This window comes from Lagopus muta, chromosome 11, assembly GCF_023343835.1.
Source record: "Lagopus muta isolate bLagMut1 chromosome 11, bLagMut1 primary, whole genome shotgun sequence".
Classification (NCBI taxonomy): domain Eukaryota; kingdom Metazoa; phylum Chordata; class Aves; order Galliformes; family Phasianidae; genus Lagopus; species Lagopus muta.
The window spans coordinates 6,966,840-7,200,365 of record NC_064443.1 but is presented as its reverse complement, the minus strand read 5'-3'; the positions used below and the strand labels follow the sequence as shown (position 1 = coordinate 7,200,365).

Sequence of the window (233,526 nt, the reverse complement as noted above, 5' to 3'; positions counted from 1 at the left end):
CTCTAAGCATAAGGTAATTTGGTAGTTGTTTCAAAGCCTGTTGAAAAAAGAAACAAAATCACTGAAAAGGAAGATGATGTAATTTTCACGTTTTAGCATGTAAACAAATGAGTGTGCATACCTTCCCTTAGTACGGTTATTTCAGGATCATTTGACAATATCTTTTTTAAGTAACGTATTCCCTTTCCACACACATGTAGTATTTACACAGTATCCCCTAACACATGGTACCAAATCTGCAGTGCCTTCCATAAATTAAAAGTACACCAGTACATCTTTCACACTTTGTATGTTTCCATTTATCTGGATTCACTCAGACTAGAAAAACAATGCTGAAGTGACTGAACTTCTGCTGCTCTTCCACACCTTCTTACTTTGCTCTGCAGTTTCTAAGCTGAAAATTTGCTATTATTTGGAAAAAAAAAAAAAAAAAAAAGTATGTTGTAAGCATACCTAATTAAGAAAAGGATTGGATGCTGTCCCTGAAGAATTTCAACATGCTGCTTGCATTTGTACATTTAACTACAAAGCACCCGCTATTTTCTAAACCCTTCCATTTTTCCCAGTTGTTGAACGGTGGATTAGCTAAATCTTGTCTCAGCCACAAATCTTTTATTTTATGCACGTTTCTACAGATACTTTTCTTTCACAGCTGCTTACAACCACTAGCAGAAGAGCTCGCTGTGACGGAACAACACCCCGAGCCCCGGCCCGCCACGAGGCAGTTGAAGAACCGCCCTCAAGGCGTGCTGTGCGCTGCAGCACCAGGGAGACAAGCCCCGCCCAGCGCCGCCGCACCGCCCACCCTTCGGCCCCGTCAGCTTCAAGCGCGGAGCCGGCACTGCGGCTGCGCTCCGCCCACGGCCGCCCGTTCTGGGCACGCGCGGGCGAGACGCGCACGCGCCGTAGGCAGGGGCAGGTGACGGGGCAGCGGTAGGAGCGCGCCGCGATGGTGTACATATCTAACGGTGAGCGGCGGCTGTCGGGAAGGGGCGATGCGAGGGCGGTAGAATTGCAGTGGCTGCCGTGGTCTGGCCTTAAGGCAGCAGCTTCTATTGGTGGGGCGAGGGGTGCGGGCCGGAGCTGCAGCGGACCCCTTCGCGCATCTCCGGCTCTACAACACGTCGTCCCCGCCCTGCTCCCCCAGCTCCACGCGCTGCTCCGTGCTCGGCATGTGTTCTTGTGCGCGCTTGTGCCCGTATGCAGCGTCTAATGCTCCGCTCCAACTGTTCCGAGAACCGCGTGCTCGTACTTAGGTAAACCTTTAGGCGCGGGGTGTAGTCCTCCATCCTGTCTGGATACGATTTCAAGTCACATAGTGATGTAATTCAATAAACAGTGCTGAATGTTTCCTCTCTTGCCACGTAATAGGACAAGTTTTGGATAACCGGAGCCGGGCTCCTTGGAGCTTCTCATCCATAACAGATTTCTTCTGGTCGATAGCAGACTTTGTAGTTATGTTGTAAGTATATATATTAAAAAAAAAAAAACACCACTATTCTTTTGATGAACTTTATTTTAAACTTGTCATATGTTGATGCTGATAAGTACTATCGGTAGTGCAGTACCACAAAGACGCTGGATTTATTTGTAGCATTCCATAGGGACTATTCACACAATCAGAGTTGTAGGGGCTGGAAGGGACCCCTAGAGCCCCTCAAGTCCAACCCTTCTGCTAAAGCAGGTTCCCTACAGCAGGTTGCACAGGTTTCGAATATCTCCAGAGGAGAATCCACAGCTTCACCCGTTGCAGTGCTCCATCACTCTTCTTTGCATGAATATGGAACTTCCTATGTTCCAGTTCGTGCCCATTATTCTATTGCTGACTACCACAGACAAGGGACTGGAAAACATCTATCAATGTTTTAATATTGTTACATGGTCTCAATTATGAAGCACTTGATGCACATATTTAATACAAAGTATATGAAAACCGATACTAAAGAACTGGCAGTTCTTCCATTTCAGTAGTGCAAAAAGAAAAACTGCATGCATTTTTGTTAAGATTCTAATGGCTGATCAAACTGAAGTATTATTTGGTGGATTTCTACTACTGACAATGGTTTCTTGCTGCATAACAATACTCACATAGCAGTAATCTTATATGCATGCCCCAGAAGCTAAAGAATCAGTTATTTTGATGTCTTCAACAGTCCTTCATTATCTTAGTTACAGTTATATTGCCTGCACTTTATTTAGTACAAGAATAATGTTCAGTTTTAAATACTTGACAATTTGGTTTCTTTGAGCTGTATTGTTACTTGGGACTGTGTTGCAATTTTATAATTCTGCATAGAAGAAAAATTACAAGGATTAAACAACAATAATCTTGACAAGATACTATTCACTCCTAACACTACTGGTTTTTTAGTCCACCTCTTACCTTGCAGTCCCAAAATCTAGAAGCTATGTTTCGCCATCCATTGAACATAACTACTCTTGTTTTGTGTTTTTTTTTTTTTCAGCTTCCAGAGCATTATTCAACCAGATTTGAGGAGAAGAGGCTACACATCCTCCTCCTACTTAGGACAGAGCGATGGAAGAGGGTATTTTTCATATTCTCAGTTCTGTTTATCTTTTTTTCACTGCCCCTGAAAAATGTCATACTGTGATCGTGATCACAGTCACAATTTGCATCAAATCAGGTCACGTGAGAGGACTAAAACGTTTGGTGTTTTTCTACAGCATTTTGTATGAAACTTGTTGATAATAATACAGAGTTTTGAATAGAATAGCTAGAGTAGCAGTACAGTCTGATACAATTTTTTAGGGCTGCATAATAGATGTTTGTCTTTAAAATTCTTGTTTGGTTAGCCTTGCTGATATTAAGTGTTAGATTTGCACGAAAAAGTCACTTTGTGTTAGATTTATCTATATATTTTAGACAAAACACTTTATTATGTGGATATAGACATTGTAACTACTGTGTTTCTTTGTTCCTAATGGACAGCCTTACCTTTTTACAAAGCTGCATGAAAGCATCAGTTACTGGCAACTACAAATTTTCACATCAAACCAAACAACTTTCTAAAGGCTTTATCAATCAAATTGCTATAGTTTAGATACAATGTTTTTATATTTCTAAATTAACAGAATGCCTATTAAATAGATTTTGCCTTTCTTGCTTTTTCTATAGGCCTCCAGGAAATCCTCGCCGAAGAATGGGAAGAATAAATCACTGGGGTGGAGGCCCTAGTCCACCACCAATGGCTGGAGGTGGATGAGGAAGGTAATTCCCTATCTCCTCAATCCTGGTTTAGGTGTTTTTTTTTATTTTTTTTATTATTATTATTATTTTTCAACTCCTAGAGATAACAGTAACAATAGGGTTTAAGGTAGAATTGAGTTATTATTGAGCATTATCCTACTGTAAAGCTGTAATGCAATGGAAAACACAGCAATAATAGCAGAGTAGCAGACAAAACAAAACAGCAACAAAAGTTACCAAGACAGGAACAATAGAAGTGGATAGATATTTCATTAACAGAAAAAAAAGTGTGCGTGAAGTAGTGTAGTATGAAGTTTTGGCTCAGAAGTAATGAGCTTCTAATTGTAATTACATAGAAATTAGTATACAAAGCATAAAACAGATATTTGAACGTAGCTGATAAAAAATGATTTAGCACTCAGTCTTTTTTTGTTTGCTAATATTAAGTCCCATCCAGATCAGTAATAACTGAAACTTTGTTTTTTTTCTCATTGTTATCATATTACAGATGATATTTTTTCTTTAAGGGGGATTCCTAAAAATGGAAAGAAGGAAAAGTTGTTAAAAAAAATCTGCTACTAAAATACTTTTTCCACTGACAGTGCTATAGCTGTGCACATCTCGAATTGTAATATAGCATAAATCAGAATTGCTTAACAAGGGAGTAAAAACCTTTCAAAAGCCTAACGTTACATTTCTTGCTACTGCCTAATAATTGTAATTCAAAATACAAATTCTGTTTTGTTAAAATGATGGGATTTTCATCTAACTGAATGTATATATGGTTTAACTTACTTTAAGACTTAAGTAAGCTGCTCTTTTCATGAATTATTATTCATTATTGAAACAAAAGTTGAAAGGAAAATGCGCATGCAGATGGTAATACAGTGAGTCTTGTGGCAACAACTTCATACTCAAAACCAACCATTGCACACTTATATTTCAGTGTCCTTAGGAAAAAGGAATAAATGCCTCTTCATATATATGTATTTTTTTCATTTGGATTAGTTTTTTTCTTTTGGAACTAGCCATGAAGCAAGCAGAGACAGTGGGTAGAGCTTTTGGGGGAAAATGACGATGTGCAATCTGCTCAGGATGAAAATTCCAAGCTTTTGGCAGGTCTCATTTAGCTAAATTAAAATCAGTTTTATTTTAAGATGGTTACTTATATCTTGCAAAGGAGGACCTTGTTATTTTTAAACATGATGCAATTATTTTGTCTTTCTAGGTAAATGCCTGCTGTAAGAGGCAGGCAAAGGAGCATGCATGTTTGCAAGAAGAAAGGGAAGAGAGTTCAGTGGTGGACCAAATGAGTTTGGACGTTGTGAATGTGCGTGTCTAACTAAGAACTGTTCTGCAATATAAGCAGATTAATGAAGTTGTACTGGAAAATCCTTCAAGGATCCAGTATAACTGAAGTGCAGCGTTATTAAATACATGTTTACTGTCTGTCTAAAGTCTTTGTATAGTTTCTGAACATTTTACTGTAGTTGCAAAATAAATTATATATGGCTTGTCAGAAGGCTGGCTCTTAATTTTTAGACAACCAAAAAGTTCTACTCAAAGCACAGTGAACACCTTTCTGGTCAGATGAGGAAAATGTGTAATACTTACACATGACACCAAAGATCACTCAAAAATCACTTAAAGCAGTGCTTCCTTAAAGGTTTTAAGGAACCTTTACTGGTTCTTGCTGTGTTTTTATAATATTAATGATGTGCTAAAAACACTTGTAAGATGCATTTTTAGTTTTTTTTGTTTGTTTGTTTGTTTTAAACGGTCCTTCCATTTTAAAAGACTCATTTCCTTAAAGCCCAATTGTAGGTTCTATAACATTCCCACTTCATAAGCACTCATGAAACAACTTTCTTCTGTTCTCAACACACGTGCATATTCTGTGCAAATAGGACACTTCGAATAAAATGAGGTTTCATTTTCGTTACAGGAAGAAAAGCTGCTCGGTAACACTGAGCACTAACACACAAGTTATTTTCTTCCCTGTCACTGCTTTTCTGCATGGGCTGCGACTTTCAATCGTTGTTCCGGGCTCTGTTTGGTCCATGGGAGCGGGCCGGTTCCTCCAAGCAGAACCCAGACGGAGCTAACTTCTACGAAGTGCCGCTTTCAGTTTTTCACCCGGTTTTTCTCACAGCCTCCAGCAGCTAACTATCGCCTCCAGCAGCGTCCCTTTGTTACCAGCAGATTCATGAACACGTCGGCTTCCGCCTGCTGCTCATAGAGAAGCTCGAACTCCGCCCGCCCCGCGGTACCAGCCGAGCTGTCCGGGGGGCGGTGCCTCCCGTGCTCCCGCCCGTTCCGCCCCGTGCCGCCGCCGGGCCCAGCTCGGAGGCGCCAGGCGGGCCGGGAAAATGACCCAGGCGGAGAAAGGCGAGACGGAGAACGGCAAGGACAAGGAGCGTGAGCGAGAGCAGCGCGGCGGCAAGCGGCCCATCGTCCCCGCCGCCGTGCCCGAGTCCCTGCAGGAGGTGAGGCCGCGCCGCCCCTTTTAAAGGCCCGGCGGGGGACGGGAGGGCAGCGCCGCGGGGCGGGCGCCCACCGCTCGCGTTTTGTGCTTGCAGCAAATCCAGAGCAACTTCATCGTGGTGATCCACCCCGGCTCCACGACCCTGCGACTCGGGAGGGCCACGGACACGCTGCCTGTGGGCATCCCTCACGTCATCGCTCGGCGGCACAAACAGCAGGGCCAGGCGGCGTACCGGGACAGCTGGCTGCTGCGGGACGGCCTCAATGTAAGCTGCACCGCGGCGCCCCGGCCGGCCGAGCGCTGTTCGGGTTGCGGCTTTGGATAGCTTGGCACGGAGCCGCTGGGACCTCCGATGCACAAACCTTCCCTCCGTCCCGCGGTCTAGTAACCTCAGCAATGAGTTTGCAGTCTAATTTAATTCAGTATTACCAGTTTTCAGGCTGCGCGGCAAGTGTTTATGATATGTGCTATTTCTGTTGCTTAGAAACCTGAAAGTACAGAGCAGAGACAAAATGGCCTAAAAATGGTGGACCAAGCAATATGGTCCAAAAAGATGTCAAATGGTGCCAGACGTATCCCAGTGTCACCTGACCAGGTAACTCCTCTTAAAATTGTAATAAATTGTGTTCTCATGTGGTATAATGCTATGTTTTAACACATAAGAAAAAATATTCTGTATAAAGTATATATGAATAGTGTTATTGTGTCCCATACCTCCAAAGATCTAAGAAGATGAAGGTTTAAAATGGATTTTCAGCGTGGATTGCTGGGGGTTGTCTGTTTGTTTGTTGCTTCCATGCACAAAAAGTGCCTGGTAAAAACAATGTTTGATTTGATTACATCTCAGGCCAGGTCATACAACAGACAGATGCGGCCAGCTATTTTAGATCACAGCTCTGGGGCCAAGTGGACAAACACCTCTAATCATCCTGAGTTTTTGGTAGGAGAGGAGGTAAGATTTATTTCCTACCTGAAATGAGGCTTATTGTTATCCTTTAATATAACTGTGTATTGAAGAGCAATTTGAACTCAATTTAGACTAAGTTTAATCAAACAGAACTTGAGCAGCTCTACTTGGGACTAAGCGAATATTATCATTCAAGAAGACCAGACAGTTTTCCTCACTTGCCTAGCTAGAAATATATATCTATTTCACAGAATCACAGAATGGCCTGGGTTGGAAGGGATCTCAAGAATTGTGAATCTCCAACCCCCACTGCCACAGGCAGGGCCACCAACGTCCACATTTAGTACTAGACCAGCTATTTTAAACAGCAGGGAAAACGGTATTTCTTTGAAAGATTCATGCAGTGTAATTTTCAAGGGTAAGTAAAAGATAGGTCTGAATATTCTTAAGTCTTTATTCTAATAGTAGAAGCAGTGGGGTAGAGTCACTGTTGCTGTAAGTGAGAGCTTTACCTACGTGGTATAAATCAGATGCATGGAAGGAAACTGAGAAAAAAGGATCAGTGCATGGAATTACTGTTGACTAATTAGGTATTCATGAGTTTTCAAGAGTTTTTACATTAATTTAGCTATTAGTGAGATAACACAGAAAAGACACTTTTATGTACTTAATGATCTAGAAGGTCCTTTCCTATCTGTTTCCATCTTCTATATCCATGGATTTGAAAATTCAAATAATTTAAACCATGTACAGAATGTCTTAAGACAGTACAGCCCTGCTAAAAAGAAAGACACCATATTGCCATCCCATTGGTCTCACTGCTGCTGTACAGGAAGTTCTGTCAGTTTCTGAAATATTTTTCTATTATTTATTATAAATATTGGGAGGGAAATAACTTCATTTCTTATTTTCAGGCACTGTATGTTAATCCATTAGATTCTTATAATATACATTGGCCAATTAGGAGAGGGCAGCTGAATCTACACCCAGGACCTGGAGGCTCCCTCACTGCAGTATTAGCAGATCTTGAAGTTATATGGTCACATGCAATACAAAAGTACCTGGAAATACCACTGAAAGATCTAAAGGTGAGCTATGAACAAGTTTATGAGGGCTGTATCCTATTCTGTAAATGCTGTCATTAACAAAAAGCACCCTGCTTGCACTGGTAGGCTCTTACTGGCACTTGTCTTAACAGATAAATTTTAGCAGTGGTATATGTGGTTCCTAGGACTTCATTAATGACCTGTCTGCTGTTAACTTGCTACTCACTGAATAATTTTTGAAATTATTAAAAATAATGTTGCTTCTTGTAGCATCTTGCATGTGATCCTTTCTTTCTTCGAAACAGGTATTCAATCATGTAAAGAGACAGTTTATTTGAGAGCTGACTTTAATTTTTCATTCTTACCTTCAGTACTACAGGTGCATTTTACTAATTCCAGACATCTACAATAAACAACATGTGAAAGAGCTAGTGAATATGATCCTAATGAAGATGGGCTTCTCAGGTAAAACCATATGTAAGCAAGCATTGAGTGATTAACAGCATAAAGACGTTGGTGGTTTTTTGTTGGTGGTGGTGGTTTTGTTTGGGTTTTTTTTTTTTTTTGCTTTAAGGAACATTCTTACAGGCTGGTTTCAGCTTGACTGAGCCTCTCAGCTTTCATCTTTTGATGTTCACGTAACCGTTTCCTCTTTTAGAGGGGAGAAATGGTTGGCTAGCATTGAAACAATTTTGTTATTTTATTTTTTCGGCTGGAAGGAGACAGAAATATCTACTATTTCTGAACTTTAAGTATGGGCTTGTGATACAAATATGAATGTACTCTGTTAACAAAGATAAGAGTGAATTGAAAGGAAAACAGGGTGAAATTGGACCTTGTTTTGTAACTATTTAAAGATCCTGTTTAAAATACTAATTGTAATGATACATGATTAAAAACTAGGAAGAAAAAAAATAGGAAAATGCTTCACATGCATCTGGAAACAAAGAGCTTGAATACAAGCTACAAAAATAAACTGGCAACAGTATCCTAACTCTTACAAGATAGGAATGCACAAATGTAGGCTTCCGTTTTTCTAGTAGCTTTTCTCAGAACTCCAAGGGCCTATACAACCCATCTTAATTTAATATAGAGCATTCCAGCGTGTCGAAGCTATTAGCAGGTTTTAAAAGACATTAGGATGTCATTTGAGCATCAGAAACACAGCTCTGGAGCTTGGTATAAATTCAATATAAACTTTTTTCTTCATGTTGCTAGGAATTGTGGTGCACCAGGAGTCTGTCTGTGCTACATTTGGAAGTGGTTTAGGCAGTGCGTGTATAGTAGACGTGGGAGATCAGAAGACAAGTGTTTGCTGTGTGGAAGATGGAGTTTCCCATCGCAACACCAGGTATCTCTTCATGTGCAGAATTATTACAAGCATGTACCTAATTACTTACCAAAGACTTGACTTTAAAAAAAGTAAAAATACTTCTACATCTACAGGGTTGGGGATTTTGTTTTTATTATGAGCTCTTCAACAGGATCATTATGTTACAATATGAGCCTTAAAGAAATGACATTTCTTTAAGAAAGCAGTGGAACTGATACTGTGCTGTACAGACTGTTTGGAAGTCACGATCACAGTGCATCTAAAACATTGTTTGTATTCCTATGTATACCACAGTAGTAGGTAGAGTAGTTTAGAAAATAATAATCCTTTTTTTTTTTTATGCTTTAGGCTCTGCCTTGCATATGGAGGATCTGATGTGTCAAGATGTTTTTACTGGCTTATGCAACGAGCAGGGTTTCCGTACAGAGACTGTCAGTTAACTAATAAGTTGGATTGCCTTCTGCTTCAGCACCTAAAAGAGACATTTTGTCACCTAGACCAGGTGAGAAGGCAAAGTGATGTATTCTCCTATTTACCTCTATAGAAAGCTGCTTTGGGGAAGCTCTGTGGGAACCTACAATTACTTGCAAATTAAAAAGCGTATAAAATAATCAGAACACGGGGAACAGTTCAGAAGATGCACGATTTATTCCTTGAAATGTTGTTTGCACAACATGTGTATTTTATTTTTAATATAGAATAATTAACTAATAGTCCTAAATAATGTATTTTTAATTATTAGGTACAGGAGAGCTGTAGGAAACAGGTTTAATGGGCATAGAAAACCAAATACTTCATTCAGTAGAATGCTGGCAGGACTGGAGAAGCTTTAGAGTTGAAGTATTTGAAACTTATTTTGTTGATCTTCTAGCTGAAAGGGATCCCAGCTCTTAGAAAGGACATTTATTTGTTCATATTACTCAAAGAAGCTGATAGCACTTGCATACTTGCTATTTTTCAGCTTGTTTTGCAAGCTCTGCCACAGGGTCTTGTCTTCTGCACAAACTCTCTTTATAGAGGCTTAAACAGGTAGAAAGCTGTTTTGGCAAATCTTGCTAGAATAAAAAGACTTTTCAAGGAGTTGAAGAATAGATAAGTGAAATTCCGAGGCTGAGGAGTTTTGTTACTTTTTGTTATTGTCCAGTTTAAGTTATGCAGAATGTAAGTTACTGATCCTGATAGAGGTATGTAAAAATATTTATTTTTAATACTTTTTTTTTTTTTTTGACTGCAGGATATTTCTGGGTTGCAAGATCACGAGTTCCAAATTCGGCATCCAGATTCTCCAGCTCTATTATACCAGTTCCGATTAGGGGATGAAAAATTACAGGTTATGTTCATTAAATGAACAAGTAGTATATTGTAGTATGCTTGGTGATGGCATTAAAATGAACTGCATTGTGCGAGAATGTATCTAATGAGGCAGTAGGAGATGCACAACACTTCTAATAACCTTTGATTGTCACTTCAATTGAATGTTTCTATGCTTATCCCTCAACTGCAAGGAATTGTGCAAGTTTTTCATTTTGTAACAACATTTAAGTTCCTTGTACATGACACATTGCTAGAATCTGTGAAGTCTGTGTACAAGCATATAAGTTTTAAAACATATGTAAAATTTTTACAAATCTGTTGGAAAAAAGACATTCTGAATTGCAAAAAAAACTAAGATAGAACAAGGTTTTTCTTCTCTATAATAAATTCCAATTAGTAAAAATATACATAATAAAACGCCAAATCTCTCAATTTTTTCAGGCTCCAATGGCTCTGTTTTATCCAGCAACTTTTGGAATTGTTGGACAAAAGATGACAATTTTGCAGCACCGGTCACAAGGGGACCCTGAGGATCCTCATGATGAGCATTATCTGCTAGCCACACAAAGTAAGCAGGAGCAGGTGTGTGAATGCTTGTTTGTTTTTCTTTCCCCCACAAAGTATTATTTCATTCAGGAATAAAATAAGGACTCATTACCTCATCTCAGAGACTGAAATTCATTATCTGGGTCAACAGCATAAAAGAACTCTAAGGAATTATAGGTATCTAGAAAAGATCTTAATCTAAACTGTGTATTTTCAGTCTGAAGGGTCTTCATGTTAATGGCATTGATACATCTGATGTATTGGTACATCTGAAAGTAAAACCCTCTCTTTGAAAGTGAGAATCAAAATAAAACTGATATGAAGTAGTAATGTAACCTTTAGCCTTTCTGTGCAGAAAGGTAAAGAGGTGATGTTTAGCCATTGTATTGTTCTGTAATCTGCTGTTTCTATTTTTCATAAATTGACTGTTAAACTATTTCCTTATTTTTAAGTCTTCAAAAGCTACAGCTGATAGAAAATCCATGTCAAAGCCTGGTACCTTTGAGGGAGAAATGAAAGGCCAAGTTACAGATATTTCAGAGAGGATGTACCCCCAAGAAGTTGAACTGGGATCCTCCCAAAGTGACTGTATGATACCTGGAAATGATTCAGAGGAACCTTTAACTGCACACACGTCCAGAAAAACAGTTGTTTCTCAATTTGAAGGCAAAGCTTTAGGCCTTGACAAAGCCATTCTTCATAGTATTGATTGCTGTGGTAAGGATTACATTATTATGATTCTGAGAAATATGCTTGTCAGTGTGGATTTATGTTAACTACTATATTCTAGGAAAGTAACACGTATATCCCTTAATTTTACCAGCTCTAGAGGTACCTGCACTATTCCTTATTACAACTTATTTTTAGATTTCTTGAGCTTGTTTTTGAAGCTCCAAGAAGCAGGAAAGTTTTCAAAGTAAGCAGTTCTCAGTTTCTATTTGATTTGACTTGCACTTAGTTCTTTATAATAGAATAACTACTAAAAATATATATTTCTATATGCATCCATTCATTCCAGCCTCTGATGATACAAAAAAGAAGATGTACAGCTCCATCTTGGTGGTGGGAGGAGGCCTTATGTTTCATAAAGCTCAAGAGTTCCTTCAACACCGAATTCTCAACAAAATGCCCCCTTCTTTTAGAAGAGTAGTTGAGAACGTTGAAGTCATCACAAGACCTAAGGTATACCATTAACTGATAGCTAAATGGTTAATCAACTGCAGTCAAGTTCTTCAGAAGATTATATAAAATATATTCTCTCAAAACCAGAGATTAGTTGTATTTCTGAGGAGATTTAGGTAATTAGAGGTAAAGCAAGACCATTACTGATATTGATCATGAACGTAAAGGCCATGTTTCCAAAGTGGCTGTGCCTCAAAAACCCTAGATGGTCTTTCCATGTTTTTACCTCTTTATCATGAAAAAGTTTCTCTTACATAATTTTGAAAGTTTTTTTCTCTTCCTCTCACCCCCAAGATGAATAACGTTGGAATAAACAGAATGCAAGGTTTGAGAATCAGACTCGTACTGTGTATAATCCTGTTTTTGGATTTAGGATATGGATCCCCGCTTAATTGCATGGAAAGGAGGTGCTGTGTTGGCCTGTCTTGACACAACTCAGGAGCTGTGGATATATCAGCGAGAATGGCAGCGTTTTGGTGTCAGAATGTTACGAGAGCGAGCTGCATTTGTGTGGTAAATGATGTGTTTATACAGTTAATTAAAAATTCAGTTCCCTCAAATGCCACTGTTTGTGTTTGGGTTTTTTTTTGGTTTTTCCAAGGCACTGGAAAAAAAAAATCTACTGATCTTCTGCTGATATTTAATTTAATAAAATTAAATTGAACTGAGATTTTTTCAGTAGCAGTGCAAAAATCTTACAGAGTCCATATTACTTCAGTATTGCTATACTCGATTCTATTTTGAGTTGTATGCATTGAATTCTGTGTACCTCCATCTCCAGATTCTCTGTATCACATAGGAGATACATATGTATATACCCACATTAAAGTTGCACAGTGTGGGAAAGAGGTATCAAATGCTGAAATGGTAGATATTAAGCCAAGACTGGGAAGACTGCAGCCTGTGGGATTAATGTCTTATTACAATTCCTGTGCTACTGTTACCAGAAGATGGAATTGTTGTACAAGCCATTATTGTGGAAACCACAGAAGGGAGAACCTAAACTTCAGTTGCTGTTGTAGTTGCTATAGTAAATTGTATTATTCAGTGGAAAAACATCACTTTCAACTTAAGTATTTTTTTCTTGCTTGTTCTTATCATTAAAAAATTATTAGCTTTTCATTATCCTTGGTATTTACCTTGTCCCTATTCAAAAGTAATAATACAAAATGTGTGTCCCCAATTCACAGAATCACAGAATCACCCGGGTTGGAAGGGACCCCAAGGATCATGTAGTTCCAACCCCCCTGCCTAGCAGGGCCACCAAACATACACATTCAGATCAGGACATACACATTCAGATCAGGGATTCTGCCCCCTCACCTTCCTTCCCTCAGCCCCATCTTTCAACCTGGCCTTGCACAGAAGGACAAATAAGCCCGATAGCAGACAGCTGGTTCAGCAGCTGAAAAACAATTGAGCATGCACCTAAAAAGCAATTTATGACTATGAGTCAATCTTACTCCGTAAATGGTGAGCAGCCCAAGAGCCCCTTTGAGCTCTCCTGCACAGCAGCTGGCTGCATGACAGGATCTCTCCCTTGAGCAGGGGCACCTCTTGAGGTTACAGCTGCACAGAGATATGTCCCTTACACTCTGATGTCAAGCTCCCTTGCCAATACAGATCCTCAGTAAGTGACTAATTGTTTTAGGTTTTGTTAGCTTCACTAAGATTCAATCTTAAATTGACTGTGCACATGTAATCCCTTAGGTATAAACCACTGACAAAACCTGAGACTAGGAGTGCCACATCTAGGCTCCTTACCTCCATGGTTCAAGGAGATTAGAAAACAAGAGTTCACTCTGAACCTCATAGGCTCAATAGGAAGGCCTCCTGTATGTTTATGTTTAACTCTATCCTCTGCATAGTAAATAATGGAGTGTATCCAGCCACCTTGAATCTTAAGTCACTGTTAAAGCACTACATTATATTACAGTATACCATGTCAATAAATATATTCTAGCTTCTCTTTTATGAGGGCAGTATAGTGTTTTTGTCCCACCCACGACAACCCAGAAGAACTAAATTTCTTCTACATAGCACCAACAGCCATAGAGGCTTTTTCTCTTTGTAAATAATCCTTTGTTACAGAAGTTCTATTTCTTGTTTTATCTTCTGTAACAAAGGCTCCCATCACCCTCAAACCAAGCTTCAAATATGTATTTGCAGCTATAAAGTATATTAATACTATTAAAATGCTTAATATAACATAAAACATCAATTAATATAGTAGTTACAGGAATACTGAAGTTCAAAAGAAGTGAGAATTCTTCCCTCTGTAACAATGTCAGCGACCACAGTAATAATGCATACAACCACAAGTAGAGCAGAAAGGAGAAAACAAAAATATTCCAACTGAATTGACTGAGGATTTCTGGGGAAAAAGAAAAAACAACAACCGCTCTGAACCAAGTCTTGCTTGGTTGAAAAAGCTGTCTCCATTTAATTAAGAAGAGAGCGTTTCTATATGTCTGCATCCGGAAGAGAAATTTCTCTAAAAGGTAATGCAAAAGAATTAATAATCTCTGATTAATCTCATGCTGACCAAATAAATTTTGTTTAAAAACTACACCAAAAACAAAGAACATCATCTATACAAGTGAAATAACGTAACAGTGGAGTACAGCACTGCTGAGAACAACCAGAGTTCCTACACTGTCTCCAGAGTTTGGTGGTCATCTCTGTTGATTTTATATCAGTATTGTTTCCATGTTTTTTTTCAAGTACCTCATACATTTGACACTCATAAAGCAGCATTAAATATTCAAGCCCAAGAGTAATTATTGTAGAATTCACTTCTGTCTCTTTTTTTTATAGACAGGTACATTTGGATTCCACAAATTTCCCGAGCGGTGCCTTAATGTGTTTAATAACTAACTGATTAAATGGATTTCTGGTCTGGCTGTGGCAGGCACCATACACCCTGCAGATGGCAGCTTATGACCTAGCAGTGTTTGTGCTTCGGAAGGGAGCAAGTCCGAAGCATTGGTTAGAAAGAGACACTGGTGTTGTATGAGGTCAGGTACTGATGCCTGCAAAGATAGGGGACAAAAATACCAGAAAGTTCCAATAGGTTTAGAAACAGTAGTACTTAATGTTAATGGCACATCTGCGTGCCCAAACGTATGAGGATTTAGTCTATTAAAAGTACTTTTTGCCAGTAGCTAAACTAAATTCACTACCTCGCAGAAACCAAGGAAACTTCAACAACACAAATTCACGGATTAAAAGATGACTGCAGGATTCCCACCTTAAGGCCACGGAACATAGGGAAAGGCTGATAAGCGGCGATTCTGCTGGCTGTGCGGGCACAGGCGGCTCGGTGACACTTTGAAGTGCGATTCCGCTGCCCTCCAAACGCCTGCCGTACGCCTCGCTCCTACCTGTGTCACTACAACCTGCGAGGGCGCGGGAGGCGGACTTCGCCCCGCAGCCGCTCGAAGTGTTTCGAAACAGCACAGAGTTCCCCCGACGGACTTCTTCCACGAAGAGCCGCAAGTTCCCGCGGACAGCCGCAGACCGCCTCCCACACAGGCCGCTCCCCCTGCCGCTGGGTCGGGGCCGTGTGACGGGATCCAGCTCCAAGTTTCACGGCGCCCGGCCCGCCTCCGCCTCAGGAACAGCGTGAGTGGGGCCGAGAGGCACCGAGCCTCGGGAAGACACGACACAAGGGCCGGGAAAGGGAGACAGAGGGAGCGGGGCGGCGGTGGGGGTGGGAATGAGGCCCCGGTGGCGGACCCCCACACAGGCGGCTCTGTGGTAAACACGGCCCCGAGGTGCCACGTCCCGCCGCCAGCCTTCACTGCGAGGCTGGGAAGGAGCTCTGCGGGTTGCGCGTGCCCTCAGGACGTGGCCGTGCCGACCCCGGGCACGAGGAGAAGTTCGTGCCTGCAGCAAGGCGAGCTGCAGCGGCCCGAGCGCTCCCAGCTGCGGGAACTTCGCGCAGCGCTTTACCTCGGGGGTTCGTTGCTTCTGCACCTTCACACGCAGGGTGATGGCCAGGAAAGGCCTCGCTGCTCCCAGGCTCCGGGCGCGTGCTGCTGGGCATCTCCAGCCGAGGGATATTTGCCTCCACCGGAGGAAATGCGGTCATTTCGGCCCTGGTAAAACAGAAGCAGGAATGGAATATCAGCCAGTGGGAGTTTCCTTGTGCCTTCAGTGTGTCTGCAGGAGCTGGCGTTCAGGCAGGAGACCCACGTGCAGATGAGTGCGTGGATCACATAAGAGCTGTGCATTAATACTAATGTACATATCCAGCTAAGTATGTTGGATTTACATTGAAACAAAATGGCTTGAGATTTGACCTCTGCACCTTCAAGCTTTAAAGCACAGAAAATAGTGTATCACCTACACACTGATTCTCAGAGTCACTTAAATACTGTTGACCAACCTCTTCTTACACACTCTTGTCAAGAGTCTCATCATCTCCCATGGTACTCAGCTACACCCATTCCACTTTAATAAGTTCATTAACAAAAAAAGAAATGACTTAAAGGAAAGCATGAATTAACATGTAAGTATAGATGTGATGAATTTATGTGATGGAGTAGATTCAAACCACCGCTTTAGTACCATCAAAAGAACATTCATTCTTGCTTTCTTGGCTGGTAATTCAGCCTCCTAGCTGATACAGTGGCTATCATAACTGTTTGGTACTTATCTTTGTTCAGCTTTATTTCCAGTTTTATCAGAGAATGGGAAATCTCTGATTCATTAATAGTAACAATGCCCAGAGATATGCAGTTTTTCTAGATAAGCCACCCCATCCACCTACAGCCACTTTGTTACAGTCCATTTTCCAATATACCCTGCTCTGCATGCAAGGTACATACTCTCTTCCCTTTGTAGTGGGCTGAGAGTCCTGTAAATCTAAAATTCTAGGAGTTAGGTCCCAGACACACTTCAACTAGTTTTGCCAACTTTCTTGCCAACAAGTTGATTTAATCATTAAACAACCTATGCAGTTTCTTTTCCTTTTTTCCTCCCTCTCTCCTTTTTCAAAAGCTGCAGGAAAAAATAAATTAAAAGAGAGATAGTCACTTCTTGATCATCCTTTAGAAAAACTTCTTTTTACACATAACCCCAAATACTGAACTGATAAATGTGTTCAATGAGGAGCCCCAATCACTTAAGAGCTCTTCCCACTTTTAGCTACCTAATGTATGATCAAATATACTGTGCTCACATTGTAGCAATAAAGTTTTCCTGCTGAGGTTCTCCTGCTCTTTATTCCCATAGGAATGCTGTCCATAAGCTCTTTCAACAATATTTACCTGTAAAATAGATATAATTTTTTCAAGTGAGTTCAAATTTTCAAGCTCTGGTGCAATAAATGAATATATTTTATGTTGCTTTATGCATTTCTGCAGGGCTCTTTGCCAACTGATAAGGAACCTCTTATTATGAGCACAGAAGGGTCATGATATGAAAGAACACAGACAAAGTCTTCCAGTAATATCCAGTAAGGCCTAAAAGACACTTTTGTTGGTGGTAACTACAGAGCATTGCATTAAAATTGAGCTGTTTAAATCTTCCTATTTATATGTTTGTTGATGTTATTCTGTTCAAAGAAAACTCCTGCAAATTTCCCCAAGACAGTAAAAGAATTTAAACAACAATAAAACTGTATATGCATGTAGAGCTGAGCAGATTACTAGAGAGCAAAGTATCATCATGTTCTAGTTTCAGAAAGCAATGACCCTTTCAATATAAGCTTGAATTGCTCTGTGAGTTTCAATGTACGCACTTGTAAGAGCCTCTCAACTAGTTAGCTTTATAAAGGGTTTACACTTCAGTACTAACGTCCTAGAGTAAGGCAGGACAGAAACAGTACTGTAACATCAGTGTTGCTTTTGGAATGTCATTTTAGTTAACATCTTCACAAGCTCATCAGCTGCTGCTTGTGCTGTAGCAAACCATAGAACTACAGTCTCTAGGCACTACCTTCAGGTCTGTGACACAGAGTAACTCCAGCTGAATGTGATTCCAGGGATTCTGCACAGTTTACTCTTTTTATCACCAACAGCTAAGTAGGTCATGGCTGGTAGCCAGCAGTCTGGTTAGGAGGCACAATAATATATAATGGCGTTATAGATTTTATGCCAAAAATCAATAGGCTAATATTTGTTCCAGATCCTGGAAACTCTTCCTGTCTAATTAGTAAACATCTTTAGGATCAACATCAGAGGAATTCTGCTTCTTCAGGAAAGAAATTCAAAATGTTGTCTCATAGTGAATCACCCACACAAAATACAAAGAAAAGAAAGAAAAAGAAAAATACCTTGTTATATAGGGACAAAGCATCTTTCCCAGATTAGCAGAGCCTAAGCCTGTAGTGTAGTAAAATCCATCTGCTTTTCCTAAAGCAACAAAATCTACAACCTGCCAGTTCTGTAGGTCAATCACATCTTCTTCAAATTGTAACCATCTTCATTATAACCAAATCAAAACACATAAAACCTTTCCATCTTTCTCTATCGCAACACAAGAAATCACCAAACTCTCTTCCCCTCCAGAAATCCTTTTAATATTCTCCACCTGTAAAAGATGCCCTCCTACCTTCAGCTGGGATCCACTTTGAATTAGCCATGTGAGAATCAGGTGTGTGCACTGCTAGGCTAAACTGTTATCACACACAGATGTGTGTTCACATTCACATTCTAGAAATTTCAGGATTTGTACAGCCTGTTACAAGCTTTCTTAGTGAAAAAGATTGTGCTTATTCCCATACTTCCCTGAGGAAAAAAAAATGTGTTTGATATCATACAGTACAGTGTAAATAAATATGGTTACTTATGGAAGACTTATAATTTGTTAGAGACTGTATCTAATTTTGTCTTGGATCCTGGACTCGTGTGTGGTTTCACAAACTTGAGTGGTCTCTCTCACAAAAACTATGTTGCTGTCTGTAGAATCTCCAGCAAATTCTCAGGAGCCATGGGCTGGGAAAAATTAGTTTTTACAAGCCTAGGATATCTAGCTGTTTTTAGTCATTGTTTGTATGGGAGTAGTGGTTTCAAAGGGAGAAAACAAGAGAAACACATTACAAACTGGCCAGCAGTAGCAGTACTTACGATGTAGAAATGAGCTATGGAAATCTTGCTTGAGTACACAGTTAAACCTGTGTTGTCTGTAAGGTTGACAGGCTTTTCTGAAGGTAAATAATTGCTATTCCTACCAAGCATCAGGACCTGGTAGTATCGCATCATAGTTGTATTCAGAGTTCTCCTGGAGGATCTGGTTTCAATAAGAAGGGAAAAAGCCACAGACATACAAGTGTTGCCTTTACCTACGTAAGGAGACATTCCTCAAAAACTGTAGTTCTGTATTTCCAGCTGAATCTTTTCCACGGTTATAAATTGGCTATGCAATACTACTGACTCAAATTTTTAGGGGAATTTATGCAATTGTTGTTTTTCTTAAATTCTTGTCCACTAAAGGCAGATAAAGAGACTACCAGGTAAGCAGAGGTTTCTATCCTTCACAGTTTTGATAAATACTTCAAGCTGTGCTTCAGGTGTTTATCTCATGAACCCAAAGGAAAGCAAAGTTGTACTGCTTATAATACCAAGTAGCATCCACTCAACTGGTGCCAGTAATGCATTAAAAAAGACAGCAAGTTTCAGAGTAAATGTTTGTTGTCTTATTAGCATTTAGTTAAACTTTTGGATAGTGAGAATGAGCAAAGTACAGCATTTGTATCTGAAAATGATAGACATTTTAGAGGTCTTACACTGCACTAATTATTATATTTTAATTTGGACTTTGTTTGTTTGTTTGTTTTTCCTAGGGCAAAACGCTGGATTTTTTTTTTTAAGTCTGCAAGAGTAGTGTTATTAGTTAAGATGTCCTACTTAATCAATGGAGTTAAACATTGCAGTCCTGTGAATCAGATCCACAAAATAACAGGAGCTCTGTTTAAAGCGCACCTATTAAGGAACACATGGGGCATCAAGGAGCAACAATTAAAAATCTCACGTGCATTGTCTCAGCTTAGTTCTGAAAAGGCAAACTCTTATAATTATGTCATTGTTGGAGCTGGATCAGCAGGGTGTGTGTTAGCCAACAGGCTGACTGAAGACCCTCACAGTACTGTACTGCTTTTGGAAGCAGGCCCTAAAGACACCCTTTTAGGTAGTAAAAGACTACTGTGGAAGATTCATATGCCTGCTGCATTAACTTATAACCTCTGTGATGAGAAATATAACTGGTATTATCACACAACTTCACAGAAGCATATGGATAACAGAATTATGTACTGGCCCCGAGGAAGAGTGTGGGGTGGTTCCTCTTCTCTCAACGCAATGGTATATATTCGTGGGCACGCAGAAGATTATAATCGATGGAGCAGAGAAGGGGCTATAGGATGGGACTATGATCATTGCTTGCCCTATTTTAAGAAAGCGCAGACACACGAGCTGGGATCAGATCGGTATCGAGGTGGAGAAGGACCTCTTTATGTGTCAAGGGGAAAAACAAACCATCCTCTTCATCAAGCATTCCTGGATGCAACCCAGCAAGCTGGGTATCCCTTCACAGATGATATGAATGGTTATCAACAAGAAGGATTTGGCTGGATGGACATGACTATACACCAAGGTAAATTATAAAGTTTCATTAAGAAATTTGTGTTTCTGAGCCACCAGAAGTACTGAAATAATTTTAGAATACAAACACAATCTGCACTGAATGCTTTTTGGTTGTTTGGATTGATGAATAGCTACCAAACTCTAAATTTCCAATACAAGTTTCACAGCAGCTTGCTGTCAGTCTAGAGTGTATTTCATTTAAAATGTTTTGGCATGCAGATCTTGAGTTAAAGGTAAATTTGGGATAAGAGGTTTTCATAACGTCTTTGGGAAGTTAAAATAAAATATCTAGTTAGTATATATCCAATAGTATGCTTTGAACACTACAGAAGAATGCTTTTATTATATAAACATCCTGGTATTGGTATTGGTAAAAATCTTGAAGAGAACTTAGTACAACTATTTTGATTTTAAATTTAAGTTTATATTGCAGGTAAAAGATGGAGCACAGCTAGTGCTTACCTTCACCCAGCTATATCTCGCCCCAATTTATCAGTTACTGAGAAGACGCTTGTAACAAAGATCTTGTTTCAAGGAACAAAATCCATTGGTGTTGAGTATGTGAAAAATGGACAAAGGGAAAAGGTGAAAGATTTATATTTTCCAATATGAAAGATATTATTCATAGCAAAATTTAGAAATAAATAAATAAAACAAAGTAGGTATGTAATACAAGTGATGCTTTACTCTGTAAAATGTCAGCTTCCACTGTATGATTCTTTGTGAGTTGTTTACAGTAGGTGATACTTCAGTTGTATTTATTTAGAGATAAGAGTATTTTCAGAGCTGTTTTTCTGAAATAGCAGTGTTTCATCACACTCCAGTTTATAAGTAATATAACAGTTCTCCAGTAATATAAGTGTAGGTTCCAGCTTGAAACATTACATGATGCTCTTGCATAATATCAAGTCACAGCTTGTCTGCTCATATTGAAAGCTTGATCATTCCTCCTTAAAGAAACTTGTAGCAAGATAGTAATGCATTTAGAATAAGAAAAATGTGAGGGATATGTGTCTAATCTCAGTCAGAATTGTATCTGAGTTGAAGCTCACTTGCATTCAGATCAAGCTTAATAACATTAGAACTTATCTGCTCATTTCATTTCAGGCTTTTGCCAGTAAAGAAGTTATTTTAAGTGGAGGTGCCATAAATTCTCCACAGCTACTTATGTTGTCTGGGATTGGCAATGCAGACGATTTAAAAGAACTGGGAATCCCTGTTGTATGCCACCTTCCTGGTAATCTTACTATTTCTTTCAATCTTTTATCTTCCTAAGGATTCAATTCCAAGTCTATTAAATTGAACAAATTCATTAATTTTGGTTGTCTTTATGTCAGGTAATATGGACTGAAATCAACAGCGTTACAGATCAGTGGAAACATACATTGATTTTGGAACTGAGCAGAGGCCCCCTACAGTTTCTCCACCGTTTGATAGTGGAAAATGCCTTTCTGAAAAATGCTACCAAGTGGCTTTAAACTAAAGCTGCATACTAATAATTTAGAATTTTGGACAAGGGGTTTTGATCCACAAGAGATTGTATCAATTGTCACTGTCGTATATATTAAAATATGGAAAGAACAACATGAACTTCTTTAATATGGAAATATAATCCTAACATGAAAATCTAACATGAAAATCTAATACTCAGCAGTCAGATCTGGCAATTTTAGAACAAATGATATGTCTGCCATTCAACTACTATTGTTGTTCTAGTTATGCTATGTTTATTTAAAATCTGATTATGACATGAGCTGATGATATGACACGTAGTCTTGGTACTAGTTGTCATTACCCCTATAAGAGGTTGGGTTAGTTTCCATTTATGCTGTTTTCTGGTAGCAAATTTTGAATATAGTTGTTCTACTTGAAATAACTTTGCTTTCTTTTTCCTTTCTTCTCCTTCCTGCCCCCTTATAAATCTTTTAATCAGGAGTAGGCCGGAACCTTCAAGATCATTTAGAAGTGTACGTCCAGCACAAGTGCACAAAACCTATTACTCTATACAGTGCACAAAAGCCAGTTAACATGGTGAGGATTGGTCTAGAATGGCTTTGGAAGTATACAGGTATGAAACAAAGTATGCAATTCTACCACTGATTGCTTTAGAAATATTAAAGCTTTTTATCTGTGAATTTTGAAATCTGGGATCCTTCATATAAAATTATTTCATATCTTTTAAACTAACTGGAGTTTGCAAAGGGCCTGAAAGATTACTTTTTTTTTATAAATCAAAGTATTTTAAAGTAGTTATTAGTTATTATGTTTTAGATATCAAATGATGTTTTTATACAGTGTTATTTAATACACTTGGATCTCCTTTTAAGAAAATAAACTTTTAAATCTTGGTGGCACTGAGAAAAGCTTTGTTAAAAAATAGATGTTGCTTAGATAAAAATGTGCTGTGAACTGAACTATTTTTCCTAATTCTTGTCACAAAAAATTTATTTTGTTGCTCCAGGCAGAATCCTTCAGAGTAACTTTTGTTAAAAATGGCACTCTCATTTCATAATAATCCAGCTTTATGTTATAATAACCCAGACTTTAAAAAGAATCTATCAACGTAATCCTTGAAATCATTAAAATAGTTTGGCCAAACTCAAAGCCTTCATCTCTTGCTGAATCATTATGTCAGTAACTGGCCCAAGGTGATGACTTATGCTGTGTATGTGTGGCATTTACCATGGAAGTAATGGGCATGCAGGGATGAATCATGGTTTTAAATGGATCTGAAAATAACATAATATGAGGGACATAGTAGTCTCTTCATCTTTCCCCTTCAGGGTAGGCACTGTGGATGTCTTTGCCTATTACATGTGACTGATGGGATAGCTATACTGCTTCTCTTGAAGCATGCAGTGCAATGATATCAGGATGCTGCAGCTGGTTCCCTCCACATCTGGCAGAGTCCCAATACTGAATCTGCCTCTGCAGTTAAACTGTAGGCAGAGCTTCTGCCAGTTATCCTGTGGTAACTGCAACATCTCACTATCAAATAATTGGAATTTCCAAAGTTATAGAGAATTACATTTACCTAGTGATTAAGAAGCAGGTGAAAGTGATGCATACTGTTTCCATTGCAAGCTGTTCCTGAAGTGTTTGTATTCTTTGCAATTTTCACTGTATATATGAATTGTGAGGGCTGCTCTGAAAGTAATGCCTCCTATTTTATGATGTTGGCCCATGATGTCAGAGGCAGATTGGTGGTATGGCAGTTGAACCTTCCCACAAATATTCTGTGACATTTTGTTGCTGTGTGACAGATGGAGGCAAAGGGGCAGTCTAACAAAATGAAAGAAAGCAAACACACGTAATCGAATTCCTCTATGTGGAAAAAATGGCACTCAGTGGCTTTCACGAATGCTTGCAGAATGTTTACGGAGACTGAACAGTGGATGTTAGCACAGTGAGGTGGTATGTGGTGCATTCAGTGGCAACAACAATGTGAAAGATAAGCCATGTTCTGGATGGCCGTGCTCAGTTCCCACCACGAAATAAAGAGCAATTCAACCAGCTCATCTGGACTACAACCAGGGATGTGTGTACAGAGCTCAATATTGATTTCAAAGCATTGAAAACAGTGGTGGCAATACTGGAATGTCATAAAGTTTGTGCTAGGTGGGGTTCCCATGAATGCTCACACAGGAAAAGAAAGACCGCATGCAATTTTGCCAGGTCCCATTGAAACAATACATGGCTGAAGGTAAGTTTCCTGGATCACATCAGTACCAGTGTCAAGATGCTGGGTCACCACTATGAGGTGGAGTTCAAACAACAGTTCATGAAGTGGCAACAGGTTGCAGCTCTCAGTGGGTAAAGTTGTGTGCAGTGTATTTTGGATGATATTTATGGATTTCCTGGAACACAGAAAAACCATGTCTGACTGCTAGATTATGATGTTGGATAAGCTGAAGACTTGAACTTCCAGAATCAGGTCAGAGAGGAAGACAATTTTCTCTTGCAACACAGTAATGCCAAGCCCCACACCAATTTGATGACAGTGCAGCACTTAACCCATTTTTGACTGGACTGTCCTACTACACTATCCATATAACCCAGATTCGGCACCTTCTGGCTTCATTCAAGCTGCTGAAAGATGGGCTGCATGGGCAACATTTTCCTAGCAATCGTACAATCATAGCAGTTGTGAAACAATGGGTCATCTCTGCTGGCGCAGATTTTTACAAGCATGGCATACAGGGTCTTGTTCATCATTGGTGAAAAAAGTATTGCTAATGGTGATGACTACATATTGGGAAGAAAAAAAAAGGTGTTTTGTATCTGAAAATTTGCTCAATCAAGTAGTGTTACTGCTCTCTTTGTATCCATTGTAGTTTCTTGTTGAAATAAATAGGAGACATTACTTTTGGAGCAACCAACATACTATCTATAGTAAAACAAGTTAAAAAGAAATGTGTTTCTTGCTTTTCTGAGGTCTTGTAATGGCATTTTATCGCTCATTTTCACTCCTTAGGTGAGGGAGCCACTGCCCACTTAGAATCTGGTGGGTTTATCCGAAGTCAGCCAGGAGTTCCTCACCCCGACATTCAATTCCACTTTCTCCCTTCTCAGGTGATTGATCACGGTCGGGTTGCTTCCACGATGGAAGCTTACCAGGTGAGTTTTTAAAGAACCTACTGCAGTAATGTTCTATAGTCCCTATAGGAAGTAGATTGATCTTTTATTGTGGTCATTGTGATTTGGCTTTACGCCGTGAAATACCTTTTGCAGCATAAAGAACTGACTAAACCTCCTACATTGGGAAAAAAGTGATAATTATTTGATATTGCTACTAAAATTATGCTGCTTTGTTATCTCTGTAAATGTGCTCAATTGCACTACTGAAGTGCCATAGTACTGTTCATTAGGACACTTGTACTAGATGTACAAAACTAAACCAAGGTGTTCTCTGTTCCCCTGCAGTTTAGGCAGAGGTGTAAGCTAGAATATATGAAGCCACTCATTTATTTATTGGCACAAATCCAACCTTCTTTTTAAAATGTCATTCTGATCTGAAAGTCTGTGCTAATGGTAAGGAACTGTTCCTGAATATACATCATCTTCTTGCTGATCTCTTCAGTGGTTATAGTAATCTGATCTGATTGCATTGGAGTGCTGTGCTACTGCTAAAGTAATTGTACTTTAAATTGGAAATAAACAGCTGTAAGTTGAAAAGACAGGTACATTCTCTCTTTCTTATGGAATATCATATTTAATTTGCAAAGTCTGTCTGAATTGAAAAAGAAATAGAATGTTCTAAATTTGGAAATGTGTCTGGTGGGATTTTGTCATGAGTATAGAATGGGTTTGCAGGTCCATGTAGGACCCATGAGGAGTGCAAGTGTTGGCTGGCTAAAGCTGAAGAGTGCAGATCCAAAGGACCATCCTATCATTGAGCCTAACTACATGTCGGAAGGTAAAAGCAGCTTCTTCACCCTCTGATGATAACTTATTTCCTGCCTGATACAGTAGCAGATTTTCACATCTACTTGAAATCAGTTCAGAAGTGAAGGTTAGTGCACTGTCAGATTTTATCAAAGAGGCCACTGTCCAAAATTCTTTGTACTGGCAGATAAGAAGAATTTCTTGCTGGGAATGCAGTCAGAGACAGTGGGTATAGCAAAATAAAGAGCAACTTTTCATAGCTCACCTATTACCTTGTGAGAGAGCATGCAATATATGTAGCTATTTTGCACACTGAGTATAAATCTATGAGATTTGTTCAAAATGTTCTACTTTGGCTTTCAGCAATAAGTGAGAGACTTCTCCTATGCCTCTTCTCTTCTCTTCTCTTCTCTTCTCTTCTCTTCTCTTCTCTTCTCTTCTCTTCTCTTCTCTTCTCTTCTCTTCTCTTCTCTTCTCTTCTCTTCTCTTCTCTTCTCTTCTCTTCTCTTCTCTTCTCTTCTCTTCTCTTCTCTTCTCTTCTCTTCTCCTTTTTCTTTTTCTTTTTCTTTTTCTTTTTCTTTTTCTTTTTCTTTTTCTTTTTTTCTACTATGGTAGAGCGTACTTAGAGCCATCTTATTTTCTCTCCATGCAGAAAGAGATATTTGGGAATTCCGCCAGTGTGTCAAGTTGACCAGAGAGATCTTTGCTCAGAAAGCTTTTGAAAAATTTCGTGGACCTGAAATTCAACCAGGAAACAACGTTCAGTCTGACAAAGAAATAGATGCCTTTATAAGACAGAAGTCTGATAGTGCTTATCATCCTTCTTGCACTTGTAAAATGGGCCAGCCTTCAGATAGCACCGCTGTAGTTGATCCCCAAACAAAAGTAATTGGTGTTGAAAATTTGAGAGTAGTAGATGCCTCAATAATGCCCAGTATAGTCAGTGGGAACTTGAATGCCCCTACTATTATGATAGCAGAGAAAGCTGCAGATATAATTAAGGGGCTCCCATCACTTCAGGAGAAAAACGTTCCTGTATATAAGCCCAAGACCTTGGAGAAACAACGATAAACACTGTTGTCATCCTTTCACATTTTTGCCACTTAGTTTTTCATCTGTGTGTTTGTATCTCAATTGGAAGGGCCAACAAAATAAATACCGTAGAAAAAATACACATCACAGTAAAGCAGCTATTAATTTGGTCCATTCTGTTATACCAGATTAGATATATATATATATATATATTTAAATCAGTTGGTTTAAGCTGTTTATTTTAGTTAGACAGGAAGAGATCAGTGTGTGTTATTTTGAAAGTCTTTATGATATGTCTTATTATTTAAAGGAAGAATTTTAACTGTTTTGAGATTATTACCCAAGATTACAGCTACTCAGTAATTCCCACATTCTGCAAAGTAAATGCAAGCATTTATGTACTTACAGGCCAAAGTAGTAGTATCAGAATTCACAGAAGAGACACTTAACATGTCCAGAACTTATAAGATGTGTTTTTTATGGGAAGAATGCATAATTTACAAATCTTTACTAGAAGTTGGACTTTACCATACTTAGCACTCTGAACTTAGAAAAAAAGACATAAAATACATTTATCAAGAACTTTTTTTTTCTTCTAATAAATGCAGAAATAGAACTGATATTTATAAAAGCATATTGGAAAGCTGGATTTTACCCTTGCTTTTTTTTTTATTATTTTTTTCAAGAAACAATAGAATTCAGTTTGCAATTTAAGCTCATTTAGTTGTGCTGCTTTATCTTGTACCATTGTAAGGGATCCACATGCCCAATAATTTCCATAAAGTTACTGATCTTTGCTCAAAGATGAGTGCATGCAAATATACTCAATAGTGTGCCCAACTACCAATCAAAAATAATTAAAAATATTTATAGCTGAGGTAGCTTTAAAATGGAAGTTCACTCAAAATAACTACATTAACCAAGATATCAGTGATATGAGTAGAGATCTTTTTGAATTCAAAGGCAAATGACTTACTCAGTAAACCAATGCTATACTTCAGTTAGGGCTTAAATCTTTGTTTACTATCTTCAGATATGTCAAACAAATGCATGATCTTCATGGCTGTTTCAGTGTGTGTCTAACTTACTGGTGCTGAACTGAAAAACAAAGGAACAAAAATAATACACCTAAAGAAAAGGAATTCATTAACTGGAACCAAAACCATTTAATTTTATGGATTTGTTAAGTAGTCCAAGCTAACTTCAGACTAAATAATTGTTGAATTATAAAGCAAATGCTTCTGTACCTTCAGATTGCTCAGTAGTTCCCGTGAACAGAATATGCCTTTCTTTTTCCCCAGGAAAAGTGGAATTTTACACCATTTGAGCAAACTGAAAAAAAAAACAAATTTCAAAAAAGCTGCTGACTCAGATGTTGGCTAGAGGGACAACTGCAGATGTTTAGGGCAGATTTTTCTACCTAGTGCTGCTGCAAAGTAATGGTTGGAAGCCCTGCTGCTAGCTGAGAGAAAGGACTTAATTGATCAGAGTATCTGTATAAAGAGTAAATAAAAAATTTGAAGATGGAAGGGGATAGAAGTGAACATCACTCCCAAAGGAAACAGGTAAACCCTTTCTATGTACGATATATATTTGCCTGGAATGCGGGGAACAATAAAGTCAGAGGTGATTGACTGGCTGTATTAGTAAGACAATTCACCTGCCATGACTGTGCCTTTAGGGAGAGCATGAATTATGTATAATGTACCACTTTTATAGTAACTAATAGCTTCTATTCAGCAGCTATTCTTCTGAGATCTTCATTTAAAGAAACTCACTGTATCTTAGTGTCATTTAGGATAAGAACTATTAAGGATGTTCAGAATACCAGTGATGAGACTCACCGCAGTCCTGTGCACTTGAGAGAGGAAGCAATTTGGAAAGATGTGACAGTGAAGTTCCTGCGTTTGCAGATTCAAAACATGGGTTTCCAATCTAGACATGCAGCATGGGAATTGTTATTATGCAACTGCAGAGGATTAACTAGTTGCTATATTACATAACTTATTGCTTGAACACACAGAGCTGTCATCTGCCATTATTTCAAGTTCTGAGAGATTAGGAAATGGTGAGGTTAGATAAACATATAGAATTGCATGTGTCTTACATTCACGTGTCTTGCTGCTTTTAACAATCAAGGTACGCGTTGCTGCATTGTGTAATCAGACAATCAGGCATTTGTTCTGAAGCATCATCTTTTCTCACAGTTCTAAACATACAGCCTTGCAAGGTATTCTAAACATTTGAAGATTTTTTTCACTGCTGCGCAGCTGTAGCTGCCTTATTAATTTAGACCTCACCACTACAGAACTTCATGTCTCCTTCATGTATTTCCTTTGATGTAGTCCTAAGGAAATTCTTCAGGTATTTGAAAATGTTGTCCTGGGATAATTTTCAGGTAGCATCAAGCAGCCATTAGATTCTCCTGCACTCTGTGTGTCTGCTGGGATTGAATTTCTGTTGCAATTGGAATTTCTGTTGCAATTGTTCTTACTCCTAGCAGAGTTCAGTCTGCTAAGGGTGCTTAGAACAGATAAAAATGTTCTAATGTGCTCTGTGGAGCACTGGGAGCCTGCAAGTTAAATATCAGCCATCTACACACCTTATGAATATTGTGGATCACAGGACATTATTTAACAAAATAATATAGTGGTTAAGCAAATATTATTTCCATTTCTATTCAGATATTTTTTCTATAGATAAGCAGATGATAGTACATTATGGCTTCAAAAAGAGTTCACTGTCAGAGTTTTTTGATGTAAGAACTGGGAAATTCCTAGACCTGCCAGCCTGGCTTCAACCAGCAATGGTACTGAGTGCCAGCAGCAGCATTTCCATGGGAACAGCTTGCTGTGGGTGCTTTGGAGACAGCTGGATGTCTCTGGCAGGGGGCAATAAGATTAAGAAAGAAAAGTGACCAAACTCCTTTCTTTCTGTACATGAATCTCAATTCAAATTACTTTAGTATGAGAAGTGCTATTAAAAGCAGCAGAAAATAGCTGTATTTGTAAAACTGCATTTTGTTTCATTTAAGGACACTCTAGATTTTGTACACCATTCCGGTGATGTTCTGATGTTTCTCCAGCTTAAAATACTTTAAAATAATTTTCAAGTGTATGATTTCAATTACTCTACAAATAAGTAAGGCGACTGGGAAAGTAAATAGTGGGGTTGTTGTAACAGACATTTTCTGTAACAGAAACATATTGAAGTATTTGTACATCTTATTAAAATAATAGTTACATGACATGGATTGTTGGGAAAAAAATAAAAGCATTTGTGCATCTTGTAACAGTTCAAAAGTTACTGCAGATACAACACAAGCATCTTATTGCAGTGTTCTTTTAGTCTATATTTTTCTGTCATCCAACCTCCGAACAAAGGATAATGTTCAAATATGAACATATTTTATATGTACAATCTTTAAGTGAATATAACTTCTCTTAGTTGTATTTAACTCCTTGCTAATGGACAACCATAATGCTTTCTGTCACTGTGTTCACATGTAAGCAAATCTGGGAAATCATGATAAATGCATTAATTGTTGAGATCACTTACATTTCTTTTAATGGAGTGATGACTACAATTCTGTGATTCATTCTAAGGCTGCCAGTTACCATGTAATCATATATATGTGGGCTAACCTTTTTTTCCTTACGCTTCTGTGATAAAATTGAACAGTTATTCTATGTATAGTTAAACCATTAATACAGAACATGGCTTGTAGCTGAATTTCCTCCACTGTTCATAAGGACTATTTTCTCATAAAATAGTATATCTGCCCCAAAGAGTATCCTTCTTATCAGACCATTTGAAACTGAGGACTAACTATACTACTAGCAAGAAAATACAGTGAACTCAGCATATCTTTTTCTGTCTGTTCAGACATATGCTTAATTTAAAAAGTCTTGTTCCGTGCAATCTGCTACATTAGATGTGCTATGAGAAAAATCTGTGCAATTACTTGCGGGGTTTTTGTTTGTTTGTTTGTTTTTGTTTTAAATGTTCCATCTCCAGCTTCCTTAAAGGTGTTTTGCAGAAATGAGGTGGAGCTGTGAAAACTTCTGACTGCTGTTTCTCTGAAATAAGATCTGAAGACTTTATTTTGGTATCGGAAACTTTGCTCCTGTAAGTTGAGATGAGTAACAAAATGACTACAGTGGGAAACCCACCCAAGTGACAGACAGGCACAACAGATTTCACTTCGTAAGCAATGTTAAGTCAGATTTGCTTGATTGTTTCCATACATTCACACCTCTGGGAGCATTAATCCCCTAGAATGGATTACAGCAGGAATACAGCCCTTGTTCATACAAATACTCTAATCACTTTTCTCCTTTCTGGTTAACAGCAATTATTCATAAAGAGCTTGCACACTCTAACACTGTAGATCTGTTATCAAATTCCATGTGTTCCTTCCCATTCTCCAAATGGTACAAACAGAATTTCACTTTTGGAGCTTCCTGGTGAAAAACTGTCAGTAAAAGGAGTCCCAAGTATAATAAAATTATTACACAGTTTTATTTTGAAGAACATTTTGCATTTGTTTTAATACAAAATGATTTAGGTCAAGAAAGAATTTACAAACCTTTAAGTTCTTATCCTGGTATTTGAAATAAGAATGATTCCAGAGGAAGTCTGTATGCTATTCATAGGAAATTGTCATTATGTACAAAATGTTTATTGACATGTTTTAAACATCACATTTGTAAAAATGTGAACTGGATTGCTATCTAGCATATGAATTACAGGTAAAACCTGATAATGCAACTTGTTAGAACAAGTCATTTTTATCCAGTGCTAACAAAATAGACAGTAGCTTTCAGTATTTTTTGATTTTCCTCCAAGGTTGTATTAGCCTCAAAGTCATTTCAGGGTTTTACTGCATTATGAACAATATCTCAGCCCTCTTTTGATTGCATAAAAATAAATCTTTGAAATAATACACATAAAACAGAAAGGTAGAGGCAATGAAGTAGTATACTTTTTATATAATTATTATTATTATTATTTTTTTTTTTGGTTCTGTGAAGAATCATTTAGTCATATTTCTTCTTTTTCTGAGCAAAGTAAGCAATACTTAGTAAAGCATTTTCCTTTACCTATGAAACAGTTTCTGCCCTAGATGCTTTCTATCACAGTAGGGTACATAGGCAATGTACTTTGTCAAGACAAACTGTCCCATGATTACTACCCTGGCATGAACTTGCCAATTTTTAAATAATATTTCAGTAGCATGGGATTAATACAAAAATAAAATTACAACTTACTTTTCAATCAAAATGTTAAAATAATTTCAAATCTTTTACCTTTCCAAGTATAAGACTGCAAATGGTCAACTGTGCATCCCTTACACAGAGAGATTCATTTGACACCATAATGTTAAAAAAAAAGTCTGTGTTGTCAAGTTCAAACTTGACACTTTATCCCAAAAAGATTTACAATGAGAGGTGGCTCTATTTAAATATTTATGCTATAGATCTATATATTCCAAGTAAAAATACTCATATCTAGAATTCTGTGGAGAGTTACAATAATTAGGGTCCATAAATATTGCTGCAGTTCAATTACGGTACAATAATTACAAAATATAGAACATCTCTTTACAAATACAAATCATTGTATATTACAATTCATTTACAATAATTTCTACTATATAATTTTTAGCAAACTATCTTATCTAATTCTACTTTAACCTGGTTGCAAGTGCATTAGTAAGAATGCAATTATTCCAGTATATTTTGCCCTTAATGTGATAGTCATAAAACAGACTATCTGAATGATATTTTGCTATGTAAACTGATGTTACATATGACAGAATATTCTTTATATAACTTCTTTTTCCAATGATCTCTAACAGGTAGAGCATGACAAACCATGTTTTAGAAGAGCATTAAGAAAAGAAATTGGGAGGCAGGTTTGAAAACAGTATTAGAATAGATATGCAATGGATAGCTGATATGCTCTTGAGTACTGAGGTAATGACATTATTGGTTGTCATCACTCACCTCGTGTTGTGCTGGACTTACACATTTTCACTGACAGAATCCCGCTCTACTATGAAGGACAGCAGCACAAAGTTGAAGGACAGGCAAGATATTACACCTCAGAATCCCACTCTAGCCCTCAAAAAACTGATTGTCAGAACCCGCTTCTTTCCAAAATAACCTTATTCCTACAGAGAAGCTGAAGATTCTGTGGGAAGAGATGATGTGCTGCAGCTCTGATCACATTTCAGCAACCCGGAGATAATCTGTTTATTAGTTATGGCTTCCTTGAGGCGTGACGTCACTTGTACAAAACTTGATCGGTTAACCCCAACTAGTGCCTAGCATCTTTGAACTATGAGGCACTTTTTCTGTTATTTAAAATCATTTCCCTTGCTAAATACTATAAGCTTGTAATGCATATCATTTCATCAGCTAAATCTTCTTCATATCGTCCTGGTTCTGGTTCTTCGTCACTGTAGCCAGGACCAAATTCTTGAAGTTCATAATCTTGTCTACTTAAAATGGGGAACATATCCCCATTGGTCCCATTGCTAATATTTCCATTGAGAAGATTACTTGCCGCACTTTCCATCTCATCGATAGTCATGTCACAAGCATCAGCAATCTCATGTTTTGTAGCTGAAACAAATTTAGGGTCCTTTGCATACCTTCCTAGGCCTTCAGATATAAGTACCTGGCAGATGGAGAGCAGAGAATGAGGTATAAAGCAGAATTATGGAAGAACAGACATATCATAAAAACATTTTTCATTTGTGGAAAATACTAGAAACTCCATGCTAACTCACAAATCAACAATCAAATAGCTTCAAACTACGCTGTATCAGTTATATGGTACTGTAACTGATAATGCAATACATTCAGTTGTTGTCAGAAACTTAGGAGGAGTCTTATAAACATAGGACAGCAGCTACTAAATAAGTTGCTGAAACAGAGTTCTAGATACATTCTAGGTATTTTAGAATACATGGAAGAAGGATGCTGAAGTCCCATTTGGAAACAGTGAAATACATTGCTCAACTTGTAGCAGTCAAAGGAAATAATAGATGAAAGCAAGAACAGCAACTGCTATAGTCTGAAATGCAACATGTTAATATTATTAACACAAAAGAACTTCTAACATTCTTTAGTACATCTGCAAATCAATCCAGTTGTCTTTGTTCACCCTCTCGCCAGTACACAGCTATCATAGAGTTCCTCATCTTTGATCAGATTACTGCAAAAATGGCTGTTTATACATATTAAATAATATAAATAAGTGGAAACAAAGCAGAGAAAACACAGGTAAGCATCATCAGCTCTTGTGAGAGGATATTTCACAATTGATCCTCATTAGCTAGAAAGCTTGAAGTCCATTTTAAACCCTGTCCTTGATGTTCCCAACTTTCCTTCTGCTGATCTCTTCCAGGCTGCCTCTCAGCCCTCTGACACTGACACTGTGATTTTGAATTCCTCTGACCCTTTACAACACAGCAACTGAGAAGTTTCCCTATCTTTACTTGAGATCAGTTTCAGTTGAAAGTGAAAATACCACATTTTCAGAGAGATTGTGTAGACTGAATGATAAGCATTTTGATGTTAACACAAATGCTAAGCAGACACTCTTGATGACTTTAGAAGTTTCTGTAATACTTACCGCTTCTACCAAACTGTCTGCACTCCTCTGTTTGTCACTGTGTTTATGCCTAAAGTCATTAGGTACTGTTAAATTGGCTGGTGTAAATGTTCGGTAGGAGATATCAGGGTCGTCTGTGTACCAAGAGCTCCTGTGCAAGGAAGGCAGGCTACCATTCATATGTTCTGTAGATTCAGCCCTGTCAACTTGGATTAGAGGTGTGTAATACGGGGTACGGTCCCTGTTGGGAGGGGTTGCAGGTGGGGTAGCCCATGAACGCGTGGAACGACTTGGTGAATGTTTATGAGCTTTACTGGAATCCAGACCCGCAACAGCCATGACCTGGAATGGGGAAGAATTTTCAAAGTTAGTGATTTCAGACACTCTGAGTCACACTCCATTCCGATTTCAGCAGTTAGCTCCAACCAAATCTTTTGGCAGATGCTATGCAAAGTTAATATTTTCTGCTGCTTAGAGTCAAGCAAAGGAGGAACAGAACTGAGATTAGTAAATAGCATAAAAACGTATTTTTTTATTGTAGCTAGGTTATGTACCTTGCTTTCTTTGGCCTGTGAGGAAGAGGGCCCTATTTATCATTCAGAATTGTTTAAAAATCTCTGGCTGGGGCTGCAGCAGGGGATAGGAGATTTGTGCCACATATATGTTTGCTCATATGAAACTAAACTACTCTACTCAATATGAAGTAATTAAAAACATTAAAAAGCAATTAACAAGACCACATGACACAAGTCCTAGTTTAGATCATCTAAGTAGACATATATAGCGTGTAAACAGGAAACAGTAACCTGATTCAGAAAAATTAAATTCAGCTACAGGACAGAATATGGATTTATTTATATTCACCATATACTGCCCATGCTTATTAAAAAATCTGAATTATTCAGTAGTATCCTCATGCACTAGAAATGACCACCTAGTACTTTATGCATAATCCTATAGTACTGTTTCAAGCAAAAATGAAAGTCTAAGGTATGATATGGAAAATAAAAAGATGTAATTCATTATTAGTTAAGTCCTGGATTTACCTGCTGCTGCATTAAGTGAAGTGGTAAAGCTGTGCGATGGTGGAAATTTGGAGAGAGTGGAATATCATCCTGACTACTCTGTCGGCGGAGGCATTCAAAATTAAAGGAAGATCGTCTATTTGCTATGGAGAAAGCATAACTGATTAGGAAAATGAAACAGTTTGCCTTGAAGTCTGTTGTTTCCAGAATTCCACTGTGCAACAACTATCACACACAAAAAAATATCCTACTGATAAGAAAGAGTTTGCTAACAGAAGAAAGCAGTTATAATAAATAGTTTAATCACATGAGCAAATACAGTCCTAGGCAGAAATATGAGCCTCAGAATGCGATGCAGTCATGTTTATGAAAGAAACGTTTTCCAGTTCTGCAGATTGGTTTCTATACTTAACTTCAGAGTTTTGCTGTACAGTGCTGTGAATAACAAAAAATTAGAGTTTATTCTTTCTTCTCCATACTTCTAAATTCTTCATTCTAATGAGTCAGACTTCCAAAGGAAATACCAAATCCCTAGTTTATAAATAAAAACCCTCAACCCCTCACCATTAAGCTTGCTCTTGGCTCTGTTTTCCCTGCAAATCACTGAATTTCAGTCTCTAGTGTTTACTAAAACAGCAGGAGTTACATGGAAGTAATCTCAGTGTCATTAAGAAGTGTGGCTGTTAAGGGGAAGGGAGGTGCCAGCAGATGAGACAACAGCAATGCTGCACATCTGTGGGTGCGAATAAGGAAGGCCCAGACTGAACCCATCTGATGACTGTTTCAAAGATAACTAAAGCTGCATTCTACCTTCATTTACAAGTTCAATTAAATCAGCAATTACAATGATTGGTTTCATACTATTGCCTCAGTGAGGCAAGGGATATTTGACTGATTTGTATGTTAGGATCTGTAGGTATTGAGCATCTCTCAGAAATCTACTGGCAATATTCATCATGAAATGTCAAGATTGAAATCCAAGTTACAAATAAGCTTTTTAAACTGGAAAATATTTTTATGAATTTAAATCATTCTGGGTTTGCAAACGCATTGTTCTTAATGTACGTACATGCTGGTGTTGGAGGTAGCAGCCGTCTCCTAGGAGATCTTTTCGTATCATAACAGGTCTGTGAATCATCTTCCTCAAAAAACCCATGTGGGTGATGGTAACCTTTTGGTCTTTCAAAATCTGAGTCATGACAGTGATGTCTACAGTGGTAATCATATACATGCCTGAATTCAAGTACAGTAAAGAAAAGATTATTTCAGAGTTTCCGTATGTTGAGCTGTTTAGACTTCTAGAAGATACCAAACAAAACCAGGTATAACTACATTATATAATTTCATGACTTAGTTTTAAAATCTATGGTGTGTGTACAAACAGATGGAGGTAGCACACATTTTTCTACTAGTATAATTACATAACATGTTGTCATGAAATGTTTATCGAAGTATATCTGCAATGAAGTTATTCCTACCAATACAGGTTAAACTGAATGTTCCTTAAAAAACAACTCTAAAAACAAAATTCTGTTCTTCTCCTGTCATTCTTTTTTTTGAACCCAGGCCGTAGAGCACAGAAATTCAGAAAACAGAATTCAGCCTTTCACACTCCTGAAACTCCTGAAGTCAAAAATCAAATAGTACAAGGTTATTATTTGGCTGTAATTATCATAGAAAAAATGAGTGTCCTGAGAATTGTGTGAACCTCAGCTTTCATGCAAATCTTAGATTTCAATCAATCCAACACAATCAGTGCCAATCTTGTTAAAATTCATATGGCAAATAAAGATAGCATACGAGGAGAATAAAGCATGTGTGGTGCTAGTGCATGTTGGTTTATGGAAATAAATTCTTCTATTTTGGGGCGGTATTTCAACATTAAAAAAATACATTAATAGAAGTGGAGAATATTGTTGAGAATTTGTTGAAGCAAATTCAGCAGAAGAGAAGCTGTTTTAAGGAAGATAACCAGGCAACAAACTACTCAAAACTTTTTAAACCCAAATGTGGAGTTTGGATCTGACGTTGCTGAAGCAATGTCACAGTGGTGTTTGTCAAGCCAAACTAACTTGGGAAGCACAGTTCTAAAGTTAGAAAAACCTACAGTGGTCCATTCCTGAAGAAGTCAAGGTAAAGAAAATTGCAGCAAAGAAGTTAAAATTATCAAAAGAAAATCAAGGCTTTATTTGCTTATGTCTAAAATTAAGATTTGAATGCTAAGTTGAAAACAAGAACAACAAAACTCTACTTGACAGAAACACTACAATTAACTAAGCTACCTCTCTGCGTTTGGGCCAGAAAAAGCATAATTGACTCAGAAAATTGAGAGGAATTGGGTTATAAAGCTAACGCTGCAGCTACAGCACAGAGCCTCAGATGAAGACAAGTTTCCATATTGTTCAGTAATACAAACGTGAAGAAATGCCAACATGCTGACTGAAATGCCATCTATGATGTTTCCATAAGGAGTATGAAAAAACCATAAAAACCATCTGTTCCCAGCACATAAAGGCCAGGACAACCGTGAGAGTATTAAGTGTGTGTTTTAACAAGACAGAAAATGGTGCCAAGATGAGGATGATTAATGAAGTAATATAATGAGAATTTTCAAAAGAAGGATACCCAATTCTATATCAGTTGAGTTAATACCAGCACTAGTTTATACTCAGGTCAAATGAACTTTCTGCTTTGCTTTAAATTTGGTAAAAAACTTCTGCTGGATTCAGCATTTGATAACAAACACAAAGATCCTTGGTACACCAACTCTTCTTGTCCATCACTTCATTAATCAGTGGTTGTGAAGAATTAAATTTATTAGAGGATTTTCAGTGCAAGTGCACTCGGTGAAGCCTACGTGGATTAGTACATCAATTACTGAAGTCCCTTCCTCAGGTTAAACAAACACACTCACCTGCTTCCTGACAACATGCTGTCTTCCTCATAGTATTCTTCTCCACTATAATAATCCTGCTCTCCCAAATAATGATCATCATTGCAATAGTCTCGAATGTCACGTTCTTCACGGCAAATAGTTGGTCGACGGCCATCACCAGAGTCAGACCTGTAAGCAGCAAGCAAACACTTGGGACTGATTATGGTGCTTTCAAGAAAAAAAGACAAGCACTGACAACTCTTGCGGGCAGAGTGTGACTTCACAGTATGTTCTGAGGAAGTACAGCCCAGAAGTATTGATCTGATACAAATGTGAAAAGATCGGGGAATGCATATTTGGGATACAAATATGAAAATGTGCGGATGCCCCACAAAGCCAAAGACATTTTTACAAAGACATCTTTACAAAATATAAATTCAGGATATTTGGTAGAATAAACCTCTCTCAAATGTCTCAAGTTTATGAACTAGCTAAAAAAATTAAAGAGAACCCACTGATGTCATCCAGGAAAAACTGAAACTGGGTGTGTACATCTGGACACCTCAAACTACCACAGAGTGTACACTTAGCAATGAATTTCATGTAACACCATATCCAATTTTTAAATCTTGCCTTTGGAAATATTCCAACATAAAACCAAGAGAAGTGTAGTGCCCCTTCAGATGCAATCTCAAACAACAATATTCACAGAAGCTATCATCATTATCTTTCCAGCCTATGTAATTCAATTTTAAATGAGGATTACCATCAAGTGTGATCTTTGCCTGTTGAAAACAGCACAAACCTGCCTGGACATATTTAACCAGAAGAATAGAAGAATACTCTCTCAAAATTAGCAGTACAAAATTTATCTTAGAAGTACTCCCTTTTTTTTTTTTCCTCAGCATATGCATTCTTAGATGGTTAATTTTTAAAACTGGGAACTACTTTGTAAACATAAAAAAAGTGAACTCACCTAATATATGTTTCGTAGTAGCGGGTTCTATCCAGGTAAGCCATGAAATTATGGAGAAAGATATTTTATAATCACCAGTGAATTTCTCAAAACTGTGTGATTACAATGCCTGTAAAGTAACTTCTATTTTAAGAAAATGACTATTTTCAAACCTTATTAAAATTATAAACTTTTCCCATATCTTACAGCCTTACTTTAAGTTCATAAATCAATAAGGAACCGAAATGAAGCTAAATATAACAAATTAGTTTCACATGGCACAAGTTTTCTTACTGAACATTCAAAATTCCTTTAGAAGCAAATATGTGTGTACATTTACCTCCTACTGCTTGGCCTTCTACGCTTCTCATGGTCAGCTTTAGAGTATGAATGGTAACCATTTTCAGATCTATGCTCATGACTTCCAAAATTAGCGTGTTTCCCATGAACAACTTTGGATACATTGGCATTATTGAGATTGGCATTTGTTGAGTTTGGAACTTGTTTTCCTACTGAGTTGTGGTTATGATGATTGTGGTACACAGAATTTCCTGTCTGAGGATATACATTTTTCTCAGGATCGCTTGCAGATGGAAATGAAGGCCGCTGCACATGTAAGGGACGGTGCGTGGTGTTGATCTGCTGAAACGAATCTCGTCTGTCACTGTTAATGTGGTTTATATGGTTGCCAAAGAGGGCACCATTCCTCTGTTTTAGGGGAAGAGAAAGAAAAAAGAAAATCAGATACCTTAGTAGAACATACTTTTGACTGATGATTATTTACTTTTTTCCTACACGCGTACAAAGTAACAATTCAAGTACACTGTGAATTTTCTTTCTAATTTCATGATGCCTCACATGGCATCTCCTGAAGTGACAGAGATGTGATTGTGACAATGACAATATTTGGATTTCAAAGTCAAATCAACATTATGCAGTGAACCGTATTCTTTTTCCATACACCTGTGACTTCTAGCTTTCTCCATGTTTCATTATACAGGAGAAACCCAGATTCCCATACACGAAGAACATGCACCAAATTCCTCAGAAAAGGACATGTCTGTGTAACTCTCAAGAACGTTTTGGTGGAATTCTCCTATTCTCATGGAGCACTGGTTTGCAGCAGGCATCACTCAGACAGGATGGAGTGCCATGCAACAGCTTGCAAGCATATCTCAAGTAGACAGCATTAAGCTTCAGTGGTTCCGTTCTTCCTTCTTGCAGAGGTACAAGAAAGAGTAATAACTCTTTATCAGCCCTGAGAGTGTAATGGATGGTGAGAAAGAAAATGAAGTGAAAAATTATGACTATGTCATGCAACTCTCTTTTACATCTAACCCAGATTATGTAGCCTCCCTGTCTAGCCAGGTGTGGGTCCTGGATGACAGCAGTCTGTCTTGAAGCTCAATCTAGAGAAGACAGGACGTTATGATGATTGGCAGAGAAACACATCCACTGCTGGTCACTGTAGCACTGTCCCCAATGCCACATCCTCTTCTTTGGTGAAGGACAAAAGCAAACTATGGGGTTTATGACCATTTCTGCAGAAGATCACCTTTGCATCTACTTCTTAATTAAGCTTTCTTGCTGGCTAACAATGGTGTGCAGATAGCTCCTGAAATTAATCTTTTTCCCAGATTGATTTTTGTTGATATCCCTCACAGGAAACTGAGACTGGCCTTTATCTTGAGTTAACTACAGTGTAACTCTAGTTTTTTTTTATACATGCACCTCTGCATCTGCTGAGGCTTGCCTAGAATTTCATCTCTTCCACCAAAGCAGAAATTAAGGTATGTCCAGTTTCCTTAACACTATCACAATTTGGCTTTGCAGGCACTGTGCAAAGCTCCTATCTTTCTTAGAATCTGCTTAAGAATAAGTAAGAATTAACAGGAAGGAATTAGGGGTGGGAGAATCACCCAACAGGAACTGCTTCCTAAGATTATGATGAGATGCAGGTGTCCTGGTAATACCACTTTTCCAGATATAAATGCAATATACTGATGTTCATTAAATATTTATGTTTTGCTGACTTGAGGTTTTTATTATTCTTCCACATTCAGGGATAAGCTCATTCTATAAAACTCATATTACATAACAAAAAAATCACAGAGCTGTGTTCTGACATTACTTTATACACTTCTTCCTCCTCGTCTGGATTGTTTTCCTCTGGTTCATCATCTTGCAAGTCACAGGATATAGCTCGGCGTATTTCAGGGCCGATATCATGAAGTGTCCTTAGTCCTGCCTAAATTAAGGACAATATCATAATATATTAGGAATGCAAATTCTTCAGTTACTTTTAAAAACAGTCATCAAGTTTTTGTATCCTGGTAGTTGTAGAAGATGCATTCTCCTATATACCTCTTTACTATTATAAATAAAAGGCCTGTAGTCAACTACAATCCAATCCTGTTGAGGTGATCACGTCCTTATTAGCAGAGTAGGTGCTGACTAAAAGACCACTGATGTTTATGGAACCCTACATCATCTTATAATAAAGCAATAAGCAATCGACAAGAACTATAATAGCGTATTTCAATGGGATGTATGTTTAATGTCAAAAACATGTTTGCAGCCTGTGTTCACACAGGAAACATGAGGAGATCTTTGCTATAGCAGCAGCAGTTTTAGCAGAGCTCAAATGGTAAAGAAAGCAGTGAAATAATTGCAGCCCATCTGCATTGCACTGTGATACACAGAAATCTGTTTTAAAGCTTTAGTTTAAGACAGAAAGCCACCTAGCTCCAGCAGCTGGGAGCTCAGCACGTACTCATTCAAATTCTTTCTCCAGTCTGCTATCACGAGCGACTTGTAGCAGGAGGTCTCTGCTGGGACTGCCAATGAGAGACTTACACTTGGCACAATTGTTGCTCACTATTAAAAGCCTATTTCATCATTTAGCTGTGTATTTTTGATACGGATACGTATCAAACGCATGTTATTTGCATGGGGAATGGGCATGAAGATGTGCATTATTCCCAAGGGGAATAATGTGGCATGAAAATGCATGGGGAGTTTTGCATGCTTCATTGCTGCAGACAGAACTGAAGGACCGTGGAGGACACCACGCGTGGCTCAGTCCCACTCACGCGACCCCGGCAGCACGCTGCAGCCAGGCTTCAGCTCCGAATGGAAAGAGCTTGCTGGCTGGGGAGCAAAATGGTGTTTGGGCAGTGTGGGCAATCAGAACCTGAAAAGGGATCAAGCAAAAAGCTTCATATCTGACGTTACCATACACTCTTCTTCAGTTCTAGTTTCAGTATCTCACTTCCTGAAATAGGTGCTCACATTACCTACCTGAATTTGGCAATTACATTCTCTTTCTCAAGGGTGAACTTTGAGAGATAAGATATAATTGAACTAAACCTAAAATCACTTACTGGAGAATTAATATACAATGTACTTTTCGTGAATACATTCTCCTACTTCTTATGCTAACTGCACAGTCAAGCTTAGCAAGTTTGCTAATGTCATAATTGTGTAAGGCGCTAAAGGGAAGTAACATTAACATTCCCAGGTACAGATTTCAAGGCAGACCAAAGGCTTTACTATTTTGGTTACTCAGTCATTAGTAATATCATCATTTGCATTTCCAAATCACTGCCATTTTAAAATAAACTGTAGGATAAACAGAATACAATGTCAGAAATCCTGAAGAAAACAAGCATGTGGAAGAACAGGTGAATAGACCTACGCTACAGCAGTGAACCTAAGAGACATAGTAGCCCAGTCTTGGTTCCCCAGCATTACACATCTCCACTGAGCCCATCCTCTTGCACTGAGGCTGAGCTCTGCTCTACAGCTGCACAAAAAGTCCAGGCTTTCACTCATACCCAGTCTCCCTTCTAGCTGTGCCTCTCTGTGAACACAACACTCTAAGACAGCAGCATTATAAATTTTAACTCTGGCAAAAACTCCCAGCTTATATCCCTGTCAGACAAACAGTGACAACTTCCCATAAATGTATGCCTGAATGCTGAGAAAAGGCATATGTTTGTCAGCAACATATTCAGTAGTCACGTAATTTCAATTACACGTCCCACTTCCTTCTGGTTTATTTCTTGGAGAATTATTCCCTTTTAAAGAAAGCTAAAGAAAAGCAGGCAGCTTTTATCATCTCGTTTCTCTTCAGCATCACTAATTTGCCTGTGACAGATCTTTTGCAGTGACACAACCAATAGTAAAAGAGTAAAACCTGGATCACTGTACATAAACATGTATCTGCTGGTTAAGCTAAAATAATCAGCTTTCTCCTCTGACATTCAGTACCAAAGCCATAGGTTCTGCAAGCAATACTTGTTTGCAGAATTAAAACGTTCCTCAGCTTATTTGCACTAACAGATTCATCTACAATTTTGCCAACTCTGTCATTAAAATGACCACTCCCATTTATTGCCCTATTTTAAGCAGAGTACAACAAAGTATTCCAAGCAATCTAAGAACAATTTTTGTGCCAGGAGAGTTCTGCATCGTGAGACAAATTCTCATGCTGCACTATTGCTGATAAGAAGACCATAGTTTGAGACGTGAGCCAACCAACTACAGCTGAAGTTGGACTGATGCAAAAATACTTATCTGGCAGTAGGAATATTGCTCCTCTAAACCACTTCAAAAGTCTTCTGCAGAGACCACAAGGGAAGTATGTACTGATAAAACATTTTGTTTTTACCTACAAGTACGTTTTTAGTGGATACTTTTTTTTTTTTTTTTTTGCATATGGAAGTCAATATTTATGTACATTTATCCTGCAGCTTTCAGCAAACTTTGTCTTCAAAGACATAAGAAGATTGAAAGATGTATAACAGAGCAGATAAAACACATGCAAGTGATGTTCAGCCACTAGTTGTAAAGGGATAACAATCAAAACTGCACACTAAATTATTCATGCTGCTCTGTAAGAAAGCAGCTGTTGTTTCTACTCAGGTTTGTTGATTTTTCTTTGAAGTGGAGGAAGAAAAGAGATGCACACTACTGTGTTTGACTGCATCTAGTTCTATTCTAAAGACTTCACAAGGCATTTGCAAAAGTGCTTTTCTTATTCAGACATTTTCTCTGCAAAATTTAATTTCTGATGCCTTTGTTGCCTAATTTGTGTGGGAAAGCAAACCAGTGACACACAGTGCTCTGAGCAACATAATTACATAATAAAGCCAAGCATGGCTTTAAATAGACTTTCTTCTAAATATACCAGATGCCTTGAAATTAACACAACAATTCTGTGCAGCTGTGCTTTATGAGACAATAACACCTGCAATTCTTTCAAGATGCTAAGAAGCACAAAGCACTCAGCACTAATACACTGTGTGCTAGACCACGTCTCAAGAGACCATTAATGATGCCTCTCTCTGTGGCACAGCGCTGAGATGACATGTGTGCTTTTAAATGCTGAAGTAACAGAACTGTAGGAGTCTCTCAGTGGGAAAAAATGTCCTATGACAGATAACTATACCTATGAATCAGTCATTCAGAGGGAGTGCACTTTAAAAATACCTGAAAAGCACCATGCAACAAAACACAAAAGTGTTTAAAAGTTAAACATGGAAACATAAAAAAGTTAAATATTTCAAAAAGATGAACTACTAGCAAATAGTTTTAAGATCAATTTTCTACATTTTAGATCTTCTTTTTACACTAAGAAGATTTTGTATGATGAAAGAGCCCAAAGTCAGAACTTTTAGAAAAGCATGTCAGTGCTCATAAACATTGGAACAACCAAAAAAGGATTTTCCCTATAAAGTGAACCAAGTGCAAATCTGTCTTGAAGTATGAAGCAGCCTACGCATAAAGGTGTTTAAGCTTACATTAAGATGAGGAAATGTAACAGTTTGAATAAGATTCACTATCACCACAGTATTTCTTATAAAATAAACAGTGCTCCATAGTTGAGGCATTTTGCAGTGATATCAGGAAATGGAAGTGATGCTTATAAGCTCTGCTTCATAGATTATAGAAAAATGATGGATAGTTACAAATATTGCTATATAAACTCACTGGATCTGAAATAAAGCACAAACATGAATTCTTAACTCTTATGTCTTAAGAATTTCATAGTGCTGAAAGCGTGTGACTATGAAACTCTTCAGAAAACCATTTTACTTTCAGAAAATGAACATGTTTTTACTACCTGCTTCTTTTACAGAGAAGCAAACAACAAACAAAAAACCCCAACACCACAGCTGCACTGATACAACATAAAAATAAGGTTAAATTAATATGAACAGAATAAAAATCCCCAACTCCTGAAGTAAGAAAGCAAGCATGCAGAACAGCTGAATAGACCTACACTATAGCAGTGAACATAAGAAACATAGTAGCCCAGTCTTGGTTTCCCAGTGTTACTCATCTCCATCGAGTCCATCCTCCAGTGCTGAGGCTGAGCTCTGCTCTACAACCACACGAAGGCTCTGGGCTTTTGCTCAAACCCAGACTCCCTTCTAGCTAAGCCTGCTGTGAATGCAACATCAACGCAGCAGACAATTAAATTGAACTTGAGCAAAACTCGTTAACCCCTCAGCTGATGCTTACTAGAGGGCTTTTTTCTCCCAAGCTAATTGTTGATATTAGTTTAAAAAGAAATCATGATAAAAAGTGTAGTTAGATAACTTGAAGTATGTTCCCCAAACCAAGTTCTGCTCAATAGATGTGTTTTGTTTATTTGTGATACGAAGACAAATTTTTATTTGTACCTCCTAACAAAGAGAGTTATGTGTAAATAAATGTAACATCTAGATGAAAATATTACATAGGTTAGGCTAAAATTAATTCATCGTTTGCTCTGCACAGTAGATGAGAGTAATTAAACTTGTTCATGCTTCACTGAACATTTATCTATACTGGCAACGTGACTTGTTTGGCTCGATACACATTTCCATCACCACAGAAAGCCATCTCTAACTACTGCCACAGAAGGAAGACCAGAGCAAAGTTATATTCCTTCTTAATGCATAAATATCAGTCAACAGGAAAAGAAAGGCACTGTGAGCAATCCAACCCTAAGGAATTTTGTGACTCATGCCCTTGGAGTGTACTTAATGCAACAGAAATGTTAGTAGATAGCTAACAGGAATTACTGCTTATCATTTCAAAACTAGTTGCTTTTCTTCTCTTCATAAGGCCCAGTAACAGAAATAAAGTCCTAATCCAATAAAAATAATGCAGTGTATGATGTCTGGAATTATTTGAGGACAGCCTCCCATTTTTCTGTTTCAAAGTTTATAACACAAAGGGTATACCCAGATAGAATCTTTCAAATCATAACCTCCAGATCACTTATACTCAATGGACAGCTTGCTGCAGGCTTCCTGAGAGAGAAGGTCAAAGAGCACTGTCTACAGTCCTGGTTTCCATCTGATAGCTTGTTTTAAGAGACAGGCAGAAGTACATGGCATTAATAAAGTATGCTGACATTAATTCTATAGAAAGTTAAGTTCCAAACACTGAAACTGCTGATAGGAAGTAATCTCACCAGTAATCATGAGTGGGAAAAAAAAATAAAAATAAAAGAACAATGAGAATTAGAAAGCAAAACAACAGCATACAAAAATTTCTTTACTATAACACCTGTCAGGATGTTTTCTGAGAACTGGCTTAAAATGTGGTAGAAACACAAGAAATAAAAGACAAGTAAAACAAATAATGGAAATGGTAGCTTAGAACTTCATTTATCTGGTTTTTACATCAACTCTATTGGTTGAGGAATCTTATAACTGTTGCTACCATTTGAGTAATCCACAGAGAATAAAGTACTGCACTTACCTTGTTACAGACAGAAAAGCTGGATTATGTTTTACTTTTCTGACGAACAAAGAGTCCCAGCTAAACAAAATCCTTGCAGCACTGCACAACCATCAACATTCATCTACCTGGTATGTCAAGCTCACAAAATGGTTAGTTAAAATGTAAAAACAAAATCACCTGCAGAGCAATCGTGGTATTCTTCGCAGGATATTTCCCCACCAGTCCTTGTTCTTTGCGTTTCTTGAATTTCCTAAAGTAGTCCTGTATCAGGAAGGTGGCATAGAACTTCCCCACGGTTACCTCATCATCTAAATGAACAGACCAGACAGATCTCTCCCAGGTCAGCACATTTGGCAATAGCCTGTACACTCATATCTGATTTGGGGGAAGAAATGTGATGGGTGCAATAGGCACTACACTTTCACCTTACAGTAATGGGACCTCTAGCTAGCTTAAAGCAATGTTTTAGCAAGCAAGTTATGCTCAGTCAGTTAAGTGGACTCATCCTTAATAAAGAAGAAAATACAACACTTTACCAAGTCTCACGTACCTGTAGGTTAGTTCATGTAAGTTTCTAACAAAACCATCAGCACGTTTGTATGTGCATAGCAACTGAAATATTGTCTTTCATTAGTTGAAATAAACGAATTAAAACAAGAGTTTCTGTGACTTACACAAGAGTTAGTCTATACAAAAAGTCCTGCTCACAATATCTCATTTTTTATTCCTGCTGCTACAAATTTTCTTGATCAGTGTATTAATATGGTATTTTTGTAATTACATGAGGACTTTGACAACCTTATAGGTTGCTTTGCTATGTACTTTCTTAACATCTTCCACTTTGAATTGGCTGTGTATCCCAGATAAACAAGTTGGGCTGTATCTTTTGCTCTCTCGCTGTTACCCAAGAAAGCTGACTTGAGACTGAAATCTCACTGTCTTTACAATTTCACACATTTTTTCTTGCTTAAGTGAAGATTTGGTCCCTTGCCACCTCCCAGTCAGGTGGTGATAAAAATGAATATGAAACACGCATGGTGCTTCCCCATATTATTGTATTGTACCACCTCTGAAACGCTGACAGACAGGAAAATAATTCATGTCAATTAATTTCGTGCAGCTCAATAGATAGACAGTAGGTGCAGTAAAAAAAAAAAACAAACATTTTCTAGAGTCACTATTGTGAAAAGAATCCAAATTTCAAAGATTTCAAAGTTCAACGGTACCTTACAATACCAGAATCTCCTAGTTTGTAGCATGTTCCATTCAATCATTCAGCTGTGTGAGTTTGATCTCCTGACATGTAATATGCTTGCCAGAAAACTAGGAATAGTTTTCTATTCAAAAACATTGCTTTTGTTCTCACACACTTCTTTCCCCCAGAGCTACATGGCATGAAGCTAGCTGTTTCTCTTACTGCTGTGTTGCCTACCCTCCATATTTTGGCAATATATCAAGACAGCTATTTGCAACTAGCAGGGTAGAGCTCTACAGAAAGGAAGCCCCTGGCAGGGCCCACATCCTGACAGTAAGTCCCAGTCACCCCACTCACCACACAAGGGTGCTTACATACTTTGGGATCTGGGTTACACTGTCATGACTTGCTTGGTTGCACACAGGAAATCTAATGTGCTCATACATATTTTAACATATCTTTGTTAGAAGAAAAATCTTATTACTTTTTTTTTTTTTCTTCAAGTTTTACCTCAATTGTTTTTTCTCTCTAATGAAGATTTAGTACAGACCTGAGAGGTATCTTCATTTGCTTTGTTTGTCTTTATTTCTTACCTATGAACACATCTTGTTAAGCAAGATTTTCCCCTCTCAAGTGATTTTTTTAAAGTGACTGACATTTACTGTAACATCATACATTAGTGTTTGAATAAAACATTCTCGTGTTTTAGCTTTATCAATAATCTGTCCCAATGTATCTCACTAATAATTATTAACAGTATTTTTACCTGTATTATCACAGTTTTCACTAATTTAAACATTATTAACTTTCTACTTTTTATGACCTGCTCTCAAGTCAATAAAAAGGATGGGCGAAATCCAATTTGTATGTAAAACTGTTAAAACTTATTTGTGTCTCTGTGACAAAGTGAATCCTCAGCATTCAAAACAAGCTCCCTCCAGAGTTCTCTGGATGTATTTCGCTAGAATTTATGATGTAGGCTGTATGCATGTGACAAAGCTTTAATTTGAGGAAAATTGCACCAGGGATGTATTCTCCCAACGTTTTATTTTTTAAAGGTATCAGAGCAAAACAAATTATAGTAATTGCCTTGAAATGTCTTGGGCTGGAAGACCAGCCTGTCACGGGAAATGTCTTTGCACATTAGTGTGTCTGTTCTGCCAAATACAGACATTCTTCAAGAGCTGCCTACAGTTCCCTTCCTTCCAGTGGGAAGTAAGGACTCCACAGCTCACAAGAAAAGCTCCCCAGTGTCTTGATTCAGTTTCAACAGTAGAAAAGCTTTTTTACTGACTCCCCAAATCTAATTTTTAATCTTTTGTGTGAGCATTTGTTTTGATGCTCATCTGCGATGTCTGTTGGCGGCTTCTCTGGAGCCTAGTGGTCTTTTGTATTCAGAAGAGGTCTCTTATAAAGTATCTGATCTAAACTTGCCTTCCTTAGCTTAGCTGAATCCATTCATTTCTGCAATGCATCCTTGGTCAAATTCCCCAGATGAGCCTTTCCCCATCCTTTGTGCTATTTTGTTTCAACTATTTGAACAGAACTCTTTGAGGAAGTGATATAGCAAATGGCTCCTAGAAAGAACACGCACATAGAAGTGACAGACTCGATAAAACATACACTACCACAGGTTGCACTTAGAGCATGTCTCAAGACAGGCTATGATTACTGACTGTACCTGAGACAACCATACCTCCAAAGTCTCAGTATGCACAAATGAAGGGCCCTATTAATTGCTGTGGACACACACCAATTTTTTTAATAAACATATTAGTTGAATGCATTACCAGTTTCCTGAATCGTGCATGCCAAAGTCTGTATGTACAAACAAGATGCATGTGTACTTCACAGGCACAGTCAGTTGTATTGCAGACACGTGCACACAAGAACTGAAGCTTGGCCAAGGGGAGCCATCCTTGACACACAGAGCCAGATATGGACAGGGAGGGAGGCAGCTAAGCGTAACTGACCACAGTATCAACAGATCTATAGCTACAATTGGGGACAGCAAAAGGAATCATTTCAGTAGGAAGTTATTGCGGGCAAAAAGTATTAGGCAGGATTAAATGGGCTTGCAGGTGGAGACTGGGGAATTTAAAGAATAGAAAGCAGGTGAATCTTTAGCGGGTGGTATGTCTTTCTCTTACTCCGTAGTCTCCTAAATACATTTATACATTCAGGCTTTTGACTTTCATTCTATGTTCTTGCAAAGCAGCTTTAGTTTTCCTGACAATCTGTTGCTAACTCTTTGCAGTTTAATTAAATTATATTAATGAGTTATTCAGCCAGTACCAGCACTTAGCTGGCTGCCCATTTCTGGCGCATCTATTTATAATTAAGCAAAAAAAAAAACAAAACTCTTTGTGGGTTGCTTTCATTCTGCTCTGCAAATAATTGATCTGTTCTCTTTGTGTTCAGGAGGCACGATCACAGGCACATAAAGGATCTAGCACTCAGTAATACCAGCAAAAGTAGTATTTGAGAAAAATATCATGAACAGCCCAATACTTGTAAGTAGATGTGATTCTAGCACAGTGAATTTGGATGCTTTGTTGATTTATATTGGAAACCTGTCTCTTGGCAGACTGTTATTTATCAGCTGTCACTGGTGTTGCTGTCATATGCAATTTTTCTACCAAATATTAAGCTTTGATAAAAACTTTTTTTTTCTGTATATGAGCTATTTTACACTCCTATGGCATATGAATGTAAAATAGCCGTATTCCTCTGTGTGTGTGTGTGTGTGTGTGTGTGTGTGCAGATAGGTTATGCTATTTTCAGTTACTGTGTAAGTCTTAATGCAGAGAAATGAAGTCAAAATGAAATTGAAAATTGGTGAATCTTAAGGACTTTGATGGTTGGACTAGATGTTCTTAGTGGTCTTTTCCAACCTTAATGATTCTACAACTTCCCAAAATGTCCTTGTTTATACTGTAGAAGCCATACAGGTTTTTATCATGCAGTCTGTGACCTAGATTTTCTGCCTTCTACCTACACTGAAGAGCTAAATTTGTGGAAGGAATATTAGCAACGGATTTTAGTATAGCTGAAAGTTAATATACAGCTTATATTCAGCAATGAGATGAAACTGAAGTTAACAGTGAGTTGCTGTGTGAGATTAGTTCTGGGAATGTGATCTTTAAAGATTCTTTATCAGATTGGTTTAGGCAGGCACAGCTCGCTATTCTGAAGCATGCATCTCTATTTCAATAAAAAATGTAGGGGAATAAAGTTGGCAAGAGGCAACACCAATTCCATGCCACCACCCTAAAACAGAATTGCTTCAGAATATTCGGAAAGACTCATAGTTGAAAGGAACAGAGGCTGCAGAAAAAGCTCAAGCACATAGTTACAACAATAACAAAGCAATTCATCTATGCCATGCAAGCAACTAGGTGTAAAGCCAAAAACAACAGAGTAGAACACAAAAAAATTGTTTTAAATGTGCAGTATCAGTTCCCCTTTGGATCGTCAAATTTGCTAGATCTTTGTCTTCATCCCCACTACCAGCTGGCAGCCACCACACCAGTAGCACGTGGCTCCCTGCAGCGACCAAGCTAATGCTGCTTCTGGGGGCATGCTGAACAGCGGGGCAGCCAGCATGCTCCTCCTCCCCTAGAGACTGAGAGCGTCACCTTCAGAAAGGGATCAGCCTCCACCAGCATCGGGCCTGGATCTTGAGTCTGCTTCCAAACCTGAGTCTGATCAGTCTTGAAAGCTGCTGTAACACTATAAAAGTACAATAAACTACAAAAAATACCAGGTGATTACAGTGGATTGGTATACTGGACGTCCAGATACATCTATCCTGCGTATGAATGGACAGTGCAACAGATCCTGCACCTTTAAAACTTGAAAAAGCAAGTATAATGTCACCTAAATCTATATTATAGCATATTGGTAAAAATGTATATATTGAAAAACTCTAAATATATATATTGCAATATATATATTTAAAACAAATATAACAAATATTTGATGTCATCTCACTGCACGTAGAAACAATATACGTGCCTCATACCTCTTGTAAACACATTGGTATGATCATTTAGATATTTTTTACGTGGGCCATATTCATACCTCAGTCATACTGGCCTAAATCTGAACCAGTTCCATTATGTGTTGGCTGTGGAACTGCTTTGGTTTAAGCTAATGTAACTGAGATAATTTAGCCTCGTGCTTTATCAGTTCAGCAGAAAAAATATTTTTAGTCTTGCAATTAAAATTTTTTTAGTTTCCTCCCAGAAGTATTCAACACATACAAGGACATCAGCTAAAATACAGTGTACATTGTCAAGTTTAACTAGTAAAAAATACATATTATTTTGCTGAATGCATTGAAATAAAACTTACTTTAGGTTATTCCACTGAATGACTTGAAATTAAGACTAAATTTAGGTCTAATTAGGTTGGGTTTTTTGGTTTTTTGTTTTTTTTTGTCAAGCAAGAAAATAAACATTAAATACATTTTCCTCTTTCTTTTTGATCTAAGGAAGTTGTATTAATTTGTCCTACATTTTTTATCTAACGTAACAGGATACAGCAGTCTGTATTATTTTGCTATTATTGTTTGTTGTCCTTTAATGACATTATCAAGTTTTACTGATTTTATTTCTTTAATTCCTACCAATCTACAAAGGCCAAAAAGAAAAAAGAGCGTATAGCAAAATTATCACACTGACCGCCAGCCGGAGGGACAACTTGGTCGAGTAATTTCATGCTAGTTTTCTTCCATATTTTCTTTATAACTGCTCTAAGTTCTTCATTTGCTTGCTCTAGGTTACCTGTGGCAACAAAATAGAGACATAGAGGATGGCAATTATATTTAAATTAGCTGCAATTAATGATCCTTTGGAAATTAATTAGCTGTATCTGTATAAAGACTGATAAAGACTGCGAGCAGCAGCCTAAGCTCCATGGAGTAGCAGATAGGAACACTACAATAATTAAAGAGAAGAAAAGGTGTAAGAGGATGAACTTCTAAGGGTCAACAGATCTACTCTGGAGATCTACTCTGGCTCTACTCTGTCACTCCTTAATATTTCTGCATAAATTGTGCAGCACATGACAACTCTGCAAGCCTCACCTTTCCTTATCCAAAGCTGAGCTTTTTCTTTTTTTTTTTTTGGGGGGGGGGGGGGGGGGGGGGGATCTATTTACAGTAATTTCTCAACTTTGCAGGCTTGCAGGTTCAGCTGAGCATCTTTTGCAGTGCTATTCTTAGCCACAGTGTTGCTTGAGGAGGCTTAATTTGTGTACTGTTGGCAATGGAACTCAAATTCTACTGAGAACAGCAGAAGACGTGAAACAGGAAGAAATGAAAGTAAACTAATGACAAAATATATAAAATGAAAGGCAAAATTCCCTTGAACATAACACACTTTCAGGGCTTTTCCCTCTGATGCAAATTACAGAAACCCATTCAGCCCCATCATAACGAGTCTCCACCAACCTGGGGATGTCACCTTCAAGGCTGCAAAAGCCACAGTTGCACTAATGTGGGATCCAAGGTATTAAGTTAAAGAGCGGTGAGGAGGAAGCATCTTGGTTGAGTAGAAAGGGGAACTCATTCATTCTTAGCAGTACAACTCCTGTTACATAACCGCTACTTGTTTTTAAATGACCAAGTAAAAGCACACCATAATTTCTAAGACTGCTTAGGCTTTGGCCTCCCTTTATTTTCTAACAAATCATTCTCAGCAAAACAGAATAAAAACCAAAGCAAACCCACTGAGACTTAAGGAGCCTTACTCATGTTCAACAAAAGTAATAATTTCTTGTTTTTCCTCATTGCACTTTCTGACAAGTGCAATAAGGGCTTGGCAGATAGGAACCTTACCTTCTGTTTTTATCTTTAGAGCAGTCCTAACCAAAGCAAACAAAGTAGCATTGAACATGACGGTTCCATCACTATTTAGTGGCATATTCATGGCTACTAACCTCTGTGAAGGAGAAAAAAACACTTTGTTTGAAAAAAAGAAAAAATACCTTCTGTAACTCTCACTTCTGAAAAGGTGACAGAATCAAATAATAACACTGAGAGACACAACATTATGGAACTCTTCAAAAAACACTGAGCCTTCCATCCCAGCTGTCTGTGATAAACACCACTATCACCTATTTCTGATACTAGTGACTTGGATGCTTCTACCAAAGCTAGAACACCCAATAGTTTTCATGGGTTTTGGCACTTCTTTTGACCCTAGTGTTTCATATACCAGCTTGGCTATTCATAATACAATAATACAAATACAGTAAATTCAAAGCACAGTGCTGTTGTGAGGTTCCTTTAAGGTGCAATCTGATTCCTACTGAAACTGCTAAAACTAGAACACCCGTAGTTTTGAATTCCTTAAATAATATAATAAAGCAACTTCTAGTAGCTTTTCAACTTTTATATTAAAATGTAATTGTCATACAAATTACACATTGTGCCTAACAAATTTTACTTTATTTTAAATTTCTGTTAATTTTCAGTTTTCTCACTCACTTCTGCATATTATTTGGATATTATTCATTTCTGCAAGGCTTATCATCATGCCTTCACTTCCCTTCAGTGTCAATTCTATGTTTCATGTGAAGCCAAATGTTCCATGAATGCACCTGGACAAATACTTTATGAAAACTAAATTGTGAACTAAAGTAAAGTACCACTTTCTCCCTCGGATCTAAAAGAAACCAGAAACGGGGTCACCGTCAATGTTGGGTTGAATTAGTTCATATATATCACAATAATCAGACTATATATCACAATATCAGACTAATGACAAACATACAGACCAACTCCTTTTATTTTGGTGCTCTGTCAAGAATTTTATGTTGGCAATAAATTCAAATGATTACAATGAGAGAAATGACACTGGTATCGCTGGTTTAAGTCAAGCCTGCAGAAAACTGAGAAAACTGGAGTGGAGATCTTGTGAATAAACAGAATTACTGTACAGACACAAGTGTTTGGTAGAGTCGAACAAATGAATGTTTAAACAGTGAAAGAAACCTACAAAGAAAAAAGCAGAACCTACCTTGCAGGCCACTCGGTGAGGGCATAATTTGCCAAAACCAAGTGGTGGCTGAATGCGTCTCAGTAACGTAACCACATCAAGATGCTTTATCCTTCCCCTAGAACCAACACACATCAATTACCAAATATACATACGTTCTCAAAGTATATACTGTGCTCTGCTTTCAAGCAGAGCATTCTTATTTTTTAACAGATAAGTTCTACCAGATAAATGGTTTAACTTACTTTGCTTCAGGATCATATTCTGACCATATCCTTTTGAACTCATCCAAATGATGAGGACCCAGAATGGACCAGTCACGTGTCAAATAGTCAAAGTTATCCATAATGACAGCCACAAATAAGTTTATTATCTAAAAAGCAATTAAGAACACATGTCTACATTTAATTTTTTGAAGCGCAAATATTTTCAATAAATAACTGCATAAGGTAGGAGGTGCAGAATTCAAGCACTTAAATAAATTCATCTTATAAATAATGATTTTTGGCAAATACTACAGAATATCACAGAAAATACTTGCTGAAAATTTAACTGCCCAATTGGAACTCTATCATGCAACCAGATGAGAAGAGTATGATTCTGCTGTGCAGCACTCAATCTTTGACATAGGCTGCTCAATGTTTTTGTTTCTCTTCCTTGACTGGCCAGACCAAAGAATACAACATTTGAGTGACACACTGCATATTTGTATTCCTACGATTCAGTGACACGCCAGTGAGATTTCTGCATATGTTTCATTAACATAAGAGATGACACTGGACAGTTATGTTTACAGTGGTTCAGGAGTCTGTTCAATCAATCTCCTTTTGCCAGGAGAACAGAACTGTGAACATAACAAATCAACCAGCCAAGGCACCTGCAATGGGGAAAAACGTATTTCAGAGACTACTGTAGAACAAATAATTAATTATGCCATGGATTAGGAAGAAAGTTTATAGTTTAAATCTTGTGCCACAGTTGGAACACACCTGTAGAGACACATATAAATTCTGTGAAGCTTAAATAATACTGATATAGCATTACTAAGTCAAATGAACTGCAGTTTCATTACTAATGACACTTAATGGCATTACCGAAAACAGACATGACATAATAGCTGGTGAAAAGATGATCACCTTAGCTTTCAAATGTGCAAGCAACCACTTCTGGCTTACAGGGAGGCCTGAGGTCACAAGGATATTTTGTACATGAGAATTTGCTGGTGTGCAGCACAGGATACAGGATCTAGGGGCATGTATGAAAAATAAATCCTTGCAAAAATATTTTAGATACGGGATTCTACATCATTCTCTCACTTCACTGCTGTTTTACTTCAGAAGAAATTCAAGAAGTCAAAACTTATTTCTGATAATAATCACCAGCTGAACTCACCAAAAATGCACAAAGCATATAAAAACTGATAAAGTAAATGATGGCAAAATTGCTTCCACACGTGTATTCTTCCCCTGGATTATAATCAGATTCGGGATCACAGCGTTTTCCAGGCAAACATGCCAGCATGATTTCCTGCCAAGCTTCTCCAGTTGCACACCTTTAATAAAATCACAAAGAGAAATGAAGTATTAATTGATCACATGAACTAAAGATGTATTAATTTGTTAAGTTCCAACAAAATGCCTGGAGATGTACATGTAGAAATGTGAAAACAGATCATAAATAGGAACTAATTAAAAATTATAGGATAGATTTCAAAAATGAGAAGCTTAGACCTAACAGAGCACACTCATGCACCAGAAAGGCTTGCATGTGACAATTTTGCACCCCAAGCCGTGATTTACAAGTTAAATAGCTATTGCAGGGCAGCTGTTGTGCACAAAAAGTATAAATCTGTCTATAAAGCATTGATCTTCATTGTGATATGCATATGGAGAACTCCTTCCTCTTATCCCACACATTAATTCAGTTTTGTCTGAGACCTACAGTGAGTGTGGAAGAAATGTCACATCATTTTGGTCGAGTCAGGTAACATGCAAAGCAGAAGGCCTGAATGAAACCAAGCAGTGACAGAGCTGTGTGGTGGAGTACAGGTGCCCTCTTTCTCCTTTTCCCTGTTCTCCTGGCATCCACCTTATAAATTCAGAATGATCCACACAAACGGATCACAGAACTCTGTCCACTGGTCTATCTCCAGTACAATCAGTCCTGCTTAGCACTATTAGCTGTACTACTTCTGTGCTCCACGTTATGACATGCTGATATATCTACTTATTAGGACATGGCTTTGATATCTCTGTTAGCTCTGATTTATGTCTGTTATCTCTTGATCTTCTTGTCAAACTTGTCTGCTGTAAAAGAGAACCTTCTTTTTAGAACAGGGTAGAAAATGCAGGAGCCAAGTAGAGATACAGACTCACAGGCACCAGAGTTACAAGATCAAGATCAACACCTCTAGAGGCATGCCTGATCCACATCATTTCCTCCACTTGCTCCAGGGCATTTTCAGAACTCCCAACACAGGTTTACTCTGCTCTTAACCTCTCTAGTGATGGAGATTCCATAATTCCCCAGGATCACCTATATCAAGAATTTAGCTACCTGTACCGTCAGAACTTTTCACCTACTGCTTATCTGATGCCTCCTTCTGCAAATTACACCCACCACTCACCATCTCGTCATAAAATGTAAAGAACAGTTTATTTTTTCCATCTTTGCAACAGCTTTTCATTTTTTTCTTTTCAAACTGTCTAGCTTGATTGGCCTTCCTAAGAATAAAACAAGAGCAAAGTCATTTTTCCTTTTCCCAACACCTGCACAGTAGCATCAGGACTGACTCTATTCAGGCTGCACTGGAAGACAATTCCTCCATGAATGAGCTGTTTCACAAGAGCTGTAATGACTTCAGGCCTATAGCACCTGATTAGAATCCAGTGAATGCTCAGTATACAGTTGCAGACAGTATGGGCTGACAGAACTGTTTCTAACTTAGAAACACATTTAGAGCAAATCCACAGAACAAATTCTATAGACATTTTTCCTGGACCACCAAAATGTGAATGCACCAAGTGAGAGTTCAGGTTTACTCACCTGAAGAGAAGCAGCACAGCTTGGGGGAAAGTTTGAAAATTGTTGTTTCTGTTTATTTGATTGTTGTCTCTCATGGCCACTTTTCCAAACACCTACAGAAAAACAAGATTTTACTTTCATCTTAATGGCCCATACTCTCAGAAACTGTGGTCCCTCTAGTCTAGACCAGCTTCAGTACATATGAAAAACACACATGTACTTTCTCTAATGTCCTTATATTTTTCCTGATAATGTAGACGTAGTAAATAATCTATCCATACAAGATAATTCTTAATTTTAATTTGGCATCATTAAATCGTTAAATCATTAAATCATTAAATCATTAAATTGTATTTTAGATGACTATGTATTTGCTTTTATTTGGCACCTATAGTCCTTTGATGGGATTGAAACCCCATTACAATAGGTACTGTGCAAACTTGTAGTAAGAAATGATTGCTGTCCTGAAAATCTCGAATCTAGGTGGACAGATGTAAAGATGGAAGTCAAAGAATGGAGTCTGAGCACCTTGTTCCAGCCAGAGGTGAAAATGTTCTCCAAAATTAAACTGTAATTCCTTGGTCAAAAAAAGCACTCTTTCTCTCCAAAATAATTAATTGAAATCCTCTTGCAGTACAGTGGAAGTCGTTATTTAATTAGGAGAGATTAATGTTGCTGTGCTCTGCATACATGCAGGTCCCTTGGTTTGGGAACCTTACCACTTTGGGATCGAAAGAAAATCTTTTTTATTGTAATGCCTTACTCCAAAAGCAAATCTACACTAAAAAGCCATGTATTTTTTTCATGCATTTATGCATAGCAATAAGCTACACAGTAAATGAAAGAGGAAGGTCACCTCTCAGCAAAACAAGATACTATAAGCACACACCCAGCTCTCCTATCTTTTTTGGACTGTCGAAATCACAGTCAACAAAAGATGTCTACATTAATTTAAAAGCTCTGTCAAATAAACAGCACCACTGTCAAGAGAACATTTCAGAAAGCACCCTGGTAAATAGGCCTCGGGGTAGCCAGCACTGTGCTTTTGTTGAGTGCTAAAAACACCTAAAATTACCTGCATTCCAATGACAGCATAGATGAAGAACAGCATAGCTATCAGAAGAGCGACATAAGGCAGAGCCTAGAAAAGGGACAGGTGAATTGTATTTTAATATCACACCATAATTTCCATTTCAATTCACAAAAATAATTTCTCTGTACACCACAGGCTCTTCCAAGGTTCTTCTTCCTAGGTACATGCTTGAAATGTTATCACCTCTTAATAATCTGTCATATGCAATGAATATGAGCTTTGTTGTATTTTAAATTCCTTCTGTCAGTAATCTAGGGGAAAAACCCAACTTTAGCAGTTTTAACTTTTATTTACATTACTGATTCTGCCAGCATCCCATTGAATTACATTAACTTCATGTTCATCACAGTTTTCAGGGGCAAGGTTTCAAATATCTATGTATGAAATCAGTTCTTTCTAAGAAAAGATTAAATTCCTCTTTTTTAGTCACCTAATAAAATGTGTGAAAGTGTAAGATCAGTGTGCATCAAATCAAATAATCCTTTAATTTCACAAAAAAATTCCTTTTTAAGGCATATCGAATGCTTTCTATGAAATACTATAGAAATCTCACTGTGGCAGCAAACCTTTATGACAGTGAATGATCCTTGGACTCACAGAAGGAAGCAGCAGGTGAAGTTTCTGGTAGCATTAATATGTAAACGTATTTCTTTGTGCAGTCATGGACAGAACGAATTTCAAAAGAAATGTTATTTGCACTCCTCGATGTATCGCATCATAAAAACTGGTATACAAAATGGTTATAAAGCAAATGTAAATAAATGTTGCTAACCTGAAATGACTTAATAAATGTCCACAATAAAGTTCTGATTCCTTCTCCTCTGCTAAGCAGCTTCACCAACCTCATCACTCGGAAAAGACGGAAAAAAGTGATGGAGATTCTCGCGCTGTCTTCGGAGTTCTGAAGAGTATCATGAAGAAGTCAAACCAAATACAAACACAGACATGCAACACTTTCAGAAAAACAACATCAAATGCAGAGGTGGAAGAGGTAAGATTGGAAAATGTATCTTGAGGGCCTTTTCACCTTGATAAGAATGATATGAAAGGAAAAGTTACATGAAGTTACATGCTAAAAACACAGGACCTGTAGAAATGCTTCACACATCACATGCATTTCCAAGTTTTCTGGTTTGTTAATAGGGATCATATTGGGTTTGATTGTAGTAGACTTCAATAATACATTGACAATGAATGTAAACCACTGCATACACCTTTGTAATAGGACAGTCATGAAAAATACAGAAAAAATTGGTGGAAAATAGAGACATGGTAAAAAGAATAAACTCAAGTAGAGGTAAAACCACTGGGGTCACTTTACTAATCTTACCCCAGACTCATCAGTTGTGACTGTTTCAGTTGGCTTTGGCTTTAAAAAATTAAGAACATTAAATATTAAAATCAAGTAAGAGATCAAAAAAGCAGCTTCACCATAAACAGAAGGACATTTTTCATTTCTAAATGTAAATGAACATCTTTCAACTCTATATTCTTCCATAACAGAACAATAATGCCTTCAGTAAAACCTTCAATTTAGCATTTTACATTGACTGGCTCATGCTAAATCTGCTACTTTAAGACATGTTTAAGAGAGTCAATATGAACTGAATACAAAATTAAAAACTGTCCCCACGTAAGCCAAACAAATTAGCCCTCAGTTTCCGCAGGTTGTGTAAAAATGGAGCAGTAAGCCTTAAATACAACTCAAAACCAAAGCTTTGGGGTCAAATCAGCTTTTCAAGTTCTCTGCTGTGCTTTTTTGAAAGTTAAATTATTCCATCGCTGGAATCTAACCATATTCAATGAATTGGGTTTTATATCAAATCAGGAGTTCCTTCAAAGCAAAGTTCACCAATTAATGAGTTACAGACAGGAGAGAGGCATGTCAACATCTTGATCAGAGCCAAAATTTCTCTTTTTATAATGTTTCTGACAGTCTTTGGAGAAACTGCCCCAGTACCCTACATGGCCAGACACTGAAGTACAGCAGCTAGAAAAGCTTCGTGGGCCAAGTGTCTACGCTTGTTTGTGCACTGACACTCATTGCAGCTTCTTTCAGACCAAATGGAAAAGTCTTCAAAACTTCACAGCACTAGAATGAATGGATTCCTGGAGGTTAGATCCAAGTGATGGGACTTTCTCTCTTGCCCCAAAAGTACATCTTTTTAAAGTGACATTTTTCAACAACTGAGGTTACATATAGTGGCAGTAACCACGATGCCTTCTCAGTGCTGCTTCCAACACACTGCACGTGCACCGACAACACTCTCAATGCCACTGAGTTAAATCTCAAGCCTTGCTATTAGCTAGAGTGAGATCCAGGGGGAGAAAGGAAACAGAAAGGAGATGATTCTTCTGAAAATACAGGCAGTATACACACAAGTGGACGCCTCTTTGCCCAGAGAAACTGCAGATGCCCCATCCCTGGAGGCATTCAAGGCCACTCTGGGTGGGGCCCTGAGCAGCCTGATCCAGCCCTGAGCAGCAGGGACGTTGGATCTGGATGGGTTCATGGTCCCTTCCAACCCAAGTCATTCTGTGATAGTTTAAAAAAAAAAGCCCTAAGAATTGGTAGTACTCTACTGAAGCCAAATCATTAGTGGTACTTATTAAAAGACTAATTGCTGTATCTATTTTTTTTTTTTTTTTTTTTTGGCCAAGCATACGATAAAGATTTCAAAAGGCACTAATGAGTGAAAAATACCCATTTGTTCAACTATAGGCAATACATATTAAAACATGAACATTCTGCCAGAATTTCAGTATTTTCTGAAACAGTTTTAAAACTGTTTTAGGGATCAACACTAAAACAATGCATGAATGTTAAAAAAGCCCAAATCTCATTGTTACACTGCAGTAAGGAGAGAATTTGTAAAATCAGTGATCACCTCTAAGCTTTGTAAGCCTTTCTATAAGCAGCGACAAAATGCTAACAATGAAAGAGTTGCTGCATTAGAAATTCCCTGCATATTTCAGCAATTTTAAATAAAATAATCAAAGTTGAAATTCATGAGTAATAATCACAAACATCACAAATGCCAAAATATCACAGAATGCTTAAACAATCTTACAAAGCTGTCTACCTATACCAATCACAAGCCTGTACTAGGGTACACATTGCTACTGACTTCTGGTGCAGAAATAATTTCTTCATCTGAAACTTTTAAAGAAAAAGGGTTTCATTATAACTTCTGCACCTGACATTTCATGCACCTGAGACCTGACATTTCATCTTAACCGCTGGTGGCTGACTCGTGCTGAGGTATACAGCCTTTATTGGCAATCAAATTAATTTGCATGCATTATTTTGTGTTATCAAAAATTAAATGAAGTGTTTCACAGAAAAAGAAAAAAGCAGATTAAATTATTGTACCTTCAGAAGCTTACACTAAAATAATGAAATAAAATGCTGGATTTTGCATTTGGGTGCATTTCCAACCAGCTTTTATATGAGAAGAATTGGGCTCCAAATAAATTAGGAGAAGTATTGCCATGTATAATGAGATATATAACAACATGATAAGAAGACATTAATCCTGCAGACTTTATGTAGTTTCTTTTAAAAAAAAAAACAACAAAAAAACACTGAAGATCATTGTTAAGATCTTTTGATTTTGTTTTGAACTAAATTCACAAAAGAAAGAATCTGTTAAAAAAAAAACAACCTTTTTCTGTGTATTACTCATTTAATATGTACTTAATAACCAGTTTTTAAAATGCAGACAAAGATCACATTACCAAAACTGTATGAAAACTGTGTTACCAAAGGTACTCAGGAACAACAAATTTAACAGTCCTTTATTTATCTTGTTGACAGAAGGGAATTGAATATATCTGTGTACATTTCTATTCCTATTCCTCTGCTTCTTTGGCCTATGCATTCCTGACAGCCTGAAGCAATGGCTGACCCGCTGCTGTTGGCCACTGGTCGGATGTCATACACAAGTGGCAAGAGCAGGCCAGGAAAAACCTTTTTCAACAAAAGGTAAATTGTGCAAAAATGCTGGAACAGGGATAGATGTAGGAAACCAAGAATAAAAACATACTCCTGGTCCCTGAGGAATTTCTTTTACTGGAGATGAGAACATTCAACTTCTGCCCATTACTGGCCAAGCATCCTGGGTATTGACATTTTAAAGTGAGTGCATCTGATTTCTTATCCCCTTTGGGATTTCCCTCTGATATTACAGCAGCTTGGCTCATAATAAAAAGTTCAACTGATTTAATAAAGTGATAGAGCAGAAAGAAAACAGTATTTGTATTTATTTATAAAGGAAATGTTCATCTGAGAGTTAACATTTGGGTGTGTGTATTTGGCATCAATTACACTAAGATCTTGGAAACTAAAATTAACACAATTTGCAGTGACAGACACATTGACAACAAGGACTGTCTGCTTCCTACAGATGAGGAAAAGACAAACCTAAACACACAATCCTATTCACAATTTCAGTAATATTACTTGACACGTACACACACAAGTAGGTGGCACATTATTTTTATGTAGAAGTATTAGAACTGAACAGAGAGAACAGAGACTAGCATAATTATTGTCTATGCTGTCAGCCATGTGCCAGCTGCACCGAGACTACTACAGCAAAGCACCTCATCTTTATGTGCTTTTACGTCGATTCTTAAATACTTCAAATAGGCCATTAATCAGTCACGTGTATGCATATATATATACACACACACATATATCTTAGTTGAAGCTCAATACAGCATTTTTTCTTCTCCAGACAATGCTCACCCTCAAAAAAGACTAACCAGTGATAAACCAAAAGATGAAAATGTTTGCAGCCTGCTAACCTCACATTTACTGCTGCTTATTAAAAATCTGGCACATTTCCTAAAAAGTAACTCATCTTTCTACTCTTCATATTGCAACTATATTTCCATATAACCATCCTAGCCTTGGAAAAGCCTCAGTGTAAAATCTGTGACTGATGTGAAACTGATTGCGTCATGCATTGGAAGCAAACCGTAGTTCTGTGGTTAAGAAAAAAAAATAAACAAGGTGCAAAACAGTGAATATTAGTACACAATTTTGATCAAATGCCTCTTGTTCCTTATTGTGCAAAAGTGTACTAGAGTATGCTAAACAAATTTACACATATTGATGATGCAATCATGATTGCAACTACTGCAGGAAACATCCAAATGACAAATATGTGTGTTGACATCAACATACACAGGAAAGCATTCAGGTTGCCAAAATATCTTTAGAAACATGTAAAATATGTGTGCACATGTGCATAAACAGGATCCATTCAGACAGTCATTACTAGGAATCAAATTTGCTATTAAGTAATTTTCTTCACAGCCTTAGTGCTTGGTAAATTCCCTGTTGAATCAAATGCTCATACACATCAGTAAAAATTTGGAATCAACGTGACTCGAAGTAGATTAAAAAGTATGTGTCATCCTTTGTTAAAGATATTAAATTCATAACTAACATCCATTGCTGACATAGGATATTATTCTCATGGCTGTCTAATAAATACCCCATGGCACAGTATTTAAATTATCAGTATTAATACATCTTTATGGAAGCAACTTCGAAATTTACTTCTACTTCCAAATTAAATACTGTGTAGGTTGCACATCACTTGATGCTAATTAAAGCAAATCCCTTAGGTTTAAAGAGATTTATTTACAAGAACCTAAAAAATATTTCCACTGTATTAAACAAATATAAATTACTTATTATTAATTAACAGCAAAGCACAAGATCTAAAGTATGATACTGATGGATAAAGTGGGATTCAAACTGAGCTGCAGTGCTTTTGTTCAAACTTGGATTCCAAAACGTCTTAGGGAAGTGGATATAAATTATGAAGGAGTAAGCACCAGCCATCTCATCTCTACTAGCAGCCTAACAAAGTGACCCACCATCTGCAAGCCAGTGCTATGCACTGCACAGTGCTAAAATGATGATAACAGGTTGGTTCCTTCCTGCCAAATGACAAAATATCCAATTCAAGTTTTGTGACAGACTTTTTGATCATATTGCTATTAACCACTGTTAGCTGTTAACTGTAGAGTAAGCACTGAATGAGTCTCACATGTTTACAAGGCTGAGCTCAAAACGAATATATTTTCCTGAGGGGATCAGGAAGAAGATAGCAGTGCTCTCACGTTGAGCAAAGAACCTGAATTTTATTCATGCATAATATTATTCCCCAATTGGTTGCACAGATGAATGGTAAAGTGAACTCCCTGCTCCTTTCATGACATTTTGGCAGCACATGAATGGTAAAGGAAAAGAAAATTTTAAAAATGTGAATTAAAACCTCTGTATTTACTACTTTATTTCAATGTGATCATGCCTGTAAGTCATCCAGTACTGGTCATCCAAATGGTTTCTGAACTACCAAATATGAGCTGCAGATAATTTTATCACAATCTGGTCTGGTTGAAACACGACAGAATTCCAGTAAAGAACTTCATAATTAATTCCAAATTTACTTCCATTTCTCTCTCATGTTCTTGAGTATCTTCAACTCCAAGAGAGGACTGGCCGCTTACTGTGTGTCACAACCACCACTTTTTCTTTTTTGTTTCTAATTTGAAGGGAACCATTTTTATGACCACACAAGATCACGTGTGTCACATGAAACTTTTAAAAACAATAGGTTACAAAAAAGCCAAAGTAATTACATAGGTTTTAGTAGTGTTTTTAAATTTTGTATTGCTATGCCATATATACACGTTTACTTAAATATACTTGCCTCTAAAAATTTCTAAAAATAAAATGAACATGAAAACCAATTAGGGTCAAAAAAGAACTGTTTAAACAAAGAGATATTAAATGACAGAGTCAAAAGAAAAATCATAGAAAATAAATGTAGCCAAAATATATGTTGCTCTGAGGTGGTTCCTTTTTGGAACTGGTCACTGATCCAGACCTTGAGGATGCTGAGTAATCCTGTAAATTGCTGAACATGTTAAATACACTGATTTTCATGGGCACTGAGAATATTCAAAGCTCAGTAATTTCCTGGTTAGTGTTTGAATGGGACTGGATCAGAAGAATCAGCCTCAAGGCATCATATACTTAAAAAAAAATAAAAAATAGGAACAACAAAACAAGGCGGAGACATTTAATTTCCAAAATTGAATACCAAAATCAAGGTAATACACAGAAGTTCTACCCACTGACTTGAAAACCTCAGGTTAGATATAAACATATTAAAAATTGCTGGCCTTTGGAATTAGTCTAAATGTACACAGCCAAAATATTGGAACAAGGTCAATTTGATTCCACCACATGACAAAATTATATATTCATCCCTAAAAGAATATTTAATCCATCTTGAGTCTTTCTATACTTCAGGTACTTTCAACTCCTCATTTACACTGATCAACTAAGAGGGTTGCACTCATCCAATTGCAACTGCAGTGCAGTCTGTTTTTACATCAGTGCTAGCAGTCAGCACGAGCAGACCACTCACTCAAACAAGGCTGAGCTCCCTCAAAGTATTGTCTATACTTGGAATAGTCATAGGTGCCATTCCATCAGTACTTGCATTATCATTGAAAACAAAGTCCTGTGCACATCCTAGCAGAGCTGTGGATTTCCCAGGGTCACTGTTAGTGGGTGGAATGGTTCATTTCCGAAGAAAATATTAAGAAAATCATTCTAAAATACTGAATTTGGATTATACAGATTTACCCAAAACTAATGAAGTAGGAAAAAATGAATAGAATAAAAACAATAAAGTCATAAAAACTTTCAAAATGTCCACTGCACTCATGTTGAAAATGGGAAATCAAGCCCAGAAATATATCGAAATTGAAATACATTCATCAGTTGCACAAACAAAGCACGAAAAAGTGAAAGACCAGAAACAGACAAACACTTAGTACACAAATAGCCTGCTGAGCAGTACTGGGAGACATGAAAGATGAGCCTTTTCTTTACTAAGCACAGCATGAAAAACTAAGATACGCAGTGCCAGTTCTTGCTGTGGCGTGTGCTGTAGCTGAAGATCAATACGTGATCTCCACTGAGAGCTCAGCAGTGATTAGTTATAAGCAATGCTGCCAAATTAACACTGTCCATGCAGTGTCAAACACAGGGCTAAACACAGGGGCATCACCTCTGATTGCAAAAGTACACACAAACTATTTTTCAGTGGCTGCACAGTTAAGTACATTTTGCAGCTGTTAGGGAAAGCTACTCTAAATTAATAGCATTTTTATGTCCCACATATTATACTTATGTCAGTGGTACTATGAATTGAGATAGCAGGCCATATGCAATTACTTCAGCTCAAAGTCTAAATTCAAACGTTTCTGGAAAAAATAAATCCAAGTCAGCTTTTAAAAATCTGAGCCATGAGCTGCAATTCTACTTAGAAATGTCTCTGGGACAACACCATTCTGTGCTATTGGACTCTCACTGACAGCACAGGTTCCTTCAGTCCACAGATACAAGAAAAAAATACACATGGCACATATTTCCTCTTTGAATACTTATCAGCTAAATTAAAACTTGTGTTTCATAGTTGTATAATGCTGTTGATTAATGTTAGAGTATTTTAAAAAATTTGTTCAGAATACTCAATACATAGGGCTTAATACCTACTGGACAATGGCCCCCACTGAGGCTGTGAGTATATCAAAATTTTTCTGCCCTTCTTCTCTACAATATTAGATAGAGATATTGCTAATTATGTTATATTGGAAATTATATTATGTGCAAGTTATTAGAGATATTCACTTAAGAGCATTAATAGAAACTTCAAAGTTTTTTGAAAGATTTTACATACTTCTTACTTAATTTAATGTTCCCATTGAAAAATAAAAAAATCTCTAGCATGTAGGTTACTAAACCTACGTTAAGAGGAAAGGAAACTTATGAGCCAGCTCATAAACTGAGGCTGATGTAGAGAAATATGCAATCTTCGATTAATATCAAGAAACTATTTAAATTGATGGCTTTCTCTGATCAATCTGTTCTTTGACACACGGGAATAAGTGAATGCTGCACCCTCATGGGCATTTGAGGATAATTTCATTCTGAGAATGAGGAGCAGAGAGGATCTGCAGCACATGGACTACATTAACTGCACCTGATGAGTGTGTGCTCAGTAAGTATTTTCAGCTGCTGAGTTGGATCCAAGTCTCACCATCTATGGTCTCCCTATGTGAGTTCATAACAAGTGCTAGAAAGAAGAGGCACTTTCCTCTGAAAACTCAACTACAGAAACATGTAAATATGGAGACCATTGCTCCAGAACAGCTTAGTGGTTTTTGTTTTTTTTTATGTTTCAAATATCTTTTTTTTTTCCACAGCTTTCCTTGTTAAAATCAGCAACTCATACAGAAAGTAGGCAAAAATCAACATTTCCCTATATTTCTGTTAAAATACCTATACTTACAATGGCCTTTAATCAAAACTCTGTTAAAAAGAGAGAGTTTTCAAAGTATCTTAGAAGTAATTTGGATTTCAAAGCATTTGCTGTAGTATTGGAAAAAAAAAAAAAAAAAAATCAAAAAACCCTTTATTTTCCATGTCTTGGAAGTCTTTACCTACTCTTTTTACTTTTTTTCCACTACCTCTTAAGATACAAATGATAAAATCACTTTACAAGGCCAAACCTCACATGGAATAAATGGTTACTTGTTAAACTGAGACATTAAAGCAACGTATAGATGCTTGAATTATCTCAGTCAAACTACACAAGAAAACTACTGGCTTCAAATGAAATAGCAGTAAAGGCTTAATTGCTTTTCTATAAATAAAATGCTTTAAAATATTTTCTGAACATATATGGGAAAACATCACTCTACGCCTCATTATACTGCGTGCATGTTCAGTTGTACAGCCTTATAGTTCTACAATAACAGCTTGTATAAACATGCTTGTCAATATTTTGGTCTTCAATTCCAGGATAAAACATATTTTTGTGAAAAAGGATTTGGGGGTATAAAAGTCACATTTCCTGTATTTCTTGAGGACAGCAATTACTTTTTAGTGCATGAACAGTTGCTACTTACATTAACTTCTGTTATAGCAATATCAACGACGCTACCAACAACAATTAAGGCATCAAAAGTGTTCCATGCATCAGTGAAATAGTGCTGTTAGGACAAGCATTCAGCAGAAAGAGAGCAAGAGAAAAACACAAACAGAAAAAGAGAAGAAAAGGACAGTGTTATAACACAGAAACACTCTAGGCTTCTCTGATGTACCACTATACAATCTTTCCCTTTTCTTAGCTAAAAAAAATTGGTAGAAAAAAAAGGCTATTTATTTCCCATATCAACATAATTGACCTATAACTGGTCTGTATTCAAACTTTAGAAACATCAGATCAAAATCTGTGACTTGTCCAGATGATGGAAATAGTGGGGAGACAGAGAAAGAGAAGTAGGGACCGGGGAAAGTAAGCTGGGGTATACTCACATCAGCTTCACTGAGAACGACGTCTACTATGCTGCCAATAACGATGAGGGAGTCAAACGTATTCCAGGCATCACTAAAATAGCCCTGAACAGAGCAGGCAGGGTGCAAACGTTTGTGATTACACATGAAATGTCAAATATTTGCATACTTCTGTTTAGTTTTGCATAAACAGAAATCAGTTAAACAAAACCCGTGGTCTAATGAGAAAACAAAACAAAACAAACAATATTGCCTACTGAAGGAAAAGCAACACATGTGCAAGTGTGTGGGTGTGTATATATATATATATATGTACAAACACATTTTTAATATATATACATGTACAGACACACACACACGCGCTACACATGCATAACACACCATTGTATAAGCACAACTTTGGCAAGCAAGCCATCAACCAAATCTCATTCGGGATTCAACAGCAAGGCTGAAGAAGCCAAATATATATAAACTAAAATACATGACAGTACATCTTTAATAAGATTTCTACAGGACCAGGCCCATTGAGAACTCCCTAGCAATAATGACTTTGTGATAGCCCTATCTAAGCAACCAGTAGAAAATATTTTAAGTGTCATCCCTGGTTATTAATGCATAATCATCCTTCAAGTAAAACTGTGCATACATACTGCATAACTAAATTTTCTATTCATAAATAAGTTTTTATAGAGGAACCCTAACAAGTTGGACAGGTTGTTACTAATTCACTGTCATTAATCACTTAGTCACTCTTCTGACATTTTATGCCTTGAAATATATTCTTCTATGTATATGTTAGTAGCTCACTGCTGCAAAACACTATCAACCAATATGAACTCCAATTTACTGGAATCAAAACTCCATGTTTGAGGAAAAAGATATTTAAGAAGAAACCTTGAGCTGGGTTTCAGGATTAATCTGTCACTGGGAACGAGATGCATTACAGTGTTGAAAGTAATTCTATGGATACAAGACATGTAGGTTTCAGATGAGTTTTCCATAATTATAACAGAAATTCCAAATTGCAAATGTTACCAAAATCATCTTTTCTTCTCATTCTGATAGTGATTTATAAGTCCACAATGGCTAAGGCTTGATATTGCAAAGGCTGCAATGTACACATGGTACATGTGCATTCTGCTTTCCAGACAATTCATTTAAAAATAGTAACTTAATTGCCATTGCAGTGCTACATAATTGATTTAGGAAGAGGTTGAAAATAAGTATGGTGACCTTACCTGATGTCTAGTTTCATTTTTTACTGCATTACTTACTATAAAATAATGTTTTAGTTGAGTAGTTACTTGTTACATGGCTTTAGCACAGAAAAACAAAGTCAGGTGGATTTTTAATCTTTTCAACATTTTAAACTGTCAGAATTTCTAGCAAGTATTAAGATTAAAAGTTACACCTGACTGCATAATGATTCAAAAAATCTAATGTGAAGATCTGCTCTTGGAGACTATAAAAGAGCTGCTGCAGAAAAAGACAGCTCTACAGAGTATTTGATGAGAGCAAGCACTAATCTTATGTTCCCAATGCTACTCTCTACTACTGTACTTGTTAATACTACTCTATTTGAAATTTTAGCTCTTTATAAAGAGAATTGCTATAATTATTCCCTTATTTAAGGAAAGTAAGAGGAATATCACTGCAACCCTTTGCACCACATGCCTTCCCTCTCTGACTTCAATAATAAATTCCAGTCTTGAGGCAAAAAAACCCATCTTCATGGATTATGCCTTCTGAATAAACACATCCACTTTGGAGAGTTCCTCTACAACTCCCTACCACTCCTCCTTCTCCATTTCACTCCACCAAAATCATTCCTAATATCCTCTTAAAGTTCACATTCAAACCACCTCAACAATACCGATTTATAATCCTGAAGAGATTAGGAGAGACCAGCTAATGAAGGAAAAAATGGAAGCTGTTCTCTCATGGTATTTTTCCTGCTCATTTGTATTCCTTACTTATTTAAAAGACATATCATACTTGTTATTCATGTAACTATTTATGTAATAAACTACTGGTAAACAGCCAAACAATCATCAGTGCAATCCCGAGGTGTGCTATCCATCTTCCTCTACAACACCAGCAACCAAAAAAGGTCCTTCAACTATTGAAAAAGTGACTTTACTGGACACGCTACAATATAAAGCACTTAAATAACAAATTCACATTTTTTATTCAATACAGCTAAAATACTTTAAACATTTATTTTATGAAACCTTTTCCATCAGTATAGACAAATATTGTTCAAAGTAATATGTAAAGCAAAAGCATACAAACAAAAAACTAAGAGAAAATAAAGATGGTTTTGGAAAAGGGAGGAATGGACAAGTCACAGCAAATAAACATCATGCAAATAAGTTGTTTTCACCACTGCAATAACCCAAAATCAGTTCACTTACTAGCCATCTTTCCTTTTTTCTTACAAAAATCTGATGTAAAATGAAAATCATTACAAATTTAAGTAACGGTTGGCTATCATGAAGCTATACATACAGTGTGTGTTGATGCATTGTTTTAGATTTCATTGACATATTTTGTTTCGCAATGTACTGACCAGATTCTAGCATACGTGGAGAACAACATGGAGAAAAATATGCCTGCTCGTTTACCTTACACTTTGAAAAAGTATTCATTGAGAAATGCTAAAGGATAAGTGACAAATTCTAGGGAATAGGTAGGCATAGAGAATTAATACAAAAAACAGGTTTCTGTTGAGCAACTACATAAATATTTTAGTCATTACAGCACTCTTTTAAGAAGTTCAGGGACTCTTTCTGTAAAGTTCTCTGTGTTCCAATTTCCCAGTCAGCAAGTGTGCCAGACACTCAGCATCACCTTTACCATCTATTATTTATCCAAATTTCATATATTTCAGAGCCAGAAGGCAGTCTGCAGTACCTCGGTTTTACACAACACAATTACCACAGTAGGAGCATCAATTATTTATAATTGCACTAAGTTTGCATGAACAGCAAAAGCAAAGCTTACACTTTTTACAGGATTTTTGTCAGTGTTATTAAGGGGACACTGTCAAGCAGATTAGATAATAACTAACATGTTCTCATCTTTCTTATATTTACACACTGAGTAATGGAGCAACTTTGAAATTATTTCTACAGTGCATCAAAGTAGTAAATAATGTTGTCCACTCTGTCAGAGTAGACAAAGGAACCCAATGGTGATGTAAACACAGAGGAAGTGAACCAGTTTTTTCCCAAAAATCCTAAAGGAAAATTATAGGCTTGGTTTCAGATCGTTCTGACCATTAAAACATTTTAACATTAGTTAAAACAATTCATTGTTGTTTAAAGTATGTATCTAGATTAAAGTTTAGATTCTTTTTAAGACTGTTAACTCATTTTAAGTTATTAATGAACTGTGAGGTAGATGTTGCCAGTCAGTGTTTATGTATAAATTATTTGATTTTAAAAGTCACAATCTTAAAAGAAAAATATCAGGAACAACCTTAAAAATATGTCATCTCCTTCCTTCTGTGCTAATTAGTCTCTGAAAAGTGATTAATATCATGGATTTTTAACCTCATCCTGCTAATTAACAAATTTAAGGTCTTCTATGAGAGAATGAAATTCAGGAAATAAATGTCTTCCCTTCAAACTCTCAGTTTTCAGATCCAGGGAGCTGTTACAATAAAAGCATCCAATCAGACAGAAATCACATTGCAACAGTTAGAATCCAAACTGTACCGAATTTTAGAGACCACTGTTAAGACACCGCATTCAATAATGAGTGGGAAGTTCATAATACAGATGAAGAACTGTGATTTATACACCCATGATCAGATCAATTGATTTGGCATTAGCTGCTATTTCTGACTAAAGGCACAGGTTCACGAGGAACCACACAAGGATTCACAATCTTCGTTCTAAGAGCAGATGACAAAACGCAGCAAAGTCTTCTGAAATGCCAGTGTGAAACAGTGATATACAACAGGAAATACAAACCAGGAAATGCAATCAGCATACTCTGTGAACCACGTAACTATCCCTCTAGGGCTTCAGATCGTGTTAGTTTTACTGTGATATCCTCGGTGTTTAAATAACACAGATGACAAAAAAATACATATAAATTCACTAGAAATGTGTAACAGTCTAGACAGTGCAGAGAATGACTGTGAGAGAGTGAGTAAACTCACCCAGAACTCCACACTCCATATCTCAACCAGACCTCAAGTGATGTATGATTTGTTTACTTCTATGCAGGCAAAGATAAGCTAACCATAAATCAAGTAACTTGGGTGACACCATACAGCTCATGGCCAAATGATGCTGAATAAACACTCCTGAAGTGCTGGAAAGGAGTTATGCATCTATTGCACACTAGAATCTCGGCTGCCATGGCTATGTTGCTGTAAGTGTCAGAGCTAAATAAGCACAGATAAGATTGTCCTCACAGACTGGAGTCATTCAGTACACTATTTAAATCAAAGGAAGTGCACAGTCTGCATTCAATTTACAGATTCAAATATTCTGATTAAAAGAAGGGCAGTGCAAGATGAAAAAAAATATATATATAGCCTCAGATGCTGAGATCAGGAACCTCAAGTGTTTGTTTTCAAATTTCACATCTAGTGAGTGATCATACTACTTCACTTATATGCGGAGGCAGAAGCCTCCCAAAAATACTGATTTCACTGTACTGAAAACAAAATTTAGTTTAGTTTGTCTTTTGCACTGCCATAAATAGGGTATGAGAACAGAACAAATAAGACTGCATGAACTACCACAATTCTATTTTCACCTTCTCTTAAAAATTAATAACAGTTATCAGTATGTCTTGTGAATCTACTTTCAACAATATGTCTACATTATTCATTTTGACAGTGTCCCTTTAAAGCAAGGAATCTCAGATGCCTCCTATAGGACCCTCTACCAAATGGTGTGTATACATAACTGAAAACATTAAAACCTTAAAAGGCTACTGAATACTCAAATTATTTTTGTTATGCTTGTAGTCCATGGCTATATTTTAAAAACTAAAGGAACAATTTTGCATTTTGAAAAAGAAATATAACATAGAAATCTTTAATGGAGGTCAACTTTGTTGAAGGTTATGAATGTGGTACCAGGAATTAGGAGAAGTGGTAATGCTTGTTACTTGAAATGATTTGTCTAATTTAGAAAATAATAGTTTTGTTACCTCAGAATGTTTCAGATGTCATCAATCACCTTGTAATGTTTGCTCTGATATCTGTATTTCATTTCCTAGATTTATGTATGTACGTATTATTAGATTAACATTTCTATTATGATTTAACTGATTGATAACTTCTTTTTGTTACTTGAATATTACAAAGCTAGTGTGAAACTTACATTACACTTAATTCTTGTGGTGATGCCCTAATTAAACCATGTATAAAACTTACCTTGGGTTTGAATGCAATCAGCTTCAAAACCATTTCAACAGTGAACACTCCCGTGAAAACCATATTCATAATGTCCATTGCATCATTAAAGAGCTTAGACTGTCCATAGTGCTGTGGAGGAAAAATATGGCATATTTAAACGTAAAAGTTTTAAAATACTAATTGAAAGTAAGGCAACATAATAAAAGGTGGCAACACTGCAGCAGAAGAAAATATTTTCCTGCAGTGTTTGTGACGCACAACTATATCATATGAGAATAGCTGAATATCTCTCCAAAAATGGATTTCATCTATTCCATGCAGGCAATGAGTGGAACAAATCTGGCATTCCTCTACATCTGGTGACCTTCAGAGAAAGATTTGAGGAGAATACAGCTCCCACAAAAAAGGGAATATTAGACAAAAGCAATTTTTTTTGAAACTTAGAAGGTTGTTTTTAAATAACATAATCTCATGTCACACCTGCTTAGAAAGCCTGCAGTATGTTAGTCACAGCAAAATATATTGTATCATATTTTTAAAAGCATACAGCACCCAGGCAACTCTGCAACAAAAAGTAAGTAGGATGGGTATATAAATTGGATTTGAAAGATTATTTTTCTTATCGAACTCTAAAGTACCAAGGGAAAGAAAGAAACAAATTAGAACAACTTGGAAAAGTAGATAAGTGTACCAACTAATGAAAAGCAGTGGATATAATAGTGCAGGAAGAGAAGAAAAAGCAAACATATACTGACAAAAAAAAAGCCTGTGCAAAAATACAAAGAAATACACCATATATGTAAAGATACACAGCAAATACACGAAAACATGTTTGCAATATTATACAATTTTAGACTTGCTCCATATAAGTTTAAAACTTCTAAAAATATACAGACATAGGTGGTGGAAATATAGTGTAGTACATATATGAAACAAAGACAGAATAAGTACAGGAATTATAAAGTTGAGAAGCATTGCTTAAAGACATTGTATACAGGAATATATTAGATAAAAGAATCTAAGAGGATTAGAGAATTGTTTGCTAACAAAAATAGGCTATTCTTTTCAGATTTTCCTGCACGTGGACTGTCTTGGGAATACACCTTTATGAATTTCATGAAGTTACAAGTACCAAGTATAGATCAATGAGTTCCATTGGGTTAGGAAGACCACCACAAATATCAAGCTCTTTCAAACCACTTAGCTTCAGAGAACTGATGCACAGATCAGCACACATCACAGAAGAGTACTATGATTCTTTTTTAATCAACAAACAATTGCTATAAACAAAAGGCAGCGCATCTTCTACACCCTTCTTTCCAATTCATATCAGTGGCTTCAAAAGAGCTTCTGCTTTTCCTACCTGCATAGCCAGGCAAAGTGTGTTCAGCATGATGAGGACAAACATGATGTATTCAAATCCAGTAGAATTCACCACATACCAGAACTTGTACTGGTAAGGATTTTTTGGAATGTATCTACGAAGAGGACGTGCCTTCAAGGCATATTCCACACACTGACGCTGCAAAAGCAAATACATCAAAAATTGTCAGATTATAGCCAAGTCAAACAAATGGGAACATAATTAGTGATGAGTGCAAACTGTTAAAAGCAGAAAGAAGCAGTGTATCTATTTTACATACATTTTTAAGTACTTATAAATTAATCAAGTAGCTTACCAACGCTCACTTGGTTATTTACAACTGCACCTAGGTACATACACTACTCAGCTACATGCAAAGAATCAAAGATGAAAATTCTAAAGCATTTCACTTTCACACAGCATACTAGTATACCACAGACCACATCTGTGTATACATATATGTATTGTTTATAGTATTAAGTGTACTGATACACATATCATCATATTGTTACCCAACCACCACAATATTAACATACTATGCAGAATTCATTTTTAAAGATTCTCATCTAACAATAATGCTGACTTTTAATTAGCCTTTAAGTTGTACTTAGTCTTTACTAAGTTTTCAATCATTATTGTAACTGCATAGCATAAAATCCTACTGTCTGCAAAATAAACACCAGTGGGTGTTATTCCTATTAGTTGAGAAAAACTGATAGGCGGAAACATCATGGATTCACCTCCAGGTCTTAGCACCTAAATCTCCATATAAATTGGGCCTTCTCCTTGTCTTTTGAAGAATGCCTATAAAAGCTGGCTGTTGGGGCACAAAATGCATTACGAATGCTCCCCAGAGTTTCATGCTTAACTACGCTGGATGAAGAGTGCTGCAGTGGAACAAGGGTAGCCAAAAAACCATGAATGATCACTGGCAAATTTCTGAGTGAAAAGATTAAATAACAAAAGGGGAATATGAGCATCACATGTGCTTTATTTACTTTTTTTAAACAAAGGAAAAAAGTAGAGTAGAATATTTTGAACACTTTGAATATTTTCAGTCTATTCAGAACACAACTTTTACTATCCGTTGTTACTGCAAAATCTACTTCTGCCTATGGATAAACTGTTAAATGCTTGTATTCCTCTTAACGTGACACCAAGAAGCGAGACACTAAGACACTAGCAACTATCACATAGCAACCTCCACAACAAAGAGACTGAGACGTTTGGCTTACAGGAAGAGGAATACAGAATGACTTGAGTACCAATTGATGCTAATTTACTCAAGCTACTTTTAAAAATTATTTTATTACTAAGAGATGTGTTTGATGCCCCCCTCTGGCCTAAAGCAGAAAGGAAGTTATTGGTGAATAAATGAAAAAAAAGGATACTTTCAAAAATTAAGAGTTCATTACGTATTTTAACCTGATTTTTGTCCAGCTCACAGTTCTTGTATTCTTGTTCCCCCTGTTCTTGGAATGTAACAATGACAAAACCAACAAATATGTTCATCATAAAGAAAGCAATAATGATGATATAGATGATGAAAAAAATGGAGATCTCCACTCTGTAGTTGTATACAGGTCCTACATTCTCGCCATTGGAATCGATGGCTTTGTACAGCAGCCTGGCGGGGGGGAAAAAAATCTTCATTAGCATTAAAATGGCAAAAGACAGTAAAATATGCAAACTCATAGGACAGATTTCAGAAATACCTTACTATTTATTATCAACTTCACTCTGAATAAATAGTACTTACAAGTGTAACCAAAATAGCAGAAATAATGTTATTTTCTTCGTTCAGTACAATCAAGACAATGACCAACTGGTTGTATTATTGTATTTTTCACATACAGCTGTCCTGTAAGACTTTACGTACTTAGGCACATTGCCAAAGGCAGCTTGTTCTTCTCAGGTTTTTCTACACAGTGTATAGTTGCTTAGATCTATAGTAGAAGTTTTACTCAAAGTTCTAAAATTTTAATATTAGTATTATTAGCCTTAATGTGTAAAGATCAAAGAGAATTGTTACTCTAGTGCTAAAAGAGTAGCTTGCAGTAGCAAAAGTAACTGAAATATAGGAATGTGAAAACGAGAACTTTTCTCATTACTAACAGGAGTGAATGAAGAAATACCAGAAAAAAATGCACAGATTCAGAAGGATAGTAGGTTTATTTCCTTCCTTTACTAATACATTTCTACACCATTGCATAAGACTGTTTTGTTGCCCCAAAACACTTAGTAAATGATAGGGAATTTTTCTGGAAAACATGTCTTAATATTAATGTTATGAAGCATTCACTCACGCAGGCCAGCCTTCAAAAGTGGACACGGTGAAAAGGGCCATCATAGCAGACAGAACATTGTCGAAGTTGAAATCGCTATTTTGCCAGACCCTCTCTTTGACCATTGGATTATCAACATCTCCATCTTTATAAACAATGTATATCCCCCTTTGGGAAAGGAAAGGAAACACTGCCATTAATAAAATATTTAATTAGCCCTCAAGTTATACAATTATTTATTCAAAATAGTTTATTTTACTCCATCATAAACTTGTTTTATTTCCTTGCTAACCTGTCTTGACTGCCTTTATGTTTTAGACTTTCCTTCTGCGTCTCAAGATGGTAATTCCAATTTATACAAACTTAAATCACCTATCACAAGTCTGCCCTTATCTGGTAAGTTTATATTACTCAACATATGTGTCACTTTCTTAGTTTAAAAGAGCTCTCACCGGCATTCCTCTGGATTCTGTTTTGCCTCATCAGTGCACTTGTAGAATTTTCCCTACATATAAAACAAAACACAGTAATAAAATGGAGAATATACACAATAAATGCATTTACACTATGACTGCTTCCAAATGAGACCAACCCACCAAGCAGCAAGACACCAAGAATTCAACTCAGTTTTGCTATTCTTGCTGCAGTACTACTTTTGAGTCTGCTCACCTTGAAGAGCTGCACTCCAATACAAGCAAACATGAACTGCAGCAGAGTTGTAACAATCATGATATTACCAATAGTTCTAATAGCCACAAAGACACACTGAACAACGTGCTGGAAAGAAAGAAAAAAAAATATTTTAAACCTAGAACACCTACCACAAGAATAAAAGCTTACTTTATCACATTTCGATCACCTTTTAAAGCTACTGCTTTCGTACTGACAGTATTATACTTTCTATCATAGCTAAGCTCATTTACAAAATTTGTCCATAAGTGTGTTGAGACAGACCCATTAACATGTATAGATTAAAATGTACACACGCACTGTAGAATGGCAATGGAGCCATTTCTGTGACATGTTGGTTCACAACAAGCACCATGGTCAAATTCCGCTCCCTGTGGCACTGGTTTTCCTCCACATATAAAGTACTGGGGAACCATGGGCAGAATCTGGCCCAACATGCTTAAGAATCAGGAACTGATCTATGTGACCTTTTCCAGGAAATTTTTATTGTTAGACTATTTAACCTGAAGCAGAATTGAGGAATCAGGTCAACAGAAATGTAACTTAGAAAAAGTTAAAAATATAAACCTTAAGTCCTTTTGCTCTGTTTATAGCCCTTAGGGGCCTCAAGACTCTCAAAACTCTGAGGATCTTCACAACTGAGATAGCACTTGATCTGGGGAAAAAATAAAAGTTTGTTACTTTTAAGGTAATCAATTCCATTTCTAAGAACAACAATGTTCTCACGACTTCCTTATAGGTGAAAATTCAAAAAAAGCATCACAACATTGTATACAAGATTTTTTGAAGCACTCCTTCACTGATGTATTGTTAATATTAGAAAAGAATAACATAAATACTGTAAGAATCATTTCGATTTCTGGAGCAACTTGGGAATTAACAGCTTGGAGGCTCATCTGACACAAACACAATTAAGGTTGGTCAGGAGCAAATTACTCCCCAGAGTACTTTCCTTTTCGAGTGCTGACATCTCATTCAAAAACCTTGTGCAAGTCCTGCAAGTCGATGAATACCTTCATTTCCAACCAACTGGATTTGAAAAGATCTCAATGGAATCACATTTGCTTTCAGCAGTGATAACAGCAGACAGTCCATTAAAGAGCACACTGCAAAACTAAAATCTTTCATAAGCATTGTAACACAAGCAGAACACAACTAGGAGGGGGCTGACTGACAGCCAGCCCTTGCTCATTTCTAGGTCAGTGAAGGATTCACGGATGATTTAAATAAGGCACAGCTGCTCGCTTAGAGAATCAATAAGCACCTTCTGACTCTGTTATTATGTTCTGCCTGATCCAAAGGAAAAAAAAGATCCCTCGTTACCACTTACTGATTAAGCTACAACTTCTCTCCCCTTCAAATCCAGTTAGGTTATGTATCCCAGTAGGACAATACCGAAAGAGCAAGCTCACAGAATTAGGCTGTGTATGTCGCAATAACACAAAGGAGGGCACATAAACCTCCAGGAGCTCCAGGAATTCCTTGCTACACAACAGAGTGCTGTGGTGTTCCTCCTCGTTCTCTTGGCAATGGTGGGAAGCAGTGATTTGCTTCCAATCTCTATTAGTATTGAATTACAACTCCCCATATAAAGCATCACCTCCTTCTGTTCCCAGCCTTGACTGCACCCACACAAAATGGCAGAACAAAAGGAGCTGCAAGACTGATTTCAGTAGAGAACCCCAGAGCAAAAAATAAATTGTTCAGATTGTAATACTTACTGAATACCAAATGACACCAGAGAAACACCCACAACCAGCAAATCCAGCAAATTAAAGTAATTTCTGCAGAAGGACCCTTTATGGAGGAATGCTCCGAAAGCTGTCATCTAAAAACAGAATAGTTTTATGTTTAATCTCTATCTCAATCTATTCACATTGACATTTAGGCTGTTTACAAGACGCCTGCCTAGAGTGTGAATGCATACAACAGTATCACCTTCTAAAAACAAGTGAAATTTAAAAAAACACTACATATGTTTAGTAACTTTTAATTAAATAACAACAATTCTGCTCAGGAAACATGAGCAAACGTGTCAATTGCTTCTGATGCCAACAAATGTTGTTTTTGTATGTAACTGATTAGGCTGAATGGATTTCACTGAAGAGGCTGGGCTTTCGATAGAAAAGTGACTACAAGAACCATAAACCTTCCATGCTTACAAAATTGTAAGGTCCAGATTATGACTCCTCATTGTTCCTATTGTTTTGAGAATTGAAGGAGCTGAAAATGTACTGCAAAATCCCAAGAGTAAAAGCTGGTAAAGAAGCCATGCAAAGCTGCCACCAGGCAGTTACTTTGCTGCCTCCTCCACACAAGAGATGTGTTGAGGCCATCAGTGAGTACCTTGTAAGGTTTTGTACAGCACGATTGCAGTACTGGGGATTCTGATACCTCTGGGCAGTGGAGCAGCCCATAGACTGCAATGATAAAGCTGTAGATGACCCTACTAATCGCAGGGCAGTTGGGCTAACTGACCTTGGCAGGACACTTTCAACTCAAACAGTTTTATGATTCTATGATTCTTATGTACTAGGCATAAACTGCAATCCCTGAGCATTGCTTTCTGCAGGGAAAGCAATCGAACATTGCTCTCCCTGTTGGGCTTTCTCTTCATTTTTTGCTTTCTAAGCCTTGATTACAATTAAAGGAACACAGTAAGTATCTTGTGAAGGAGCCTGCTTACACTGTCTGCAAGACTCACCAGGAGCCAGTGACAGAGGTTCTATTAATTACGGCTGCAGACACTGGGCAGATCTTTTCAGGTACCCCAAAGCCGAGTTTGGACCCTGAATTTATTAATTAGACCCTTGGTATAACTCAGAGGGAATACTAGTTAAAAAAATCTCAGAAGAAACCTCCTGATCCAATAAGAAGCACAGAATCTGCACTTGAGTTGAATTTTGCAAATATGTTTTAAATAATTATGGATTACAATTGAAAACGCTGAAACTGGACTTCAAATTAAAATACTTCTGAGAAACACCCAGTTTTCAGTTCAGGCACTATTTAAGGCTGTAATTTCTTCAGCCTTAAGCACCTCTTAAAAAGAGCTGAGTACTGTCAGCTACTTATTGCTTTCTACAGGTAAGGAAAACATCTGTGGATTTTAAACTCATTACTTTCCATTCTGTTCTGTTCTATTCACCACCATGGAGAGAAAAGATTTCCTCTCCTCTTGCAGCACACCACTGCATCTTTCAAAACTGTTCCACAGAGCAGAGGAGAGCCACTGATGGGCATCTCACGGCTAAGGGCATCACTTCTTGTGTGGATGTACTTGCAGGCCTTCTGCATCAGAAATTCTTCAGCTTCACTGAATTACACATTAGCTGCAAAGGATGCCTTTTGCTTGGAAGAAGCTTTCTCTAGTTGTGTTCAATACACTAAATGTTCCTCAAAATCAGAATAACAATCCTAGAGCTTTAATATGACCTGCAGAGAACTAATACATTATAAAATTTTCAATAAATGCATACCTCTTTCACTTTCAGTAGTGCAGAGTATGACTAAACTAATTAAAATCAGTGGGAATTAAGAACTAAAATAATCTTGAATAAAAGCCTACATCAATCTACAGATACTCATTCACATTCTAGTATGCAATTAATTAACTGCGCTTCATGTAAAGACTCTCACAAAAGTTAAGACATTTTGACCTAAAAATGCAGGCAAAGTACTCATCATCCTGCCTTTATATGGAGACCCAGACTTCCATCAGTATAAATCCCAGCAAAATTATTCCACCCTTTGCACAGGTCAAGACTATAGCAAGTCCTAGGGCAAATGCAAGGCAGTGAGCACCACTCCTGTTGCTCTCTTCCTCTTGCTACACCAGTGGGGACTAGTTTAGATGGAAGGGATTAGCACAGCTGGGGCAAGTTAAAAGCACAAAGCCCCAACCTGGCCTTTGGTTTGACACATTCAGACTCCCCAAATACTGCAAACAGGACGGTAAGCTGGATTTGAAAGCTATGTAAGGGTTACATAAGAGAATTCTTACATGCTTTAAACAGATATTGCAGATTTTCTGGTATTCATAACCTCCCTCATAACCTCAACACCACATAAAGTGTAAATCCTTAGGTCTGCTGAGCAGCCAGTAAAACAGAGCACAGGGAGAACTCTCCATGTGTTGTGAGTTATTTTAACGCTTCTTTTTAGCACTTGATAATACTGCTCCTAGTTATCTTTGTTTCGGTTTCACATACTTTTTGGCTGGAAATTAAGAACTGCTATTGTTCCTATAGAACTAGTCTTGAATTTGCATCCTACAGAACTCACACAGCTGCTGTGTGAAAAAGTACAGCACAGAAAGCAACAGGGGAAAGGTAGAGGGCTCCAGCCAGGAGCAAGCAAAGCCAGTGTCTGAGACATGTTAGTAAAGCAGGCATTGTACATGAATGTGCCATTTGCTGACTGTCCACTAAATTTTTTATGGTACCACTTATTTTCCTCTATAAAGACATGTGAGTACACTGCCAGACAGAGTTTCCTGCAGTTAGTGCAGTCAGGAGCATCAAATGTTCTTCTACAATGGGGCTTCTTGTTTCCTTTTATTACTTAACAATGCCAGATTTCAGAAGTTCATGCTCTAGTGCTTCCTACTTCCCTCAAATAACTTAATGTCAGAATCTTTTGCAGTCAGTGAGAATATTTCTCTTCTTAGCACATCTAGTTATGTTTGTATATGCCATTCTTTGTAACTCCTCTGTCTGTACAGAGGCAAATTGGAACTGCAGGAGCTATACAACCTGCTGTTCAGAGCATGTAGCTGGTCTACCATCTCTTCTGTTGTACAAATGGTGCTAACATATTTAGTACGGTTTCTCAAATTCAGAGTTTGGAACTGCTTTGATTGAATGCTACAAGACTTTTCAGTGTTCCTTCCTTTCCTTTAGTTTGGCCTTTCTCTTGATGTGAAAAATTGGGACTTTTTTTTTTTATAACACAATAAATATTATAAAATCAACCAATTTTTTAGCAAGCTCCTCACTGCTGAAAATGAGAAGGGGTTAAATTGAAGTCTGAGAATATTTGCAAGCATAAAAATAGTTTACTATTTACAACACAGCTTATCTTGTAAACAGCCCAAATATTGCATCAATTAGTATTAAACAAGTTGCATAGTGAAGAATATGCACAGCAATATGAGCAAAAGCTGGGAGAAGAGATTCTGTTAAGCTTACTCCTCAACTAGAAATGCAAAGTTTATGTACAGATTTTTAGTGTACCAGCGTATGAATCGGGGTTACTCAAAGAAAAAGTCAGACTGAATACGCACTGAGTTAACTTTGAAAAATCACACGTAAGTTTCTGGAAAAAATGTTTCACAAATTTTCAAAAAAGAAAAGAATTATTTTGTTCAACAGTTTCCTACATGTGAATCCAACCCTCAGTTATAGAGCTTCTCTGCCAGAGTAAGCTCCATGTACGTTCTGAGTAACCCCAATAGATAATCTTAATAATCAGTACACAAACTGTACATTAAAATGCCATTTTTGAACTCATGCATGGGTAATACATTTAAGCAAGCATATTTATGCCTTTCTGTGTATTTAAATGTATGCCCAAGATAAGATAAATGAAACGTATCTTAGTGTATAGATAGATAAATGCAAGATATCTTGCAAGTCCCATTGCAAGAAAATAGTTATCTATTTTAGCTCTGTGAGTATAGTTCAGCAAGAAAAATGAGAAATTACATGCTCCCTCCTTACAAGACTGATCAACTCTTTTGGAAATGCCAGAGCAGGGAGAAGGAAAAGCTCATGCGCAGTGAATTATTTTTCCCTTTTCTGACAACTGTAAGTTTAAAAAGGGTAAAAAATGAATTACTAAATTGATGTAATGATAAAAATATCATCTTCTACATGCATCCAATGGTAAAAAAATAACCAATCAAAACTATGAGAAATTGTCAAATTAAAAATTCCTCTGATTGAAAAAAAGTTTAGCTTTGATCGCTTAGAGAAAAGGCGAAGAACACTTCAAGTGCCTTTTCTTGGCAGGTGACACACAAGGAAAATCCTTTTAAACAAACTTCCTTTGAAAACCTGTTACCTTCAAAATGATCTCAAATGTAAACATACTAGTGAAGACATAATCTGCATACCCTAGGATCTGGAAGGTAAACAAAAAGTTACAAACATTATTGCTAAAGCTGCTTTTGAGCTAACAAGGATCAATAACAATGCATTACCTTTAACAGGATTTCAACAGTAAAGATGGCTGTGAAAGCATAGTCAAAGTAACCAAGTATCTGCAAGGTATAATACGTGCCACAGTAAGAAATTCAACTATTAATAAGTTTTTACAGTTTATACCACATGTACAACAACACCTGAATTTATAGAAACAGGTAGATTGGGAATTAAGCCAATACAGTTTAAAATTCCAGCAATTGTGTAACAGTTTATATTTACTTAAAAAATTATCACAAGCCACCATGTTTAGATGCGAGATTTTACCACTCAGACCCTGAGACTTTCAGTTCTTTCAGACCTTCCCCTATTGGCTTTCACAGGAACCTGCTGCAGGCTTTCACAGAGATGCATAATCTTATGCAAGAAATGTTCAGTAGTAGTGTATGTTTGTTATTAGTAAGTCATTTTGATGTTGTTGTTCCCAGATAGACTGAGATAGAGTATGTGAAAGCACATTAATGAATAACTAAACTAATTAAAACAGCACTGCAGCTTTTTATTTCTTTCTTTATTTTTACTTGGAAGACACAGCAGTTCTTTATTTGCAGGAAATTTGGAGCACACACCAGAAATTTAGTGACATGCAAACTTTTAAAAATATCATAGATGTAACACTGATTTCACAGTTGTCAATAGGAATAGTGCATACATATTTCAATGGAACTGAGATTTCACCCTTTCAAGGTGGAAGTATTGCTAGCAACCAATTTAGTCACAGACATACACCGCAGCACTGTGTTAGTTTAGTTCCAAGGATCCAGCAGTTCGCCTAGAAAACAGGTGAGCACAGAGACATATTTCCTGTGGTGCAACAGCTAAGAAAATGAGAAAGAGAAATAAAATAAAGAGACAAACACAATGGACATATTCCTATAAAACCAAAAGAAATATTTTTTCTTCCCATGTTCCATTTCCATCCTTCCATCCCTTGCTGTGGCTGAAAAAAAGAGTCAGATAAGAAAGCTGTTCAAAAAAAATTAGTAAAGAATTTTGTTTTTTTGAATTCTTACTTCTTAAACTTGTGTTTTCATGCTTTTACTGTCATGAATTTTATCAGATAACTTGAGATTCATCAGGATGTTCAGCTCTCATGTTTGGCAGTGTGACTTGATCCAATGTGCTGTCCTTTATCATGGAATTTTACCATGCTAGCACAGCTACAAACAACATGATCTTCATTAACAAGCCAACATGGAATATCCAACATAAAAAGCAAAGGACTGAGTAGAAGCAATCATATTTGCAGAAAAGATAACATGAACTAACAGTCACCAGAAAGCCATGCTACTGAACTTGAGTGCCAACTGGAATAAGCAGAGGCTACTCTTGTAGAAATACAACAGCCGACTCTTCAAATCACACTTTTCAGTAACTTTTTGAGACTTCCAAATACCAATTCACAAAGTCAACGCTAAACTCTCTCTACACAGACATTCAGTAGTGAGTTCCTTCCCTGGCCAAGCTGCCCAGCTGAAGGCAACACACGCCATCATTCAAGCTAATTACAAGAAAAACGTGCAATTTTGGTGCATTTGTGAATATTTACAACATGAGGGCAATGTTTTCTCAAAACTATTCAAGCATTTTATCTTCCTGTGACTCAAAGAGGAATAATCCCTTCAATTCCCACCACTCTGGAGTTGTATCTTCCTACCACTGGTCTAGTTACAAAAATAAGTATCAGCCCTTTAGTAACAATTTCAGTATGGCTCACCAGCTGTTTTTCTTATCCATTAATTACCATGATCTATTCATAAAGTTGCATTTGTCCAGTTTTACAGATATGGGAGGCACATAGTTGCTCTATAGATTCCATGGAAAGTGCCTTTTTGTTTTTATCTAATTTTATCCTTGGAAAAAGTATTAGCATTTTGTTTTTTGAGAATGGTACTGAAAAAAAAAAATGTTCAGAGAATGTCAACAGCACAAAGAAGAGCTCAGAGGCACCTACAATAATGCAGGGATACAAGAGCAAAGCAGCAGACAGAAACAGTATTGAGAACCAATATTTTCATTTTTCCTTGATACGTGCCTACCCTCCTCATTACATAAACTCAAGTCCCATTAGAGGTTGAAGGATATCTGTTAGTTTTTTAGTTCCATAACAACTGTTTCAGCCTCCAGAAGCTAGAGCACTAGTTGAGGATAAGAGGAATTTAATGTTTGAAAAATCAAAAGTTTTTGCACTGAGTTTATGTGCTGAAGCGTAACTCTTGTTTTAGCTTCATCTAAAAGGAACCTAGTTTGTGCAGTGTGCAACTGCTTTGCAATGCAAATGTGAGCACAACACCTGGTGCAGTAGTGAGATTTGTTTCAAAGCTGCAGAAGGAATCTTAAGCAGATTTAATTCCTCAGATACAGAAGATTAGCGTTTAGCCTACTGTCACATTGTGGCCATTCCCAAACCTTTAAAAATCACAAGTTAGATTGTCAAACACCTTGAAACTAAGTTTAGAGTTTTAATTTTATTTTATTTATTTATTTATTTTTGATTGATTTTGAAAGGTCTTCCTATTGGTGCCCTGCTTGTTTGGTTTGGTGGTTTGTTTTTTGACATTATGAGTTCAATTTTCAAGCATCAACTTTTTCAAAGCAATAACTTCAGTACAGGAACATCTACTGATCCAGAAGGCCCATCTTTCTAGTAAGAGGTTTTCCTCTAACTCCATGGCTAGCCTGCAGATCAACATATATGTAAGACAGGGGAGATCTGACAGTTCCATCCAAATCCCCACAAAGCAGTTCAATCATAACTAATCAGAAGCATGCACAACTCATGATAACTTGAGAAGCTTTCTCCACCCTCAATGCAAAATAGTTGTACTACCTACGATGCTCCATTCATAAACCTACTTGCCTTTGAAAGATTTATGTTTTTTACAACAAAAAAATCACAAATGTTTGACTTGGAAAAGGAAAAGGAGCATTTCTTCACTTGAAAATTAAAAACAAGGCACTAATCCTAAAGGTTTATTGTTCTATGAGAATATATTTATCTCTAGATACAAAACTGACAGGCTTACATTATTTCGAAATGAGTGGCTGCGGATCGGATCTTCTGCTGCTAGGGAAACACTGCTCAGCATGATGAAGACAAGGATGAGATTGGTAAAGATGTGGTGATTGATGAGCCTGTGGCATCCCACTCGAATTCTGCAGAAGAGATACAAAAATGTACCACATGCGCAAATAGAATTCACCAGATGGCTAATATACAACATGTTTTCTATTGCTCTGCCAAAAATGACAGATCTGGGAAACCATCAGCAGTTAAAACATGGTGTAAATGCTGAAGCTATTGCTCCCTCTTATGTAAAAACTTAAATAAATTCAAAATCCCGTCCCCCAGTTGTGAAGGTGCACTCATCAAAAGAATAAGGAAGAAAGCTTCCCAGATTAGGAATGCCATTATAAATTCCAGTGTTTATACCACTGTGATGTACATAGATTTCAATGTCAAACGCCAAATATTGAGGTTGTTTAGATTCCAACTGTTACTTGTTATAAAAATTGTTGAAAATATTAATTTGCTGAGATGTGTTTAAGTTTAGAGATCTTGTGTTACTTGAAGACTCTGATCAAATAATAATTTCCCTCAAAGATTTTATTTTGCAGAATTATAGGACCAGTGTGTGCTGAAGATTATAGAGCTGCTCGCATTCAGACAAATATGAAGTGGGATTCCAGTCACTGAGCCCAAGGTCACTGAGCTATAGTGCTACTGAGCACTTCACTGGAGTTGGTCCAGAATTAAGGTCCAGAATTAAACTTGGCAAAATGGCAGAATTTTGTTCATAACTCACTAACACTAAAGTTGTTTGAAACATTCTTCTTGAAGAATCATCAGTTTCTCTGAGGAAATTTGTTCTTTTAAGTAGATGATTTGAGTACAGTTAAGCAGTTAAGCAAGACGGAGATTTTGCCCTGAAAAACCATACAGAATTACTTGAGAACAAAAGGAAATTGACATGTTGAACAAGTCTAGTGTACATGCATTCATCACGTGTTCTTAAAATTATCAGTTTAAATAGATATCTTTCTAGCTTGTCAAAAAATTCTGAGTATTAGATAATCCACATAATCAATAAGATACAAGCCCAAAATATCTTGCTTGTATCATCATTTAATCTTACCCATGAAGACCTCTGCCATGGAGTAAACAAGGTTCTCCTGTACAGATAACTTTCAAAAGCCCTGCTATGACTGCCCCTGAAATTGCTACACCTGAATGAAACAGCTACCTTCAGTCCTGCAGGAACTGAATTCCATTCCCTTGTTCACTTCCATCTAACAATCAATAACAACTTTTATTAACTGCTGAAGCTTGCTTTCCTCATCAATATATAGAATCTGCAATGCTCTGGAGTTAGATTGAGTGGTGAAAGATTTCAATTTCCTCCAAAATCTAACTACTCTTGATTCTGACTTTTTAAATAATTTGTCAGTTTTAGTTTTAATCTGGAAAAACACTGTCAACTGAGAGGATACATACCTCCTTCCTCCCTCTTGTCTTACATTTTTTCCTCATTCCTCACTCTCACTGCTACAAAAACATGCCATTCTTTGCACGGTTTCTAGGAATTCTACCTCATGCAAAAATCCTCATAGTTCACGTTCAGATCTTTTATATCCAGTGACTAAGAGAACAGCTGGCTAGTAGACATTAAAAGATACTTTTCAGACCTATGCAGAGTTCATAGTCAATACATTAAAAATGCTATAATCTTTGATAATGGGAAGCAAATCAATGTATTTAACAAATTGTTTTTATTTATTAAGTCACTTAGAAACCAATTCCTATCTTGCTGCAGATATTGCTGTTCTATCTGTACACTCCGTGCAGGGAGATCTACTCTTTCACCACTGGAGGAGCTAAAGGAGAATATTCCAGAATGATATTTACGGATTGGTGCTGCTGAAAATGAAGAAGGCACTCCCTTCAGGGATCGGTGTTATCTTCTCCTTCATATTTAGTTCTGATATTCTACGGGGTCGTGGGCCTGCTGGTACCTCAGGTTCATCCTCCTCATCTTCTTCATCTTCACCTACTATAAATTAAACATTTGTTTTACTAAAAATAAAAAGGATTAATTTTTTTGAAACAATCAGAATAGATTTTTAGATAGAGGTGCTTGCTGGACTGGAAGATACTGAGATAATAGTGACTGAACACCTTCAGCCCTGGGAAGTTTTTTTACTGCCAAACATTTTAGAATTAGCCTTCACATCCAGGTTACTATTAGCACAAGAGCCTTCAGGCTCACAGTATTAACCCTTATGTTTATGCTCTTAAGAGACCTAAAGAAAAATGTTGTACTTAGCAACTTAGAGGCCCATTTATCCACTGATAACAGAGTGCAGTCTCATGGACTTCAAAGGAGCTGATTCAGTGTTCAGAGAGAGCAGACTATGATATTTTAGCTAACAAATTTAAATGTTTTTGTCTTTGGACTGGTATTCACATACCTGGTACATCACAGGGTGGATAAGGATCTTTATCTTCATCCTCTCCTTCTCCATATTCAGCAATTGTCACCTATGGCCATGAAAGAGGAGAAAATAGTTTTCAGTAGAGCTTTGCATGCAGAGTTTAACAGAAGGCAGAACAAGTGAGACTCTGAAGTCAAGAAAGTCATGCCCATATTTAGACTGATTTTTTAAGATGGGATAACCCTGAGAAGAGAGCAGAACTGACATTTTAATATATATATTTAAAATGTAATTTTTCTATAATATCCATACTCTTTTAGCAGTGCAAATTACAATCACAATATGACCAACAGGTTTGGTAAAGATCACTAGTAATGGTTGAAAATTCAACTAAGAATTCATCTTCTACTAATTTCTTCCACTGGATTTACCAGGCAAAATACATTCAGAGATCCTACAGGAATGACAAATTTGACCTTCTCTTCTTTGGATATTAAAATCAAAAGCATTTTCTGGGCTGACAGATTCTGCAAAGATGCCAAGCATCAGAACTGCTTCCTTTCTCTGGAAAAAAATGTACTGATGATGATTTCATAAAAGAAATCACATAAAGAATAGCAGGCCTGAAAAATAATTCCTTCCTAAAAAGATACATTTTAAAAAACAAACACCTTACTATCCTTGGGTTTCTTTTGGTCACCTTCTGACTTCTCACTTTTTTTATTTTCCAGACTCTCTTTTCTAGAAAATACAAACAAGCAAAAAACAATTACAATGCAAATCATATAAGGACAGGAGATTTAAAATGAATTGTAAGCATACTTTTAAAAGTTGAGTATACATAAAAACATACAGCCAAAAATTTAAGTGATATTTAAAGTGAGTTGCACAGAAGCAGTCATCAAAGTAATAAAATCTACTGCATTTGAACACATTTGATCCATTTCAAACATTGCCATTTTCAATTTAACTGCAGAAGTTAATCACTAAAAAATTCAATGCATGATCACTACTCCTTTCAAGATGGATAAAATGTGCTCTTGGACTCAAATAACTTGCACTGATTTCAACAAGCAGTACTAATCTAGTGGAAAGGTCTTCTTCTTGCCTGGATAAGGCTTACAGAACTGATTCCAAATGGTCTTTTTCTCTGGCAAGAACAGATACATTCCTGTTCTAATTGTACAATAAATCCTACCACTGTGATGTTTAAACATCAGTTGGCTTATCATCCTCTCCTCAGGTCATCCTATTTTCCCAATCACTAGCCAACTTTTATCTAAAATCATTCTAACTGGTCTTACTTCAATGTCAAAGTAAATGCTGTCCTTTGTTTCCCAAGTCCAATAAATTTTGCAAATAGTGAGGCCATTTATGCAAGAAAGAATTACAGGAAAAAACTTATTTCTCTCCTCCTCCCTTCTCTTGCTCATTCATCATGCCTGAGCTGTTTTACCTTGCATTCTTTTTCCTTTCCTTTTCTTCTGCTTCTTCTTTCTGAGCAGTATTTAGACTTTCAGCATCTGCCAAGTTATCCACAGCAATGGCCAAGAAGACATTTAGTAAGATATCTATTTCAAATCATTTTAAGGACATTATGCCTTACAACACTTTGTTTATCAGTATTATCAGTATAAACGCTGACAATGCGAGAGAGATAAATCCCATGTTCCCAACCTTAAGCATAGAGACGGGTGACGTTGGAATGTAGTGCAAACAACACTCACTTAACAGACTAGAATAATACTCAGTGTAAAACCAGCCAAGATCCAGCAGGATCACTGATTTTAAAATAATGGGACACATGCTGTTTGTTTGTTTTTAAATAAAATGAAACTTAACTTTACGTTAGCCTGAGCATGCTTCGAATACAAAACATTGTCTTTCGAAAGTCAAGAACGTTCGGGCATTTTGAAAAATTTATTTCTATAATGCTCTGTTTTCTGTGTCTATGAAACTCTATATCAAATTTTGTACTTCAGTCTGTATCAGTTACGCACAAATACCGATACAAGCACAGTGTAGTACAGAAAATAGAATGTTTTTGCCTTTTTATTATCTCCTGACCTTTTAAGAATTTAGGAGAATGACACTAGTTTCTGTTGCTGTATGGGACCAAGGGATTATTCCATCATACTGAAGTCAGGGAAGGGGAATGCTTCAGAAGACTTAATCCTAGCTGACTCAATATTTCTCCTTGTCAATTTCTCTCATCTGGTCTTTGTAGTATACAGTGGATCACTGGCTCCATTGTCGGTGTGTGTCAGACCTAACAGATCTATACAAAGCATCAAAAGGATGAACAGGAAATTACTGTCATAGAGATCAAACTATTTCCATTCATTTCGAGGAGAGATGTCAAATAGAGACAAGCAGGCAGAATAAGGTTGTTTTTCCATTGAAGGAAGAATAAATTTTTTTGTTGTTGTTGTTCCTGCCACTGTGGTGGTTGGAGATGCACTTAGATATCCCTGGAATCTCATTCATCAGGAAATGTAAAAAAGAGAATTGCTCTATAAAGTCAATTCAAAGGACTGAGCATGCGCAGAATGAGCATGCACGTCCATTGCAACTTACTCTTTTCTGGAGAAATCTTGCTTGTGCCCCTGGCATGGTTACACCCTGGCACACAGTTCTATTTGGAGATGTTTCCATGAAGCACAAAGGATACAGTTACCGCAGATGAAGAGGATAATGAAATATATGCAGACTATCATGCCTGAAGATGATGGACCACCATACGCCATTATGCCATCATACATAACAGCATTCCAGTCTTCACCTGTTAGAATCTGAGAAGCAAATATATTATTAGTAACTCATCATCTAAAAGAACAATAGAAAACTATGTTTCCTGTGCTCAAAATACACAATAAAGCTAACTTTCTGTATACAGAAACTACTAGTGAGGAGGTAGGAAGCAGATACAGTGTTGAGTCTTACAGTGCCTGCCTTAAACATCCACCTACAATGTCTGAAACCAAACACTGTGGTAATGTGCAACGTCTGCAAAGCTGAACATGGAAATGGTTAGAAAGATGGAACTGATTAGCCTGATCTCTAATCTTTAGAATTGTAATAAACCTGGTAGTATCTCTTTAAGATTATTTCTATATTATAGTAACTGATATAAACCTATATGCAAATATGCCCTCTAACAATGCATCTCAATTTTTCCATAGGGAAAAGCTGAACTTTTATATAGTTAATGAAGTTAAAGGAAACAAATAAATAAAAATAAGACAACGTGCCACCTCTTTTTCTAAGTGTAAATTTGATGGACAAAAGAGATTTAATTTTGTGAAGTAATATGATAGCTACTCTCCATAGATAGATCAAATAAGACATGAAACAAATGGTACAAATGGTGCAGAATTACCAGAGTACTGAATTCAAGAGCAGAATGCTACTTGAAGTAAACTGAATAAACAGTATTTGTGATTTTGCTTTCAGGCAACATGATCACTTAAACAGTTCTGCTGATCATCAAAGATAAAATGTTTCATAGGGGATGAAAGACAGTTACCTGGAATACAGTTAAAAGAGCTTGTGGAAAATTATCGAAGGTGCTCCGTTTTGTTTGAGTTTCATCAAAATTAAATTTGCCTCCAAACAGCTGCATTCCAAGCAACGAGAAGATTATGATGAAGAGGAAAAGCAGAAGCAACAGTGAAGCAATGGACTTCATTGAGTTTAACAAGGATGCTACCAAGTTGCTCAGGGATGCCCAGTGCCTATAAATTAAAATGCGTGTGTTAACACACACCAAAAAACAAAAAAAAAAAAGAAAAAAGAAAAAAAAACCATAACAAAACCAACCAAACAAAAACAACCAAAAGAACAGTAAAAGAGCAGTGCATGATGAAGTATTACAAAAGAATTGCTGATCACCCTTCAGCTATCCCTAAAGTTAGCAGTATTAGTTAATCTTACCTTGTTACTTTAAAAATACGCAGGAGACGAACACAGCGAAACACTGAAATTCCAAGGGGTGACATAATTTCCAACTCCACCAAAATGGTTTCAACAATGCCACCACAAACAACGAAGCAATCAAAGCGGTTAAAAAGAGAAACAAAATAAGCCTGTAGACCCAAGCTGTACATCTTTACTAACATTTCACAGGTGAACAAAGCCAGAAGAACTTTATTTGCGATATCTGGAACAAAATATTGGAAAAAAAAAAAAAAAAAGCATGATATTTCTGAGTTGTCTCATAGCTTCCATTTTCATTTTAACATCTTAATATTATACTTTCTATAAGGCCTATTGCTTAAAAAGGAAGAAATGATCGGTTTCATTAATTTCACTCTTTTTTTTTTTTTTTTTTTTTTACTTTGGACAGTATTTGTTGCTTAACGTGACATCAGTTACACACGGATGCCAACCTTCCTGCCAACCTAAGTACTATTTGTTTTTCCAACATGTTGGGTAGTTCATGGCTGCTCAACTCACAACTTGAGTCCACACCAAAAATTGAACAACGCAGCTCATAGTGTGCTGTGCCAATTACCATTTTCTTCCTCACCTTTCGTGATTTAACAACAAAAGTACAGTTATTTGCAATTTAGTATTGTCCATTCTTTTGCTGGTATGCAATTCAGCTAAGTTACGGAAATGGAAATCTAATACAGTCAATCATTTCTTGTATTGCCTTTTGGGTGGGCTGAATATCTTCAGGACAGCAACAAACAAAATGACAAAATATGAAGGATATACAGAATGCAAGTATCCACAGTTACAAACAGGACAAATAAACTTTGTCTGTACCTTGGATCTGGGTCAGCCAGTCAGGTTGGTTATAATGTTCTGATGAGATAGTTAATGTGTTCAGAAAGACCAAGACAATAACAAGCCAATAAAATGTGACAGATTTTACTGCAGCTCTACATTTTCTTCGATTAAATCGATTCCAGCGACGCCAGCGCCGACTGAAAGTTCAAATAAAAGGAAATTTTTATTATACAGAAAATGCATGTCAACTTAAGGAGGGTTTCATCTCTGAAGAAGTATACTGCAAGTATAAACATGTGAGTAGGTGCACTGACATAAAACGTAAAGTAATTCAGTTACTTGTGCAAATTATTATCAGTTGCAGATTAGGGAGTGCTAGTTTCTTATTCCTCTTTTAGATTTTGTTGAGTGTTTTTAAAAGTAAACCGCATCTTCGGGAATGACAATTATATTAAATTGGATTCAATACTTCATTGAGTAACAAGGCAATCAAGTAACCTGTCTTCCCAGGCCCCATAAAATTAATAGTAGTAAAGAAAAGTCCATAAAGCAAAAGAAATAGAATCGAGATTAATTTAATCTCAAAATGTAGACTTTAAGTTAAACTATGCAGACAGGAATAAAAATGACACTGAACAGCTTTTTAAATTTGTTACATATAACTAGGTATACTGGTTATCACGTCCAGTGCCTGAATTAGGAGATAATGTATTGACTATATGTAAAGTTAGAAATGCTTTAAATTTCTCTCAGTAAACAGAATCTACATACAATATGCTGCCATGAAAACATCTGAGTTGTCAATGCATTCAGACATTAACATTTTCTTTGCATACCTTAAACTTGTAGCACTGGAAATAAATACATGTTTTGATTGGTAGAAAGATGTTTCAGACCTCTGCAGTATTCTAACTCTTTAAAGAAACTATACCTTGTCCTGACCTAAAGCGACACTGCATTCAAGAACACTCTTATCTTGCCAGTCCTTGGCTCAAGAGTCCACAGCCAGCAATGGGAGGGCTCACTTACCAGGTAGGCAGAACAGCTTACAGAACACCCAATCTTTTAAGCAAACATGATAAAGATAATATTGTTTGAATCTCTCTACTCATACGAGCCAAGAGAAGCCTCACTGTCTGTGAGTCATCGCTCTCTAAAGCCAATGGGACTTTTCTTCCCCAGGGCCTGTGAAATCGGTGACAAAATGCTCCAACTAAATGGGACACACATGATAATGCTCCTGAAGAGTGTGCAATGGCACGCACTTGTACGAGTGCTTGAATGACATGAGCATATTTAAAAAAATAAAGAAATGAAGCAAAAATTCAAAAAGGGGAAAAACAGTAATGGTCTACTTTCAGTAGATTGGAATAACTGAAGAAATAAGTAGAAATAATAAGTAGATGCCTTGCTGTGACAAAAGAACTTGGGAATATACAAAATCAGAAAATACATTATATGAATTTCTCTCAATAGTCTTCTATTTTTTAGTAACCATTCCTCGCAGTTACAAAGCACTAACATCATGATAGGAAAATAATTGAAACATAGCCTTTTATTTTGAAGAAAAAATTCATTTGCATAAATTTGCAACGACATAATACTGTTTTATGAAATTATGAAGCATTTTTCACAAAATATAGCAGTTGTATAAGTATTCAAACCACAAAGGACAATTTCAATTGATACAGTTTGTTACAACAAACCAAATTATTCAGCATTTATGTTCTCATTAAATAATGTATTGCTTTTTCTTCATAACTATTCATAAGAAAACCATTATTCTCACAAATAAGTTCTGAATATCACTTTTGTTTGCTCAAATATTCATGTTTAGGTGGTCATTAGGTCCCAGTTACAAATGTGAAACCAACTTGAAATGGCAAGTCAAGACTTGCACCATGACTGAACTCAGTATCCCATCAAGTCAGTCACCACAGCCTATGAAGTTTAGCTTGGTTATCTGCAATCAATTTATATTTTCTATATTGCTAGTAGATCTATATAAAACTAGCAATATTCAGCTTCAGATTATTTTTTATCTGTGGTGTTTCAGAATAACATGACACTTTTTAAACTGTACTCTTTTGTTCAAACCACATGTGTAATTCTTGTATCTTTGAATTAGGAGTACCTTGTGTTTTCACAGAGTTTCACATAGCTCACAGAGATGTAAAGACTGATGCTTAAGATAAATTTTGGGCACTAAAATCTGTGCAGGAACCGTTGCCTTCACTACTAGAATAGAAAAGCTATTAGCTAATAGAAAAGACTAGCAGCTCTAGTATCAAAACATCTCAAATCCACCTGGAAGATTACAAATAGATCATATTTACATATGTATATATATGTTAGAATAACACGTGGTTGATATAAACTGGCAGGTAGTTGTTGTATCTTTCTAGGATATACTACCCTTAACCAAGTTCCCATCTAACTCATCAGAAATATATTTCCAAAGACTAACTTCAGATTTCACATGCGACATGGCAGGTAAGGCATACAATTAAAAGTATTTTCTAATTTTGTCCAAAAGCAAAAAAGTTCATAGTCAAACAAATACTGCTGACAAATTATGCCCTGATTTTACTTTGCCCTGAGACACAGAGTAATTCTATTGCAGAACAACATTCCTGAGGCTGGAGTGAGAGTCAGGCCAGAAGACTGAAAATTAGATCAAGATTTGGCATTTTCAAACAGTAAAATTTAAAGTACAATAAATAAAGAATAAGCACATTAGACCTTAACGATGTATAAAGTGTATCAAGAAAATAAACTAATTAAAAAAGAGAGGAAAATACTGACCTGAACTTGGATTTTGAGATGGTTTGACTAAAAGAAAAGAAAAATAAAATTTTAAGAGTGCAGAAAAATTAGCTAACACGAGTTCAATCTCTTTGGAATGCTGGAATTTTTCAAATAAATAAATTGAAATTACATATACATAACAATAATCTTCCCAAAATGCTTTGTGAATGCTAAAATGTTACTGTCTGTTATTTATTTTCTGTAATACCATTCTAAAAACTCTACAAATATTCTAAGTGAAATAAAGGAAATCATTTAAAACTAAGTAAATTATCTGATGGCGTAGAATATTGATGGCTGAACCATCAATGTGTACTCACCATAAGCTCCCACAGCATGCTGCGTTCTCTCCTTCTCCACTCACATTCTCTGTGTTCACTGACTCAGTTTCACTGGTGGGCATGCTTGCTGTTAGGAGACAGCAATTGTTTTAGACTGATAGCCAAGCAGGGCATTATGCAGCATCTGACCTCCTGCTCTATGGCAAGAATACCTCCATATTTTGCAGATCTAATGAGAACTCAGAAGGGCTGAGGAACAGCAGATGAAGTTAAACAGACACTTCATCAGTCCTTCACATATAGTAAAAGAAAGCACAAAGAATACCAGGGTGTATTGCAACTTCTTCTTTTGTTTCAGTTATTCGTCACAACTGCATAAAAGTACTACAGAATGCAACGTAGACAAAATGTGGAACAAAGAGAACAGTAACTAATGAATAAACCCAGTGCTAGATTCTGTGACCTTTTAAGTGTCCTGTTACCACTTTGGAGGTGATTATCAGCTGAACTCTTGGTAACACACTGCTAATTCCAAGAAATGCCACAGTTCCTCTGAAAATAGTGACTTGCACTTTGATCATACTGGCCAGTCTATGATTTTCATTTTATTATGGAATTATCAAAGCAAGACATTAAAAATCAACTGTGCCCGCAAATATCATATGAGAAGTCAGGAAGGAGTATTGGGAATGTCAAAATGGGTACTAGAAGGGATGCTAGCAGAAAGGGGGCTGTTACATTTGTACCACATCAGTTAATTACCACACATGTGGAGGATCACAGAGCAATTGAGGTTCGAAGGGACCTCTGGAGGTCACCTGGTCCAATCCTCACTCAAGCAGGTATCAGAGTTAGCAATTACAGCTAATGATTTATCAGACAAAGCTCACTTGTCAAATGTTCATCACCATTTACTTCTACTAATGTAGAATAAGTGTTAGGAAAAGATGAACAACTGAAGTTCTCCTGAAGTACTTCCTGTTTTCCCAGGGGGAAACAGTATCTCTGTGCAAAGCAAACACTAAAGGAAAAACTCAGGAACAAGAAAAATGTCAAATTAACGTTTCTGGCTTATATAGTAGAAATACCATACCAAGAAAGAAAAAAGAGAGAGGGTGGAAATTACCGTAGAATGGCAAGAAAAAAAGCATAAAATAATAGCTGGGTGTTCTGGGTTGTGCCTCCTGATAATTTGTTGCTTTTGGGATATATATATTTGGGATACATATATTCCAAAAAATGCATCTGTAGACTGAGTAATGAAGGCAGAAGAGCTACACTGCCTCTTTCTGTTCTGGATCTCCCACTATTTTGGTAGCTTAAAAGAGGCTTGAAGTGGGCTTTATTAAACACATTAATAGAAGTGAGAATCAAGCACTGAATTTACTGTTTTGTATACAAATCAGGTACAAAATGAGAGCTGAAAGTGTTTCTCCATAGCCTCTATATTGCCTCAGTACTGACCTAGAGATACATGCTAGTGGTCACAGGTAGATTTATGTGCTCATCAGTTCTATACTTGAGAGACTGACTGCTCTATGCAGCAAAAGCTGAGAACCTGCCCCCACAAATTTAAGTCACTACAGTATGAAATGCTAACACAGACTTGGCATAGCAAAGGAAAATACAAAATATCCATGCAGGTGTTTGAATAAAACAAGGCACTCCAAGCAGTAAGCACAGCAAAACTTTTCTCACAAGGTTCTTCTGTTTTGGTTATTCTTTCTAAATATTAATTTAATTGTGATATACAAAAAAAATCCCTTGTCAGCACCTGCAAGTGCCTCAATTCTAGCATTATGTAACTGAAAGTTTAAAAAAATGAACCCTGCTAGTCCTTCACAGCTTTCAGTCATGGAGTTAAAAGGAATTTCATTCAAAACTAAAGCAGGTAATCTTCACTGGGATCCAAATTGAATAATTAATATTGTCAATGTTTTAAGAAAAAAAAAAAAGACAAAACTATTTCAAGCACTGTCTCAGACCTTCAGAATGAAATAATTATTACTTAAAAATGCCAACATCTTTTGTAATAAATGCAAGGAGTTTCTCTGTCTAGTAAAGAAATAGCTGTCTTTTGCTATGTGACATCATGCTGTTAGGAAACATAACCTGAAACCCACCAAGTGAACATTTTAGCACTTGTGAAGGGCAACTGCACACATAAGAGTGCAGAAGTCTCATTTCAAACACTGTTATTAAGAGCTGCTCTATAAAAACAGAGCTAGGCTCACATTTGCAGTAAGTTTTACGCAGGCAACACGTGAGACTGCTTCTCACGCTCATGTCCAATACACCAACCCTTCTGTCATCTACGAGTACTACCCAGAATCCAGTCACTCAGTATCACACAAATGCTATTCATTTTGAATACATGACAAATAATTAAAAAAAAAATGGATAAAGTAATATAAATTGAACCCATGTCTACCCAATGATATCAGCCCTTTTTGAACATTAAGAAAAACTAATTTCGAAGACAAAAATCTTTGCTCCTATTTTCAGTTCTGTAGCCAGGATGTCACCCTTCATTTCAAAGAGGGTACTGCTCTAGCTTCATTAGTGACTTGCAGGTGCTGTGTTACTAAAAGGGAAGAGAAGAAGAACCTGTTCAGCTGAAATGAGGAACACAACTACCATTATCTTGTAATTTGTCTGCCAACAGAAAAACTTGACAGAAGTACTGAGAAAAACAACATGTGTAAGTCCAGCCTCAACAATGCTGACAAGTCTTTAAACCTTTAGGTAGATGGAAAGAGCAAGACCACTGCATGACCACATTCACACTAACTAATGCAAGCAACTTGGCAAGTCTTGAAAGAGTCCCAGGAGCACATCTTTGAGAGGGTGGTGTGCGCTGGGCACAGCACACTGAGGGCCAGCTTTGAACTCTTTAAACTGGTACTCCAGCTCTCACAAGAAGATAGCAGATTTTCTTTATTTCTTTTTTTTTTTTTTTTTTTTTTGGCCTTTATTTTAAAGGAAAGAATGCTTGCATTAGGCAGTATAGCTAACCCGTACAGCATGCAGCTTGATACCTTCCTGAGGACAGAGAAATTAGGTCACAAGTATCAGCTATCACATTTTATTTATGAGGATAAGAAAACAGCTACTGGAGAGAATCTTATGACTGCTAATAACAGTGCTATACTGGCAACATTCTAAAGCAAACCTTGCAGAATGCTCTCCTTGTGCCTGTCAATAACTGGTTGGCTGATAATTCCATGGTTCCATTACCTTCAATACTGTCCTAACTCTTTGTCAAATCAGTATGTTGATTTTCTGAATTCTTTATGCCACATCTTTGAGGTGGTCACAAAGGAAATCAGAACAAAAAAAAAAATCCCAGAAGAGAATTCATCAAAAATTCATCACAAATTTCCCTAAATCTACTTTATGTAAAGCACAGAAAGAAGGGGAAAGAAAGCACATCAGAAAGAAGGGGTTCTCGCTGCTCTGACTGCGATGCACCTCAGGATAAGTTCAGCTTATGGAGAGGCTGCCAGGAAGACGTTTCGCATGACACGGTAGTGAGGTGTCTGCTTACACAGTGCAGGTTTAATTTTCGTACTGCCAGCATTCATTTTTGTGGGCTCTCTCTTTTTTTTTGTTTTTGTCAGCTCTCAAAAACTCCTGATAGGTTGAAATAGTTTGGTTACATGACGGTGGAAGGAGAATGAAATAATCCGTCTTACCATATATGAGTACGTAAATAATTTTAAGCTGATTCAATATTTATTGAAAATGAGTCCATAACATTCTAGCAATCCCTGACTTGATCTTACACATTCTGTTAAGGACCAGATTTGCAAACCTCAGTCTGAGTCACAATAGTGATCGTTTCATGACAGCAAGGATATCAGCTGCTCCAGAAAATTCATTTTACATGGAACCAGATCTCCTAACTGCTATCACTGTGATTATGTCAAATCAATACATTCACCAATATTAAAAAGGAACAGATCTGAAAGTATGTATCACATAAGAACCCTTGTCTGCCTCCACTGTGGGTGAGAGAGAAAATGAAGAAAACACAAATTACAGAAAACTATCAAAAACAAGAGCAGATACAGTAAGAGTTTTCTTTTTCTGTTGCTAGATTCTACATTAAAAGTAGAATTACAATAGCAAATACTAATATTATATTATAGCCATGCTATTTAAATCTTGCAGTAAATTATAAAGCTTGTGACATACTGTCATGGATTTTTTCACACCTGAATTCAAAGCATATTTTGTATATGGTATCTTTAAAAAAGAAAGCCTGCACTTAAATAAAAACACTCAAAGTCACTTCAGTTAAAATCTAAACAGATTAAAAACTGCTCTAAGAAGGCAGAGCACTGCAGCACCATTCTATGAGAAACATGCACTTAGAAGAGCAGAACTGCATGCACCAGTATCTCCATGCTGTAGGTGTATATGTCTGTGGTACAGAAAATGCATATAGCATGTGCTTTCAAAAGTTACCACATCAAATGCAGAGAAAGCTCAACTGCAAACTCGAACATGTTTTACCATGTTTATTGGAAGACCGGCCAAAGAAACTAAGTCTTCTTTTCTTCTTTTCTTCCATTAAGTCAGCCAGTGTAACCCCTTCGCGTTAAGTACATGTAATCCCAGCATTTACACAGTAGATGGCAGCAGTTGCAACGCAAAAAAAATAAAAACGTGTCCATATATACAGAACAAGCAATATTAGACAAAACAAATTAAAATTGCCAACAGAAAAGCTTATCACAGCTACAGACCTCACCTTTCAGGATTTTTGGAATTTGAGCTAAATTCGAATTCCTTTGAAGTCAATGGGAGATTCTTTTTGCTGACCTCCGAGTAAGTAGCTTTTAGCTCATATAAATATAACAGCTAGTCTTTTCCTAGAGACACAATGGCAATTCTACTAGTTAAAAGGTTTTCTCTTTTTCAACAGCAATGAATACTTGCCCACCAGGAGGAAAAAAGTACAAATACATGGTTTTCATACATGAATAACTTATGTTAGAACCTAAATAACTCTAGTTAGACTTTTAAAATCCAAAGGAACCTGAACGTTTTTACAGGATCACATAAGAAACCAGTAGTTATTGATTTAACTGCCTTTGAGATCTGCACCTCTTCCTGCCATGGGGAGACCTTCTGTATCCTACACTCAAAACTCTCGGACATCCTGGAAGATCATTATGGTGATCTTCCATCACCATAACATCAGTGGCAGTCTTGATTGTCCAGAGGCACTCAGCGTAGTTCTGTGGCTTCTTCCACCCACACCAGAGCCCAGCTCTCTCTTTTGCTTCAAAGACCATTCTATATATCCAATATATCATTCATTGGTATATTTGAACTACATTTATTTTCTAACTTGACTACTCAATATTATTAACCTGATGATAGCTAGCTGAATTTCACCTTGCTCACAAACAAGTAGCTTATTATTACCGTTATACTCCAAACCCAAAAGCTTTCTCTAGAGTAAGTGGATAGATAGCTCACACTCTTTCATCACACCTTGCCACACAATGCTATGTGCAGCAGAAATGCAAGACAATATGAGGTGGAGTAAAGGTGAGCAAACCTTTCTCCTTTACATCTTGCAACATTTGGTACTAAAAAATGAAATCCCCAGCCCCATATTCAAGCACATGTGCATAAACCCAGAGGAATGCTAGGAGACTATTTGCTGGAAATTTCCACTCAACACACACATACACAAGCCTGCTCAGTGCCAAAGGAATGCTTTCAGATCAATAGTTGACTGTAAAACAAAACATCAAGCTTGCGCAAAACATTTTTTGAACCTTTTATGACTCAGCCAAACCAGAAATGATTTTTGTGATGTGACTGGAATGTACAACTTAGAGACCACTCCAGATAATTGTGTGTGCTGTGTCTGCTTTGTGGAGGAAAACTGATGTTAAGATCAGTATCTTGCCAGCAGCAGTTCACAACATCTCAGCCACAGTTAAGGGCCCGGTATACTGCAACCTTTACCACCCTGATCTCTTACTTCTCTTTCCTCAAAACAACATCAACAGTGCCAGCAGAGCTGCAGAAGCAGGAAACACATCAGGTCTGCCAGCTCTCTTTATGCTCTACTGCTAGAATAGTAGACATCAAGCTGATGGGACTAAATAGATATCCCTTAAGTATACAAAGCTGACCATCTGTAAAGGAAACATCATTCACTGAAGAGCAATGCTGCATTGATCATCCCACAGTAAATTCACTCACGAAGATCTACATTTCAACTACTTTTCTCAGAAGTCAAAGGAATACTGCTAACATTTGCTTTGTAGGGGTATAAGGACAGCTGACAGGCAATGTATCAGGGCTTTGAAGATACAACACATAAAGTATTCAGTAGTTTTACAATGCTGATAATGAGGCTTCTAGTATTCTTTGGTATTTTCCATGTTAGTAACTTGGCTTTGACTTTTTTATATTTAAAATAGAAGAAACCATCTGAAATTCAGTTCTTGGAATTAATTAATTAATTACATCTCCTATCCTACTGTTCCGCTGAAAATCTCTTTCAGCTCTTAAATCACCCCAGAATGTCTACGTTAACAATGTAGATAAAAAAAACTCTCTCAAAACCAACAACTGAGCAAACAAGTATTTCTGATTTATGAAAGACCAACATGATCTATAAACTGTTTAAAGAATGCTGGAGCAAAAGGTTCTTCTGCAGTGTATTAACAAGCAGACCATTGCAACAGGATGCAAAAAGTTCCCAGGGATTTCGCCTGCAAACCAAGTCAGTGGTGACCACAGGTCACAGCACAGTTGACATCATCCACAACCCCGTATGGTGGACTTGTACAGTATATTTACTTTGTAAAACATGCACTTATTCACTTCTCAGTTTAAGGATTGCATACTGACAAAGTCCTGTTTTATGCATACCTTCCAAACAAAATTATTAACAATAACTAATATAGTCAACTCCGTGAACTCTTTGGCTTTTATGCACTGCCCTAGATAAGACTCATTTCTATCTGCAATGTTCTATCTATTTCACATTTCTATCTGTAATGTTCACTTATAAATTACTGCAGTATAAAACTGTTGCTCTTATCCTCAACAGTCAATATTTAAGCTTCTGGAAAGGACTATAGTTTTCAAGAGCAGTTCACAAAGAAGCAGTGCTAGTGCAAAAAAGGAGTACAGTAAAAATGAATTATTTCAACACAAAAAATGTTTTTCTGAGTTGCCTTTGACAAACTACTTGTAACACACTGCCTTACATATACTTTGTGGAGTATGAACCGAAATAATAAGGTGCTATTTATGATCAATACCTATATTGGAATTTGGGCCTTCATCTTACATTCAGTATTATACCAGCAACATCCATGCTCTCATTTATGTACAGCACTAGAAGTTCTCTTTTTATTTATTACTACGCAAACACAGCTAAGAAACTAAAATACTTTATATAAAATTATTACATTAAAATACTGCTATTAATTAAAATTTCTCACATACAGAAACAAGTTGATAACTCATAGTTTTTGCAAGATCACAAAACTAACTTGCTTCTTTATGTTGGGACTCTGATCAGAAGCACTAGAAAGTTATTGTGGTAATAGACTACTGTTTCCATTGTACACTACTATATACACTAATATGCTGTAAGTAACTGACAATTATACTTCTTACCATTCCATTAAGGTACCCCAAAATTTTCCAATTTCTAATTGCATATGAAAACTTCTAGTAGAAAAGATTCAATATAGTGGTCTTCTTGAATATCAGAATGATCAAGAGTGTCATTTCCTCACTTTGAAACTCAAAAAAATCCTATTAGCGCAAGGTTATTTTTCTACTGGAGTTTTGACTGTATACTTTAAGCTTTTTAAGTCATTGCTTCTACTGCATGCAACTACACATAAATACATATTCTTCTTGATCAAGGACTTACGACGATACTTAGTAGTACGCAGCTTATATGCACTAACTTTTTAGAGAATACAAATAAAGCAAGGTTTTTCAATCTGAGTGGACTGAGTGCAGGCTAAGAGTCATAAATGCACAGGTTAGAGGAAAACTCTAAATCTATTGTAAAATTCTAAGTTCTTTTCCATAATTTCAAGTATCAATATATTAATAGACATGATTGTTCTGCTAATAAACTTATGCAAATTTAAAATCAGAGATCAACACCAGCTAGGCTGCGTTCTCCACAGTAACTCACTGAAAGCAATCAAACCATTCCACACAGAATCAGCACTGAGTAAAGAACACGTACTGTTCCGTTTGCCTTCTTCATCAGCCTCTTCATCATTCTCAGGATCAATGTCTTCTGCCTGTGTAATCCAGTCTAAATATCCCTTCAGATCTTCTTCAAGCTGCTGCTTTTCACGTAGCTTCTGAAAGTCCCCTCGGGCCTTGGCTTTTTCTCTTTCCTTGGAAAATTCCCTATCAAATTCAGATAAAGCAAAAAAAAAAAATACTAATTGCATTAATTACTAATTAATTAATTAATTATAAATATAATAAAAATATAATAAAATAAAAAATAAAAATAAAAATATAATAAAAAATATAAATTAAATAACATTAATGCACTAATTACATTGCAGAATTACATACTGACATAGATAATGAACTGCATCAACCACACAGAAGATTGGAAAGTTTTTTGAAAACAAGACAGTGATGCAAAGAAGTCATGGCAAATCCCCACTGTACTACACCAGAACTTTCAGAGATCTTATGATTTAAATGAAAATTAAACAAGATTCTTAATTCTTCCAAGACAGTTTATATGCCACCATTTGTTTATGTGCTTTTATAAATAGCTTTAAAGATCAACTGTATCGAATGGCTAAGAAGATAAACTGGATTGCATGAATAAAGTGATTTCAGAGAACTGAGTTGAGTAACACTTTCAGCAAAAAGGAAATTCTGGCATTTAGTCTTAAAAAACTTCCTTCCTCTTCCAGCTACGGCTCACTGTCCATGTCCAAAGATACATACTCACTGCCAAATCTCATTCACAGAACATCACTAACAAGCTCTCTTTCTATTACACTAGGCAGAGACCTGTGCTGTTTGAAATCTGGATGTTTTGCCCTGTTACTCTCTGTATTAGATCCTGGAAATTCTGTTTTTACAGATGAGAATCGCATCTCTTTTTGTGAGTTGAATCCTCTGCCTGGTTGCTCCCATCTCAAGAAATATACAGCATTTGACTTAGCCTAGTTTAGCTTTGTGATGTGGTCCGCTCCCTGAAATATCATGGAATGACCCTCATACTAATTTAGTCTTTGGGAAGCAAGTGCATAAAATGACCTTCTGAGCAGCCTTCCAACCTGAATCACCCCATGAATCTACAAGCCTCTTAGGTATGAATGTCTCAGGACAAATACCAAGTAAGCTCTTGCATCACACTTCATACACTGACTCTTAAAATGCTCAGTCTGATACGCTGATACACAATCTCCAAATGCATAACTCAGTTTGCTAGAAGGATCAAGCATTTTCTGACTTATCTGAGTATCAGCCTGTTTGATGAGGGGCAGATAACCATCTTTTGAACAAGGTATTAACTCAAGATTAAAAATTAAGCTTTTTCCGATTTAACTTATTTATCTTACACTAGAGCTAAATAAATGCAGAAAATGGCTATAACAATTTCTATTACTATGGATTTACAACTCCTTTATTTACTGTGATTTTTCACTTGAAAATATCCCCTAATTAGCTCGCGTTCAAGGGGAAACTTTTTAAAGCACTGGAAATGTCTTCATTCAAAATTAAAAAAAATATTATGAAATTCCTGTGTTCGAAAGTGCAAGGCTTGCAAAATATTTGAACACATTAAACACAATCATCAATATGCTAACAAAATACAGAAAAATAATAGAAAGCTTTACATTTTTTGAAAATATTATTTCAGTTCCATGACATACATTCCGTATCTGAAATTCTTGATGTATACTCTTAGCTTTTCCTATTTTTTCTTATTTTATTTTCACTCTCTAAACATCATCTTAACATTAATTTCCTGCTTTGACATCAGTAAATTTAAGAGTTAAGCTCTTTCTATGCAATTGTTCAGAATGTTATATTTTTGTTATGCTGAAGAATTGAAATAAAGCTGCAAAATCTGAGAGGCAGACACTACGAATACAGCTAAGAATTACAACAAAACTTAGTTTTGGTACATAGAGACCATTCTGTTCTATCTGATAGCACCTTAACATAGCTGAAGAACGCCAGAGCTTGCTTTGCATTTGCTACCATTCGCCAAGCATCCAAGGGTGAGTTGAAGGCCATCTCTTCACAAAAACACTTGTGAGAGACAGCACTCAGCAGAACTCTACGAGGAATAACTCCTTTAATTAATTTTTTCTTTTTTTAAAAGGATTTCATTGTTTGGACAGCAGAAGTCACATGCCTGTAAGAAATTACTGGTTTATGAGATCCTGGGTTTAGGCTCATCCTAGTGTATGAAGGATGCTGTCCTTTACATCTGATTGGGGCAATGTACCCGTGACTACACCAGCAGTACATCTGGAAAACAGAGCTATCATAGCATACTATGAAATCTGAAGCAATAATCTTTGCTAGCTTTTGCTCACTATTCTTGTTTTGTCCTTTGGTATCTTTCATTAGAGAGAGGAATTTGTGATTTGTGTGGGTAAAATAAAATGAAAGCTGCCGTTATTATATGAGAGTCACTGTAAAATGAAACAGTTGGCAAGGCTGCTACTTTGAACAGCACTTCACCCATGACTGAGCCCCCCTTTAACCTTGTCTTTATATTAAAATAGCTGCATGCAGAGGATTAAGCACAGTTTTTATACACACAGCTATCTATGACCTTTCCCTTCAGTACAGCACAGAAGTCAGACATTAGTCGTGGTTAAATGCTGTGGCAATGTATCAGTAGAGAGAGATGTAGAAGTGCTTAATTTCCACAATGTTTAAAAATTTTAACTTAATTCTAAAAACCCAACTGTCTGCAGTGTCCTTGCTCAGCAAGAACCTACTGGTCAAACTGAGAAAACAGGGCATGTATGAGCAGTGCAAGAAGGGATGTGTGGCCTGGGAAAAATGCAATGATAGAACTGAACTTGGCGAGGGATGTGAAAAATAATGAGAATAGACTCAACAGGTAGATTGGTGCCCCATGATAAATGACAAGGGAAAGCTTACAACAGACATGGAAAAGGTTGAAGTACTGAATGGGATCTTTGCCTCAGTCTTCACAGCTAACCAGACTCATTGTGCCTTTCAGAACCTGGAACTTCTAGATGGGAGCTGGGGGAACAAAATCCCTCCCACAAGTAAGAGAAGAGCAAATCCAAAATCACCTCATGAGATTGAATGAGTATAAGTCTATGGGGACTGATGGCAATGCATCTCAGGGTCCTGAAGGAACTGACTGATGCAGTTGCCAAGTCACTCTCAATCATATTAGAAAAGTCACAGCAGTCAGACAAAATCCCCAGTGACTCTTCTCACACAAATACCAAGTGTAAGAGTGGAATTAAATTGAACTGGAAACGAAATGATTATCCTGTTAGCAGAAAAAACGTATTTTTTCCAAGAAAAAAAAATGAAAAAACAAGTTAATTGAAAAAGTCTGTGGAGGTGAGGTGGAGGAGAAACGTTTGCTATTTAACACTGCTGATAAAACATTTAGACAACAAAATAGTTGGATATATAGACAAATACGCAGATTTTGGCTGTTTTCCTGGAAGGAGAAATAAGAGAGCTGCTTGTGCATCATTTCATGGCTACAGAGAGCGTAGGCTAGTTCCAGGGCAGAAAGGAAAGACTTCTGGTCATGTGGGCATCATTAATCCAAGCATCATTAGACCAATGGCCTGAACTGGCCTCTCTGACTTTGATCAACCCAGTACTCAGCCCAGAAGCCTATGAAGATGACAAGCTTAGGAAGCTGTACATTAATTGTGTTAAGTGGACCTCAGCAATGTAAATATTTGTTTTCACAAATGGCTGCAGTAAGGACTAATTTCAAAATAAATATTTCGTTTTGTTTTGATAAAGATGAACTAGATCTGGTATGTGAAAGTGTAAATTTAGGTGTTGGGTTTTTTTTTTTTCTTTGTTTCATTAATTAACTTGATAAAAATTGTATTCAAAGAGATATTGTGACTGTGGTAACACTCATAAGGGTCTCCCCACTAAAATGTGATTTTAATCAGTCTCCACCCAAGTTACTATAAATTGAAAAACATTGAGAGGCTACTCTGATCTGACACACTAGCAGATATGAAATGGAAACCTGGTAAGATGAGTGCTGCTCTATCTCATGTGCATCACTGAGGTAGTCATGATAAGAAACAAGAAGTTCCACCTCTAAGTGTAAACTAGGATGACTCTTGGCTGGCTGTGTTACTGACCTTGCAAACCTATACAGCCAGAATGAGAGAGACAACTCATCCCCTGCAGTACGTAACTTAATGTGCACAGGGTCTGCTATACAGAAAGTGTTACGGGAACGCTATATGCCAGTGTCACCCAGACATCCTAGAGCCTTGTTCATTCACAGAGTCACACAGTCACAGAAATGTACTCACAGAAGTACAGTGTTGGCCACCAGACTCAGAAGAGATTTCACGCAGCAGTAACCATACCAACCAACAAATCAGCAGAATCACATCAGAGAACTCAAAGTGCACAGTGACACAGACAACAGCTCCTGCCAGGCCTACTGTGTAACCCAGGTGTAAAGAGATATTTTTAAAGGTGAAGTGACATCACATCTTTAATTACTAGACATTTGTACTTACTACCCTTCTGTTGAAAATAACAAAAAATCATAGGCTGAATACCACAGAATTATTTCTGCATAAATATAAGCATACCAGAAATTTTCCTTGAGCAAAGATAATTGGGTTCGTGACATCAAAATTCAAACTGTTACTATCTATCTATAGTTATTTCTATACAGTTAATCAGCAGTTGAGAAAATGTATACTGTATAGAAAATTGTGCCAAAAAGGCAGGGGAATCATCTGCAGGAGCAGCAAGATGAGGAACAATTGGAAAGAAGTGGCAATGGAGAAATAAAACTGAGTTTTGACATTTCAGACTGTATTTACATTAGCACTTTCAATGTGCCCATTCTGCCCTGAGAAGAGACCTGCTTGGCTTACAACACTGGATTTCTTAGAGGAGGAATTGGAAGCACTGAGGACAGGTTCTATTCCCCAAAGCATGTTCAACCTACCATCATGATGAGCACTGCCAATAAAGTTTTTAAACTGATATGTTTTAACTGCCAAAAGCCCATTTCACAGGACCCATACTAATAAGACAGTGTGATGTGTACTAATAGGACTTCTGTTTATGCTCTTTTATTAAAGAGTACTGAATCCACTCCCGTAGGTCTCTGTTTAGACCAGATGGTTAGTTATTACTGCATACATCTGAAAGAATTTGCCATCATCTATGGTCAGTATATTCAATTGATCTGTCAAGGATATTTCCTTTTTCTTTGTTGTTTTGTTTGTTTGTTTAATATTTGTGTATTTGAGTTTTATTTTTACCAGCCACAGAGCAATCAAAAGCAACCTACTTTAGCTCATAACCTGATGATATCTGGAGTTGAGGTCCCTTTCCTCATTTCTAACATATATTGTGTGAGGGAGTTAAATTTTTATCCAGATGTCTTTTTTCTACTAAGCTTTCCCTCTGCTGTCAAAACCAGTTCATATCCCTTTTGCTGTAAGACTATGGTTGACAGTTCTCTGCCATTTTCTATTTTGTACATCATTATTCAAATGTCTTTTTCAATGATTTTTTTCTGTGTACACTGTAGACAATTCTTAGGTGTATCAGCTCCTCTGTACCAATTTATTTTACATTACATTAATTGACAGATGTTGTTGGCGAGATTGACATGCATAAGCACGTACCCTTAGCTTTCAGAATCACTACATACATTACAAATATTACTGTGGGAAAGAAATAGAAAAAATTAACATTCTCTTAGAAACCTAGAAGACTTGCATGTAGGAAGATATATACAAGGACATGTCAAAGCTCATGCTTTTGTGTCCTTTAGTAAAGCAATAAATTCAACGTACAGAGATTCATTAAATGTGTTTGAAAGGTCTTGTTCCCATGGCTACCCCGAGACATACTAATGCTGCCAGCAGAAGCCATCCCCTAACGATAAGGGCTATGAAGAATAGATTATCATGCATCATGAAAAGCAATGCCTCTTAATAAATAAGCTATGAAGTTTTATCATTTACTATTTCCTCAGTTCACAGTAAAACAGAGTAATGCATGGTGAATTACAGGCATCTTTATTTAAATTTTCAACACATCTTTAAAGGAACTTTCAGGGTTGATGTATCTCTCTCAATTCCTGCCTTTTTTATGGGGCAACCCTTAACTTTGTAATTTCTAACTTAACTTCCCAGTCTCAGCCTTCTGTCTCTTGCTCTGGTGGTCACAGTACACTCAGGTCTTTCATCCAGGAATATTCAGAGATCTGCCCTCAGCTCTCAATTTCCGCCTGGTATTTAATAAGTTCAGAGAATACAGATCCCATTTATGCCTGATACAGACACAGTGAGTAACAAAGCCACACGTAAAAGCAGGCTCCTGAAGAAGTCCATCACTCTTTACCAAACTAGAATTGCTGAGGAGCTACTTAGTTGTAATTTGTACTACCCCATCAAGCATCAAGTTGCCCTAAAGCTGCACTGCCCAGTCCTCAGACCCTAACCAGAGGGATTTGTTTTTTTAAAGAAAAAGAAGTGTACTCTGGTGTGTCGCTTACAGGCTGAACCCCCTGTCTGCTGTTAGCTCAAAAGATCTGGCAATCAAAGTAGAGCACAATCATGTCATGACAACTTGTGATTTCCAGTAGCTAAAACAATCATTCAGAACCACAGGCAGCTATAAATCCATAATGTGAACTGGCAAAATGCAGGCCAGCCCAAGATAAAGAAAATGCAAAACAGTCTGAAGAATGTATTTGCAGCTTTTCAGTGCTACAAGTAAGCATTTTGATCCACGTTTCTATATCTTATATGAATTCAAGATTGTGAAAGATCAGGTAATAGTTCCAGGTGGCCATGTAGATTCCCAAAAAACTCACTCCAGGTACGTTTCTGGTATTGGATCTATGTCCAGTTTTTTCCAGTGTGCTTAGGGAGGAGTTGTTCATCAGGTCTGTTCTCAGGCTAGAGCTAGGCTTCTACAGAGCCCTCTGTTGAAGTGCAACTAAGAGCCATTGCTAGAACCTTTTCCTAGAACCACATCTATAGGTGTTCAATTGCCATTTCTAGAGCACTCATCTGGAGATGAATCTTGCCAACTATGAAGCCCTTTAGAACCCTTTCCCTGGTCTAAAGCCAGATCTTGAGGTCTTTTCTAGAGCTGGACTCAGCTTTGATTGTCCAGTCAATTTCTTGGAGCTCCAGCTACAAGTTCTGGAACATTTTCAATAGCCCATCCTGACGCTGTTTTTACAAAGGTCATTTTGAGGGTTTTACCTAAAAATTCCTTTAGAGAGGTGGATCTACAGCCCCTGCCTGGAGTGCATCACTAGAGCTAGAGCTACTAGAATTTACACATGCACTTGCTGGAACCAGAACCATTTCTAGTCTTTTCTAAAGCTGGCTCTGTAACCATTTCTGCAATAGATCTAGAAGCTGAGCTGGATGTGGTAAAATTTCTGAAGCCTGAACTGGAATCTTTTCCCAGACTGCCTTTTTCTGCATAGCCTCTGCAAACCAACATAGCTTTTCAATTGAGAATTCACTTTAAGAATGATGTGAATAATCAGACTAGTGACTAATACAGAGTATGAGAAAGGGAGAATTTTGAAAAAGACAAGCTAACAAAAAAGCAGTTGTACAACCTTCAGCCTATGAATTCTCTCTGTTCTTGTTATTCAAGAGAGTATTTAGAAGATAAAAAAAAACTCTATAGACAGCTTCCTTCCAAAAATTTAAATATTTACCCATAATATTTCTCTTAATTTACATATCTACTATTAAAAATACGCACTGAGTTTTTATGAGTATCATCTTCAGTGGGTAAAAGCAACAAGGGTAACCAGAAAATACTCACCTTCAGAAAGGGCTACGTGTAAAATAAAATTGCTCCCAAACCATCATTCTCCTCCATTTCTACAGTATCTACGTGAAACATGCGGTACACAAGAGGCAGTACAGAAACACAAAGGGGCAGATGGCCACAGAGTAACACAGGGATGCAAAGAGAATTAATGAATGCTTCAAAACCGCAAACAGATCAGAGCAGAAGATTTAAATGTATTGAGCACAGCTGTATATTACAGGAACTAACACTTCCATACAGAAAAACTGTATTAGGCATTGAGATTCCACTTACAATATCTGTATGCAAAGCCATGCTTTTCAAGTCAGTTGCCATAACTTTTTGCATTCTTTGATTGGTTAAGTAAAATTTAACTTTGTAGTTTTATCATAGAAGAAGTTTCGTGCTATGGTTTGAAGAACACAAAACATAAAAGCTAACTTAAATAACATAAAGAATGCAAGTGTTACACATTCAATGTTACACATTCAATGCCTGATTCAGAATTATATATATATATATATATATACAGCTTTCCACTAATTAATACAAATACATCCACAAAATGTTCAGCATACCCATAAAATTTAGACAAGTAGGTGTAAATACATAATATATGGAAAATATTTATATGTTAAATATAAATGCATTCAGTGACCAAATAAAATCCATGTAACTGTTCCACACTGGCCCTCATCAGTTTCAAACACGTTCTCCAGGACAATTTCTTCTCTTTTGTACCAATTATTACTTTGATATAATAGGTGTCTTTTATATCTTTCAGGGATACTCACTTCCCCCTTTCTCTTTCCCCACTCAATGTCAATTTTGGTGGTATTTATACATCACAGATCTCAATTTACTTGTATCATTTCCTTCAGCATGGAAATCACGAACAGCAGACAATCCATCAAGCACTCTGAATGCTCAACTGACACTGCAATTAGTGACACCATGGCAGAAAACAAGTTCAAGAATGAAAGAAATTATAAATCTGAGTACACATGCCATTTGCTGCTTCTGTTTGAGTTCACCCAAGTAAAGGCAAGTAGGTAAGGGCTCTAAGAGCCCATTAGAACCCTATGGATCAAGGAACACCTATAAACCAGGGGAAATTTATTTTCTGAAGAATGGAACCTTACTAAGGGACACCTTTTCCCCTATTTTATTATAACAGTGGCTCTAGAACAACTTCATAATTCCAACAGACTTTCCTCACCAAAACCGTATCTTTGCAATGGAAGAAAATCTGCTGAAAGAGTACCAAACTGATGCCTTAAAGTTTATGTTAAAGGTATCTGAGTCGTTAAATGGAATTGCAGAGGGGTGCAATCAAAAATGCAGTAATTTATCTGACTTACTCAATTTTTAATACCTTTGAAAAACTGCCTTATTAAAATACAGAAACTATGCAGTGAAAAAAGTAGCTGTCTATCAAAATGGTGCAAACCTTATAAAATATTTTAAACATACTAAATCAAATAAAGAGCTTAGCTGTAAGGACCTCTCATTTTCCATGGATTCAGTGGAAGAAGTGAACATGTGCATCAGCACATAAATCTGGCATTACTTTCTCCACAACTTGCTTTTAAAAAATTAAAAAATCTGAGACCAGTAGCAATTAATTTGAGTCATGCAAGGGAAAAGGAAAATACTAATTAACTGCTCTGACAGTACACTTTTGCGTGACAGGAAGAAAACTAACTGCTCCTTTTGACCTTCTTATGGGCCAGTGAAAGGAAATGTGAAAACCTAATCCACTAATGGCTTTAGTGGGAAGTCAGACAGCAATGTTAGGTAACACCACCAACAGGAGAAATAAATCATACAGCAACTACCCTCATTTTTTTGTCCTTTTCTTTCTTGCTTGTTTAGTGAGGCTGTGATGCAATAGCTAAACCATTCATTTTGCAACATTTGACATGTTTGTCCCTGAATAAAACAAAGCCTATATGGTTGCATAAATCATCCTTTATAAATCACAGTGGGCCATGGAAAGAAGAGATAAATCAGAAAATAAACTGGTATGCTTTATGTCTACCCTTTTGCTTTTAAACTCCCACTTTATGAGTTGATTCTGAAAGTAAGGTAAAACCATGCCTTCCCTAGTTTCTTGTGTGCAAGTAGTCTATCACAGACAATCAATCCGATTTTAAAAACCACATTGTAGAAACACTGACTAGATAAAAATGCTCTTGAAACAAAGTCATCTTATCAGCAATTGGAAATGTTGTTTCTGATTGCCTGACTTCCGGGAATATAATATGGCATTACATAATTCCTTTCAAGTCTGACGTATGACATGGCAAAGCAGTGAATATGATTGTGCATATAGTCAGGAGTCTGATGACACCTCACTTCCAAGGCTGCATTCAATGCAAGACCAATTTTTCTACTGGCTAACACAGCTGTCACAGCTGGCCTGATGTTGCCAGAATGATACTTTTTGTTTGTTTGTAATTCATAGCTAATCCACACAATTATAATCGGGGTTGGCAGTTGGGCTTGATTATCTTATAGGTCTTTGTCAAACTTCACGGGTTGAAGATTCCAATAATGCACACGGTTTTCAAATGCTAGCAGGATTTTTAAAAAAACATTTACCTAATTTGGAGTTTCCCAAGCTCAACTGTGTTGCAAGACAGGAAATGGCAGAAGAAATAAAGATGTAACTTCAGAAAGGGGGCTTTGTCGGAAAGAAACCTTGCAAACTGTTGACATATAGTTTTATAACCTATTATGCAGCTACAACAGATTCCACTTCAGCTCTTAGTCAGAGTCTGTAGTACACAGAACAATGAGGTGCTATAATGTCTCTCACTGACAAACATAATAAATTGATATTTGATTATTGATAAATATATTAGCTTGCTGGTGCAAGTTATTACAGTAGTACACAACAATACAACAAGCACTAAATATTTTGTGTAAGCCAGTCATACTCTAAGACAAATCTTGAAGCACCCCATTAAAAAAATTTTGCTACATAACTAGTAAATGCAAAGAGAACTCCAATCTATTTACAGCTTTTTTTTTCTTTTTTTTTTTTTTTTAAAGCAACTTTCAGAAAGAAACACCACTATATCTATAGAGGAAAATATTTGTACAAGCACTACCCATACCCGTGCTGAAATATTACTGAATGTGGAGATCAGCACCTCACTTAATGAGTATTTTTGGCAAGCATGGTGAACGTGATGTCAGACAGATACAAGCATTAGGATCACACAGTTCAGTCCAAAGAGCAAACACTGGTAGAATGACATAAGAATCTCAAGTACATGCAAAAGAAGCCATTGCTGAGAAGCTTGAGTAAATGCAGAGGCCATCTTACAAGTAGCAGTAGCATACACAATGTTAACTCAACTGCTTACCCACTAAGTACACCAAGAACCAGGTTAAGTACGAAAAATGAGCCAAGGATGATAAGACTAACAAAATAGATCCATGGCCATTCACATCCTATTGCATCATTTACCTGTAAAACGTAAGGAAATAAGTTATGATTCAGTCATTCATTAAACAGCAGAGTCCTTTTTGCAGCTGCCAGATCACGTAGGTGTCAACATTGAAAGTTTTGTATTTATACAGTTCTTAAAACCAATTAATTTTTCTTTAATGTTATTACTCACCCAAATTACAGCACAGATGTGATGCCTTAGAAGATGAATTAAAATATTTAATTAAGCGCAGGAAAATGTTCAGTTCTTTTTATACTTCTGCCATAAATATGGACACGAAGATATATATACAAGAATGTCTAACTGATTTTAGTGTTTCTTATCTTTTATGAAGGCTACATAAAACTGCTTCTGTTCTAATTAGAAAAAAAAAGAAATACTTATTAAAAAAAAAAATCATGGCAACTCAAGTCTCACCTGTATGAAAACAACCTGTGTGTTCATGGCAACTGAATTCAGGACTCTGCCTTCATGATGAAAAAGGTGTATGCTTACCCGCTCAATACACCAAGAACAAGATTTAGTACGAAAAATGACCCAAAGATGACGAGACTGACAAAATACACCCATGGCAATTCAAATCCCATAGCATCATTCATCTGCAAGAAATAAGATGATCTTATAGAGTAGATCTCTATAGTAACAGGAACTAAGAGGCAGAGAAACAGAATTGAATCATTCAGGTGAGATAGCATTCTCTTCATTCTTTCAGTACTTTGAGAAGGGGAACAGCACAAGAAAGAAGGCACTGGCCATGTTTAATTAGCATTCCTAATATGAACTTGAAAAGAAAGTACTGAGAGAACCTAGTTTTCAGACTAAAAACACTATCAAACATACAAACTGAGTATTGCAACAGTTCTATTCTCTAACACCAAGAAAAGTACACCTTGGATTCCAAGTTAATTTATGCTTACTAGGACTGTTAGTTCACATATATCTTAGTAACATGAATGATCCTTTGAGAAAAGAAGTACTGAAATGTATTTCCACAGGACAAGTAATACATTTTTTTTCTGCAAAATGACATTTCAATTTTTTTTTTTTTTTTCCTGAAAAGCTACATCTGGATGCATTCAGATTTTTAAAAACATGAACAGAACTTTACACAAACGAAGAACTGAAATAAAATTTTATAAACATAACAAAAATGAGGAAATATCCCAGAAACACTTCAGAACCAAAATTACACCAAGATCAATGTTAAATGAAGTTTAAAAAGTGTTGTGGTTGCTGGGTTTTTTTGTTTTGTTGTGGTTTGTTGTTTTTTTTTAAGTAAGGTTGAATTTCCTGAACTTTAGATGCACTATTTATTGATTACACAAGTTTTTCTATAAAGACCTTCTCCAGTGCCTAATTTTAGTGAGCTCATTGCATCTGTGAGGTAGACTCAAAAAACTTATCCATGGATCCATGGACATCTTAGAACACTTGTTCAAAAAAAAAAAAAAAAAATCACATGTAAAACACAGGAAAATTGAATGTTTCCTGTAATTTTCAGATGCAAAAAGACATTTCAGTACGTTACAAACATAAATTCTGATTTATACCTTTTTGGAAATATTTCTCACATCTTATTTTTGCGTTAGATTCTTCTTTTTAGCCGTGAGATTCAGCAGACTATAAGAACTCTGTGAGTACTTAAGACCAGATATGGTATCATAGAACAATTTACAAGGAAACCCTCTTCTTTTCACATGAATGCTGTCCTCAGTCTGTTTGTTGCATCTGAAATTTGTGATCAGGCTTTGAGCTCTATAAAAGCTCAGCTTTAAACCCTGTCATTAACATCCTTGCTGAAATTGGCACAGTTCCATATTACACAAAACCTTTTCAAATGGTATTTCTAATTTCATTCTTTCTATCTTTTAAAAATCAGCTTCAGTTTCTGCAAGGTGATGCAACGTACAGCTAAATGTAAGCACACACATTAAGTCTTTGCAGATTAAGGTCCGTAGGCACTTTTCTTCAATGGTGATCTGTCACAATGACACATTACACTAACTAAATTGAGACTTCCAAAGTAACCAAAAGAAGATTCTTTTACTTAACTCCTTCATTTGTCCTCTAAAATAACTTCTGTGTAACATCTGCAGTTAAACTGTTCTAGAAATCAAGCTGAAATCCTGAAAAGCAACCTAGAATTACTTACTCGATAGCAAAATACTACTAATAATAATCATTTTAAAATTGTGAAGTACATATTTCATTTGGATACTTTCCTTTTAATTTCAATAAAATTAAGTTTTGGAGAAATTAAAATGGAGAAAGATTATAGCCAATCAGAAAGGCTGGAGCCATTGACTTCAATTCTAAAAGATCCCAGGTTTGCATGGTCCAATTCTGCAACATATTCACATGGAAAACAAGGTCTCTCATAATGCTGCCGTTATACTGACCTCCTTAAACTCAATCTCCTATGCAATACTTTTAGCAATACTTAATACATTAGGGATTTATGCTGAGGAGACTAACAGTTTCTTTTCATCTCCAAAGTTTTCAGAACTCTTAACAACAAAGAGAGCTCAGATCAGTAAAACGACTTATTGCCAATATTGGATTTCTGCTTTGTTCCACTGTGTGCTGCCTTTTGCACCTTCTTTCAATTGTAGGCATCTGACCTTTACTCAGGGATTTTTTTTTAAATGCATACCTTGTAGTTATTCTAATTTCAGAACTGACTTTACTTCACAGAAGTGATTCACAACACACAGATCAGGCAAAGTGTTTTTCTAATAATAGCTTGTAAGAATCAACGTTTTGATTAAATTTCACATGCATATGAATACATTTTGCATCCAATATAACTATACCACTAGTAAACAGCGTTTTGCAAGTCCCAGAGCTCAGAGTAAGGGCTGAAATTCATCTGGAGTTGATGCCAACAATTTCCTGCTATAAATTGTTTTGAAAATCTTGAAAGATGAATAAGTGCAGTTTCAGTTTGAGAAAAACAAAAGATCCAAGGAGAACAAAAGAGCTCTGGGAATCACTGGAACCCAACCTGATACACTCTTCCTCCTCAGAAAGAGGATGTATCCAAGAAGCAAGGCATTATGCTAGTTTGGTAAGCCAGGAGCAAAGATGAATTTCCAAGCTCTGTTATAAAGGTACACACAACTGTGATTTGCTTCTCCTTAAATCACTTTAATGTGTGTAATATATGGAAAAAAAAAAGCCCATCTTATTTATGCAGTTTGATGTATAAGCCCAATATTTTAGGATAATCTATCTAGGACTAATGCCCTGTGATGTGACAGCTTGGAAACTGCAGCTAACCAGCATCAGAAGAAACGTTTTGGTTTGGGCAGATGATGAACTAATTTAAAGCATTCCTAACTCAAGAACCCTTAATCCACTAGAATACCTGGCACTAACTCTTAAAATCAACTACCTGAAACTGCATCTATTCAATAATTTCACCACTTAATTCTAGAGACAAATGAAGTCTATTCAGGTAATGCATCATAATTTGTATACATGAAGTAATATTTCTGATTGGATTAATACCAGAGATGAAAGCACGTAAATAAGTCCTGTCTATCTAGAAAACTTGCTCATTTCATGCACGTCTTGTGGCATTTTTCATATCTTCCATTTAAAGAAACATTAGAAGAGTCAATTTGTCTTGACTAATGATGGAGACAGAGCCTGGTTAACGCACAAAAATCCTCACAGACAAGGTTTTTCCAATTGAAAGGATTAATACTGATTTCTCACTCAAAAACTAGAAATAAGGAGTTACAGAGACACAAATTCCAGACTACTGGAAGTTGCAACTAAGAAACATAAGCAGTAAAAGCACCTCAAATAATGGTAAAATGACATCAGGAAATCCTGAAGCTATAAGGTCTCAAATCGTCAGCAAAAATCTTGTGGGACGCTCAGCCTCTGGTGTCTCAGAGGCATGACACAACAGAGAACGTGCCATATCTCATGGCTGCCAGTGGACTTGCCCCATCTCTTTTTGATTTCAGCATCCATAACACCTATTGCAAAGTCATTTGCCAAGTGACACTCTTCTTGCCCTTCTTTCTGCCTTTTTCCAACACTAGACTTAATGTTTTGATTTCAGTTCTAGTTTGTCCATCATGTCATCCAGAGGACAGAGAAGATAATAAATGTTAAGAAGGACAGAGTGTTTTTCACTTAATTTGGTTTCACTGTAATGGAAAATGCACTATTATTCCATTAGGTAAGTCTTTAAAAATACTCATTCTACAGAACACCACTGTTGGTATTTTCATCCTTTCATACAGACACTAGAACTAAAATCTGAAGCTGTTCCAATCCTTTTCATAAGTGACATAGGAGCAGCCTGAAGCCCCCATAATAGGATCCAGCTGTGGGCACTATCAGATCTGGAGACAAATTATTCTGTGCAAGTCCAATTGGTAGAGTCAAAATGTTCTTTGTATATTTGACTCTATATCAACATGCATATGCCTGAAAACTCTTTAACCATTATCTTTAGTTGATGGGACAAAACTTGGTACAGACTGAAACTGCCTCATCTGGCATTTGGAGTGAATTGCTTTGTTAGCTGTGCTGTATTTGGAGTCAGCTATCATACCCTGCAGTGTAGCTGTTCAGGGATATCTCTGAAGTGAAATAGAGAGAGCAGGCCAAGTTTATAGCACAGACATAACCATCAGTGTTACACAGCAGTAGATAGCACATCCCAATCCAAAACATTAATTAGAAATCATTAAAATGTCTCACTTATCCTATCTGTGGTAACTGTAAAATCCCCATCTGCAACTGCATGCAGATCAAAGCCTTACTTTCCTGAAAAGCTGCCACTGGCTTATGTAAATCATTGCAAGTTCTTTGTATGTATTGATTAATCTAGCCCTAATTGGGGATCATGATAAAGCAGTGCAGTAACACCTCTAATTCTGCATTTGTCCTATTAGATACATACTCCACTGTTGCCTGAACCTATTTTGAATTATTTTTCACACAATGTTTCTAAATCATTTGGTCTCTTCACTTCCTTAGTTTTCAATCTTACCTTCCTCCTTTCATAACATTCTAATGGAGACATAATCTGTGGGTTTACTTATAGCGACCTAGAACCCATTGAAACATCTTAAAAATTTAGACTGACAAACTTAGACTCTTGAAGGGTGTAAAATTCTCTCAGGAATCAGTGTTCTGTTAAATGGGACTAGTCCTGCTCTCTTTGAAGCATATGCTGCAGGTTCACCTACCTCAGATCACAGACTATTTATTCTACTCACGTTCAAGTACAGTAGACAGCTTTTCAAAGCCTGCTCACTTCAAAGTTTGTGTTCTGAGATATTCCTGGCTGAAGTGGAGTTAACTTCAAGCTGACTTAAAACAGGCTGTGCTTGAAGCATAGCAGCCTCCAGACTGGTTTCTGAAAGCATGCAATTTTATCTTCCATCTTCTCTGGGTTCTGCCGTTAAGGCACAGCTCTCCCTGACATTCTCCTGGTTGGACAGACTCAGACACATGCTGAGAAGCTGCGGTGAATGTGAACTCAGAGATGACGCTCTGTTAAGCATCGCAGCTCAAGAACTGGAAGATCAGAATTCTGTAGCCTGGGCATTAAGGGAGACTAAAAAGAAGTGTATCTTCTGGAGAGATAAGAATTTGTTACAGTACCCACAGAGCTTCATAATTACTTCATTGCCTCTAAATTTGGCCCCCAACTTCTGTATGTAAACCACAGTTATTAACAGTACACATATAGGTAACCCTTCCAAATTAAACTTCAACTTGTAAGACACAGCTTCATTTGTATTAATTTGCTTCCATCTATCTGAATAGAAGGTTCTAATTTCTGTCACTTCTATCCTTTGTTAGCTAATAAATTTTATGTTAGGCAGTCACATCATCAAAAAAGAAAAAAGCATTTTTTTCCAAGGGAAACCTAGACGTCACATTTGAACAGTTTGCTAAGGAATCACTACTTCTTCAGGCAGCTATCTTGTGTTGAATCACTCTGGCAGCAGCCTGCACTGGTGGCAGAGCAGGTGCACATCACCATAACTAAGTGGTGAGCAGTGCCTCTCCCCATTCTAGTAAGCCAGAGAAGGTTTTCTACAGGATGGTTGGAAGCAAAACTCCACCAGCTTTAACAGAATTCATGTTCAAGGTGTAACAAATCAGAAGTGTTTGATTCGTTCATCGGTTCCTAGAGTAATCTAGGATTAATACAATTAATTAGAGCTTCTATGTATTTATTCACATTGCCTAGAAAAACTCCACATAAGAAATTTCCATAACTTATTTATTAGTATTTATTATATTATTTTCTAAAACTTAAATTTATTGATTTGGTTTGCTTAATCTAAGGACTCAAAAGACTTTTTCATTATTGAAATAAAAGAATCACGAGATGAAGACTCTACTTGTTTTTCAGTATTTAGCTACAATGTATTAAAAAGCACAGAATAACAACTCCAACTACTTTTGGAAGTAGTAGTTATTGTCATATCTGCCATGATAGCTATGTATATTCCACACAATACGATACTGTAAATGCATGTATTGCTGACTTTGTAAAAATAATAGCATGAATCATTTGGATTGATGGTGTATAATTGTTACTTTATCACACATATAGAGGATGTACAAATGAAAACTCAATACTCAAGGAACACCTGAATTAGGTACCTACTCAGCTGTAATCCTGGGACAGCCAGGAAAGTAAAATGTGTTTTAAACGGTCGTTTTCTTTTTATGGCAAGTGTTACTGATGAACTTCAGCTAGAAGCTTCAGCTAGAGGAGTCCTCAGCACTGCAAATACAGCCTACTTCTAAGCCAGTTTCCATCTATTTTATTTAAACTGGCTGGGGAGAAGTAATATGTTCTTTTGAGTATTTGCAATGTTGTGTGACAAGAAATTAGTTCCATGCTTTGACTGCAGTATAGGTCAGCAGTCAGCTAAGACCAAGATACTAGATATCTTGTCAAAGTAGATCAGGTTCAGCGCATGGAAACGATATTTCTCTGTGGGGTACTTTAAAATCATCCTCAGGTGGGCTGTGATAAGCTGCTCATTTAAAACATATCTGTGATCATCTCTTCCAATACTAATTCAAACTCGTTAATGTGCATGTTCCCTGGCTGGAAGCTCTGTTTGTAGGTCTGAATTTGATCATTTCATTTTCTCTCTTTCTGAAGTTTCTAATTTATTGATAATTTAAGTATCAACTCTTTGCAATCTAAAATTGGCTGATTCTGGGGAAAAAAAAGTAGTCCAAATCATTATCTAAATGCGGGGGGAGAGGGATGCGTTAAAATAGATTTCAGCTTGGAATTGAATTCAAATGACTAGCGCTCAATCTTTTTTTTTTTTTAAATCCTGCCTGTTATCCCTGGTTCTTAAGTACAATTTATGCAGTGTATTCATACTGCTAACCAAAATTCTTACTATTCTTTCTCCAGCTGGACATCATGTGTTAAATTTCTGGCTATGTAGTCATTAAACGCCGGGAGCACTGTGCAGCCAGCACATCAGTGTCTCTGGGGATGTACTGCCTTGTTTCACTGAAGAGTCTCCCTTAGATGACCTGTGAGTGGTGTTGAACAGTGCTAAGCTATCCTTAGTACATAAAAGACAAATAGAAGGGAGAAATACAGATTTTGTAAGATTTGCTTTGCATATTCAATCAGGATTTTTAACACTGTTTGCAGAACATTTGCAGCTGATGTACAGAAGAACAAAAAGTTATCAAGCATCCGTTCACTTCTTAGGCTAAGCTGACCGTTATTGTTTGGATGCAATAACGTGCCTTCCATTCCTGCTGCTGTAATGTGACAAAAAAAATTATATCAACCTATGTCTTCATTTTCTAATGTTATATTAGATCAGTCAAGTCAAAGTTCTTGAGTATCATTGCTTATTTGACCTGTTGGTCATATAAAAAGATTTTGCTAATTTATTTATTTAAAGATTCCTTCTCATCACTACGATGAGTTTTCATAATATTTTAAATGTGCTCTGCAACTTTTTTTATGGATTAATAATACATTTTGTGCACCAGCCAACAGCTTCTTCTGTGAGATAGGTCTATAAAATACTTGGTTGTTTCAGGAAAAATCTTTGACTGTGCACTAGTTGCTTTCAAGTACATCATATCCCCTTAAAATACTTCCTCATAGGCAATCCTCTGTGATTCTTCAGCTAGGAGCACAATTAGAAGAGATATGATGAGAAGACTTCCTGAGTTCCTGATCATCTGACTGACATTCTGAAAAATCAGTAGACTTTGTTTTATCACTGTAATTATTTTCTTTTGCATGGGCAAGTTTTGTAGTCAATTGTAGTCATTCTTTCAGATTCTCATCCAGTTGGAAAGCAAACATATCTTGGTTTTCCACATTTTAAGTTGCCCTGTACTACTGGAAAGCCAGTGAGAAAATCATAGCTCTTGTACTTCATCATAGAAATATCTGATCAGTTGGCAACCCTGCCCATGCAGGGGGTTGGAACTAGAATGATCTGATTTGAGGTTTCTTCCAACCGAAGACATTCTATGATTTCATGATTTAAATAAATATTTATACTTTTTTTCTCTACCTTAAAATACATTATTCATGGTTAATTAGTGCAGTGGTTGGATAGACACTTGCACACTCAACATGTGAAGAAGTGCAGTGCAACCTAAACAGAATGCATTACTGAAATGACTGGTTTTCTTCAAATGTTCTAATATACTTCAAGAAAGAGACTGGGGCAAATAAAGCTCAATTTCTGAAGAATGAAACAGGTTTCTAAATGCACACTTCTTTTTGTTACAAAAGCAAGTATTATTTGATGCTTCTTTCAAGCAGTAGTAAAGAGTACAATTTCAGAAGCTGACATGTTGGTAAAGGATGTATTAAAATATTCTGACATCCCTTTCTTTAAACCTTTAAGTTTTAGATATATTTTAGATTGCTTATACATTCAGTTAATGAACTGCATATTTTAAACGTGAAACCTTGTGAAAAGGTTCATCTTGTTAAAAGTATCAGTACTCACATTAAAGGCTTTAAAAGAAAATTAAAAACCACAAGACATCACATAGCATAATTCAGCAGTTTCAGCTCGAGTGATACCCAGGCCACTGCCAATAACGAGGACTGTACTGGGATCCAAAGCTAACAGTGTAAGTCTGCATCTGGACCTACTGAGCAAACAAACAGGGCTGTGGTCAGGAGTAAACACACTGCTGATATAAATGGAAGAGATGTACAGATGTGCAGCCACAAAGATATTAGACAATTTGGGAACACATATGCTGCATTGGCTGGTGTAAGTGACAAGGACAATATCCCTTAGCCTCTACAATTCAGTCCAGCATTTGGCATTAAAGAGTCGCATTTTCAGTGGATGAAATAAGTGATGTATGCTACTCAGTGGGTTACAAGGAAGCTACAGAAAACTAAGCACTAAGGAAAAGCACTAAAAATAAGAGACATATAGGAATCAGGTGCAAACTGGTGAGCAGCAGGACATCCAGGTGAGTCACCAGGACAGGAAGGGCGCCAAGCAGCTGCAGGATCAAGTCCACAATCTATAATAAATATGTATTAGAAAAAAAACTACTGATGCTTGGGGAATTTCTAGGGAGAGTTTGCTGTTGTTTACCAGGTGAAAACAAGCTGTGCTAGTGAGCGTTACTGGAAGCTGTAATTTTCAGCTGTCATTCTTGCTAGCAGAATGCCACATAACATGATGCAAAGTATTGCACATATTTCACCCACTCAGCTTACACCTGCTAGCAAGGTAATTCTACACAGCCAATTTTTCAGTTTGCACAGTGAACAAGTAGAAATCAGACTTTTTGTGCAGCTTCTAATCTTTGTGGGCTTGTTCTGTTTGTTTTCAAGCAGATTCATTCCATTCGGCTTTCATCTACAGATTTCTAAGCAAAAGTTAACTCACAAACCTAAACATCTGTAATTGTTTCCTTAGATTCTTTGGACATCTTTATCACAACCTAGTGTATGCCTTTTCTCAGTTTGTGATTACAACAAAATCTTTTTGAATGTTTAATTAGCAATAGCTAAATCTACTTCAGATTAATCATGGGCAAGCATAAAACACATAAAAAGTCATTTCTTCTGTCCTCAGCAAGTGATTTCTGCTTGACAATGGGCAATTCACTGGTATACAAAGGATCTAGAGCTACAATTAAATTATATGAAAATGTCACTTAAAACAAATTCCAAAGCTATATGAAAATCTGGTTTTGAACATACTTTACAAGGTCAACACATTTCTTTGTTCTCTTACTAACAACCCCAGTATCATTTTTAATAAAATTAAAACTGACATATGTGTATCTGTAAATAACTTTGGCTTTGGGAAGCCGTTTTAGAGAGACAAAATAACACACAGCTCTGCATGCAGTTCTGAAGTTTTTGAATTTTGAATTATCCTACGCATTGCATTTTGAAAACGTTTCACCGTAACGATTTTCATAGCACCCTCTTGTAATGGTTTTACTTTTGGGGGTGGAGATTTTTTAGAAATCATCTAATCAATTAGTTTCTTAATTCCAAAGGGAAAAAATGTTTAATATTAAGCCTTTCAGATGAAATTAATTCTATGAAAATCATAGTCTGCATATGTGCAAGTCCCTGAAAGCTTTATCACTGACTTTCACTGTAAAAATCTGTGACAGTTACAGTAATTGCCAGGTACTAAAATTTGAGCACACTTATGCCTTGAAAAGTGTTAAAAGTGCATTTTTTTTTCTGGACGATCCTGGCAAACCTTCTGTTTCAGGAGGATAAAAATACCCATCATCATCATCATACAAATCATGTAAAATATATACTAACCCTGCAGTAATGCATTCTCTGAGAAAATTAAGAAGAACTGGAGAGCAAAACTCAAAAAGGATAAACCTACACCCTGAGAAACAACAAACTGGCCCATGTTGAGCCCTGTATTACTGTCAGTTTCTTTACTACCAAAGGTTTGCATGTTTACAGCCAATTCTTAACCTCTGACATCTGACTTAATCTGATCTTAATTATTTTTAACAGTGACACTATATTAAAAATGTATTCATGTTGTCCTTTCTAGTATCACAGACAGCTGTTATATTACTTAGCAGCAGCATATTTCACCTTGATTTGTAACAATTGGCCACTTAAGGTGTCCATTCACTGAATAATGCTACGTCTTTTATTGCATCTTGTACTCCACAGAAGATTCAGTATTAGTAAATAATCCCACTTGGCCAAACTTAAAAGCTGTGATCAACACAACATAGAACACAACTCCACAAAGACATGCCCTAAGATAGCTCATCTATTTTCAGTGACTTTCTAATAGTGATCCTTACTAGCAATCAAATTTCTCCTTTCGTAAAAAAATCTCAGTATTCAAACTGTTAAGATGCCATAAGGTCCTAAGTGCTGCAAAGACTTACTGCTCAGTACCAAGTAGTATGGAATATCCTCAACGATTTTGAGCACCTACAGTAGGCAGGTTCTGTCATGGTCTTCCTGTGTGACCTTCTACAAGTCACTCATGCCAAATATTAGGTCCTTAAAACGTCACAGAACAAAACGTTCTTTGATTGGAATAGGGCAAGTCAGCGAAATTCCTACCTGAATATTTATGTAACCTTATTCACTTAAAAATCTGTGTTCTTTTTCTCCATTCTCATCTGCAAAATTAGGACAAAGAGAATCTTGTTTCCAGCCTGTGTCCAGCTGTTTGTCTGTGTTCCAAGATGGAGAAGGTTCGTTATTTAATGCTGGTGTAGCATTTAAAGGTGGGGCCTTACACAGCGCTACTTTTGAATGCCTCTTACAGCTTCTTTGGTGACAATGTCAGGCTTACAGCTGTTGTGACTTGGTTTTTGTTTGAATGTTTAACAAGTGGTTTTCAGTACCCAAGGCAAGCAAGGACAGCTGAGAGCTTGTTTTGGTCTAATTTATGTTAATATTGCAAAATATTTTGCAGAAATACTGTGGAAAGATTGCTCCTAATTTTTATGAGACATGTCTAAAAACGGTACGCTTGCATGAAAAAAAAAAGTTAGTCCAAAGGACATAAATGTGGTATTATTTTTATCCAAATGAAATAGACAAAACCAAAAACAAACAAATAAAACCCAAAGAATAAATTTGTTGCTAAAAAGCCTTCCTAGCCTAAGCAAGCCAAAAAGATTTTGTGACTGGAATAAGTTAAGCAGTTAACCTCCACTTCTATTAAAACTCACCAAGATTTCTTACTTATGGTATTGTAAAACAGTTTACTTCTCATTTGAATGCTGAAGTTGGTTTAAAAGTAAGCAATATTCAATGATTTCTGAAGTTACTTACCCAGTATAACACATCAGTCCATCCTTCCATGGTTATACACTGGAACACAGTCAACATTGCAAATGCAAAATTATCGAAGTTCGTTATGCCTCCGTTCGGTCCAACCCAACCACCCTTACATTCAGTGCCATTCATGACACACTGACGTCCATTCCCTGAGAATGCACAAGGTGCTGGATCTTCTTCAACTAGTATATCTGAAAATTGACCAAAAAAGTCTCTTTCATTTCTCAAACATTTGTGAGCTAATTCTTTTATATGAAGAAATATCAAACCTATCAGAACATAAAGCTAGATATCAGCCTGAGAAATGCTGAGAAAGGGAACTCATGAGCTCTAGAGATGCTTATCTCTCTGACACCTGGGCCCTTCAATCTGAAAATATTTTAATCAAAACTGAGCACATAAAAGAGCTCAAGTAATTGAGCAAAGGGTAGGGAAAAAAAAGCATGTTCACAGTCATAATAATGCAACATATCTTTCCAGAAACACCCCATACACAATGTTTTGGGTTTTTTTCCTCTTCACTTCATATTGATGTACAACCAAGGAAATAGGTCAAGACTAATTTTTTTGTGTAGTCTACTTCATCAGGTGAAGGAAACATACCTTTAGCCATCACATATTTCTCCCTCACGACAACATTTCACTCCTTCAAAACTATCCCATAAGAAACACCTTCATTGAATCACTTGCATAGATGGAGGAACACTGTTTTCTTTTATTAGTCATCTTAGAACTCTATTTTTTGTTATACTATTCAAAATAAATACTGACGGACAGACACAGCCCAATTGTAATCTCAAGAGAGTATAGCTTACCTGTTATGGGACATCTGGAGAAAATACTGATTCGTATCTTGCAGATAGCAACCCCTAATATTTTCAACACTAACACTGCAGTTAGACATTTCATACATTAAAAGCTGTACAGAACACATTCAAGTCTCTGTTTTTCATGTTGGTGGTGGTGGTGGTAGTACCAGTTTCCTTGATTGTTTTTAAACAGAATATACTTTTCCTAAAATTACAGTCCATCAAAACCATGGGTTAAAACAGTCTCAGTGCTTCGCCCCTGTTCTATTTCAAACTGAAATCCCACAGGCTTGAAATACAACAGAACCAATCCCTTATTTTAGTAACCAGTTTCATGACTTACCTGAATCAATAAGAAAACAAGATTTGTGCATTTTTCCAATAAAAAGTTCCAATCCTATAATAGCATAGATTATGATTACAAACAATACCAAAAGGGCAATATGGAGCAGGGGAACCATGGCTTTTATAATGGAGTTCAGGACAACTTGTAAACCTAAAAGAAAAGAAGATACAAGATATGAACTTGGTTTCTATGTTTATGCCATACCAAAACTTCTGTAATTGCACATTATTCAAAATTCATGATACACACAGGCAGAGAGTATCCACTGAAAAACATTTTTACTGCCCAGAATCATATCACATATTTTATATGAGATTATAGCTTTTTGTCAAAGCCTAATGATTTCCTCTGTTAATAAATGTTATGTCATGGAAGCCAATGCTTAAAACGTGTCACAAGAATTCACAGTTGGATTTGTTTTAGAAATGAAATGAAAGCCATGGTGAGTGGCTGCAGGTCATTTTATAGGACCTCTAAGAAGTCCTATGCTACAATAACAACTTCACAACAAGTCCACAGAAATTGCACTTACATATCTCTCTGGATTAAAAAATATATATATTTCTGCAACTGGCTATTTAGGAAAACTCATTTTCACCTTGAACAATCTTACTTTTTAGTTATTCATATTTCACATCACTTTCAGAACTAATTTCACTTTTCTTGTATTTTCTCCTTAAATATTAAGCCAAATTTTGTTCTTACTAAAATAAGTAAACCACAAACTAATGAAGTTGCCAAAGTAGCAATGAGAACAAAACATGGCTCATTTTTATTTCAAAATTCTTGTCTGGCATTTCTTAAGACTGCTTCTTTCTTCATTTAATCTCTTTTGCTAAATATATGCCGAACGCAACCATTTCTATGTAGGAGACTATGATATGATAAATACAATGAATGGAAAGAGTGGAGTTGTAAGCCATGAACTTCTTACTCAGCCCAAAAAGCTTCAGTAATTAGTAATGCATGAAAAGAAAATAGGAAGCATTGTTATAAAATTCAATTGCTTTCTTTAAATAATATTGCTCTACTTTTCAAGTCTCCTAATTTATCTGGTAGCTTTATTGACATAAACAGAAGGCATTCATGTGCATTGGAGGGGGCAGGAAATACGAAATGTGTAATGTGCTTTGGCACAGATTTACCAAAATATAAACTATTTTAAGATCACCTACATTTTCAGATGCGTAGGATTTAGAATTTTAAAAATCTGAATTTTAATTTTTGGTTTATTTGCATTTAAACACGCAATTCAATTTCATATAAAGCTTCTAAAAAGGAAGTGTATTTGCCCGTCTGCTTATTGAACTGTGTAAAAAGATCATACACTGGATGAATTCACAATCCTCTGCTCAAATTGAAATAGCATATCATTCATCTTGAATCTCACTTTATATAAACAACCAGATAACAAAAATCAACTTCATATTATCTCATTTATGCTAGTGTCTGGAACATGAAAGTCAAACAGTCAGATCAGTTACGATATTTATTTCAATAGAATTAAATAGAAAAGAGCTTACTGGGCACTCCTGATACAAGCCGGAGAGGTCGCAATACACGAAAGGCTCTTAGGGCTTTGACATCAAAGCCTCCAGGTTTGCCACCTGAGTGGCTGCCACCTTCTGTTTCTTTGGTTAATTGTTCCAATATTACACTAAATAATCTAGAAAATGAGATGAAGGGTAAGGTCATCACCATCCATTTGCCACGCAATCAAAGGTATTAGGAAATTACTTGAACTGCAGAGAACTCTGCAAAGCCATCCAGATTTCAAAGTGAGAGGAATATCGGCGTATTAAATCATGACAGGAAGAGTCATGAATTGCGAGTGCTAATCCCTTCTGAGAGTGACAATCACACAGTCTCCAATAAATTAGCATCCTACTTGTACACACCCCGTGGCTATTTTTAAATAAGTGAAGATAAATGAAGCTACTTTGCCATTTCTCCTTGTTCAAACGTTTCAACTGTGAAGTTTGGAGAAGTAGCCTTCTCTTTAAAATATGAAATAGATAATCACAAGAAACCATCTGTTTTAATTTTAGTGGGATATGTGAACTCCAAGTGACTTCAATATGCTAAATACAGTCAGCAAAAGCTGAATATATTAAAAAATAATTTGAGGCCAAAATTTAATAACACAGAAAAAGATTTGTTTCTTATTCATAATAACCTTGAGTATAAAAATATTCCCAGATGACTCATTTGTTATATTGTATTTTTTCACTGCAGAAATGAGCTAGTAATTCATTAGAAGAATTTGGAAGACAAGGTTTTATTTTTCCCTCCCACTTCCAGCAGAAATTCAAACTCATGCAAGTGTTTGAAATGCAAAGTAATCTTAGACCTATTTTGGTTTTAATCTGAATTTGAGACGCATTGTTTTCCACACAAAATTCAGGACCATGAAAACCATAATAATCCTTTGCACAGAGTCTGTAGTCCAATACTTGCAAAACTGCACTTCTCCTGAAAAGATTATCAAGCCAATATTCTTGCAATTCTGAAATATTTCACATTTGCAAAGGACTCCTGAAATGTGTAGGTTTTTGGCTTCATCAAAAGAAATTTTCACAACTCTGGTTCACAGTGCTGCAGGATAGTTGCTGTAAGTCATATAATGCTGAAAGTAGAATATTGAAGACTTTTTCCTTCCCCAGTCAGCAATCAACCTGTATCAGTTAATTCCCATCCCTGGTCTGCTTCACTGAAAGAAAGCCAGACACAAAGAGCATCACGTGGCTCTTAGAATGAACATCAATCCAGCAACCCACCCTCTGTAACACCCTGAGAAATCCAGTATTCTGAAATCTGAAATCCACACAGTATTTCAGATCCTGATTCACGTCATAATTTAAATGAAGAATAATTCTAAGAAAATGAGCCACCTCAATGATTTCAGCTAGACTACCTGTGCTCCAAAGACAACGTGGTTAAACAGACTTCTGAATAAAACCCCAATTTAAGAGAAGCTGCTTTCAAGCCTGCCAATCAGTACATTATTCAGAAAATTTTTATTTCAAAATTCTGCAGGCATAAGAAAGCACTATAAAAGCACAATGAAAGCTTTCTTTGCTAGACCCTCATTATCTCACTTAAATCAACAGAAATTGCATGACAAAGAATGCAGGCAAGTAATAGAGTGCTCAGAAGGTAATTCCTACTTTGGTTTCAGAGAGAAATGACAAGGACAGGAGTAATAGCAGCCATATCTACACTTCTGTCATTTTATGTCCATTATCTAAAGCCATTAAGGTATAAAATATACAAACTCTTATTATTTTTAAAATTGACATTTATCCTCCTGTACAGTTTATCAAATTTTAATGCTGAATTTTATGTTGGGGAAAAAGCCTATGCACGTGTTTCTCCTTTCCCGGCAGAGATTTCTTTTGGCACAGTTAAGATTTATGCATTTGGACTGCCTTAGTTTGTGCTGAAAAAGCAGACAGAGCAAATTTCATCTAATATGTTGACTATAGGACAGCATGGCAGCTCTTTCAAAGCTATTAAAATACCTAATGAAATTGCATGGTGATGCTAGTCAAATAGAATCAGATCCAGAAGTGATTCCATATCCATCTTGAGTTACATATGAGAATCAACTTTCCAGTAGGCTTTTCTCTTAAGTATTAGTTAGATAAATGGATTCACTCTTGTTTCCTTACTTACGTGCATGGTGTTTTCTCTTGGGTTTTGCATTGTTGTTTTTTTAACAAAGAGAGCAAAAACAAATTGTGTGTTACTGAAGGGCAATAATTCCATGAAGATGACAAGTGATGGCAACATACAAAGTAATTTACACCTCAAAACATCTGGGTTTGAGCTAGAACTTAAATCGCAGTGTGATATTTTAGTTATTTCATAAGATGTAGTCCCTTTTTTTTCATATTTTTTATGCACACAGTGCTAATATTTGACCTAACCAGATTTAGCTTCCAATAGTGAGCATTTTTTGAGTTAATGGAAAGATTTTTAGTTATCATGTATTTAGGACAGAGCCAAAGATAGAGGTCATGTTAATTAGACTGCTCCAGGCTTACTGTAGCTCCATGGTCATTTGACAAAAGAGAAGAGGTCTATTCAAGAGAGCCTGGCAAGAGAACAGAGCTTTTATCTCCGATAGCCTCCATACCTACACACCAAGCTTTCCCTTCAGGCACAGAGGCCAATCTGTTGAGAATGACCTAACCTGATGAAGGATCTATTTATATACAAATTTTAGTCCTCAATGAAAATTTCTTTCTGGCCCATGCAACTGGCCTGAATACAATCTTCTCAGTAATTTTTTTCCTATCTCAGAATCAAATAGTTATAAATTGGTTATTAACACATTCAGAATACTTCCCCATATTTAATAATGCTTTACCACAAATTCCTTTACTTTGCATCTTTTCCCTTAATGCAGTGGCATGAGTTAGAAGCAGAACACTCTTGAACTCCAGGGCTTTTTCAATTACACAGAACTTGATACAGTTTGAACTTCGATACCAAGTTCTTTGCAAGCCAGCCACAATCTACAAGGTTACATGGAATAACGTTCTCCATAGGCTGTATCAATTTTAAAAGATTAGCAAAAATCTGCAATACTGGAAATTCCCTTTTTCAATAATCACTTTCCAGGGGACATTCAACTCTCCACTCTTTGGTAACTTGCACAAGGCTTGAGCAGTAACTTGTCAGAGGAGGGAAACCAACTCTCAAGAGTTTCTTGACACAGCAACAGGCAAGGCAACTAAGGAACATATGTCTTGTCAAATTGTTTGGCAGAACACAGAAATCCCTATGAACTTCCAGTGTATAGCTGATGGTGCAGTACAGCCTACACCAGTGAAAACTTTTGATTTTATACTGAGTTCTTCTCTCTTCTCAGTCAGTGCTCTTACTCCAGAGGAATAAATGTCAAGCTCAGGCCCTTACACACAGCCAAACAGATCTATATCTACTTCACTGTAAAGAAGACTATAAAACCTTTTTACAATAGAATACGAGTTACTTACCCTACTACTACTATTACAAAATCCAATAAATTCCATCCATTTCTAACGTACGCATTGGGGTGTAATAATAATCCATATGCTATAATCTTCAAAAATGTTTCAACTGTAAAAATTATCAGGAAGGCATATTCTACTTTTTCCTGTAAAAGACAAAGAAAAAGTACAATGAAAGACAATGCAATTTAACAGCTCTTTTACTATTTAAAATTCACAGTAAGAGGGTAAGTCGTATTGATCTGGATTAAGGAGAAACAGTACTTCCTGTCAGTTTATTTTATGGACTTTAATTGCATAGCATTTAATGTTAGCTGTACTGACAAAGTCGTAATTACACAACAGCACGAGAATTTTCCTTTTTTGGCATTGCATGAGAAAAAAAGTCTCCAATTCGGCAAACATTAAAATACTCTGCCTTTGCTTAAGCAAATAGTCCCATCCAGATCAATAGGATTCATTAAAACCAGAAAATGGTGTAGAATAGGATCCTTGAAATATCATTAAAAGGTATGCAGAGTTATACTAACTGAACTGTTCTCTACATCAGCTTTTAATTACAACGCACAGAATTCTGTTTATTAAAGGAGTTTGAGACAGAGTCATAGTGCACTAATGAGCTTTGAAAAGTTATGAGAGTGGTCTTAATTTAATTCCGCAGTCATCTTGACATGGAAGTTTATATTGACTTATTCTTCCTTGTATATCACGAGATTTGCTTTAAGTCATCCTAATATGCTTGAAGAAATGTTCATTTCATATACCATCACCCTGTATCATTGAAGGTCCGATTTACATCTGTTTCAATACTTTTTTAAAAGCACTACTATTACACTGTATCTTCATTTTGCCAGAATTCATATTTTAAACCAACATAAATATTGAATCTCTTTTCATAAGTAATGGATAATAATTTTTTGTGTCTTCTTCTTTGTCTCCTGAAAGCACATTTGATTTGGATAAGCTGTAAAAATCGCAGCTATCAGAACAGATCAATTAACACCTTTATTCTTTTTACCTTCAGAAATCATCATTTCATTGCTTTGTATAATACTTGCTTTCTTATCTGACATTATGCAAATATTAGAGCCATGAATACAAGACACAGAATGATTCATTTTTTTTTAAACTTCTTCAGGCACTTACGGATGTTGTTCACTGTTATCATACACAGCGTTAATTACACGGACTGTAATTGCTCGGTAAAGATTACAGTCAGAAAACAAGGATTACAGAGCTTCACCAAGGCAGTTTCACCTCAGCTACATTGTTTTGCATGAGTTCTTCTGCCCCAGTGACAGTGATGGACATTCTTTTCCTCCCCATCATATTCTCCTGCTATTTTTCCTAACACCAATTTCAAAATTGCCCCTTCCACTTACTAATTTTGCACTGATAAACTGGAACAATTACATGGTAACAAGATTCAAGTGAGGTCAGAGAGTTATAAATGTATGTGAACGAATAGCCATTACATTTCTTTGATCAGAGAGCACAACGAAGGTTACAGTAACATTAATTATGATGATCCTGAGAACCAAAACTGCTGAAATCCAGCCAAACTCTACCATGTATACATTCCATAATAACAGCTATTTCAGTCTCCCTATATACAAGTCTCTAACTTGTGTAAAGGAAGATAAATAATTTAAGACAACATAAGGAAGACAAAAATATTAGGTTGGCATTTGCTATAGGCAAAATACATATCAGTAACCAGAACAGTAAAAGAAAACGTGAAACAAAAGAGAGGAACCTTCATATATATGCAAATGTCAACAACTCGTTAACATGAAAGGAAAGCAGAACTGTCTTGACATGAGCCAGCAGTGTGTTCCTGCAGCCCAGAAGGTCAACAGTATCCTGGGCCTCATCAACAGAGGGGTGGCAGCAGGGAGAGAGGGGACTGTCACCTTCATGACTGCCCTCATGAGACCACACGAGACGAAGTCCACCTGTAGGTCCCCCAGCACAAGAAGGATGTGGAGATGTCAGAGTGAGCCAGAGGAGGGCTATAAGGTTGACTGAAGAGCTGGAGCACTTCTCCTATGAAAAAAGGTTGAGGGAGGTGGGTTTGTTCAGGTGGGAGAAGAAAAGGATCCCCAGAGATCTCGTGGTGGCTTTCTGGTATTTGAAGGGAGTTTACAAGCACGTTGGGGACTTTTAACACAAGCTGATAGTGATAGGACAAGGGGAAATGGTTTCAAACTAAAAGAGGAGAGAGTTAGGTAAGATATCAGGAATTTTTTAATGCAGGATGAGGCACTGGCACAGGCTGCCAGTACCAGTTATGGATGCCCCATCTCTGGAGCAGTTCAAGGCCAGGTTGTATGGAGCCCTGGGCAGTCTGATCTGATAGGTGGCAACCAGCCCACTGCAGGAGGGTGATGATCTAGATGTTTGAGGTCCCTTCCAACTCAAGCAATTCTATGATACTGTGATCAGATTTCTGGGCCATTATGCCCACTGGGATGTTACTACAGGCAAAGATGTAATATAATCCCCCCTTAATCCTACCAGACTCTTTTCTAAAAAGCATCTTTGCCCCTTCCTGTTCATCTTCACAGAAAGTTTTAATGATCTACAGCTATTTGGGCTAGGCACCAACCCCTGTCCCAGAGTAACTTGCTTAATGGTAAGATACTCCTGCTGTTCATTTGAATGCTACAGTCCATATCCAACTCTACCCTACTATTTAACCTCCATCTTTCAAAATGCATTGGTCTTGTTCCTGTCAATTTTCTTTCTTTCCTGAGGAAGCAGGGCTGTTTCCTATTTCTTAATTAGTACTGCAAACATCCCATTCAAAAAATACATGATCTGGAGCAAGCATTTTTTAAATCCAGTGGTGATAGCTCTTACTGTCACAAGCTTTTTACTTCTGGTTAACAGATCAGGGAGAAAAATGATACACAGTTTCAATGCAGTTATAGTGAAGTTGTACCTTTCAAGCAAGACTGAAAATAATAATCTAATTATAGTAAGAACAAGCATTTGGGAGCAGTCAAGACATGAGGAAATCACATTTTAGCACCATTATGAACCACTTTTATTATCAATGCATAGAATTTGGGGAATATACATTTTTGGGATTCACTATTTTCCAATTTTTCAAATCTTACTCTAACCTGTAGGCCTAAAGATGATTTTTTTTTAATTATTTTTTTTTAATAAGCACTATTTTCCAAGCATGCTCTCCTTGGTCTACAATCAACATAATGGGATCCTACTCCTCCTATCCTGCCTTCTTTTGGAAAAACGCTCTAATGAAAGACGTGGTTTAGTGGGCATGGTGGTGATGGCTGACTATTCCAACCTTAACAATTCTACAGTTCTATGAAAAATACAAGCAGTGTGTGACAAAGATAAGCACTGGGTACTGGCCCATTGAAGATCAGTACCAGTTGGCATTAATTAAAAAGAAGACAGACATTAGGATGGCTATTTCAAAGCAAGCTAGAACTCTGGATGGGTAATAACACAGCTGGTAAATTTGCTTTTATGAGACATTATGGTAAGTTTTCATTGTTAGTCATTTTGGTTTTACTGTTTCAGATTTGCTATATCAATCTCATGCAATGTATACAGAATAGAGAGAAGTGCTAGAAAAGGGATAGACAATCCTAACATGAAGAATGAAAAATAAATATACACTGGCACTTACACTGGCATTCTGTTCCCTAAATTCACAAGAGAGCTCCACATAATGCTAAACTAGCGGGGATCAAGGCAACAGGCCACACAGCTGCACAGCAGGTGAGTTCTGCATTCAGAGCATTCTGAATTGCAGAGCATGAAGCAATCTGAGAAAGCTCTGCATGTGAAAGCAAAGGGACTTTAAGAAAACTTGACAGCTGGACCAACAGAAACCTCATGAATTTCAAAAAGGAGAAATGTAAAGTTCTGTACCTCGGCTAGAATAATCCCACACGTCAAGACAGGTTGAGAAAATCACACTGGGAACCACGTTAAATGTGCTAGTTTTAAATAAGACAAATTGCATACTGAGCTACATTAGAAATTCCTGAGCACAGCCAGGAAACTGTAGGAGATTACTATCCCAACTCCCCATGCTGCTGAGGCTGTGCAACAACTGCAGTTTGGGGCCCCTTATTTCACAAAGAACACTGATAAAGTGCAAATTCCAGCAAAAGAAAGATCATTTCTCCATCAAAAAGAAGGCTTGTAAGTGTTTAACAGTGGACAATAACTACTTGAAGGGGAGTTACAAAGATGATGAAGCCATATACAAAGTAGCAGGAGATGGTAAATAATGGGAAAAGAATTTCAAACTTGGAGATTGTGGCTAAGAGAGACTTCTCTACCAATAAGGCAATGTAACACCCAAAGAGGTGGCTTCATGGCAAGAAGTTTTGAAGATGCAGCTATATAACACAGCACAGCTGATCTAACTGCATACTGGCAACTGTCCTGCTAAGAGCTGCAGTTCTAGATAATCCCCAGAAGTTCTTCCCAGTTCATACTTCTATTATTTTAATCTATTCCAAATAATTCTTACATGAGCACAAAGAAAGGTACAGGTAGAACTGGGACAAGTTTGACTACCTACATCCACTCCATATGTAAAAGCCCCTGCAGTTTGCATAGTGTTGAACAACATGGGAGAGTTTTCCTGCAGTTCTTGGGAGAAATGCACGCCCCAGTTACAGGGTTTGCCCCAAGATACGTATATTCATAATGGATACAAGACAGAACCAGAGATGATGCCAGTAACTGAGTCAGTGGCACAAAGGAAGGATGCTTTTTAACAGAATAGCCAGTGGGCATTTCAAGAGAAACAACTGGAAAAACTTGAGAAAATATAAGGAAATCTTTAGTATACATCTACTACTACAGAACTCTATTATTCTCAACACTATGTTTCTTTCCTCCTTTTTCCTTCTTCTCTTTTCATTTTTCCTCCCTTCCTCCACACTCTTGCACACTCACTCCATTTTTTTTTTTTTCCTTTTCTTAGAATACACTTTGTATCTTCCACAGTGGCCAGAGGAGAGATTTGGCCCAGTATTTAACAATAGTACCCAAAGTACGGGCTGTGCTTTGCTTACACTCTGTGTTTCAGTAAGTGGGCAGCCAATAGATGTTCTAACACAAAGCTGACAACCTGGTCGCCCTCAGGAAGGTATTGGCAATCCCTCTTTGCATACCTGTAACCTTCTGCCCATCCATAGGGACATCAGTCCTTCCTCTGCAGCTAGACACATCTATGGCCACACATCACCAGGCACACCCAAGTTTAACTATCCCATTTTCAGCATTATTGGAAGGGCTGAAGGAGTAGTTTTGCTATGCAGAACTAAGGCAGCAAGTGATGATTTAAGGATCCAGACAGAAGGTTGCAGTTTTAAAAGAGGAACACATTTCCTATTTTTCTCCATAGCGAGAAAACATCCATGCACATTTTTATTTTACTCATATTATTTGGGATCTTTAAGTGAATAATTTATTCCTTTAAAAATGGAAGTAGGAACGCTAAGACATAAGACAATTGAACTTAAATAAGGACATACATATGCCTGAGTCCCTGAAGAACATCTGCATTGAAAAGACCATTTCCTTCTAGAAACCATACAGATTAAATTAAAAATTATACATAATTATGAACATCTACTACAGCATTTATTCTGTACAGCCTCACAAAAGTAGCAGATGAAGAAGTGATAGCTGTAAATCTTGAGATGACAAGAAGCACCAAAATCTGGCTGTTTCTAAGGATCTGTGATGCTGCACAGATTAACAGTTCACAGATTTACTTCCACACAGAGCCAGGCCCTCTCTCTTTACCGCAGGCTGATTCCTGCAAGGCTGTCTCACACTTTTGTTAATGTTGCTCAAATCCACTAAGGCTCAGTAACGTTTTTAAGAAGTTGTGATGCAATTACAACACTGATTACTTCCATTGCCCTTCTCGTCATGCAAGGGGCCAACAAGCTCCATGCTAAGATCAATCATTTAGTACAAAATAAAGGCTACCCATATCCACTGAGTTTCAGGGAAGTTGTTGGAACATTTTCTCAGCAAAGAAATGTGTTTGCTTTTTTATTTTAAGCAAATCAGCTTAGCAGAAACCCTGTTGCTCAGGAAGAATTTTTTTTCCCACCCTTGCCAGATGGTGTACATTAGTCATAATTTATTATCTTCATATTTTCAGAATCTCTGAAAGAAACAGGCAAAGCTACCGCTACATAATTTAACACGACGCGCTGAAACTCAGCACATCACAAGAAAACTGCTTAAAAATAAAGTCAGTGGTTTGCAAGAACGTTAACATATCATGTTACACAATTAAGAGATTTCTCATATTAATTCCTATTCCCTGGACATTGAAAATTTCATAAGTCTTAACTTTGGAAACATTTCTGCACCCATAGTAACATGCATCTACCAGAATAAAAACTTATCAAATGAACTGACTCAATGTAAGTAAAGCAACTCAGCTGATCCATACAGAAAGCAGAAAATCTTTTTTCTTTATCTGGGGATTAATAATCCATTTGCTATTAATTAAGCTGTACGATCGATACGTTGACAACATACAAAGCCATTCACGCTTTTGACAAACAGCCATTTTTCCAAATTCTGCCATAGGAAAACAGAGCATTTATAAGAAGGCATAAAAGTAACCGTCCAGAATTTCTTAACACAATACTTTCATTTTTTACTTAAAATATCTGGTTTCCCCTTAAAACTATCTGTAAGCTGTACCACACTAAAAATTGAAAAACAAATAAATAAATGAAGTTTACTCCCATGTGCAGGAGATGTCTTTTCTCTGATATACAAAATGCTGTATCAGTTTCCCAAAATGGAAAATGAAAGAACAAAAGTAAAATCTGTGTACTGGCCAACAGAGAAAAACTCTGCTAAAACTAAAGCTTTCCTTGTCTGTAATATTTAAGTAGATGAAATGATGCGCTTCCCACTTTAGATGTGGAAATTACCTCCCCCTAATTAGAAGAATTAGAATTCTGTATCACTCAAGAACTGACTGGTAACTAGTGGGTTAATTATATCTTCATCTCTGTAATGGCAAGCAAGAGAGGGAGGGCTTGAAAAACAATTTTTAAGGATTTGCATTCTGATCAATCCAATTAAACTGTGCTGTGTCTTCCTGACCAGTCCTGGCTTACCCAAGGGAATGCAACTATCACACTTAACTATGTCAGATGTCTGAATTCGTACTCTTGTTAAGTACAGCTTCTACTTTGACAGAGGAGTTCAGCAGCAAGTAATTAAAAAAATAAATAAATGGAACTTCAGAAAATGTAATTAATTAATTATCCATAATTACACTTGTTTAATACAGAGAGGAACCAGTAGGCATTGTTTTCAAGGGCACATGATGCTCCATTCACACAGGACCATTTCATGTTTATGTGTGACCAGCAATGGTTCCTGACCTTAAATCACTCCCAGGACAGCCTCAACCTCTCACATCTCAGAAGTACAAAGGTTTAAACAGACCTCAGGTTTTCTGAGGCCTAGGATTCTTATGTGAAACAGGATTTGGCTTGTGCAGCCAGCATACCCTAATTGAGTAGTAGTTGTCTTCCTTATGCAGTAACTCCTGGATATTTCTATGTAGAAGGCACTCCATATAGAAATATATGCTTAAAAAAAGCCTTTTATAAAGGTGTGGAAAAATGACCTGAGATTTTTTTTCCACAATTCACAAGGCAGTAGTGGAAAAAGTACTGAGGTGGCTAATTCACTTCTGAATATTAATCTGCAATATGTTTTTATGCATTCAGAAGTTTACCTAGAGAAATCTGAGAATACATTTCCTAACCTTTATGATACTACCCAGTGGTCAGAATCCAAGTAAATTCTTTAATTTACATAAACTACTACTACAAATATAAGAAATTTAGCTTCTGCCACAGTTGCAAAAGTCTGTAGGAATAAAACTGAAATGAAGCAGAACCCAGGGCAACTCTGTGCAGGAACTTGGCATAAACCTGAGAAATATCTCAAGCCTTTGAAGGCACTTCATAGGAACAATCGTAACACCAGAGATCCACACGGTTTGAGGCTCTTACTGCTGAAACGTCTGATAGCAAGGTTGATATTTAAGAGTCAATACCAAATGCAAATTCTATATTTAGGAGGTACTGCTGACAGTAAGTAGTTGCTGTAAGCATTTTTAAACCAATTTTATATAAATCTGAAGGGGTTCATGTTCCTAATAGCACTACCAAATGACAAATCTCACTCACAGCATTAACACTGTTTCCAAAAAGAACACAAAACACTTTCATCTCATCTGAACTGTGAATTCACTATCTTTCAGTACAGCCACAATTAGCAGTTACCCTCTTTAATCTCAAGCAGGCACGCACGCTTGTAAGAAAAGTGCATAATAGGACATCTCAGAAATACTGGGTACAGCAGGTGAAGAAAATGGATGTGTAAGCTATATGCTGAAATGTAATTAAGTTCAAGTGTAAGTTTCTTCAACTCGCTTTTCAACCAATGTCATCTGAAGCAGCATTTGAATAACTTATGCCACCAAGACATTATCTCAATTTTCAAAGACAGTTTTGGGTAGCACAAATGCCCATGCTTTCAGCTGACAGATTCTGGCAGCCACAGATAGATGACTAAACAGATCATGTTTAATTACTTTTTTTCCATTATTTCCTGTAGACACTTCCCCTAAATGCGCTGTAAATCTATGTTTCTCTCTTGAGTGTGATCACTACCCATACATATAACTATGTTTTTTCCACTTCACCTTGTGGAATTACAGAGACAGAGTTACACACCTCAGTTCTATCAACTATCCTCAGTACAGTCAGAAAAATGCATCCAGATGGCAAATTTTCCTACTGATATCAGGCATCTGCATTGGCCCACTCTATTTTTGTACACCGCACAAAGTTTCTGTGCATTCTGTATGTTACTGCACAGCATTGCCACTCCTTTAAATAATCTTGTAAATACAGTTTCTCTAATTCATCTTGTTCTAAAGGAACAAGGTAAACGGCATGATTTTGTAAAAATGCTCCTAGCTGACTAAATCCAATGGACCTACCAGTTTACCATCTACTGAAAAATTATCAAAAAAGGAACTCTTAAGAAAAAAAAGCATTTAATGCTGAAAAGGAAAATTTGAGTTGTTCTGAGTAGAGTATTTGGGAATTTGAAACAATCAGCCAGCAAGAATTGTATTGTTGTAAGGTGTAAATTGCAAGCTGTATAGCTGCTAAGTAGTGATGTGGAAGATTCAACCACTAAATCCAACTTAAAATTGAACACCATGTGCCAAAGAATCTGAAATGCACAAGAGAAAGCAGGTCAAGCAAGCAATAAAGCATATAACTGGAATACAATCCAAATTACTTGAGTATATTTCTGCTGTCCTCTTATTTAATTGATGATATTCAAGAAATTAAGCAAAGTAAGGAAAATCAGTGAAGTAAGGATATAGAAGAGAATACGCATGCATTCTGCCAAATGTTCTGAGAGTAGTCACAAGTCTTTTTTTTTTTTAATGCTTAACTCATTTTTCTTCAATAGGTAAGTACCAGAATACTCAATGAAAAAATAAGAAAGAAAAAAAAAAGGAAAAGTGAGTTAAAAAAAAATACTAATTAAATCAAGGTAAACTATAACGGTTGCATTGCTGGAGTATTTTATTTCATTCCCAATACTGAAGTAAACTAATGACTATCCAAAAAGGTCACATGACATTGTCTTCAACCAATTCTACTTGCATATTGTCTCTAATGGTCTCTTCCCTAATTTTCACAGTGGAAAGCAGCGCTCCCCAGATGCGCTTCAACAAGCATGTGACCTACTGTCAGCACCTTCATTTATCTTATCTGGAAAATTAAAAAAGCAAATAACTTGAGGCTTTTTTTTCATAAGCAAGCAGTAGGACATTATTACTTTTATGAACATTGAAGGAAGATGATTTGAATTTCAAATATTGTATCTAAATCCCAAATCCTCACAGTATCTGGATGGAGCCTAAGCCTACATGCAGAAATATTTCAAGGAATGATAGTTCACTGTTTACCATCTTTTCCCTTTGTTGTCCTTCTCAGTTTCTTTTCCCCTCCCCAACAAGAATCTTCAAGGACCTCTGTCCACAAGATGCATTTTGTTTTCCTTTTCTCTTCCCTCTGCATGATTTGAAACTAAGTGGAGGAATAAAGCAGGAGAGACCACAGAATCAATTATTTAAAAATCAGGTAGAAAGTACTCCAGGATTTGAGATACTGGGATAATACTGTTAAGAAATTTGATAAGATAAAGGAACACTGATTTTGGTTTTGTTTCTTAGTTAATGTTTCCTAACATCAGACCATCACTAAAGTTTCATACAAAACATACTGAATACAACAATGTGGATATGATACTTGTATAATGAGGAGTATGGTAGGTAAACAACATACAAGCTTCATTGCAAAAAATTGGCTTTCTGGCAATGACACTATGTGCTCTATAATCTCTTAGGAATTATTTTTCTTCTAGAAAAAATTTAAACAATTAGATATCCATTAATTCATGTATATTTGTTAGTAGACAATATGCATTACTGCACTATAAAAATAATTGTCATACTAAGTCTGGGAAGACCACTTATGAGCAGACAGTATGCCAGAACACTGGAAATCTAACTATAAAAATGTCAACAGCAACAATGCTAATAAGGTAAACTTTGAACTGTAGGAGAGGGCAGCACAGAATAGTCCTTGCAGACACTGTCCAGAACAAAGATGTGAAGAACAAAAAAACAATTTATCCAAACTGACAGACGAATGATCTGCAACACCCACAACAATGTGAAAGTACAACTTTACCCTGGATTGTCTCAGTTTGCTGAACAAGTTGTTTCTGAACAGAATGGTATTTTCCTGCAGCAACATTAGGCAGGGCAATTCCCATTTTGTGTGGAAAGTAATTAAGTATTTGGGTAACAATGAAAGGAGAGACCTCTATAATTCTTTCAAATGGAACAGAAGGTTCAATGAACACAAGAACTGCATATTTTGAATGAATCATACTTGTGAGGGTCAGATTGTTCTGGCTGTTTCATAATCAGGAAAATAGAGATTTCCAGAAATACCATGGTTGATAGGGGAATTGCCATCCTCTGCCATAATGCTGCTCAGTGGAAATCCTGTGCTCCCTAAAGTAGCAGGAAAATAGGCTGTACATATTTTGCAACTGTACAACACAAGGAAAAGGGTTAAGATGTGGAAGTTCCCTGTATACTTTAAGGAGCTCAAAGGGAAAAAAAAAAAAAAAAAAAAAACCAGGACATCTAACTCATCAATTTGTACTCAGTTCAGTTCACAAACAGGATCAGAGTGACAAACACATTTCCATTTCAGCCTTGCTCAGGTAGGGATATTGGTCCACTCTTCTGAAAACTCATTTTAAAATTAAACATTACAATAGCTAGGTTCTGATAAATGGTGAAGACTTACTCTTTAAACTGTATGTCTCAATAGAAAAATGTTAGATATAATGTATATATATATATATATATAATATAGATTTCTCTTGATAGAAAAACAGAAATAACAGTAAATGCACTATTTTAGAAAGAAGTAAACACCAGGAATGTTAGCTACAGTCATTGCTAAAATACCAGGAATACTCAAAGCAATAAAAAATAAACTGAAATAAATTCAATAAAGTTGAAAAAAGTATTTATTTGTTCTTCATTTGTTATCTAATTCACCTTCCAATCCAAATAAAAAAGATTTCTGATGTAATAGATCCCAAATATTCTTTTCAAACTACTCAAAGGCAGTATAGTAGACTTGGTATAAAATAACTACACAATTTCCTGTAATCTGCAGATCAAACTTCGGTGATAAAAACCTTCAACTTCTGATAGAAAGGAAAATATGCATCTGCCTGCCCTGAAGCCAAATTTCTTTCTTCTCTACAGATGAATCAGTTTTCCTTCTATCCTTTGGAATGCTACTAGCATTAGTTAGTGCCTCTCCAGTGACTACTGCAATTACAGCTCCAGATTCTGCAGATGACTATGCTTATTTGATTTTTTTTAATTATCTAGCTAGCCTTAATATTAAAGGCAGTAAGCAGTGCTCAGAAAATCTCAAACACTTCTAAGAGTATCCTTGCAATTTCAAGGCTCAAAAGAATTCCTTCCTTTCTTACCTATGCCATTTGGCAGCCCAGGAGATGTACTTAGGTTTTGAGTTTCTTATTTCATTTTCCACTTATCCACACTGAACAGTCTTTACCAGAAAGATAATGTTCTGGTTTTTATTATTCTCATCTCAACTCCACCTAAGCCTCTTTTTTTTTTCTTTCATTCTTTTCTTTTCTTTTTTCTTATTTTGGAGATCAGTTTTGATTTCCATTTTTCATTTGGAGATTGGTTTTGATTTCCTCTATCTTGTAACAAGACATTAGTAACTGCTCTGACAGTTTCCAGTTCACTGTCACTATAAGAGAGATTCACCATACCAACACTTGCTTTTTCCCCCTCTGATGTAAAGTGTCACAGTCCGTGCAACTTTCTGCCATCCATTCACAGCAAAATAGACCCTAACACACATTTACAGTTATGATCTCAAAAGTAACTACATGGAATAAGAGTTGTTAAAATTTTCAACCTTTCCCCCCTAGGAAATTGTATTTATGTCTGCCAAAACCACTCCCAAGTAGGTGAGGGAAACCTACTGGTTTTACTGATACAAATCACAGTTCATTTGAATTCTATGCACAGAAATCCAACAATACCCATTTGCTCAAGATGTTCATATGCAGTCAGTCCTGTATTTTCCATATTTTCTGGTACTTCAGCACTTGTAAAAATATAAATGTTTTCATTAGGAATTCCCTCTAAGCTCGGCTAATTTATTCTCCTACATTCTATGCAAACATGCTCACAAATTCATATTAGACATTATGTGTTTATATCTCTATGACAGAACCTGATGGTTCTAGGAACGACTCAGCCTACATGGCCCACATCTAGAGACTCCATCCAGACTTTGCATTTTGCTGAGGAAAGAGGAAGAGTTGGTAGCTGGTGTGTACATCCAAAAAATCAAAATCTATGCATTACAACTAAAAGTGGGCAGATACCATTAGTTGATTTAAGTTTAGTCTTAGAGAATTAATTACATGAAAACAAAAGAAAGGAAATTAGAAGGAGCTGACTGCTATTTTAAGAATACACAAACTGAAACATAGTGATGATTAAGCATGTTATGACACCTTATGGGGCTGTGTTGAGCTATAGCTAGAAGTTTGATGTTTTAAAGCTTCTGTTTGGTTTGATGGCATAAAATACCATTATCCATTGGAAACCAAGCAAGAGAACTACTGAATTATTAATACTGTTCATCGCCTTCAAGTGAAACAAAGAAATCATATTGTAAGCCTAGGGTGTCACCTGTTAACCCAAAAAATGATATCCATTCTTTGTGCTGATAGAATATTTGGTTTGAGCCACAAAGTCTTTTTTTATGAGACTTTTTTTTCACCTACTGTAAGTTTTTCATGTTTTCTCTGCTGTATTAAAGTGTTTACAACAGGGGAAAACATCATAACAGCACTGAATTCTTCTGTTATACAAGCATACAAGAAAAATAAGAATCTTCATTACCTCTTATTAAGCTGAGTGTCTAAGTAAGGGTGTTTTACAGTCAGAAAAGCTAACTGATAATGCCAGAACTCCAACTGTTTCAGGGATTTAGAGAAAGCACTTAACATTTTATAATTCTGTTTTAAGTTTTAGTAAGTATAACAACTAAGATGCAAATATTTGCTTCTTAATGGCCTAGAAAAATGCTGAGATAAAGAAATAAGGTTATACTACATATTGATCGTTGAAATAGCTATTTGACACATTTAAAAGCATTTTCACAAGCCAGTAGTACAATACACAATGACCAGTGTCATCATTGGAAAAATAGGTTTGAAACAGTTAACACAGGATGAAGACAAATTTGCTCTGTACGGCCTTAAATCAGACTCACTTTAGTTCAGACAAATACCATTTTCTCTTTTTCTAATGGGCAATTTTACATAGCAAGCTTTTTGGGACCTAATTCTGCAGCAAAACCCAATGCACTGAATTTGGAAGGAGCTGAGGGTCTTCGCAGAAAAGACACCCAATATTCTGCACGATCAAGTCCTCAAACAGGAACAAAACACTTTAATTAAAGCTATTTCTTTAGCTCAGTGTTATTTCTAACTTATGAATTGCCAAAGGCATTGCTTTACTCATGTTTCAATGGAATACTTAGCACAGCGTGAAATAGATGGCATCTCCTCTGTAGCAAAAGTGAAAGGTTGACTTCAGCCTAGGGCATCTTTTATTCTCTGTGAAAGCTCAGAGGTATAAACTGAAGCATGATAATTAAACCTTGAAGAAAAACGTAGTGACGTTATAACAACAGTTTTCATGGAATGTGGTATATTCTGCAGTGATATCTTTAGTTTTCAAGATTAACTTGATAATTTTATTAATTTTAAATGCAACATATTCAATGGAACATGCTGATTGCCAGTAAATCTTACTTAAAACCCCATGTAAAGGTGAAGGTTACTATTGACAAAAGGTTGATATTTAATCTAATTCTTTTTCTTCAATAATTTTCAGTATTTATGTTTATTATACACACCATATTGAAGAGGCAGTTTTCATATTCTCCAGCACCCAAGGCAATGAAAATAACCAATGATGTAACAGAAGCGCGTAAAACCTGAGGCAGCAATACATCACCACCAAAATCTGGTCTTGTTTAAGTGAGGTACACATTTGCACTCAAAAGTTTTGCTGTTTTTTCCTTTGGTAAAAGCTATCAAGGCAGCAATCTCCTACGGAGGTGTGTCAGAACTAATGCAGCTGAATGTAGTTCAGCGTAATTGAAAGTAATTCGTGCTGTCACATTTACTGTAACGAGAGGTCACATCTCGAGGGCCATAAATGTTGTTCACATTAATCGTAACTGACACCTTCCTCCTCCTTCAGGGAAATTCAGCCATATTACATGGCTTAGTTCACATTCTTTTTAGGCATCTGAACTTCTTGATGTTTTCTGGGAGGAGGGAAGGTTGCCATTTGGTTTGAGGGGAAACTGATTTTTTGGTTTGTTTAGAAAAATAAGTAACAAATTGTGCCTTGTACGTTAACGGAGTCATCTCATGCAGCAGAACATAATAAATACAACTGTATCATTCTTAAAAAATCCCGCAGATTACTCAAAATTACAATATAAAATTGTGTGTGGTGGGAGCATAAACAGTCCCTAAATTACATACACATACTGTGTTCAAAAGCAATAATGAAGAATGCAACATACTACACAGCCATACCAAGTGATCTGCATGCATTAACCTTTTACTACTAATGAAAGACAGTACAATTTTGGAATCCTAAGGTCACACAGTAAGCAATACATTCATTTTTGAGCATTAAAATCTGTATCAAGCATGTCTGGGATCAGCACCTTGGCATACTTCAATCCCAGTATTTATATTCTGATACCATTTCCTTTCTGAAACATTAACTACGCCCTTTTTTACAGCACATCAGACTAACCTTTTGGTTTCCCATTTGACAGTGCTACGTGATTGGAAAAAGTTCTTGAAAGCACAGACTACATGTACCCCATGTATAATTAATACAGTTTACAGAAAGTGACAAGCTTTTAATCTGTGCACTTAATTTATCCTGGGAACAGAGTTAAACTGTTAAAGATGCCAAAGAAGTAAAAAGGGCATGCAGAAATGTACTGGAAATAGTAGGATGTGCTTGCTGATCACAGAATAACCTTCATTTTTTTCGTTTTGTTTTTGTAACAGCATATGGTAAATAGCTGAGAATATAATAAAGAACTTTTCCCCTCCAGTATTTGTTATTCATTAATAATTACTGGTAACATTCTACAGTACTGTTTGGTAGATTTCTGTTGCTATTTTTATAAGGGGGGGGGTTGTTGTCGTTGCTGTTGTTTTACAACATTTGATATATTTCACTGTAGCAGAAACTCCAAGCAATAAGACAACACCATTTAATTTTCGTGAGATGTACTGAAATTGTCTCATTTTCTAAATAGCAGCTGCTGTAGAACTAAAAAATATTCCTATGACCGCAGCAGAAAACTTGTGCTGAAAGACACGGTCCTGCTGTCTTCAATAAAAAATGGACTCCCCCCAGCTCGAAACAAACAAACAAACAAACCACTATGATTTCAATTGAAATGAGAAGGCCTTATTACAGTTATTCTCGTTATTTTCGATTAATCTCATCTATCCTTATGCTTTTACCACCACGAGACACTTCCAAAATAATCTACATTTTGCTCTGAAATGTGTAAGCACTTCACACTGCCTATTTCCACTATCACATATTTCTAGGGGGCAGTATCTACAGTACTCTGTAAGAAAGATCTTGTTGTACCAAAAACAGAATTAACATGAACAGAAATCTGCTTCTAAGAGGCACTTTTGTCTGCATATCTCACTTAATTCCTATTTTCACAGGTTGCCTTTAAATCTCTGTCTACATTGCCAAGATATTTTCCTTTAGGAAAAGAGCTAAAGAACTATAGTGAAACGAAGAGGGCTGCTCTGAAAGTAGTGCTTCCTAATTTATTATGTTTATTATTCCTCCATGATAAAAAGAATGGCAGCCATTGACATTCATCAACATTTATGGAGACACAGCAGTGGATGTGAGCTCAGTGAGGGGTGAGTGGCTGGTTGCAGCAGCAACAGTGGGTCACCTGTGCTGATGCACATGTTTATGAGCACAGCATGCAGGCTCTTGTTCACCACTGATGAAAAATGTGCAGCCAATGGTGGTGACTGCGCTGAAAAACAGTGTTTTGTATCTGAGAATCTGCTTCCTCAAATAATGTTATTGTGCTCTTTATATCAGTTGTGGAAATCAGCAGGAGGCATTACTTTTGGAGAGACCTCTGTATATTCCAACAAATCATCATTGCTATTTCTATCTCATTAGTACATAACATATATGTAATTAAATACTAACTAATGTGATTTTTACTTTACAAAGACCATCCTTATTGTTTTATTAAATTTAAGCCAAGAAGTAAAAAACGCATTTGGACAATAAAAAGCTTGGTATTATTGAAGAGACTACAGCTATTTGAACCAGGTGATTTAGTAGCTTAGTACTCTGAGTAATTCAGCAAGCCAGCATTCATCAGTTCCAAAGGCTCTGCTGAGTAGCAAAGCCATCACCAGTTAACAGTCCTTAGTAATTAATATCGGTGCTATAACTAAGTATTTTATATGCTTGCAGATGTTCTAAAGCTTATTTTTGTTCAATAGTAGTAAAAAAGAAATAAGAAGTCTAGTACCTTATTGCACTTCAGGATGGAACAAGAGATACTTTATTAACATGTTGATAAACTCATCAGATTTGCCCATCTTCTGTTTTATTTCTTGATCCTTCATTCAACTCTCTCCCAGCACAGCTGGCAGCATTTAGATATGTGAAGTTGTCCCACTTTGGGGGCCCACTCTTCCAAACCTAAAAGTCTTCTTCACTCCTTCTGGAAGTTCACTCCTGTAGTTCACCCCACTGGTGCCTTAGAAAGCTCTCTACTTTCTAATATAATTTTACTCACAGCCAGTAGATCACCAACTGTTCCTGAGCTGACATTATAGTTTAGCTTAAGCAGCTTTTCTCTCTCTTCCTCATATTTCCCCCATGAAATTCTCTCTCATTCTTCCATTTTCCCAACTGAAAAATGTCAAACTGTTACAGTTCAATCTTCCTTCCAAAATCATCCTATTATCTTTTCTCTGCACCTACTTATCGGAATTAATTGATCCACAAGAGGAGGATGAATTTTCCCTCCATCAGAAAGCAATTTTGACAATTCAGAGTATGTTCATAAACCTGTTATGTAATTTAAAAACATACATTTATTTACACGTCTCTATTTCAGTGAATACCTCTAAGCTGCCTGCCTTCAAATCCTTGCTTTATGGATAAAATTGTCCCCACTTGAACTCTATCAAAGAATCAGCACTAGAATTTTCAATCACATTCGATCAATATTTCTTACCCTATTATTTGTGAAACAACAGGTTTACACTTCTGCTGGAGCACCTTAACTGTTTTTCCTCTCCATGCAAACATACAGAGCTTCACAACACTTCACCTGTGGGTGTCCTGTGTGGGTGTCCTTAAAACATATGTGAATTTTCTTAGAAAAGGATTATTCTGTTCACTTAGCCTGAAGCTGTCTTTTCCCATGTTACATAAGCCTTGATGATGTCTGCACTGTTGTGTAGACATCACGTCTGGAGTTAGACAACAGTCTTTTTTAAGTCAAAAGGAGGAGGATTGAATCCAGGACTTGGAAAGCATCCAGTGACACTTGGTAGTAATAATGCTTTGTTTAGACAAGAGATGTTGGACAAACGCAAAGCTTTCTTACTGCTGTTGCAAAATATGGTTAGATCAGATATTCTGGCAACATCCTTGTCAGTTAGAGACTGTGGTAGCAATAAGAAAAGCACTAAGAAGTTAGCCAGGCAATCAGCCCCTCGAATTATAGAAAAATTCCACATTTCTGTAAAAAAACAGAATGACTTTATTACATTTTCTGCATTAGATACTGATACAGACATTTTAAATGCTATCATTTGTGGGCTTTCTATCAACTGAATGAGAGTATCCTTTTATTACAGCTTGTTTTCCCAAAAGATTATAGAAGAACTACAGACAGGGCCATAGGGCCATGCTGATACTACTTAGCCAAACCAAGAGAAGATAATTTGAAAATTAGACTATAGGTTATTGAAAATATTACCTCACCTCTAACAACCAAGAACACTGCAGGATTCAATGTTTTATGCCTCAGTTAGGTTTCAGTTCATTACATAAGCAAGTGCAGCATAAACATGTTTGCAAGTGACAGGATTAACTGCCAAAGAGCAGCGTTCAGATGCCATCCATTCTCCCCTCCAGAAAAGCATATGGATCTCAAGAAAAGCCCAAGCTAGGATAACACAGCTGAGCTGCCAGGTAACCCAGAGCATTTTCCAGACCCAAACTGGCAGCCTCACACCAGCTGCTGGCTGTGTAGAACATTTTGTTAAAAGGCCTGAGAAAGTGCATGTCAGGTAAAGCCTGGAGATAGGCAGCAAAACATTACTGCACTGATGGCACAGCATTAGCACTGAAATTCATTAGATACACTGTGCTGTCTTCAAGACAGCAGCTGATACCAAGCTTGCTTATCACCCTGTGTGTGAAATTCACAAATTCAACAAAAAAAAAATCCATGAAAAGTAAGCTGTAAGTGCAGCAAGGAAAGAAAATGCACCATACATACTTACATGCACTGCATTCTCCCATTCTAACATTACTGTGTTTGCTCCCAAATAGAGAGGACAGACTTTGCATTCGCTTTGCTCTTTATTACTTCAGATTGTCTAGCAAAACAGATATTCTACCTCTAAACTACTGCTAAGCATTAATCATGTGTAAGTTACTCTGAAAGTAAATTACAACAGATGCAAAGAGCACAATAACATTATTTGACAAACACTACAAAACACTACTTTTCAGCAGTCACCACCTTTAGTTGTGCATTTCACCAGCAATGGGCAACAGGCTGCATGGCACACTTGTAAACATCCGCACCAGCAAAGGCATCTCTGATGTCACTGCTGAAAAGCGCCACCTGCCACTTCACTATGCCAACATGCACTGTTTGGTCTCTAGAAATGTTCTTTGCTCCCAAGCTAGCTAGCTTCACATCTCCCCTTTCTATTCTCTAATAAAACCTATGACTGCCTTGCATGCCAGCTATGACAGCTAGACAGTTTGACAGCACAATAAAACCTCATACTGGCTCAAAATAGTCTGATAAATTACAGCTTACTGGCTGCTTATGGTCTCTATCCCAGTATTTAAGAATCATGTGGAGAATACACACTCTCCTCCTACCGCTAGCATATCAAGAGCAGTTATGGAACTAAGCCCTGCAAATTAAAAGCAAGAATCTGGCCTGCGTGAACAAAGTTTGTGTAAGAAATGATCAGCAGAGGACTGATAAACTGTAAATTAAAACTGAAAAGCAAGTTATAACAGTATATAAACTTTCATACACCAATCACTTGTTCAGACTGTTTAGGTTCACAGTGATTTAAAGTGGATTCTTGGATATTCTTCTGTTGCCCACAATAGAATGAACTAGTTCACGTGCAGTTCCTAGCATGTGTGTGGCCACACCATAAACTGCTTAGCTTCAATAGCAAAAAAGTTAATACACACCAACTTTTCCTTTGACTGAACTGGGGATGTTATTTTCTATTAGCCAACATTACTAATATTTGCATATTATAACACATATTAAAACTTATACAGCAAAGTCTGCCCTGAGTTCTAGATTACATGACAGGAATCTTACTGTCCTTATACTCCTGACACTTCAAAAATGTCAGTGTATCAATTTTATGAAAATTCGTTCAAGTTCTATAGACTTTATTCTAGTATCTGTCTTAAATCCCTTGCCCAACCAGATCAAATTCTAAGTAGATAGAGCAAATGATGTACTTGAGGTTCACAATGAAACATCAGACAACCTCTATGAAGCCTGCTGGGATAACATCTTTTTGCAGATAAAGTGCAGACTGCCTGAAACAATAAATTCACTTTCTATAAAGAATGCAGATGGTCAGATACCAGTATGATAAATGTTATACAAACTTCACATGTAAGATGTAAGCGAGCAGCTATTCTGTTCATCTGATATGAAAGACATTTACCATTTAAAGTTAATTTGCAAGAGAATATCTGTTAGTGTGACATCATATGACAAATATTTTACTGTGCTCTTACATTTTTGTCAGTTCTCTTCAATTTAGCAACAGCAGTGCATTTACAAAAAAATAGAAACATCACATCCAAGTACAGCATACAACTACCAAAATGCTGTATGCCCTGCCCCTAATTTCTAGAGATGCCTCAGTATTTTGCCACTTGACAACTGCACTGAATGTTACACTTCTTTTACTGACAGAAGCAATCCCTGAAAGCAAAACTCCAGCAATTTGTTGTTGATCAAACTGTCCAACACCAAAATCCAAATGGAAAACCATTTCCCTGCAAAACTCAAAAGATGTAGAAGAAAGACATGAGTTTTACAGCAGTGTTTCGGGGAAGAGGACTGAAACAGATGTCTTAATTCACTAGTTCAATGAACCATTAGGAATATTCAGAAATATTCTTTAAGATGTTGCAGCTCTTTTAAATACACTTTTGTTATCATGTTAGATAATATTTTGCTATCATTTAGCATATATTTGTTCAAAATCTCAGAAAGCTGCAACTAGAAGGTCTGAGTCGAGAAGTCCCACAATTTGCTAAAATGTATTTGCCTGATCAACCTTGTGGCCTTCTGTGATGGCAAATCTACACCACCAGTGGACAAGGGAAGAGCCACTGATGTCATTTATCTGGACTTCAATAAGGCTTTTGTCACAGAATCCCACAACATTCTTCTCACCAAATTGGAAAGGTATGGATTAGATGGGTGGACTGCTCGATGGATGAGGACGTGGTTATGAGGTCGTACCCAGAGAGCGATGGTCAATGGCTCGATGTCTGGATGGAGATCAGTGACAAGTGGTGAGCCTCAGGGATCAGTACTGGGACCAGTGCTCTTCAGTATCTTCATCAGTGACATCGACAGTGAGATCGAGTGCACCCTCAGCAGTTCATAGCCGACACCAAGCTGTGGGGTGCTGTTGAAACAATCCAGACAGGCTCCAGCAGTGAGCCCAGGAGAACATCCTGAGGTTCAGCAAAGCCAAGTGCAAGGTCTGGCTCCTTGGTCATGGCAACCTCCACTACCAGTATAAGAAGCTGGGGGTGTAAGGATAGAGCTCAGCCCTGCCAAAAAAGACATGGGGGTACTGGTGGATGGCAGCTGGACATGAGCCAGCAGTGTGCCCTCACAGCCCAGAAAGCCATCTGTACCCTGGCCAGCATCAAAAGAAGTACGTCCAGCAGGGCGAGGGAAGTGATCCTGCCCCTCTGCTCTGTGCTGGTGAGACCTCATCTTGAGTACTGTGTCCAGATGTGGAGCCCTCAGTACAGGAGTGACGTGGATCTGTTGGAGTGCTTCCAGAGGAGGGCCACAGAATTGATGCAAGGGATCATATACCACCCGTGCAAAGGTGACTGAGAGAGACTGCTCAACCTGAAGAAGGCTCTGGGGAGAGCAGGCTTCCAGTATATAAAGGGGACTGTAAGAAGGAAGGGGACAGACTCTTTAGCAGGATCTGCTGTGACAGGACAAGGGGAAGTAGTTTCAAACTAAAAGAAGATTTCGATTGGATATAAGGAAGAAGTTTTTTACAATAAGGGTGGTGAGGCACTGGCACAGGTGCCCTGTCCCGAGGTCAGGCTGGAGCAGGTTCTGAACACCTGATGAAGCTGTAGGTGTCCTATTCATTGCAGGGGAGTTGGACTAGATGACCCTCAAGGGTCTCTTCCAACACAAACAATTATATTGTACGACTGTAGGTTGTACAATTCTATGATTCTATTCTTCTCCTAAATTTCTGCTCAAAGAATTCAAAACTGCAATGAGTCTGAAGGCTGACTGTAAGGTCACAGCCATGTCTGTGTTCATTTATCCAGTACTAAAGGTTATGATTCACATCAGACATGTCCATGACGACATATTTCTTCAATTATTCACAGCACATAATGTAGAGTTTATAGAAGTTTTTGACAGCTCCCTAATCCAGCGTAAGACCTAATAGGCCAAAGAGACCACACCTGCCCTGCAGGAAGTCTGTCAATGAAAAGCTGATCTGCTGAAAAAAGATTTAGCAAACCTGAAAGAGCTAAGTGGATTTACATGAGTTCAGAATGCCACACCATGTGCCTATGGCATTTGCATTAGTACTTCCAGCCTCTAAGCCAGACTGAACAGTTTAGTTTTAATGAAGTTTGACCTGAAAGGCTAGGTTTCCCACAGTTCCTTGTTCTAAATACTGCTCTGGTTTTAGGTCCATTCTGCAACCTCTCTGCAGAATAAGGCATGCAAGCAAGTTTTCACCGATTAACCATTTTTTCTCCCAATATATATGCTTATGAAGGCAAAACCATTTCAGCTATAGGAGGAAAACTATTAGGCACACATTGCTGCAGTTAATTAGAAGTTGATGAACTGTGCAGAGGGACAGTGCATTGAAGGATGATAGCAATGCTCAAGCAAACAGTGGAACTGAAAACTGTTCAGCAAGTTAAAACCTTACATATTTTACCTGCCAATTAAAAAAAAAAATGCATGTTTTAGAAGAGTTGAAATAAAAATAATGAAGTGGCACAGGAAGCTAAATGAAGATTTATCATCTAGCAAAAAAAATTCTTACAGTATCAAGAGTCAGAGCCTTTCAATAACTTCAACAGAGGTAGATAAGAAAGCAAAGTTAGCATGATACCAGATTTCTTCTAGCAAGAACTTGAAGAAGAGTCCGCAGAAGTTACCAACAGAGGCAATAAAACTTTAAAATCCAGCAGAAATCATTGTTACCTGATTCCTCATATAACAAAAGCATAGACCTGTTTTGCCTCTCAGCAGACTGAAACGATGACTACTTGAAGCTCAGGGAGGTTTTTAATCTTTAATTTATGGCTACAAAACAGATGTACTCAGCTCACTGAATAAAAGCTTCCACTTTCCTTCAGGATGAAAAGCAGTGCTATTCAATCAATGCAGAGGAAAGAAAATCACCTTTGAATGAAGACATCCCCTTTAATAAATTGCAGCTAATAACTCCAGTCTGTCTTCAAAACACCTCTGATATTCTCTGTTCTTCCTTAGCTGAAACCCTAAGTAAACTTGTCAGAGGAAAACCAGACCACATGAAACAGCCTATAAGCATTTGTAGTGAATACTCAAGCCTTCCTGTCATTCACAGAAGAGCAGAATCTGAAGCTCTGATTGGTCTCCAAAAGAACTTCATATAGGATTTTAAGATGTTCACTTACCTTGGCCCTGATCAAGTAGGATAGTGGTTGAATGGCATCCCATCTGCATTTCTGAAATGGTCAGTACAGAGCATGCAGGGCATCTATTAGCACTGCAACAGTCTGGCAGTGCTTTTCTGTACCGCTTGTTTAAAACTTTCTCCTTACATCTTGTCAGAATTTATATACATAGCTTAAGTTTCCAGCACTAAGACATGTAGGATCAACGCATCAGAGAGGTTTAGGATTAGGAACAAAAAAAATAATAATACAGTCCAAGTGCCACGGGGCCTATCCAGAACTCCTTCAGTCCTATTATTCATAGGTTTTGATGCAAGATGTCCTTAAAGTCAGATTATTCTTAAAATAAACAATATATAATAAACCATTTTTAAAAATGGAATGAATGACGAGTACAAGATTAGCATATGGTTGAATGTTAAAGTGAGGGTGATGCATTAAGGTTACAGAGGATACAAGCAAGGATATAATAATGACTTGCAAAACAGAATGTAAAGAATGAATACAGTTAACAAGTATGTGAGCCTACACAGAACAAAGTTTAGAAAAACTGAGCAAGTCTACCATGATTACAGACAGTAATTCACACTAGGCAAAGAGATGTGATCTAATGCATAATGGGAACAAACTGGATTAGCACCAACTGTACAGCAATGAAATGCCAAGAGCTCACAGAAAGAAAAAGAAAGAAAAAGACTTCTACATTGCTGTCAGAGATTAAGATTCGCCTTGGGACTTTGAAGAGGAATCCAGTTTGTTTCAGTAACTGAAGGGAAAGTGAAATATTAGCAGCTTTACATTTAAAAAAAAAAAATCTACTTTGGATGATGGAAAAAGAACAGTATTTTTAGGAAGTCTTTGTACAGTGCTTTTAAGAGGACATTTTTATAGCCAGGGAAAGAAAAAAAATAAAAAATAAAAGATAAAAATAGATAAAACATGATTTTGACCAAGTTTTCTATAAATTGTGTTTCTTTTTTTCCTCTTCAAAACTCCCTCGGGCTGTCTGCTCCTACAGGTGTATCTGTCGCTTGTGAAAACAATTTTATTCAACCTTCTGGTGCACAGTAGAGCTGAGCAAAAGCTCCACTTTCCCCAAACACACAGCTCATTATTTCACATTCATTAAAATTGCACTAGATTAATTATAATTGCACTAAAGTTATAAAAAAAAAAATAAAGTGTCACATAATGCACAATCTCATTCCAAACAAATTCTGCACAAGAGTATTTTGCTGTAACAAGCTCTGGAACAGATGATGAAATAATCATACATTTCTAGTGCAAATAATAACAACAGCAGCTTGCTCAAATTTCCTGAATTTCCTTATACTGAGCAACACTTCTATGAGCAACTGTTAGCAACTGTCACGCCAAGAAGACAGAAAAGGGGAGGTTAAGAACGGAAAGCCAAATTAATTTAAACTGCGTATACTGGTGTATCAATATTCATGTCAAATGGACTGAAGAAAGTACAGTTATCATACAGTAGTTAGCATGATTTAGGTCGTATGAAATGCTTGGCTAGGGAATTCTATTTTACTCATCTTTACCACAACTTCAAGAAGTCCTTCTTGCTATATCTACTTAAAAAACCTAACTAATACAACCTTTAATGCAGCAATTTTCACTAGAACAGATGACTACATACCAGGGATTTGAAAATACAAACATAAAATTCAAAACATACAGACTTGCATCAGTTCGTACCCCCTCACCACTACATTATCACCATGTTTCTAATGGCTTTTATCCACATGCCAAAGCATGAATAACCAGAAATATCTGCTCCCATACATGATCACCTAACAGATAGGTGGACTGGAACAAGAAAATCACAGGAGGCTTCGCCCAGCAGTGGGGTCTGTAGAAAAAATATGGGAATTGCCTGTCTCCAGAAATTATATCTAACATTTTTTAGAACTTGTTACATGTTAAGCTAAGCAGCAGACTAACACAGAAAGTGTAGAGCCCCTTCCGCTCCCACAGACCTCTATTCTCACACATCAGGGTGCTTAATTCCCTCTTTACATCCACAGCATAACTTCCCTACCCAGAATGCTGTCAGGGTTTTAAAGAGTCACCAGCCTCCAACTATTTATTGTTGACTACAGACTTCAGCTTGCTCAAAGAAAAGTAACACATTTCCCACTGTGATCACAGTCCCTTCTAAGGAGATGACTGAGAACATGATGGGATCCTAAAATATTTAACAAGAATGTATTTTAGAAGCCACTGCTGCTGACAACTTTACTATTTCAGTGAGCATGTTTTACAGTATGACTTCCTTCCAATTTCCAAATGTTACTACCTTATTTGGGAATACCGAGATCAAAATCTTAAACAGGAAAAAAAGCTCATAAATTAAGCGGAATGGAAGTCAGCAGGTACATGTTGAATATTCTTTCACTACTTTTTAAGGAGACAAACTTAACTTACAGTATGATGACAAAGATGAAGTAAAAGCTCCACCCTCTGAATAACGTTGGAAGTTAGTGTAAGACCAAGCTGTGAAAAAGCACCCAAAGCCAATGTGCTCAGGGTCGTGGTCGTGCAGAAGAGTAGCAAGACTTGAACTAATATTTCATTTCCGTACATATACCCGGTGCATGTCACAAACAATGACAGTAGTCATATCAAGAAAGTACCCGTGCACCACAAACCAAACAGTGATTTGATATGTCTTTAGATTTCATTTCTTATGTTCGACTCTCCTGTCCTTGATCATCTATAGTAATAATTTGACCTAGGAAATCCTATTCATTTCACAGAGGCCCATCATGTGGGGAACACTATTTAGTCTACGCCTTGTAACACCTCCAGAGCAGGGCCTTACTGTTTCCTCTGTCAGCATGCACGGATGAATTTCCTTCCAGTACTGCATAAGAATATAAATATTTACTAAAAATAGTTCAGCATGAGGATGAGTCACATCATGTCCTTGGAGGCTAATTAAAAGTGGAGTCATTGTGATCAAGCATCACAATAACCAGCTAATAATCAATACAAAGCTAATCAAACAAAGAGAATTACAGGCTGAGTAACTACTATCCTTCTAATGCAAGAATGGCTGAATCATACCCTATATTTTAAAAGGTCTCACTGCATACATAAATAATTTCACTACTTGTAATGAGTTATGCATGATAACAAGGCTTGAAATAATGGTTTTCTCTTCTGAAAGTAAATGAGAATATATGTGGAACATTAACTTAATGAAATTTTGCTGAAGAACCCACTCATCACAGGCCACTCACAATGCAATACGAACTGAAAAAAACTTGGCAGAAGTTTGGTGAGCAATGGTCAGTTCTTGGCAGAATTATTTCGTTTTGACCTTGGCTTAGGCTAGTTAGGAAGATATTTTGTGCTTAAGATTCAGGAATAAACATGACAGCAGAATTATTCCAAATCATAAGTCTCTCCACTTAATACCAGGTCCCCAAAGAAACTGGTTAGACACTATCTGCTGGACATAGAGAGAGACTGGCACAGCACTCCTCCTCCAAAGGAAGGCCATTATTTACTTATTTAGTCAACTGTTCAGTCAAACAGAAGATCAGACCATAACTTTTGGGAACCACGAGGACAGGAAGAATATCTACAAGGTGACTCTATTTGCCTTTTATTCTGCCGCAAGCCTAGCAAGCAAATACTGATTTTTGATTTTGATTTTATTACTGCAGCTAACCTAATGAATAACATTTCTATTTCCAGGCAAATTTTCAAAAGAATATGTTGAATTTGTAGTGCTTCTATTTCAGACACTAAAAAGCAACTGGCACCTTTGACAAAAGTCTTCACAGGAATACTGCCTGCTCCTCTGGCGTATAAACAAATCACAGGTGCTTCAAGAAACACGGCTACACAAAAATGTAATTTTAGAGTGCTGCATAAAAGGTTCTTAACGAGTCTCACAACCCAGCCACTGCTGAGAGCCTTGCAGACCAACATGCTTCATTTTGGAGGATCTCCTCCAACACAACCACCATGCTGAGGAACAAAAGGATCACCAAAGTCTAACCAAAATTTCCAAAAAACAAATCAAACTAAATTATTTCAAGTATGTTTTTTCAGACAAAACATTTCCTTATGAAGCAGACACACAAGGGATATTTACATGGGGCTCAATGGAAATATAAATGGCTTCCCAGGCATCTTCTCTTATTTATAATACATAAAATCAGAAAAACAGCAGTGTCTGTGATCAAGAAAATGAGAAAAGATTTGTCAAAAATTTTAAGCATATGATATCACTCATTAAACCATAGTATCCATACTACAAAATATTTTCAAACCATTCATTGGCAACAAAGAACCATCCAGATCCAATTGTGTTGCTGTGAACTCAGTATGATAAATGGTTAACATATTTCCTGCAGATCATAATTTTCTTTCATTATTCATGCCAATAAAGTTCTCAGCAACCTCAGTTTAAACGAAGATTCAGAACAAATAGGAGAAAAACAGAAGGCTGTACAGTTGCCACGGGTTGTGGGTTGTGTGCTCATTATCTTCAGTGAAGCTAAGATTTATTACATACGGCTCTGCACCACCAGTCAAGTGAATATTTAGTGTAAATTAGCCAAACTTCATTCTCGCATCAGTATGCATTCATACACTGTATGTCTGTACACATTTACATTTGAATTCCCATCCTGATACTTAAGTTGCTACAGAATCTATTTTATTAGATCAAAGCAGTTCCAATTTTAATTATAAATATTTGTTATTCTCTACACATGTAACTTATGACACTGCTCAGAAAATAAGTCAAGACAATGTTCCTATATCAGATCAATCTGACAGATAGTACAGAGGTCTAATATTTAATCTTATTGTCTGGCAAGAATAGCCTTATCCTTTCTTCAGTTGTTCTGTGCAAGAAAAAAAGAGTCAGTACTACAGTATTAAAAATTGCCAAACCAGGCAAAGCATTTTCTCAGCTCAGCTAGTGCAAAAGGTACCCATAGTACTGCCTACAAAGCCAAATGTGAAAGAGTTCAATAAGGGTAAATCAACATTCTTGAGCACTGAAGCTGAAAGTTACTTTTCTTGTAAAAATCTCACAGTGAATTTGGTTAACACAGTGCTTCAGAGAATATTTGATGCACATTACTTTTTATGCATCTCTTCTCTCAGTTTAAATCTGTGCAACAATAGTTTAAAAAAAAAAAAATCATAAAATATTCTGAAGAGAAAATAAAAATAAATTCACAATTCCGTATAGATCACACTATTATGAAATTAATAAGGATTTCCTTAAATATATTATGTTCCTATTTCACAGAGAAAAATACAACCCATATATTTGTACTCCCCATTGAATTTCTTTACTTTCATGAGCTTAATTATCCGGTCCAGATGTTCCATCTAGTTGACCAAAATCCACATTTTTAATGCAAATGTGAAAGCATAATTTCTAACTTTGAAAAACTGGTCTGGGCTGGACCAGAATATGAGCAACTAGAGTTGATAAGTCATTCTGCTGCTAGAGGAAAACAAGATGTGTTACCTAGTTTTGACAAAAATGATGTAGTTCTTCAGCATATTGCTAAATGCAACGTTAGTTCAAGAATAAAGAATCATCTGTAATGTAAATAATTCAGTCACCTGCAACTATGTAAAATTTAGAAATCGCATCTAGAGCAACCCCATTGCCAAAATTAAGATAGGCCTGCTTTCGAGATTAGCACCTTCACGAAAGAAAGTTTTCTCTATACGGAGCTCTGATTAAGAGATTGCAGGAAAGCTAACAAATTTCCAGGGCATGTGATTACAGCATTCATTGTCCTCTACATAGCTGCAAGGAAAACTAAGTAACTGCTGAAGGAGAAATGCAAATAACTGAAGGCAGAATATGTTTAGATTACCTTTGTTTCACAGTACCAGTAGATAAAACAATTTTAGTCATCTCTTTCTAAAACACATTTTGTATGAAAGATCTACACGATGTTCTATCAACTTCTTAACTATTCATTTTAGAATATACAGAAACATTGAGCTGCAAGAGTTCCAAAAGCCAGTTTTTCAAGAGCATACACAAGTCAGAAAAATATTGCTCCATGACAGGAAAGTGGCATGAGTTATGAATAACCTTTCATCTAGGATAGCAACCTACCACCCTTTCTCGCAGATGAAAGATCATTAACAGTTCTCACTGGTACTGTGCTTTCCTCATCCGAAGGATGATGTCTACGTGATGCCTTAAGCCCTAGATGGAATTACTACTTCTGTTTAACATAAAAATCTGTTTTCTCCCCTTTGTGCTTGGAACAGAATTCCTAATTTTGTACTTTCAGACAAAGGCTCCTGCAGAAGGGATGACAATTCCAACTATTTATCACCTGCGCAGCCAGCTCCATTCCCAGAAGGGTTCCAGGCAGTCACCTGTGCTACATGTTTATTGACCAAAACCATTCATCCCTGCACATTCAGATCTTTGCAATTGAGACAGATGAGTTTGGTTTTCACCACAAAATACTCTTTCAACCTATACTAGCCTGTGGTTAAAACAGGATAATCGAGCTCCTGGTGACTCACTTGCAAAGCCTGCAAGAATAGTAGTAGTGATAGTACATTTCATTGAAAGTAATCTGAAGAGCTGCAACAGCTTCTATCTTGGAACTACTCAAATTTCCCATAGAGATGTTCATGTGCCATGAAGAAATGCAACCACTTCCTTTTATTTATTCTATTCAATCTCTCATGCTTTGGACCTCTATCAGAATTTTTATAGTATTGGGTGAGAAGACAGACCTTGTATTTCAAGTTGCAATGTGTATTGATTTTGAGTTCATAGCTGAACACTGCAATTAATTATGCTCTTACACAAGAGTAGTAACTTAAAGGAGTGCATTTCATTGTTTTGTGCATTTTATGAGCTTACCACAATAAGATTTAGCTCCTCAGAAAGTTAACCTGACCCAAAATGTCAAAACAAGAAATTAACTTCAAGAAAAAAAATGTTTTCAGCAGCTCTGTCTCCATACTGGCCTGGTAAATGTTCTTTTCTTCCCGTCTACTCTTTTTTTTTAACACTGTGATTTTTGTAATGGAACAAAACTTTTTATGTGGTCTCTGTACCTTGTACTTAAAACCACAACTTCCTGGCAAAACACACCACTTAAAATGATGTAAATCATGACCACTTGAACATGGCTTTCTTTGTACACAGTCAGCAAAAATTGTACAGATGATCATAATACTGGAATGCGTTACTTGAAAGAAATCCCAATAGCAATAAGTTCTTCTGTTCTCTGTCCATTCAAAATTTCAACACAAGAAAAAGCAAATAGAATCTGATGAATAAAATGTAAGTGTGCATAAGAACATGTGGTCTATTTCTCATACCGTTCTCTATCTTTTGTTAGTCAACATTTGAAAAATTAACCCCACAAGTAGCAGCACATACGGAAATTGTCTTTTCTTATCATCTTACGTACATTTTAGTTCCTTTCTACAATGAGCAATCTGCTTACTTCATTATCCTGATATTAAACAGTTGTGGCTGTTCCAAACTTTAATTTAGAACAATACTGCAGTGCCACTGGGCAAGTATATAATAATTCTACTGCTTTGAAATTGTTAATTGTGTGTTCAAATAAGGAATCTGAGTTCAGGATCTAAGAGTAAACTTAGTAAATATTAGATTATCCTCATGGCTTGTCTTAGGATTTCTCTAAAGTAAAGAAGTCAAGGTTACTGCCTTAAATCAGCCACAACAGATAGCTGCACCACCTCTTAGCCTTCTGCTAACAGCACCCCTTCTTACTCTAAAGCCTATCCTGAAAGTGACAAAAGGTAGTGTGGATAAGTGAGGTTTCACTGAACCTTAGTTTGTTCCAGGTTAATATTTAAATGGATCTGTTAATGAGAAAACAGTTTTATCATTGCATTTCCACTGCAGTTCTTGATAATATCTCCCTCAGAGATAGTTGCAAGAGCATGTACACCACAAGGATGTGCCTACAGATCCAAGGAAATAGGACGCAGTAAAAGAACAAGAGACGGCACTTTCTTCTGCAGCACACATCTTTGGAACAACCATTAAATCCAGCTCAATACCCATTCCTATGAGACCAGCTGTGTTTAGAGGTGTTCTATAGATTGTACCAACACACAGCCTCTGCACAATCTCTAATTTCCTAGGCCTTCCAACTGATTACAACAACATATTACAGTTATTTATCAAGTAAATTACCCCCTACTTATGCTTGTCTTCAACATATAACTGAATGTTACAGAAGGTTATTGAAATGCTACTCGTTTTATTTTCCTTCTGAAACAATTTCATTTCTACTCAAAATTCTCCCCAGGGATTTTAGAAGTTCTACATTCTCTTTTAGTTTTTTGAAACTAGAAAAATTGCTTTTCATGTCTTAATAACTAAAAACAACCAAATTTTTTTTTAATTTTAATTTTGGTTTGTTGACAATGTCAATACAATATTGGAGTTGTACTCAATGGACTCAGTGACCTCCAGAGGTCCCTTTCAATCCCTACAGTTCCATGACTATGTGCCTCCAAGTCAAAACAATCCCAAAGAATTAATTTTGCAGTGTAAATAATTTAGTTTTAGTGAAAGAAAATGGCCCTTAATTTTTCACCAACTGAGTTTTCAAGCAGCATATTACCAAAATGTAAAGACAAACTGCAAACAAAATCAAAAGGTTCACACTTCAATGAAATAGACATACAGTAACATAATACAGAATTTTGACCAATTGACTTTATCTAGACCAATTCCTTTCCAGTATCACACTTTTCCAAGGCCACAGTCTTGTTCACTGTATGATCCTACCCTTACTCTAAACCACTACGTAATTTCCTACATCCTTCTTAGGTAAATTACTGCCACCTGATCCAAGAGTCTCACTTCTTTATTAAGTTATTTTATTCACCTTTATGTACCACGAGGAGACCAGAGAATTTACAGAAATTAACTAGTAGAGTAGTCCAAGCTTTTTGGAGGGCAGCCTTCACTTTACTCCACTACAAAAAGAATTTGGATGCTTGCCAGTGACAAAATTCCAAATTTACCATCTTGTTTTGCAACTAGGGGTACACAGCTGCAGCCAAAGTAATCTCCATGGGTTCCTCATAACCATCTCTTTAGAGGAACATCTTAGAAGATTCAAGTTTTCAATCAAACAGTGAGATAATGGATTAATTACTCTTATGATGGCAATCCATTCTCAGCTACAACATTTCAAGATTATTTTGACCTCTTCTATGTCGAGTCATAGAGACGAACAGTAGTCCTGTAAATACAGTACTGCCATTGCCAATAATAAACTACAGCCCTTGAACTCAGTGTGCCAGGCATACTCCTTAACTTGCCTTGACTGCCTAAAGCTTTCTTTACCCCTGGCCTATTTGTAGCTGAAGAACATCCATAGCAAGTTTAAAGACAAACTTTCAGATAACTAAAAGCACTCTTACAATTAATGCTAAAGCTGTTTTATCATTTAGAAGGAAGACCTGACAAGAAAGTGTTTATTACACAGCAATTTAAGGTCATAACTTAAGGTTTATACCTTCCGTAATTATAAATAAGCATTTAAATTAAAAATAAAAATCTTGACCTCATATTTAGTAAACATTTAATGCGGAAATAATCTGAATTAATATCAGAACAACAAATAAATTTATTTATTTTTTAGGTTTACTGTTCACTCATTGTTAAGGCTTAGTACTGAGCCGTGTACAAATCCATTTTACTGGAAGCAAAAACAGACTCAGGTGACAATTTCACAGTAGAGGAAAAAAAGACACACACTACATTAAGCTCTAGCAGAATTACTAACAGTGCTTTCAGTGGTACATAAACACCTTTCAGGTGCCTTTTCCTCCAGGTGCATCAGCAGAAAGTGCCGAGGAAAACACATTTCTGCAGTACGATGTGCTATGGCCGCAGCTTTGCCGCATCAGCAGAATGTCACTAAAAATACAGTAACAGCAACTGCTGGTCACGTCTCCTTTCTCTGCTGTCCCTGGTGACACAAGGGGCTGTATTCAGACCTACTAATGTGCACCCCCCTTTCCTACCCGCTAGCCTTAATAGCTCTCCCTGATGCCATCTAAGCTCTCATAATCACTCCTCAGCAACATCCGACGCTGCCAGCTCTGATGTGATATAATCTGACACTATTATGTTCAGACCAATATTTCAAGTTCCGGAAAATGTGTTACATAGCTGAGCATATCAATCTCGTGATCAAAGATGTGGAATTCAGCAGAAGTGTGCTTCTAACAACATTTTTTTATTTACATGTTTTATAACCAGGCCAGAATATTATCAGCTTCTCATGCCGTCAAAAGCATTCTAAAGTCAACACACAAATGCACATGAGGAAGCTACAAACAGCACTGTTTTTTATAATCAATCTTATCTACGATGGTAGAGGCAAACACAGGTTGCAAAACATGTCAGAAACAGAAAAGCTTTACCTTGGTCTTTGCTAAGTACACAGCAGCCCATAATACCATTACTGATCTCTGACAATGTCAACAAAGAGCAGATGCTGTAACACATTACTGGGAAAACACAGTTCCTTAAGGTAACGGCAACCATCACAGCATGTTTTAAATGACAGCTACACATTTACTGTGTATGTAGAGTGCTATAGGCATTTCTCATGTTACTTTAAATATAAGAACATGGAGAGGCTGCTCCTAAAAACTGTGCATATTTAATAATGCAGAAATCAAGAAAAATAATTGAACTTGAACTCACTTCACTGCAGGCTTGCATCACAATTTCTCACCATAGAATGAGTTAAATGCAATAATTAAATCATCTGCTTGTGTTGGTACCTAAAAAAGAACTGTAATAATTTTCTCATATAACATTTTGGGCTCTTCCCCCAAAGCCAGGACTATAACCAGGTGAAACTCTAAAACAGCAGCACTATCCTGAGGTTCTTTGTAACTACAGGAACTTGGTAATGTGTCTCTTCATGCCTTGTATAGCACTAAAGGTACCACCTGTGTGCTTAAAGTGATGATAATGTCTCATTACCAGATGTTTCACACTCATATATGGATTGAAGCTTCTCCTCTGCATGTGCACTGAAGCTTAAAAAACAGACAGATTCTCAATTACCTTAACTAGTACAATTAACATCTTAGCCATGTGCTAATGTAAGTATCAGTTATCTGCAAAACAGAAAGATCCACAGAAGGCAAAGAAACAAACAAGAAAACATCCAGCTTTCCATTCCCAGAATTTCAGTTCTTTTTCTTCACTGATGCTGAAATTGCATCCTTCCATAGATGCAAAGGATTCCTCACAGCGTTCAAAGGCTGCCATAAAAAAAAAAGCCTGCAATCCATCACAGACAATTTCATGCAAGCATCTGGCTGAAGCACTTCTTGCTTCCTCCCTTGATCGCTGCAGTGTAACACTAGAGAGCTCTCAACCTCTGTCACCTCCTACATTTCAAAAATATTTTTCAAGGGAGGGAAATTGCAGTTGCAAACCTCACAGAGATGAAACCTCGTCAATTAAAGACTGTGTGTCAAACCTGCCAATGGCACTGTGTGCAGACATTCTCTACTGGATCTAGCTGTAGAGCAGAAAGGAGAACTCCACTCAGTCTATTCTTAGCTGCTTATCACTGCTTAGTTTGGAAAGAAAAGCAAGCCTTATTGTATAAAAGTGTTTTAGTTAATTCATTGTGACTGAAACAATACGGTAGGGAACAGCCACAGCAACAGTTCAGCTAGCAGGTGTGAGACAAAGGTATCCTCTGGCAGAGAGGAAGGGATGGGGACCAGTGGTGAGTCTGGGTTTCAGTGCATTCCATCACACTGTAAAAGTGATTTGTAACACCATTTATATGTCTAAAGCAACTTGACTTTAAATTAGAAAAATCAGCCTTAACACAATATTTACAGGTTTCACGCACAAACATTTATCCCATTTCTGCCAATATTAAAAGCCTTTGCATTTTAGTAAGAAGATGAACCTTCTGAATAGGGAATCATAAACACTTTACATAATCTTTGTATTCACACTGCTGATGATTCAGAGTCCTTTCTTGCCTTTTTGACAATTCTGAATGTTTAGCAAGTGCTTATAATTTCATAAGATTTCCTTGCTTTCCTTTTTCCTTCCTTCCATCTCACTCCTCACTTCAAAAAAAAAAAAAAAAAAAAAAAAAAAAAAAAGCAATTGAATTAAGCTGAGAATATTTAGCTTGCTGAAATCAAAATGGGAAACCAGGAACTTGAAATAAAATGAAATACCAGACAATCCACCAAGTGTCAGACAGGAGATGCTGGCGAGCTGTACCAAGAATTTTCCTTCAGGCTAACGTGAAGCAAGGAATTAGGCAATGTCTTCTATGCACACAGTGATACAAGGCATTCCTTTTCTTACGTATGCTTGATGTAGATCAAGCCATTGCTACTTAGAATGAAAAACAGCTTCAGAGTTCACGAGTATGCATAATGGACTCCACAAATCCAGTCTGGTACCTAGCAAACATTATTTTTATTAGTGTTACTTTGACTCAACACACAATTAAAAAGTGGAAATAGAAAGGATGAGTGTAAGAAAAAGAAATGAGAAGACAAACTAAATAAGCAAGGAATTAAGGTTAAAGTACAATAATTAGCAGCCTGGAGAAGAGAAGGCTGTGGGGTGACCTCATTGCAGCCTATCAATACCTGAAGGGAACCTACACCCAGGAGGGGAGTAAACTCTTCAAAAGGGCTGACAACAGCAGGACTAGGGGAAATGGTTTTAAGTTGAAGGAGGGAAGATTTAGGTTAGATGTTAGGGGGAAGTTCTTTACTAGGAGAGTGGTCAGGCCCTGGAACGGGCTGCCCAGGGAGGTTGTGGATGCCCCGTCCTTGGACGTGTTTAAGGCCAGGTTGGACGGGGTCCTGGGCAGCCTGATCTGAATGTGTATGTTTGGTGGCCCTGCTAGGCAGGGGGGTTGGAACTACATGATCCTTGGGGTCCCTTCCAACCCGGGTGATTCTGTGATTCTGTGATTCTGTAATTAATGTCAGAGAAGAATTTAAATATTTGTTGGTTTAACCTTTTTTTTTTTTTTTTTTTTTTTTTTAAGTGGAATCCAGTACAGAGCAATACAGAAAAATGAATAATTATATCTTCAAGTTAGTAATTTTTAATTAGCAGATGATATTTCTATCCAGATTAGAATCCCCTAACTTATATTACGAATGGTTACCAAAGTAATCATTGAAACTAATAGTTTAAGCTGGAAAAATCAGCACATAAGATCAAATATTCAGGAACCAAGGCAGAATTTGCTAAGAATTTTGCAAAGACAACTCAAGGGTTTTGCCAAAGTCTCACAATGACTGAATAGGAAATAACTTCACAAGCTCTCTCTCCTAAATTTGACTGCCTATCAAAACATATTGAGAAAACTAAACGGGAAGCTGAAGCTTCAGAAGATAGAGAAATTAACCATTCTTTCAATAGACATCAACCATACTGCACAAAAGTGGTGTTCGTTCAAGATCCTATTTAGCATCAAGGTTTTTTGTGCCATTTTGAGTTCATTCTTACAATTCTGAGCGTTTGTTTTTTCTTGAAATCTCACAATGAATATCTATATCTATACACAAAATCATAAAAAGAACACATTCTGTGATAATCAAGAAACATTAAAGCCTGTTCAACATCAGTTTAATTTCAGATATGCTGAAGTCTTACATATAAAGAAAAAAAGTTAGTGCTACGGTAAAGAAGGTTAAGCCTGCATAACTGACTACAGCATCTAGACTTACTCTGTATGGTTTCTACTACCCTTGCAGATTTGGTTGTGGCTTTTTTTCCCCCTTCTTTGAAATGAATCATGTAATCATCAAGGCTGGAAAAGACCTCTAAGTTCATGCAGCCCAAGATCATGTACCACCAATACTGCCCACTAAACCTTGTCCTTCAGCGCCCCATCTACACGTTTCTTCGGCACCTTTAGGGACAGTGACTCCATCACCCTGCCCGACCATTCTTTCAGAGAAGAAAATTTTCCTAATATTTAACCTGAACTTCCCATAAAGAAACAGATGAAACAAGGAAACTAATGCTAATGTCAATTAAATGCAGAACTATCAAAAAGATTCTCATTTTAGAAGAGATTCAAAGACAGAATCACAGGTTACACGTAAGCACCTTAATGGGCATGTCTTGACATTTAACAGGTTTTGATGCTACAAAAGAGGCATCTGGCTATAGAAACATGACATTTGCTTACAAGCCATCTAGAAAACCCACTAATGGCCTGAAGTTTTGACACTGACTAAAATGACAAAAAAGCTTCCATACTGTAATTTCACATAACTAAATTCTGCATCCACCACATTTCTCACTGGATATGACCCTGACACCAATTCCATTCAAAGGGTCCAGTAAGGAATTTCTTCCTTCCCTCTGCCCCCAAGCCAAAATTGGAATAATGCACAGAGTTAGAGTTACAAGCTTGCTATGTAAGATACAGTGTGCCAGATGCTGATGTGGAATAAAAACGCTTGAAAACTGCAGGCTTATTCTTCTAGAGGTAGCTGGCAGATTTGTAAAAGATAGCATTAATGCTAATGAGACACACAGAACTGTCTATATTTTCATGAAAGGATAGACTACAAAGCAGGAATTCTCCTCAGCACGAAAAAGACTTCTCTGTAATAATCTTTGAAGTATTTATCAGCAATGAAAGTAACCCAGAGCACTTCTCTCTGAGCCGTTATCTACTTTGAAAGATAAAAATGAAAGTTACAACTGACTGATGAGTCAAATGAAAATGTTCTTTTTGAAAACACAACTTTTACAGGCATCGACTTTCAGCACAAAATAATTGTCTCATTTCTTTTAAATAGCAAATTGTACTGAAAAAAATTACAGTAACAACATCAAAAGGTGAACTAACCTGCATTTTGAGGGAAAACAACACAAGAATACAAAAGACAAATACATTAGTACTATAAACCTCTAATTTATAAAGAGTGGAAGGAAATGCGTGCATTCTATACTGTATTTCCCTTTTTTCAAGAAGCTTTGTAATTTTTGATGGAGAGAATGAGAGATCATTGAAAGCATATATACTGCTGCCAGAAGGAACACAGCAGTATCTTTTAGCACCTGAATCCAGTTTTGTTTTGTCCCCACATTATGAGGACAGAATACAGTGCAGATAAACTCACCATCAGGTTCCCACTTCCCTATCTCGCTCCCAGCACGTCTGTGGCCATTCCAGAAGGGTGGTAAACAGAGAGCAGCTGCTCCCACACACTATTAGCAGATCAGCACTGCTTTCCTTAACACCCCAACCCTGTGTGCTGCAAGGATAACTGAAATTTGTGGGCATCCTGCACAGAAGTTTTATTTACAACTGTGCCATGCCAAAATTGTCAATGTCCTGTAATGAAATTATATGGGTATACAAAACAGACCCAGTTAGTTCACTGATTCCTGATCCAGTTTCCTACAAGGTATAAATTTACAGACAAAGGCACAAGGCATAGGAGAAAGGAGTAAGAAGCAAGATGGCTCACTGAATCTGCAGGCCTCAGGCAAGGAATGTGGCTGCTTCTGGGATGGTTCCCACATTATTAATCTATGCCTTCTAGAGCCAAGGTGTCCTTTAACAATTCATAAAAGCTGTTATCACTGATCCAAAAATTTCTTAATTGAAAAAGAAATTTCTGTAACATTTTTATCCTACTGTACTGATTATTAAATACTTCAGCAATAGCTGCTAAAATGAGACCTTTTCAAGGAAATAGAACTATTTCCCAACAGATTTGAGCTAAGTTTGACAATTAAGGCAATAGAAAGAAATGAGAAGTGGTAGGAAATAAATCTGGCTATTCTACCAGCAGGACTACCAGACTGAAAACAAATAGGAACAACACAAGACCATTGTGATTCACCTAGATGCATGAAATTTTTTTTCCACTGCTGTGTTCTCTTAGAGAAATCATTTTGTACTGACACAGTATCATCTGTATATTTTCATAGAAACTTATGGAATATACATAGAGTTGTGTAAGCACGCACGCATACACAGATATTCAACTGAAAAGGTACCATTCTCATTGGTAACCACTTCTTGAATAGAAGTGGCAGATTTCCAAACCAGTAGTTCTAAGAATCCTATTCTTAGAGGACTTTTTGCATATTAACTTGAATTACAAACCACCAAACATAAAGTAAGATCCATTTATTTTATCTCCAAACAACCAGAGATGCTCCTGGCAAAAATAAAAATAAAAAAAATTTGGAAGTGCTAGGAATTTTTCTTTAATGATACTAAAGAATGAAAATATTTTTCTGAGTTTGTTTACCCAGCTTATCTTCATTTTTTTATTCTGATGAGGTACAAAAATGTATCATTTAACTTAAATTGCAATGAAATTATGGTGCAACATCTGTATATAAGTGGAAAATGTTTACTTTATTTGGTAGACTTTCCAAACTGCTGCTATAATCTAGGTAAATTTCAAGTGATTTTTAATAATGTCTCATTGATCAAACCCTTGACAAGAAAAAAAAAAAAATTGGCAGAGATAGAGAGATTTGGAATAATTTTGTCAGCGAAGGCAGTAAGGACCCCAGCACGAAGGCCGCACACCAAATGCCAAACCAAATCCCTGGTTTAACTTCTTGAGCTTGAAAGGCTTTGAAGTTAGCAATTCTATAAATGAAGCCCATTCTCTGGGATTGCCGTATTGCTCTTCATTATTCAGCAGCTCTGCTTTGTTGTAGCTACCGTCCTCACTCAGATCATACAAAGATTCCACGTAATGAAGAAACCTCTGGAAAAACAAATGCGCAGCCCACTCCTCATTATGCCCAGCTTAATGAAGGGCAGGATACATGAGAGGTAATACCAACTGCTTCACAAGCTGAGTAAAGAATTGTACGTACTCACCAAGAGGGCAGAGTTCCACATCCTGGCCAGGCATTTGTTTAGAATCACAGCAATGTTGAAGACAAACAGTATTTGATCTGCAGATCAAATGAGGGGGCAGATAAAGTTTGCTACTTAGAAGCATTCCCATTCTGCCTTCCTGAGAGGTGTCCTTAGTAGCAAATCCAGCACCAGTCATGAAAAGCATGTCTGAACAGGATTTCAAGGCTCATTCCAGGAATAATTAGGAAGATTCTATCAATCTTGGCATCAGACAAAGGATTCAGTCATTCTCAGTGGAAAACAAGGAAGTAGCAGGATTGCCATCGTCCAACCTTCAGGACTAGCAGAAAGACAGGTTTGTGAATCACGGTTGGATTACTGCCCTTAAGTCTATTTTCAGGGAGCAAAGAGACATAACCATACTGACTACTTAACTAATTTACCATTCATCAAGAAATGTTGAAAGCAACACTTTTAACAGCAGCTGCCTACTGACCAATTTCACTTTTGTGTTCCTGCACCTGCAGCAAGAATCATCACCTTCTTTCAGCATCTTTAAAGACTGGCAGTATGTTATTGGCTTGTAAAATGTATATGTTAACTTGGTAATCTGGAAAGAAAACCATACACTGATCAGTAATAAAAAAGCCAAATTAGATTGATTCATTGGACAAGAAAATAAAGGAAGAAGTAGTTCTTAAATCAGATAATTATTCAGATGTCCATAAGGACCAGGAGAGGTTTGTGATGTGGGCCTGTATCAACCTAATGAAATTCAACAAGGTGCTGCACTTGGGTCAGAACAGTCCCAAATACAAGTACAGACTGGGAAAAGAATTCCTTAATAGCAGCCCTGTGGAGAAGGACTTGGGAGTCCCAATGGACAAAAAGCTGGACACGAGCCAGCAGTATGTTCTTGCAGCCCAGAAGGCCAACAGCATCCTGGGCTACACCAACAGAGGGGTGGCTGTTACGGCAAGGAAGGCAACTGCAGCCTTCTACTCATTATGCCCCACCTGGAGCTCTGTGTCCAGGCCTAGGGCCTCCAGCATAAGAAGGCTGTGGAGATGTTGGAACAGATCAAGGAGGGCCATGAGGATGATCAAAGGGCTGGAGCACCTCCCTTTAAAGAAAGGAAGGAGTTGGGCTTGTTTAGATCAGAGAAGAAAAGGCTCCGAGGAGACCTGATTGCAGCCTTCCAGTACTTGAAGAGAGCTTTTAAGCAAGAGTGACTTTTTACATGATCTGATACTGATAGACAAGGGAATGACTTTAAAAGAGGGGAAAATCTAAGTTAGATGTTTGGAGCTAATGCAGTACTACAGTGAAATTATGCGTTTAAAAAGAGAAAATTGTGTCAGTGTGGAGTCTGCTGAAAAGTCATGGCTGACAGCTCTAAGCACTGTAGTAAATTCCATATGGACATTCTGTTTACTTGTGATATAGAAGAAATATATAATATGAAGCTGTTACTTGATCAAGATAATTTTTCCTTACTCTACTTTCCATTATACAAGAAAGAATACAGTGTACAGAAATACAGGAAATACTGAGGCAGGGAGGATAGTGAGAGTATCCAGGAAAGTAACTTACTGATTAATTTAAGAAGCATCTATTACAGTGGAAAAAAAGAATAAAAACGTATCAAAAAGAGTAAGAAAGTAGCATAACCAAATTATTCTCTCTCAAAACTTCTGAAGAAAATATAGCTTGAATTTGTTGAGCTATTTACTATGTGCTTATTGCCTACGCTGAAACCATCAAATATGAAGACCTTACTTCTTGCTCAAGCACATACTGAGCTGAAGACAGCACATCTACTATTTCATTCCCTAAACATTCCTTATTGATCAGTGCTAGAGCCAGGATTTGGGGCTTGATGCCGTAACCCAGTACAGCTGTTGCAGTGTGTTGTTCCTATAATAAGGAAAAAAAAGCAGAGTTGCTTCTGGCATAACCAGGTTCATTTTTGGACACATCCAAACAGAAAGAAAAATCTTGACATTTAACTTCTCCAACTAACTGCAAAGCTTAAATTATTAATAAAAATAACCTTTGAGTCCTTTATAGAAGCATGAACATTTTTCAGATTTACATAAAAACCATATATGTCGACCAGAAGTCAAGCTCAATAGAAACATGTTGCTCTATTTTAGGCTGATTTAATATACACAGTATGTTTAAATAAAAACAAAATGGAGTATTTGATTCTGCCCTTTGGAAGATCTGTGCCTGTCCAAGCTGAAAAGGTCTCCACAGACACTGTGCACAATTAGGACAGCAGAACAGAGGCCAGCTTTAGCCCTCAAAACAAAGAATTTCTAAGCAAGCTCTTGCTTTTTCTTTCTGTTATTCCCAGCAATGAAGATCACTCCAAGTTATGCAGTGCATATTTTTCTGCTTGTTACCACTTACACAAAATCACAGCTAGCAAATATAAGCTTGACATTTTTTCCTTAAATATGGCACATTTAAATAGATGCAACATCAAATTCTTAAGCAATCATTAAAACATTGCCAGACATTAACAGCAAACACAGCTATTGCTGAAATAGAGGGAAACCATTGACTGATACTAGTCTACTTTGAAACATTGTTTTCATTATTGATATCTTACTATTTGCAAAAATATATAAGTACAGAAAGGAAAATTACATTAGGAAAAAGTGTTTGATAAAATGCCTCCAATTCCAATTTTCACTGAGTTCAATACACATGTAATGCATAACTTACTAATTCTGGAATCACTCCTCAGTTTTTACCTCCCTAACACAGTTAATGACAGTACATTCCATCATGAAGCCACAACATTTATCAAAAACTAATCCACTCAGATTTTTCCCCTGACTTTTCCATAATTTTGCTCTAACACATACTTGTCTATACACTTTCAAAGGTCACTGAATTCTTCAGCCTGCTGCAGACCACAGCCTTTGGTATTTTGCACTGAAACAGTAATTGCTTATTCATTACCAGCAGTACCTACAGATTTCTCAGCTTATAGCCACAAACCTGTAGTAGTCTGTGGCCCATACCTAGCAAATCTGTGAAAGATAACTGAGGAAAACTGTTTTCAGTGGTTTTTCATTCTCTATACAGAACCCTAAATTGCCACTAGAAAATTCATTGAGTTTCCCAACTCAAAACTGTTTAAAACTACGTTGGAGGGACCATTAGTAAGTATGGATGAGATGGATGAGCAAGAAACTCATGGATAAACTCAAAGGGAAGAAGGAGGTACATGACTAGCAGAAATAGAGTCTGTCCTCTTCAGAAGAATATAGGAATATTGTCAGGACCTGCAAGGATCCAACAAGGAAGGTAAGGTCCACCTAGAGTTAAATTTGGCAAAGAAGGTCAGGGACAACAAAAAAAGGCTTTTTAAAGTACATCAGTAGTAAAAGGAGGACTAGGGATGATGTGGGTCCACTGAAGAATGAGGGTGTCCTTGTAACAGGACACTGAGAATGTGAAGATACTAGACACCCTCTTTGCGTCAATCTTTACTTCTAAGACTACCCCTCGGGAATCCCAGATCCTAGAGGTAAGAGAGCCCAGGGAATAGAAGACTTCCTCTTGGTCAAAGGGGGACCTTATCAAAGAGCATTTAGCAAAAAACAACACGCACCAACCCATGGCCCCCAATAGGATGCATCCATGGGTGTTGAGAGAGTTGGCAGAAGTTATTAACAAACTTCTCTCTGTCATCCTTGAAAGGTCTTGGAGAACAGCAGAGGTCCCCGAATGCTGGAGGACAGCCAGCATCACACTAGACTTGAAAAATGGCAAGCAGGATGATCTGGGAAACTACAGGCCAGTCAGCCTCACCTCCATACTCAGAAAAGTGATGGAACAACATTTTCTGAATGTCACCACTAAACAATTGGAAGAGAAGGTTATCAGGAACAGTCAGTATGGATTCACTAAGGGGAATCATGCTTGACTGACCTGGTAGCATTCTACAATATCATCACCAGCTCGGGTAGCTGAGGGATGAGCAAGCAGATGTTGTGTACCTTGACTTCAGCATGATGCTTGACTCTGCCTCCCCATAACATCCTTGAAAGGAAGCTTAGAAAGCACGTGTAAGAGATGATTCCTTTTGCACCATTGTCTCAAAACATTCTCAGAAACACAGATGGGCAAGTAGAGGCAAGTTGGAGAAATCTTTTGTCTGAAGATTTGGAAGCTGGGGCAATGAGAGAGAGATAAGTAGCAGCTTAATGGCTGGGAAGCAGACTTTTGTGTGGGCTCATCTCGAGTGAGATGGCCAAACCATGCTCAAGGGTGCTGCACATGACTCTTACCTAAGTGCCCAGTAATGCCACACTGGCAGAAGAAGGATAAAAAAGGGACCTAAAACCAAGAAGGTGGTGTCTGACATCAGGTGCCTTATGACGTGATACCTGCCTGCTGATGGAGTCTCCTGGGCCTGCCCTGTCACTGCCCTGCTTGCTGCCTAAGGCCAGCCACTCTGCTGCGTTTGCTCCTGCATTGGCCTCAGACTATCAGAACGGCGTGCAACAAGATGCTGCTGGATCTTGGTGCTGACTATCCCTGCTTTACATAATTCTTGCTCCTTTCCTACTTTCCCTATTGCCCACTTTCCATCACCCTAACTCGTAATTGGAGTTCCCTGCCCCATCTCCCTTAGTGACTAGGATTTGTAATAGACTGAGCAGACCAACATTTGAACTGTTGTTTCTGAATCTCAGATCAGGTATACAAATACCAATGAACCTCCTCTCCCTCCTATAAATTGGGGCAAGACAGCATCTTGATTTACATCTATCTTCTTCAAAGGCAAAATACATATTTTGAAAGTACACAATCATAAAGCAATGTAGCTAAAAAATAATGCATTTTCCTATGTTTCACTATATTCTTTAGAAATACATTTATATTGAAGTGTTGTATGAAGAAAATTGATGCAGTCTTGACAACTGAAAGGATTATCACTTCTATCACCATTAAAAAGTAGCTATTGTATAGAATCCCTTCATATCCACAAACTTTAAACAATATCTTTATGTACTTCCAGCACCCTCAGTCAAGAAGTCCATAATTTTAACTAAGTTGTAGCAATCAATTTGCCAGGAGGTTATCTACTAACTCAACTGTAATTTGTTTCTTCTGCAGTTGCTTAAAGGCAAGGAAAACAAGACTAGTGTGCTTATAATCCATGTTACGTAAGCATTCAGTGGGTATCCTCAATTCAGTCAACACCCACGAGAGTCAATGCCTCAAAATAAGCTGTAAACCTTTGCTTTCTTTTTGATTTTCGTTGGAACTGAACAAACACATTCAAGGCAATGTAATACAAACCATAAATTTATTCAAAGTACAGATTAACCTCATTCCACTTATTTATTAAAACAAGGTACGTCATACCACACTAAAATATACCATCTTTGTGCAGTAAGTTAATTAACCTATCAATTGCTTTTCTTCCAGTACCTTCTGAAACACCCTTGTTCACAAGCATGGGCAAAAGGGACAAGATATATCCCTACTCTAAGTCTCTGTGTAGTCATTAATTCCAATAATCAGTGCTCTTCTTTTTTTTCTCCTCACTTACTTTATATTACTTGAATCTGTAATCATTCAGTATATCCTGCTTTCTTTTGCTGAATGGGATGCTGCCTGCCTTGGCTTCATTCACATTCATCTGATCAAGGAAGACATTGAACTACCCACCAAAGCTTGGGGTGCTTGTGCTACTAATACAACCCAAAGATTAACATTAACATTTTTAGATACACATGAAACAACACATGGAAGCTTGCTCTATCTTCAGAGACATCTAATATTAACTCCCCCAAATTTCCTTTCCTGCTGCTGTTTACCTAAATGTCACTGCTTCTGCTGTATCACTATGGGAACAGCGGTAGTTCCTTCTGTTCCCATATTGCCACCACCAATCACTTTCTTATCACCAAAATTTGCTGCCAAAACATTCTAAGTTCAGCCTGAAATACAGCTGACAACAAAACTGATGTTGAGTTTCTGGTGTTCACCAGCAAGCCAGCCAAGTCCTTTCCAATTAAGAAGAAAATAAGGAATGCTTTTAAGAGAACTCCCAAGATCTCATCACATTATCTGAACATGTCACAGCCTCAGACTTAACCTTCTTTAAGATGCCCTTTCAGAGTAGAAAGAAACTTCTAAGCAGGAAATTAAAACACTAAAAATACAAATAGCCTGTCAAAGGACACACAAAAAGTTGGGAGCAAACTTAAAAATAAAATAAAATAAAATAAACTGAATTTCTTAGCCCCTTCTCTTTTCTCTCCATTCAGATTCCAAATCATTTTATTTCCTTAGCCAGAATAATTCAGTATTCCTGTTAGAGATAAGCAGCTCTGTTAGCACGAAAATTAATGAAGTCTCATCCTACTGCCTGGCAGTGGCTGATTAGCTGTGGTGTGACACATGTCCTCCTGCCTTTGGGAAATGAGGGAACACTGATTCCTCTCCTGCTACTAGGAAAAAAAAAAAGGGGGGGGGTTGAGAAAAATTTGATACCCATGTTTCTGCTGTATTTGATTGAGATCACATTCTCTCTGAAGCTTCAAAGAGCTCTGTTACATGTCATACATCTAACATGGGACTTTAAGAGGTTTTTTTTCCCCTCTTCTTGGCTTTTTTCCTTAACAGGAAGATCCTTTGAGGTCAGCCTTAGCTACACCACAACTCAGATCCAACTACCTTTCACCCTCACAGCTATATGATGCTTAGGGAAAACACAGCTGTGAGGAGCAGCTGATAGACTCCACCACAGAGTAGAAGGGCCTTAAAACACAAGTGCTGACAGACAGGCACCGGGTGCACAGCCTACCTATGCTCAATCTGAGTCAACTACGGGACTGTTACACTTGCAAATCGTCCACTGAGTTTCAGAGTTGAGGGAAATGCGTCCTTATTTCATTAGGAAGGCGGCAGGCATTTGTCGTCTTAAGATGGAGTAATGCAAAAAAATCCACGGCAGTGCCATCAAAAGCAAATCACAAACCACTACTACAGCATGGCCTCTGCTCTAGGGCACTTCAATTCAATTTGACGCTGTCTCATTACAATTAAAACAAAATCTGAACATTTTCAAGTATCATTTAACTCATTTCTCATGCGCAGAGGAAGTGTTTTGCAGGAGACAGAGCTTTGCTGCACTGCGCTGAGCACATCCATCACAGAGACTTTGCATCTCAAAGTACCCATCCCTTCTCTAGCAGTTCCTCAGAACACAAACTGCAGTAACATCATTTTATACTTTCAGACACAAGGTACTCCTTACTGATTTATTTTTTTTCTATTTTTTCCTTAAGTCAGTGGCATTGAGATTGAGACCTTATTTAAAAGAAGAACTATACAGGACATAAATAATTCCATAGACTGTTTTCTTTCAGCTCCTCCCTTTAATACAGCAAGAAATAAATGGAAAGAAAAGCTATCTGAATTCACAGCTATTATATCTTGGGATGATAAGTATATAATTATTTCAGTATCAAACCACAGTGAACAACTTATGCCACATTTAATCCATATGTGTTTCAAAGGACTCAATCAATATTTGGGGAAAAAGAATAAGTGGTGGCATCCTAATAAGTCCATCAGAGTGAAAAACACAATAGCAAAACTCTGATAAACATCATACAGCTCTGGGGTATTTGCTACTCACTTCCTAGGAAGGATTGCATTTCCCTGATTAGCTGAGCAGCATAAGATGCAATCTCGCTGGAGGCTGCAGCACTGCTGGAGAGCAGCTCCAGCCACTGCAGGCCAATCCAGAGAAAGTGTAAGTACTGAACTAGTGAACCTTATTAATGAACGCTTATTTTAACGTTCCTACTGGTCCTCACGTCATATAGGCATAACTGGCTCTGTCTGCTCCTTTGTAGCACTTGATCTGCAAGATTCTTACTGAAGCACAAAATGATGTTTCAGTATCACGTACTTTGGCTGTAAAGCACAACCTGTTTTGCATCACGTATGAAGAGGGCGCAACTAAAACAACTGGTCAGGCAAGCCTTTGGGCTGAATTTCTTTCCTCTGTTAAGACACAAATTTGTCTCAGAAAATATGCAATAAAAAGAGTGGAAAGATTTAATGCTGGTATTCTGCAAGTTCTTTGTCTAGCATCATCCCTTCTGGAATACCAACCAACAATATGATGTGTTATTTACCACACTAAAATATCAGGATTCAGACCCTTGATGACATTGTCAAAAATCTATAACCCTCCAAGACTGCAGAACTGTAAGCAGTTCTCTATTCACATGAATAGTGGCCACGATGAAAACAGTGCATTGCAATCAAGTTGAACACTGGCTGAACTTTCAGTCCTGCAGCAACAGTGAAAAGGTTATGGCATAATGCCTTTTCATAATACCTTTTCACATTACGAGAATGAAAGGTATTTCATAGCTATGGAAACAAATCTTCCAAAGAAATCAGTCTGTTTAATCTCTTCATCATTTCAATCATTGATTTCATTGAAAATGTTATTTTCATAGTGAAGTTTTGAATGTATATCTCAAGTCTTTAAATAAAGTTTGGCTTCAAATGCCAAAAGCAAGGACCAAGATTTCTGGTAAGAATCAAAGCATTCTTCAAGGAGAATGCAACTCCACAAGTACTTTGGCCCAGGAAAATAAGTGTGAAAAAACATGAACATTAAGCCCCAAAATCAGTGCTACCAAATCAGTGAAGGTCATGATTTTAACATTTGCTAAAAGGAAGGAGGGAAGGAATTTTAGTTGTAATTAGTTAAATTAGTATTTTATTGCAAAGAATCACACAATAACCAAAAAAAGGACTGATGTTGAAAAGCAAATGCACCTTAATTAACATTCTCCTACTATCTCTGTCATTCAGTTAACTGATTATTCCGACATGAAGCAATTCAAAGCAAACTGGTTTGCTCGTATTTCTTTTGGAGCATTTATGAAACAACTTACACACTCACTATGTCAACAGTTTGCTTAAAAAGTACCAACTTCTGCCACTCATCTGAAACTCTTGAAACTTGACTGACCACAGTTTTAACATGAGGCTCAACTGCTTTCCCACTGCCCGTTCAGCTGTTACAGTAACTAACAATATGGTATATTTGGAAGGGCACAGTGTTACTGAGAGCAGCCTAGACTACAAAATTTAACAGATATACCTTTATTTAACTGTCAAAAAAAAAAAAAGGCAAAAAGAGAAGGATTAAAGCCCCACAGCATTTCCCAGCACAATTAAACTAACAAATCCACCTTCTAAAAAGCTGGCACTATTCACTTTGGAAGACTGACTTTAGGCTATATTAGAAAAAAAAAAAAAAACTCTTCCAGTCCTTTCTGGTATAATCTGCATCTCCCCAGGCATTTTGCCAGCAATGCACTACCAGCAACTCTTTTCAAGGAGAGACAGGCCCTTAGTAGGAATTCCCATAGGAACAAGCACGCAACTTTAAAAGTGGAAAAAACATTTTCTTTCCATCAGCAATGATTAAGTACATCTTTTTGTGGGGCCTCCTGGTCTGGATAACTGAACAGCTATCTCCTACGTTTAAAGATGGGAAATTATTTTTTCCAGCGTCATCAGCTAAAGCTTGAAAGACCTGTTGAGGTAGCCAGGTCTTCAGTTATACTGGGAAACACAAGAATAAAAGAGTAATAAGGACAAGCCTGTGTTATTCCCAAACCACCACAGACCCAAGCAGCTCTTCTAGCAGTTGGAAATCTCCAATTCAGTCTTGCTCACATCTTTCTTCCCTTTTCCTAACCTAGAGAAAGAAGCAAAATTTCTCTTTCATTCACCACTAGAGATGGACTTGACATGCAACAATTCTCCTTATCAAACAAATAAAAGCAAAATAGATCAAGAACCAGCTCTACTAGCATAGTAGAGAGACACAGAGCAGAGTAGGCCTAAGAGGTGGCTGCAGGACAAAGTGGATGTGATGCGCTAGCAATCCAGAACTCTGATTTCATTTTGAAGAGGTGTGCATTACAACATAAAAAGAAAGGGTTTCCTCAAACTATGATCAGCACTAATAAAAGTCAAACCATTCCATAACAGCTTGCAAGTGCATAATATTGGAAATACAGAAAGAAATGCAGAAAGAAAAAAAAGAAAAAAAAAAAAAGAAGATAGGGTTGAGCAAAACAAACCATTTTTAAATAAAACATACCATTTTCAAAGAATCTACTTGAAGAAGGGTCATCAGTTAAGGAAGTCTTGCAGCTGTCCAAAGGTTATTTGCTAAAGCACACTGCCTCACTTAGTAACCATCAAACAGCCACACTGCTCATTTTTAGCAAAATAAGTCAGTCTGCTGCAGTTGTACAACAACAAACAAACAAACAAATAGATGTCAGAGTAATCAGTGCACAGAAAAAGAAGAGACTCGGGCTCCAAAGTGCCCTCAGCTGGAAGAGCAAACATGGCAAATACAGCATGTGTAAGTACAACCCCATTTATATACACCGCAGAACATTTAGCAATTCAACTGATTCCAAGATACTAAATGTTGTCAAAACCCACAGCATTCTACAAAATACATTTTCAGATAAGCTATGTTAGCATAGCCAAGTGCAAGGTAAAAATCCAACAACTTTTTCAATGGGTGGATTAAATAGTCATGTGGCCATAGGAGTGAATGAGTCATGGGATTTCTAATGAGATAAGGACAGGAAGCCCGACATCTTAAGTCAGGAGTTCAAGTGGGTGAGTACTCTGCTGCTGTGACCTAGATTGAAGGCACAACTAACAGTTCAGGGCCAGCACCTAAATCTACTTAAAGAGAACATCTTTGCCTTAGAGAAAACCCAGACAGTACCTTTCTGTAGCAGTATCCCTCACTATGGCTCTCCCAGTTCCAGCTCCTGGGAAAACTTGAAATAAATGAGGTACCTAGCTAATGAGTTCTGTAGGCACAGCTGGGAGACCTCACCCTTTGAGGGAGTTCCCCACTGACCATCATAGTCAGAAGCAAAGCTGAAGAATCCTGTTGTTGCAGGCATAGAATCTGTGATTATCAGCAGACTCAAGAGTTTTGTGCTTGTGATTTTGCACTTGCCAATTTGCTGTAATTAATGCAAATCCTGCAAAATGGGGGCTTTCAATCTCTTATGCAGAACAACCTCACCCGTGAAAACCTGTGGAGTCTGGTCACAAGAGATGCAATACGCCTAAAGCAGGCTCAACTCAAATTTCAGGGGTCACGTCTTCATTGATTCAGCACGGATGCCTTCTTATTGTTCATGTTGAGTTATTAAAAGAAGAAAAACTAAAAATGTTTTGATCACAACAGAAACGCAGACCCACATTATGCCAGTCTGCCTGCATACTGTAAAAAAGCCCAGTGCTAGTCAAACCAGTGGTAAAGTAAGTAGGAGGCAAAGCACAAGGAAGGAAGAGAGAACAGAACAGGATGATACAAGAAAGAAAAATTGAAGTGAGACAATGAGAGCAAAACATGGTGCAGGAGAGGACCAACAGAAGAGTAAACAGAGCGGGAAGTCAGAGGGCAAAGTAAAAGATAGAAGTGAGTGGGAATTTAATGAAGACAAAAGACATGAGGGAAAATAACACAACACGGATGTGGATAAAAAGCAGAAAAGGCAGAAATAGAAGAAATGTATATATACAGGAAACTCATCATTCATCCAAAAACAGCTTCTTATCAAACCCAAACAAGAGACACTGCCAAAAGAAGTTCAGATCACCTGAAACTTCTGAAAGCAGATGAAAAAATAAATTAAAACATGAATGAAGTGGTGAGATTATGAGAATTTCAGCAGGGATTACACTGACCCTGTTCTCTTGATGCAGGAGAAAAAAAATACCTGCCTTCAGAACTCTGCCCACCTGTGAACTGATTAAGGACTAAACATTCAAATAGAATTTGGAATCTAGCTGAGCAGCTTTTTAAAGTTCATCAGACTGTGCTCTGTGCAGAATAGATGAGCATAGCAGAAGTGCTCCACTCAAGGAGGAGAACCTCCCTTCCTCCCACCACTCGTAGCACACACCAAAAACATGTCAAGGCATTTTCTTGATAAACTTTCCCCAGAACACAGGACTGTAACACTGGTTAGTGGCCAAGCTCAGTTCATTCAGAATTTAACTCTGTACTCCTGATTTGTTTGAAGTGTGTTGTCCTGTACCATCCAGTACTAACATACCATTCCTAAGTGGGAATGAGGCTGACTATGAAAGATGTAGCGCAACCTTGTACTCCCAGAGAACAGCAAAAAGGCAGAACAGAGCAAGTTCCATTTCTATTTCCCACTTATCCATGCTCCATTGTTTTCTGCCCTCTTGTACCCTGCTCCCACTTCCCACACCTGGACACAGACTATGTGTATTTTACCTTTGTTCACCTCTAAATATAAAAATGAAGTATGAACATGTCTGAGGTTCTGGGGTTTTATCGCAAATCAAGAAACACATAAGCCACTTCAGCAGGCTCACAGAAAACAGTTAACCAACTCAACTCAATGAAGCAACATTGATATACCCACCCCATGAAAACCAAGCCCTAAATCCATACACAAACTAAAATTTGTAAAGCTGAGCTTTTGGGGTTTACATAATGAGAAAGAAAAAGCACTGGAAGCAGACCACGTTTCACTCCAGTCTCTCCCTACAAGACAGAAATGATGCAAATACTGAAACCTGTACAGTGTCAGTGGATTCCTGCATCCAGAATAGGGAAAGGATGAAGACAAGACTGTGGGGTTGATGGCACCACAAGCCTGAGTTGGAAGTAGATAAGGAGAGTATCTTATTTCCCCCCAGTGTTTGAGTTTGAATTAAAGAGAGATCAAACTGGCTACACTAAAATCCTTCCATACTCAGAAATCTCATACAATATGTAAGCTCTGAGCAGCCTGGTCTGGTGGCTGGAGATCCTGCACATAGCAGGGGATTGAAACTAGATGATCATTGTGGTCCTTTTCAACCCAGGCCATTCTATGATTCGATGTGGTTTTTAAACCAGTAACAAGAAAGATCTGAACATTATTCAACAGTATTATAACAACTGACACCTCTGCCTCAAACGTGTTTATATGCACACCACAAGAATCAGGAAATAAGTGCTGAAAGAGATTCCCAATTAAGCCTAACAATTTCCAAACCAGCTCAAATATAGTATTGCTTCACATTATACTTGAATCCTCACTATGGGTTTAACAAAGAAAGTTGGGCTAAACTAGAAAAAAAATGGCAACAAAATCCCAGAGAAGGTTACATGGACCCAGAGCAATAGTGCATGTATTTTATGATTTAGAACCCTTGATATAAAGAAAGCCAATACTTCTCATTCCAGAGCAATGTATGTTATTAGCAAGCAGACAAGATGCACCTTTACATTCCATTATCTGGGCTGACTCTGCCCCAGCACATGCCAGTACTTGAGCAAACCTAGTGAAATTACTCATAATTAACATCGGTATACACAAGTTGCAAATTTAAATAGCAAAGTTATCAAATTATATGTACAGCTGACTGCATTCAAGATCCATAATTCGGAGTGATCCAGGCCCTTTCTACTTCAAAGGGGCAGGGATCTCTTACTGAAAAAGCATAACGTGTTTTTGTTCAGACCAACCTGTCCACCCACCCACTTTAATAGAAACATCAAATACAAAAATGTCCATTTCTTTCTGAACACATTGTAGAATTGGGTCAAACACCAATCTAACAAAACAAATACTAAAAAACGTTTATTTCAAAATTATTAGCTTCTGACACAAGCAGCTGTTTTGCCCTTTTCACGTAACGCTTTAATGAAAGCAGTTATTAGCAGACCTCTTGGTGGATTGACAGCTATGGAGACTTGTGCCCTGAATTTCTCACAGAGGATGAAATGAAGAAATAGAGACTATTGGCTGGCTAGATAAACAGCTGCACGATGCGTTCTTTACACTGACCTGAATTATTCTGCCTTTCACCAGCATTTTTACTGCTTGTATTGCTTAATCTTGATAAACGAGATGTATATAAAATGGGTCATATGAGGAGAATTACTTTTAGGAAAATAAACATGCTCACGTGCACCAAACGCACACATTTATCTTCATAAATAGAAAGCCTCATATCAACCTAACATTTCCCTTCCAAAGCAACCCAAGTTTACCTGCTCACTGATCTGGCACCCTTCCCCACCACCACTATGCCAGAAAACAAATCACAGACTTGCAGAACTCATAGGACCACAGAGCTCTGCTATGTCAAAATGCTGCTTAGAATAAATGAAACCATGATAATGTATTTCAAATCACCCTTGTGTGTAAGAGAATCTGTAAGACTTGGAGACTAGCAACTAAATTATTTTTCGTTACATTTTCAAGTACAACACTGCTACCCTATTTTCAGCTGAAGAAATACAGCTCCACAAATGAAGTACCCATTGTGTTATCATCCCTTTTCAAAATAACTTCTAGAAGCACTTACTGCTGTTATAATTCACGTTGATGTTCTTACCACTTTGCTGTAAAATTTTCCACCATTCTCTTTTAATAAAAGCTAAAATAACAGCTAAAAATACAGACAGCCAAACAGCAGCCTTAAAAATTGAGAATAGATTAGACAAGCATATTAGGTAAGGCAGTAAAACTTCACAGGGATTGAAGCAGACATCTCAACAACAACAGGAATTCAAATACAAGTTCTTACACCACACAAATACACAGACACACACAGAGCACATCTTTATGGTACGTTCTCTTCCAAAGAATTTCACCACTGACAACAGAATTTTAAAATACGACATAAGAGAGTACATATTAAAACTGAAAATAAAGCAATTGCATATTCTGACTGATATTTTATTTGAAAGTACCACTGCATACCAATTTTTTTTTTACTAAAATTATTATACTTAATAGTCTTAAACACTAGCAGCCAGTCTTGACCACCAAGATAAAACTTCAAGACATAAAACAAAAACTCAAGAGTACTCACCAAATTATGATTAGTTGAATTAGAATCATCTTCTGGGAATGGGATGTAAACAGCTAAGGCCACACAGTTGGCAAAAATAGACAGTAGTATAAATATGTCAAATGGTCTGGAAAATCCTGTTAAGGAATTAATGGATTCCAAGCATCTACAAACTTTTAAGCCTATCTCTCCTTTCTGTTTCAATACTCACAAACAGTTCTTCTTTTAAGGCAATCTTTAGACTGTTAAGTGGGGCAAACATCAAATCACCATTGGTTATATCACTGTATCACATCATCTTCTATCACAACAATGTCTCAATGTCCCTTTCTCTTTGCAAAAGCAAGAAAGCTATTACTCTCGCTGCCAGAAAACTCTTCATTTTTCTGACAGTGGAACTCCTTAACAGTTTTGCTTTGGGCAGAGCAGAACAAAGTCTGGGTAAGTAGAATGGCTAACAGCATGCCATCCTTGGCTTGGCAGCCATACAGGCTCAAAGCCTCTCAGGCTTTTGCACAAGTGACATGAAGTACAGCTACAGTTTTAACACTGCATCTGGATAACAGTAGTAGAATCCTGGAGACACATTTCCTCTGGTTAAAAAAGAAAAAAAAAAAGAAAAAAGATGTTTCCTCAAATTCATACTTAGAAGTTCATCCTTCAGCTTATCATCAATTTGCCTTTCCCTGAAAAATACTGCATTATTTCCTCGTAATTAAAAAAGACAGAATTACCCAGATAAGACTACTTGTAGAATGTCAGATAGGGAGTACTTTGAACCTTAGCTATGATTTTTGCCATTTTTTCCTGTTATCTCAACTCACACCTTCTTGGTATACATCCATAAAATACCCATAAAAGACTGAGGGAAGAGTACCAAATGCAATCCGTTTCCTCCAAAGAATATTTTTGTCAGTTCACAATACACTTTTTCTGAAGAAAACACCTATTAAGCCCACATGGCCATCAAGTACTTTTAAATTTTGTTTGTTGGCAACGCAAAGTTTGTCACCACCAGGGTTGTTTTTTTTTATGTCCACAAAAGCCTATGAATATCAACAACCATTACGTTGTACACAAAAAAACAGAGCACCCATCTTAATACACAGCATTCTCCAGACTGAAATGAAAAAACCACGTCAGTGCAAGACTTACAAGCTTATTTCATGATACAGTGCTACTGGGACCAACTCAGCCTTGCATTATTCCACTTCAGGTTCACAGCAATTTAATTTAACTGACCTTAGCCAAGGAGAGGCCAATCTACTGAAATTAGTTGGACTTCTACCAGTTTAAAATGAAAGTAGAATCTGTTTCACTATCTTTAATTACATTCAAAGAATTGAAAAAACAAGCCCTATAAACGAGGAACATTTCATACTGCCAGCATGGGTGTTCTGTTTAAAGTAAGAAAATGAGCTTTACTTTCATAATGTACTCTCCTGAACAGCTATTTCCTGCTACAGGAATGTTGCCATGGCTAACAGGCAAACATTTTTCCCCTTGTACCTCAACAAACCTTTATCTTCTATTTCAAACTTCTTTCTTGAGAATTAAACAATATATCATATCTGCATGATATTACTTCTTCCAAAGAAATCCACAGACTTTCAAATCACAACCACTGAGACAAAGATGAAGCAATCCTTCCCAGCACACACACCACCTCAAGGAGAAGCTGGTATGTCTGGTCTGGTCTCCTACCTACAGTCATACATGCTTCCAAATATTTGATGGTAGAATTGTTGTAGAAGTTCAAAAGATGAATATAGTTCAGGCACCTGTATGTACCAACAGTGAATCCTTAGCTTAGCTAAGAAAACATCACTTTTACCAGTTGGAAAACAATTTTTAAACGATTTCTACATTCGGCCCATTTGCCTTAATAGTAATACATCTGAGCACAAGATGGAAGATAAAGGTTTGACATCTTAGGTCATCTCCAAGTAAGCACTGCTAGATCCACTCTTAAGCATTCGGCCTTCTTTAGAACGGTAATGAACAGAATGTGGAGATTTGATGGAATATAATGCAAGCTTATAAATTCAGAAGGTTAAATTCTGAATGCGTTCCCTTTTTCCCCTAAGAAAAGAAAGCAATAGCTATGAGCTCTTCTCTGATTTGATTTACTTACTTTAGTGAAACAACATCCTGTTATTATGACATCGATCAAGAGCCATTCATGCAAAACTAGCTACCATTAATGTTAATGAGAGTTACACACATAGGTAGGAGAAGTACAGTGTTAGCTATGCTGCTATCAGAGACATAGCAAGACAGTCTTGATACACCTAAAAAAACTCAAGAAACAGACGAACTGAAACTGCATCAAAGGATACTTCCATTCTACTAGACTAATGCAGGCTCTTCGTATGGGGTTGTTGAGGGATAAACAGAAAAGGGCACGGGGTGGCCGACTATTAGATGTATTACCCTGTTTTTTGCTCTTGGCATATTGCTGGCGTTTTCTTTGGGACAGAGATCCTACAGGCTGGGCTGTGGTGGAATTCATATTTTGGGCAGCCTTTGCTTGTCTAGCAGCATCAATTGCAGCTTGCCAAGACAGAACAGTTTGCTTGGATGGTGCTGAACTGTTGGACTGAGTAGTTGGTCCGTCACCAGGGAGAGGAATTCTGGTGCTGCTTGCATAGTTCGCCTCTGTGAGAGAAAAGGGGAAGAAAAAAAAAAAACTTGTTTATAACTTTTTATGCTATAATGTGTCACTGTGTTTTCGATGAAAAGATTATTTTAAGACCTCTTGATGGTGTGATGCCTATATATGTGCATACACTCATGCTCTGCAGTATATATATATATATGACTGTAGGCAAATAAATATACGTACACGTAATTGAAGATATACGTACGCATATATGTGATTGAACAGTAGCCAAATATGCTCAGGAGTCAGCATTATAACTTCAAGTCAAATCTAAGTGTCAAGACGAGTGCTTCAGCAACACTTTGCATTTTGAGTCTCCCACTTACTACAGACTTGATGGCAGCTTTACTGTCACCATGTTTATCCAGTGAAGCATTCCTCCTCCTAATGACCAACTCTGCTGCAGAACCTTAGCGTTCAGCACAAAAAGTCATTTACGCATGCTTTTCAATGGAAAACAACCAATCTACGTTCCCAAACAAAAAGATTAAAAGAAATCCTGTAAGCAAGTTGAATCTCACCTCGTTCTGCATTCTCACAGCAGAACACAGGGATGTCTCCCACAGGTTAAATTCCCATAGTGTGTGGTGGTAAATATGTTGATAAGGTAGAGTTTCACATGTGAAACCAATGCAAAGGAATGCTTCTTTCTACTTCTTCATGAGGTTCCACTACATAAATCGCACCTTCTAAACAAGGTTTTTGAGCTCTTTTTATTTAGATGGCCCAATGCCACCTCCTCGCACATATCTCCGCTCCTGACTGGAGCAGCAGAGCCGATTCCTACGTGCACCTGTAGGAAGGAGCAGCTCCTAAGTGAAATTCAAAACTTGAAGACGCCTGGGTGGGCAGAACATGGAGGAATGATGGCAGAATCCACGCGCAGGGAATCAGGGCTGGCAAGCGGAACGGATCTGCCCAGGCAGGAGGAGAAGATAACTCCCCAGCGACCGCCGTTCGTCAAAGAGGGGAGCACAGCCCTCCCTTCCTAGACTGTGGGAGAGGAGATAACGGCAACGACGCGAGAGCCCTGAACGTGCGTCGACGTGTGCGAGCACGGCCCCGCCGCTCCGTGCCTGCGTGAGGGGCGGCCGCGGGGGCTCTAAGATGGCTCCCGGGGCGGCGGGGTCAGCGCGGGGCCGCAGCCGGCATCGGGTGGCGGGAGTCGGGCAGCCCCTACCGCCCGGCCTCGGTGGGGGGAAGGTTGCTCGGGGGTGGCGGAGCCGATGTCGACGTTTTGCAAAGGCTTTCTGCCGGTTCCCCCCCCCCCCCCCCCTTTTTCTTTTTTTTTTTTTTTTTTTTTTTTTTCTTTTTTTTTTTAAATTTCTCAAGCAATTTGACAGCATCTCCCCCGCCTTCCGCCTGCCCCCTGGGATGCCGTGCAACGTGGTTCGGCGCAAAACAGCCGCTGATCGACGCATCTAGCTGTCATTCTCCTCATCGGTGCTAGCGAGCGAAACAAAGCCCGAGCGGCGTGCTCCCCGGGGAACCTCTGCCCCCGGCGGGCACGCAGCAACGGACTCGCGGCTCATATGGGGGAGCGGGGGGAGAATCGTTCGAACGCGGCAGGGAAGGACGTGCGGAGCCGGCACGGGACCGGCGCAGCCCCGTGGCGCCCCCTCAGCCGCCCGCCCCCAGCCGCTGCCGCCGGCGCTGTGCCCCCGCACCCGGTTCGGAGCGGCGCGAGCGGAGCCGCGTCCGTCCTCCCGCCCTCAGCTCCAGCCTCGCGCAGCATCCCGCTTGCCGCCGAACCTCGCCCCGCGCCCTTCCCAGAGCCCGGCAGCTCGCCCCCTCCCCGCACCAAACCCACCCCGGCCCCAACGCTTTTCCTCCCTCCCTCCTTAATCCCCGTCTCCCAAATCCCTCGCAAATCCTCCCCCGCGCCCCCTCCTTCAGCCCCGGGCACGCCGCTGCCCTTGCTGCCCGCTCCGCTCCTACCTTCTGGGTGCTGCCCGGGCTGCTGCTGCTGCTGGTGGTGGTGCTGCATGATTCCCACTTTCTTCGGCGCGCGAGAGGAAAAAGAAAAAAGCCCAGGGCCGAGACGTCCCCCGCCGCCCCGAGCCAGGTGCGCGCTGCCCTGCGCTCCGCTACCCGACCCCCATGGTAGCGACTAGCGACGCGCGAGGGGCTGCTCCCGCTCCTCCTCCTCCCGCCGCTGCTGCCGCTGCTTCTCCGCTGCCAAATCCCTCCGAGTTTGGGCCAACATGACACTCACATCCGGGTGACACGGGATCTCTCCATCCCTAGCAACCGCTAGAGCCGCTGCCAGCTCGTCGGTCCCCCCTCCTGCTGCCGCCCGCTCCGCGAGCCCCCTCCTCCCGGTGCCGCTCCTCCTCAGCCCCCTCCTGCCGCTCGCCGCCGCGGGCTTAACTCCCTCCTCACTGCCACTGCCGCCGCCGCCGCCGCCACCTGCTGCTGCTGCTGCCGCGCTCCTGGGGCCGAGCCGGGCGGGGGCGCGGAGCCGCTCGCTAATCGCCCGGAGCTCCGACGGCCGCAAATAGAACCGCCGCCGCTTTAACCCCTCCGCCGCCGGCCCGCAGCCCGCCCCCGGGCGCGCCTCTGCACACCGCCGCCCCGCAGCCGCCTGCTACTGGCGCCAGCCCGGCTCTCCGCGCCCGTATCAGCACCGAGACGCGAGTGGGTTCGGGGCCGCCCCTTCCACGCCTTGCGGTGAACGCATCCCTCGCTCTGGACGCCTCCCCGCCCGGTTCTCGTGCCCACGTGCGCACTGCGAACCCTCAGTTCCTCAAACCTTCAGCGCCTCGACCTGTTGCAATGGCTCCATTCCCATCCTAAGCCAACCCCAACATTTTTAGTGTCTCACGAAGGAAAAAAAAAAAAAACAACACCCCATTATCTTTCCAAAATTTTTCATTTTCAGCACTCCACAGCAGAAGCCAAAACCCTGCATTTTGGTTTTATTTTTCCTTCATTGGTCTCAAAGCAGCAATCCCATGCACTGATGCATATGATTGGAGCAGCCCTGGGGCGTGTGGGAACAGCAAGGGCAGCACCTCCACCTATAGTGATACTTTTCCCAGTGGCAGTATTGCAGCCATTGGGAGAAGTACGTAATGAAACCAAGCAAGAATTATACAAATTCAAAACAGAATTAACACTTCAGAGTTCCAGTTGGCTTTCTCTGAAATTACCACTTCCCGATTTATTTTTTGAGAGTATTTTCAGGATATTTGTTCTGAACAAACCATTGTTAAAATAGTGTGTGTGACCCTGTGATAAAGGTACTATTTTGTTAAAAAAAACATTCAGCAGAACTGCTACGAACCCTCTCTTTCATCGCTTTCTTATCCATGTCTCTATTTCATCTGCAAGCTATCCTTCACCCACAATTAACAATAAATAAAGAATGACAGAGAAGACTTAGGAAAAAAAAGAAAAAGAAAAAAAAGACCTCAACACTTCTGATATACTTCAGTCTCATACAAAGCCCTGTTAGGTGGAAACCACCACTTTTAGCATCCTCTGGAGAGAGAAAGCTTCTATCTCCATGCCACTTCTTGGCCTTGTTTTGGGAGTTGCTTTTCTCCAATCTGTTGAGGGGATTCAGCTGCTGCAGCCATGAGACACTTGCTTCTGGGGGTTGGTTTAATCAGCCACACACAGGTCAGAAGTTTGCAGCAATGAAAACTGCAAGAATCAGAAAGGCGATAGAATGGTGATACAGGAGGTGTAACGATGAAGGGCCTAGTGCAGCAGAAAGGCGTTACAAGGAAAAGAGCTCAACCATCTCTGAAGATCTAGGCTCCACAAAGGAGGAATCTCCAACGGAGATCCTTCCCAGAGGCAGTCAGCCCTTAAATGAGGTCTAAGAGAGGTGCAGCAGGCTCCACCCCTTCCAGTCACACAATTGAGTTGCCTTCACCTGTTCCTCGATCGCTGTTTTGAAAGAGACTTACAAAGTTCAACGCAAAGACACTATTGGCAAACCCATGAGTAATAAGACCTGAATCTAAAACAAACAAAGCGTCCCAAAGAAAAAGGCTGAAGTCTGCAGAAGTCCATCAAACCCCAGGGTTCTGGCCTTCCCAGTGCCTGGTTTCCAATCCCCGTCCTTACAGAGGAGAACAGCACCATGTAGCAGAAACTACAGATACTCTCCAAAGACTCCTAATAAAACCATGAAAGAGAGATGCTTTTACACACTTGGTCTGAAACTGCAAACATGTAGTTTTGCCTATTTCAAAAGCTATCTAACCCTAGACAGTCAACAGACGTAGTAGGTAACTACTAGATAATCAAATTATCTACTACATTTTCAAAATAATAATTATGAAAATGAACGTCCTTTTAGTGAGTTTTGAGAAAGTGTGTATGAACACTGATACTGTTTAATCACAAAAGTGCTAATTACTGAAACCATCAATTCTCTACACAGCTGTTTGCCCTTCTCCTCTGGAACTAATATTTGATTATTTCACAAACACTGCTTCACTTTGATGTCACGTGGATAATATTTACTCATTCCTGAATGAAATGGTTGGAATTATGTTAATGATTTAGATAGTCTTCAACTGCCATCTGCTCAGTGCTATGCCCTTATCAGTGTATTTCCTGTACAAGCTGAAGAATGGCAGGGCAGGAAGAAAATACCTTCGTTATTATCATGTATTTTTTGCAGATTTGCCACTCAATTATTATTATTTGTCCTCTGATAACATTTATTGCTTTCAAAGCCTCTGTAAGAGAAGCAGACGAGCCAAGAAGCAGCATGTTATGGACATTTCAGAAGCAGAAGCCCATTCAGAATTTAGGAGCACATGTGACTAGTCCTATTTAACCAGAACCTCAGCCGATGAGCTGGTGGAGCAGCAGCTCACTGCAGGAAGGGACAAATCCAATCAGAATACAATTGCCATAGTAGGAAGAAGTTATATAACAAACACAGAACTGCAAACAGCGTGAAGCAGCAGAATCAGCCTAGTCCTGTAACAAGCAGGCAACTCACAAGCATTAATCCATCACTCATCTTAATAATTCTGCTGAAGCTGTAAGCGTACCGACCCATACTGACCTGTTACTGTCTTTACACATGGGAAGAATATTTAAATGAAAGATAGCCACAGTGAGAACAAACAGTTGTAGAATTCATTCTCACCCATATTACGTGTTTTCATCTACCTTAGCACATGCTGTCGTTGAATCGCAGAACGCCTTGGGTTGGCAGAACCCCTAAATCCCTCCCAGCTCCGAGCCCTGCTGTGGCCAGTTGCCCCCACCAGAACAGGCTGCCCAGGGCTTCATCCTTTCAACTGCTGCCTCTTCTACTTTCTGCCTAAAAGTACTCTTTTCATTCTGCTCACCTGAAGCATCGTAGAGTTACAGTTTGGGTTTGAAGATGTTTTTCAAATTCTTTTCTAAAAAAAGATCATAATTAAACTTAAGTATATCCATATATTGTCTGTCAGCTCAGTGAATAGCATCTTTCTGATGTCAGTACAAGTAACAAGCTCTAAAGAACTTAAAATAGCACTTTATTGCAAGTGCAGTTTATGTAGAAAACTATAGAAAGCACATGCTTCTAAATCCTCCTGACTGGGATCTCAAAAATAGATAAAATGCACGTTTACAGATTTTAAAATCTAGGAATCCACTACATAATAGAGATGATGAGAGAGTGGCTTAAATGTCCATTTTCTTGACCATGTCCATACTCAAGATTTAAAGTGTAAAATGTCTTCCAAGAGGAATTAACACCAAATTTTGCATTGCCCTCTACAGAAGTCTTTTGTTTCTGCATATTCTTTTTTTGTATTGGTTTGGGTGAGCAGAGTATCCCAATACAAAATATAACCCTGACTACTTTTTGTCTCATTTAGAATGTCACCAAAAAAATAATAATCAAAAGACAAGAAACCTACCACAGTGAAGCCTTATCATTTGCACATAAACTCACAAAAAATACAAGTTTTTGAAAGCTAAATGTAAATGAAGTGCATTACACTAAGCAGTCTAGCAGGAGATCTAGCTGAACATTTTGTGAAAAAAATATATATATATATGCATGTATAATTATAAAAACTTGTACAGAGGGAGGAAGGAAGAAGGGAAGAGAAGGGAAGGAGGAAAGGCAGGGGTTGCACAGACTCTTCATTTGTTTGGCTGAGCAGCAGCTCCAAGCATGTCTTGTTGCCTTCAGGCTAAGGAAGAGGCCAAAGGTCTCCATTGGAGCTCACCAATGCCATGAAAGTCCTGATTTATTGTTCCCAACCTCTCAGCAGAACTTTATATACTTATGGGGTCCAATGATTTGGAATTAAATGCTCTATTGTATACATTTCTGAAACTTATTTTTCCTTTTCACTCTACACAGGAATAAGGGCTAATATGTCCTGAACACACTGAGAATCTGTTCAATTTAAAATTCAGGTTTTTTTTTTCCAAAACAAATTACTAAGAATGGAGTGAAATGTCTTTTCCTGACTAATTAGATTCCTTGGCTTCAACTAGGGTGCAATTACTCAACAGAGTTTGCGTTCTTCCAGCAGTTCTCTCCATTACCTATGTTCCTCACTATTTTTACAGTTTATCACATCTTTTCTTTATCTGCTTTGAATATCTAACCTGGAATAGAGCCTCTCTGAAGTATCGGCTCTTCTCTTAGCCCTTGTCTGAAAGCTTCATTTCTTGCTAGCCTTCTTTCTCAACTTCTCTTTCCTTTTCTTTTCTACTGTCATGTCACTTTTTTTCTGGTGATTCCCCATTATTGATGCTTCCCATTCTGTGTGTTGTCCACCTTCCTCGCATTCCTACACCAGTCCTGGTCACCTCAGGCCTGAGCAAATTGGCTGTGGTGGGCAGCAGACTAAATTCCTAGTCAGAAACTGTTTCCAAGTACATCACTGTGCTAGCAAGGTGAACTCAAGTGGTGACAGCGGGACTACATCACCTTAAATTTAGAGTATCCATATTTATGATAGAAAATATTTAAACTGTTGACTGCATGAACACATCTCAAACTGTCATTTAAGTAGATTCAGAATTTTCTCAGAAGAGTTTCATCTCTATTTTTAGTGCTCAGTAAAATGATGATTTCACAGATGGGAAACATTGACAGGAACCAAAAAAATTCCACTACACATAATTGTGCTTGAAAATGTCACAGTGAAATGGATGGATGAGTCACAGTATCAGCACATGAGCCTCATGCAAACAAATAACTTCGATAAATACAAGCCACGCGGCAGCTTCTGCAGGGTGTTCTGATGGCAGCTTGAGATGGAGCTTCAAAACTCCACTCTGGAGGCTGGAAGGCTGCTCAAATACACACAGGGTTTAGACAGAAGAAAACACGTCTGAGCGGGGGCTCTCCCACGGCAACTGCAGGAGATAACAGCCAGCAGCAGGGGAAGAGCAGCATTTCGGTTGGTTGTGTCAGCCTCATTGGGCACCCCATCCTCTGCAGCCTGACCCCAGTGCCCAGAGGAGCCACCCAAGGCATCGCTCCAAGGTGCTCCCACCCCAAGCCCAACCAGGTGAAGATGTGCCTTCAGGCATGAGCCCTGGCACTTCATACAAAGTCCTTTTGCTTTCTCCCTGTGACAGCACAAATGCATCCTTTCAAATGTAGAGTTATCTTCTACTTTTAAACCAACTTTACCTATGATGGTATCTGAAAGTATTTGTACCAGTACAAGTAAAACTTATTAGCTCTGAATTAAATATTAAGAAGGGGACAATTACGGTGATCAGGGACAAAGTGAAAATTCATATTTCTTAACACATAGCAGAGTACAGAGTGAAATCAAATTCTCAGAGTTTCCAGTCTCTGCTCCACATACTAAGCACAACACATTGCCTGGGGTTCAAAAAATGTTTCATTCCTGACAAATGCAGGAATAAAGAATGTAGCAAAATTCTCTGCAGAATTTTTCCCAAATAGATTTTTAAAATGACTTTCAAAGACATTCTCTGTAAAAAAGCAGCTCTTGAAGAAGGCAACAGCTGCACGGTTGAGCACACCAAGGTCAAGAGATGTCCTACTTCATTCTGGGGCTGCATCATGACACAGTTTCACATGATCAGTTCTTCCTTTTACAGGAAAATGCACCATGTAGCGTGAGACAGCCTGCACTTACAGCACAAAACTGAGGGTAAATACATGTTTTTCTAATCCCGTTAATTAATCAATGGATAAAACACAAAATGTACTCCAAACTTATTTTGTCAGAAGACAAAGTTTTACTGCTACAAAAGCACACCAGATTTTCCTGTACATGTTTTGCAGTAAGGCTAAAAGTAAGCACAAGTTAAGGATTATAAGCAAACAGGAGCTAATGCCTGTAGAAAGATTTTCTGTCTGCGCTAATCGGTACCTATGGGTGGAAACATTGCCCTCTCTCTTCGTTGGTGTTGGCATCCCACACTGAAACAGGAACCATGGTTAATAAGAAAAATCACAGCTCTGTAAAATGAAGGAGTCTCAGTAATTGCATTAGAAAAAGAAAAATAAAGCAAGCGAAGTAAAAAGCAGGTCTAAATTTTCAGGTCTGGAGGAAGATTCTAAGGTGTTGTGGTTTTTTTTGTTTTGTTTTTGTTTTGTTTTTTTAATTTGATACTTAGAAGTCAGTTCAATGAGCTGCGTTACTCATGGAAGTAGAATATTATAGTTGTTAAACATGTTAGGAAGTATGATATATTCTCAACAGTACAGCAATTTAAGTGCCTCGCTAGGTAGAGCAGAGACTCCCATGTCAGTTTCCCATGACAGCTTTGACAGAAACATCTCACCTGTAAGTTCAGTCTCTGTTTTTACTGGTACCAATACCACTTGCATTTCTTGTCTCTCTCAATGCTGTATGATATCAAGATTGCTATCCCACTAAAAATCTTTCTCTTTTGACTTTATGATTACATTCAACAAAGTAGGGAGCCATGTTAGGTCAGACCTCTGACAACTGTGTTTTCACTGGTGTTCAGAGAGTTCAAAAGGACAAAAGCATATCTGGAGAAGTAGAGTAAATATCCTTTTTTATCATAAGACTCCAGTGCATAACTCTTGACAACACAAAGACAAGCTTAATAGACTAGGGAGGCAAATCCCTATAGAAAAGCATGGAGGGATCATGTCAGTAGCAGACAAGACTGCACTGAAGCCTTCAATCAGAGTATCTGCAAATAAAATTGCTTCAGGACACAGTGGACTCTATGTTTCAGTTAGCAGGTGAAATTATCAAAAGATGTTTACAGAGTAAGGTTCATTTCCTTGAGGATTTTCTGGATGGTTCTGCTTTCATTAGAGACAGCATTGCCCAAACACGTTAAGTGAGAATGCGCTATGCTGCATTTAAGTTAATGGAAACGTTTCAGTTTTGTATCACGTTAGTATTTCCAAAATATCTAGCCAGTTCTGTCACCCTTTTGCTTCCTTGTGATGCCCTTGAAACCAAGTGGGGAAAAAAAAAAATAAAAAAATTAAAAAAAATCAGCCAGTGCAGCCAGATCTCCATATTCTATAATACTGAAATAAAATAATCACCTGACCACACGGCTGGCATGCTGACGCTGTTCAGTTATAGCTTTGAACATACATACATCTCCTTTTAATGACCACGGAAGCAGCATCACATTGTAGGGTGCCAGCTCCCTTTGGAGGGGGTATCTCCCAATATGGGTATCTGCTGGAGATAGCTGACAGACCTGTCAACATACTCTGCAATTTCAAACAAAATAAAGCTTTATTATGCATGCAAAATAAAACTGAGGCTCAAGTGGATTATGTCTTGGGGCTTCTCCAGTTTGCTATTGTAGAGTAATTCTCCAAGTGCTTCTTTATGCGGAAAGCTAGCAATGAAAACATTGGACACTAATATCTTCAGTCATTTAATATTCATGCTGCTTTTTTTTTGCCTGGGGTCATTCATTCCTGTCAAATAAAAGGATTATTCCTGAAAATGACTCTCACTAAACTCGGCAGGATTTTTATCCATTTCAGCATCTGAAAGGATTGCATCATCAAACAAGAAACTAGATTTTATGGCTATGGAAATGTGAATAAAAGCAAAGGGACAGATGCCGAAGACATAAGAATTACTAAAGCATAATCTGTGTTTGCTGTTCCATAAAAATGCACGGTTTAAAAACTAAAACAAAACAAACAGAAACAGCAGACAATGATATGGAGTACAACCTCAGAATTTATTTTTATCCTCTAGTCAGTTAAGTATACAGGTTTTTTGTTGTGTTCTGCAGGAAGGCCAGTGATTGAGCTTATTTATGGGCATACTGTAGTTCTCTACAGATACAGATTGCTTCCTCTTGTCTTGTACCAAATTTAGAAAATAGTAAACAAACTAAACAGTGAATTTCACTTAGAAGTTCAATTTAGATTAAGCAGATTTAGGTTTAAGGGCTCTGCTTCACCATAGCACATTTGGATTTGCTTTGTGATGGGTAAAATAACACTTGATGAGAGAGAAATATTTAGCGTGCCCCCTGAGAGGCAATATAGGGGCACCTAGTGACATGAATCATGTCAGAGTGCCCACACATACCAAGTCAGATTCTGAAGTCACACCAAGCAGCCATCTACAGCTGCATCTGATACGTTACACAGGCCCTCAGAAACTTCAGCTCAATGTTGATAACAAACTCAAGGTGTTTAAACAAAGTTTAAAGATTCCATACAGTATTATTAAAACCTTCCAGTAAAGGCTTTGTCTCAACTATCACTATTTTTAAAGTTTTGATGTTTCAGAGTAACCTGACAACTGCTGTAGCACTCAGTACATGATGTTCTCAATGGAAATACAATTGATTGTGACCTTTGCCAAGGAGATCCCAGGCTAATGTCACAGTTTCACAGCATCTCACAGTCAAGCATCTATTAAAAGAGCCTGCAAGGTAAATTAATATATGTTAGGTAAAGACTAGTCCCTAGCTGTAGTTCTGGGTTGCTAGAATTAGAAGACATCTGTCAAGTACCTCTTTCCACCATCACCATTTCCCCACTGAGCAGTTCTTACTGGGAACAAGCCATAGCTGAATGTTTTCTTTCAGTGGAAAGGAGAAAGAAGTGCTCAAATATTTCCAAATATTTGGTTTTGACCAAAATAAAAGACTGCAGATCTTCTGTGAATCTTCATGTCTGATACAAGAAAAGGAGAAGGCTAATGCTGACTTTCATGCTGTTCAGTCACAGATTTCATCTGGGAATGAGTTACAGGCAAGTAATGAGGTACATAGAGCATACATATGCCCACATATGAACACTCACCCTAGTTAGGAAGTAGCTTATAATAATGAGGTGTAAAATGTTCCTCAGTGATGGAAGAGGGGTTGGGGGATGACCTGCTGGAGGGGAGCTCTGCGGAAAGGGACCTGGGTGTCCTGGTGGACGACAGGTTGGCCATGAGCCAGCAGGGTGCCTTTGTGGCCAAAAAGGCCAATGGCATCCTGGGGTGCATTAAAAAGAGTGTGGCCAGCAGGTCAAAGGAGGTGATCCTCCCCCTCTACTCTGCCCTGGTAAGACCTCATCTGGAGTACTGCGTCCAGTTCTGGGCTCCCCAGTACAAAAAAGACAGGGATCTCTTGGAAAGAGTCCAGCGGAGGGCCACCAAGATGGTGAAGGGCCTGGAGCATCTCCCCTATGAGGAAAGGCTGAGTGAACTGGGTCTGTTCAGCCTTGAGAAAAGAAGACTGAGAGGGGACCTGATCCAGGTCTATAAATATCTAAGGTGTGGGGGGCAGAATGGTGAGGCCGGACTCTTTTCAGTGGTGAGTGGAGACAGGACAAGGGGAAACGGCCAGAAACTGGAGCATAGGAAGTTCTGCACAAACATGTGCAAGAACTTCTTTACAGTGAGATGACGGAGCACTGGAACAGGCTGCCCAGGGAGGTGGTGGAGTCTCCTTCTCTGGAGATGTTCAAGACCTGCCTGGATGCCGACCTGTGTGACCTGCTGTAGGGAACCTGCTTTGGCAGGGGGGTTGGACTCGATGATCTCTGGAGGTCCCTTCCAACCCCTACAATTCTGTGATTCTGTGATTCTGTGAAGAGAGGTATGGTGCTGAGATGCATGAGTGCTACTGCTTCAGATCTATGGAGAGAGTAATTTTAATAGAGACTTTTATAAAGATTAGCTATGAAACTGTATTTTAGCATAATAAGCTGTTAAACCACTTAGAAAACTTTGGGAATCAAGCTATGTAAAAATAGACAGGAGTGCATCTCCAGCAGGATGGATTTTTGTCAAATATTCACTTCAAACCCATGTGAAATATTCTTCCCCCCCCCTCCCCCCCCCCCATTTTCAATTCAAATTCTGCCTTTAAAACAATATTTCAGTGCTATAACTTCTTCAGAAACACAGAGTATATTCCAGTATGAAGGATTGGAGATGCAGCATGTGCACAAAAAACACATTTGATTTAATTAGTAACATTGGCTGCCATTTATGTACAGGTATGCCTTGCAAGTAATGGGAAAGCTTTTTTTTTTTTTTTTTTTAATATGCCTAAGCACAGTGCTTAAACAGCTTTGCCTTTTGGCAAGTCAAACCTATGCCTACTCAGACCGTGCCTGTTGCATCACCAAGTACCACCTTCTCTGCTACTCAAATGAGCCAGCAATGCAGCAGCAGCCCGGGGACAAAGGCTTACTCAGAACCACTGAAGCTAAACATCAATGCTTCTCCTAAGTAGTCAGATACTTCAATATCATTGACTTCATAAGATATATATTTCATTCAATCCAGCCATATCCAGTGCTAAATAACAAACCAAACAGGAGCTGGGCAAGGGGGGGGGGTGTCAGTGGTTTGTGAAAGCATGGATATTCGCTCTTCTAGTCATAAAAGAAGGATAAGACTCATGTGGATGACTAAGAATGTCAGAAGAGCTCTTGAGGAAAAATAGATGGTATATGACATACATAAGAACATGAAATCTGAAAAGGATTAAGAGAATTATGAAGTGAGACAGAAAGCCTAAAAAAAAAAAAAAAAAAAAAACACAAAAAAAAAACCACACAAAAAAAAACCACAACCCAAACCCAACAACAGCACTGTTTAAAGCTGCCAAAATTGGCACAGCAAGAAGATTGCTCAGGAAGGGAAGAAAAACAATACAGGATCTCAAAACGTTTAAGAGATGCGAAGGTCAACAAGGAATTAACTACTGAGCTGCTAACAGAACTTGTACATGAGAGGACTTAGCAAAGCCACACAGCCAGAAATGTTAATGCATGCTTCTATTCAATATCCATGCAGTAAAGAGAAACAAAATGCCAGAGAAGACAACAACTTCCAGTGCAATAAAGAATCAATCTTTTTGCAATTTAGAATAACTAATGACCCAGGAGACAGGAAGCTGGATTTGTGGTAAGCATACTGGAAAGAAAATTTCAAACCTTAAAGATGATTTTGCAGAAAGTGTTCAAAATGAATACAAAAGCAAGTAACTGTTACTCCAAGCTGCACAAACCAAATTGGAAAGAGCTAGGAAACTAGAGAGAACTCATTATGACCTGCAAGGCCAGAACGATCCCACCAATATGAAAGCATGAGGCCAGGAACCACATACAGCATTAGGGAGAAGTACAAAGTATTCTGTACGAATCCACAGTGGGACCACCTTTGCAAATGAGCAACATTTGCAATTTTTTTTCCATTACTCCAAAACAAAGTCAATTTGAGATGATGGGCTACAATACCTCTCAGTTTTTATCTTTGATTTTTCCCAGAAACCAGAGGCTTGCTACTTAGGCAGAACCACTGGAAAGCAGCAGCAACCACATTCACAATGGCAGGAAAACCTTAAGGCTGAGTCTATTAAAATCTGATGGCAGACCTAAAAGAAGGGGTATCTCAGGGTTGGCCATGAGTCCCATTTCAGCACCGCAAAATAACCCTAAAGCTGGAAGACCATCACATTGGAGCACTTGTATATCATTTTTAGGCCTCTGCATCAAAGGACAACAAACCCATCCTGCCTCAAATCACTCACTTCATCTCTAATAACATGAAGGAACTCACGTAAAGAGCTAAACATTCTGTTCTAATTTCAAGTTTCAACCTGTTGTATCAAGTCACTTAGCTGTCTTTTAACCACAGGTAAAGAAAGATGTTACTTCTTGGCTTCTCTACATGCCAGTAGGCAGTAATACTGTCTACTTTCTTTAATTAATACGTTTCACGCCATGGAGAGCTTATTGAAGTGACATTTGAATCTTAATAAAAACTGCAGAAGTAGGTGGCAAGATAGATTTTATCCAACTATTCCTTCATCAGATTCAAAATACTTCTGCTCAGATTTTGCACACTAGATAAACGTGCCACTGGGAAAAAAAATAAAAAAAAAATCAGTATTTCCTATTCTCTGCAGATGTCTTCCTTTCTGAATCACATGCAAACAGCCTTCATGTCATTGAATAGTGCTTAGCTTAAATGTTTGTCTATATGCTTCTTTCCTGCTTACTGCCTTTCCCTAATAGCTGTACTGAAACTACTATGGATGCTCTACTTGATGACATTACATCAAAGAGATTCATGCTGAAACTCTTTGGCCACCACCATCATTGCTGATGTCAGCACTAAGAACAAAACTAGTTAGCTAATTGCTTTACAGAGCAATCACAGGCAACACAGAACTTGGAGCCAAATGTATTGCAGGAGCAAGCAGGCCAAATGCCACTGAAGACATCCATTCCATCAGGCAATGACAGCCAGTGCCAAGGCTTGTGAATGTGGTTATAAAACCAAAGAATAAGACTTCAGGAGGCTTGCATTCCAAACAAGCACAATGCTATTTCCCAATATTAGACTGAATTTTAATTACAATTCTGATGATTTACAGGCACCCCAATACAGAAGGCTTCATTGATTTTATCAGTATTAATTTCAACAGTATCAGGGCTTAACTTTCTGCTGCATAAACTATGCAAGCAACATAAATAGCAAACCAATGTCAATGCAGTCAGGTCAGATATGAGCAGACAAATCAGACCAGTATTTAACAAGTTCTGATATCAATGTTATACATTTAATTTGTCACAATAGATTCTCTGTACTATAAAATATACATTGATACATTGTTGCAATAGATTAACTACTTAAATAATTGTAAATAAAATAAGCTGTGGTAGAACTTACTATATAAGGAGCTGAAAAGGGGACATTTAAATATTAACAGTCTTCCATGAAAAACAGAAGGAAAAACTTAAACACTGCTATAACAGAACAAAATATGTGAAGAATTATGTGGTACTATTTAAGTAAGTTAGAATAATTTAAAGCCCCTGAAGTGAGCACTAAAGCAGAATGGACCTACCTAGGATCAAATTTGTAAAGACAAAACAATCTTCAGGAAAGTACATTGTACTGAATAGACTAACACTTCCTAATGGAAAACAGCCTCCAAACCAGTATATTTTTGCAAAGAAGTTGCAGCCAGAAAAAACATTATAGCTTAGTTTTAATCAACCTCTTCTACTTTGTATAGAGAATTAAGTATTAAAGTAGTGTATCTGGAAGTTTAAGGAGAATCTTAAAGTACCAGCATATTAATTTTTTAAAGTTTTCTAAACAATTTTTTTCCTTTCTCCCCTTACAAAGCTACAGTAAAAGAAAGATTTTAGTCACTATCCATGATAACGCAGATATCCCAAGCACCACTAAAAGCAGCTCTTCATTGTTTGTGCACCTGCAATAAAGAAAAAATGAATGTGGTTGTCTCAGAAAAGCCCTTAAGATCCTTTAACTTCCTTGGTATTTAAAAATGTAATTCAGTACTTCAGTAAACAGGAGTGCTCTCTTGGAGGACAGGGCACTCTGAATTCTTAATCCATTACAGTTTTGAGTTCATCTGAACATTAATTTGCTTTTGCAAATTACTTAATAGCTACCAAGATGGATCCCCTCTGTTTATTTAGAGGTCCTTGTTCAACCTCTAAATAAACATAACAAATGTTTAAGTGACAACACAGCCCATCACCCCAACTTGCATCTCAGTGTACAGAAGCTCCACTGTTGCAAAGTCACCATTTGCTCTTCAGCCACTGAATTAAAAACTTTGAGAGAATAAGTATTTAAATCATTTTCCTAACAAAGGTTCTTTTTGTTTTTTGTTTTTTAATTAAGTTGTCCTCCACTTCTAGAAATTTTTCTTCTGAGACATAATACTTAACTATTTAGAAGACAATGTTATACCTCAGTGACATATACTGGTGTTCTCATGATGTGAATAATACAATGTCAGTCATTACTTTCAAAATTTCCAAGGACAATTTCCTAACTTGGAAGGAGAATTCAACACTGAAATACAGCTTGACAGGAAAAAAAAAAAAAAGTTAAATCATGCCAAATTTAAACAGAGTAAATGGAAAGACCAAGGTAATTACAGGCCTGTCAGTCTGATAGAGATCCTGGGAAAATAGCAGAAACATCAGCACTGGAATTTTTAAGCAACAGAGAATTAAAGGAAGGTAACATAATTCATGATAGTAGGAACGATGTAAAGGAAAATAAATCTTTTTGACCACCTTGTTACTATTTTTCTGTCAAGACTAAAAGTAGTTGTGATAAAAAAACTTCATTGATGTAATACATTAAGATTTCCCTCTGGTATTTGACTTGTCCTTTTTATTAATAAAACAGGATAATAACATCAGTGTACAATGTGTACAATGCACAGAAATTGGCTGATGTACTTCATCCTGCAGGCGTATCTCACAGCCCTACAGAAGACTTTCAATCTCAAAAATCTTTAAACCAAAGTCAGATCACTTTCTGAAAGTCCAGTTATCTTCCAGCCATGGCTGGTGGGGGTATTACAGCGATTCATTCACAAAATTACACAGATGAAAATGGTCACAGTGATGTCTTACAGCTTTCACATCTACATTTTATATACTGTCACATAGCATTACTGGTAGATGGAGCTCATTCTTTCAACATCCTTCCAAAACATAAATTAAAGGTTCATATATCTCTGTATGGTCAAAAGCTATTTCTGAAATCAGGGAGCAGTACTCATGGGTTGGTAGGGTTGTGGATTTTTAAGTGTTGAAATTTCTTTTTTAAACTGAGCATAAACTCCTTTGATTTGTGTCAGAAGTTCTAAAAGATAAACAAACTCAAATGCCATGAACTCAAGCAGGAAAATAAGATTTGTTTTAATAAATTAGTGGAGGAAATAAAGATCTGAAAGTCCTAGAGACCTTTCTTTGCATGATATTATTGCATCAGTTTCTCAACAAAATCTTGTGTTTTGTAACAGGCAGAAATGTGCGCCTTCAAGAAAGCCCAAATCCTGGCTTCTGTAATACCTTATGAAAAGCTTCCAGGGAAACAAGGAAGTCAGCTCTTGACCAGAGCTCCTCCTAGAAAGCTACAACAAGAACTTTCACCTTTATGCTTAATCATTTCATTCCAACTAAGCACTCAAATCTTTGTCTCAGTCTGGGAGCCTTTGATAGAACAGCTATCCATTAAGAAAGCCAACCTTATGAGACAGCATAATAAAATATTCAAAGGAATTTAAACATCTGTAGGAGCCTACAGTTCGAGGAAGCACAGACCTTAGACAGGCACCATTTCATTCATGCTCAAATCAGCAACTTCATTCAGTGCTGTAGACACAAACTAATACAGCTGTGTGCATCCGTGCTGAGTTTGAGTGTAACAGCCAGAAAAATCAATGCAATGGAATGGTGAGACGGGAGATACAATGAAAAAGGGACTAGCACCATGGAAAGGTGCTATAAAGAAAAAGGAAAGGGCTTACCTGTCTCCAAAGACCTAGGCTAGCAAGGGAAGCTCCACAAGGGAACCACAGTGGCAGTCAGCCCTTATATGAGGTCTAAGAGAGGTGCAGCCAGGCTCCAGCCCTCCTGGTTGCACACCTGAATTGCCTTCCCCTGTGCTCCCAGGGCTGACTGGGTCTTTTCCCAGGTACTCAACCAGGTTCAGGCCACGACTCAGCAGTTACCACACATCAAGTACCCTGATTTTTATAGACTGCACAATATATATTACATATATATGTTAAATTATGTTTAGACACAACCTTTATAAAAATTATAACACATTAAGTACAAAGGCAACTAGAAAGAGCTTCTTCATGTATAACCATGACATAATTTCAGTTCTTTTTTCTCTAAAATCATTTTCCTGCGGCCAGGAAAACTAATGCAGGGAATTCTGATTACGTGTTTCCAAGTCTCCAAAACAAAAGTAATTATATCTCATCTGCTACTGTCCACTGTCATTTCAAAACTCACAGTTTAGTGGTCAAAGCAATATACACAGGTCACTCCAAAGGCAATGCCTGCTATTTATTAACATGGAATCCACAGCAAAGACTGTTTGATAGAGCAAATCTCAGATACAAAACACTGCTTTTCAGCATAGTCACCATTAGCTACATTCACTGCTCGGTCTCCATAAACACTCAGAAAGCATCAGTGAGTGTCAGTGGGTGCCATATTCGATGGAGGAGTTCAATGACACCCCTTTGCTTCATTCACAGTTCCACGTCAGGCACCATTTTGTCACACTGCCCTTCTGCTCCATCTGTCACACGGCAACCAAATGCAATGGAATATTGGTGGGAAAGGTTCACCTCTACTGCCATCCCACCAACATCACCTCTAATGCTGTAAGCCAACTCCCTGCACAAATGTATTAAAAATCTAGAAAAACAAGTAACTATTTGAATTTTCCATAATTTCCTCAAAAACGTTAACTGAAGTAATAAAAACTCAGAAACAGGCTCAGACAGAGAACAATTAAATATGTATAAAAATAATATAATTTCATTTAATTATTCCTTTGGTTATTCCTGGCAATTTTACTCAAAACAAATTCTCCTTTCCCCAGGAAGCTGTTTTATTCACCCAAACGAATCTCACAGCAAATAGGGGTTAATGAAGCACATGCCAAAAGAGGGCTAATCAGTTGATTAACCCTTTACATTCTGAATCATGATGGCATTTTTCACTTTTTTCAAACACGGGAGTGTCCCACCAGGCAATCCGTGCAACCTGGATACATCACCACTTGTTTCCCATTGGCTGCAGAGCTTTAAACCTGAGAATTAACTCAAAACTGCAGGGGTTATAATTCCCATTAACTGTTAATCATTATCATGTGTAATAATTTTAGAATATTACTATAACAGGCACTATGTGTTTTCCCTCCTCTGTTTCTCCTATTTCTCAGGCTTAACAAGATTTTAGTTCAGCCTATGCATATATTCAATGTTTCTGAGCTCAAAGGACAATGAGGGAGATACGCTGAATATTATGTAGACAAATCTCAGCAGAAAAATGTCTCCCAGCTAAAGATACATGGATGAATGAACTTTTGTTAGCAATGAAATGGTCTTGGAATCATTACATAACTATTTTTGTATTCTCCCCACCCCTCACATCTTCTCTAGTCTTAGCAGCTCTTTGCTAAGTCATTCTTTAAATTGCATTCACAAGAGCAGGTACAATTTGCATTTCAGTGCACGTGACTGATGCTCAGGTATCAAAAGGAAATTGCTTTTTCCATTTGGTTCCATGAACGCTGCATCATGCCCAGAAAGAGAAGGTTTTATTGAAGAAACTAGGTGGTTTTTTTAGTACACACTCTAGCTCATGCAAAAACTCACAGTATGACACCAGTGAAGGCAGCTGAATTTGTTGTTTTTGTTTATCCTTATTCCAAACTGGGTTAAGATCTAGGCTTAAAATCTTACTGGCTATTTGGTTTCTGGCTAACCCTGCAGATTTATCCAAAATAGAAATACAGTGTGCAATACTGTGCAGCAGCCACAAAAATAAAGCTTTTCTTAATTGCCTCAGAGAAGTGTCTCAAAACACTCAGACAGTTTTGATGAAATTATTGAGTTGAATAAAGGAATGGTTCATAACCAATATGCTAGACCCATAAGGAATTGTACCTTCCAGGAGACTGACTCCCACTTCAGCAGTACAGTGGCCATACTGTGAACAATGATACCAAAAACTCAACTGGGAGTAAGAAATAAAGAAAGTGTTTAAAAATTATTATTATTATTATTATTATTATTATTATTATTTTTTACCAAAGGCTACTTATGGAATATATTTATCTGCCCACCTGTTAGCACAGATCAGTAAAGCAAAATCCCAAAGAAAAATGAGACCTTCACAGATCAGGTTAGTTGTGAATTGGCTAGATATATAGTTGGGTGCTTTATTCCTGGAACTAAGCTAACATAATAACTGTGTGGACACAAAACACTCTCCCACAGACTTTTGCACAGTGCATACAGAGAGCAGTACAAAAGTAGATCAAAGGGTTGTTAAAAACAGAGAAGGTCAACAAAAAATTTGTAAAATGACATCCTAAACACAAAAACTATAGAGAAGGCTACACTGGATTCTGTGAGATTCAGTGACAAATTGCTGTGTGAAGATTTACTTCTACAAGATTCATCCTCAGCTCACATTACTTTCAGCTGACTACATCTTCTGGGAAGGCTATGTGTCTGCTGCATGTGTAGCTGTCACGATGCCCCAAGGCTTCGTGCAGAAAAAAATGTAAGCAAGATTGGGTTTAAAACCAAAGTAAATAGAATTTAAAGGGAGACTGATTCTCATAAACCAGAAAAAGATCTTGAAAACCAAATTTGCCAAACAAACTTATTTAGCTTCAGAACACATGTATTAACATTCATCTATTTCAACTCGAGTCAGAGAACAAATATCAGGTTGTCTTCTACATATCAAATGCATTTCTATTTTGTGAAATTAAATGTTCTAAACAATAGAAATCCTTTTCCTGTCTTTCTGCACTGAAATCTGTAGGACGAATGTTATTCTTTCTTAGAACAAATACTTCTAATTGGTTGGATATTCACTGAAGATGCAGAAAAATAATCTCAAATCCTTCACGGAGAGGAAAATAAGGATGTCAATGTGTTATGTCCCAGTTGCCCATACACAGGAATCATCTGGAAACTTAGTGCCACTGTTATCCTTCATGCCTTCACAAGCACATCTTTCTTGCTTCTGTCTTTTGCTCATAGTTCACACAGTTTTCTTATCACAGAGTCATAGGATCACTGAGTTGGAAGGAACTCTTAAAGGCAATCTGATCCAACTCCTCTGCAACAATAGGGACACCTACAGTTCCAGCAGGTGTTCAGAGCCTGTGCAGCCTGACCTTAAATGTCTCCAGGGACAGAGCACCCCCCGTCTCTCTGGGCAACCTGTGCCGGTGCATTATTACCCTTATCACATTTTTTTTCTTTGTATCCTTTATTATGAAAAAAATCTGTTAATAGATCTATTGAACCAGACCATTCATAAGCCTCTTTCCCATCAGCATCAAGAGAAGTGAGAGCACAGTGCCTAGAGGGTAAACAGGATACAAAACCTTTTTGTACTGTTTTAAAATTCAAAGTTTCCATGTCTCTGCATAAGGCTGTGTATGCTCATGTACAAATAAGGGTGACAAGTAGCAAATATCCTTGGCAATTTTTAGCCTCTTGCCGTACAGAAATGAAGGGGAAATATAGAAGAAAATGTAACGTGTCAGACATCTACACATTACATCTACATGTTTTTTCTCCCCACAAGATAGATTCTAGCTCTCCACAGGGAAATCTGCAGGAAAGTAATTCTCAGAATAGCATGCAGACTTGCTGATGACGTAACGTATGTTTAAGTGGGGAAAAAGGAAACAAGCTAAACTGGTCAGGACAAGTTTTAGCAGCATTTCTCAAAGTTGGTGAGTGATCCACTAGACAGGGAGGCAGCTGAAGGGGGGCTATTGTCCCCCAAGGTCTCTGCCACAGTCCCTCTAACTGTGAAATCCAGTTTTCTCTCTGCATCCAGGAAAAATGCTGCAGCCCAGTTGAGCAGAGGTGGCAGAGAGCATAGCCACACACCTGTCTGCCTGCAGGGCAGCTCTTTGCATGGCTCTCTACATAAGCCACACACGTCTGTATGAACCAACATGGTTTTACTTGCTACTGTACGTAATGCTTAAGCATTCTGATCACAAATATTGACTCTGTCTTCAGAAATGAAAAAATGTGGGACTTCTTGGGCAGAATATACGTACGTATTCAGTTTTTGAAAGTTCTTATTTTGACATGACATGTTGAATTGCCTGTAAGCTATTCGGAAAAGTGGTGTGGAGGACTAAGAGCCTGGAGTTCATCACACTCATATTTATGCTGGCATTTTCAAAAGTTTTCTTGAAGTGTACTAGATACTCATCAAACCAGCACACACTCACACCCATACAGTAACTGCATCCAGCTCAAACCAGGCAGAGCATCATCCAAGCCAGAGGCCAAACGCAAGTGCGGTATAAATAAGCAGGACACATTCAAGATGAAATGCCTTCTATCATTTTAGGAAGGCTAGAGATCTAATCCAAAAGGCCTCTTTAAAACTTGGCTCTGCATTCAATGAAATCAATGGGAAACTCCATGGGATCGTTATTTTTGTTGCTGCAATGTCAGCTGCACACTGACAGAGAGTAGGCATTCAGTACTGATTCATAGCCAGCACATGCATGATTTGTTTTGGTCAGCACCCATACAGGCAGGAACGCAGACATCCTGCCTCAAGTCTTAAATATTAATCAACAAATATTTTCTTACTGTAAGCTACATTTTCTCACACTTCTCTTTCCCTTTGCAGTACAGATTGCCCTATTTCTTCCACCTTACTGAATGCCAACTTTACCTCAGCCAGACATATAGAAAATAAGGTGTCATATAAAAGGTGTCATATGGCTGTTCACAGAGTACAAAGCTGGCAGCAGTGCTGCAATTGCATTGCAGCATCAAACACCTTGCTAATGGTATATTTTCTCCATGATCCCTGAAGTTTTGCTCACATTTAAAGTGAAGCAGGTATCCCCAGCAAGGAGCCCTTGCATCCCACCAAACAACTCACTTAACTGCACAACTTCTAGACTGTAAACCACTTGACTAATCCCACTGCTCAGCACAGGATAAAAAGAGAAAATAGCATTAAAGATTTAAAGTAAAGAATACAGCAAACTGAAATGATAGCTGCACCATTCACGTCATTACAGCTAAGGGTTTGTCAGCACTTTCATTGTAATGCTTATTTCTCTGCTGTCACTCTAGGCTAAAATTTGGCAGAGCATAAAACTTCGAGCACAGACAGACACAATAAGAACACAGTGAAAAGGAAAGCAAGGGCTTCAAGGACAGTATCCACAGATACCTCACATGTCAAGAGCAAGCAGCATCTTACAAAGCATGATGCAAGCAGTTAAGCTGGGAGAACTATGCCTTCTCTCATTTAGATGGTGTCACAGAGATGGAGTGACACTGAAAAGTCAGTGAGATATATTGTTACAAATCTACTATGAATGGCTTTGCAGATCCAGAAAGCTAAGTATTAATATGGTAATTTAAGTTGAATTTATGCTACACTACAACAGAAATAAATGAGAAAAGGAGGCACACCACGAGCAAATAATACAGCTGTGATATGCAGGAGGAACTGAACTAGATTAAAACTAAGTGGTGGTGGTGTGTTAGTTAGTTTTGACTTGGAAAAAGCCAAAACAACCTAATCTGAGAGCAGTCTTGATGCTGGCTCATGTGGGAGGCGGGGCCAGGTGACCTCCTGCATCTTGTTCCAGCCCTGGAGGTTCTGCTCCCACGTATCAGATAGTGATAAAGTCACAGAGGGGGAGGACCACTTCTTGTAGCTACAGAACTAGCCAACACTAGGTTGAAGTGTGTGTAGAACCACAGTCTTAGTTATTTTTCAGATTTATTTTATAAAGATTTTAACAGTTTTAGTTTCTTAAATAGAAAACAGTAAGAACTGCAAAGAAGCAGATATTGCTACACAGATGTGATGCATCAGAAGGATTACTCACTCCAAAGCTTTGTTGGTAGGTGCTGTGGGACTTGGTGAAAGCCATTTAATTCTGCTTCAGCATTAATGAAGATGGTTCTTATTTTTAAAAAGCACTTAGAGATGAACAGTAATATCTATGGAACATACAATCGGTTTTATTACCTTAGTAAAATTTTATGAAGATTGAAAACTTCCAGTCAAATTAGAACTAGTTACAAAAAAGACCCTAAGATAACAATTATGTAGGTCACTTAGACCCATTGATTTTGTTAGGCTAGCTTCTTCCTTGACTTCAGAAATGGATGCAGCTTTGTGAAGCTAAGGTGGGCAGTTCTGTATCTTTCATGTTTGGTTGCGTGAGAAAGTCTACCTCATCGCTCTTAAAGCAATCCAACAACTGAATAAGGAAAAAAATAAATTCTGCATATCATCTGAGAACTCTGATGGTTGTAAAAGACAAGGAATCATATACCCATGCAATATTAGTTTAATTTGTTAGCAGGGGAATTAGCAATTCTGTTGTTTATGACCACAGACACGTATTCATGCTGGTGCTGTCATATAATTTAGTGAAATTTACGACAGAGAGGAAGTGGAAGTCCACTTCTATGCTTGCCAGTGTTCTCAGGGACAGGCACACTGTTTACATAAGATATAGGTCACACACTCAAACCCATTTTCCTGACATCCAGTCTGCCTCTTTTGTGCAAATACAGATGTGTTTGAGATGCAGTGATTTAGTGTGCTACTGTGCTAGCGTAACAGATGTCACTGTTGCATAGAATGAATGAACAATGCAGGGGAGACTGTGTTTCACTTTGCCAGCATGCTATCTGTCGGCAGTTCTGACGCAAGACATCTATTATTTAGTCTCTTTTGATTAATCTGCTGCTTTTGTTTAACATTACCTAGTCAATAATGAGATACGCTCCTAGGATTAAAAAATAATAATAATGAAGTAATAAGTCAGCTCATTTTACAGAATTAATGGGAGAGCAGTCTGGTCTTCCTAAAACTGAGGTCCTCATTTGCACCTAATTTGCACCCAGCATAATGAGTGTTGTCTTTTTCTTGTATGTCCACACCGCCCCCTGAATTAAAATCAAATGTTTCCTGGTCATCTGCCTCCTCTGCAAAGCCTGGCCAACCTTCCATGTCGCTGAAGCCCCAGCTGACAGGTGAAGTAAGGTTAAGTGGAGTTGAGCATTCTTCAACTTTCTGCTGATTCTTTATGCAAGGATAAATCTAACTTAAAGTGTAAGAAAAAGAGAAAATGGGTCAAAACTGAAAGCCTTCCAAGCAACATTTACTTGGGTGGCCACATTTATCCACTGAATAGGCATGAGGAGCAAAGACAATGGGTAAAAAAGCCTACAAGAAATAAGGAAATAGCTGCAACATAAAATGCAAAGGATATCTTCTACTATTGCATGAGTTAAGGATCACTGAGGCTCAGCAGCACTCTTAGATTTTGTCATACCTCAGGCAGTAAAGAAAGGAAAGAGTGTTACTCAAATATCCATGTGCATGTTAACATAGGAAGAGAATGAAGCAGGTGGAAAACAAATTATAAAGTTTTCAAGAGAAGATATTAAAATGCTGAGTTATGAAAAGCACTGCAGTGCTCTGTACTAACAGCCCAAACATTACAGTCTAAAAATGTTACAGAAATGTTTACATAACTGGATCTAAGGACCTAATTCAATGCTTGTGAACTTCAGTGAGACTAAAAATCTTGATGCAACCTTTTTCTTTAAATAATCCCTTGCAACTGTAAGAAGAGTTTTGTGCAATGCATTTGGAGAACAAGAGCTTTTCACCGGTAGAAATATTAGTTTTTGATGTTATTGCTGTCTCAGAAGGTCAATTAACAGTAAGGTGAAAAGAAATGTGACTTTCTGGTCTTAATTTCCCTTAATTTTAAACAGTGTGTTACTGATAGAGAGTACTTGCGAGCTACACATTTTTTTCCTTAGCTGACAGTTCTCATTCTCTAATAGCTGTGACTGAAAAAAGAACCACTCTGCTCACCGTAGTAAAAATACAGATCCTTCTTTAGAGAAATCTATGGCAAAACTCCATAGAGTTAGAGTAACAAGTTATGCCTCCTGTGGAGATTCAGATATTTTGAAGTTTAATCCCAAATGAATAAAAAATATTGAAACCTGGGGGTTCTGGGTCACCCAACACAAGGCAGGCATGGATCTCTTCAAGAGGGCCCAGAGGAGTGCCACAAAGCTGATCAAAGAGCTGGAGCACCTCTCTTGTGAGGAAGGGTTGAGGGAGTTGTGTTTGTTTAGCTTGGAGAAGAGAAGGCTCCAGAGAGATCTCATGGAGGCCTTCAAGTATTTGAGAGGAGCTTACAAGGAGGAGGGGAACCAAAATTTTACACAATCTGATAGCAATAAGACAAGGTGGAATGGCTTTAAACTAAAACAGGGGATGTTTAGGTTAGACATTAGGAGAAAACTTCACACAGAAGGCAGTGAGGGACTAGCACAGCTGCCCAGAGGTTGTAGGTGCCTCATCTCTGGAAGTGTTCATGGCCAGGTTAGATGGGGCCTGGGCAGCCTGATCTGGTTCTTAGCCCAAACCTAAATGCAGTGGGCAATGACAGTTTTGATGATTTTTTTTTAATCTCGCAAGCTATAGGTGTGCTTATGAGATAAGACTGAGTTACAGTGCCTCTTTCAAAGTAATAATCTTCACACGTGCTGAACTGCTTAAGGTAGGCATTAAGTCAGCCAAGATGAATAAAACTTCCACTAGCTTTATGGAGAAAGAAAAGCCAGCAGCTTCAGCCGTCTGGGGGACACAAGGGCTGCAGTAGCCTCCATTCTATGGCAATCCTTCTTGTCCTCATGAAGTACAAACTGGCATCACCATCTGAGTTTCCTACATTCTGAATTCCAGCATGGAGACATTTTTTAATAAAAATACTATCATCATTGTTTTAAAGGATTATTCACCCCTTTGGCCTTGACAATTTAATTCTACCTTTAAAAATATGGAGAGATGACCATGAGAACCTGCTTATCCTTTACCTATAAGACTAGCTCTGTTCTCCTATTTATGAAAAATGCTCTGAGCAGAGTCCCCGACAATCCCTCCAAAGATTACTTGGGCTGGTGCTGTCTACACTCCTACTTTACATTTTACAGTAAAGGGACAGAGACAAGTTCCAGCCTCATTCTCTGACAAATGTTGGTAGGGCCTCCACTACAGAAAATTTACTGGGTTCAGGTTGGATATTAGAAAAAAAAATATTCTCAGAAAGAGAGGTGAGGTACTGGGACAAGCTGCCCAGGGACACAGTAGAGTCACCATCCCTGGATGTATTCAGGAAACATGGAGATGTGGCACTGAGGGACATGGTTAATGGGTGTGATGGGAATGGACTGATAGCTGGACTCTTGGTGGTTTTTTCCAAGCTTAGCAATTCTGTTATTCTATCATTCAGCTCTCCGCTATTATGTAGGAATAGCAAACACAAGATTATTTCTTCCACACACACTTCGTTAACAGATGATTTCACATTTGAAATGTAGAAAATTGCTAGATAAAATGAAAACATAGCTTTTAACAGGAAGAGTGGAGGTTTTTATTATGTCCCATACCAGAAATTACAGTCATATATACTTAAACTAGAGCTATTAAGCAAGTTTCCCAATTTTTTGGTTGTTCATTCACTACTTTAAAAATGGCTCTACAAATCCGTCTTCTGCACCATATGAAATTATTCAACATGCAAAGTTATGCAGTTAATCCTTATTTTTCCTGCAGAAAAACTGAACTACAGCAGAGGAACTGTAATGCTGTGTAGAATTACGTTTTTACACTGATGTGCCAGCTTTACAGGAGCCGGTTAGCTTTGAAACTGACCATTGGTACGATTCATTAATAATGGGAAATACCCGCACATCTTTTTGCACTAGCATCTCAGTTATGCTGCTAGGATTGGCACTCCTAAAAGAGCAGGGCTGTATATAACCATTCGATCAATTGACCTTTCATTTGCACAATTTGTCCAGCTGTATATTATATCAACTCTTTGCTGTATTATAAACGGCAAATCATCTGCAGAACAACAGAGCATTTGTGTTGTTGGTTTGTTTTTTTTTTAATTGCTGAGAAGAACGACTGTGGCACACAGCCTCTCTTTTTCAAAATAGCATCTGTCTCTACCCTGCAGGAAAGAGAAAAGAGCTTGGGCTTCTGGATTCCAAGGGGTTCAGCAAAGAGATAAAGAGATGACACACTTCAAACACACACCTCCTTGTACTCACCAGTGGATTTTCTGTTAATAAAACAAAAAAGGGTACCATGGGGGACAGGAGCAGAGTGCTGCAACCCCAGCTCACAGAACAATATGCTGATTCCAGACCATATGTACTGAATTCTCCCCCAGAAATTGAAAGAACAGCCATCGAGTCCATCTGGTTCCCACACAGCAGAATAAAGCCTCCTCTGCTCGGAGCGCACAGCCAAGCACACACATGTGGTTTAGCTTCACCTTATCTTCGTGCATTTCCCAGAAAGCTTGTCTTATCCACCTGACAGCTACCAAGTGATCTGGGCACAGCCCAGCACTCGGGCTGAGCGTGTGGCATGTTAATGGACAGCTGCACGGCAGAAGATGTGACAGGGAGGCAAAGTGAGGTTTATCGAGATTTCCTCTGTGCTGCTCCACAAACATCAGCACTTAATGGGCTGATTCTCCTATCTGAGCAGCCTCACTAAGGCTGTGACAGTGATTCCTATTTGAAATGTAATGCTTCATTTCTATCAGTGCAGCCAAGAAGGCATTAACTGTGGAAGAAAAGGATAGTCCTTCTCCTATGAAATCACATCCTCACTTGAGGAAGAACTGGATCTAGCAGAAAGGGGTGAATAAAAGGTTGGTAAAACAATTGAAAATATGTACCCTGCATTTCCTTACGTCTCTTTTTCCCCAATAACTATATGAAGTAATTAGTGCTTTCCTATAAAATACTATTGGGACTGCCTGAATGGGTTTGTAGTTATTGAATAAATTACTCAGCAGAGGAATGAATTTAGGCAGGCATCCACTAGTGAGGAGACTGCTAATTAACTGATACCCAGGCAGGCAGCAATTATCCTTCTCCTCCCAAACAAAAAAAAATATCTATTCCAAATACATACCCAAAGAGAACTGAGAGCTCTGAAACACACATCTCTTCTATTAGAAAATTATTTGGGATGGAGGAGCAGTCAAACCAAAAATCTCAAATTATATGAAGTAAATGCTAAAGAGGATAAGATAAGAATCTGTGTTTTATGAAGGGGTTGAACTGGCTTCAGATATAAGTTTCCAGCTGGTACCAGATTGCCAATGCCTTTATTCACTCTGCAGGAGTACTTATTCATGCAAACACTTGCAGCAAAGCCAGGGAAACAAATTCATGTGAGCATGTAGTCACAACTGAGAGCATGAAGTCTACCATCTGACCTTCAAAATCAACAGATTTATCAGTGGCTTCATGGAAAGTATTAGAGGTGTTGCATTTATTCTTCATAAATACAGTCCTACTGTCATTTAACATCAATTTTCATAGGAGGAAAATAACTGATTTCATATTTAATTCATGGAGTTTTCTTCCCAAATCATTCTTTGAGCCAACTTACAGGTTGGCTTTCAGCAATAGATTTCTAGCATACAGGCTGCTGGCACTCAGACTTGCACATGTTTTGGTTTAGGACCGTCCGGCCACGCAGCAGACTTCCAGCAGCCATCTGGGGCTGAGGTTGGGCTGAGAGGCTCCCAATCTCCTGCACAGAGACCAGGAGTCATCCTGAAAGATGAGGGGAGCCCAGGGACTCCCTGTGTTAAGTATGAATCAAAGGGAAGAGTGTCCCAACAGCTCTGCATTCTCACATGAGTGACCACTAGAGAAACAAAACGCTTAGAAATGAGCAACAGAGCAGCTCTGTTTGCAAAGGTTTTAACTCACCTATACAAAGGCTGATAAATAAATATAGGTATAATTGATGACTTTGGGGAAAAACTTCATAAGCACGAATAAGACTTAAGTGCCAGGCTGCAAGAAGCAGCTAGAGCTAATATCTGAAACAAGAATACAAGGCTTGAACAAGAAACGATCTGGCACGCAAAGTCCATCATCCTAAATGCTAAAGGTCAAGAGAATGAGCTATAGAAACCAAGGTACAAGCCAAAGGCTAGGACTGAAATAGGTCCTGGATGCAAGCCAAAGGTCACAAAAAGAGTCTTTTCAAAGAGCCACGCACCTCAGCTACTGAGTAGCCAGAAAACACATTTCAGAGCTCTGTTAATTAGCATTGCTGCTACCAGTGATCACTCAGAGAGCCCACAGAGCACAGCTGCAGCATGCAGCTGTCCCACAGAACCAGGCTGGGCCACTGGGATGCAGAGCCAGTCTGAGAGCAGCACCCTGGGTATAGAGGTGTGGGGAACCCTCACCACCACACAAAGGCCAGCCGAGCTCTTGTTGGACACGTCAGTCATGGAGATTATGTGAAGTTCCTCTCTTCCTGCAAGCTTGGAAGAAATGTAAAAGGCATTCCCAGGTGAAATATGAGAAAAACTTGGTCCACAATGAGACAATAGAAACTTCACAAATCCATGTGCTAACATAAGACCTTGAGTTGTTTTTTTCTTCTATTACTTCTTTGCCAATTATGAAATGCATTTATATACAAGCTCTGCTGCCACCACTGTCTTTTGACTAGGAACAAATAAGCAAGATATTCTCTTTCACCGATTCTACAGGGCAAACTTTTTCTTGCATTAGATTGCTTTTCAGTGAGAAACAACAACAACAAAAAATCATAATTAATCTTTTTACATATAAATTAAAACCATCAATGTGTCTTGATGTCTCATTACATGCATTATTATTAACATTATTATTATTACATGCATCCTCCAGAGAACACTTGATGGCTTTGTGAGCTTATCAAGAACTGCTACAGCGTTGCTTAAGGAATTGAAAATTACAATAACATTTTTTTTTAAGTAACAGTCCCAGTGAATAGTTTGCAAATAGCCCATGGACTAGAATATTTTCTGTGAACACTAATATTAAATTCTGAATAGAGATGCAAATAAAAAATAACTTGAGACAATATTTTCTTGCTTTTGATTTTTTTTTCTTGAGTGTATAAAGAACTAAAGAGAACTGGAGTAAGTTTAATAAGTGCCTCTGCACTACTATGTGATGGTAGTAAATGAATTACTGTAATACAGTTACATTATACTTTTTTCCTCTCCGTTAAAATGTTCGACAAAGTGCCCTCACACTGGCAGCTAAACCCACCTGGTAGCATCAGTGTTTCAGCTACCAGCTTTCACTTGCAGTGAATTTCACTTCATAGGCGTCTCCTTGTTTGAAAAGAAAAGAACTCCTACCCTTAAATGCCTCAGCACTTGGCATGGTGCCACTAAGCTGTGGGGAGAGAGCACTTTGCAGAGGTGTGAGCATTAGACAAGCACCACAAAGTGGGCGAGGGCCACAAAAACAAATGTCTGAAGCAAAACAAATGTACAGAACCTGATATTACACAGTAATATTTGGAAGATTTTCTGAAGCAACACGAATAACTGATCATTGCTGTGACAGATCGTGACTGCTTGTAAGCCAACAGCACTGGCTAACTCTCATGTCACAGAAGCTCATGACTCACTTAGTGGCCTTTGAGTGCTAAACCTCAAAGGTTTGCACAGCATGCTTGGCCAGCTCCCCATCACACCTAGAATTTATGTCTGAATCCAAAAAAAAAAAAACCAAAAACACAAAAACCACCAAGAAAAATAACCAAAACAGACTCTAATGGGAGGATATTTGAAAATACCTTGGGTGTGTGTTTTTGATGCCCTTCCTCAGACAAATACACCCTAAAAGCAGTGCTGTATTCATAAGCTAAGACATCCTCCAACCTGACTGTCCCTGCTACCCTCATGCAGACACTCTTGCTAATGAGAATTAAAACAAATGTCAGATGAAGCAGCCTGCCTTCCTCTCCAGCTGGTCCCATGCTGCCTACCACGTGCTGCAGGTACACCAGCAGCTCTCACTCCTGCTTCAGCTTACCTCCAAGACATAACACCAGTCATGAATTATTCAGGCAACAAGTCTATCGTGAAAATGGAGCTGGTTGGAAGTTTTCTGAACAGGAAGAAGCAAAAATACTCTGTATGCTGGTTTTATCACAGAGCAGAAACATTTTATGGAGCTAATTTTTTGTTCTACATTTTGCTAAGTTGTTTTGACCTCTTTTTAGTTAAAGAAAGTAGCAAACTATGGTCATTCTGGCCCTGTTCAGCACTGCTGGAATTCATTTCTATCAGTTGGCAGGCCTCTTTTGTAATACTAGTGCAAGCCTTCCTGAAAACACCCCACCTCTGCCTTACCAACACCTCATGCTCAGGTACACAGTGATATGGGAAAGGCAACCACAGTAAGTCTGACCTATCGAGATGCCACTAGCCACAGATTTCTCTCATGGGCAGAAAAGGGGCTGGGTGCTGGTGCAAGGACTGGGCTCAGATCCCCAGAACTACCAAACTTGGCTGGGCTGGCCAGATCTGGGAAGCATCAATGCCACAAAGGAAGAGACAGAGGGCTCTTAGCTATTTTTACACATGTGCATTATTTACACTGAGACTATCAGTCTGTTAAATTTGTTTTGAAAACATGCAACTAATATGGACTTTAGAAGAGGTGACGATTTTTGAAAGTGAGAAGTAATCACTCTATTGACTTGAGAATATTGAAAGAGCCAGTTAGAGCCTGTCATGTATACTGGTACTCTGGAGGTGCTTAAATAACTGCTGGTGATTATTACAATTTATTGAAGAGATGCTTATCAGGTCTTCAGTCACTTGCCTGACAAAAGACACCACCCCTACACAAGCTCATTGGATTCGCCATTACAGTACACTAACTCCACAAGACACGAGTAATTTTATTGTGAAATACTGCTAGAGGAAAATTACTGTACGAATGCAGCGGACGGTTCGATGCACAATATGTTAGTTGTTTTTCCTTTAAAAATGTGCCAAAGTAAGCAATCTAATGTGACTGATCTCTAAAGCTACAACCATTTTCAAAATGAAAGCCTCAGTAAATGTGTACTCACTATTTTGTAAGCAATATTTTACTAGTTGACTGCTATTTTTAGACACATAACCGCACATATTCCACTTGAAATTAAAAAAATTGTTACTGCATCTGTTCTTAAGTAATTCAGTAATATCTGATCACTCATTTTATAGCACCAGAGCCAAGGGATATGCGGTCCCAAGCCAAAGGGCCGCAACTGCTCTCTCTCTGCAGCCATCAAGGCCTGCCTGAACCAAACAGTTCCATGTGCTAAGCCCTGTGCCACAGCTAGGTTGCCAATTTCCAGTGTTGGGTTTTATGGGACAGCGGGGCTGAGGAAACCTATCCTGGAGCAAAAGTGACTGAAAGCACTGAAACCACTTATTTAGTCTTGCCACAACATTAGGATCACAGCAGGTCAGCAGCTTCTGTCCTCACCTTCCACTGGGCCTTGGGATGCTCCAGGAACTCACCAGCCCTTCCTCAAAGGAAGGAAATATCTCTCTAACACCCACAGTTCATGTTACTCTTCAAGAAGTAACATGACTTCTTATAACACAGTTCAGTTAAATTTGTAGTTACGTGTAAAGCCATTATATTTATTCCCTATTGGGAAAACTAAAGCACCAAGAGCTGAAGTAGTTTAATAACATGCAAAATGACACTACTGCTCCCCATACAAGGTTCGGGAGATTCCCATCCTGCTGACACCAAGCAACCCAAGTAGCACCAAAAAAAGCCAACATCACCAACCTGTTTTATGTTGTATTTGTTCCCAATCACACCTGACTAGCTTTAAAAGCTGTTATGTTGCATTCTCTTTACTAGTGCTGTACCACATCAAGGAAAACCTATTGAAAAAATAGTCTTGGATTATACAAAACTCACCCAACCGAATTTAAAGCCAATTCTCCAATATGTGCATGCTCTGTAAGATGACCTGCTCAAAGAATATTGAAAAGGAACTTCAGATAAGCTATTTTATAGCAATGCTTCTAAGAGTAGCAATGCTTCTAAGAGTAGAAAGAATGTAAAGCCACATTTTAAGATCTGTGTGATAATCTCAGTTTTGATAGGGCTAGACATAGATGTTCAAAGTGGCTCAGGAACCTTGAATACAAAAGGATGTTTAAAAGAAAATAAAAATATAAGCACACAGTAGTGCCATAAATCGGACAGAACATAATTAGAGTCAATTGTTCAATATTTAACATCATTTTTTATTCAGAGTTTGGAAACTGACATTGTTCTAACAAAGTATTTTGCTCAAGGCTTATGACATTTACTACTGATGCACAATTATTCTTTCTGCATTTCTTAGTTCTACAGAAAGCAGAATCTTGCTAAACTAACTGTAACTTCAATCTGTGCAGTCTGTGATGTGTGCAGGAAAACTAAGAAAAGGCTGCTCAGAGCCTTCTAACAGTCATTGCATATTGTTTTCCATAATGTTGTTATATCAATAAAACAGAAACTGAATGTAAAATGAAATGAGCAATTGAGACTCCCTGATGGTGCACCTTTGCTTCTGCAATATCTTAGTCCAATTGGTAATTTGCCCCCGCGGGGATTTGCAATAGAGTTCATTCTCATTAATTAGATTAGTACAGCAATACATTCAGCAGCAAGCCCTGCACCTCCTTGTTGCATAAAATAACAAAACTGGCAACAGTGTATGTCCAAAGCCCTATATATTACACTGAGCACATAAATCTACAACAGTAAGGCAGTATACCTAGTTTGAATGCACTTGTAAAGACTGCAATTGCTGAAAGGCCAGTATTCAAATGTAAAATGTAGTTAAATTTTTGGGCAAATTTAGTCCAGAAGATACTACCTGATATTAATGCAAAGCCCAGAGTATCAGGAATAAAGTTTTCTTTCTAGTTCTGATTTGTCAATGACAAAGTTTTCTCTTTACTCTCTTCATTGAGAAATTTCAGCTAAAGGTGAAAATAACATTTCTGAGCCAAAACTCAATGCTCTAGTTAAAAGAATTAGTTTTACCCCCTAATCTCACTACCTACCTTTGTCAGAGAAGAGCTGTCATATTTTTGATGCAAATTCCAGCAATTTACACGTTTCAAGCTGGCAGGCAGACAATGTCTTCCTAGAAAAAAATGCCACCCTTGCACAATCCCCTGTGAAACGGCAAACCAGGTTAGAAAGATAGAGGAGATTGGATTACCTGTCTGCACCAGATCATTGTTTCTAGGAGATAATCCATAAATGATTAATCCTTCTAATGTTCTTGAGCAAGGTAAGGAGGGCTGCCTGTGACCTATTTCAACCTCTTATGCTGTTGTGGAGACAGCTTCACTGTAAAAAAAAATCTATTTTCATTCTCTTAATTTTATTGAGCAAAGTGTAATTTAATGGCTTTTGTATGCCTTACAGTGTTTTAGCATCTGTCATAAAGACAGTTGGTGATCATCATGTCCAAAATCACAGTGAACTCATTGATTAATTTTTTCTCCCACTTCTGTTTTATTGTTTTGAAAATTCAGGGTTGTTCTAGAAAATCTGAAGCAGGAATCATGAAAAACATTTTGCCAATTGTACAAGGAAAAAAAGGAAAAGAAAGAGTCATCCATTTGTCACAGAATCATGACTGCAGCTATCATGTGACAAAATGGAACCAAAGTAATTTATACTTAAAATCAGATTTCAGTACTGCAAGATCTAAACTGAGATACTTTATAAAATTGTTTCATATTATCCATGTTTTAGGTACAGCATAAAAATAGCTCAGACTACAGCTGGATAAGTCTCCAGTCCCACTGCTATTTTCCTACACCTCACTTCTTTAAAGTGACGACAGTCCAAAAGGAGGAGTAGATACACATCAATCAATCCCATACATTTTAATTGTTTAGATTATCACTGTTCTTCATCCATTCACACTGTACTACAGATATAGTTGCAAAATCACAAGGCCCTGTTGACAAATCCCAGACCAGAAACTGCCTTTTTTGATATGGAGAACTGTAGATACACTTGGTTGGCTTATTTCATTAAGGTGACATAAGCAATTTATTGGCAGAGGAGAAGGGACACAAATCTCCTGAGAAAGGTGGAAGAGAAATGATACAACAGCAAACAGGAATAATTAACAAGAGGCACTGCACAAATGTAGGAAGTATGCAAAGATCATTTCTGATAGATACTGTAAGCATCTGATCTTTAAGAAGAAACAGTGGGGGAAAAAAAAATCAGAACCTTTTTAATATGTATCACTTAACAATTTCTTCTGATTAGAATTGTAATGAACACAACCTAATTATATCTGCTGCACAGTAACCAGATTTGATTCTGTCCTTTTGCCAATAGCTGTGGAGATCTGACTTTCATAAAGATCTTTTATACATCAAATGACCACCATACTCCTTTAATTTTCTCTTTCTTGTGATGCAGCAACATAAGAAATTATTTTGTTTTCTCTCACAAGGCCAGTTCTCCAAGTCTTGTGCCATTCTTCTACTTTTATCCCTGAATTCCCTTCAGTTTTATGCAATTCCTACAAAGTATAACACTCAGACTATAATGAATTGACAAATGTATCAAAAATTTAGTCACTAAAACTTCAAGGAATATACCCTGGCTGTATATCTGATGCTTTTTTATCCTAATGACGATCAGCAAGCGTTCTAATAAGTTTAGTTTTGTAACCAAGGGAAAAACAAATGGAAACTAACTTGGTGACCAAGAGACTCTGTAGATGTTGCTTCTCTATAACTGCAATATACAATCATTTGGAAAAGCTTCCTCTAAGGGCTGAAGAAGATTTTTCAAAGCTAAGGTTAAATATCCATTACTGTGAAATGGCAAGAAAGTACCTGTGGACACAGCATTAGAGAAGAAAGAACATACTGCAGGTCGGAAGACATTAAAAGCCTGGGATTCATTCAGCACTCTTAAAGAGCAAAATGATTTCCAGGAAAGGTAACCTTTTGCATGCACATAAATATAGCATAAACTGCTAGTGAGTGTAGCACAGAAGCCCATTCCTGAAATAGTTCTCAACAATTATAATTCTCAGATGTCAGCCGCAAGGAGATGGGTCTTTACCTCCAAACATAGTAGTGTTCAGTTACCCTACACCAGTATAGCACCAGAGAATCATCATATGAAGAATTATTTGTAACTGTAAAGCACAGTGAGGAGACTGAATATTAGGAACTGACAGCCTCGCCAATTGCAAAGGTCAAATGTGCCTTAAAAGAGCAAAGAGTACAACTGAATTAAATACTATAGTAAATAGCAAGTAAATAAAAAGGCTCAAGTAGCATTTCTTGAGAATAAAAATTATTTTTCAAACAAAACAGTGTCCCAGCAAAGTTCTAGCATCCTCCCCTCCCTACAATTTTAACCTCTTTAAAATCTAAAAAAGCACCTAGAAATTGATGTCTCTCACAGAAAGGAGAAGACAAATATTTGCAAGCCTGTCCAAGGAATTCAAATGCAAAATGGAAGTCTGCTAAGACTTCTCTAATCAATAGATAAGAGAAGTATTCATCAGGGCAATTTGCCCTAGCTAAAGCTAAGCCCAGATAAATGAACTCCATAGAATTACAACCATTATCACTAAAATTTAAGGTATAAATACCAACACAATTACTAATAAATAAAGCGAGAATTGCCTGCTATTGCAATTCAAGGAAATCAGAAATCAAACCAATAAAAAGCATCATAATATATTTTACAGATGACATATCAGAAACTTCTGAAATTTGTTTCAAGTGGAAAACAGTGAAGGTTACAGAATGGCAGCTCTGTGAGTCACTTGGGTTTGCTGGACTCCACCAGATTATGATTCAACTTGTAGTAATAACAGAAAAGGCACTGACTGGGAATGCTTACTGCACTGCTCCATCATTTTAACAGCAGCAATGTATTCTTTCCTGACAGCATGCAGTTAACAGGGGAAAAACAAAGGTATTGCAGACTGTGGAATATTTTTTTTTCCTGTGTTA

The 233,526-nt window shown here is 37.6% G+C and overlaps 3 protein-coding genes and 1 long non-coding RNA gene across 20 annotated transcripts; 3 read left to right on the top strand and 1 right to left on the bottom strand.

The window, feature by feature from the left end:
* The first annotated feature begins 788 nt into the window (after positions 1 to 788).
* Positions 789 to 2,488, top strand: LOC125698974 (uncharacterized). Its single transcript, XR_007379394.1, has 4 exons — positions 789 to 968; positions 1,148 to 1,256; positions 1,372 to 1,462; positions 2,466 to 2,488. It is a non-coding gene; the product is annotated as an uncharacterized LOC125698974 (long non-coding RNA).
* Positions 2,489 to 2,528: 40 nt separating this feature from the next.
* Positions 2,529 to 12,586, top strand: ACTR8 (actin related protein 8). 2 transcript variants are annotated; one of them, XM_048957971.1, is made up of 15 exons: positions 2,529 to 2,546; positions 3,137 to 3,229; positions 4,437 to 5,694; positions 5,788 to 5,958; positions 6,178 to 6,288; positions 6,541 to 6,645; positions 7,515 to 7,688; positions 8,018 to 8,111; positions 8,865 to 8,997; positions 9,328 to 9,481; positions 10,214 to 10,309; positions 10,735 to 10,875; positions 11,292 to 11,556; positions 11,858 to 12,021; positions 12,395 to 12,586. In XM_048957971.1, exons 3-15 carry the CDS (start codon positions 5,578 to 5,580, stop codon positions 12,536 to 12,538), a joined length of 1,869 nt encoding a protein of 622 aa, XP_048813928.1. In that variant the 5' UTR covers positions 2,529 to 2,546; positions 3,137 to 3,229; positions 4,437 to 5,577; the 3' UTR covers positions 12,539 to 12,586. The 2 variants fall into 2 exon arrangements, with proteins under 2 accessions (XP_048813928.1, XP_048813929.1); XM_048957972.1 differs by lacking the exon at positions 12,395 to 12,586 and adding an exon at positions 11,663 to 11,755 and having other exon boundaries at positions 11,858 to 11,970.
* Positions 12,587 to 15,546: 2,960 nt separating this feature from the next.
* On the top strand, positions 15,547 to 33,391 carry CHDH (choline dehydrogenase). Its single transcript, XM_048957973.1, has 8 exons — positions 15,547 to 15,645; positions 19,811 to 20,619; positions 21,043 to 21,194; positions 21,717 to 21,846; positions 22,543 to 22,677; positions 25,084 to 25,226; positions 25,923 to 26,025; positions 26,647 to 33,391. The coding sequence occupies exons 2-8, from the start codon at positions 19,866 to 19,868 to the stop codon at positions 27,063 to 27,065; spliced, it is 1,836 nt and encodes a 611-aa protein (XP_048813930.1). The 5' UTR covers positions 15,547 to 15,645; positions 19,811 to 19,865; the 3' UTR covers positions 27,066 to 33,391.
* Positions 32,031 to 198,609, bottom strand: CACNA1D (calcium voltage-gated channel subunit alpha1 D). Of its 16 annotated transcripts, none has more exons than XM_048957947.1 (49): positions 197,549 to 198,609; positions 195,288 to 195,606; positions 192,970 to 193,075; positions 137,116 to 137,255; positions 133,636 to 133,778; positions 132,110 to 132,262; positions 130,952 to 131,148; positions 119,143 to 119,246; positions 107,379 to 107,548; positions 99,170 to 99,257; positions 98,847 to 98,873; positions 96,078 to 96,238; positions 95,241 to 95,466; positions 94,834 to 95,041; positions 93,979 to 94,099; positions 92,764 to 92,878; positions 91,979 to 92,048; positions 91,344 to 91,413; positions 90,781 to 90,925; positions 88,901 to 89,030; positions 85,874 to 85,933; positions 81,393 to 81,499; positions 80,239 to 80,326; positions 79,651 to 79,758; positions 79,434 to 79,486; positions 79,003 to 79,149; positions 78,122 to 78,323; positions 76,697 to 76,855; positions 75,352 to 75,462; positions 69,975 to 70,058; positions 69,566 to 69,649; positions 60,891 to 60,929; positions 60,333 to 60,461; positions 59,543 to 59,608; positions 58,489 to 58,580; positions 56,836 to 56,995; positions 55,689 to 55,816; positions 55,465 to 55,561; positions 54,282 to 54,384; positions 53,125 to 53,226; positions 47,422 to 47,552; positions 41,636 to 41,752; positions 39,845 to 40,212; positions 39,526 to 39,552; positions 38,589 to 38,738; positions 36,744 to 36,907; positions 35,696 to 35,817; positions 34,671 to 34,991; positions 32,031 to 33,710 (listed from the first exon to the last, which is right to left on the bottom strand). In XM_048957947.1, the coding sequence occupies exons 1-49, from the start codon at positions 197,595 to 197,597 to the stop codon at positions 33,417 to 33,419; spliced, it is 6,555 nt and encodes a 2,184-aa protein (XP_048813904.1). In that variant the 5' UTR covers positions 197,598 to 198,609; the 3' UTR covers positions 32,031 to 33,416. The 16 variants fall into 16 exon arrangements, with proteins under 16 accessions (XP_048813904.1, XP_048813903.1, XP_048813905.1 ...); XM_048957946.1 differs by lacking the exon at positions 119,143 to 119,246 and adding an exon at positions 118,561 to 118,664; XM_048957948.1 differs by lacking the exons at positions 85,874 to 85,933; positions 119,143 to 119,246 and adding exons at positions 85,735 to 85,794; positions 118,561 to 118,664.
* Positions 198,610 to 233,526: the final 34,917 nt, after the last annotated feature.

What these genes read in the sequence shown, in the direction of transcription:
- ACTR8 (XM_048957971.1), top strand. Translation starts at nt 5,578, where the DNA reads ATGACCCAGGCGGAGAAAGGCGAGACGGAGAACGGCAAGGACAAGGAG. An exon ending in TCCCAGTGTCACCTGACCAG is followed by an intron (nt 6,289 to 6,540) that starts GTAACTCCTCTT and finishes ATTACATCTCAG; the next exon opens with GCCAGGTCATACAACAGACA. An exon ending in TAGGGGATGAAAAATTACAG is followed by an intron (nt 10,310 to 10,734) that starts GTTATGTTCATT and finishes CAATTTTTTCAG; the next exon opens with GCTCCAATGGCTCTGTTTTA.
- CHDH (XM_048957973.1), top strand. Translation starts at nt 19,866, where the DNA reads ATGTCCTACTTAATCAATGGAGTTAAACATTGCAGTCCTGTGAATCAG. An exon ending in GGACATGACTATACACCAAG is followed by an intron (nt 20,620 to 21,042) that starts GTAAATTATAAA and finishes TTTATATTGCAG; the next exon opens with GTAAAAGATGGAGCACAGCT. An exon ending in ATGGCTTTGGAAGTATACAG is followed by an intron (nt 22,678 to 25,083) that starts GTATGAAACAAA and finishes TTCACTCCTTAG; the next exon opens with GTGAGGGAGCCACTGCCCAC.
- CACNA1D (XM_048957947.1), bottom strand. Translation starts at nt 197,597, where the DNA reads ATGCAGCACCACCACCAGCAGCAGCAGCAGCCCGGGCAGCACCCAGAA. An exon ending in GCCCGGGCAGCACCCAGAAG is followed by an intron (nt 195,607 to 197,548) that starts GTAGGAGCGGAG and finishes TTTCTCTCACAG; the next exon opens with AGGCGAACTATGCAAGCAGC. An exon ending in CTGGCTGACCCAGATCCAAG is followed by an intron (nt 95,467 to 96,077) that starts GTACAGACAAAG and finishes ATTTTGTTCCAG; the next exon opens with ATATCGCAAATAAAGTTCTT.